This window comes from Micrasema longulum, unplaced genomic scaffold, assembly GCF_059751315.1.
Source record: "Micrasema longulum isolate JH-2025_06_02 unplaced genomic scaffold, ASM5975131v1 h1tg001818l, whole genome shotgun sequence".
Lineage (NCBI taxonomy): Eukaryota > Metazoa > Arthropoda > Insecta > Trichoptera > Brachycentridae > Micrasema > Micrasema longulum.
The window spans coordinates 1-217,146 of record NW_028278992.1 but is presented as its reverse complement, the minus strand read 5'-3'; the positions used below and the strand labels follow the sequence as shown (position 1 = coordinate 217,146).

Genomic DNA, 217,146 nt, shown 5'->3' with positions numbered 1-217,146 from the left:
TCTGCCTCTGAGGTACAGACACAAGTCATTAGTTTCCCGAGGTGTTATAGATTTCCGGTTCACGGGAAGCCAACTGACCAATCAGCAGAACTCACCGAGAAGAAGAGAACTAGAGACGTCACACGCTGGGTAGTAAAAAAAAACGAACATTTAAAAAAATATTTTTGGCTTAGATTAATAGTCTAACAAATTATACAAAAACCACTATTTTTCTTTTTAGATATGTACATTAATTCTACAGAACCCTCCACCATTTGTTAGAAAAACCCCCGATCATGCATTGACTTAATTTATTAAATTAATTGAGGATATAAAAAATCATGCAAATAAGGCAATGTGAGACAAGTGGATTCGTTTTAAGCTCGTGTTACACGGGTCAGAAAATGGTACAATAATCTGACACAATGAACGTTGTGCCGTGTAATACACAAATTGGGTGAAATCTGCGAGCGAATTCAGAAAAATTAGAAAACCAATCACAGCGTGTCTCCATCGTGAAGGCCAAACGCTTCGCGCCGGTTCACAAAGCAACTAATGGCCAGGTGATCTGGACAAGGGACAGCGAACTCGGCACGAGGGAACAACAGCTATTCGGACGAACTAAAGGGACAAGGTCTTGCGGGAACAGTGCACTCGATACGAGGAACCGACAGCTGTAGGGGGACGGGGTATCCGGTACTAGATACGGGCTGGTTTGAACAAGCGAGGACAGTCTATTAGCCGATGCTCGGTATAGAAGAGATCTCACATAGTGTGGGCGTTATCCCCCGTCTGTCCGCAGATCTTGCACACGAGGTTGCGCAGAATGGGGCACTGGAGGACCCCGTAACCGTTCCTCAACGTGTGTCCCAAGTACACGGAATGCGACTCTCCATTTGTACGGCAGAAAGAGCAAGGCTTCGTACATTCGGTGGTCTTCTTTCTCGCCTGCCACTGCTGCGGAAATGAAATTTTTACCAATGTGTTCAATCAGTTTTTTTTTAAACATAACATTCTACAATTTACTCAAATACAGGTAAACGTTTGATTTACGCCGATTTACAATTACGCCGGTTGGTGCCGGCGTGGGATTCCCCGGTTCGGCCGACACCAGACGACAGTAGGCGCCGCGATTCTAAAGCACACACTTTTACACGTTGTTTTATTCTATTACCGTGTACGCAAGCAGCCTGTTGAGTGTGTGAAATTGTTTCAGAGTAGTTTTCGTTTTGTTTTTAAGAAAAATAAAAAGGTGTAATGAGGAATTCCAGCCCAACCCGGAATTAAATTTTTTTAAAAAAATGTTTTCGTGTACACGTGAATATTTAAAAATTTTGGAGTAGGATGAAATATCTCAAAAACGCACGCAAAAATAATAAAAAAATGTTAAAAATAGTATTCATTTTAAAATCGTAAATAATGACGTCACTCCTTATATCTACGTGTAGTATTTCCGGTTTCCGCTTTAAAGCCCCCCCGCACCTTGTAAGGAACGTTTTGACCATAGAAAAAAAAGAGTATAATTTGGGATTGAAAAGTTTTTACATTTCAACAGCGTTGCCAGATCTACCGATTTTTCGGTAAATGAGCAAATTACAATCAACTAAATGAAGTAATCAAAGCAATATTCCATAGATTTTTGTCAGTTTTGTTATTGGCTGGAGAAATACAACTTACCGCGGGCAGTGAAAGTAAGAACGTTAACCGTTTCATGACGTCACTACTGAAAAGTGACACACTGATTACAGTCATTTGGCGCGGTATTTGATAAATGTAACTTTAAAAAATAATATCTTTGTAAATAACGCACAAAAAAAATTAATATATTTTTGATTAGTTCAATAGTACGCTAATAGAAAAAAAAAAAAAACAGTGGAATTCCACATTATATATATTTTTGTTATTATTAAAATTAAAAGAATATTAGAATATTTGTAGTTTACGCTATGATTCTGCAAGGAAGCAAAAATCGAAGCAAATGAAATTGGACGTTTTTTTAAAGAAGGTCTGATAATTTAATTTAGTACCGACGAACTGGTGAGTTGGTATTTATTATGAAAAATATCATTATTTATACTAAGTGATTATTATTTATTTCGTAAAAGAATTCAAACTGTATTTATTAAATACATTTACGACTTCAGAATACATGCATAAGGTATATTTTTGGTCTTAGGAAATATGACCACATTTCCGATTATCGTAGGCAACTGAAATGGCTCAAAATTAGACAGCGGAGAGACTATCACTCCCTCTCACTTCTGTTCAATGCACTTCATAGTCCTAACGCTCCTATATACCTGCGTGAAAAATTTCAACGCTTATCAGTTCATGGTTTACCTCTTCGTTCTAATTCTCAAGGTACTCTCTTAATACCCCTCCACAATTCTTCTTTCTTTTCTAACTCATATAGTGTCCACGCGGCTCGACTGTAGATCATCTCCCATCCACCATCAAAAATGTTACTACATTATCTCTGTTTAAATCACGTCTGAAGAAACATCTCCTTTCTCTTCCTTAATCTCTCCTCCTTTCCTTTTTCCTCTTTTTTCCTTTTTCCCATTGAGTAATAGTTTTGATTTAAGGTAATTTATAAACAAATACCCAAATTTCTATATTGGAAAAACTTCACGTAAATTTAAAGTTAGAATCAAAGAACATATAAGATGTCTGAGTAATAATAATTTTTCAGAATTCGCAAATCATCTTATATCCGAAAACCATGAATTTAATCAAGAAACGAAGAATTTTGCAAGTCATTAAAAATGGTTTTCGTTTAGATAATTTAGAACGATTAGAAATTAGTAAAGCCATTAATCAAAACTTCAAATAATCAATTAAATTTAACTTCGAGTCCTCTTTTAAAACTATTCCCGTTAAGATTTATTTTATCTTCTTTCTCTCTCTTTCTTTCAATTTTCTGTCTCTTTCATACAATATTTCATTATATAAATAGCAACGCGTGTAATTATAAGTTAGTTAAATTCCTGACGATGAGGTAGTAACCTCGAAACCGGTCAAAGTGTAATGAAAAAAAATTAAGTGAGGTCACCTCTCTACGAAGCTAAAACCGACAAATGTCAAATGTGACCTATTAAATTGGCCCTGCTATTTATGTTTCGTTTTTGGGCGATACCGTGTGTGTTGGATTTGTTCCGGCGTTTCGGCTACCATTGCGGGAGCCATCTTCGGGGAAAACTGAGTGTTTTGTAGAAAAAAAGATGTGTTAAAAAAAAGTACTAGTAATTTGTACCGTGTCGCAGTCAGCAGTAGGCACATTTCCATTAGCTTTTGTAGTATGTAGTGCTGGGAACCGTGTTGAGTTTAATTTCAGCCTGTCGTTTTTGTTCATGTCATTTGGGTGTCTGTGTATTTCAATTGCCTCTTTTATTATTCGTGCACTGTAATTACTGGGATAATGTGAAAACTTTGGTTCGAAGGCAAAAAAATTGCGGATTTGTCAGGGTGCCCAAGTTAGGCAGACTAGACATAATCCGGAGAAATCTATTACCTAAAACATGTAGTAGATAAATTGTAATTTTTGTTAATAAACAGTGATTATTGTTATTATTATTAAAACCACCTTATAAACTAATATTTCATGTTGACCCTTCCAGGGGTGGTATTCTGAGTCTCCTCTACCCCCTAGAGTGGTTCATTTGGTGATTTTCATTTTTTGAATGCGACGACACTTCATAAAATGGCCACACTGATAGATTAAACGCCAAATGAAATATGAAATAAAAATGTTTAAAAAATGGAAAAAAATTAATACGTTTTGGTCAATTCAACCTAATTAAGTGTTTTGGGTCATTGAATGCTTAAGGTCGCAATGATGGTAAATGAAAAATTTCATATTTAGTTTCACGTCTTCGTTTTTGCTGACGTTCAATCATCGGTGTGGACAAAAATGAAGCAAAGTTGATGTGCATGCAAAAAATAAAAATCCCCAAATTAACCACTCTCCAGGGGTTAGAATACCACCACAGGAATCGAACCCGGTAGCTCAATCACAAATAACTATCGACGAGCTTAAAAACATGTTAAGCATTTGAGCGATTTCAATGAACACGCTTAAGTTATCGCAGTCATAAGTCAACACGTGTGTAATCTCTAGTCAACAGTCGTGTCGGCTTGTTTTTTGTTTTCCTCGTACATAAATACAATTCATTGGCAAAAAATCGGCGTTTACTATAGAAAATAATACAATATATTGCATTTGCAAAATGTTGGGGGGAGATCCTTAAGCCCACCATCCACCCACAGCTGCTGACAGAGTCCTCCAGGACTCTGTCAGCTGCGCATAGAGGAAAGTTATTATAAATATTCCTAAGGATTACAAACTCTATGCAGATTAAGAAGGGGGGAGGAGGATGTATGGACAGAGGCCAACACGTCGTTCCCACCCCTCGGGATCCCCTCGATGCCTCTGTTTTTGCATTTGCAAAATAATGAGTATCTAATACAAAAAAGTGAAAATTAAATTATAATTACAATGTCGACAGCTTTTCTTGACATTTGGCTTGCCAACCGCTGGCCAAATGCCATAAATAGCATAATGATTAATAAATAAATAAATAAGAATAGCAGTTTTGGAATAATTTCCATATTTGCACCGGTGAAATTCAAATATGAGCAGGATTTTACGTCGCGAAACGCAAATATTTTGACATTTAATATTAAGTGTTCACGGATGTTGCATTGTGATCGCGAATACGATAAACAACCATGGTGAGAAATTGTTATCACTCGCTTATGAGCACGTCGATGGTTATTTGTGATTGAGCTACTGGACCTGTAGCAAACAGTAGTAGGCGAACGCGCCCACGAGGCCGACTTTTTTGCACTCAATTTTTGAGTGAAAAACACTCCTGTAGGATTCTGGTTCTATTTAAATTTTGTTTATTTTAAAAATATAATTATACATTTTTACAATTTAAAAAAAAATTTCAATTGCTATATTTTTATTAAAACTAAAATCCCACCAAGCCACTTTCTGTAGCTTGTTGGTGGAGATTACATTTATACTAACTTAATAATATTATTAACATTTATAAAAACAATGAATAACAGATAAAAATTAATAGCCGGAAAGATCAGAATATACATGTTCATACAAATAATAATATGTACATTTATTTTTTAAATACAAGAAAATATATGAAAAATTAAAATATTTACACATAAGCTACTATTCATAGTTTGCTACTATTCATATTCACACTGTTTACTGCATACCAAAATAAAACAGGGACGAGTTTAAGTTTGAGTATCGTCTATTGTCTTGTTAACCTTAATAATAAGTTAAGGAATGCTATCTTTGTTTAGTTTTTTATATTTTACTTTTTGTGCTGTTACATGTTCACTTAATTGCCATACTTACTAGTTCTTTGCTCGATGTATCATTGTGTTTTTAATTATTTTTTTAACTTTTAAAAATCATTCTTATGTTGTTGAAATTCCATTCGTCGATGCGTTTTGTAGCTGCAAGACTTTTTGTGATGTTAGCTATCATATCATATTATGTAATGTTATCAAATATCTAAATTTAGTAAATGGGGTCTGGAATTTCAACCGTCCATGCGCTCAGTAGCTGCAAGACTTGTTATTATCCAACTTCTAATTTTATAAATTTGCTTTTTGTTTCGTTTTTTAAAATATCACTTAAATTCTAAACTTCATTGTCAAATAAACTTTTTTTAAATAAAAATGTAAAGAGGGGTTAGATTTCTTATTGTCCATGCGCTCTGTAGCTGCAAGACGTGCTGTTATCTAGCTCCTGTATATCATAATTGTTATATTTTATAATTGGAGACGAGGAACTAGAATCCCAACCGTCCATGCGCTCTGTAGCTGCAAGACGTGCTGGGATATTTATTTATTGTACAGCGCCCTTGAGGTGATTTTCACAAAAATGGCACCAAATAAATTATCCAAACATTACTATTATTATTATCATAGATAAACTTTTGATCGAGTAGCCACTTTCTAATTTTGCTCTTGTTACAATGTGAGTTAAATTTAAGTTCGTTCGGCAATAAATTAAAAATGCTTGGTACTAAATATTTTAGAGTTCTATTTTCATACTTTTTACATAGTTTTGGTACTACCAAACCATCATTATACGTGAAGCGTGTATTATTTCACACATGTGTGATTCTTCATCCGCCCAGACACATAAACAAATAATAGATTATTGTATGAAGACTGGAGGGAACAAACATGCTTGGTCAGTATGCTTATGAATTTGAGTTAATATGCCGATATGTAAATTTTGACTGGATGCAGTTTTGATCAATCATCGACAGGGTGGTCAAAGAGTCTCGGATCAGGCGGAAGAAACATTTAGATTATAGTCTTAAAATTTAGCTTGATTAAAATGACAGCTGTCAAACTTATCAATAATAATACATCTAAAAGCAGTTCAAACTCCACTGCAGACATCCGAATAAAATTTTTTAACTGCTGTGCGTCCTCCGACCGCAACTCATTTACGAGAGTTGAACCGACCCAAAGCCAATCCCACAATCCACCCATTTCCTCACCTGATACATTTTTTTTATTTTTCGTTTTTTCACAATCTTACACGCAATTAAAAGGGCTTGGACCTGACGCGAATCCGTTTCGAAAAAAAACACATACGTGCGATCGAGTCACACGGCAGACTGCGTGTTGACTCTCGAGTCGACACGGAACTGTCTCGGTCGCGAATTGCCGAGTCCCCCATACCCATCTCAAATGGACAACACCCCGAGACCGAGGTGGACACGTAGCCTTATCAAATGTGAGATGGCATCTCCCTTCTGGCCGGCGTTACTTAGTTCCTGCCCGCCTTTTAACACCGTCCTTTTTCTATGGCAACCCTTTCTGTCTCTTAAGTTGGTACTACAGCTGTCACAGGCAGGGGAATATTATTCCTTTGTTGGACAATAATCTATTATTGACTCAGCATGTTTCTTCTGTCCAGTCTTTGTTTAAAAAAAATAACTTTTACCTTCCCAAAAGCATCGTACGACGATTTAGCTTCAAAATTTTGCACACTGGCTCTGTTGTACATTGCGCGGGGGGAAAAGTTATCACTGCCTCCTTCGTAGTTGCTCTGCAGCCATGTGTGGGGAATCTATAAATTTATTCATTTTTTATCTATTTATTTATTCATACAAAGATACGCATTACAAAAACAATAATAACGTATTCCTAACTATATGAGGCCATGAGCCCTGTGTTGAACTGGGATACAACATAATGGAAAGTGGAAGCATGCACATTATTTAAGAACACTACAAATAAAAATTATTCCTTATGTGTATGAATGATGTACAGGTAAACGTCGTTTTGCGCTGGTTCGATCTACGCCGATTTACAAGTGCGCCGGTTGGTGCCGGCGTGGGATTCCCCGGTTCGGCCGACACCAGACGACAGTAGGCGCTGCGACTCTAATAGCAGACACACTTTTACACATTGTTTTATTCTATTACCGTGTACGCGAGCAGCCTATTGTGAGCGTGAAATTGTTTGCGAGTTAGTTTTCGTTTTGTTTTTAAGAAAAATAAAAAGGTATGATTGCATATTTCTTTTGTCATTATTAAAATTAAAAGAATATTAAAATATTTGTAGTTTATGCGATGATTCTGCAAGAAAGGAAGCAACAATCAAAGCAGATGAAATCGGATGTTTTTTTTTTAAAAAGTGTGAATTTTTAATTAAGTACCTACAGTGAGTTATTATTTATTATTTTAAAAAACATTATTTATATCAAGAGATTAATATTTATTTTGTAAACGAATTTCAACTGTATCTAATACATTTATAGTTTATTTTGAATATATTTAGGATATGTATTAAATAAACATGTTGGGATTGTTCTTAGAATTTTGACACAGAACCTGACTTTATATCATCCATTATATTTGTGTTCATTTTACGCTGATTATTTTGACGCCTATGTCTCTCAGAATGGGACCCTAACGTAAAACGACGTTTACCTGTATATTTATAATTAAGGGGATGAAAAAAATAAAAAACAAAATCAAATTTAACAAACGATGTCATACACATGAAACTAGATTTTATATTTATAGATTTTATCATTAAAATTAAAAGAATATTCAAATGTAGTTTATGATTCTAATAGCAGACACACTTTTACACGTTGTTTTATTCTATTACCATGTGCGCGAGAGCAGCTCATTGTGTGTGTGAAATTGTTTCCGAGTTAGTTTTCGTTTTGTTGTTAATAAAAATAAAAAAGCATTATTAAATTTTTATTTTAGGATTATTAAATTTTAGAAAATATTATAATGAAGTTTATGCTTATTTATTCTGCAAGAAAGGAAGCAACAATCAAAGCAAATGAAATTGGATGCTTTTTTAAAAAAGTGCGAGAATTTAATTTAGTACTAGAAATGCAAGGCGGTAAATTACCGCGGAATTTTACGGGAATTTTACCAGATTTTGGTAAAATACGGTATTTTTCGGTTAGAAACGAATTTGACGTACTAATATTTATTTTTCAATGATATTACAAATGCGAGTAGCTTTGCTTTAGGACACTTTACATGACTGCGATAACCAGGGTTAGATCCATCGGGTGGTTGTCGAGATTTATTACAAGTATGGGACGTTCAAGGTCATTCGGTCTGTACTTTTTTCCCTTTTTTTAAAAAAATGGTTATTATGTTTTGAAACTTAACAGGATCGGTGGACATAGGGTCCTAAGTAAAACCTTAGGTTTGTGACCTTAGACGACCACCGCTCATGCCGCGATTTTGAAAAAATGGTGCTTAAAATCAGTTTTTTGTGTATAATTACGTCTCTGGAGGTTTTGTAGAAAAAAATATACAAAAGTCTGAGAAAATAAAATTTACTTACATTAGATATAAAATAAAGATAAGATTACCAACGAGGAAAAAAACTCAAAACTCATTGTACAAAGTCTCAAAACTCATTGTACAAGGGATTGAAGCTGTACAATGAGTTACCTGAAGAAATAAATATATTCTTGAGAAATATATTCTTGAGAAATTTTGATAAAAAATTGTAACGATATCAAAAGTATACATTAGTTATTACAGAACCAGCCAGCTAAGGGAAGGTAACCCCGACAGAAAAATCCACCAGAGAAGGCAACAAGAAACCACTCTGTAGCTCAATCACAAGTAACTATCGACGTGCTAATAAGTGACCTGATAGCAATTTCTCACCATGGTTGTTTATCGTATTCGCAATCACAATGCAACATCCGTGAACACCTAATATAAAATGTCAAAATATTTATACATATAATCCTGCTGTGCAATCACATATTTGAATTTTACCGGTGTAAATATGGAAAAACTCCAAAACTGATATTTTTATTTATTTATTTATTATTTATCATGCTATTTATGGCATTTAGCCGGCGGTTGGCAAGCCAAATGTCAAGAAAAACAGTCGCCATAGTAATTGTAATTTAATTTTCACTTTTTTGTATTAGATACTCCTTCCTATTTTGCAAATACAATATATTGTAATACATTGTACAATATATAGAAATAGAAAAAATAACATTTTCAGGCGTTGCCTAGTATGTAGGTGAAATAATTCAATTAGATAAATCTCACCCGCATAAATAAAAGTTTCAGCTCTTTAACTTCACAAACATCAACATATGAAAGAATTGAAGGAATATAGATGTTCAAATATGGGCAGAATGGTGAATGTTACACAGTGTGTTAAGTGGCCACTTAAACCAGCCATCGACAGGTCATAAGCCCTGTAGATGCCTAGACTTCTATATTACCTTCTCTTAAATGTTCTTCATCTCTGTTGTAATATGTCAATATATTGTAATTTTTTTTATGGTAATCGCCGATTTTTCGCCAATGAACTGTATTTATTTACGAGGGAAACAAAAACAAACTGACACGAGGGTTGACTGCGATAACTTAAGCATGTTCATTGTTGTTCATTGTGATCGCTCAAATGCTTAGCATGTTTTTAAGCATGTCGATAGTTAAACTTATAATTAGAAATCAAACACTGATTTGAGTCTACTGAACACTTTATTTTATTTTATTTTTACAAATATAAACATATAAAAATAAAAACTTCGTGACAATTGTTTCGCCTTATTAGGGCATTTTCAAACGAAGTTTTTATTTTTAAATGTTTATATTTGTAAAAATAAAATAAAGTGTTCAGTAGACTCAAATCAGTGTTTGATTTCTAATTATAAGTTTAAATATGGAGTTCTACAAAATAAACACCAAATCAATCAATATGTCGATAGTTATTTGTGATTGAGCTACTGGTCATCTTTTCCCAGAAATCGCTATGGCGAGTACATGCAATAAGCAGTTGTCCTGGCTGCGGAGCAGCGCAGGACCAAGATGCTTTCGCTGTAGTGATCGCCAACGCCGGGGGGCCTGATAGGGCACCACAAGAAGAATAAGTTCGTAAGATGTTATGAACCAACTTAATAAAGCAAAATAAATCAATAAAATAACCTTTACCACGTTTTTTTTACTGTTGGTGCTCGTTTTCAAATTAGGAAAAAAAAACAGTCACCACTTATGTTTACACCACCCAGTCGCGTGCACAGAGTTTTTAACTAGGGTAGGCAGTAGAAAAAAAGTACATTTTATGTAGTATAAGTACCTAAGCAATATTACCAAACAGTTTCCTTCACTAGTCACATTAGTTTGAATCACTATGCTGTAGGTATAACTACCTTTGTATACTAACGTATTGAAATTACCTAAGCTACATCAAATATACAATTAAATGCTAAATTTATATGATATATTTCTTATTTTTAATATAATTTACATAATATATTGCTACGAAATCCTTCTTTTAAATATTTTTATATTTTCATTTATTACGGTTGCTACACTCGAAATTAAATAATTCTGGGCTCTATTTGATATTCCCGTAAATGCACTACTAGATAATTGCAAGTGATTTTCCAAGATACCGACATATTTAGCTAGCAAATCAAAAAGTTCAAATAAATTACCTTTATTTTTTTTAAAAATAAATGCGAAACAAAAATACTCTCGATTGAATAATTATAACAGAAAGCAATTTGAGGTTATTTATTCGACATGACTGTCTTTTATTAAATAATAACCTAAAAAACGCTAGATGTCAGTAACGTATTCGTTTCTTTCTAAAACAATGTACCTACCAACGTTTAAAAAGCACTGCCTACTAGCTTACACATACACGCGTAATTACAACTGAAATAAAACCCACACATACACATTTTGTTCCCGCATCGCGTTAAGTTCATATGGAAGAAAAAGGCATTTGTAGTTCGTGCTTCTCCCGACCCAGGCCGATAGCGGCGCGCTGATCGGTACAATATATTACTTAACAGAATTATCTCTGGCGCGTTTTTCAAATTTTAAAAATAGTTACTTATATTTTTGATATTATTTTAATGAAATTCTAGTAGGGTAGGCACTGCTTATGTGCCTTTATGGAACGCACGCCACTGTTACCACCCCAATACTATTAACATCGAGTACTCACCCTGGGCATTCTTGTTTGCTTGTACCAAGACTCCTTTTCAGGTTCCTCGACTACTTTATTGACCATGTCGTCCAAGTCAATAGAGAACAAATCTCTGCGCTTCGTGGGTTTGTTCATCGGCGACCTAAACAGATACGGTTTCGCGAACACATCGGCTCCGTGCAACCTGTCGTACATCGGGTTAAAAGCCCAGACGCGGTTCCACGGCCAAGAGGACGCCTGCGAGTGACTGTAGACACTGTGTTCGTACTTCTTGGCCTCGTCGTAGAACACGTTCTTGTAGGTTGTTTCTATCTCGATGCCCCGTCGCCCGGGGCCACCTTCTTGCGACGCCGTCTCGATCATGCTACTGAAGTCTATGAGCTCGTTGAATCCGGGTCTCGGTCTGCATTTGGCGTGTGCTGAAGCCATCTGAGAATAATGATCAAGTCCGAGAGGTAGGTATAGGGGTAACAGATGGAGAAAATTTTCCACAAGGGAATAGGTATATAGTCTAGGAATCAGTGGCGAATGGTGATTTTATTTACAGGTAAGCTATAAAAAAATATCATATATTTTTACCTACATAGGAGGTACATAATATAATGTTAATAATATATGCTATAAATTGATATTTTTCTGTGGTTCTGTGTGATACAACAACTCTCATCCATGAAATCAACTCAAGCGACGTAACTTCGAGATATATTATATTATATATATACTATCCATTCCTTTAATACAAAACTCATTTCAAAAATAAATAAAAAATAGCACTATGAATTCAGTCAATATTAGGTAATGAAAAGGCAACTGGCCGAATTGTTCTAGAAATTAATAGTGCTAAAAACGGCCGCGTCGAGCGCATATGTCCTGCAAAATGACGCATGAAAGTAATTATTGTCTTATGTCAAAAGTACCATCTCAAAGAAAAATAGCCCTTAAGAAATCATATTTGAAATACTGTTTTCCAAATCAAGGATCTTCTAATAATTTGTGTAATCTGCATGTTTAATCCAGCAGAAAAAACCCGCACTGGGGTTAAGAAATTCAAAATACAGTATAAGTACTTATTTGTATGAAAAAATAAACTGGAATAATCGGCTAGTTTCTTGGCTCATCGCAGGCGCTGGGCGCGCTTTATTAATATTAATATTAGGATAAAAATACAAATGGTGGAAATGATTCAAAATAAATAGTAATTATTTATTTGTTTTTCTGTAAATAAAGTTACAGTAAAATATTATTATGGTCAGTCAAATATAATGGTAAGCTGCGCATAATCGCTTCTATACACGGTTCGCCCCTGCTAGGCCTTTACATGATCTATGGTCCAGCCATTTGCTGGCTTAATTAAACACATAGCAACATTTGCCGTTTTTAATTGTTTGTTTGCATCGTCAAATCATCTACCCTGACTGTGGGGCGATCCATTATGCCATTTACAGCTTTGGAGAGACTAACCAGCTTTCTGATCTTTGCTTAAAATGTTTCCTGCTGTTATAATGTATTTGTAAATCGTTGGACAGAGTAGATTCAATGAAATATTTGGGAATTTATAGATGGGAATTTAAGATGGACTAATCAAATTGATCACATTAAAAATAAATTGAAAAAGCAAGTTTACTTTTTAAAACTATAAGAAATATAATTAGCCTAAAAGAACTTGTAAAAATATATTAAGCAATAACTCAATCAGTTTTCTCGAAATCTCGAGTCCGAATTCATATCTCGATTGTTTCGGAAAACCATTTCGAATGAATTCACTTGAGATATCTCGATTATTTTTCCGATTAGTACGAGTGAACTTGATTAGTTGTAAGCATTTCGAAATGTCTCGATCTTTTTAATAATCTAGTATTTCGATTATTTTTATTCGATTATTCCACCATTATTTTTAATACGACAATTATCCATTTTAAAACGTTCTTAAATGCACTGTTTGAAACTAATTATTAATGTCGTAATAAAACTTTCTTTTTCATACAATTCTTTCTCTGTTTTTGATGTGTATTATTATTATCTTATCTCTTTCTGCTATTAATTTATCAAATATTTTTGTGTACCGTATATTATATTATTTTCACATATATACTTACTGTTAACTAATTTTCATTATTTGTTTTTTTTTTTGTTTGAATTCTTTACAAGTTATTTACAATTTGCTTTTTAATTCAATTACTTTTCTTATATCCATTGATTTTTTTTTTCTTTTTTACTATGTAAAGTTTTACTTTTTATTTTTGCATGGCAGTATGCTTCTTATTGTTTCTAAATGTATACAAAAAAGCGTTGTTTATCTTTTAAATGTTTACGCACTATGTTTGTACTTACCTGTATATTTTTAGTAAATGCCCCTTGGGCGTATTGTAAAATTAAATAAATAAATAAAAATTTAAAATTAGTAAAATCAGTATGGGTAAAATCATGAGACTTGAGACTTAAAGTAATATCTTTTTACTTTTTAGCTGTTGCACAAAAACTAAATTTATGAAACTGTCGCGCGCTTATAGTATTACGCGCACGTATAGGTACATTCATGTTTCCAAACGTTACACTAAACACAGAAATGATAGCAAATTTAGAGGTGTTTAAGTTTAAAACTGCGTCGACACTTGGGAGTTCAAAATATGGAATCAAAATACAACATTGCATTGCGTAAAAACTGTGCGTCCATCATTCTTCCTATGCATTAAAATTTCATTAGTGTAATGTCAAAATTGCACATTTTATTTGCACAAGATGACACTGCACTTTTTTACACTACAAGCAAGTGTGAACATTGCTATATTTAACGGCCATAATGTGTTTCTCAGTAATTTGCATGATTTCATTACAATTTTAATTGTAAAAGTAATTTAATCCGTGTGCAAATCTTTCTGTCGAACAGAAAAAAGTTCGCACAAAGATGGCGGCGGCACGGGGGTGGAAAGAAAACTTGCGAAAACTTTATTACAAGTTTGTTTCATTGATACGATAATCGACAAATAAAGCTCGTGTAGATCGCGTAAAATATTGATATATACTTGATTAATATAAGTTTTAAATATATTGTTATCAAAAACATTTTTCACTTTGTGGTACGACATTTTACACTTATTTCTTTATAAATTTGTATAAACCACTTTAATTATTTTAATTACACTTCGACCGGTTTCGAGGTTACTACCTCATCGTCAGGAATTTAACTAACACGCGTTGCTATTTATATAATAAAATATTGTATGAAAGAGACTTTCATAGTGTAATTTAAAAAAATAAAGTGGTTTATACAAATTTATTAACAAATAAGTGTAAGTTTTAAATGTTTGAAAAGATATAAAATGGCATGGTCCGAGCGGACGTTTGTAAAACGTATTCGGGGTGTGTGAAATGTGAAAGCAAATTTTGATAAAATAAATGAGAAAAATGGATCGCAATTCATTTAATTAGAAAAATCAATCGACAAAAATGGATCGCAATTCATTTAAATAGATAAATCAATCGATAAATAGTTGATTTAGATACATAATAAGCTAGCTTCTGCCGGAGTATGAAAGTCAAAAGTCAAACAAAAGCGTGCTGGAAAATTGTTGTGATCAATTGTTTTGGAATATAATTAAATTATTCAGAAGTACTTACGTTTTCCGTTGAAGGATCTAATTATCTAATTGGATTCTGGATCAGATATGAATAATTATTGATTGCATTAGATAATCTGACAAGACGTGCCTGGTGCCTGCGCGCGAAGGGCCAGAGACAATAGAGAAAAAACATGATGCAATATTAGCAATAACCTAAGTAAAGAAGGCGAAACGCATAGCATTCTTTAACACTTTCACTACAAGACTTGTGCAAGTAAATTTATAAAAAGTATTAAAAAAAAAAACAACAATAGCAACAAACATCACGTCGTTTCTCCGTAGGGGTAGAGAGAGAGGATAGAACGTCACATCACTCTGTTTTTTGCATACAGATCTCACTTCCTTACTACATTCATTCCTATGCACGCGCTTCGATTATTCCGACTTATGACATGTCCGTCTCCAAGTATTTATTGGATTTGACCGCGTCATGTCTTTTTCGGTATTCCACTTCTGCATCCATCAACTCGTAAATCTTTTCAGCCGTTCTTTCGCTGTCCATTCGCGCTGCATGTCCAAACCAACGCAAAACTCCTTTCTTGATTTTGTCGACAGTGTGTATCACAGCCGTACGTAATGCACGGATCTCGACATTTGAGCACCTATCGTGTATAGTTTTACTGCACATTCGCCTGAGAAACCGCATTTCGACAGCACTCATCCTGCTTTCATTCTTGTTTTTTTCGATTCCATACTTCACTCCCATACATCAGGGTCGGCATCAGGACTCCGTTGTGAATTGCTAGTTTTTCCTCCTGCGACAAACATTTGTTTGCCAAGGTTGATTTTAATCCAAAGTTCAATCTGTTACCGGCTCTCACCTACCTTTCAATATCCTTTCTCAGGCTTTCCATCCCTTGTAAATGTACTTCTCAGATACCTGTTTCAGTATAATCCCACCCCATTCACAGTGATCTCACATTTAGTCATACTTTCAATAACATATATTACAACAGAGATGAAGAACATTTAAGAGAAGGTAATATAGAAGTCAAGGCATCTACAGGGCTTATGACCTGTCAACGGTTGGTTTAAGTAACCACTTTACACGCTGTGTAACATTCACCATTCTGACCATATTTGAACATCTATATTCCTTCAATTCTTTCATCTGTTGATGTTTGTGAAGTTAAAGAGCTGAAACCTTTATTTATGCGGGTGAGATTCATCTAATTGAAATATTTCACCTACATACTCTAGGCAACGCCTGAAAATGTTACTTTTTTCAATTTCTATACTTCTTCATGGACCAGGTGGATTAATCAACAATATTTTAAGTTTGTCTAAATTTTTGTAGGCAAGGACTGGATTCAACTCCCCGGGGAGCTATTTATATTAACATATTACAACAGAGATGAAGAACATTTAAGAGAAGGTTTGTTCATACTTGCATTTCTTTCAAAAACCATCACATTCGATTTGTCGACATTTAACAGCAAATCGCTTCCCTCGCATACATCGAAGACTTTTGTTACCGAGAAAATTCATTGTTGTTTGTTGCTAGCGCGGAGTACGGCAAAATCAGCATACAAAAGACAATTATTGACAATTATCAGCCAGTTTTGTTCCCATTCTTAAACTTGTCAAGCTTCAATATATATATATATATATTTTAGGCCAATCAACAGGCTTATGAAAGCACTAACAGATTGGCATTGATGAATATATTTTATATGATAACACTTAATCTAAACAATCATTGCGAAACGCGAACCGCAAACGAATATGCTAACAACATCGATGTCTTTAACGTGAGTCTTGTAATTTTTAAATATCAATGTGTATGTTCCATATCAAATAGAACTTTATATTCTGTTCATATTGTATTTTATAACATTATGTACCTAGCTGCTTTAAACCTTTAACTGCATTTCTTTGGCTTATTTAAAAATTAAAAAAAAAAATATTATTAAAATTTATTTTTTTTAAAACCAACTAAACTTCTAAACACAGTTCTATATTTTATTACTTTATTGTATATTGTATTTTTTGAAATATGTGTTGTTAATACACTCATCTTTTTATTTTTATTTTTATACCAACTATACTTCTTAACACAGTTCCTATATTTTATTTCTTTAAATTGTATTTTTTTTAAATTTATGTTGTTATATACTCATCTTCTTTTTTTTATACCAACTTTACTTCTAAACACTGTTCTATCTTTTTTTGCTTTATATTGTATTTTTTAAATTTAACTACTACTACTACTACTACCATCACGCCATTTCTCAGTAGGGGTAGGCAGAGAGAATGGACCGCCACACACGGCTATCCTGGCATACAATCCTAGCTTCTTCCGCATTCATACATCTTGTCATACATGCCCTTCGGTTCTGTCTGCTTTTGACATGACCAGACTTAAGATTTTGGTTTATCTGATCATGCCACGTCTTCCTCGGTTCCTTCCTTCCGTTCGTTTTCGCCATATATACTTGTTTTGCCATTTTTTCGTCGTCTATTCGTTCTACGTGACCAAACCATCTCAGAGACCCTTTCTTGATCTTATCAATTATACTTGACTCAGATTTACACTCTCGACTGATTTCATAATTTTTAACCCTGTCATACATTGATTTCCCACTCATTTAATATTGTTTATATACTCATATTTTATATAACTTTCATGTATGTAAAAGCCTTATGGGCGTAAAAAATTAATAAAATAAAATAAATAAAAAAATCTTAAAATCTATATAAAAGAACAAAGTTAAGTATAATTATGGCACAATCTAGGGGGACATGGCAAGTGTATGATCGCGAATCAGAAGTGACAACGCCGCTTGCTTCTTGAATGCCTTTGCTGCAAGAACACAATATGCAATTAGGCTCAACTTCTGAGGTGCGCGACCTGGGTATCGTTTTTGATCAAAAAATATCCTTTATTAGGCACATAAATAATATTACTATAAAATGTAAATCAAATATCAAAATCAATAAAATAAATAAATGTAGTAAATCTCTAAAAATGTTAGGCTTCATGTTACGCGTGACTAAGGAATTAAAAAATATAGGCACTTTGAAGTTGACGTATACTTCATTAGTGAGAAGCCAGTTAGAGTATAACTCTACAGTATGGACTCCTTACTACAACTGTCACCAAAATTCTCTTGAAAGAGTTCAAAAAAATTCTTACGGTGTATAAATTTTAACTTAGAATCAGTCATGAATTTTTAAAGTACGATTTTTTACTAAAAACATTAAGAAGAAAAATTATAGAACTTTTTAATTTATTCAAATTTTTAAATTCAAAATAGGATTGCCCTGGACTATTATCTCTCATCAACTTCAGGGTGCCTGGAAGAATGATTAGACAGGTGCCACCGTTTTGTAGCAACAATTCACGGACGGTGTATACTTGTAATGCCGTATTAAATAGACTTCATGAACCCGGTAATAGTTATTCCCACGTATCTGATATATTTAGTGTAGGGTATTGTTCCTATAGAATAAACTTTTTGAACTTTTTCAAAGATGGTGAATGATAATTATATTTATTTATTCATGCATTTCATAATATATATGTATACAGTTTTTTGTTCACTTTGCCCAACTGTATGAAACAGTACTTATGATTTTCTTGTTGTATTACTGTAGAATGTTTTATTATTTAAACTTTCTACTGAATATGCTGTATAATTTTTATGTTATTTTTTAAAATATAAATCTTGTATAATTTTTAGTTTAATTTTTTTTACAAATCTTGGGTATAAGGAAATTCATGTTTTAAAAAAAATATGTATTAGCCAAATATGTTAATATTATAAATGTTTGTGAAAGGCAGATTTGCCGTTTATGTTAATAAAATAAAATACCGGTTAAATAAGATTTCGTTCACTGTTCTGAGGATCCCTTGGCAGAGGGGAAAAGAATCCGATGTTGGTTTTATAATTTCCCACAGCAAAGACAGCAGTGGTACGCAAGTTACGGCGAGGTACATTGTGAGGTTAATCTGAATACAAAAAGCTGAACAAAAATAGCATAAAACTATGTAGCAAAGACAGACAAGGGCAACAAAATAGTGGTATCAATATATTCGTATGCCGGCCTCGTGGTGTAGTGATCAGCGCATTTCCCTATCATGAAAGAGGTCTCGGGTTCGACTTCCGACATGGTTGACATGAAATATTTATTTAAAAGGATATTTTTACGCTAGGATATTTCATAGTCGCACTCGTGCGTGAAGCGTAAGACTTATAACAAAAATGATCAAAATACGCTGCGATTGGTGTACCGATGCAATGCCCTATGCACCATTAGGTGCGGAAAGGGAATGATGATGATGCATTCGAGAACATGATCAACATACAATACTTCCACACTGTGTTGATGACGTAGGACCGTCGGGTTTCTGGCACAAGTTGGTAACTACATTTTACTACAACATTTTGAGTTTGTCCATATGTTAGTAGACAAAAGACTGGATTTGACCTCCTAGGAAGTGAAACCAAACCAGCCAATGACAGGTCATAAGGCCTGTAAACGCCTAGACTTCCATATTCCCTTCTCTAAAATGTTCTCCATCTCTGTTGTAATTTGTTAGTCTTACACTTTACTAGTTGTGAGCATTTTCAAAATTAAAAGTTCATCACAAATTAGCAATTCAAATAAAACTACAAATTAAATGTAATAAAAGATAATTCTTTGTGTTCATAAAAACGAAATATTTTTATTTAACAAAGAAACGCGTGTAATTTGTCGGTCTCGTGGTGTTACGATCAGCGCGCTTGCCTACCGCGCGAGAGGTCTCGGGTTCTATTCCCGACATGGTTGATATCAAATATATTTATTTTTTCGCAAATAAATATTTGCGTTCTTTTGATTTACCCAAATATTTAATTTAAAGGGTGATTTTCAAAGAGTTGTAAATAACTCACTATTAGAAAATGGTAATAAGGTTGGGATAGAGTGGGATTTGAACCACGGACCTTTGATCCGTGAGTCCGAGACCCTAGTCACTGGACCACAACCGAATTAATTGAAAATAGTGTTTTCACAGTAGAATATTTCCCTGGACTGGTACCTGAAGCGTAAGACTGATCATCTTACTGTCATGTAATTTTTTTTATATCAAGATACGCTGTGATTGGTGTAACAATGCAGTGCCCTATGCACCATTAGGTGCGGAAAGGGAATTATGATGGGAAAACAAGACATCTCATTTTTCCAAAATTTGTACTTATTTATTTATTTATTAACTGACATTGTCCATTTAAAAAGTTTATTGGGTTTTAATATTACAATAAAAGAATAGTTAAACATAAAAAAAAAGAAGCATTGACAAGCATAAGAGATATCGAGACAAGATCTGGACTGTTTATTTAGTGCTCGTTTAAATCGCTGTAAACTCAAACCAAAAAAGTCCAGATCTTGTCTTGAGTTAACAGTACGACAAAGACGGGTCATTGGAGAATTAAGGCCATAGTTTGTTTTATGCCGATCCATGTTACCAACTTGTGCCAGAAGCCAGGACCTGACGATACTTATATCCCAATATTTATATGTTTAAAACTCGCCAAATATAATGTAAATATTGCAAATATATTTTATTTTTTAAAATAATAGTGGGAGTGAACGTGTAGACGCAATCCCGAAGGTGGGGGGTCACGCAAATCTACACGCGCGACACGGCGAAATCGGGGTAGTTTCTTGTTCTTTTTCCTGCATTATCAAATAGGTACTTTTTTATGCATTACAAATTACATGTACATTTTTTTTTTTTTTTAAATTTAAATTTCATTGATAAACCCTTACGGGTTACATACATTTAACAAAATATTTTCATTTTAAAAATTCACACTCTACTGTTAATAATAATATTTTTAACATCTTTTGTAAAGGTTGTCCGAGTCTTTTGTTTAGTTTTGTCTAATAGTTTATTGTATAATTTCAGTCCATGGTTTATTAGTCTCGATTGTCCTTTTCTCGTTTTAAAAGGTTGTAAATTATATTTTTCTGATATTCTCGTATTGTGTTCATGTTTACTACAGTTTTTTTCAAGTTTTAATTCTTCGTCTACAATTACATCAGTGGCTAATTTATGAATAAATTTTAAAGATTCTAGTTTAAAGAGTTCAGTTACATTTAATTGTTTAGTTTGTTCAAAAAGTTCTTTAGTTGCTGTTAGATAGGGAATGTCATATACTAACTTTAATATTTTATTTTGCTGTCTTTGTAGTCTGTTTATGTCATTTTGATTTCCTGTTCCCCATAGTAGTTGCATATAACATATTTTAGTTTTTACATAGGCTTCATACATTATTTTTTTTCCTTTATTGGAACAAAGTTTTTGATTTTAAAAAATAGACTCGATAATGTCGCCACTTTGCTAATTAAATTGTTGATATCAATTGTCCATGTCAATTGTCTGTCAATTGTTAGTCCTAAGTATTTAACATGTTCGATTTCAGTTGGTCGTTCATTATTTATGTAAACATCTACTAATATAATATATAATGTAAACATTTTTTTACTTAAAGCGAACAAAAATATTAGAAGCAAATTTGTATTTGGAGCATATATTATCTACATATCTTGATTTATTTAACGATATCTTTTTATGTACCTAGTATTTTTTTTTGTTTTATATTTTGTATAAAGTATATTTTCAGTTTCAGTGCTGCAGAGCAGTGTTTATTTAATAATTTAAAATACATATAGCAATTTGTTACCCACTAAGTCTAAAGACTTTTCGGTGGGGGACATTTTTTTTATGACAGGTTTATTTTGCAATTATTTTATTTATATTTTACATCCTTATTTATTAACAGGCACTACTATCTAGAAGTTATTTCTTCAGTTCTTTTGTTTTCATTTGAAAATCTTTCGAATAGTCCAGAAACCGCATACGCACATCAAACAGAAGGCGACTAAACTACTCATAAATGAGTAAGTTTACGTTTTGACCCATTAGTTTCTTTATAGACTTCGCTCAGGACGCAACTGCTGATTTGAATTCAACTATGCCGTGTTGTGTCCTTTTGAAGTGTAGAAATACTGCTAGGATCTTTAAGAAACAGGGTGTATCACATTTCATGTGTTATTAGCAAACGAATGCTTAAGTAGCAAATGCATTACTTAAACATTTAATTTTTTTACCCTACTTTGCTCATTTTATAAGAGAAATTATGAAAATTGGACCTCGGATTAAACAAGTCTGTTGTGGACATTTAACCGACATTATCTTCAAAACATCAAATATTAATTAACATGATTTGAAAATATCCGTTTTATGTAAAATAAAATTTGTTTTATATTTTAAGTTTAAAGTTCATTAATTCAATTACTCTTATTAAATGACCCTTTACTTATCTACTCTGTTGTGTTAATCAATATTCCCCCCCCCCCACTTTCGGACAAAGGGATTACGAATATTTTTCTATTAAAATCTATAACCTACTTCCACTATCTATAAAAACAATTAGTAACGAGAAAACGTTTAAAAAGGCTATAAAAAATGGATAGTGGAGCTAGGTAGAAGTAAAATGGATTGTCTCATTCGCCCATACCAATATTGAATCAACTGCTTCACAAGTGTAGCCTTATGTTAGGTTTTTGTTATTCTCATTATTTGTTTTGTAATATAAATAATATAGATGTAACTAAACACCTTGTTTTTAAAACTGTCTGAATATTTGTTAATTATCTTCGTTTTTTTTAAGTTAGTCTTCTTTGTTAATTCTCAAAACTTAAAAAAAGTATATTGTTAAGTGTCCTCGGCACGGGAAACCCCAGTGAGGTCACATTATTTTTATTATTAATTATAGTTTGTAAGCAAAAAATATGAATAAATAAATAAATTGTCCATGGATATTACCATGGAGGATGAAAGGCAAGTTTCTGGCGCCTCCAAACCAGAACCAACCAGCCAAGGGAAGGTCGCCCCGACAGAAAAGTCCACCGGAGAAGGCACCGGGAAACCACTCTGGTCATCTCTTCCCAGGAATCACTGCGGCGGGTACATCCAACGAGCAGTTGTCCCGGCCTCGGAGTAGCGCAGGACCGAGACGCTTTCGCTGTGGTGGTCGCCAACGTCGGGGGTCTGTCAAGCCACCGCAAGAAGAAGTCCATGGATGGAATTGGCATGTCCTTTTTACGAATAATTCACAATGAAATATTTTAGACAAGCGACGACAGACAAAATTTAGTATAAGGCTTTGAAATATTTATTTAAGTTTATTTTCACGCCTTGACAAAGGATCATTTGTGTTCCAAAACCGGTCGGAGTATTAATTAGCGATTTTACACAAAATAAATAAGTTATTTAGGTTATTTAAAAACATTTTTTTATGTAATAATTAATTTCATACATTTTAAGATTATTACATTTTGAAAAATAACACATTTGAACTTATATTAAATAATGTGCCATCTACACACAAGCATCAACATTAAATGGTTTTAATCTTCGATATGACACTAAAAATAATAGCCTTTTATTTAATTAGAATCTAACTATATTTGTTGAAATATTACTATTGATTTTCGGCAGAATAATCTTGAGCTGGCTGTTCCGAATATTCTTGCTCGGCGTACTGTTGATTTGGGTCGTATTCTTGATTAGGATCTGCATACTGTTGATTCGGGTCGGCGTACTGTTGATTGGGATCCACGTACTCTTGATTCGGATCGGTGTACTGTTGATTTGGGTCGGCATACTGCTGATTTGGGTCGGCGTACTGCTGATTTGGGTCGGCGTACTGCTGATTTGGGTCGGCATACTGCTGATTTGGGTCATCGGCATACTGTTGTTCCGTGTATTCTTGATTCGGATCGTATTCCATAGTTTCTTCTAGGTGCTCGCTATTATCTAAGGTATTTAAATCTAAATTTTTACTAGCGCTAATTGGGGAGTTTTGCGGGTTTGACCTCTGCGGGTTTTCTTCTGTCGGAGTCGGCGCTATGTTGCTTCGGCTCGACTGTCGGCTCGTCTTTCTTTGATTGGACTCAGGGTTAACGTTTCCCGGGGCTGTGTTTGCGTGCTCTTGACCGGCGTACTGGTCGCCATTGTTTCCATAGACAATCCCTCTAGAATTTTGGCGGGAAACTGGTGCTGCAGTAGCGCGTCTGTTGTCTGTGGGCGGGGTATTGTTGTGCGGGGTTGGTGCTGAGAATCCAAAATTGGAAAGAAAGATTAAATACATATTTTATGCATTACTATAATTAAATTAATTAAGACAGACACCTATTGGCTAAAGCTCTTGTATTGGATTGGGTATTGAAATTATCACTTTAGAGATAAAAATCTTTCACATCAGAGAAACTATGCTTCTTCTTCTAATTTCTTAAGAAACTGTGTAAACTTAACAATATTTTGAGTTTGTCCAAATTTTTGTAGACATGGACTGGATTCAACTCCCTGGGGAGCTGTTAATACTAACATATTACAACCGAGATGAAGAACATTTGAGAGAATATTGTTGATAAATCCACCTGGTCCATGAAGAAGTCCATACCCTTTCTTCTCTTCATAGATAGTGTTAATTTTTATATATTTTTATTTTGTTAATCTTTAAAAGATTCAATATGTCCATGTACTTGTAATTTTTCGATCTGAACGGTTTGGGTAGGTAGGAAGAAATTGCCTTAAGGCAATATGCCCGCCTTTATATGTATATTTATTGTACATGTATATAAAGTTTTAAATAAATAAATAAGAAGCATAAAAATTTAATTTTTTTCAGGCGTTGCCTAGTATGTAGGTGAAATAATGCAACTTGGTTGGCTGGAAGAAATTGCCAATTGGCAATAAGCCCGCCAATGTACAAATAACATTATTTACAAAAAGTTAAATAAATAAATAAAAACTTCATTGTCAAATAAAAAATGTAAATAGGGGCTAGATTTCTTACTGTCCATGGGCTCTGTAGCTGCAAGACGTGCTGTTATCTAGCTCATATATATCATAATTGGAGACGAGGAACTAGAATCCCAACCTTCCATGCGCTCTGTAGCTGCAAGGCGTGCTGGGATATTTATTTATTGCGCAGCGCTCTTGAGGTGATTTTCACAAAAATGGCGCTGTATAAATTATCTAAATATATTTAATTATATAATTAGATAAATCTCACATGCATAAATAAAGGTTTCAGCTCTTTAACTTTACAAACATCAAAAGTTGAAAGAATTGAAGGAATATAGATGTCCAAATATGGGCAGAATGATGCATGTTACACAGTGTGCAAAATGGCCACTTAAACCAGCCAATGATAGGTCATAAGCCCTGTAGATGCCTAGACTTCTATATTACTTTTTTCTAAAATGTTCTTCATCTCTGTTGTAATATGTCAAGATTAACAGCTCCCCAGGGAGTTGAATCCAGTACTTGTTTACAAAAATTTGGACAAACTCAAAATATTGTCGATATAGAAATAGAAAAAAATAAAATCGCAACCATCAACAATGAATATGGGCAGAATGATGCATATTACACAGTGTGCAAAATGGCCACTTAAACCAGCCAATGACAGGTCATAAGCCCTGTAGATGCCCAGGCTTCTACATTACCTTCTCTAAAATGTTCTTCATCTCTGTTGTAATATGTTAAGTAAACTTAATGACTAAACTATAGCTAGGCGGCCTCCGTGGTGTAGTGGTCAAGACCCTTGACTCACACACGGAAAGTTCCGGGTTCTTCGTGAAAGTAATCTTCTCAAGCCTGGGTGTTCTGTGATGTAATTCACCAGTGTAATTCGGCCTCCTGGCCTGTTGAGGTGCAAAAAGCAAATAGTAGAGGAAATAGTATGTAAATACACGAGATAAAAGCTTTATCTATGGCCGCGAGAGCGTTTAGAATATCACCCCTGTAGCTCAATCACAAATAACTATAAACGTGCTAATAAGCGACGTGATAACAATTTTTCGCCATGGTTGTGTATCGTATTCGCGATCGCAATGGAACATCCGTGAACACCTAATATTACATGTCAAAATATTTACGTTTCGCGACGTATAATCCTGCTGCGCAATCACATATTTGAATTTCACCGGTGTAAATATGGAAAATATTGCAAAACTGCTATTTTTATTTATTTATTATTTATTATGCTATTTATTGCATTTAGCTGACGGTTGGAAAGCCAAATGTCAAGAAAAGCAGTCGCCATAGTAATTGTAAGTTAATTTTTACTTTTTTATATTAGATACTCCTTACTATTTTACAAATGCAATATATTGTATTATTTTTTGTAGTAAACGCCGATTTTTCGCCAGTGCACTGTATTTATTACGAGAAAAACCAAAAACAAACCGACACGAGCGTCGACTTAGAGATTACACACGCGTTGACTTATGACTGCGATAACTTAAGCATGTTCATTATATCGTTCATTGTGGTCGCTCAAATGCCTAGCGTGTTTTTAAGCACGTCGATAGTTATTTGTGATTGAGCTACTGGTTTGATATGTTGTCCCAATATAACGCCCTAAATATTTTGTTATTTGTAATTTATTTATTTATACGCCCAATGTGCATTTTCATAGACACATTTACGCATAGAAAATTGTAATAAAAAATTAGAAAGACTCAATGGTTTAAAGTAGACTTTGTGGAAGCGGGAGAGAGGTGTTTATAATGGAATTTGATTCAGTGATCGTTTGAAAGAAGACAACTTGTTATCAAAGAAATCAAGACCGGTATGTTTGTTGGCAGACCTAATAATAATGTTATTTTGGTAAAATAAATTAATTTGAATTTGAAAAAAAGTTGTGTCTGCTTTTTTTTTTTAAATTTAAAAACGGGACCCAAAGGTAAAACAAAATGGCAAATGTTATAAGCCATTCAAAAAAAATAATTCTAAAAACATTGTTGGTTATATAAGCTTTGATATTACGTAGATTAACTAAAGTCCTTAAAATGTAACATGATTAGAATGACAGTTGTCAGAAAAAGTGACGACATAACTTTGTAGTAACGTCAAAGGAGTTATTTATATTGACACACGAAAAATCATTTGTATCTGGCGTGTTAATTAATTTTTTTATTACAATGCTTGAAATATAAATCAACATAAATGTATAAAATCAGCTTTAAAACTAAAAAAAAAAAACTAAAATAAATCTAATTTTTAACGACGAGGTTACATCATTTTGCAAAAACGTTTGAGATGAGACAAATAGATCAATGTAATTTGATCGAATAAAAAAAATATTCGTTTGAGACATTTATGAAAAAAGTATAAATGTCTTATTTTTTGGTGAACAATTATGTTAAACACACTATAATAGGCTTGTTTTTTTGTTTTCTATATCAATTTTCGGAAACAGAGTTTCATGATTGCATGAAATAAAATAAAATAAAATCGATATGATCAGTGATCAGTAATTTATCATCACTAATGAAATTAGTTTGACAGCTGTCATTCTAATCAAGCTATATTTTAAGGACTATAAATAAATTTAATAAACTTCACACTAAAACACACTAAATAGAGTCTAGTTTTGTAACTGTCCATGCGCTCTATAGCTGCTGTGTAAAATGTCGTAATCTAGACTTTATCTAATTTTGTTAAAAATAAACTAGTCACGTTATCTGTAAAATGCTATCCGTGCGCTTTGTAGCTGCAAGAAGTGTGTAACTAAAATAGTGTATAATTGGATACGGGGAATTGAATCCCAGCCGCCTATGGGCTCTGTAGCTGCAAAACGTGTTGGGATGTTTATTTATTATGTCCAGATTAAATAAATAAATAAAATTAAACACATTCTAGATATTTACATGCAAATATTACACTACATTATTACATTATTGCTTGTGGTACCAAATGGTTCACAGTCGATTCAAAATTAAGAGTACTTTTTTTTATTTATTTTTTTACAATAAACATAATAATAAAACAGAGTATTAAAAAATAAAGCATAATTACATATCAATGAAATACATATTTATAGAAAAATAGTAAACAAAAAAATCCCACAAAGGCATGGCCCGTTCGTGGGTATACAAGAAAATGTTTATGAATTTTTGCTTCTATAGTAAATAATGGACAGTTATAATATTTTTGTATAACATAAGAAAGAAAAAATAAAATATTCTGTAAAAGATAAGATTTAGAGTTAAATCTTATATAGAGCCTATCTTTTTAAAAAAAAACATTAAAGCACATTGACATTACTTTACAGAACATTAAAACATTTAACTAGATTTCATGGAACATCCAAATATTTTTTACACAATTTTACTAAACTGAAAGGCATTTTTACATAATTTTACGGAACATTAAAGCATTTTTATTTGATTTTGTAAAATATTATTAGTAGGGAAGTTAACTATAGTCCTCAATATATACAGGGTGTTCTTTAAACAAATTTAGCATGTTAAAAAAAATATTTAGAAAAAAGAAATGTTTAAAAAATAAAATATTTAAAAAAACAATTGGTTGCTTACTTCTGCAGAGGAGAAGTGAGGGAAACTCGGTTGTCGGTGTATCAGACTCTCCCCTCGTTTCTCCCCCGCAGAAGTAAGCAACCGTTTGCTTTTTTTATATTTAATTTTTAAACATTTTTTTTGTTCCAAAAAATATTTTAATGTGCCAATATGTATTCTTCCTCATACTGATCATCGTAGTTTCAGATGTGACAGGGTTTAATGAACACCCTGTATCTTTGATTAAGCTAGGGTTTCCTAGGACAGCGGTGCCCGTATCTTAACGGCCGTAGTGAACGGTGATGCGGTGGACAGCCGTCGTAGTGGTGACTAGAGAGTGGTTTTATTTTTTAACGGTGTTATCAACACCATTTTTATAGGAAACCACTCTCTAGTCACCGTTATGACGGCTGTCAATCGCATTAATGTTCACTACGGCCGTTAAAATACGGGCACCGCTGTCCTAGGAAACCCGAGCTTTAGAATGACAGTTGTCAGCAATAGTGATGATTTAACTTTGTAGTAACGTCACACGTCTGCGGCGTGCGGCGTCTTTAGGACGGTATCTGCATGACTTGTGTTAAATGATGGGTTTAGCGAGCCCCGCAAAACTCTAGCGGACAACTGCGCTAGGTTATAAACTCTAAGGAGGGGAGGAAAGTGATCTAGGTGCGTACATTGCGGCGTCTTTAGGACGGTATCTGCATGACTTGTGTTAAATGATGGGTTTAGCGGGCCCCGCAAAACTCTAGCGGACAACTGCGCTAGGTTATAAACTCTAAGGAGGGGAGGAAAGTGATCTAGGTGCGTACATTGCGGCGTCTTTAGGACGGTATCTGCATGACTTGTGTTAAATGATGGGTTTAGCGGGCCCCGCAAAACTCTAGCGGACAACTGCGCTAGGTTATAAACTCTAAGGAGGGGAGGAAAGTGATCTAGGTGCGTACATTGCGGCGTCTTTAGGACGGTATCTGCATGACTTGTGTTAAATGATGGGTTTAGCGAGCCCCGCAAAACTCTAGCGGACAACTGCGCTAGGTTATAAACTGTAAGGAGGGGAGGAAAGTGATCTAGGTGCGTACATTGCGGCGTCTTTAGGACGGTACCTGCATAACTTGTGTTAGAGGATGGGTTTAGCGAGGCCTGCGAAACTCTGGCCGACAACTGCTCTAGGTTATTTTGGAGAGTGGCCATTTCATCTCTGGAAAACAACGAGAGAACACACACATACAGAAACATGCAGACAATACACATACACATGTATACTCTGTTAGTCACAACATTGAATAATTACACACACATATATATGTTAAAATTTGGTATGATACACGTCAACACATCAATACATATAATAAATCAAATTGAATACATAAATTAATAGACATATAAAAACTAACTAGACAACTATTGTGTGAACCATATTATATTATTTTGTTAACTGTGATAGATCGTATGAAATAAACAATTGAAAAAAATGGAGTTCTACAATATCAGTAAATTACAAAAGCTTTCTACAGTTTACATTCATAATACAAAATTATACAAAGGAATACAAGTGCTACGAAAAACATGATATGAAAATTAAAAAAAATATATGTTTGTTAGAATGTTTGAATCAATCGGATATGGCACTCAAGTTTTGTTTTTATACATTAATGTATTCAACATATTACAACAGAGATGAAGAACATTAAAGAGAAGGTAATATAGTAATCTAGGCATCTACAGGGCTTATGACCTGTCAATGGCTGGTTTAAGTGGCCACTTTATACACTGGGTAACATTCACCATTCTGCCCAGATTTGAACATCTATATTCTTTCAATTCTTTCATCTGTTGATGTTTGTGATGTTAAAGAGCTGAAACCTTTATTTATGCCGGTGAGATTCATCTAATTGAATTATTTCACCTACATACTAAGCAACGCCTGAAAATGTTATTTTTTCAATTTCTATACTTCTTCATCATAAAAATCATCATCACTATTGCCTTTCCAGCTTTCCAGACATTGCCTTGCCTAGGCAAGCGCGCTAACAACGACACCTGGAGGCCGACTGTAAAAAATACTGTTGAAATACAAAGTTGTGTTATTTTTTATTTTGAAGTATTTGTAAGTGATTTTGCGAAATATTAAAGCATATTAACATAATTTTTCCGAACATTAAAGCATTTTTACAAGATTTTACGAAACATTGAAGCGTATTTACACGATTTTACTGAACATTAAAGCACTTATACGTGATTATATGAATTGAAGCGTTTTTATGAAAAACACACAAATTTTTTAACTTGAATTTTTACTAAAGATTGAAGCATTTTAACAGTGAAAACATTTTTTAGAAGAGAATATAAAAGTCTAGGCATTTACAGGGCTTATGACCGTCATAGGCTGGTTTAAGTGGCCACTTTTACACACTGTGTTACATTCACCATTCTATACACATACTTGTCTAAATTTCCTCTTGACAGCAATTATACGTTCATAAGCAAAAACTCGGAAGGACACTGCCAGTGCTCGCTGAGTAGCAATGACACACATGTAATATTATGTGCCGCGGAAGTTTCGTCTCAAATTACATACAAGTTTCATGTTGTATGTTTTACGGCACTCTTTCAAAGCTTTAAAAAATTAAAAGAAAATTGTGGGAAAGACTTGAAAGAATAAAAAAGCTTTAAATGCGATTATCTCGGAACTTGTTTTAATGACTTAATGCATTCTGTCAGTAAAGCCACGATATAATATACATACTAAATGCACCCTTGTACAAGCATTACTACTACCCATTCTAGATTACGCTGATGTTTCCATGACTGATTTAAGCTGCGAGCAACTCGACTTCAGAATACATGCATAAGGTACATTTTTGGTCTTAGGAAATATGACCACATTTCTGATTATCGTAGGCAACTGAAATGGCTCAAATTTAGACAGCGGAGAGACTCTCATTCCCTCTCACTTCTGTTCAATGTACCATAGTCCTAACGCTCCTATATACCTGCGTGAAAAATTTCAACGCTTATTAGTTCATGGTTTACCTCTTCGTTCTACTTCTCAAGGCACTCTCTTAATACCCATCCACAATTCCTCTATCTTCTCTTACTCATATATTGTCCATGCGGCTCGACTGTGGAATCATCTCCCATCCACCATCGAAGATGTTACTACATTATCTCTGTTTAAATCACGTCTGAAGAAACATCTCCTTTCTCTTCCTTAATCTCTCCTCCTTTCCTCTTTCCTCTTTCCTCTTTTTTCCTTTTTCCCATTGAGTAATAGTTTTGATTTAAGGTAATTTATAAACAAATACGTTTATTTCTATTTTTAAATATCTTTAGCTTTTTAATATTTTTTCTATTAAATATGTTCTGTAACTTGAACTATAAAAATAAAACTTATTTTATTGGTTGGTTGGAAGAAATTGCCATTTGCCAATTTACAAATAACATTATGTACCAAAAGTTAAATAAATATTCTTTGATAAAAACAGAATGATTTGATTGGTTAGGGGAAGAAACCCACTCACAATATTTTTCTATGCCACAAATTAATATTTTAACACCACATTCCGTTGATTCACACTTTCTAACGAATATTTGAAAGCAAAATTTTAAAATCTACTCTACCTTTTCATACTGTGTATCAACATCACTACTTGTGTCGCTTGCCAGCGTATGGTAGAGCATATGGCCGCTCACAGCGTCAACGTGCAACCCCGACATAGCGTTCGCGAAAGAACCATTCTTGGACGAGCGCGAATCGGATGAGAAAAAATCAGACATACGCGCAGAATCGTCTTCGCGATGACGACAACTCCCGCGAACGGGTTCGCGCTTCAAGGCGCCGTTGTTCATAACCTCGTCGCTCGTCGAGTTATCGCGACGACGCTGCGAGGGTTCGTCGCTGGAGGTGTCCAGCGAATGGTTCTTTGGCGAACGGCCGTGTTTCGTCGCCGGTTTCGCGGTCTCGCTGGACGAAAAGTCGGTGGATTGATCGCTTGTCGGCGGCGATAAAGCGCTGTGCTTCGCGTGGGCGGCCGGACAGTGCTTTTTGTAATTTTGCCAAACGCCCCTCAACTTTCGCATGAGTTCGGCGTTGCGTTCGCTCCACAATTCCCTTTCGCTCCTGCAATATTTTATGTTCATTTTAATAAGTTTACAGAGTCCATTTTAAACATATGAGCCGGTTGCAGGCGAAGTGAACCAACTGAAAATACTGTCAAACTTTCAAATGAAAAACTATAATTAATAATTAAAATACTAACAGTAAATTTTGGAGTCCCACAAGGATCTATTTTGGGTCTACTGTAATATATTTTATATATTAATGACTTATCACTGTATAATTTTAAAGGAAAAATTATTATGTATGCTGACGACATTGAACTAGTCTATAAAAATCAAACAGACGTATTAACAAACAATGACAAAAATGAAGACCTAAGACCTTTCGTAGCTTACCAATTTAAAAACTCACCGCTCGCCACTGCTTTGTTGACTAATACCCGTATGCAGAGACAAACCTTAAGGTGAGGAGAGTACATTATATTGTCTTCACCTTCGGGTTATTCTCTGCATTTGAAATTAGAATGTACTTTCCTCACCTTAAGTTTTGTCTCTGCATACGGGTATAAATGGACAAGCTCAAACTTACTTACACTTAATGAAAAAAAACGCAATATTATCCATTTTGAATCTAGAATAAAATGTCGCAAAGTAGATGCTTACATAAATAATGAACGACTAACTGAAATTAAACATGTTAAATACATAGGACTAACAATTGACAGACAATTGAAATGGACAATTCATATCGACAATTTAATTAGCGAAGTGGCGACTTTATCAAGTCTTTTTTTTAAATCAAAAACTTTGTTCCAATAAAGGATTTTTTTTTAATAAATGAAGCCTATGTAAAAACTAAAATGTGTTATATGCAACTACTATGGGGAACAGGAAATCAAAATGACATAAACAGACTACAAAGACAGCAAAATAAAATATTAAAGTTAGTATATGACCTTCCCTATCTAAGGCAATTAAAGAACTTTTTAAACAAACTAAACAATTAAATGTAACTGAAATTTTTAAACTAGAATCCTTAAAATTTATTCATAAATTAGCCACTGATGTAATTGTAGACGATGAATTAAAACTTGAAAAAAACTGTAGTAAACATGAACACAATACGAGAATATCAGAAAAATATCATATACAACCTTTTAAAACGAGAAAAGGACAATCGAGACTAATAAACCATGGACTGAAATTATACAATAAACTACCAGACTAAACTAAACAAAAGACTCAGACAACCTTCACAAAAGATGTTAATATTATTATCAACAGTAGAATGTGAATTTTAAAAGTAAAAATATTTGTTAAATGTACGTAGCCCGTTAAGCTTTACCCCCTCCACACTCCAGTTCCAGGCACTGACAGATGAAAGTGAAAACGGATTACATTTTACATCTCTAATTTCATTGATTATTTTATGGTTTTCAACCTCTTCTAAATTAATTCAATTTATCAGGAAAATTATAAATCACAACTCGTAGTGTTTGATAAGTGACAGGACGCCGTAAATGTAAACAAACGACACATAGAAAAAGGCAGCTATCTACAATACTCTATAAAATCCATAGACATTGATGAAAAAAATCTGGTGACGTCACAAAACATCCAAAGACGTCATACTTGATGACGTCATGAATTGTTTGTTTTTGGCACCATTTAAATGACTAGAATTTAATCCTTTATATCTCCCTTATTTCTTAACAGATTTTAATAAAAATAGTACCGTTCGGTGCACTGAAATCTACTTTGGCAAACAAATGTTTATCGCGGGAGGCTAAACTAGCAGTTCACAACGGAGTTCTAGTGCCAACTCTAATATATGGGAGCGAAGTATTGAATTGGAAAAATGATGATGAAAGTAGGTTAAATTGTGTCAAAATGCGATTCCTTTAGACAAATGTGTGGCAAAACAATATATGATACGTGCACAAATGTCGAGATCCGTGAACTGCGTAAGGCTGAGATATGCTTTATCGACAGAATCAAGAAAGGGGTGCTGCGTTGGTTTGGACATGTAGAGCGAATGGACAACGAAAAAACGGCAAAAAGGATCTACGATGCAAATGTTGATGGATGCAGAAAACGAGGAAGGCCGAGAAAGACATGGCACGATCGAGTCCATCAAATGCTTGAAGATGGACATTTCAAAAGTAGGAATAATCGGCGGGCGTGCATGAATGTATACATGTTGAAGCGAGGTCTGTATGCAAAGATAGAGTTTTATGGCGTTCTTTACTCTCTGCCTACCCCTACGGGAAGACGGCGTGATAACTGTTTGTTTGTTTGTTTTTTAGTACCGATCGGGATGTGATTTTTTAGAATCATTTATTAGTTAGACTGACTAAAAATTTCTATAAAACAGTAAATAATAACACAGTTTTTTTTAATAATTGATTTAATAATTACTAGGAATGCATAAATAGAAAAAAACTATTTCAAATTTAACTATCTATTTTTAAATTAATGATATGTATAATAAAAAATGTTTTTTAAACATTAAAAATTTTCTAACAATTCTTAATTAATCCAAGCATTTTGTATGTTTTATTCTTTAAGAAATTCACAAATGCGCGGAAGAGTGTATTAATTTAAAAGACTGCAAATGAGGTAATAATTCGTCGCTTCAGTTCGTTTTTGTCCAACAGACAATTTTTAACGAAAATGAGTTAATTGTACATCATCATCATCATTCCCTTTCCGAACCTAATGGTGCATAGGGCACTGCACTTGTACATCAATCGCAGCGAATCTTGAAAATTTTTGTTACACCGAGGTAAGATGATCAGTTTTACGCTTCAGGTACCAGTCCAGGGACTATGAGATATTCTAGTGTGAAAACACCCTAAATGTTATTAAACATTTGTATATAACCACTTACCGACTTTTCTATGTCTACCGGTTTCGAGACGTACCCGTCTCTTCGTCAGGATGCCAGTTAAACCAACATGCAAAACCCACTATACACCTTCACCATAGTTGTTGCACAAAAATGTACAGTACACACAAAAATAAATGGTACGTCTCGAAACCAGTAGATATAGAAAAGTTGGTAAGTGGTTGTAAACAAATATTTAATAAAATTTATTTATTTAAACACATCCCTTTGTTGTAACACAATTTAATAATAAATGTATGATATTTATTTAGAAACTTTGCTGGTCTGTGTTTAAACTGTATTTTTTAGAAAAATGTTATTATATCATTGTCGACTGTTTGTTTCTTTAAAATAAATGAATAAATGAATAAATGAATACATGAATAAATGAATAAATGAATAAATGAATAAATGAATAAATGAATAAATGAATAAATGAATAAATGAATAAATGAATAAATGAATAAATTAATAAATTAATAAACGAATAAACGAATAAACGAATAAATGAATAAATGAATAAATGAATAAATGAATAAATGAATAAATGAATAAATTAATAAATTAATAAACGAATAAACGAATAAACGAATAAATGAATAAATGAATAAATTAATAAACGAATAAACGAATAAACGAATAAATGAATAAATGAATAAATGAATAAGTGAATAAATGAATAAATGAATAAATGAATAAATGAATAAATGAATAAATTAATAAACGAATAAACGAATAAACGAATAAATGAATAAATGAATAAATTAATAAACGAATAAATGAATAAATTAATAAATGAATAAATGAATAAATTAATAAATTAATAAACGAATAAACGAATAAACGAATAAATGAATAAATTAATAAACGAATAAACGAATAAACGAATAAATGAATAAATGAATAAATGAATAAGTGAATAAATGAATAAATGAATAAATGAATAAATGAATAAATGAATAAATGAATAAATGAATAAATTAATAAACGAATAAACGAATAAACGAATAAATGAATAAATGAATAAATTAATAAACGAATAAACGAATAAACGAATAAACGAATAAACGAATAAACGAATAAAAGAATAAACGAATAAACGAATAAACGAATAAACGAATACATGAATAAATGAATACATGAATAAATGAATACATGAATAAATGAATAAATGAATGAATAAATTAATACTCTTTTAGACAAATATAAAATAAAATACTCTTTTAGACAAATATTTCATATCAATCGTGTCGGGAATCGAACCCGAGACCTCTTGCATGGTAGGCGAACGCGCTGACTATTACACCACTAGGCCGACAATTTTTTACTCTAAAAGGCATGTTGATGTATTATATGTCAATGATTTGGATGTAAATAAAATGTTTAAATTTCACTCTTCCATCGCTGCTTCGCTCGGTTCTAATTTCTCTAAGCGTTTTTCCGCCTCGTCAAAACTATTTTCCTCGACGGGACAAACATCAACACATCCTAAAATATCTAATTCGTGAACACATTTCGATAGAGGGATTTCATCGCCAACAACATTTTTTTCTAAACACGCCGCGTCTAAAGCGCCGGCGCCGTCTTTGCCTTCCGCCGAACGAGCGGCGGCGTCGGCGCCGGAAGATTCCGCGGCAGCCTGGGAATCTTCGGCCGGAGCCGAACGCGCGCCGTCCAGCGTCACGGCGACGTCAGCGGCCTTCCTGACGGCGTTGGACGTCGCGTCCGCGTCGGCGACGCCCGCGATTTCTCTGACTTCGAACTTGCGTTTGTTCCTGCGCTTTTCCGTTTTGTCCCGCGGCCGGGGCACGATTTTGACGCTGATGTCGACTTTAATCGGGTCCTTTTTCTCTTGTAAAAAGGGCGATTGAATGTACAGCGGGAATTTGAATATGTTTGCGGGGCCTTCGCCGCCGCCGAGTGGTGGCCGCGTCGCGCTAGTCGACGAACCGCACTCGCTTCCGGCCGGCCGGCCCCGGCGGGGCGGAGAGCCGCCCCGGGGCCCGGAGCTGCTGGCCGGCCCGCGGTCTGTGCTCATTGGCTCTGATTGGCTGGACGGCTGCCCTACACAAAACAGACCAATCAGAACAGAGCCATTTCAGCCAAAGCGGTCCGATATTCGGAAAAAAAGAAACGATCGTTCATTTGAAATACAGTCGAACTTGGAAATGGCGAGATCTCGGATATAATGAGGAAAACATAGCATTAAGAATAGACCAGAAACCGCATACGAGCATCAAACAGAAGGCAACTAAACTACTCATAAATGAGTAGGTTTACGTTTGGACCCATTAGTTTCTTTGTAGACGTCGCTCAGTACGTACCTCGTGATTTGAATTCAACTATGCCGTGTTGTGTCCTTTTAAAGTGTAGAAATACTGCTAGGATCTTAAAGAAACAGTATGGGATCACATTTCATGTGTAATTAGCAAATGAATGAGTAAGTAGCAAATACATTACTTAAAATTTTAATTATTTTTCCATCTGTCAGATTGTAGAGGAAATCAAAATGGACGTTTCTTTTACCCTACTTTGCTCATCTAATGAGAGAACTAATGAAAATTGGACCTCGGATTAAACAACTCTATCGTGGACATTTGACCGACATTATTTTTAAAACATCAAATATTACTTAACATGATATAAAAATATTAGTTTTATGTAAAATAAAATTTGTTTATTAAATGACCTTTTACTCATCTACTTTGTTGTGTCAATCAATGTTTACGCGTGTACAATAAAATTTTAGAGAAATTAACAAATTGCTTTTTAAATATAATTATATTACATTTGTGTTACGATTATATTTTTTCGATCATTCAGTCTTTTCATTTTCATTTCAATTTCACTTTTCTATGCATAACTGCGTTCAATTGTAATCCATCTGTCTTCCATCCTATAAATGGTGATCCGGAGTATTTAAACTTTTAATTTACAATTTATATTTTTTCTTTATCAATAACCGCGTGGATGAAATGTGTCGAATACGTTCGATGTACGGTGTTTAGTTGCCTCGTCCGGGTTGACGCTGCAGCGGGCTACGCGTTGCGGGCCAAAGCAGAGTTCGGACCTGCCAACCTCACGGCTGTTTGTGTTTGCCCGCCATAGTATAATAAAACGTGGCGCGAAATATGTTGAAGTGCGAATGTTTGTTTATCTGAATTTGAAATTTAAAAACTGGTATGTTTGTAAGCATTTATTGTAATTTTCAATAGTGACAATATGAAATGGCGATTAGATTTAAAAAACCTTTCTCAGTAGCTCAATCACAAATAACTATCGACGTGCTTTAAAACATGGTGAGCATTTGGGCGATCACAATGAACATGCTTAAGTTATCGCAGTCATAATTAAACGCGTGTGTAATCTCTAAGTCGACGCTCGTGTCGGTTTGTTTTTTATTTTCCTCGTAAATAAATACAGTTCACTGTTGAAAAATCGGCGTTTACTTTTAAAAATAATACAATATATTGCATTAGCAAAATAGTAAGGAGTATCTAATACAAAAAAGTGAAAATTAATTTACAAATAATTACTATGGCGACTGCTTTTCTTGACATTTGGCTTGCCAACCGCCGGCTAAATGCAATAAAAAACGTGATACATAGTAAATAAAAATAGCAAATTTGGAATATTTTCTATATTTATTATTTATTTTTTATTTTTCATTTGAAGATTATGACAATTTATTTATTTATGACAAAATACAAGGTTTTTAAACTTTATATATTACATTATATTGCATATTTTATTTGTACGAAATATTTCCAATCAGCAAAAGTGCTGATATGAGAGGATATTATATATAAAAACACAATAGTCTTTCCTTTTAATTTTTGTATAAAATTGTAAGATTCAATATGTCCATGTATTTATAATTTTCTCAAACTGAACGGTTAGGAAGAAATTGCCTTAAGGCAATATGCCCGCCCTTATATGTATATTTATTGTATATGTATATAAAGTGTCAAATAAATAAATAAAAAATAAAATATTAATAATCCGTATATTTGCAGAGTTATCCAGTTCTGTACAAAGAAGATTGTATTAGCTCACGAGGGCGGGCGCCCTTATATGTATATTTATTGTATATGTATATAAAGTATCAAATAAAAATAAATAGTTTGAATAAAAAGTCGATAAAATAACATCACATATCACTCGTCACACGAGCTGTAAAAACTGTTTTCTTTAGGTGTTTTTTAAGTACGCATATGTTTTGTATATTTTTTAGATCATTAGAAAGTGAATTGTAAAAAATTATTGCTGTATACACAAAACTGTTTCTTTTTCTGTTGGTCCTAGGTTGTTCGCTAGTTAAATTATTTGACGCTCTTGTATTTATGTATGTTGTAGTTAAACTTAAATTTAATATTTGTCTTTATTTTATTCTTTTTCATCTTAAATCATTTTTATTTTTTCTGTGTAGATTTATTCCTCTAGATTGAGCATTTTTGTTATTCTATATAAATCTCTGGTTCTGGTATATTTATTAAAATTAAACGTTACTTTAAGTGCTTTATTCATTGTTCTTTGTATTGATTCTTGCATCTGTTTACTCTTTATTCATTGTTATTTGTATTGATTCTTGCATCTGTTTACTGTATATTCAAACAGTCAAAACTCTGCCTGTTCGAGGACTACTGTGGCTTTGCATCATTTTGGAACAATTTAATAGTAATACATTCAAGTTTCCTCTCAAACATAACCATAATTTTAATTTGTAGTATATCATAATTTAATTTTTTTTGCTTTTATAAATAATATTATAGTTTAAAATATAAAAACGTCTTTAAATAATTTTGCCATCTGTATGTCCCTAAATGAGTTTTTTTTTAAAACTCCTTGGGAATATTGTATATAATTATGTATAATATGTTTTCAACTTAATAAAAAAAATAATAATACACGCTTCACGTCTAATGATGGCTTGGTAGTACCAAAAGTATGTAATAAATATGGAAATAGAACTCTCAAATATTTAGTACCTAGAATTTTTAACTTATTACCAAAAGAACTTAAATTTAACTCACATTGTAACAAGAGCAAAATAAGAGAGTGGCTACTCGATCAAGAGTTTATATATGAATAGTAGCTTAGGTGTAAATATTTTATTTTTTCATATATTTTCTTGTATTTAAAAAATAAATTTATAAATTATTATTTATATAAACAGGTTTATTCTGATCTTTCCGGCTGTTAATTTTTAAATGTTATTCATTGTTTTTATAAATAATATTATTAACATATTACAACAGAGATGAAGAACGTTTAAGAGAAGGTAATATAGAAGTCAAGGCATCTACAGGGCTTATGACCTGTCAATGGCTGGTTTAAGTGGCCACTTTACACGCTGTGTAACATTCACCATTCTGCCTATATTTGAACATCTATATTCCCTCAATTCCTTCATCTGTTGATGTTTGTGAAGTTAAAGAGCTGAAACCTTAATTTATGCGGGTGAGATTCATCAAATTGAATTAATTCACCTACATACTAGGCAACGCCTGAAAATATTTTTTTTTTAATTTCTATACTTTTTCATGGACCAGGTAATTTATCAACAATATTTTGAGTTTGTCCAATTTTTTGTAGACAAGGACTGGATTCAACTCCCTGGAGAGCTGCTTATATTAACATATTACAACAGAGATGAAGAACATTTAAGAGAAGGTAATATAGAAGTCCAGGCATCTACAGGATAAGTATAAATGTTAGAATAAGTATAGATGTAAATATTGTGTTGTAAATATATATTAGACTATGTAATACATAGAACTAAATAAATAAATAATAAAAATAAAAAAAACTCAAAATATTGTCAATATTAAGTCAGTATAAATATAATCTTCACCAACAAGCTACAAAAAGTGGCTTGGTGGGATTTTAGTTTTAGTAAAAATGTAAGAAGTGAAATTTTTTTTAATTGTAAAAATATATAGTTATGCTTAAATAAATAAAAATATTTTAAAAAAAAAGTGTGGAAGTATAAAAGCATTGGATTTCATTAATTTTGTACTTTTATCAAAGACACCTGTTCTTCTAATTATTCCAATAATTGGACCAAGTTTTTTTATATCTGCTTTGATATGTTTTGTCCATGCTAATTTTTCATCCACTTCCAAACCCAAGTTTGTTTTAATATTTACACGGTTGAAATTAAAATATGTGATTGCGCGGCGGGATGATACTGTTAGAACTTTTGACTGAAGGTAATCAGTCGTGAGCGTTACACTGATAAGTTGTAGAAAACTTAGAAGGAGGCTATGTCAGGGGTAGTCTTCTTCCTCAGGATGGTCCACCAATGAGATAACACTTGTGCAGAACTTAATAATTTATTTTATCAAGAAGGGAACAAGTACAATTATTTATGCAGGCGTATAACTATCGAATAATAATGACCCAGTTGGGATGTGCAATCCCCTTTTTATATGGTTCAATTACCACAAATATCCTGTTTATTCACCTATTGCGTCGTATTCCAGAACTTACTAATAGGAATTTTTATTGCATCAACAGGATATATAATCAGTTAGTTATGACGGGATTTCAGGAATGAATAATGCGTATTTTCCATTTATAAACAGGATATCAATAAAATTAGCTTCAATTTAATTATCAAAAGGAAGACGCTTAACCACAAAATGACAACATGGAAAAATCCCAATTATGAGTATTGGTAATTCATCATGGGTTATAACAATACGTCGCGAAACGTAAATATTTTGACATTTGATATTAGGTGTTCACGGATGTTATATTGTGATCGCGAATACGATGAACAGCCATGGCGAGAAATTGTTATCACGTCGCTTATTAGCACGTCGATAGTCATTTGAGATTGAGCTGCTGGTATAGCGAGCGAATTCAGCCGGTCCGTCTTCTTCGTAATAACCAAGTTCGACTGAATACTTAAAGAAAATTAATGGCAGAAAAAGCGTTAAAATATAAATACCTCAAGCTAACTGAGAAAATAAGCAAATTCAGTAGTATTTTTTTGTAAATAGACAATCAAACTACGCATCAAAAAAAGTAACATTTTATCATCGCTACGAGTTTTTCATGTTACGAAATTTTTTAAATACTCCGCGCCTGACGTCACTAGCTCTCTTCGGCGAGTCAGTTTAAAGTAGTTCGGATCCAAATTTGTCGCAACAGAGACGGAAAGGAAAACATTTTTGAGAAGAGAATATGGAAGTCTAGAAATTTACAGGGCTTGTGACCTGTCATTGGCTGGTTTAAGTGGCCACTTTGCACACTGTGTAACATTCACGATTCTGCCCATGTTTGAACATCCACGTTTCCTCAACTCTTCCATCTGTTGACTTTTGTGAAATAAAGGAGCTGAAACCTTTATTATGCGGGTGAGATTCATCCGGCTGAAAGTGGCTAAAGTAGCCACTTAAACCAGCCAATGACAGGTCATAAGCCCTGTATATGCCTAGACTTCCATATTCCCTTCTCAAAAATGTTTTCCCTCTCTGTTGAAATAAATTTTAATATAAATAACTCCCTAGGGAGGAAATCCAGCCAGTCTGCAAGCATTTGGACATAATCAAACATTGTCGAAAATGACTTAACTAAAAAAAGCTTAAAATGAGTTGAGATCATAAAACGACTTCAATGAACATTATCCATCTTTCTGCATTAAAAAAAACGCAATATTCGGGGGGGAATGGGACACAACCATTACATCGGTCTCTTTTTTACTCAGAGACTTTAGATTCCGTGTCAGTACGGAAGCGACGCTATTAGTGTTGTGTTTAGATTGCTGTGCGAAGGACGCAACGCAGACAAACATATAGTGACCGAAAGCCGGTTGAGTCGATTTTATTCCGATACAAATGGCATGTTTACTTTTTTTTTTAATATTAAAACGACCAATTTAGCTTTGTGATTGTTTCGTTCCGACTTACCGATAATCTTAGTGACTCATTTACGTTTTCGTGAATAAATAAAAACATATGTTTGGTGAGCTGATTTGACCTAATAAGAATCATGTCATTATCTTATTTATCAAAGTGCTTTTGTTTTTTTTCGTTCAATCTAATAATGACTCATTAAATAAATGTCTTGTTTAAACTTATAATAATTTATTTTATTACATTTGTTTTTCATAGCTGAATGGCTTCGGTAAAATTTTAACTCAAAACTTTGTGCTTACTTCGAAAAATACTTTATTATATTCGAGATATATTCTACTTTTGACCTATTTCAAAGCGGATACTCCAACACGTAAGGGGCAAAGCTGTATTTGAATTGGTTAAGCAACCCCCATACACCTGATTTAGCCCCCAGTGAATACCGGCTATTTCCAAAACTTAAAGAACATTTGCTTGGAAAGAAATTTTTGGACGACGATGAGGTCATATGCTGTGTAGACGAGCGGTTGGCAGGAGTCAGACAAATGTTCTACAAGGAATCTAAAGACATGTTGGAGCATCACTGGAAGAAGTGCGTACATGTCCAGGGAGACTACGTCGAAAAATAAGGTCGGAAATACAAGTTCTTCAGAACAGAGCTCTAAAGCTAGGGTTTCCTAGGAGAGCGGTGCCCGTATTTTAACGGCCGTAGTGAACGGTGATGGAGTGGACAGCCGTCGTAACGTCGACTAGAGAGTGGTTTCCTAAGGAAACGGTGTTAAATGGTGTTGATAACACCGTTTTCATAGGAAACCACACTCTAGTCGCCGTTACGACGGCTGTCCACTGCATCACCGTTCATTACGGCCGTTAAAATACGGACACCGCTGTCCTAGGAAACCCTAGCTTAAGAAAATTTCTTGGACTTAAACGGGATTCCCATGCCAAGGATATCTACCGACAAACAAAGATACTTCCTTTCAAGGTAATGCCACTGCATGACATAACCAATACTATTTTAAATATCATCAACTTTTCTGCTCACTCAAATTTAAAACACACATTTGGTCATAATATTCATAATTACAATACGCGTTATTCAAGGAATCTTCATGTGTCTAAGTTTCGCTCAACAAAGTTTGGCAGTAGGTCCTTGGAAAATATTGGCCATTCCGAATATAATAAACTGCCCGATGAGCTAAGACACGAAAAACTTAATAAAAAATCCAGAAGTGTCGCAATCAAAAAATATTTCTTAAATCTTTTTGATTTTGATAATTATTAATGTAGTTTATATAAGATAATGTTTTATGTTTCTTGTACAGTAATGTTTTCTTTTTATTTCGGATGTATTAATTTGTATGATATTATGTATTGTCAAAAAACTGATTTTTCTTATGTACGGTCCCAAATGAGTTTCTAATAACTCCTGGGAGTATAATATGTAATTTTTGTATTATATGTTTTATTAATAATAAAAAAAAATGAAAAAAATGTGCAAAAACTTTTTCTCATCCACTTTTAAATGGGTCAGGCGTGGGACATATAGATCAACCCTCGTGGGTCCATTTTTTCTGAATGCATTAGCAGATGATGATGTGATTACCTCTTGAAGTAGACCATTCAATACATCCACAGATAAAATATTCTTTGAGTGGAGGCGTATAAAAAAAAAAAAAAAAAAAAAAAAAATATATTCTAAGAACAAATATTTAAAAGCATTTTTGCTCGAAGAGTTTTGCGCGTATGAAATTATAACGCCCGATCTCTCGGGTTTCTCATAGTTTTATAAAAGCAAAGAAATAAATACAGGGTAAAAAGACAACAAAAACACAAAGAAAGTGCGTCTAACTACTGAGAATGTGCGCGTAGAGTGGATACTTGTGCATTTAGGGTGAGTTTGTCCATCAGACAGTTCTGGTAACAGACAAAGCCTCTAGCTCATTGAGTGCAGAGTTAAGATGCTTAAGAGAACATAAGGGAAAGCGGGTCTCACTACTAAGAATGTGTATGTGGAGTGGTACTTGCACCTTCGGCTGGCATCGTCTAGTTTGGACGTCAACAAGTGACACTCGTTGGTGAGTTTGTCCATCAGACAGTTCTGGTAATAGACAAAGTCTGTGGTTTACTGAGTGCAAAGTTAACAAGAGACAACAAAAAGGAAAGCGAGTCTAACTACTGAGAGAGTGTGTGTGGAGTAGTTACTTGTGCCTTTGGCTGGCGTCGTCTAGTTTGGACGTCAACAAGTGACACTCGGCGGTGAGTTTGTCCATCAGACCGTTCTGGGAACAGACCATGGCCTCTAGCTCGCTCACCGTCTGAGCTGTGGGAGACATATCACAAGCATTAGACCAGGTTATCTCTATACAAGCTAATCATTCATGGGTCATATTTTATTATAGTGTACACCAATGCTTATTAGATAAATTAGAGGACAAATTCCACATAGTGTGCCTTAAAATTGCACCAGCAGAGACATCTATGTCATGCTAAAGTTTAATTAAAAAAAGCCAATGATTTTGTATTTAAATAATGGTGAAAAAGCACGTATTTATTACAAAAATTGAGGCGAAAATCAGCCATTTCATATTTAAATCAAAGTAAAAAAATTACCCATTTCATATGGAAATTTAGGTTAAAAATTCAGCCGTTTCATATTGATATCTTAGCCAAAAAATTAACGATTTCATATGGAGGTTTAGGCAAAAATTCAGCCATTTTAGATGAAATTTGAGCAAAAAAAATTCGATATCTTAACTATATAATGAAATTTAAGTGAAAAAATCATCTTGAAATTAAGGCAAAACAATCACCCAATATTATAATCAAATTAAGGCGAAATATCACTGATTTAATATAGAAGTAAAACAAAAAAGAACACTTTTCAAATAAATGGTAATTTAAATAAATATATATATACGAGTATGTACCACAGCGACAGCTGCACGCAGTTCTTAAATTTGTTAGAAGTTTTTAGTATAAAAAAAAGTCTGACCTTTCAATGGTTTTGGGTTATGACGAATAGTAAGTAACTTTATACGTATAGAGTTAAGAAATCAATATGATAATAAAATACACAGATGCAAGAGACAACCAGGCCTAATTTGTAATATCTGGTAACATTGCCACAGTACAGTGAAATATGGCGGTTTCCATTCTGGTTTAGCCAGTCAACGTAATGTTCAGTATAGTCAATGGTGAAGAGTAAAGGTTAGTTGATTTTATTTGATAGAAAGTGAAGTATTAGTTGATGAAAGATGATAGAATGAAAAGTGAATGTTGGTGATAGTTGATCGGATAAAAAGTGATTGTTGGTGATAGTTGATGGAATGGAAAGTGATTGTTGGTGATCTTTGATGGAATAGAAAGTGACTGTTGGCTATAGTTGATGGAATGTGATATATTAGTTGGTGATAGTTATGGAAAATGACATATTAGTTGGTGTTAGTTATAGAAAGTGAAGCATTGATTGGTGATAGTTACGGAAAATGAAATATTAGTTGGTGTTAGTTATGGAAAGTGAAGTACTAGTTGGTGATAGTTATGGAAAATGAAGCATTGATTGGTGATGGAAAGTGAAATATTAGTTGGTGATAGTTATGAAAAGTGAAGAACTAGTTGGTGATAGTTATGGAACGTGAAACATTGATTGGTGAAAGTTATGGAAAATGAAATATTAGTTGGTGTTAGTTATGGAAAGTGAAGTACTAGTTGGTGATAGTTATGGAAAATGAAGCATTGATTGGTGATGGAAAGTGAAATATTAGTTGGTGATAGTTATGAAAAGTGAAGAACTAGTTGGTGATAGTTATGGAACGTGAAACATTGATTGGTGAAAGTTATGGAAAATGAAATATTAGTTGGTGTTAGTTATGGAAAGTGAAGTACTAGTTGGTGATAGTTATGGAAAATGAAGCATTGATTGGTGATGGAAAGTGAAATATTAGTTGGTGATAGTTATGAAAAGTGAAGAACTAGTTGGTGATAGTTATGGAACGTGAAACATTGATTGGTGAAAGTTATGGAAAATGAAATATTAGTTGGTGTTAGTTATGGAAAGTGAAGCATTGATTGGTGATAGTTATGGAAAGTGAAATATTAGTTGGTAATAGTTATGGAAAGTGAATCATTGATTGGTGATAGTTATGAAAAGTGAAATATTGTTAGTGATAGTTATAAAAAGTGATGTATTAGTTGGTGAGAGTCAATACAATGTGATTGTTGATATTGTGGCTATGGGACAAACATGTTTAATATCGTCGGATTTCTTTGGCCAAGTTGGTAACTAATATTTCCCGTATTGTGACAACTGTCACTAAGAGCTCATCCCAAATCAACAATTTAAATAAAACACCATGCAGATTTTTTTGTATTTATAAAATATGAATACTAAAAAATATTATGAATCAATCTCATTTTTTGAAAATTTATAGTTGCCAACATGCGCCAAAAACCCGACGACATTTTGGTACAGTCTATAGATGTAAAGTGGAACATAAATGGTAGTTTAATTTTAAAAGTACCTGTGCATATTGTACTTAAAGTAAAAAAAAAACGACCCACAAAGTATTACTTTTAACGACTAAAAAGCAAAATGATATAATAATGGCAACGTTAATATAAGAAAAGAAAAAAAATACCGCGCAAAATATAAAATACCGTTAACACCTAAATTTGTTGCAACAGAAGGAAACCATTTTTGCGAAGGGAACATAGAAGTCTAGGCATTTACAGGGCTTATGACCTGTCATTGGCTGGTTTAAGGGGTCACTCTACACACTACGTAACATTCACCATTCTGCGTATGTTTAAACATCCACACCCAAATTTCCTCAACTCATCGACATCGACGATAATTGATTTAAGTCTGCTTGAAAATGATGATAATTGGTTTAACTTGACTTGCAAATGACCATAATTGATTTAAGTTGACTTGCAAATGACGATAATTGATTTAAGTCTGCTTGAAAATGACGATAATTGGTTTAACTTGACTTGCAAATGACGATAATTGATTTAAGTTAACTTGCAAATGACGATAATTGATTTAAGTTGACTTGAAAATGACGATAATTAATTTAAGTTGACTTGCAAATGACGATAATTGATTTAAGTCTGCTTGCAAATGACGATAATTAATTTAAGTTAACTTGCAAATGACGATAATTGATTCAAAAAGACTTGCAAATGACGATGATTGATTTAAGTCTGCTTGCAAATGACGATAATTGATTTAAGTTGACTTGCAAATGACGACAATTGATTTAAGTTGACTTGCAAATGACGATAATTGATTTAAGTTGACTTGCAAATGACGATAATTGATTTAAGTCTGCTCGCAAATGACGATAATTGATTTAAATTGACTTGCAAATGACGATAATTGATTCAAGTCTGCTTGCAACTGACGATAATTGATTTAAGTTGACTTGCAAATGACGATAATTGATTTAAGTTCACTTGCAAATGACGATAATTTATTTAAGTCTGCTTGCAACTGACGATAATTGATTTAAGTTGACTTGCAAATGACGATAATTGATTTAAGTTCACTTGCAACTGACGATAATTGATTTAAGTTGACTTGCAAATGACGATAATTGATTTAAGTCTGCTTGCAACTGACGATAATTGATTTAAGTTGACTTGCAAATGACGATAATTGATTTAAGTTCACTTTCAAATGACGATAATTTATTTAAGTCTGCTTGCAACTGACGATAATTGATTTAAGTTGACTTGCAAATGACAATAATTGATTTAAGTTCACTTGCAACTGACGATAATTGATTAAAGTTGACTTGCAAATGACGATAATTGATTTAAGTCTGCTTGCACATTACGATAATTGATTTCAGTCAGCTTGCAACTGACGATAATTGACTTATATCAACATCCAGTATTTGAACATTATTGACTTTTGACATAGAATCAACTTGTGAGTCATTAACGTACGTTAAATTTGATTTAAATTTACCTACAAACGACGATATTAGATATTAATTGACTCGTGTGTATAAAATAGCACGTCAGCCGTTTACGCATTGCTCAATTATTACTGATTTGATTTGCGAGTCAGAGATGAGTTTAGAACAAATAACGTCTCATTTGCATAAATTGGCGTGCGAACAAATATATCTACGTATGTTGCAAAATAAGTATTACTGGCGCTACGAGATGGTTAATTCCTTACCATGTTTGGTCTCCATATTCTGAATCATATTGGTGAGTTCTTTTTCCTTATTCTCCTTGGAACGAGGAGACGAAGGGCGCAGGCTCCCCAGGTTCATCTGATAAAAATATAAAAAATAATGAACCTCGTTATTTATTTATTTATTTATTTATTCACACTCTTTATCAAAATACAATTCCATATTCACTTTGCCCAGCTAACAAGGGTACATACCCCGTTCCAAGCTAGGCAATTACATTTTAATATATTATAATACTTAACAAATTAATATAGAACACAGACAAACAAAATTAAACTTATTCGGATACATATTTTGATTCATATACATACAGACATACACATATATACACACATGTATATGTAAATATACACATATATACACATGTACATACACACACACGTACATACGCCCATGCGCATACACGTACATACATTTATAAAAACATAGACAATTTATGTATGTATAAATATATATTTTTTAAATTATTCCTTATTTTTTTATATTTTATTTTTGACATCCAGTAAGGTTCTCCAATCCGTGGCATGCATCAACTTTTCTGACTCCCTTATGCTACACAAATTTTCGTATCATCATCATTCCCTTTCCGCACCCAATGGTGCATAGGGCACTGCATTGGTACACCAATGGCAGCGTATCTGGAATATTCTATTATTTTCTAGTCACCTTTTTTTTGGTTTACTCACTATTTAATTACATGATTTGTCCGAGCTACACACAAGTGCGACCGGCCAAGCCGGCGCACAGAACGGAGGAAAGTAGGCTGAATGCTGTCGAAATGCGATCTCTCAGGCGAATGCGTGGTAAAACTATGTACGGTTGATGCACAAATGTTGAGATCCGTACATTATTGTAAGGCTGAGACGAGCATTATCGACAAAATCAAGAAAGGAGCTCTGCGCCGGTTCGGACGTGTAGAACGAATGGACAGCGGAAAGAACGGCTAAGAATATTTACAATGCGAATGCTGATGGATGCAGAAATAGAGGAAGACCGAGAAAGACATGGCATGACCAAATCCAACAAATACTTAAAGATGGACATGTCAGAAGTCGGAATAATCGGCGCGCGTGCATGAGAAGATGTATGAATGTAGAGGAAGCGAGATTTGTATGCAAAGATAAAGTGTTGTGGCGTTCTATCCTCTCTGCCTACCCTTACGGGAAAACGGCGTGCAAGCATTCGGACATACTCAAAATATTGTCGAATTAAACAAATACAAACTAATACCAACAGTACCTATATTGAGTTTGTTCAAATTTTTGTAGACAAGGACTGGATTCAACTCCCTGGGGAGCTGTTTATATTAACATATTACAACAAAGATGAAGAACATTTTTAAAAAGGTAATATACAAGTCTAGGCATCTACAGGGCTTATGACCTGCCATTGGCTGGTTTAAGTGGCCACTTTACACACTGTGTAACATTCACCATTCTGCCCATATTTGAACATCTATATTCCTCCAGGTCGTAAGCCCTGTAGATGGCCAGACTTCTCTATTACCTTCTTTAAAATGCTCTTCATCTCTGTTGTAATATGTTAAAACTAATACCACTTTCGGACAAAAGGATTTTGAGTATCATGCTATTAAAATCTTAATTAGTGTGGCGCCTCCGTCATAAACAATCCTCAAGGACCTACCGAGGAGCGAAACCACGCAAGCGAACGCAGCTCGTTAAGTTACCAGCCTGCTGTTCTATACCCAGCCGGAAACAGAGGGCGACCAGAACAAAGGCTATAAAAGGCGCGGAGTTCAAGGCCCGTCCTTCTCTCCTTGTCCGAAACTCGACTGCCGTACTTCCTTATTAGTAATGTAAAATGTACCTCTTTTTCCATATTGGCCAGTTGGTCGATGAGTCGAAGATTCTCTCTGCGCGAATGCACCAGATCGGCGTCAGCGCGGTCCAACCTCTGGCGTACAGACTGAATCTAAACACAAAGTGTGATGATCACTTTTCGACGTTCTGAGTTGCTCCGAATGTTTTTGGACAAGGACTTGATTACACCCCTTAAGGAGTTGTTAAGATTAACATTTTGATGAAAGTTTCCAGGGGTTAATCCAGACGCTCTTGCGACCCTCAAAAAAATTAATTACGAATAAAAAAATCAAAAAATTTAGAGCTTCATCATAATGATACTCTAATGTATGGAAGCGAAGTATGGAATTGGAAAAATAATGATGAAAGTAGGTTGAATGCTGTCGAAATGCGATCCCTCAGGCGAATGTGTGGTAAAACGATGTATGATAGGTGCACAAATGTCGAGATCCGTGAAGTGTGTAAGGCTGAGACATGCATTATTGACAGAATCAAGAAAGGGGTGCTGCGTTGGTTTGGACATGTAGAGCGAATGGACAGCGAAAGAACGGCTAAAAGGATCTACGATGCAAATGTTGATGGATGCAGAAAACGAGGAAGACCGAGAAAGACATGGCACGATCAAGTCCATCAAATACTTGAAGATGGACATGTCAAAAGTAGGAATAATCGGCGTGCGTGCATAAGAAGATGTATAAGAGAATGTAGAGGAAGCGAGGTCTGTATGCCAAGATAGAGTGTTATGGCGTTCTATCCTCTCTGCCTACCCTTACGGGGAAACGGCGTGATGGTTTGTTGTTGTTGTTGTTGTCATCATAATTGCGTCTGTCAATTACAAATTTAACTACTTCGTCAACTCTTTTCAAATATTTATCTAGATCTCATGGATGGATTGATTGGTCGAAAAATTGGGACGGTAAATAAGAATAAGAACCGAGAAGTGGTACATGCGATTATTCCATCATCTCTTGGATTTGACAGTAGTAAACAGTTGGCTACTCTATAAGCAATTATGAAAAGATGTCAAAGAATCAGCCCTGGTAGATTTCCGAGCTGAAAGAGCAAATGGCTTTTTCCATTCAGGTTTTACGTGACTAATAAACGAGGGAGACCAAGCACATATGCTGTGGGAACAGAGATTTCCAAGAAAAACCAGAGATCAGCGACGACTGCTCACGTGCCTCCCGAAGATGTAAGAATGGATAACGTTGGGCTCTGGGTAGTATATGGTGATGTGCAAAAAGGGTGCTACATACATCAAATACTCAAAATGTGGATTAAATTTATGAGCGAATAAGAATAACAATTGTTTTTATATTTTCCACACCACTTAAAAATAAAAATCTACAAGTTTTCTCAATTAAAAAAATATCTCAATTATCTAATCTATAATTCAAAAATGTGTGAGTATAATGTCTCATTTATTATTGTTCCGATTATTTGAAAAAATAAAAAGAAACAAATGATACACATCGAAAACTAAATCACTTCTTTACGCACAAGTTAACATACTCGTATATGTTACATTTGAATTTCTCGTAATAAAGCATACAATTTTTTATTTTTTCATTATTTTTCCCATATTCTGTGTATTCAAATGTAGACAAAAACTATTTTTTATTTAATTTACAGAAAATCACGCAGTGTAGGGTTAACAGTAGATTCTAAATACGATAAAGATGGTTGTATGTTGTGCGGTGAACTCATAAGTCTGAAATCATTTTTGCCTGTTTAGAATGTGGTTAATCCTGTCATTGTTTTGAATAATATCAAAGAACGTAACTCACAAGAACTGTATCCAGATGTGTGGATCGTGTTGCGAATATTGATCCCAATACCTATCTGTAACGGTTGCTGGTGGGGAAAGGAGTTTTTCTAAGCTTAAACTGATAAAAACTTATCTATGATCGACAATATCTCAATCTAGATTGACAAACTTGGCATCTTTGTCAATCGAAAACGAAAACAAACTAAAATATTAAAATAAAAAAGTTCGTTGATAGAAAGGCCAGAAAAGTAAAACTTTATTAATAAATGGTTATTTCATTATAAACCTTGCCTTTTGTCGTATGGGTTTAAAGGGGTGGAAGATAGGGGGCGCCGTAGAAATCCCGCCCAGGGCGCTGGTATTGCTAAAACCGACCCTGCATATATACCTAGTTTTTAAAAAAGTCTGAATATTTTGTTAATGAGGAAGTTCAGTGGTTTTTTTCAATTTTTTTTATTTGTTAATAGACTGTTAACCTAAGTCAAAAAAATTTTTTTTTAATTTTTACATATCGTATTATCGGCGCTACGATTTTTTAAAGTTTTGTATTTCTGAAACAACTCCGCGTGTGACGTTAGAGGTTCATTTCCGCTTATTCTCATTCAGTTCTTCCAATTGGTCCAGAAGCGACAAGCAGACCGGAAATCTTCCATAGCTCTCAGATCATAGGTTGATTCACATGAATCAGTGACGTCATTTAAAATAGTGCGTTTTTATCAAAATATTTTTTATTATTTTTTCTGTACATTTTCAAGAAACTTTGCAGTACAATTTAATGCTCTAATTTTTACCCCGCGTAAGAAAACATTTTTTGTATCCAATTTCCCGTAGGGCTGAAGTTCCTCATTATCTTTAATTATTAACACTTTTAGACCGGCCGAATACACATAGAATTTACCCTGTGCCCGGCTCATTTTTGTGAAATTTCATGCTTTGTGAAGGGTTTCTTAAATGTGTCATAATTATGAAAATACTGGGTTAAATCAATTCTTACTTTTCATATTTATTTGAAACAATTTAACAAGTCATTTTTGTATGATAGTTTTGCCAACATTGGCCTTTATGGAGAGCCACATTGCAATGTTCGCACATATACCTACAGCGTCTAACTCCCTTTTTGTGCTTTGTATCCCGGAGCCTTGTAAACACGTGATTATAATAACCACGCGTTGTGTCCCGGTCCCGTGTTTTCACGTAGTTTACCGGCAGCGAAAAGGTACTAATAAAAGTCAATAGATGTCAATAAAATGCACTTTTTTGAACAGCTGGTAAATCACGTGAAAACACGGGACCGGGACACAACGCGTGGTTATATAATCACGTGTTTACACGGCTTCGGGATGCAAAGTTTCTACTTTGTTTCTTCTCAAATGTAAAAACATTTAAACAAAAAGTATATTGTTAAGTGCCCTCGGCACGGGTAACTCCAGTGAGGGCACATTATTTTTATTATTGTTTATAGTTTATAAGAGTAAAATATGAATAAACACATAAATAAATAAATATGGTTTACCTCTGAGTTGAGCCTGTTGGAGTCGTGCTTGGCCTGACGTTGGTGGCGCTCCAGCAGCAGCCGAGCCCCGGCCAGTTCCTCTTCCACGGCAGACTTATCGGCGTGGGCTTGGGCTATATCAGCTTGGAGAGAAGCTGGAACCGCATAATATTATTTGCTATTTGACTGCGATGATACGACATTGCCACGTGTCAGTTCTGTATTGCTTTCATTAATTGAAAGCCAAAGACGAAAAATACAATAAATCTGCTGTGTTTCATCCTCTGGAATTATTCTCATAATTTTTATTTAATCCTCCAGAAGCATTCCTAGAACTTTTGCCCTAAAAGACTTGGTGACCTTTGTTTTATCCTTGGGAATTATTCCAATATTTTTCCCCTAAAATAAGTTGGTGACCTTTGTTTAATCCTCTGGACTCATTCTTAGAACTTTTTCCCTAAAACCGTTAGTGACCTTTGTTTAATATTCGGGAATTATTCCTATGATTTTTCCCCTATAATACGTTGGTGACCTTTATTTAATCATTGGGAATTAAATCCATAACTTGTTCAAAATAAGTTGGTGACCTTTGTTTAATCCTCTGGAAGAATTTCTAACATTTTCCCCCTAAAATAAGTTGGTGACCTTTTTTAGTCTTCCAGAATTATTTCTACTATTTTTACCCTAAAAACGGTGGTGACTATTTTTAGTCTTCCAAAATTATTCCTATAATTTTTTTCCCATAAAAAATTTAGATTTACCATTGTAAGGGTTAAGAATGTTATTTACGTGGGTTTGTCACAACCCTATCGATATTTTATGTATTAGTTAAATAATAATAAATTAGGTTAAATAAACTCACAGATCTTATTCTTCAACTCCATCTTCAAGTCCTCAATCTGCGAGTTCTTCTGCGACAGCTCTCTCTTCAGATCACTTTCTTCCCTCTTCTGCCTTTCCAGTTCCAACTACATTTAACAAATTCAATGAAATTGAGATTTGGTTAAGTGAAAAGAGAAAGATATTTGGTAAGTATAAAAAGTTAGTTTAGAAGGTTCGAGTGGAGTACCTCAAGGAAGTTACGTGGGACCAATTTTATTTTCTTCAGTTATAAAAATATAACAAATTATTTATTTACTAACAATGTTCAGGAGTAAAATATTGTTTTTTGTGTGTAATTGATTCATTAAAAATAACCTAAACTAATTGTTTGATTGGTGATGTGGCAATGAATTGCAACCTGATACTAGTAAAGGTTAATCAGCACATCCCTTTCCGTACCAGGTGCATTGGTAAAACAAATGCAGCGTATTTCAATTGTCTATTACATGAAGGTAAGGTAATCAGTCCTAAGCCAGTGTTGAAACACATGTAAAATTAATGTTTCACGCCGAGCCTGCTAGGAACTCCTCAAAACTTTCTGTTATTCTTTTAAAACTTATTGCGTTAGTTCCAAGTTTTCAGTCTTGGAGGAAGGAACTTGGCGGAGTCAGCGAACTATAGTCTGATTTTGTGCGTTTAACTAAAAAATATAACTGCGCACTTTAGTAGCGGTCTGTATTCTCAATCTGCGAAAATACCCTATTGATGTTTGAAAATACCCTTTTTGTGGTGTTTATTTTGAGTCAGGTGTTTAGGAGTCGCGGTGTTTACCTGAAGTTTGGTGGCCGAGTCCCAGTGGGTGGTGAGGTCGCTGGTCAACTGCTCCACCTGGCTGCAGTACCTGCGCTCCACGGAGCTGCGTTCCTCCATCACCCTCCGCGCCTGCTCCGACAGCAGCTCTCTGACGCGGTTCTGCTGCCTCTCCAGCTCTTCCTGGGGACAAGGCACACCACCCCGACTTGAGCTATGGTTTTTAACGCCTTTAGCATACCGAGGCGCGGACATAAAACGAAAATGATTTTGTATCGCATTCGTGGAGTGTGCCTTCAGGGGTGATATTAGATGACCATTATATTTGTCTATCGATTAATGTTTTAAAGTAACTATGTTATATTGAGTAAATTGATGATAACATGAAAAAAGGAAATATTGAAACAGCTTATGCCACAGTAAAAGATTTCTTTATAATGAAAATTGGAAAAGGTAATGCAATAAAAGCAGAAGACGTAAAACTGCTATTTGAAGACGCTCAAATAGGAGAGAGATGGAAACAATACCTGGAAATGCTGTACAATGGAAACGTCGATGAAACAATGATTCTTAAAACGTAATTTATATTTTGTTTGGTGAACTATCGTACTCGGTAAGGAATACTTTTGAATTATTTAGTTTTTATCTCATTTATTTAGAAATAGTGTTTTATTTCAAGACAAGTGATAAAAGTCAGACTTAAACAAAGATGCACCGGTACGCAAATGAATTATCTAGTTTTATTAATTACTTTTTCAGCGCTTGGCCCAAAACTCGAAATAGCTGCGCGGATGAGTCATTGCTTTCTAATGACGAATGCGGGTTTCGAGTCCTAGGGGCTTTCCAATTATGTTTTTTTAAATTGTATTTTTTAAATCAAATGTTTTTGCTACATTAGAAAATATTTTTACTGGAACCAGCCATTTGTTATGGATTATTTATCAAATATAAAATAGACTTGTTTTTTATATGCCATACTACCGCTATGGACATTTTATCAGAATTTTCGTAGCTTACCAATTTCAAAACTCACCGCTCGCCACTGCTATGTTGACTAATACCCGTATGCAGAGACAAACCTTAAGGTGAGGAGAGTACATTCTATTGTCTTCACCTTCGGGTTATTCTCTGCATTTGAAATTAGAATGTACTCTCCTCACCTCTCTCTCTCTCTGCATACGGGTATTAATGGAAAAACACAAACTTAATTACACTTAATGAAAAAAATTGCAATATTATCCATTTTGAATCTAGAATAAAATGTCACAAAGTAGATGATTACATAAATAATGAACGACTAACTGAAATTGAACATGTTAAATACTTTGTACTAACAATAAACAGACAATTGACATGGACAATTCATATATCAACAATTTAATTAGCACAGTGGCGACATTATCGAGTATTTTTTTAAAAATCAAAAACTTTGTTCCAATAACGGAAAAAAATCTAATGTACGAAGCCTATGTAAAAACTAAAAATATGTTATATGCAACAACTATGGGGAAAAGGAAATCAAAATGACATAAACAGACTACAAAGACAGTAAAATAAAATATTAAAGTTAGTATATGACCTTCCCTATCTAACAGCAACTAGAGAACTTTTTAAACAAACTAAACAATTAAATGTAACTGAACTCTTTAAACTAGAATAATGTAATTGTAGACGAAGAATTAAAACTTGAAAAAAACTGTAGTAAACATGAACACAATACGAGAATATCAGAAAAATATTATATACGAGTACAATATTTTAAAACGAGAAAAGGACAATCGAGACTAATAAACCATGGACTGAAATTACACAATAAACTACCAGACTAAACTAAACAAAAGACTCAGACAACCTTCACAAAAGATGTTAAAAATATTATTATCAACAGTAGAATGTGAATTTTAAAAGTAAAAATAATTTAACATATTACAACAGAGATGAATAACATTTAAGATAAGGTAATATAGAAGTCTAGGCATCTACATGGCTTATGACCTGTCAATGGCTGGTTTAAGTGGCCACTTTACACACTGTGTAACATTCACCATTTTGCCTATGTTTGAACATCCATATTTCTTCAATTCTTTCATTTGTTGATTTTAGTGAAGTTAAAGAGCTGAAACCTTCATTGTTGTGAAGAGATTCATCTGACTGAATTATTTCACATACTAGGCAACGCCTGAAAACAATTTTTCAATTTTTAAACTTCTTCTTGGACCAGCTGGTTTCATTACAAGTGGTGGCCACTTAAATCAGCCAATGACAAGTCATAAGCCCTGTAAATGCCTAGACTTCCATATTCCCTTATTTAAGGTATTCTCCGTCCCTGTTGTAATTTGTTAATCTTAATGACTCCCGAGGGGGTGAAATCCAGTCTTTTGTCTACGAACATTTTGACAAACTCAAATATTGTTAAATGTATGTAACCTAAAAGGGTTTATCAATGAAAATTTTAAAAAATAATAATTTATTAAAACAATCAAAAATGGCCTTGAAATCTAAGAAATATAAAATATAATACCTTTAGTCGCCTGATCTCCATTTCCAGCTGGACCTTGTCATGATTAGCCTGGAACATCATATCGGCTGACCTCTTGGCTTTGGAGACCAGGTCGGAGTCGGTGTCCTTAAAATCATCGAGGGATGACTTAAGCCGAGCCACCTGCGCCTCGAGAGATGACTTATCTCTGAAAATACATTCAAATTCAATAGTTAACTATAAAATTAGCACATTTCCAATATCCCTTAAGAAGTTAGTTAGAATATTATGATCTTTAAAGTTCTCGCTGTTTTCCAAAAGAAGATGGTGTATCTTAGCCTTTTTACATTGGGCAATACTGCAGCCAATTTATTTTATTTAACAAATTTACGGACAATATCCAACAGGTGTTCGGCAGAACGTTGAACATACGAAAATGGGAAGTACGAGGGGGTCATTTGCTACCTACTCAGCCCCAAAGATTTGACCGAGGCCCCAAGATTTTTTATATGTTTTTTTTTTTAAATTTGGAATCTCGTAACTTTCATACATTTAGCTCCTATAACTTTTTTTATGGGCAGATCTGATTTTTTTATATTTTCATTAAAATCCTAATGGTTGATAGGTCCTTTTAAAATTAATATTTGTTTCATGGTATTGGTAGAAATTATTTATTTTTCCCTATGTCCACCGATCCTGTTAAGTTTCGAAACATTATAACCTTTTTTTGTAAAAAAAAGGGAAAAAAGTATAAACCGAACCGTAAATTACGGTATTTTACCGCGACTTTTAGTAAAATTAAGTAATTTCACATCTATAGTTAGAACACAAAAAATACATGTGATTTTTCTCAAGCCTGGGTGTTCTGTGATGTAATTCACCACTGTGATTGGGCCTCCTGGCCTGTTGTAGTGCAAAAAAACAAATCAAAACTGGTATGTTTGTTGGCACACCTAAAAATTCTGGGCCTATGCCTATTCCCCTATGGGAATGAGAACCATTGTTAGTTCTATGGTTTTCGGTATGAAAAAGTAAGTTTTGTCTGAGGTTTCTAGTTGGGATATAATCTTATATTGGCCATATTGGCATTCGCATTACGTGATGGATTAAACAGTCCGTAAAATAAAGCAGACTACAATTTGTAAAATACATAAATAAAACAAATAAAAAAATAAACTACACTACAGATAAACTTATCCCCACTAGATTTCCTCTTTTAAAAAAAAAACGGCAAGTCCAGGGTTTTGGTCTTCTGTATTCTTAATCCGCTCGGACAGGGTGGCATGATGGCGCCTGTGGTAAACAATTGATGACGGTGTTTTTACCTCTGCAAGTTTTCAATCTGGCGTTTGAATCCGTCCATGCAAGGGGAGTCCGGCAGGCCTTCGGAGAGCTTGCGACGAAATTCACCATTTTCCTCCTGGAAAAATACGATATTTTTTTATTTTTTTTATTTATTCTATCGATTAGTTGTATCGAACATCGCCGCTCGTATGGCAAAAAAGACGGAATGCGGCGGAAAGTGCCGATCATTTAAAAACATCATCAAAACATTAGAATATACTCTTTTTTTATTTATTTTTTTTATTTTTATATGGGAGTTGCTTTATTATTTACCTTGCTTATAATATACAAGGTTTATATTTCAAAAAGTGTATTTTTCTGCAATTAAATATCTTAAAATTTATCTAAACTATTGGGATCAGGGGGGACATATTAATGTGGGCTAATCAGGAACTTCTCAGCATTTGCTCACGTGGAGAGGAAACCACTTAAAACTCTTCAGGAGAAGCCGGCCTGTTGGCAGCAGTCAACGGGCCTGCCGTTCCACTAGAGGAGTGTGTATATACTCTTAGATCAAACCTAGCGGCACCATAGACGGAGGCGGTTTCTACACGAGGAAAATGTTCGACTGAACCAGAGTTGCCACAGACTGGATTAAGCGGAAATAGGTAGATTCTGAAAAATAAATCGGTAGATTTGGTAGATTCGGGTTTAGAGGGGGGAAGAGGGACACAAATAAATTTAACTGTTGTTCAAAATTAAAGCGCCATTTCGCCTAAGGCCGTTGTTTTAAATAGTCGAAAACGCTTGATAAATGAACAATTGAAAACCAAAAGGACTGCAATATGTGAATCACCAAAATATATTGATTCCGGCTCGCTGGCAAACTGGCCCAGAATAAAGGAGTAAATTATAAATATTTTGTATGTAGCACTATAGTCCTTGAAATATAGCATGATTAGAATGACAGTTGTCAGAAAAACTGACGACATAACTTTGTAGTAACGTCTAAGGAGTGATTTATATTGACACACGAAAAATCATTCGTATCTGACATGTTCATTTATTTTTTTAATACAATGCTTGACATTTAAATCAACATAAATGTATGAAATCAGTTTTAAAACTAAAAAAAAAAAACTAGACAAACCTAATTATTAACGACCTTCTTACAAGGTTAAATCATTTTGCAAAAACATTAGAGATGGACAAATTGATCAATGTAAATTGATCGAATAAAAAAATAATTCATTTGATGCTGTTCATGAAAAAAGTATGAATGTTTTATTTTTTGGTGAATAGTGGTCTTAAACACACTATACTAGGCTTGTTTTTATATCCATTTTCGGAAACAGAGTTTCAAAACTGATAAAATCGATTTGATCGGTACATGATCAGTAATCATTAATTTTCTATCACTATTGACATTCGTTTGGCAGCTGTCATTTTAGTCAAGCTAAATTTTAAGGACTATAATAAATAATAAACTAAACACGATAGTTAGTGAAACATACATTTTGCATAACATTATCATAATGCGCATGCGTTAAAATGCACAATGTTCTATTCGGATCCCTATATTTAAAAGCTAAAAGCTAAGTTGTTGCTAACTCATAATTTCAACGAACGGAATATGCTTTTAAGTTCTATCGATAGATGGTGTTAATGTATTATGTTTGAGTTCTATCGATAGATGGTGTTAATGTATATTATGTTTAGCATAGCATAGCATTGTTACAATGCATTATAAACATTATAAAAAACAAATTGCTTTTAAAATACATATTTAAAAAAAAATATTTACAAGCAAAATGAATTAAAAATAAAAGTATAATTTTACGGGTGTGAGGATCGATCGTTGTACACTCAATATATACAATGTTTTTGACGCTCTCTCCGACTGGAAGCGTGGCGTCTTCTGTAATCCGGCTACTCGGAGGTCGGGTGAGGAGGATGGTCTGAGGTCGGGGGTCCTGCGGCTGGGTTGCCCGCGTCGACCGGGCGTCCGCACTAAGCCTCCCATCGACATGGCCGCCCGGGGGGAGCCCCGGTCGGCCAGGTTGGCTAAGGAGGGGCGCACCGGGCCAGGGGGGAAACCCAGCAGCCAAAAGTCCCCGTGGGGGGCAGTAGTGGGACAGCGTCCGGGAGCGAAGCGCCCAGCTGCAGCCCGACCGACACGGCCAGACCCAAATCTTTTGTCATTTTTTTTCTTGCTTTCAGCGGCAGGAACAATACCGTAATCAAATGGGTGCGAAGGTTTTCACGGTCACTGTTATTAATATGTTTCTTTTTTTGGGTACCTGCATTTTCTTTAGGTCGATATTAGACTGAGTCAATTGCGCTTCCAGTTCGGATATTTTGGACTCAAACACAATATTGGGTCCCTCCATGCGCCTGGACGGCTTGCTGGCTTTCTTAGATTTTGTCGAATACTGAAAATGAAATTAAAAACTTTAAAGAAACATCTTTTGCGTTTTTATGATTTACCTAAATATTCCCACCAAGGCTGGTTTCCGTTGTGATGGAGCGGGATTTGACCCTCAAACCTCTGGACCTCAAACCAGATCCCAGCACTCAATGGCGGCCTCCGCGGTGTAATGGCTAAGACTTTTGACTCACGCACAGAAGGTTCCGGGTTCGATTCCCGGGTAGAACACAAAAAGCCTAGGTGTTCTGTGTTGTAATTCAACACTGTAATTGGGCCTCCTGGGGTGGTATTCCAAACGCTCTCGCGGCCGTATTATCTCGCGTATTTACATACAAAATACACGAAAAAAACTGTTTTCTCATGCCACGAGAGCGGATCAGAACAGCACCCCGGACCTGTGTGGTGCAAACAAAATCCCAAAATTAAAATACCATTTTTTGACATTATACTTGTTTTGACATTTATTTATTTCACAGTTATAAAATGTACAGAGGTTTATTGTTTCAGGTCCCGACTGGCTAGGGAATTCCTGTGTTGTCGGCACGACCTTCTCTTTTAGATTTTTTTGTCTCATTAAATGATGCTTATATCAATATATATATCAATAATAATTATATCAAAAAATGTGGTTGAGCCGATAATTTGTTTCAATGTATTTTAGCCAGAAGAATCGCATGTAAGTAGATACTGGCTAATTTTGATTTGTGAGGTTGCCACGCCTGACGGGACATTTGTTGGTTGGCAACACTGCTCGTCCTCCGCGCCATTCTTCGCTTTTTTCAACGAGTTATGTTCACACGCTTTTCTAATTGTTGAAAAATATTTCTCGCTTTTTCGCCGTAAAAGTTAATATAACGCCGCGAACATTTTATCATCCATCGCCATTGATCATCATCCGCCGCGCCGCCTCCAGACTCCAGACAATTGTGTGTATGCAGTTTTCCCGTTAGCGCGTGAGCTGATCGCCGACAAAGAAGAAGACTCAACACCAGGTTAGTCAGTGTTTTTACATATTGATTTTCTCTGGTTCAAGTACATTTAATAAATTGTTGGCTGCATAATCCACTAGCTCACGTTGTCAGTTTTGGAGAAAATAATTTAACTGTCCGCTATAGAATTTAAAAAAAAATTAAATTCGCAAAGGAGAAGCCTATTTACACGGCTTCTCCAAAATGAAAAATAAAATGGTTTATGTGTCCACTTTACGCACTGTGTAAAATTCACCACTCTGCCCATGTTTCAATATTTCTTTAACTCTTCCAACTGATGAGTTTAGTCGAAATCATTTTTTTACGTGTACCTTGTCAGGAATCAAACCCAGGACCTCAAGAATGGTAGACGAACGCGTCAACCATTAAATAACGAGGTAGACTCATCTCCACTCGATTTCCTTATTCAGGACTTTAACCCGAGAGCAGTCATCGAGTCGAAAACGCTAGTTCAAGATTCCGGTTCTATTTCACACGCAGAACTGTATTTTTCATCCACCTGGACACGGAGACGGGAATTGATTCAATAAAGAGTTAAATTCAATAATTTCCAAATAAGTTTCTGAGATATCTCTATATGAGAGAGTGCGGGTATTATCGCTACAACAGTTTAGAGACTAGAAGGAATGTGGATTTGACTACGCATTTTTATCGATTGTTGCGTGGTACGGTGGATAATACTGAGATTATGATGAGCATTGGTTCGTATGTTCCTGATAATTACCTAAGACAGCGTCAGCATGGATTGTTTCATATGCCGATATTCAGGACCACCCTGCCTGTTGGAAGGGCTATCGCTATACTGAACAACATCGCTCTGGACGTTGATCTGTTCCATGTATCCGAAAGGGTTTTCCGGAGCAGGATTCTCCTACTATTTTGTCTAGTCTCTTTATGTATTTTTCGTCTTTTTTTAATATGTACGTCTTAAATTTTAGTTTGTAATGTATGTATTATATAAATTAATCGAATTGAAAAAGCACGCAACTACACTGGCTCAGTATCAGGCATAAAAGAAACATTCACATTCTATCACTTCTTCACAATATTTTAAATAATCCCACTTCGCCTGTTTATCTGAGAGAGCTGATCCAACCTCTTTTACATCACGGACTATCTCTTCGTTCTAGTAACGAGAGAACCCTTTTAATACCCTGTCATCGCTCTAATTTTCTTGCCTCCTCTTTCACAGTAGTACCCGCTCGATTGTGAAATAATCTACCCACTAATGTCTTTATTTACATTTAAGTCAAGATTGAAATGTCACTATCTCAATATATCATTTGTTCCTTTATCCTTCTTCTTTCCTTCCCATCCCCTCTTCTCTCTTCATAGTATAGTGTTAATTTTTTAAAATATATTTTTATTTTGTTGATCTTTGTTTTTAATTTTCGTATAAAATTGTAAGATTCAATATGTCCATGTATTTATAATTTTCTCAAACTGAACGGTTTGGGTAGGTAGGAAGAAATTGCCTTAAGGCAATATGCCCGCCCTTATATGTATATATATATTGTAAATGTATATAAAGTGTCAAATAAATAAATAAAAATGGTTGAGTATCACCTTTTGGTCGCTGTCCGGGTCGAGGTCGTCTTCTTCGCTGTCGCTGACTCCCGACCTCTGGTCCATGACGCTGGAGATGAGATGGTTCTTCTGCTTCTCGTGCAGAGTCTCGTTCTCCGATATCACCTCCTTTACCTTTCCCAGGAGGTTATTCAACTCGTCCTATTAAACCAATGCATATTTGAGGCACTGAGCCATAGGAGCTTAAGCGGCCTTCGACATCAATTTAATCCAAATATCGATGGTCCCTACGTATACTATCGAATATGCATTTGGAAGGTATACAGGAGAGCAAAAACAAAGCTTAATATATTTTTTAAGAGAAGCTGACAGATACAGTAGAATTGCCAAACACGTGTCTATGAAATACGTCAGATACATATTTGGTAATTCTACAGTAACCGATAGCTTCTTAAAAAATATTAAGGTTTGTTTTTGCTCTCCTGTAAAACTCGCAAAATGGAGATTCCATAGTATAGATGAAAAAATATTCCAAGTTTCAAGCCACGCTATTATTCTTATTCTTAAAGGGGGGGTCAGTGCTATACAAGATCCTGTTGTCACTGCAATCTGTGGAGATCTATTGTGACGGGTCCCCGTGAATGGTTCTTGCCCTCCGAGCCCAGATCCGTAAAGTATCGGACTATAAGTTAGGGGGCAAGCTCTTTAGCATCCTCAGGTTTAACCAGTGGTCTCCTGAGGATGGGGCTTCTTTTATAATGTAAAGCATCACATTCATATATAATGTGTATAGGCGTTTCATCATCTGCACTGCAGAACCTACATCTAGAAGTTTCGGAAAGGTTCATTCTAGCGTGGTGTTTGTTCAATCTGTAGTGCCCTGGGCGGGCTCTAGTGATAACCCTTACCAAAAGCAAAACTTTGCGATTACCATTTTATCAATTTTTTCGCATGGTGTGGACCAGGTACTTTTCTGGGCCATATCATGCGCGGAAGCAAATATGCGCTTCTTCAAGCTAATCATGATGGGGAAGATTGAAGGAAAGCGTGAAGTTGGAAGGCAACATATGTCCTGGCTGAGAAAAATCTGTGACTGGACGGGAGTGCGCGGTTTCGAGGCGCCGTTCCAGTTAGTACAAGACTGGAATGCCTACTTTAGAGTGATCGCCAACGTCGGGAAGATTAAAAGACTAGTAAAGCGAAATATAACCTCATTCGTTTGTAATGAAATACACGTTCAACAAGAACCTCACGACGCAGGCTAGCAAAAGGGCAAAAAACCTGGCAATGAGACAAAATGAGCATATCAATCAGTCACTCACCCTACAGTAAGAGCTTTCTCTCTCCAACTGTTCAATGTATTCCTCCTGCTTTTGTATGAAGCCCATCAGCTCAGGATCTCCGGACGCCAACTTCCCACTCTGAGAATGATTTCCCAGGGGAATATTTTGACTAGAGGGATTCATATCTGCAATAAAAAAGAGTTTCGTTTGCGTAATTGGGATCTTCTTGAATTATCCCTGATCACTGGACTACGCCGTTTTTATCAGGTCATGGTAAATTCAACGACAAATTAATCGTATTTAATATTATTCCCCTTCGTGCTTCGATTCCCCTTCGTGCTGCTGCGGATATCCTAATCAGTCTTCTGAACACATCCTGTAATCCTGTTCCTTTTCCCCTCTCTATGGTTACCGAACGGAGCTTCTCGCTACTATCCGTGGCCCTGTTATAGGTCCTGTCGGATATACAGATCTGGTGGCTTCCAAAAAGAATTTCGAGGCTTTTAAAAAGTTTTTCAATAATTTCGGCGAATCGACCACGTCCGATCAGTTTAATCCCAGTCAGTGAAGAATTTACTTCCCTCTTTTCTCCATCCAATGAAGTGCATATTATGTACTTATGGATGACCTTCTTGCTACCACATTACAGAGAGCTCCTTGAGGCAGCTTTTGTCGTTCGGCAACGAGCAACTTTTCCGTGTATGTGGGCACCGCCAGCGAGACTTATGTCCTCAGGTGCGGTGTGCGGAATATGGTGTTCAAGTTGTGTTCAGCTCGCAAGAGTACGAATGACGTCGACGATCGCGTGGACCCCAAAAAATTGACAAATTCACACTGCTTGCTTACATAACTAATTGCTGAACGCTGCCGACGCTAGGGCACAAAGAGAATGAAAAAGAAATGGTTCAGAAGAAATTTCTGAGGTATCTTTACGTAAGGGTAAGGTGCAAATAATATTCGTAGTTGTACCCGTCTGACTTCTTACTGGGAATGCTTGGGTACAATAGTTTGGAGAAAAGAAGACATGCATACTTGCTTACGTATTTTTTCAAATTTATCCTTGGTATTACGATCAACTTAGGTGTAATGGAGAGTATTATTCTTTATGTTTCTAATGACTATCTTAGAAAAAGGCAGCTTAAGCTGTTTTATCTTCCTGCTTGCAGAACCAACCTGCCGATGGTAATGCCAGTAGGAAGAGCAATGTCTTTACTCAACCGCATCTCTCCGAATATCGACATTTTTCATATTAGTGAAAAAAAATTCAGAAAGGATAAGTAATTGCTGGGTATTTTTAGTTTACCATCTTGGTCTCAGAGTAATATCGCGTAACCTAGAGAGGAGCCCAAACGTAGGAAAACCATTCTTTGACTATTGGGTATTAAGTTAGCTACAGTTTGCAGCAAAACAATGGGCCGTACTCAGGTCGAGAATTGCCAAATGGATATTCATTTGCATTGTAATTACTTTTAAATATGTACCTGTGTATCTATTATTGCAGGGTTATTCCAATTTATTTTTCTATGATTTGCCTATATTTATTTAATAAATCTGAAAATACGCGTGTGCGTTTATTTTTATTTTATTTATTAATTTTATTAAAAATATCGTTATGTTTGATATTAAAATATGAGTTTGTTTGTTTGTCCGTCACATCTCCGAAACGGCGAGTTGTAGCGGCTTGAAATTTGGAGACGTCATTTAAGATGCGATTTAAAGGTTATTGTTGCTATTTTCGAGTAAAATTTGAATCGACCTCTACTCGATAAAGACTCAAACTTTATATGGATGCCTAGTGCGGCCCCGACATATTGCTCTTAATTGACTGTCATTATCAACATTAAACAGAATTTAATTCACAAATTTATCCCCTAAATTGAGAAAAAATAGTATCTGAAGTAAATATGTTGATATAAGAAAAGTTTCTAAGCAACATAATACACGTGTCGGGACAATAAAAGCCAAAAATCAATGTAAATCATGGGAAAATATTCGGAATCAATTACCTGTGAAAACTGACTCCTTTAACACCTTTGACGCTCCTACTGGTGCAACCAAAAATACTGCAATTTACCATAGTCGATTTTTATTTATTATAACGTAAATATCTAAGTTATTTACAAACAAAGCCAAGCACAGCTACAAAAGTATCCGATCGAACCGTTATGTTTATGTTGTCAAATAAAACAAAATGGCCGCCAATTTGTTGCTAACCAACATCGCTTGCGTTCTATGAAACATAGTGATAGGGCGTCTCTCTAGGTTACGCATTATTACTCTGAAATCTTGGTACATTTTAATTTTAGCATATTTTTTCGTAAATGCCTTGAAATATTTTTGTAATGTACACAAACGTATATTAAATAAATAAATTGAAAAATGCGGTGTACATCAATCACATTACCTGCTGCATTCATGGCTGCGTCGGCTCCGCCGTAGTTCTCCCTCGCGTAGAGCGGGTACCTTTTGGGCGGCGGGGCGGCCTTGGCGGGCGGCTGGTACGCGGGGGCGTACGTCTGGCGCAGGTTGGGGTACAGGCTCAGCGGGTAGCGGTACTTGGCCAGCGGGTCGAAGCCCTCGTCGCCCGACTCGTCCAGGTTCCTGATGGAGGGCGCGCCGACCTTCGAGCTGCGCGACTGTCGGCAGAAATAATAACACGGTCATCGTCGTTTCCCTGCCACAGGCGGTGAACCGGAATTTCGATTGATCATCTTTGGGCAGAAGGTAAGGTGATCAACCTTGCGCTTCAAGTGCCAGTCCGGGAACAAAGAAATTTTGCATTTTAGAGCCATCTTAAAAATCCACATTTCACGTCAGAAATCGAACCTAGGACCTCAAATACCTCATTTTTGAGTACGATGTAATTGGATGGGGTGGTGCGAGTGACACAGTTTTAAATAGTGTATTTGTTGCACAAAAATCCATAATTGAAATATTACAAATCGCAACTTATGACACCAAAGCAACTGTATGCTAAAACAATACTCACTTACAGATTCAAAAACCACTCTCACTCAAACAAAAGACATAACCCCAACAATACAACACATACAAATAATATCATCACTAGATCCTCAACACAAAGACAACTTAAACAAATACATACTAATACCACTTTCGGACAAAGGAATTTCGAGTATTATGCAGTTAAAATCTATAACTTACTTCCACTGTCCAATAAAACAATTAGTAACGAGAAAATGTTCAAAAAGGCTATAATAAAATGTAAAGTGGAGCTGGTTAGAAGTAAAATGGATTGTCTCATTCGCCCAAACCAATATTGAATCAACTGCTTCACAAATGTATAGTTTATTTTATGTTTTTGTTCTTTATTTTTTTAATATAAACAATATAAAAGAAAAGTGTTTTGAAATACTGTTTTCCAAACCGAGAATCTTCAAAGAATTTGTGTATCCTGCAAGTTTACTCTAGGAGAAAAATACCACTGGGTGTAAGATGTTCAAAATATAGTGCACTTTCATTTCATTTCATTTTTCAATTCATTTCATTTTTTGCACCACAACAGGCCAGGAGGCCCAATTACAGTGGTGAACAGTGGCAGAACAACTAGGCTTGAGAAAAATCACATTTTAATTTTTGTGTTCTCACCGGGAATCGAACCCGGAACCTTCCGTGCGTGAGTCAAGCGTCTTGACCACTACGCCACGGAGGCCGCTGTATGTAGAAATAAGCTGGAGTAATCGGCTAGTTCCTTGGCTCATTGCTGGCGCTGGGCGCTTTATTAATATTTTTTTTAAATTTGTAGAAAATTACAAATAGTAAATGAAATATAAACATAAATACGTAGTGTATAAAACTGTCTGAACATTTTGATAATTATATATGTATGTAATTAGTCTTCGTTGTATATTCTCACATGTAAAAAATATTAAAAAATAACAATATTGTCAAGTGTTCTCGGCACGGGTAACCCCAGTGAGGTCACAATATTTTTATTATTAATTATTGTTTATTACTACTACTACTACTACCATCACGCCATTTCCCCGTAGGGGTAGGAAGAGAGAATGGACCGCCACACACGTCTATCCTGGCATACAATCCTAGCCTCTTCCACATTCATACATCTTGACATACATGCCCTTCGGTTCTGTCTGCTTTTGACATGACCAGACTTAAGATTTTGGTTTACCTGATCATGCCACGTCTTCCTTGGTCGTCCTCGTCTAACGTTGCCGTTCATTTTTGCCATATATACTTGTTTTACCATTCTCTCGTCGTCCATTCGTTCTACGTGACCAAACCATCTCAGAGACCCTTTCTTAATCTTATCAATCATACTTGTCTCAGATTTACACTCTCGCCTGATTTCATCATTCGTAACCCTGTCATACATTGATTTCCCACACATTCGTCTAAGAGATCGCATTTCAACCGCGTTCACTCGGCTTTCACCCTTCCTCTGCCAGTTCCATGTTTCACTTCCATACATAAGTGTTGGGACTAAAACACCGTTGGGCACTGCCAGTTTAGCTTCGATTGACATATTTTTATTAGAAATTACTGTGCTTAGTGCTCCGTTCATTTTGTTGCCCGCATTCACTCTTCTTTCAACATCTTTTTCTACTCTTCCATCTCTTGAAAACATGCTTCCCAGATACACAAATTCTTCTACTTGCTCGAGACATTCGTTGTTTACATTTATTATGCAGTCAGTAACCTCACTATCCCTTTCAAATACCATCACTTTTGACTTACTTTCGTTCATCGCCAATTCGCTCTCCAGGCATACATCATACACTCTAGAGACTATTTGCTGCAAATCAGCCTTGCTGCTTGCTAACAGAACTGCATCGTCAGCATACAATAAGCAGCTTACTGAAAAATTACCCATTTTGCTCCAATACCCATACATTCTATCTCTTTCATACAGTTGTCCATGTATAGATTAAACAACCATGGTCACCAACACATCCCTGTTTCACGCCTTTTGAGATCCCAAACCGCAATTGTTTATTATGTGGACAAATTAATGAATGAATGAATAAATATAAATGTCTCTTTTTAGGTTTTTTCCTGAGAACAGCCATAGAGTGGAAAACGCTTTTCCAGGGTTCCCTTTCACACACAGAACGGTGTTCTTCATCATTCCGGACGCGGAACGATGGCCAGGAAGCTTAATGCCACCTACACACTTTCCCCTTGTGACAACATTTCCTCCGTAACAATACTGTCATTGACGTGATACTGTTTCGATACATCTTCGGTTGATATGGCAACATTGACCTAACAACATCATGCAATCCGAGCATTATCTTTCTATCACTGACGTATACTGAGTATACACGTTATTGCTATTCTAGCCACATCTTAGACAATTTGTTATAGTCCTTAAAATATAGCTTGATTAGAACGACAGTTGTCAGCAAAAGTGACGACATAACTTTGTAGTAACGTCTAAGGAGTGATTTATATTGACACACGAAAAATCATTCGTATCTGGCATGTTAATTATGTTTTTTAATACAATGCTTGACATATAAATAAACATAAATATATAAAATCAGCTTTAAAACAAAAAGAAACTAAAATAAACGTAATTATTAACGACGTTTTTACAAGGTCACATAATTTTTAAAAAATGTTAGAGATGGGACAAATTGATCAATGTAAATTGATCGAATAAAAAAACAATTCATTTGATATTGCTCATGAAAAAGTATAAATGTCTTATTTTTTTGTGAATAATTGTCTTAAACACACTATAATAGGCTTGTTTTTGCGTTTTTATAACAATTTTTGGAAACAGAGTTTCATGTTTGCATGAAAAAACTGATAAAATCGATTTGACCGGTACATGATCAGTGATCAGTCATTTTATTCAAGCTAAATTTTAAGGACTGTAGTGTGACTCATTACCAAAGCTAAAATTGAAGAAGTATGGTTGTTCAGACGCAGGAAGAATGGCGAATTTAAAACAGCGCGTACACTGTCGTGACGGGTTTTGGTTCCGTGGGTAGTGTCGTCGACTCCGGATCAGGGTCTCGATTAAGATGGGAAGATAAAGATGTCATACCTTCACCTTGACGGTATAGTTGAAGATAAATTCCCTCTAGCGATTATAAAGATATACTACCGACCCCCCCCCCCTCCCCACTACAAGTTTTGAGTAGGTACATCGATATGAAACAAAGGGAAGCGTACGTCGCGGTACACATATCTACGCTCTAAAATGACAAAGCTTCAGAATGACGTCATAGTTAAAGATAAAAGTCTCCCGACCAATTACAAAGGTATAGTACCGATACCCCCCCCCATCAAGTTTTGATGTAAGTACATCCATTTATACCGACGGGTCTAGAACCTCTCGATACGTTTATCTACGCATTAAAAGTGTCAAAAAAATTGTTTTACCGAGCAATTTTTCCTTTGATTATGATTAATTCAAAATTTTAATCATTTTGAGGTTGGCACTTTTTTTTCTTAAAAGCCTATCAAAAATGAGAGAGAAATAAGTAAGTTTTAAAGTCGAATTAAATTCCGACATGACTGTCACTTTAATAAAACCAACGCCTAGATGTGAAAATAATGTCGCTAGGTTCTGTCCTATTGACAAATATGAGTACCTTTTTCCATCTGTTTTACTATCTTTCCGAGTGTATGTATCGAGACGTTATAGGAGCCGGCTTTGTAGTCGATCGGTAGATACATACAGACGATCGTTAAGTGTACCGTCTAGGTGATTTCCAAAAGACATGCAAAATTCGTGTTCAAACGAGTATTTTTTGTTTGAATTGGGATTTATTGGAGTTTATAATCGCTTTGAAGTAAGCACTTTTTATTGCAGAAGCCTATTTGAAATACAAATGAGAACTATTTTAAATGTTGATGACGTAAGGAGCGCGGACTAATTGTTTGCGGTCATTCCATTGGCTTGTTTCGATCATATGATGTCGATATGACAAGTAGGTAGAACATACCGAGGTAGATACAGACAGCACAGAAGTTAAGTATACCGTCTCGATAAATACAGATGAAGATAGTGTTCATAATCGAGGCACTGGTGTTTTAGAACAAGCTATTTTAGTAGTGGTATACCGGAGGACTCCAATGTTTTCAGCATTAGTAGAATCTGAATATATGAACAAAATGACATTCAGACTCAATTTTGCAAAAAATATGACTACCGGCCTTTCCGCTTTCAGGTACAGAGTCTATCTGTCACATAAGTAATTCAATATGATCCTTGATGATTTTCTGAATATATGACCACCTTTTTTCTCTGTTTGTGAAACCAAATGTTTGAGGCTGTTTACCATATTGATGTGGCATATATTTATTTTACCAAATTATTATTATGTTTCTGATCCTATACAGGGTGTTCTTTAAACCCTGTCACATCCGAAACCACGATGATCAGTATGAGCAAGAAGACATATTGGCACATTAAAATAAATTTTTAGAACACTACACAACACAAATAGTCCGCGCTCCTTAGAGCGCGGACTATTTGTTTGCGGTCATTCCATTGGCTTGTTTCGATCATATGATGTCGATACTAATAGTTCTACATTATCTCTGGTAGATACGACAAGTAGGTAGAACATACCGAGGTAAGATACAGATAGTACAGAAGTTAAGTATACCGTCTCGATATATACAGATGAAGATAGCGTTCATAATCGAGGCACAGAAGGTCCGAGTTTCAAGTCCTGCTCAACCACAGCGTATCCCACTTTCTGACACGATCTAATGACCAAAAAATCGGGTCAACGACAGGTCATAGGCCATGCACATGCCTAGACTTCCATTTACGATTTTCTAAAAAGTTCTCCATCTCCGTTGTAATATGTGAATTTGAATCGCTTCCCAGGGGTGGTATTCCAAACGCTCTCGCGCCGTAGAAAAAATAAATAAAATTAAAATACGCGAGATAAAAGTGTATTCTACGGCCGCGAGAGCGTTCGTAATAGCAACGCAGGGGGTAAAATCAAGTCCTTGTGTACTTAAATTTGGACGTAGAAAAATTTGTGTACCTGGGAAGTATGTTTACTAGGGGTGCGAATATATTTTTATTGAATTTCTTTTTTTCATTTATGTATGAAAACAGTTTTTCACAATATCTATATTTATTTCGAAAATACAATTAATTATCCTAAATCCATTTCATAAATTTTTATCGGTATTCGTAGTATGTGATATTTTCCTATTCTATGCCATAAAATTATAATTTTACGCAAAAGACGAAAAATTAAGAATAGTCCAGAAACCGCATACAAGCATCAAACAGAAGGCAACTAAACTACTCTTAAAATAGTAGTTTTACGTTTTGACCCATTAGTTCTTTTGTAGACGTCGCTCAGTATGCAACTCCCGATTTGAATTCAACTATGCCGTGTTGTGTCCTTTTAAATGGTAGAAACACTGCTGGCATCTTAAACAAACAAGATAGGATCACATTTCATGTGTAATTAGCAAATGAATGTGTAAGTAGCAAAAGCGTTACTTAAAAATTAAATTGTTTTTCCATCTGTCAGATTTTCGAAGAAAACAAAATAGACATTTCGTTAGTGGTGCCAGGGTAGTTAATTTTTTTTACCCTACTTTCCTCATCTAATGAGGGAACGAATGAAAATTGGACCTCGGATTAAACAACGCCGTGGCGGACATTTGACCGACGTTATCTTTAAAACGTCAAATATTATTCAACATGATATAAAAATATCCGTTTTATTTAAAATAAAAATTGTTTTATATTTTAGGTTCAAAGTTCATTAATTCAATTACTCTTATTAAATGACCCTTTACTTATCTACTCTGTTGTGTCAATCAATATTTCCGCGTGCAAAATAAAATTTTAGAGAAATTAAAGATGCCTTTTTTTTTACCTTACATTTGTGTTATAATTATATTTTTTCTCATCAAGCAACATTATGCTACGACCTCACGAATGCGTGCGACGAAAGTAGGGCATAGTGGGGGAATTATTGGACACAGTCCGATGTATTCAAATATGATTCTATGCTCCTTCTGGACCATTCTTAATTCTATGCCTTCTAAGTTTAAAAAAAAGTTTTGGCAATGTGTCAAAAGTTTGATAAAAGTTTTCATAAATAAATCATTTTAAACTTACACTTGGTACATAGCTCTCCGATAAAAAATATCGCAGACGAGACACCGCTTCTTTATATGCGAGCTCCGTGTAATCTGGAATCCGCTTCTTGATCCCATAATCCGACATCTTTGGGATACTTTTCCTAAAAGTACAGAAAAGCTTGTTAAACACACGAAAAACATTGTAAAAACACCAAAGAACATGGAAAAACTCGTAACGCACATAATTTGTTAAGTTAAATCAGTCAATTCGTTCACATTTTAATATATTAATAGTAATTTTATATTGAAAATTAGCTACGACAGTTTTCATAAATTTCATGCGCACACTTCGTCAGAATCGTTCGTACCCATGTTTGAATGTTTGAGAAATAAAACTTGTTTCCATGGTAACGTGTGTATGGGGTTGCCAGGCATAAAAATTTCGCTACGCAGTTTAAGTTCAAAGCAAACAATGCCCTTTGTTAAAACGCCATAAATACGACATAAAAAAGACGTTATGATTGTCATTATTACTCGTATTTTTATTATATTAATTTGAAGCGAGCAGTTTAACGCTGATATTCTTAAATCTATTTTAATGAAAGTTAGCAGCTGTCATGGTAGTGTTTATAAAACGGTTTCATAATATTTCACAGATTTCCGCGAAATTCAATTTTAAAGCACAAAATCCGTTTTTTTGTGATTATGGCTGGAAATTTGCGCCTGAATAGAAAAAAGTACACGCGCTAACTGACCAATACATCAAAGATTATTAAACTGTAAAGCGATGAATTGTTATGTTTACTATTTGCACTGTGGAAATCAAAGACAAACGTGAATCGGGATGTGGTCCTGTGGCTAGGGTCTTGAACTCACGGATCAAAGATCCGTGGTTCGAATCCCACTCAACTCCAACTTGATTCCTATTTTCTCATACTAAGTTTTTTAAAACTCATTGAAAATAGTCCTCAAAATTAAGTATTGTGTGAACGCAAATAATTATTTTTCTCAAAAAAAAAAGATTTCAACAGATAAAATATTTTAATAATTTTGAGACATTTTAAACATTATAGGACTTGATATATTTTGAAAAAAAATCAATATATTGATAAAAAAGTTTTTAAAATACATGCTACCTGCTGGACCCTATAGAATAGCCCTGATATGTATATATTTGGATAATTTATATAGTGCCATTTTCAAATTGGAAACCTCGGGCTAGTTGGTTTTATTACATTGTTATGATAAAAAAATATTTTAGTTTATTGTTATTTTATATTTATTTTAAATTTATTTTGTATTCATTTTTATATTTTAAAGTTATTTAAAAGAAAAAAAAATTGAAAATGGTTTTCAGGCGTTGCCTTGTTTGTGATATAATTTTGATCAGATGAATCTCTTCACAACAATAAAGGTTTCAGCTCTTTAACTTCTCTAAAATCAACAGATGGAAGAATTGAAGAAATATCTATGTTCAAACAAAGGCAAAATGGTGATTGTTACACGGCGTGTAATGTGGCCACTTAAACCAGCCAATGACTGGATACCTAGACTTCTATATTGCCTTCTCTAGTGTGCTCTTTATGTCTGTTGTAATATGTCAATGTTTTAACATAGGCAGAATGGTGAATGTTACACAGTTTGTAAAGGGACCACTTAAACCAGCTAACGAAAGGTCATACGCCCTGTAAATGCCTAGACTTCCATATTTCCTTCTCAAAAATATTTTCCCTCTCTGCTGTAACAAATTTAGATCTAAATAACTTCCTAGGGAGGAAATCCAGCCAGTCTGCAAACATTTGGACATGCTCAAAACATTGATTAATGAACCTGTTTTAAATTGTGTTAAAAGGAACACAAAATATGTACGTTTCAATCAAAATTTTGATTTAAAAAACGCATTAAATTGTAGAGCACAGAAAACACGTCCGTCCGTGACCGCCGAAGGGCCGGTATGAACTTAATAAAACCCTTCATAAGATATTGTTAGAAATTGAATATTATAACCAGAATTATCTTCTTAAAAAAATACGATTCTATAAAAAAAGGTTTTAACTAAAATATTTCAATAATTCCATTTTTTTAAGTATTACCCAAGGCATAATTTTACGTAGAAAGGAAAATGTCAAAAAAATTTATGTGATCGATAAAGGTTGTAATTATTTTTAAAAAAAGAAAAAGATTTTGCTTAGGCCACTTTCATGTTCAATTGAACGTAGTTATGTAGAAAGCAGCCAGTCCACAATTTTGAAAAAATGCGATATTGGTGTTATCGAGTGCAGTGAGGTTAGTTCTATGTTCTGCTAAAAACAGCCAGGCCGCTTTCATACAAAAAAAAAATAATAACCACCTTTTGAAAATTGTGTCGATCACAAAAACGGCATTTCTCAATTTGCAGATGTCACCTACAATGCTACAAAAATCTTACGATACTTTAAAAATCATTAAAACTGGTTAAATACATCATAAAATCCTTAATCTCTTCTCCTTTCCTTTTTCCTCTTTCCACTTTTTTCCCTTTTCCCATTGAGTAATAGTTTTGATTTAAGGTAATTTATAAACAAATACGTTTATTTCTATTTTTACATATCTTTAGCTTTTCAATCTTTTTTTTTCTATTGAATATGTTCTGCAACTTGAATTATAAAAATAAAACTTTTATTTTATTGGTTGGTATTTTATTTGGCAATAAGCCCGCCAATGTACAAATAACATAATGTACAAAAAATAAATTAATAAATTAAATTCTTGTTTGTAATATAAAAAAAAGCTAATGTATTCATTTGCCAAAGTCAAAAACATTTATTTTTTATTTTATTTTATTTTATTTTGGAAAGCCAACAGATTACAATATTTATTAATTACAGTGTAGGTTAAATTATATATTAAGATCCAATTACAGGCCTTCTCGTAAGCTAAAAGATAAATATTACTAATAAGAAGTTAAGAATAGATATTAAATTTAGATATGTATGTACATTTTACAGTGCGGATAACATAATAATAAGTATACATACATATGCAGCGAGTATAACATTTGCGATAATTATTGAGCCTTATAAGAAGAACAACTTAATTGAAGAAAATAATAATTATAAAAATAAAATAAAAAACTCAAAAACTAAAATAAAATAAAGTGTTTATAATAATTAACCAAATATCAAACTCACATACACATGCACATGTACATATCCATACACAATCTAACTGCACAGGTAGGTATTTCGGTTAAATAAGATATTATATAAGAGAATATTAAAAAACATATTTTTTTAAAAATAAAAAAAATTAGTGAAACATAAATTGATTTTCAATTACTTTTCTAAAATTGTTGCATGTTATATTATTAATATCAATATGGTTGAATTTATTGTTATACAGATTGCAAGTTCTACATATATAAGAATTTTGGCAAGCATTAGTTTTATATTTAAAAATATGAAATTGGTTTTTGTTTCTGGTCTGCGCTACAGGGATCCTAAAACCAATTAGGGATAGGAGCTGTGGACAGTCAACCTGATTATTCATAATTTTGTACAGATATACAAGGTCAGCTACGTTTCTACGGGTTTTCAGTGGTTTTAGGTTAAGATGAGTGAGAAATTCATTGGTTTCATTTTCTGAAACCCTTAATTTAAATCTGCAGTATGATACAAATTTTGATTGAATAGATTCAATTCGATGAATGTATTTTTTATAATGAGGGTTCCAGGCAGGTGACGCAAATTCTAACTGACTTCTTACATATGTACAGTACAATAGTCTAATGGTTTGTATATTACTAAAGTCATTGCCTATGCGAATTAGGAATTTCAACGGTTGTGTAGATTTGATCATTCAATCTTATCACAAAAGTGCTATTATCTCAATTTCACTTTTCTTTTGCTTTCTGCATAACTACGTTCAATTTATTTTTTTGAAAATCATCAGAACAAATTTTAGTTCAATACAGTCTTTATATGAGAACCGAGGACCCAAAGTTTAGTCTAAATTTGAAATGGCGTAATATGCCGCTCGAAAAGTAATTATATATAAATATTTTTTTTTTTTTTAAAGGAAAAAGAAATATTTACGTTCGTATGATTTACCCAAATATTTAATTTTGAGGACCATTTTCAACGAGTTGTAAATAACTAACTATTAGAAAATGGAATCAAGTTGGGGTAGAGTGGGATTCGAACCGTGGACCTTTGGTCTGTGAGTTCGAGACACTAGCCACAGTACCACAGCCCGATATTTTTTTTTCAATATTTCATTATATTATTATACCGATTTTAGTTATATAAAACTTTTAAGTGTATTTATTAATGGAAACCTTACCTACGAGAATACCTTTAATTTTTTTTTTTTTTATTGTGCGATTTTTAAAAAACATAAGTTTTAAATTTTTCGTGCGTTTTACCCGACTACAGCCTTAATGTAGATGTTTCGCCGAGTTGAAATCTCGCTTACCTGGCTCTGGCCTTTTTATTTTTGTACGCGTTTTCCTTATCGCCCGCATGGAAGCCGGACCGGGATCCGAGCCGCGGTTTGGCGATGTAACTAGTGGAGCCCATTTTGTTCGTTCCCAGCTTATCGAACAAATATCTGTCTAGCGTCGTGCCCCCGTACATTTCACGAAAAATGCCCACTAATAAGAAAATACCGCGGGCGGTTTGTGGCCCTTTTATAACCTCGCTGCCGTGCGAGGGAAAACGTTTTCCACCGCGCCTCGCCTCTCTTCGGCGCCATCTTGAATTGGCAACTCGCGGGAAATGGCCGGCAAACGAGAGGCTTCGAGTGAAAATGGCGAACAATATTTTTAATTTAATATATTAAAATAAAATCACTTTGTTTTTCGTACCACTTGCCTAGTATGTAGGTGAAATAATTCAATTAGATGAATCTCACCAGCATAAATAAAGGTTTCAGCTCTTTTACTTCACAAACATCAACAGATGAAAGAATTGATGGAATAAAGATGTTCAAATATAGGCAGAATGGTGGATGTTACACAGAGTGTATAGTGGCTACTTAAACCAGCCATTGACAGGTCATAAGCCCTGTATATACCTAGACTTCTATATTACCTTTTCTTAAATGTTCTTCATCTCTGTTGTAATATGTTGATAATAAACTTTAATCTGTTTTCAATGCAGCAGCGAGGCTTATAACGGGAGTAAAAAAATATTCTCACATCTCACAACATCTTCGAGATTTGCACTGGTTAAAAAGCCCAGAGAGAAAAAAATACAAGCTTTGCTGGACAGTATTCAAATCCCTTCCTATCGGACCTTTGTATTAGGGAAAATACATGTCAAAGAAAATCTACTCTTAGGTCAGCATTTGATTCAGGAAGATGAAAACTTGTCGAAATCCGGCGCTCCCCAAACACTAGATTTGGAGATCGTGCTTTTGCCGCCGCCGGCTCCTCTGCCTGGAACCGATTGCCGTTAAACTTACGAATCATCGACAGTCCCAGTCAGTTCAGATCCCAACTAAAATCCCACTTTTTTTAACTATCATACCCTCAATTTTAAATCTGGAAATAAAATGTATTACTTAAGTTTAGTTAGAATGTAAGTTTAGGTATACAATTGTAAAGCGCCCTTGAGGTGATTTTTACTAAAATGGCGCTATATAATTCAGCCAAATATTATTATTATTATTATTTGACTATCCATAATAATGTTTTACGGTGACTTCATTTACAGAAAAACAAATAAATATGTAATTAATATTTCTTATTAAACATTGCCATCATTTGTATTTTTCTCCAAATATAAAAATTAATAAAGCGAGCCCAGCGTCAGCAATGAGCCAAGGAACTAGCCGATTACTCCAGCTTATTTCTTCATACAAATAATTGTACTATATTTTTAACATATTAAGCCCAGTGGCAGGATTTTTCTCCTGGAGTAAACATGCAGATTACACAAATTCTTTGAAGTTTCTCGATTTGGAAAACAGTATTTCAAACATTATTTCTTAAGAACTATTTTTCTTTGAAATGATACTTTTGACATATGACTCGCAACGCATGGAGCGCTCGACGCGGCCGTTTTTGGCATTATTCATTTTTAGAACAAATCGGCCAGTTGACATTTCAATCGTAATGAGAATATCTAATACTGACTGAATTCATTGCGCTATTTTTTTATAAATTTTCATATAAGTTATGTGTTAAATTAATGGATAATATAGCTGAGATGAGAGTTGTTGTATCACACAGAACTACATAAAAAATAGCAATTTATAGTTTATATCACTTACATTATATTATGTAACTCTATGTAGGTACAAATATATTATCTTTTTTATAGCTTACCCGTAAATAAAATCACCGTTCGCCACTGATAGACACACCCGTCTCTTCGTCAGGATACTCACTGCATGCAATCAAATATGTCAACAAAAAAATTTTTCATTAAAATAGCCCCGTTTACTTCAGGCCACTAAATAGATAAATTCGAAAAGTAAATTTTCAAATACTCTTCTGAATTTTCAGTCGATAGCGCCATCCTTTTCACCGATGAAAAAAAATACTATAAATGTTTCCGTCTCCTCCGAACCCAGGAAAATAAGTGAAAGGGGAGATTTGCGTCTGTCCTAACGGCTTTTTTACGATTTGGTGCTAGGCAGTGCCTCGCGTGCTCCTTATTTGAAAATATCACAAAAGCTTTGGTATCATAAACTTTAAATATCTATTTATATATCCTAGTATCAAAGTAGGACAATCGCCATTCTTTCAAAATGGGTGTTTTGATTGGCGATGATAGAAAAACAATTTTCGTAACTAAAAACTAAAGATGCATATAAAAAAATGGCCACTTGAAGTAGAAATTGAAGTGTTTTCAAATGCTTGCAGACTGGCTAGATTTCCCCCATAGGAAAATATTCATAATTATAAGTTTTTTTAAATATTTTTATACAGACAACCAATATAAGTATATAATATTACAACTAAATTCATTATTTATATTAATCAAATACATATATTTACATTAACGTTTCCCAGTACGTAAATGAAAACAAAAACATTATTGTGTAGTTATTAACATATTACAACAGAGATGAAGAACATTTTAGAGAAGGTAATTTAGAAGTCTAGGCATCTACAGGGCTTATGACCTGTCATTGGCTGGCTTAAGAGCTGTTAACTTTAACATGTTTTAATATGTTAATGTTAACAGATCCCCAGGGAGTTGAATCCAGTCTTTGTCTACAAAAATATGGACAAACTCAAAATATTGTTGATAAACCCACCTGGTCCACGAAGAAGTATAGAAATTGAAAAAAAATAAAAAAATTAGGCGTTGTCTAGTATGTAGGTGAAATAATTTAATTAGATGAATCTCACCCGTATAAATAAAGGTTTCAGCTGTTTAACTTCACAAACATCGACATATGAAAGAATTGAAGGAATGTAGATGTTCAAACGTGGGCAGAATGGTGAATGTTACACAGTGTGTAAAGTGGCCACTTAAACCAGCCAATGACAGGTCATAAGCCCTGTAAATGCCCAGACTTCCATATTCCCTTATCAATAATGTTTTTCCTCTCTGTTGAAATAAATTTAAATATGAACAATTCCCTAAGGGGAAATCCAGCCAGTCTGCAAGCATTTGGCCATACTCAAACATTGTTGAATGTTTATTATTGTTCGTTGTGATCGCTCAAATGCTTAGCATGTTTTAAGCACGTCGAGTTATTTGTGATTTAGCTACAGGGTTCCGATTCCATTTCACACACAGAACTGTATTCTTCATCTGCCTGGACACATTCTCCATCTCTAGTTTCTTGTTAAATATAAGCAGGCGGTAAGTATTTAAATTTAAACACACGAAGAAATAAATAGGTACCTTTTCATTGTACCAAAAGGAGACGTCTCCTTTTGCTGGCTAGGCTTGTGTTTCTGGGTCAATATTATTTTACTATCTTCTAAATAACAATGTCGGCCTCGTGGTGTAATGGTCAGCGCGTTTGCCTACCAAGCGAGAGGTCTCGGGTTCTATTGCCAACATGGTTGATATGATTAATTTTTTTAATGGTATTTTTACACTAGAATATTTCAACGTTCCTGTAGCATAGTCACAAATAACTATCGACGTGCTTAAAAACATTTGAACGATCACAATGAACAAAAATGAACATGCTTAAGTTAACAATATTTTGAGTTTGTCCAAATTTTTGTAGACAAGGACTGGATTCAACTCCCTGGGGAGTTGTTTATATTAAAATATTACAACAGAGATGAAGAACATTTAAGAGAAAGTAATATGGAAGTCTAGGCATCTACAGGGCTTATGACCTGTCAATGGCTGGTTTAAGTGGCCACTTTACACACTGTGTAACATTCACCATTCTGCCTATATTTGAACATCCATATTCCTTCAATTCTTTCATCTGTTGATGTTTGTAAAGTTGAAGAGCTGAAACCTTTATTTATGCGGGTGAGATTCATCTAATTGAATTATTTCACCTACATACTAGGCAACGCCTGAAAATATTATTTTTTCAATTTCTATACTGAATGGTGAATGTTACACAGTGTGTAAAGTGGCCACTTAAACCAGCCATTGACAGGTCATAAGCCCTGTAGATGCCTAGACTTCCATATTACCTTCTCTTAAATGTTCTTCATCTCTGTTGTAATATTTTAATGCTTAAGTTATTTATTTATTGATTTTATTTTAAAGAAACAAACAGTCTACAATGATATAGTAACATTAAAAAAATACAATTTAAAGACAGACCAGCGAAGTTTCTAAATAAGAATCATACATATTATTAAATTGAGTTACAACAAAAGGGTGTGTTTATGTGTATTTGTATGAGAGTAAGTGTTTATGTGTATTAGTGTAGGAGTAAGTGCTCAGGTGTGTGTAAGTTTGAGCATCATTAAATAGTAAGTGGGATCATATCGCAGTCAGAAATAAGGAGTCTCAATTAATTTTTAATAAATTAAGGGGCATGTAAAATATATCAACAGATGAAAAAAAAAACATTATAGTTAGATCAAGAACGATAGAGGAAAGAGTGTTGTACATAGTTAGTGCTACAGACTGGCAGATGGAATAAATACTTATTTGTTGCCACGCAAAAGGGGAGATTAAGATTAATTTTGGAGAGTAGGTTAAAAGAGTCTACTTTATTATTTAATAATTTATGTAAATAGCATAATTCGCAGTCATAAGTCGACGCGTGTGTAATATCTAAGTCAACGCTCGTGTCGGTTTGTTTTTTGCTTTCCTCGTAAATAAATACAGTTCGATGGCGAAAAATCGGCGTTTACTATAAAAAATAATACATTTGCAAAATAGTAAGGAGTATCTAACACAAAAAAGTGAAAATTAAATTATAATTACTATGGCGACTGCTTTTCTTGACATGTGGCTTGCCAACCGCCGGCTAAATGCAATAAATAGCATGATAAACGTAAAAAAGATGATGTAACTTTTCATTGGTAAGTAGGTACTTATTTATGATTGAATTCCAAAGCTAAAAATAATATGTAGATATTCAAATATTGCATTTAAGTAGGTTAACACCTAAGTACTTGTTTATGTTTGAATCCCAAAACATGAAATAATCTATTATTTTCAAATAAAGAATTCTTTCAGCAAATGTCAAACTCTGCTCAGGGATGAACCGGAATGCGATTTTCAAAAACGTATAGAATGTGAGTTAATATTATTTTAGTAAAACCAAAAATCCAGAAAAAAGAAATAAATGGGTAGAAATTATAAGGAGTTCAATGAAATAATCTGATTGGGATCCATAAAAAAGCGAATATTGTCTGTTAACATTTGAAAAAAAAACTTTTTTTATGCACAAAAAAATAACATCCATCCTTTTTTTTGTATACGCATTCTCGGCGAATGCAACCCTGGTGATGGATAAAAAAAATATTTACGCTCCTAACTTTTTTAAAATTATAAATTGTAGATTTTGTGCGCTATAAACCTTCTCGTGGCAAAGATGTACATTTAACTGAAAACCGCACGTAAATCGGTCCGGTAGTTATTCAGTCCACCGAGGAGAACCATTCGAACTTTGTTTTTTACATATATATGTACATAGAAGATAGACTAGCTGATTTGCGTACTCTCGTATATATATTAAATTAACACAATCGTAATTTGATATCAACTATTGTATTTAGTTAAAATTACATATAAATTACATAAAATTTTCATAAATAGGTATTCGAACGTTGTTTTTTTATAAACGGGTAGAAATAATTAGGAACTTCAGGAAATTATAAAAATCCAATGTTGTTTGTAAACATTGAAAAAAAACCCTTTTTATACACAAAAAAAGAACATTCTTTTTGTGTATATGCATTCTTGGCGAATGTACCACCTAGACTCCGAGGCCTAGGCACTAAAAAAAAATGGCTGCCTATGTAGGCCGCATTTTTTGACGTTTGTAATGTCATATCGTCTAGGTCAATCCATCACCGCGTAACTCAAATTTGACCACTTTAGAGGAGAGATACAAACGTTTTTCAGCAAAATATTGGTTTTTTTTTTACATTGAGGTAAATCTTACATTGATTATCTTACAATATTTGTTACAATTTGGTATTGTAGGGTGGGGTGGTTCATACGCCAATATATTAAACCCTCTTAAAATAGTACAAAGATCAATTATTAAAGTAATTCTAAAGAAACCCTAAACATTCAATACGGAAAGTCTATTTGAAATATTTAAGGTTCATACATTAGACACTCTTTATAAAATAAATTATATTGTACAAATATATGAAAAAGAAAATAATTTGAGATGAGTACGTCACTCAGATACCAACATAATATTAAAATTCCTAAATTCCACACAAGTCATAGTCAAAATAGCTTTGTCTTCAAAGGTGTAAAAAATTACAATAATCTTCCCAATGAACTAAAAACTATTAAAAATAATATATCAATAAATAAATTTAAAGTAAATCTAAAGAAATTTTTTGAAAATCTACATTAAATTTTAATTAGTATGAATGTATTATTGTTTTATGTTTTTTCTTTACATATCCTATGTTTTTATTTTTTTCTCATGTACTTGTATTTAAAATTATATGAACTCTTATAATAAAAAATAAACAACTACAACAGTGTAAGTCACTCTCCAAGCGCGAGAGTTAGTCTCTTTTTTGGAGAGTTACAGTGATAATATTTACTAGATGTGTAAAAGTATATATCTATAGAATTTTTAAAAAACGAACCAATTATCAATAAAAAAATTAATGATTTTAGGATGCCTCCCTCAGCCTTAACCGCGCTTGCCTACTTTACAACTCGTAAGGTTCTCGTGGTCCTGGATGTCCACAGCTGACAGTTGAACTTCGAACTATGGAATCGAACCAGACTTGGGAGGAGACAGGAGTTGACCGCAGACAGAGGACTGGAGATATTTCGTCGACACCATAAGTACTTTTATTTATTTTTGCACCACAACAGGCCAGGAGGCCCAATTACAGTAGTGAATTACATCACAGAACACCCAGGCTTGAGAAAAATCACATTTTAATTTTTGTGTTCTCACAGGGAATCGAACCCGGAACCTTTCGTGTGCGAGTCGAGCGTCTTGACCACTACACCATGGAGGCCGCCATTTTTATACCATATATACGCTATGTGTCCAGGTTTACTCCATATATACTTCCTGAGTCCAGGTGGATAAATAATACATGCTGTATGTGAAATAGAATCTGGGAGGATTGTTTCCGGCTCGATGGCTGCTCTTGGGTTAAAATCCTGAATAAGAAAATCGAGCGGAGATAACAGAGCCCCGTTGTGTAGTGGTTTACGCGTTCGCCAGCCATTCTCGAGGTTCTTGGCAGGGTGGATGTGAAATATTGATTTTAAAGTTCGTTTAAACTAATATTTCATCATTCCTGGACTGGCACCTGAAGAGTAGGACTGATCACCTTACCTTCTTGCAAAAGATGGTCGAAATACGTTGCAAAACATCGCTCATATCCTGGACGTCCGCTGCTGACAGAGCGGGTGTCTGACGGCTGTCTGTGGACACCTTATGCTCCAAACTAGGAAGCGGACAATGGAATGATCATGATGATGGTTTTAGTATAAAAAGGAATGTAGCTACAAGTTTATCGAGGAAACAAATAAATTAAAACACTTAAGAAATTTAGTATATATATATTTCACCTTTTCAAATTAATATTTCATAATATTATAACATAATATTTACAAGCAATTCATACCACCGTCTTCGTCTTACGAGATAAATAAAAAAAAGCAATTACATTAATATAAACAAGTAATTTTAACTAGTAAAAAATGTTTAAGATAACAAAACCTAATTATGCTAAAATTCTAAATTAATTCCGATAATAATCTCAGAGATGTAAAGTCAAAGACATATTTCTTAACATTTTCAGAGTCTTAAATGAGAAGTCAATATTGATTTTATTAATTGATAAATTAAATTAAATTGCGTTTATGTTATTAATAATTGAAGAAGTAACTTGAGGGGTATGAAACGATGACGTCCTCCGACGGATGAAAAAAGACTCTCCAGTACTCTCTGAAGACCATAGAGAAAGGAAAACTCGAGTACTTTGAACATTTTACAAGTCATTCTACAGGGAAGGATTGAAGATTTGCCGACCACTGCCCCATAGTCCTTAACAATATAACTTGATTAGAATGACAGCAGTCAAACTAATTTCATTCGTGATGGGAAATTACTGATCACTGATCAAATCGATTTTATCAGTTATTTCATGCAATCATGAAACTCTGTTTCCGAAAATTGATATAAAAAAACGCAAAAACTACCCTATTATAGTGTGTTTAACATAATTTTATTATTATAATCTAGTTATTCTCAACTTTACTGTGTTATATTTATATTTAGTACAAAAGATTTTCTCACGGCTATTGCTATCTTTATTTAGAAATGTTATGTTTCTTTTAACTTTTTGTATAATATGTTTAGTTTTAATTATTATATTATGTCATACTATGTACTACATGATTATTGTGCACTGCTGTGATTATTTATGTAAATTATTATTTTTTTGTAAAAGGTTCTTTGAACCGTTGATGTATAAATAAATAAATAATTGTTCACCAAAAAATTAGACATTCATACTTTTTTCATGAACAACATCACACAAGTAATTTTTTTTTTCAATCAATTTGTCCCATCTCTAACGTTTTTGCAAAATGATGTAACCTTGTGTGTTAAGAACGTCGTTAAAAAGTAGGTTTATTTTGGTTTTAAAGCTGATTTTATACATTAATGTTCATTTATGTTTCAAGCATTGTAATAAAAAAATTAATTAACACGCCAGATACAAATGATTTTTCGCGTGTCAATATAAATAACTCCTTTGACGTTACTACAAAGTTATGTCGTCACTTTTTCCGACAACTGTCATTCTAATCGTGTTACATTTTAAGGACTATGGGAAGTTGATGAGGTTTCGTCTCTTACTTTGCTAAAATCAAAAGGTCGAAGAGTTGGGGAAATATCGATGTCTCAACATAGGCGGAACGGTGAATGAACCAGCCAATGGCGTGTCATAATCCCTCTTTTGCAACTGATTTCCAGCAATATTTCCTCGCTTATCGGGTGATCGAGATAAGCCGCGATCGGGGTGACAATCCAGTGGCCTATGCAGATATACAAATATAAGTTAACACAAACTTAATATGAAAATATGTTTGAAGACGACCAAAGAACGAAAGGTAAAGAAATTATACATTCTTTGGTTATTTTGTGATTTTTTGCTTGGGACCGGTCCATATTCTAATAAATAACATGAAAAATTAATAACAATGTTTCATTATGTCCAAATGCTTGCAGACTGGCTGGATTTTCTCCCCAGGGAGTTATTCATATTTAAATTTATTGCAACAGAGAGGAAAAACATTATTGAGAAGGGAATATGGAAGTCTAGGCATTAACAGGGTTTATGACCTGTCATTGGCTTGTTTAAGTGGCCACTTTACACACTGTGTAACATTCACCATTCTGCCCATGTTTAAACATCCACATTTCCTCAACTCTTCCATCTGTTGACTTTTGTGAAGTAAAGGAGCTGAAACCTGATTCACCCGGCTGAACCCAATCACCTACTAGGCAACGCCTGAAAACAATTTGCCAATTTTTATACCTCTTCTTTTACCAGGTAGTTAATTAAAAAATGTTTGATTATGTCCATATGTTTGCAGACTGGCTGGATTTTCTCCCTAGGCAGTTATTCAAAGTCAATGGCGGAATGGTGAATGTTACGCAGTGTGTAAAGTGGCCACTTCAACCAGCCAATGACAGGTCATAAGCCCTGTAAATGCCTAGACTTTCATATTCCCTTCTCAATAATGTTTTCCCTCTGTTGCAATAAATTTAAATATGAAAAAATTATCATTAATAATTGAACAACGATCACCTATACATGATTTGATTAAATTTAATATATGTTTTTCAGATCAAAAATACAATATACATATCTTATATTTCTCACCATATAAACTATTTACATATGGAAAAAAATATAATCCAATTTATACACAGAATATATTTAAAATTTTCTATTTAAGGTACACAGGATATTTGGGGTATTCTTATATGTAATTTATTTCATACGGGGCAGATAAAACACATCTAGAATCAAGCTACGTTAAAAATAAATATCCATAGATTCAAAAGTGTTCTAGAACACCGTTTAAATTGTCACTGACGGCTGTCACACAGTGTTTACATTGTAACTACACGTATTTAATTTAAAGGATGGCAATACTGGTGCTATAAATCGGGGCAAATTGTTTAGCAGAAGAAAAATAAAGCAATTTTGCTATTGCGTAATTTTTTCTTGGTCTTTTTAATGTGATGAATTAAAAATATTCATTTTTAAATATTTTTTAAATTTATATAATATTTTATAGATCTAGATCGATTGGAATATAAGTATTAAGGCTTATTTTTAAATATTACGATAAATCTATTTTTATAATGTGTAAATTGTTTTTTTTTTTTCACTAGCAATACGCTGAATAAATGTCTGGCGGAATGAAGAATACAACATATCTGTCTGTGAAATAGAAACAGGGCTCTAAAAAAGAAAATCGAGTGGAGATTAGTCCGCCTCGTTGTGTAGAGGTCAGCACATTTGCTTACCATAACCCTAAGGTCCCGAGTTCGATTCGAGTCACTCCACACTGCAATATTTCATAGTCTCTAGTCTGGAATCTGAAGTATCAATGCGGTGCCCTAAGCACATGTCTTCAATCAATCTTGTCGAAACAATTATTTTCACAAAAATGGCGCTATATAAATTATTATATATTATAAGTCATCATCATTCCCTTTCCACACCTACTGGTGCATAGGGCACTACATTGGTACAACAATCGCAGCGCATCTTGAACACTTTTTTTTATTTGTACATGAAGGTAAGACCGATCATCTTAACTTCATACAGAAAAAATATTTAAATACCCCGCAATTTGTGTATCAAATAATAATTATGATAGGGCCTTTAATAAAGAATCAAATTTATAATTTACAAAGTAAGAGGGCATTAAATCGCCACTATTTTTCACATAAATTATTTTAATTACTAGGCAAGGAGCTTTATCGATGGCCAGCTATGTTGACTTTAACCTTTCAGAAACAAACCATCACGCCGTTTCCCCGTAGGAGTAGGCAGAGAGGATAGAACGCCAAACCACTCTATATTGGCATACAGACCTCGCTTTCTCTACATTCATACATCTTCTCATGCACGCACGCCGATTATTCCTACTTTTGACATGTCCATCTTCAAGTATTTGATGGACTTGTCCGTGCCATGTCTTTCTCGGTCTTCCTCGTTTTCTGCATCCATCAACATTCGCATCATAGATCCTTTTAGACGTTCTTTCGCTGTCCGTTCGCTCTACATGTCCAAACCAACGCAGCACCCCTTTCTTGATTCTGTCGATAATGCATGTCTCAGCCTTACACACTTCACAGATCTCGACATTTGTGCACCTATCATACATCGTTTTACCACACATTCGCCTGAGGGATCGCATTTCGACAGCATTCAACCTACTTTCATCATCATTTTTCCAATTCCATACTTCGCTCCCATACATTAGAGTTGGCACTAGAATTCCGTTGTGAACTGCTAGTTTAGCCTCCTGCAATAAACATTTGTTTGCCAAAGTAGATTTCAGTGCACCGTTCACCCTGTTCCCGGCACTCACCCTCCTTTCAATATCTTTCTCGGCCTTTCCGTCCCTAGTGAACATACTTCCCAGGTAAATTTTCAGGAGGGCTGTTATTAGATGTTTTTGTTCCACAATGTTTTGAGTATGTCCAAATATTTGCAGACATGCTGGATTTCCTCCCTAGGGAGTTATTCAGATCTAAATTTGTTGCAACAGGAGGCAAACATTTTTGAGAAAGGACTATAGAAGTTTAGGCATCTACAGGGCTTATAACTTGCCGTTGGCTGGTCTAAGCTAAGTGGCCACTTTACACACTGTGCAACATTCACCATTATGCCTATGTTTAAACATCCACATTTCCTCAACAAAGTCAACAGATGGAATAGTTGTGTAGCTATGTTACAGAAAATGGCAGCTTCACAGAAAGTGACTGTAGAGCGAATGGACAGCGAAAGAACGGCTAAAAATATCTACGATGCGAATGTTGATGGATGCAGAAATTGAGGAAGCCCGAGAAAGACATGGCATGACCAAATCCAACAAACACTTGAAGATGGACATGTCGGAATAATCGGCGCACGTGCATGCGAAGATGTATGAATGTAGAGGAAGCGAGATCTGCATGCAAAGATAGAGTGATGTGGCGCTCTATCCTCTCTGCCTACCCTTACGGGGAAACGGCGTGATGGTTTGTTTGTGTTTTTGTCTACTTCACTGTTGAAAAAAAAAGTCAAAGTCAAAAGACATTTTGTAGGATACGATAGTATACAAGCTGCCATCGATATTATATACATATGGATAATTTATATAGCGCCATTTTTGTGAAAATTACTTCAAGGGCGCTGTACAATAAATAAATATCCTAGCACATCTTGCAGCTACAGAGCGCATGGACGGTTGGGATTCTAGTTCCTCGTCTCCAATTCTGATATATGGGAGCTAGATTACAGCACGTCTTGCGGCTACAGAGCGCATGGACATTAAGTAATCTAGCTATTTGCATTTTTTATTTTTATTTTATGTGACAATGAAATCAACAATATTTTGAGTTTGTCCAAATTTTTGTAGACAAGGACTGGATTCGACTCCCTGAAGAGCTGTTTATATTAACATATTACAACAGAGATGAAGAACATTTAAGAGAAGGTAATATAGAAGTCAAGGAATCTACAGGGCTTATGACCTGTCAATGGCTGGTTTAAGTGGCCACTTTACACACTGTGTAACATTCACCATTCTGCCTATATTTGAACATCTATAGCCCTTCGATTCTTTCATCTGTTGATTTTTGTGAAGTTTGTGTTGTTAACCAGCCATTGACCAGCCAGTGAAGTGTTTGTGAAGTAAACCAGCCATTGACAGGTCATAAGCCCTGTAGATGCCTAGACTTCTATATTACCTTCTCTTAAATGTTCTTCATCTCTGTTGTAATATGTTGACAATGAAATGTTTAAGTGGTATTTTAAAAAACTAATTTCTCAAAATAAAAGTTAGATTACAACAAGTCTTGCAGCTACTGAGCGCATTATAGCTGATTGCTTCATCTTTTGAGCGTATTGCTTAGAAAAAAAAACTCAATTTACACTCAATACGGAAACGCGAGTTTATCAAAGTGACTGATAACTAGAACGCCATTTTACATAAATAACATCAATTTTTTGGTTCCACTTATAACTAATATATTTGACCGCGTTAATACCGCAAACAAGCGGGTTGCGGACTCACGGATCGGAGGCCCGAGGTTCGGACCGCACTCAGCCCCAACTTGATTCTCATTTTTTAATAGCGAGTTACTTACGGCTCGTTGAAAACGGCTCCAAAATTGAAATATTTCGTTAAATAAAAAGAATGCAAATATTTATTTTTAAAATTAAAAAAAAATCAGCTGGCACTGTGAGTGTCAAAATATGATACGCAAAAAAATGTTTGCGTCGTAATCGGTGACTGTGATAGGGGTAATCTCTTACCATGATTATCAGTGAAATCAAAAAGATAAATCATCTCTAAGTAAAATCATTCATATTTCGTTTTAAATGCGTGTACACTAAGGGCAAAATCGCATGCCAGGGCCGCGATTATGAATGGCTATCTTATATATAGTTGGATAATTTATATAGCGCCATTTTTGTGAAAATCACCTCAAGGGCACTGTACAATTAATAAATATCCCAGTACGTCTCGCAGCTACAGAGCGCATGGACGGTTGGGATTCTAGTTCCTCGTTTTCAATTAAGATCAATCAAAAGTTATAACAGATAGGAGCTAGATTACAGGACGTCTTGCAGCTACAGAGCGCATAGACAGTTAGAAATTTAGTCCCCATTTACACATTTTAAAAATTGACAAAATAAATTTAGTGTATTAATGATATTTTAAAAAATAATAGGAATAATAAAAAGGAGTAAGATTACAACACGTCTTGCAGCTACTAAGCGCATAGACGATTGGAATCCTAGGCCCCATTTTCAAAATTTAGGTATTTTAAAGTTGATATATGAAAGCTAGATAACCAATCATCGTGCAGCTACAAAGCGCATGGACGAGTTGAATTCCAGCAAAGTTAAAATGATATCAACGAATTTATAAAAAATAGAGCATAGTAGTAAGTTTGTCAAGTGTTCATGCCAAGAAGTAAGCAATAAAAAACAAAATAAATCAAACACTGTTTCAACTCCATGGTTAACAAAAGGGGATATCTTCATCGGTATTAACTAATATCAATGTTTATCTTTATCCATTTTTTATTTCAACACCACAACCGGCCAGGAGGCCCAATTACAGTGGCGAATTACATCACAGAACACCCAGGCTTGAGAAAAAACACATTTTAATTTTTGTGTTCTCTCACCGGGAATTGAACCCGGAACCTTCCGTGGTGAGTCAAGCGTCTTGACCACTACACCACGGAGGCCGTTTATGTATGAAAGTGTGAATATTTTTATAAAAATTCAAAGTACCTTTAATTGAAAAAAAAGTCAAATGTAAACATATTCTATTTTTCATAAAGAAAACTTAACTTTACTTTGTAGGTAAAATTAAAGATTAATTTTTACTTCCCATCAGAATACGTACCCAGGTAATGCTCACAGTCAAGGCCATGCTATTAGTGTTAATAAAAAATTACACTCGCGGTCAAGCAAATATTTTTTGTGGTACCAGAAGATGACACTCGCAGTAGGAGATAATATTATAGTATTACCATGAGACGACTCTCGCGGTAGAACAAATCATGGTATTATGAGATGACACTTGCGGATGAGGCAGTATTATTAGTATTACCATGAGATGACACTCGCGGTAGGAGATAATATTATAGTATTACCATGAGACGACACTCGCGGTAAGACAAATCATGATATTATTATGATATGACACTTGCGGATGAGGCAGTATTATTAGTATTACCATGAGATGACACTCGCGGTAGGACTTAATAATATAGTATTACCATGAGACGACACTCGCGGTAGAACAAATCATGGTATTATGAGATGACACTTGCGGATGAGGCAGTATTATTAGTATTACCATGAGATGACACTCGCGGTAGGACATAATAATATAGTATTACCATGACACGACACTCGCGGTGAGACAAATCATGATATTATTATGATATGACACTTGCGGATGAGGCAGTATTATTAGTGTTACCATGAGATGACACTCGCGGTAGGACATAATAATATAGTATTACCATGACACGACACTCGCGGTAAGACAAATCATGATATTATTATGATATGACACTTGCGGATCAGGCAGTATTTTCAGCATTACCATGAGATGACACTCGCGGTAGGACATATCATAGTATTTGGAAAACTGTGTGCTGGTGGCTGTAGCCAATTCAATAAATATGGCGGCGATCTTTACTAAATAAAAGATCTCGATAATAGTGGACTGTATACAATTTATTTTAAAGCACAGTGCGCTCCGTGACGACCGAAGACTTCGAGAAAAAACAAAATAGAGAGAGATTATAGCCCTTGTGCTGTCTTTATATACTACGCTATTAGTACCCACCGGAGTAACAATACTCTGGTATGGCACGCACCAAAACCAGTAAGAATTTAAATAAGGAACTATTAAACAAAAAACGTAACAGTATTCTTATGATATAACACTTAGAGTAGGCCGTATTATGGTGTTACCATGAAATGACACTCGCAGTCAAGGCAGTATTTTTGATGTTACCATAAAATGACACTCGCGGTAGAACATACTTTTGGCGTTACCATGGGATGACACTCGCGGTCACTAATATATTACCAAGAACAGATGCTATTTATTTACTTATTTATATTTATAAACATAAGAATTAAACGTTGATAATCCTATCAAGATAAGTTTGGTGTTATCTCCTAGAATCGTATGTTACTTGACCGTGTCTAAACCAGTTTACATAATGTATTTATTCAAATTGTTAAATATAGTTTCATTAATATTTAATTGATTCTCCATAATAATGATTCATATTTTGACATTGTTTGAATCAAAAAAATAATTAAACCAATGCCATACCGATAAAAAATCTGGAAATTATTTGTGGGCGCTATATGCTTAACTTTACTAGGTTGTAAGAGCTCCTACGCCAGTTGGATATAACAGAAGAAAACGCGTTGTGCTATGTCTTTTTATTACATGTTGAATAATATAATACAGAATCGGTAATGGAGCACGGGCGATGGCGAGAACTGCAAACTGTTAATTTCTTCATCACCGACTGATGGTACTTAGGTACCATCGGGAGCTACTGTCGTTATAGTAGTTGTCCATAGTGTTCTCTTTACTTCCCAGTGGGAAATTGAGGTCATTTTCTATTTCCCTAGCTGTCAGCAATTTGACATCCATGCTGGGCAATCAGTATTTTAGATGTTTTGATTATTTTGCTGTTTAAGTACAGGAAATGCTTGATTCACCTTCTGCATTATCCATAAGGCGATAGGTCAGCTGACAGTGGGCTTTGGTTTCCGGGTGAGTCCCACAAAGTTAAAAGAAGAAAAAGATCATGTTTCTTAAGATTTGACAGCTATTCCACAAAAGTATAAATGAACAAAAAAAGTGTGTGCAAAACACACTTTTTTTGTGGTTCCGAAACCGGTCGGCATAAGTTCGTTATTTCGATGATTTAAAACAAGTTAAAATATCAATAGTTTGAGTGCAAAATTTTGAGTTGTTCAAATGTATGTAGGCAAATATGGAATTTAATACGCTTGGGATTTGTCCGAGGAAGATTTAGGAATATTTTCAACGCAGACGGAGAACGGAACATGAAAGTCTGGGCATTCACAGGGCTTGCTTGTTGAGACCTACCCGTCTCCGCGTCCAGGCGGATGAAGAAAACAGTTCCGTGTGCGAGACCGAACCAGAATCCTGGACGAGTGCTTTCTCAAACTAGGCAACAATGCGTTCAGAGGATTCCATCAGTCTTACAACGACATAGCGGGTGATCACTCAAACCGAACAATACGTCCTCTAAATACCCGAACTTGCACATTAGGGTGGGCCGATAATTTTTTTTTCCAATTTTTGAAATGAAAGGGGTCTAAAAAGTTGCCTTTTGGATTACTCGGAATGCAAAAAATATCAAAAAAAATATTCCATACTACTATTGGCCCTTAACTAGAGCTTGAAGTTTTCAAAAAGGACGATTTTTGCGCTAAATCCGCTATCATTTCGTATTTAAGTAAGAAAATCAGCCTAATTAAATTTTATAATGTGCATTAAATCTTATTAAATAAGCATCAAAGGGCGTGAGTTGCTCTTTATTTTGTAACAAATGGGTAGCATCGTTTTAATAAGCCATTGTTTTTGTCAATATTAGCCAGGCGCTCAACGGAATCAGTTCTGCGGAGTGTAAAATTTTTGCATTTCGGTAGTTTTAAAACGTGTTCGAATTTGTAATATGATAAAGTTATATCTTTACTAACAAAAAAATGATTTTAGCAGTATAGATAATTAACAAAATGTTCCGACAGTGATAAACTTCAAACCTCGGTCGAGGGCCAAAAGTAGTATGGAATATTTTTTTAAATATTTTTTACGTTCAATGTGATCCACAATGCAACTTTTAAGACCCCTTTCACTTTGATGTTCAAAAAAATAAAAAAACTTTTTACATCATCGACTCACTCTATTGCACATTCTCTTTTTACTTCAAAGTTCTCATTTAAATACAATAAAATATATTAAAATCATGCAATTTTGACTGTCATTGTTCCCTAAGCCTAGTTTCGATAATTCATTGATGAAAATTCATTTGATTCGATGAAATACAGTCAAACTTGGTTATTATTGATGTTATGTTAGAATTGATACGAAAGGGGTATCTGAACTTTTCAAAAAGCAAGAGTGCCTGTCCGTAAATGCTATTTTATGGCTCAAATTTGTTTCTGGGTATCGGTTTGACAGTACCTACCAGAAAAGGTATATACATAATACAAGGCTAGCACAACGCGAAGGCTTGTTAGTACTGCGGTTTTAAACAAGTATGGCCAAAGAACACTTCATTATACAATTCCAAAAATTTACAATCAGATTCCCTGAGCAGATTTCAAAAGAAAATGTTGACAAAACATTTAAGAAAAAAATAATTCAACGGCTAATATGAAACAAGGCTTCATATTGATTATTAGTTTATGTTAACATTATACTGTTGAATTTTTTAATATATTTTATGTGTGAAATGTTTATTTTACTTTTTTAATTTACAGTAAAACCCCTGTTTTCCGTTTTTCAAGGGCCCAGCAAAAAAGTGTTAAACGGAGGAAAACGCTTAAGTGAGGAAATGAAAAACTGCAGAAAAATTGTAAAAACGGTCATAATTATGGATTGTTCATATTGACCGATGATTTCATTAAAAAAAACATGTTTAAATAATTTTATGTAGGTACTTAACTTTAAAAACATGAAAATAAAAATTTGAATTAGCATAAAATGCATACAATGATTTTTCCCCTAAATATCGTGAAATTTTATTTATATGGTATCACTTTTTTTTTGTATGGCACCACAGAATTTCAACTGTCATTTACATCGCGGCAAAACTGTTTCACACTTTTAAGATAACTGTTTAAACAATCTTCTTTCCTAATTATGTTTATAACTTCAAATAATATTTGTATTGCCAATTTTTTAAACTTTCTGCATCGTAATTTATTGATGTAAAGACTTTATTCTTCCTAAACATGCGTTGACCGCGTGTCACAATCGAGTAAAATGTCAAAATAAGACACTTAAACAAAATGGTCAATTACGCTGAACCCACTTTGAATTTAGTTTGAGACAACAATTTACACATTTTTTTATTCACCATTTTGACAGATCGAATGAGTTTCGAAAAATTTTCAACGTAAAACCGGGGTTATGAAAAACGTAAAAAACGTTAATTTGGGGATATTTGAATGAGAATGCATGGAAAATAAGGGACCTACACATTGCGGCGTAAAATTGAGGAACGTAAACATGAGGTTTTTCTGTAAATAATTTTTTTAACTTTTTTCTTTGGAAAACTAAGAAACTTGCTGACAAGCCAGTTTTACGGTTTAGTGGGTTTCATTATTTTTCCTTTTATATTTTCACTACATCCGTATAATATATCTTCTTAAATAAAATTAAAAAAATAGCTATAACAAAATCATAATATGGCAAAAACTAGCGCCAGCTGTACCAGCGGTGGCCAACAGGTCAATTGCGATATTTCCGCGATGTACGATGAAGATGCTCAAAACTATTAACAAATCACAACAGGGACGGAGAACATTTTAGAGAAGGGAATATGGAAGTCTAGGCATTTACAGGGCTTACGACCAGTCATTGGCTGGTTTAAGTGGCCACTTTACACACTGTGCAACATTCGCCATTTGCCTACGTTTGAACATCCACATTTCTTCAATTCTTCCGTCTGTTGATTTTAGCGAAGTTAAAGAGCCGAAACCTTTATTGTTGTGAAGACATTCATCTGATTGCATTATTTCAAATTTTTTTTTTAATACAATCATTTTTGTGGTAAAATGAGCAATGCCTATAACGAGCAAAATCAGTCGCCGCCATCTTCCTCGTAATAACCAAGTTCGACTGTAATAATAAAAATATTTAATATCCTAATATGAAGACTCGCCACTAGTGTGATGAAAACATTATTTAAATCATACGAAAGAATCGATAAAATTATTTCTAGAATTAAAATCCATACATTGAGCAATAGTTAAAAATGTGGCACTTTTCCGGAAAAAATAGCTTAGCATCAATGTTTATCACAGGAGGCGAAATTACACTTTAATTAAGAGTGACACTACGTGACAACATTTTTACGGTCACAAAGAGTGACACTTTCAGTGTCACTCTTTGTGATCAGCGTTTTTGTTGTCACCCGATGCGATCATAAAAAATCACAAAACCATGACATTTTTTTATGATCACCACGAGTTTAACTTTTTCAGCGTTATTCATTGTGATCAAGAAAAATTATGTCAATTGAATTTCTGTAAAGGTCTTTTGAAGAATTAATAAAAAAGCCACGTCAGAATCAAAATTATTTTAGATTCAAATTTTGGCTGCTGACTTTTCATATAAAATTTGAATTACCATTTTTTTTCGTATAAAACGCATGCAAAATGAGGTAATAAATTATTGAGTGTCAACGCATGAGACAACAATTTTTAGTGTCACCATTACATGACACTCGCTGTCGACGGTAATTTGTAGTTTTTCCATAAGATGACACTTGCTGTCGACAGAGTGTTACCATGAGATGACGCTTGCTGTCAATAAATTATTTTCGATTACAATAAGCAAAATACAGTAATCGGTTTTGACCAGTTTTAATTTCAAATCGTTCGCCAGTCTGACGTGGTTGGTCACGACGAAATCTGGTCAACGATTTGAAATTAAGCGGTGAAAACAAAACTATGTACGCACGAGGTATATCCCGACCTATTAAGAAGGAGTTACCGCTATGAAGAGTTAGCTGACCGTTGTGTGCGCTTCGTGGTGCTTGTTTGAAATGCCGAAGAAAATTTAAAATACAACTAAAAACAATAAACCGCAACATTCCACAATACGTTAAGTTAGACTTCAATGTTCCATAACAATTTCTCTGTCTCTCTATATCTCTATACATAAACGATTTCTACAAATTCAATTCGTAACGGATTCGTTTTTAAGCGTTTTTTCCGGACGAGTGCCGCAAAGCATTTTTTCAACAACACAGAAATGTTCCCGAACGCAACGATCGGCGCCTACCGCTAGGATAATTGATGATTTATTAGACTCAGTACGACGCTTCGTGTCCCGCCAGGATGTAAAGATCGTTTCCGTCCTCCCCGACAAGGGTACCCGTCCGCAGGATGTGAGATTCCAAGGCCACGACTCTGTAAAGGAAGGACACAATGTTTCAAGGCAGGTCGACAAACATTTCAATCAACGGTAAAACATGTTTTTTAAACTTTTCAGCGCTGTGAAATCATAATTTAGGGGTAAAATTTGTATGAGAATGCATGGAAAAATATGGAACATGAATATTTCTGTAAAAAAAGGGGAAAACATGGAAATGAGAATCAAAAAGTTCATTTTTCAATATCACATTTTTTTTTTACATTAATTTGTCCTTTATTATCTAAATTCAACATCACCATTTACCTATTCGTTGATACGAACCGATGTACTTACTTCACAACTTGATGTTGGGGGGATCGGTAGTGTATCTTCGTAATCGGTCGGGAGAATTTTATCTTTGACTATGACGACATACTGAAGCTATGTCATTTTAGTGCATAGATATGCGTACCGTGAGCTTCCCGATGTTTCATATCAATGTACCTACCCATAACTTGAAGGTGGGGGGTCGGTGGTGTATCTTCGTAATCGCTCGAGAGAATTTATCTTCAACTATACCGTCATAGTGAAGGTATGACGTCCTTATCTTTCCAAGTGTAGGACTGCATTTGGTGATCCAGAAGTGCAAACGGGGCCATGGTGATGATGAAATAAAATATATATGAATTGGACTGCGTCTTCGTAAATAAATAAAAATAGCAAATTTACTTGTCGTGTCCGAGCAGCCTGTAGTTCTTGGACGGATCGCTGATCTCCTGGGTTATGGAGCCGTCCCGCAGCGATCTTCCCTGGACTCCGTGGGCGTGGAAGGCCAGAACGCTGTCTCCGCTCGTCGGCACCACTGCAAAGCGACAAATGCAATTTGTCTCAATCATATAAGCAATCAGTAAGGTGCAAGACGAGGAGTCTCTCTGCCATATAATGAGGAAGTACAGAGGTTATTCATTTTTTCAGGTCAGGGTCATAAGCCCTGTAAATGCCTAGACTGTTTTCCCTTTCTGTTACAACAAATCAACCTTTCCCTTACTGCTCTAAAAAAATTAAATGAATCTCACCCGCATAAATAAAGGTTTCAGCTCTTTAACTTCACAAACATCAACCAGATGAAAAAATTGAAGGAATATAGATGTTCAAATATGGACAGAATGGTGAATGTTACACAGTGTGTAAAGTGGCCAATGCCAGCCAACCAGCCATTGACAGGTCATAAGCCCTGAAGATGCCTAGACTTCTATATTACCGTCTCTAAAATGCTCTTCATCTCTGTTGTAATATGTTAAAATTTAAAATTGTAAAAGTGTAATATTCATCGGCGATTGCTTCAATTATTTATACTTGAAGTCAAAAGTGATGATATTTTTAATCTAATTGCTAAAAACATTAATTCATGCTCTTAGTGCGCGCAAAAGAATCGCCCCCAACGAAAGCCGGGAAGCTACTAACGTAGCTTACGGGCATCTGGGAGAAGTACAAGAAACTTTGCTGTCCGCGCATGTGACGCATAAAAGTTATCTCTCTCGCTCCCAAATATACCGTAATATCGAGAGTGAGATGTAAAGAGTGTGCGAGACAATTATATATAAGGATTACTCTTTTACCAACAATATTTTGAGTTTGTCCAAATTTTTGTAGACAAGGACTGGATTCAGCTCCCTGGGGAGCTGTTTATATTAACATATTACAACAAGAATAAGGAACATTTAAGAGAAGGTAATATAGAAGTCTAGGCATCTACAGGGCTTATGACCTGTCAATGGCTGGTTTAAGTGGCCACTTTACACACTGTGTAACATTCACCATTCTGTCCATATTTAAACATCTATATTCCTTCAATTCTTTCATCTGTTGATGTTTGTGAAGTTAAAGAGCTGAAACCTTTATTTATGCGGGTGAGATTCATCTAATTGAATTATTTCACCTACATATTAGGCAACGCCTGAAAATGTTATTTTTTCAATTTCTATACTTCTTCATGGACCAGGTGGATTTATCAACAATATTTTGAGTTTGTCCAAATTTTTGTAGACAAGGACTGGATTCAAGTCCCTGGGGAACTTTTACTTTTACTAATATATAATTGTCTCACACACTCTTTACATCTCACTCTCGATGAAACGGGCATATTTGGGAGCGAGACAGATAGTTTTTATGCGTCGTATTTTTATTATCGTTTTAATTGATAAAGGAGAATTGATAAAAGAAACAGTACAAGAGCTTGTGTGGCTTAGAATTTTATACGAACCAACGCTTTGGATGGTGAAGGGAAACTCCAGCCTGGGCAGGAGTTGGCGGTGCCTCTTGCTCGGCTTGGTGATGAGGTCGGCTGTGGGCCGGTTGGCCTCCCCGCTTATGTAGAGTGGATTGACGATCTCCACGAGGTTATCGTGACAAACCAGGACCTGGGAAATAAGTAAATACTTTATTTGAATATACACTGGGGAATGCGGATGATGCCGTGCTGTGCTTCTTGCTAGCAGCAAAGAAGACCCGCAATCCTTGGTAACAAAAGTCTACGATGTATGCAAGAAAAGCGATTTGCTTATGAATGTTGATAAATCAAAAGTGATGGTTTTTGAAAGGGATGAAAATTTAACTAAATGTGAGATCAGTGCGAACGGAGATATTCTGAATCAGGTAGAAGAATTTGTGTACCTGGGAACTATGTTTACTAGGGACGGAAAGGCCGAGAAAGATATTGAAAAGAGGGTGAGTGCCAGGAACAGGGTGAACGGTGCACTGAAACCTACTTTGGCAAATAAATGTTTATCGCAGGAGGCTAAACTAGCAGTTCACAACAGAGTTCTAGTGCCAACTCTAATGTATGGGAGCGAAGTATGGAATTGGAAAAATGATGATGAAAGTAGGTTGAATGCTGTCGAAATGCGATCCCCCAGGCGAATGTGTGATAAAACGATGTACGATAGGAGCACAAATGTCGAGATCCGTGAAGTGTGTAAGGCTGAGACATGCATTATCCACAGAATAAAGAAAGGGGTGCTGCGTTGGTTTGGACATGTAGAGCGAACGGACAGCGAAAGAACGGCTAAAAGGATCTACGATGCAAATGTTGATGGATGCAGAAAACGAGGAAGACCGAGAAAGACATGGCACGAGCAAGTTCATCAAATACTTGAAGATGGACATGTCTAAAGTAGGAATAATCGGCGTGCGTGCATGAAAAGATGTATGAATGTAGAGAAAGCGAGGTCTGTATGCCAAGATAGTGTTATGGCGTTCTATCCTCTCTGCCTACCCCTACGGAGAAATGGCGTGATGGTTTGCTTGTTTGTTTTATTGAATATACAGCTGCAAGACGATTGGTAATCTGGCTTCAATATAAAAATGTTACCAACCATAAAATACTTGAATTTTGTAAATGGAGTCTAGAATTTTAACAGGCCATGCTCTCAGTAGCTGCAAGACGTGTAGACATCTAACTCCCATTTATAAAAACGAGTTTTTTTATTTTATTTATTTAATATAATTCAAACACTAGAAAAAACCATTAGCTTTATTGCATAGAACAAAAGGGTTCAAAACTTTGCAACAAATTTAGTGTAAGAGTTATACTCACAGCATCCTTCTCCAACTGCTTGATACAGACTATCCCGTGTAGTTTGTCTGTCCTCGGTATGACGGTGGATGTTCCACTCATATTGGGATCCAGCTCGTCGGAGTGGAACCACGAAGCACCTGGATAAATTTAAAACAAACCATTTATATAATAGAACCGCAAACTTGGACGAGTGCTTTCGTGGAGTGGAGATGAGTCGGAATGATAATGATGGAACATCGATAATACCTTATTCAAATATTCCCCCAATTAACGTTTTATACATTTATCAAACCCGGTTTTACGTTGAAAATTTTTCGAAACTCATTCGATCTGTCGAAAGACGCCGAGCCGCGCGCCGCCGCGTTTGCCCAAAATGGTGAAGAAAATCAAGGTAAATTAAAAAAATGTGTAAATTGTTGTCTCAAACTAACTTCAAAGTGGGCTCAGTGTGATTGACCATTTTGTTTAAGTGTCTAATTTTGACATTTTACTAAATTGTGACAGGAAGAATAGTCTTAACATCAATAAATTACAATGCAGAAAGTTTAAAAATTTGGCAATACAAATATTATTTGAAGTTATAAACATAATTAAGAAAGAAGATTGTTTAAACAGTTATCATAAAAGTATGAAACAGTTTTGCCGCGATGTAAATGACAGTTGAAATTCTGTGGTGCCATGCTAAAAAAAGTGATACCATGTAAACGAAATTGGCCAATATTTAGAGAAAAAATCGTTGTATGCATTTTATGCAAATTAAATAGTTTATTTTAGTGTTTTCAAGGTTAAGTATCTACCGAAAATTATTTAAACATGTTTTTTTTAAATTCAATAAAAAAAAACACATTGTGGTATTGATTGAAAAAATACAAAATATTTTTGATCAAATTATAGGTAAATATGAATAATCCCCAATTAAGACCATTTTTACAATTTTTCTGCCGTTGTTCATTTCCTCACTTTAGCGTTTTCCTCAGTTTGACACTTTTTTGCTGCTCCCTTGAAAACGCGAAACAGGGGTTTTACTGTATAAATTATCACCGTGATGAGCAAGATTTTGCTAGCCGCATACGTGTGGCCATAATACGTAATAGGATAATAATCATAATCATCATTCCCTTTCCGCACCTAATGGTGCGTAGGGCACTACATCGGTACGCCAATCGCAGCGTATCTTGATCGTTTTTGTCGCATGAAGGTAAGATGATTAATCTTACGCTTCAGGTACCAGTCCAGCGACTATGAAATATTCTGATGTGAAAACACTCTTTTAAATGAATATTTTAGTCAGTAATCGAACCCGAGACCTCTTGCATGGTAGGCAAACGCGTTGACCATTACACCACGAGGCTGACAATTTTTTACTCTATGAGGCATGATATAAGGCACTGTATATCACAGATACGCAATGGGTGGCCACCAACTCATCCGTGTTTCAACAATTAAGGATCTTGGGGTAATCTATGAAAGCAGATTGACTTTTCATGCTCACATCGAGAGAACATCGAGAGAACTAGAGATGTTGGCTTTTATACTCCGAACTGGAAGGGTTTTTGAGAATCTCCGTACACTCAGAATTTTGTACAACTCGTTGGTTCGCTCGAGGCTTGAGAGTGCATCGGTGATATGGAGTCCGCACGAAGCGAGATACTCCCTCATGTTGGAGAGGGTATCTCTACATGAGGGAGTATGGTAGTTACCCGTGGCTCTATCTCACTGGGTTCCTCTTGGGTATGCTTGGGACCAATAGTTTGCAACTTAGAAGGGATGGGTCTACACTGACCCATTTTTTCCGACTGTTAAGGGGTTTCATCGATAACTCGGCCATTTTAGAGAGTATCAATTTTTAAGTTCCTGATAGCTATCTCTGACAGCGTCAGCACAGACTGTTTTACCTCCCGGTTTTCAGAACCAACCTGCCTCTGGTCATGCCGATTGGAAGAGCAGTCAAGCAGCTGAACATTATCGCTTTGGAGATCGACACCTTTCACATTAGTGAAACTATGTTTAAGAGGCAAATACTCTTGCTATTAGAGAGTATTATACCTTAATAATGTCGAACCATTGCTCAAGGGTTCTTGGTTTGATATAAACTTCCAATTTAACGTCTTAAATCCTTTGTTATTTGTTATGTTGCTTTGTGAATATATCTGGGTAGTATGTTTACTAGAGATGGAAATATGGACAAGGATATTGAAAGGAGGGTTAGTGCCGGTAACAGAGTTAATGGTGCCTTAAAGTCTGTCGTAGCAAATAAGTGTCTATCGCAAGAGGCTAAATTAGCAGTTCATAATGGAGTTCTGGTACCAACCCTAATGTATGGAAGCGAAGCATGGAGTTGGAAAAAAAGGGACGAAAGTAGACTGAATGCTGTTGAAATGCGATCCCTCAGGCGAATGTGCGGAAAAACAATGTATGATAGGTGCCCTAATGTCGAAATTAGAGCAGAATGCAAGGCTGAGTTAAGCATTATCGACAAAATTAAGAAAGGTCTTTTGCGATGGTTCGGTCATGTGGAGCGAATGAATGATGAAAGAACGGCTAAAAAGATTTATGATGCGAATGTGTCTGGTTGTAGAAGTCGAGGAAGGCCGAGAAAGACATGGCATGATCAAGTACAACAAATTCTTGAAAGTGGTCATGTGAAAAGTCGGAATAATCGACGTGCGTGCATGAGAAGATATATGAATGTGAAGGAAGCAAAGGAAGTGTGCCAGGACAGAGTGGTGTGGCGTTCTATCCTCTCTGCCTACCCCTCCGGGGAAATGGCGTGATGGTTAGTTAGTTAGTTAGTTAGAATAAATAATTTGAATTTGAATGATTTGGATAAAACATTTTAATTTTACTTTTCTTTTAAATTTCTCTAAGCACTTTTCCGTCTTGTCAAAACTATTTTCCTCAACGCGACAAGCATCAACACATTCTAAAATCTCTAATTCATGAACACATTTTGATAGAGGAATGAATTTCATCGCCAACAACATTTTTTTCTAAACACGCTGCGTCTAAAGCGTCGGCGCCGTCTTTGCTTTCCAACAAACAAATGCCTGCGTCGCTGCCGGAAGATTCTTTAGCAGCTTTGGAATCTTCGGCCAAAGCCAAACAAGCACCGTCAACAGTCATCCTGATGGTGTTCAACATTACAATCTCGTCTCTCGTTTATTCCTAGGTTTTTCCGTTTTCTCCCTCGGCCGGGGCACTATTTTGACGCTAATATCGAATTGAATCGGCTCCTCTCGCATGGTAGGCAAACGCGCTGACCATCACAGTGTTGTTTTTATTTATATACATACCCGAGTTCATATTGAGAAGGTCTAACTTGAGGGGTTTTCTATGGGCGCCCACGCACACGAGGGGGTATTCTTGTTCCGGAGTGATGATCATCTCGAACACCTTCAAGGGAGATGGCAGAGGGCATTCCAAATGCTAAAATAATACGCACAGCATTAATAATAACGCATATCAAGAACCATTTATGGCATAATAGGATGGGGAGGCACTAATAAATCGATATTAAAACCTCTCGAATCTGCTCAAAAAATCAATATTGAACTTAAGTAGGTACTTGTTTATGGTTGAATTCCAAAACATAAAATAAATATTTTTTCAAATATGGCATTCTTTTTGCAAACGTCAAACTCTGGTCTTCTCACCAACAGAGTGGTGTACTTATCTAGGAATAGGATTTTTTTAAATGTATTGAATTTAATATTATTTTAGTGTTACCAAAAATCCAGTAAAAAGAAATAAATGGGTAGTAATTATAACGAATTTAAGGAAAGAATCTGATTGAGATCTACAAAAAACAAATGCTGTTTGTAAACATTTTTTTAATTTATTTTTTTAATTTATTTAATAGCATAATTATACATTTTTACAATTTAAAAAAAATTTCACTTGTTATAGAGACAAACTTTTTTATAGAAAAAATAACAACATCTTTCCATTTTTTTGTAAATGCATTCTCCTCGAATGCAACCCTGGTAAGTCTATGAATTACATATTTATGCTCCTTTCTTCTTTTTTACATATTAGACTTAAGATTTTAAGATCAACGAACACGCAGAGCGCAAAGATCTATATTTCTCTGAAAACCGCACGTAAATCGGATAAGCCGTTTAAGAGTACGGTGACATCACACGTACAGGGGAATTATGTATATAAAGATACCAGTTTCGAAGATGTCATAAAACAACGACACTCGTCACTGGTACTTGCGAATTTGTGTATCTCATAATCACTTGTGTTTTATTTCTATAATCGATTCTTTATTAACAAATGTGAATTGTACACAAACCTTTAGCAGCATGAACTTGTGCAAGGGATCGTACCACTGCATCAGGAATAGTCCCTGTGCCGTTGCTCCACATAAATATTTATATCCGTTGTACGGGTTCCTGCCCACGGCACATTTTATACAACCTGAAATCAATAGGGTATTATCACTCGGGAGGAATATCGGATTTATCCTACTCTACAAATAAAATATTTTTAAAGATTATCCTAGTGTTTATATAAGCCCTTTTAATGAATATTTTCATTCATTATTTTCGTTTGGAAAATAACGTCTTTTGAAAACGACCGTTTCGTAAGTTGGTAATAAATTTTGTCACAGAAGTTCACAAGTAATGCATTCATTTTAATGTTGCTAAAGCCACAGGCCACAAATAGAAATAAAAGGAGAGTTGTCTATGCATATTATCTTAAGCCCCCCCTTACCCACTCCACACTCCAGTTCCAGGCACTGACAGATGAAAGTGAAAACGGATTACATCTTACATCTCGAATTTCTTTGATTATTTTATGGTTTTCAACCTCTTCTAAATATTAATTTATTATGAAAATTATAAATCACAACTCGTAGCGTTTGATAAGTGACAGGACGCCATAAATGTAAACAAACGACACATAGAAAAAGGAAGCTATCTACAATATTCTATAAAATTCATAGACATTGATGAAAAAAATTCCGATGACGTCACAAAACATCCGAAGACGTCATACTTGATGACGTCACGAATTGTTTGTTTTTGGCACCATTCAAATGACTAGAATTTAATCCTTATTTCTTAACAGATTTTAATAAGAATAGTACCAATCGGCTTGTGATTTTTTAGATTAATTTATTAGCTAATAAAAAAATCCATGATAATTGCTCATTACATATCATTATTCATTGGCACATGCGTCTACATAAAATACAGAATTCGACACGTCTCTCTTATTTAAAAAAAATAATAAATCACACTCATAACGATGTGATCACAGCAGATAACGAGTCGATGAAAGGCGAGTTTCTGGCGCCTCCAAATCAAAACAAACCAGCTGAGGGAAGGTAACCTCACATGCGCGCAAAATGTTGGGATTTGTTCCCCGAACAGCTAAGGTGTTCTTGAATACTCGTGTTCTAAGGCTTCTTTATAACTCATTAGTGCAAAGCAGACTTGGGGTAGAGGATCTCTGATCTGGGCGCCCCACGAATTGAAGTACTCTCTTATGCTGGAGATGGTTCAGAAGAAATTTCTGAGGTATCTGAGGGGGCGCGGATATTATCCGTGGTTGTGCCCGTCTGACTTCATACTGGGAATGCTTGGCTACAGAAGTTCGGAGAAAAGAAGAAATGCATACTTGCATCAGATTAATCCGTGGTATTACGATCAACATAGGTGTAATGGAGAGTATTTTTCTTTATGTTCCTAAAGACTACCTTAGACATAGGCAGCTTAAGCTGTTTTATCTTCCTGCTTGCAGAACCAACCTGCCGATGGTAATGCCAGCAGGAAGAGCAGTGTCTTTACTCAACCGTATCTCTTCGGATGTTGACATCTTTCATATTAGTGAAAAAAGTTCAGAGAGGATAGCATTCTTTCTCTATAATTGCTGGGTATTTTTATTTTACCATTTTTGTATATTAAAATTTTAGTATTATTTTTTTCGTTTTATGTATGCATTGAACTTTTTTGTAGTGTACATAAACGTTTATAAAATAAATAAATTGAAATTGAAATTGAACCTCGACATAAAAATCCACCAGAGAAGGCAACAGGAAACCACTCTGGTCATCTTTTCCCAGGAATCACTATGGCGAGTACATCCAACAAGCAGTTCTCCCGGCTACAGAATATAAGAGGAGCGCAGGATTGAGATGCTTTCGCTGTCGTGATTGCCAATATCAGGGGGACCTGACAAGGCACCGCTACTACTACTACCATCACGCCATTTCTCCGTAGGGGTAGGCAGAGAGAATGGACAGCCACACACGTCTATCCTGGCATACAATCCTAGCCTCTTCCACATTCATACATCTTGTCATACATGCCCTTCGGTTCTGTCTGCTTTTGACATGACCAGACTTAAGATTTTGGTTTATCTGATCATGCCACGTCTTCCTTGGTCGTCCTCGTCTAACGTTGCCGTTCATTTTTGCCATATATACTTGTTTTACCATTCTCTCGTCGTCCATTCGTTCTACGTGACCAAACCATCTCAGATACCCTTTCTTAATCTTATCAATTATACTTGTCTCAGATTTACACTCTCGCCTGATTTCATCATTCGTAACCCTGTCATACATTGATTTCCCACACATTCGTCTAAGAGATCGCATTTCAACCGCGTTCACTCGGCTTTCATCCTTCCTCTGCCAGTTCCATGTTTCACTTCCATACAATAAGTGTTGGGACTAAACAAGAAGAATATATAAATAATCGTAAATCTCTACTATTACTCAACGGCAAAAATAAATAAAGACGAAAAGAGGAGATTACGGAAGAGAAAGAAGACCTTTCTTCAGACGTGATTTAAACAGAGGTACTGAAGTAACATGTTTAATGGTGGATGGGATATGATTCCACAGCCGAGCCGCATGGACACTATATGAGTTAGAGAAGAAAGAGGAATGAGGAATTGTGGATGGGTATTGTGAGAGTGCCTTGAGAATTAGAACGAAGAGGTAAACCATGAACTGATGAGCGTTGAAAATGGAGGTATATAGGAGCGTTAGGACTATGAAGTACATTGAACAGACGTGAGAGGAAGTGTTAGTCTCTCCGCTGTCTAATATTGAGCCATTTCAGTTGCCTACAATAATAAAAAATGTGGTCATATTTCCTTAGACCAAAAATATACCTTACGCATGTATTCCGAAGTCGTTCAAGTTTATCGAGTTGCTCACAGCTTAAATCAATCATGGAAACATCAGTGTAATTCAGAATGGATAGTAGTGATGCTTGGACGAGTGAGCCTTTAGTATTAATGGGTAAGAATTTTTGCAACCCTCTAAAAAAGAGGAAAGGAAAAAATGATGGGAGCCGATATCAAATGTCACAATGGAATAGAAGATTGGACAAGGGCATAAGCTCCAATGGAGAGCACTGAAGGCGATTGAAGGTTTTTTGTAAAATAATTTATTTTTAAAATTCGTACAACTCTTGCAGAGGGCAGCCGTGGTGACCATTTAGGATCTTGGATGTCTCAATCAAGTCTCTTCTCTTCTATTTTCTTCTTCTATTTATGATCCACGATGGAATGGCATTTGTTATTATTTGTTCCGGAACAGACTACATACCTTTAGTGTCCGGTACGCGAGTCGTCAGCGCGAACTTTCGCGGAACTAGCCGCTCGGGCATGCGCTGAACCCGCAAGCTAAACCTGTTAGCGTGCCTCCCCTGTAAAGCCAGCAGGTCGTGCCGATACAGTTGTTGACTTTTACCTGCAAAAAGTGCAAACAGTATAAAGACAGCGAAGGAAAAATACTAAAATCTTTGGAAAAAACTTGCATAAGGAGTAACGCAAGGAAGCAATCTTGGACCTTTATTATTTATTTTATTTTAAATTCAAACAATAAATAAATCATTATTTTTATTACTATTATTTGTTTTAGGCAGGCAGCCTTCGCTAGTGCGCCTATTTATTTATTCATTTTTTTCCACATAATAAACAAAGATTAATAATAAAAATTATGTGACCTCACTGGGGTTACCCGTCCTGAGGGTATTTAACAATATACTTTTTTTTTAAATATTTTAACATGAGAGAATTAAGTTAATACAGAGATAATTAACAAAATGTTCAGACAGTTTTATACACTACGTATTTATGTTTGTATTTCATTTATGTTTATCTATATTATTTGTATTAAAAAAACGCACAATAACATAACAAAACTATACATTTGTGGAACAGTTGATTCAATATTGGTTCGGGCGAATGAGACAATCCGTTTTACTTCTATCCAGCTCCACTATTCATTTTTTTATAGCCTTTTTGAACATTTTCTCGTTATTAATTGTTTTAATGGACAGTTGAAGTAGGTTTTAGATTTTAATTGCATTATACTCAAAATCCCTTTGTCCGAAAGTGGTATTAGTATGTATTTGTTTAAGTTGTCTTTGTGTTGAGGTTCTAGTGATGATATTATTTGTATGTGTTGTATTGTTGGGGTTATGTCTTTTGTTTGAGTGAGAATGTTTTTTTTATTTGTAAGTGAGTATTGTTTTAGCGTAGAATAGCTATATCTCATGTACCGCCTTTTTATTAAAAAAGGGATCCAAACAAATATTGAACTAATTGACCAAAATGGAATGGACAACTAGGCTTGGCAATATAGCTTCCAGTTATGACGCCGTAAATTGGTGTTGGTATTTGATCGATATATGCCACGCAAGGGGCCGTTGCGGAGTTCTTGAGAAAAGGTGGCTTGAAACCATGAAGAACGAATTTGATAATACTTAAAATCCGTCCGTCCTAAAGTGGTGTGTTTATACAAGTTTGAATTGTACACTGGCAAGTCCATAAAAACGCGTTCATGGACGCATATTACCAGATAGTGACATTAGAACATCCTTGATAACGTGCATCCACACGGTTCTTCTTGGACAGAGCTGTTCCATTGCAGTTTCATGGAGCTCGTTCAAGTTCAGCGTGTAGATACCTTCCTCAGCACCTGAGAACAGATAATAATTTACCCTTTTTCAGTTGTTCACCTGTTTTTATTCTTCATTTGGGTGGCACACGCGGTGGCGCGCGAACCGCGGCACCATTATTACGACATAATTTTAGATTTTTTGACGCATCAAACGAATTCCAAAAAAAAATTAAACGTAAAACGGGGGTAGTGAAAAATATAAAAAAATTTGATTGGGAGAATAATTGTATGAGAATGAATGAAAAAAAATGGGTCCTGAATATTTTATTTATTTTATTTGATTTATTTCGAATACAAACAGATGTACAGGTTAAATGAATATTAAAAAAAAAAAACTATATAAAATGTATACATAGTAGGGCATGCCATCCAATTATATGTATTCACTAAATAATACTGTAATAAAGCGACGACGGCTTGAAGTTTAAACTATATAAATGATAAATATACTATATGTTAAAATAAGATAAATATGGACAAAACAAGAGGAGATAGTGGAAAGGAGAAGAAGGAAATTGATAAGGAGTGGTAAAGGATGATTGAAGGAAAGTGAGAGTGGAAAATTGCATTTGATTTAATGATTAAATGAATTATGAAAGCATCCACCCCTTTCCCGAAACTGTTCATAAAGACTTGAGTCTTTCTTCAGTTTCGCATATCAATATCAATTTTTTTTTTTTTAAACTAATTAAGCGAAAATTTAATATTTCTTTACAATCAAACCGCGAAAATAACAAAACAAATAAACTTTAAAAACTTTCATTGTACCCCTCACTGCAGTTTTGTCAGATTGTGATCAATCAAATACACATGGTCAGCACAATCACCCTTTTCTAATTTCCCAGTATTACAGTGGAGGAATACAGTGTTAGTTCTAAATTGAGACCGCGGCCGTACGCTCCAGATCCCGCATCGGAAAGGAAGAAGAACGTAGTAATACAAACAAATCAATCAAACGACACGAAACCCAAATACATATAGGAAACATTAGAATAATTTTATTAAATTAATAAATATTAAATAAATTAAATGAATTGTGAATCATCATCATCATCAGCTGTCTCTTGTCCAATGCTGAACATAGGCCTCCCCCTTTAGTCTCCATATTTCCCTATCCTGAGCCAACCGCATCCAACCACTTCCTGCAAATCTAAATCCTAAAATCTCCGAAGTATTCACATTACTTCAAGAAGAAACTTTTTGATGCTCGTGTTCTCCCTGTACTGACACATGGCTGTGAAACTTTTGTGTTCACGAAAAAAAATTACACAAATTATCAGTGAGCACGGAAAGGAGAATGCTGGGTATTTAGTTGAGAGACAGAAAAACCAATACATGGATTAGAGCGAGAACAAAGATCACCGATGTGGTCCATAGGGCTGCCAACCAGAAATGGAGCTGGGCTGGTCATATAGCCAGAATCACAGACTCTAGATGGACCAAAAAGTCCTGGAATGGCGACCCAGAACGGGTAGAAGAAGTGTGGTCTGGTGACATAAGACGAGTTGCAGGAAGTGGTTGGATACGGTTGGCTCAGGATAGGGAAATATGAATTATGAATGAAGAGCATGAATCAAGCCTATTAATTCTCTTCTGTACATATTGTATGGAGTGTTAAATATATCGAGACTATTAAATTTTTTGTTAAATGTTTCACATATAAGAGGGATCGTAGAATGTTTCCGATGATTAGTTTTAAATTTACGAATACAGAAAATATCAGGCCTGGAGCAAGTAGATTAATGAGTTCCGGGGAATCGAATTTATTATTGACAATTTTACAAAGCAGGATCTGATCAAACATATCTCTATTATTTTATTATTATTCAGTGTAAAAAGCGGGTAAATGTAAAGTTGAGGAATGTAAAAATTAGGTTTTACTGTATATTGTTTATGTATATAGTGTTAAATAAATAAATAAAATAATGCTTGGATCACGGAATTTTTTATACTCGCGGGAATTGATTCAGGGCTGGTATTCCGAACGCACTTACAGCGCGCTATGACGCGCTATACAGTGCTATAATTGCGTTCGGAATGCCGGCCCGGGTCTGAAAGGACTAACTCACCGATGAGCAGGTGTTGATCCCTCGTGTCAGGATGGATCCAAGAGGCGGTGCAATGTATCCTCAAAGGACATCCATTGAATACCTAGGAAAATAAACATTTTTCATTCATAAATTGACAAGTATTATTATTCATGGTTGATAATACAGACAACAACAACAAGTCATCACGCTGTTTCTCCGTAGGGGTAGGCAGAGAGGATAGAACACCATATCACTCTATTTTTGTATTTTTTTTGTTTTTTTTTTATTCTTTTTACTGGATTCTTGGTAACACCAAAATAATATTAACTAAAGGCTAAACTAGCAGTTCACAACGGAGTTCTAGTGCCAACTCTAATGTATAGGAGCGAAGTATGGAATTGGAAAAATGATGATGAAAGTAGGTGGAATGCTGTCGAAATGCGACCCCTCAGGCGAATGTGTGGCAAAACGATGTATGATAGGTGCACAAATGTCGGGATCCGTGAACTGTGTAAGGCTGAGACACGCATTATCGACAGAATCAAGAAAGGGGTGCTGCGCTGGTTGGGACACGTAGAGCGGATGGACAGCGAAAGAACGGCTAAAAGGATCTACGATGCGAATGTTGATGGATGCAGAAAACGAGGAAGACCGAGAAAGCCATGGCACGATCAAGTCCATCAAATACTTGAAGACGGACATGTCAAAAGTAGGAATAATCGGCAAGTGTGCATGAGAAGATGTATGAATGTAGAGGAAGCGAGGTTGAACGCAAAGATAGAGTAATATAGCGTTCTATCCTCTCTGCCTACTCCTACGGGGAAACGATGTTATGGTTTGTTGTTGTTGTCGTTTATTAAATAATAATAAAAAAAATTACAATTTTTATAGCGCCGTTTTTGTGAATAATCACTTCAAGGGCGCTGTACATTATACTTGATTCTATCAGCTTACTCTTAATCACTATTCACTCACACACTAATTTTATAAATTACCCATACACATAATCCCTGATAGTACAGTACAATGTACTATGTATATTTTCCAAAGTTAGTTTTTTGTTGGATCTATCTATGTAGGTAAACCCGTACCAAGATAGATGTGAGTTGTATACTGAAAATCTTGTTTCGGCCGGTCACTAATAATATACACGGTATTTCAGCTCCAGCCGGCGAAAATTCAGAGGAACATTCTTCGTGGTAAGCTTTAAAAAAAATCCTAGTAAAATTATTTCTAAAAAATTTTTTTTAAATGCATGATCTCAAAATGTAGTAAATCCTTAATTTCTCGGACAAGCAGTCCCTCCACAAACCCCTACCTTTCTCTTACCCAGCCGTTTCACTCGTCTGCGTCTGGTGCGTATCGCTTCGCTGGTCAAATACGTGTTTATCTCATTTTTTTTGTTGAGGAGGGGTAGGGGTTTGCGGAAGGGATGCTCGTCCGAGAAATTAAAGATTTACCCTATTTTGAGATTATATAAAAAAAATTTTTTTTTTGAAAGTGACTTTTTGGAAAAATTTCATTGGGATTTTTTATAAAGCTTACCGTGAGGAATGTTACTCTAAAGTTTCGCGGTCTGGCCCTGAAAACCGTGTATAATGTAAAATAAGTGATGGTACACATCTTGTATTCTTATAAATGGATACCTAATTTTTTTAAATTGGAAATAAGAGAGCAAAAAAATATTATTTCATTTAAATGTCAATTAAAAAAACATGTGTTTAGCAGATAAATTTTCGTGTTAGCTTTATAGAAGATTTCTTTTTAAGTGTACGTATATTGTTTGAAAAATGTTGATAATTAGTATATGTTTAAATAATAATTAGATATAAGTTAATATTAGGACATTCATTTATTATGTTTGTACTATTTAAAGACAAAATAAAATAAAAAAATGACAAATTTTATCGGTTTTGGGTTGGCAACACTGCCGTGTAGAGCATTTTGTGAACTATACAATTACCTAATTATTTTTCCATTAAATAATACCCATATCGAATTATGTAATTGAAAATGATTTTAAAAATATTATTTCAATTTCACAAAATCTCTAAGTCCTAGTATCTCTTGGTCCGAGAGTTTTTGCCCTGAGAAAAAATCCCTTAGTCCTGAGCTTAGGCTTAAGTCCACTTTTTTACAAGCAATTATTTTGCTAATTTTACAAGACATACTCAAAACATTGTTGAATCAACTACCTGGTAAAAGAAGAAGTATAAAAAAATTAGAAAATTGTTTTCAGGCGTTGCCTAGTAGGTTAATTGGTTCAGCCGGATGAATCTCACCCGCGTGATAAAGATTTCAGCTCTTTTTCTTCACATAAGTCAACAGATGGAAGAGTCGAGGAAATGTGGATGTTTAAACATGGGCAGAATGGTGAATGTTACACAGTGTGCAAAGTGGCCAGTTAAACCAGCCAATGACAGGTCATAAGCCCTGTAAATGCCTAGACTTCCATATTCCTTCCTCAAAAATGATTTCCCTCTCTGTTGCAACAAATTTAAATCATTTTGTAACTAAACATGTAACAATCGGGAATAAATGCATAACATCGCTGCTGTTTTCATTATTATCCATATACGTATATCGTATATGTCATCACTGTCATACGTATTATTATATAACTTTTGATTCCATTTTCGACATGTATTATAAATTTTATTTTTCTATTACTATTTTGTATATTGTTTTGATTATTTTGCATATTTTTTTTTTGATTACCTGTATATTGTTTTAATATGTAAATAAATATTTTTGATTTATATATCGAAGAGTCCCGACTTAACACGGAATTTTCTAACAAGTCGGGACATAAAAAAACATATAATTGTGTCTATGTAAAATTGTGTATTTTGTGCATTAAATAAAATAAAATAAATTTTGTATTTTTTTATCTGAAAATAAAGAAGAAGAAAACTTTACAATTTTCGGAAATTCTGTCATTTAACATTTAAGGATCAAAATGAACACTTAAATTTGAAATATCTCCAGAACTACAAAAATGGACTTAAAAGATTTTTTGAAATTGGGCATTGTAAATATTTATTTATTTATTTATTAATGAAATCATACAGTCTTTATATAAAACAAGGTACAAAAGAACAATTAAAAATAGTAAGACCAATTACAGATTTCACACTAATTCATTATGAATGCAGGAGGAGAGGGGAAAATAATTGAATTCTAAAAAATACAGAACAGTCGAAGCATTGTTTTCCGTTTACCTTGGAGAAGCAGGCTCCCATGTGGACTTTGGGCGTCGGCGGCAGCCCGTTCGTATTGGGCCTCGGGGGAGTCAGCGCCCTGGTGCGGTGCCCGCGGTGCGAGCGGCGCGGGGGGACAGGGGGGGATATCACATCGGGGGCTTCCACGCCTAGAATTCAAATTTAATTATTCGCCGTTCCTTAATCCACACGGCGCCGCTCTCTTAGGAAACCGCCAAGGTGTCACCGTTGGCATGAACACTTGACAAATTTACTACCAGATTTACTGACAGAATTCCACTCGTCCATGCGCTTTGTAGCTGCACGATGATTGGTTATCTAGCTTTCATATATCAACTTTAAAATACCTAAATTTTGTAAATGGGGTCTAGAATTCCAATCGTCTATACGCTTAGTAGCTGCAAGATGTGTTGTAATCTTACTCCTTTTTATTATTCGTATTATTATTTTTTTTGAATATCATTAATACAGTAAATTTATTTTGTCAATTTTTAAAATGTGTAAATGGGTACTAAATTTCTAACTGTCTATGCGCTCTGTAGCTGCAAGACGTCCTGTAATGTAGCTTCTATCTGTTATAATTTTTAATTGATCTTAATTGAAAATGAGGAACTAGAATCCCAACCGTCCATGCCAAGACGTACTGGGATATTTATTAATTGTGCAGCGCCCTTGAGGTGATTTTCACAAAAATGGCGCTATATAAATTATCCAACTATATATATATATATATATATGAGGTGGTTCGATTTCATTATTGACATTGAAGTCCGAGCATTTTGAGGATGGCGGCGGCGGACCTGGCTTGGTTGACCCTATTTATTTATTTAATAAACGCCTAGAGGGCTCTTACAATATACAGTTAAAAGAACATACAGTAAAACCCCGTTTTTAAGATCCTCGATTTTACATTTTCCGCTTTTTACACCGCAATGTTCAGGACCCATTTTTATTCATACATTCTCATACAAATATTCCCCTCAATCGACATTTTTAATCACCCCGGTTTAACGTTAAAAAATTTTCGGAATTCGCTTGATGTGTCAAAAAAGCCAAAATTGTGGCGTAATAATGGTGCTGCGGTCCGCGCGCCACCGCATGTGCCACGCGAATGTAGAATAAAAACAGGTATCTTCCTTTAGAGTTAGTTTTAGTTTTCATTGGAACAAAACGTCATATTGACTTATACAAATCATGATTTTAATATCAATAAATTGCGATATTTAAAACTGTGTTATAAAAAAGATGGTTTGAAAAGTTGTCATAAAAGTGTGAAACAATTATGCAGCGATCTATATGACAGTTGTTTTTAGTGATGCCATAGAAGAAAAAGTGATGCCGCATAAATAAAATTTCCCAACATTTAGGGGAAAAAATACTGCACGTTATTTTACGCAAATTCCAAATTTTAACGATCTATTTTTAAATCAAATAAAAGAACAGATTACATAATTGAAAAAATACAAAACATAAAAATATTTTTAGTGAAATCATTGAAAATAGTAAAAAAAAAAACTAACAATCCCCAATTATCACAATTTTTATAACTTTTCTGGAAGTATATGTTTTCCTCAGTTTTACACATTCTTTTTTGCTCCCTTGAAAAACGTAAAAAGGGGGTTTTACTGTAATTAATCCTAAAAAAGAAAAAGGAAATAATGTAAAGATGAGTAGAAAGAGGAGAATTGAAGGGAAGGGAGCAGCCAGCCATTGAAACTGAGATAATAGCACCTTTGTGAAAAGAGTGAATAAACAAATTTTCACAACAGTTGGAATGTTTTTGACTTTAACAAATGATAAACAAGAAATATATAAGTTTTTTTTTACATTACAAACAAGAATTTAATTAAGTATTTGACCAGTTTTAATGATTAGTAATTCGTTAAGATTTCGAGGTCCCTTGTCATTACTGATCGTCGAAAAACTGTGTGGATGATCGCTGATGAACCAAACTGAGGTAAATCAACACTGCACACAATTCTAGCTGAACATTTGGGTTTAAAAGAACTCTGTGCCAAAATCGTGCCCAAATTACTGACGCCGGATCATTCTGCGTTTGTTGTCCGTGAATTTTTGAAGAAAAATTCAATCACTATCCTTGAAAATCCTCCTTATTCGCCAGATATCGCCTGCTCTGACTTTTTCCTTTTCCCAAAATGTAAAATGGTGATGAGGGGATACCACTGGGTGGAAACAATTAAGCTAAAGGCTGAGGACTTTCGGAAATGGAAAAGAAGATGGGACAAGTGCCTAGTGACAAATGGATAGTATTTTGAAGGAGAAAAAATTGATATTGATGAAATTTTGTAAAATAAAGTTTTTATGATAATAAATACGTGAGTATTTATTGGACACACATCGTACACACACGCACACATATGTTAAGTATATTTGATTAAACTTCATTATTAGATACTCGAAATCACTCACCATTGCTTTCAGTCTTAGCTTTGTCCCTCTGACTATCTGAGAGACTCCGTTGTCTTTGTCCGCTTCCGTCCAACCTCTCTCTGCCTCTGCCGTGCACCTCCACGGGGTTGGACGCCCGGCTGCCGGGCGTGCCGACCTCCGCCAGGTTGAAGATCTCGTCGACAGAGGACGTCTTCCGCCTCACCGTGTCCTGGGACCGAGGTTCCTCTCCGAGCTCGCACACGCAGAACTGGCTGAGGTCTATGCACGCCATGTTCTGGTCCCCGTTGACCTGAGTGCGGTCGAACGCGGAATCCGAGCTGTGGCGCCCGTGTTTCTTGACGTTTTCTTCCCGTCCGTGCAAACCGCTCGCGGAATACGCGCTGCGAATCCGCCGATCGTTTTCACTGTCGACATTTAAAGAAAGATCTATCCTCTTGCACAAATCGTCTTCGAAATTATGATTAGATTCACCCGATCTACCTTTGTCCATATGTAAGCTATTTGCGATCTGCAGAGCGCGAAAATTAGAAACGGATATCTTTTGTTTTTTGCACACGGTACAAAATACGACGCCTGAATCGCTGTCTTCTTTCGCGGCTGTTCGGCTGTCTGTGTCACGTTTGCACGCGGCGCACGTGCATCTTTTGTCAGAAACCGATTGCTGCAGATCGCTCAAACCGCCGGAGAAATGTTTGTTGAACGCCTGATTCGAATTCGAGTCTTTGATCGGACACTGCCCACAATTGCACCGGTCGGCTGTCTTTGTCTTCGAGACAGAGGGGGAATTTACGATCACTTCACTGCCCGGCTGGTCGGCAAACATAATATCACCCGTATAGTTTGTCATCTTGGTCGCGGGGTGGTCTACACTTGACACGGACGATTTGGAAATGTCTCTAGGCAACTGGGCGCACTGGTTGGGGCCATGCTCTACGGAAGTCGAGTGCAGATAATCGTGTTTGAGCTTGATGCACTGCGAGAGGTGGCGATCGTAGACGCTGCCAATCGGAGTCTGATCGTTCTTCATAGAAGGGGAATCACTCGTCAGTGGGAGAGTGGCCCTGGAAACAGTCAAATAATTAGAGCCCCACACAAGACACATGATACACAATTTTGAGAATGTTAAAATTTTTACATAGACGCATGAAATTATTTACAACAGATGGAGAACTTCTTTAGGAGAATATGGAAGTCAAGGCATTTACAGGGTTTATGAACTGTCATTGGCCTTTACACATGTCTGCCTACGTTTGAACAAACATAATCATTCTTATTTTTGTGTTTGGTGTCAAATCCGGTGGCAAAAACAACAAAAAAACTACACAAAAAGCATATTTTTTGGATCTTAACAGGCCAGGAGGCCTGATTAAAATATTGACAATAGTATTTGTTTATATTATACTTTTTTTGAATTGTACGAATACATACGAGTTTGCATATCGATGATCCAGTTCATCAGTTAGACAAGTCCAAAAAAACGAGATTTAAGTTAATACATTGTGATTCAGAGACGTCTGTCCAATGAACTCGAAAATTGATAAGCTTACAATAATGTAGCTAGGGTGGGTCTACAGAAGTGGTAGATTGTGTAAATAATATTGGAATGTGTTTCTAGATTATTTGAGGATAAAGCTTACATAAAAAACATGAAAGTATTAGCACATAGGTGGGATTTATTAGCAAATACAGGCAGGTTTAAAAAATATCTATACAATTAGTTATTTTCAAATTCAGTATTATTTTCTTTTGGCTGTGTGTGAAAAAGAACGAGAACGCTGGACGGGCGTTTTAGACTCTATGAGAAGGGGAAAAGTCAGCATCGTAGTGTAGCGGTTGGTGCATCCTCATACCACCCTCGAGTTTCCGGGTTCGATTCCTGGCAGGGTTTACCACGCCAATATTACACTGTCCCAGAAGCTCAATCGCAGATGTTAATCACGTCGATGAAAAGTTCTTAACCAACCTGACTGAGCACAGCGAAAGTGGACTATAGTCCTTGAAATATAGCTTTATTAGAATGACAGCTGTCAAACTAATTTCATTAGTGATGGGAAATTACTGATCACTGATCAAATCGATTTTATCCGTTTTTCATGCAATATTTCATAATCTCTGGACTGGCGATTGGTGCACCAATGCCGTGCCCTAAGCACCATTAAGTGCGGAAAGAGAAGAAAATCTGAATCTGAGAGCCATTTTTCTGAAAAATCAGGCATTTTAGGCAACCTGCACAGGCGTCCCTCAATTTCGAAATAGTAACCCTAAGCGGAGATAAGTCCGCCTTGAGGTTCTGGGTTCGATTCATAGCTGGGTGGACATGAAATCGCAACTTTAGGACGAACACGACTCAACTAAAAAAAAAAACAACTTTTTGGGAAATTTCAAAAGAAGAATGTAAATTGTGACACCTTCATATTCTTTCGTCGATTGTTTACACAGCTAAATTGGTAGTTTTATATTTAAAAAAATAAAGTAAACATGCCATTTGTATCGAAATAAAATCAACTCAAATGGCTTTCGGTCACTATATGTTTGTCTGCGTTGCGTCCTTCACACAGCAATGTGAACACAACACTATAGTCCTTAAAATATAGCTTGATTAGAAACAGCTGTCAAACTAATTTCATTAGTGATGGGAAATTATTGATCACTTATCAAATCGATGTTATCAGTTATTTCATGCAATCATGAAACTCTGTTTCCGAAAATTGTTATAAAAAACGCAAAAACAAGCCTATTGTAGTGTGTTTAAAACAATTATTCACCAAAAAATGAGACATTTATACTTTTTTCATGAACAACATCAAATGAATTATTTTTTTATTCGATCAATTTACATTGATCAATTTGTCCCATCTCTAACGTTTTTGCAAAATGGTGTAACCTTGTAAAAACGTCGTTAATAATTATATTTAATTTTAGTTTTAAAGCTGATTTTATATATTAATGTTGATTTCTGCTTCAAGCATTGTATTAAAAAAATTAATTAACACGCCAGATACATATGATTTTTCGTGTGTAAATAAATAACTCCTTTGACGTTACTACAAAGTTATGTCGTCACTTTTTCTGACAACCGTCATTCTAATCATGTTACATTTTAAGGGCTATAGTTTACAAACGCCAAACGTCAAAGTCAACGCGGGTCGAGTTTCGTATGATCTGTATGAGTTTCAGTTTGTCTGTTTGTTTTGGACATTGCGAGGTTTTCTTTCTAAAAAAACTTAATTACAACTACATGTTAATGTAGTTATTTAAAAAATAAAAAAAAATATCATTCAAACACTAAATTTCACACACACTGCTAACTTCAAACTTTAGTTCACAATTTTTCTTACATTTTGTTTCTATACAGTGATTCGATATACGTCAGACATTTCTCAATGTACATTACTCTTAAACATTGTCAATGACTTGTAGATGTAAAATTACAGGCTAAGAAAACATTGTGTAAAGGGTGTGCTCTTTTCGTATTGCGGCCGTTTTTCTTTCAATGCTTGGCTCAGACGCATCGATTATAGTCGATAGCGATCTCTTGTGACATTTTATTGGGTTTAATCGAGCCGATAATTTGTTTCGGCGTATTTTAGCCAGAATAATCGCATGTAGGTAGATACTGGCTAATTTTGGTTTTATGGGGTTGCCGCGCCTGACGGGACATTTTGTTGGTTGGCAACACCGCCTGTCCCCGCCCTCTCTTCGCTTTTTCAAGGAGTTATGTTTGCACGCTTTTCGAATTGTTAAGTATTTTTCGCTATTTCGCCGTGAAAGTTAATGTAACTAAACGTTTAAACTCGCACAACGCCGAAAACATTTTAACATCCATCGCCATTCGTCATAGTCCGCCGCGCCGCCTCCAGACTCCAGACAATTGTGTGCATCCAGTTTTCCTGACCACCAGTTTCCCTGATAGCGTGAGCTGATCCCCGACAAGGAAGAAGACTTAACACCAGTCAGTGTTATTACATATTAATTTTTATTTTGTTTGAGTAAATCTAAATAGATTGTTGGCTGCATAATCCACTAGCTCACATTGTTTGGAGAAAATAATTTGATTGTCTACTATCACAAAAGATGAATTCTATTTACACGGATTCACCAGGGTTTGAGGAGCTCCTAATACACTATGCCGATAATTAAATAGACGGTTCGAACAGTCAGAAGGGTTGCAGTGAATCACATCTTGCTGGGGGGTGTGATTTTATAAAATGCTACGAATGCCCAGTTGCATTCCACCGGCAACAGTACTGACTAGTCCAACTCATTAGCGTCCACGTCACGAACCTAACAACGCTAAACAACGGGGTGTTGTTTGACGCTCAGTTATCTTTTAATCTTCATATGGTTAATTTATGTAATAACCCTCTTAAAATGCTTGGTTTTGTTCTTAGAAATGCCAAGATCTTTTTTAACACTCGGATTATGAGGACATTGTATAATTCCTTGGTAAAAAGTGTTTTGGAGTTTAGTTCCATTATTTGGTCGCCACATGAGGCTCGATACTCTTTAATAGTGGAGAGAGTGCAGAAAAAAATTCTGCGCTATCTGTACCTAAAAGAGTGTGGATATTATCCTCGGCTCTTCCCAACCGACTTTTTACTGGGGATGCTAGGCTATCAGTCATTATGGAGGAGGAGGGACGTTCATTTGGGTGTTCGCTTTTTCCAGGTGATCGGTGGTCGCATACATAACTCAGAAATTCTGATGGATGTAGGTCTGTTCGTACCTGATAACTATCTTCGACAAAGAGAGCATCGAATGTTTTACCTACCACGATGCAGAACCAACCTGCCAATGGTTATGCCGGTTGGTAGAGCAATCTTGCTAGTTGATCGCATCGCCTCGGATGTCGACATATTTCACGACAGTGGGCCTTCCCTTAGGAAAGCACTTTCGAACTTTTAATTTTTCTTTTTACATTTTGTTATATTATTTTAATAACATAACTATCTACTGGATATTATTGTATTTAGAATAAATTGGGTATTTTTTCTGTAATGTTCTAAATATCTGAATAAATAAATTAAATAAACCCTGGGCAATGGGATCACACTCATAACGGTGTGATCACAGCAGATAACGAGGGGATGAAAGGCGAGTTTCTGGCGCCTGTAAACCAGAACCAACCAGCTAAGGGAAGGTAACCCCGACAGAAAAATCTACCAGGGAAGGCAACGGGAAACCACTCTGGTCATCTTTTCCCAGGAATGACCATGGCGAGTACATCAAAAAGCAGTCGTCCTGACTGCGGAATATAAGAGTAGTGCAGGACCGAGATGCTTTCGCTGGAGTGATCGCCAACGTCGGGGGGACCTGACAAGGCACCGCAAGAAGAAGAAATAAATAAGATGACACTGTGTATGTTTTTGAACATCAAAGTGAAAGGGGTCTAAAAAGTTGCATTATGGATCACATTGAACGTAAAAATTATTTAAAAAATATTCCATAGGTACTACTTTTGCCCCTCAACCGAGGTTTGAAGTTTATCACTGTCAGAACATTTTGTTAATTATCTATACTGCTAAAATTATTTTCTTGTTAGTAAAGATATAACTTTATCACATTACAAATTCGAACACGTTTTTAAACTACCGAAATGCAAAAAATTTACACTCCGCGGAACTGATTCCGTTGAGCGCCTGGTTAAACGAAAACAGTGGCTCATTAAAACGATGCTACCCATTTATTACAAAATAAAGAGCAACTCACGCCCTTTGATGCTTATTTAATATAATTTAATGCACATGATAAAATTTAATTAGGCTGATTTTCTTACTTAAAAACAAAATGACAGCCGATTTAGCGCAAAAAATCTACTTTTTCGAAAACTTCAAGCTCTGGTCGAGGGCCAAAAGTAGTATGGAATATTTTTTTTGATATTTTTTGCATTCCGAATAATCCAAAAGGCAACTTTTTAGACCCCTTTCATTTCAAAAATCAGAAAAAAAAATATCGGACACCCTACTGAACATCCTGTATGTATGTTGAGTGAATTGTATTCGGTTGCTTTAATCAGATGAATTGATATCAATTGATTGTATGAAGATTCTCAAATGTTTGCGATCATTAATGTCTCATTGACTAATCTTCTTTATTCACATTTAAATCTTGATTGAAATGTCACAATCTGAATATCTGAGTTTTCCCTTTTTCCTTCCTGTTTTCACACCCTTCTCTTTTCATAGCAAGTAGATTTGATTTGAATTCATTTATTTATTTTTTAAACAAAATATGCATTTTTAAATTTATTGCAACAGAGAGGGAAAACATAATTGAGAAGGGAATTAAAAGTCTAGGCATTTACAGGGCTTATGACCTATCATTGGCTGGTTTAAGTGGCCACTTTACACACTGTAACATTCACCAGTCTATCCATGTTTAAACTTCCACGTTTCCTCAACTCTTCCTTAATGTTTTCCCTCTCTGTTGCAAAAAATTTAAATGTGAATAACTCCCTAGGGAGGAAATCCAGCGAGTCTGCAAGCATTTGGACATACATTGAAAATATACCTACATTGTTTGTTTATCTTTATTAATTCAAATTAAAAATTAAATAAAGATTCCTATATACCAAATATATGTTCATATTATATACAACAATCTTTCGAGTTTGTCCAAATGTTTGTGAGCATAACTAGATGTTGTCTGATCAACTGACATTTCACAAACAAATTTCGAGTTTGTCCAAATGTTTGTCATCATAACTAGATATTGCCTAGAACAAACCTTATAAACTTTTTCAAAGATGAGCAGTAATCATATTTAATGTAGTTACTTCATATATGATTTTCTGTTTTTATATATATTTTTATTATAAACCTTATTATGTTTAAAATTTGATTTACTTTTTATATTAATTTTTAAAGTTCTCGTATACTTTTTATTTCAAACTTTTGTTTTATTTAAACTTTTTTTTTTTTAAATATTATGTTATATAATTTTTAGGCTTGATTATTGTTCCTTAGTTTTGAGTGCAAATATGTAGTTTAAAAAATATCAAACCTTATATGTTTATATTATAAATTTGTAAAAGGCAATTATGCCGTGTATGTTAATAAAAATAAAATAAAATAAATAAAAATTAACTGACATTTTATCAACAATATTTCGAGTTTGTCCGAATGTTTGTGATCATAACTAGATATTGCCTCAACAATATTTCGAGTTTGTTCAAATGTTTGTGATCATAACTAGATATTGCCTGATCAACTGACATATTATCAACAATATTTCGAGTTTGTCCAAATGTTTGTGATCATAACTAGATATTGCCTCATCAACTGACATTTCATCAACAATATTTCGAGTTTGTCCAAATGTTTGTGATCATAACTAGATATTGCCTCATCAACTGACATTTCATCAACAATATTTCGAGTTTGTCCAAATGTTTGTGATCATAACTAGATATTGCCTCATCAACTGACATTTCATCAACAATATTTCGAGTTTGTCCAAATGTTTGTGATCATAACTAGATATTGCCTCATCAACTGACATTTCATCAACAATATTTCGAGTTTGTCCAAATGTTTGTGATCATAACTAGATATTGCCTCATCAACTGACATTTCATCAACAATATTTCGAGTTTGTTCAAATGTTTGTGATCATAACTAGATATGCCTCATCAGCTGACATTTGATCAACAATATTTCGAGTTTGTTCAAATGTTTGTGATCATAACTAGATATTGCCTCATCAACTGACATTTCATCAACAATATTTCGAGTTTGTCCAAATATTTGTGATCATAACTAGATATGCCTCATCAGCTGACATTTGATCAACAATATTTCGAGTTTGTTCAAATGTTTGTGATCATAACTAGATATTGCCTCATCAACTGACATTTCATCAACAATATTTCGAGTTTGTCCAAATGTTTGTGATCATAACTAGATATTGCCTCATCAACTGACATTTCATCAACAATATTTCGAGTTTGTCCAAATGTTTGTGATCATAACTAGATATTGCCTCATCAACTGACATTTCATCAACAATATTTCGAGTTTGTCCAAATGTTTGTGATCATAACTAGATATTGCCTCATCAACTGACATTTCATCAACAATATTTCGAGTTTGTCCAAATGTTTGTGATCATAACTAGATATTGCCTCATCAACTGACATTTCATCAACAATATTTCGAGTTTGTTCAAATGTTTGTGATCATAACTAGATATGCCTCATCAGCTGACATTTGATCAACAATATTTCGAGTTTGTTCAAATGTTTGTGATCATAACTAGATATTGCCTCATCAACTGACATTTCATCAACAATATTTCGAGTTTGTCCAAATATTTGTGATCATAACTAGATATGCCTCATCAGCTGACATTTGATCAACAATATTTCGAGTTTGTCCAAATGTTTGTTATCATAACTAGATATGCCCCACCAACTGACATTTTATCAACAATATTTTTTAGACTGTATCTCTAAATGCTGTACATTGTTTTTGTACTTATATTTTATATTTTTTCATATGTAGAAGCTTGAGGGGAAAAAATAATAAAATAAAAATAAAGAAAAAACTAAAAAATATATGACAAAAAATGATTCAGAACCAGTTGGAGAAATTATTTAGAAGCCATTAATTGACAATATTTTTAAATCAAAATAACTTGATTTATGTTCATTATTTGCATAAACATTTCGCTTTGTTCAAATGGTGGGGACCAATTAATATATTACAACAGAGATGAGAACATCCAAGAGAAGGGGATATGGAAGTCTAGGCATCTACAGGGCTTATGACCTGACACTTTACACGTTGCGTGGAATTCGCCGTTCTGCCTATGTTCAAACATACACATTTCCATCAGTTGACTTTTGTGAAGTTCAAGAGCCGAAACCTTCATTGATGCAGGTGAGATTCATAAATTCATAATGAAATATAGTAACCCGGCAAAATCCACCTTTCTTTATTTTGAGCAATTCACGAAAAACTGATACAATACTTAACTTCAAGCTTTTTTTAAACTTAAATTTTTTATTATAATCAGTAATTATTTTACGCGTAAGCGGTGACGACATAAGACTGATTATGTCAAGAAACAGTAGTGAAATAATAAATTTAATTTATACATTTCAACTTTACAATACTCAAGTAGAGGTTGCCACGTTTGCAGCAAACCCGATAATTTAAAAGTCAAGTAATTACAAATAAAGCCGTATTTTTAACTGACAATGTTATAATTATTGTAAAAATATGTATTCTGAATAAGTTTCAATTAATATCTCACTTTTTTAGATTTTGGATTTTGCCGGGTTTGCGAGTAGTACCCTCCTCACATATCAAATAAAGGTTTTAGCAATTTCGCAAATCAGTATGCGTATATCAACTGTGAGTACAATTTATTTCGTTTCTGTATCATAAATCTCTTACATATTTTGACTCGTACGAAGACTCTTCTTCCTTTCATAGTTTAACTTCCCTTACTAAACGTAGAAGCGTTTCTGATCTGTCTTTCCTCTTCAAAATTTTAAACAATTTTATCGATAGTCCATATCTCTCGGAGCGTATTTCAATCAATTGTCCCGTAAAGTCAACGCGACAAGTTCATTTTTTTTATGTTCAAAACTCGTTTATTTATCGTAGCTGCTCCAAATTTAATTTACTTTGTCCCCATTTAGATATTTTAATAAAAAAAAATTGTGACTTCAAAAAAAAACTTTTTGAAACACTGTAAAATAAAACATTTGTCAGTGTGTAATAAGTTTATGTTCCTTTAATTATGTTTATTTTATTATAATATCAAAATTCTGAATTGGTCAACTATATTATGAAAATCCCTCTCTTCCACTTCTCAACTCTATTTCCTCATCTTTTTCAGAGATCTTTTTTTTTCTCATGTCTTATAAAATATATAATTTTTCTCTTTACTGTGTAACATGTTCCCTCATTATATTTGTGAAAAACTTTAACTGGATGTATGTACTATTTTTTATATTTTGTATTCTTATATAACAACTGTTGTTTTTCCTTAATGAATAAAAATAAAAAATAAAATAAAAAAACCATTTCATTTTATTAAAACAATTTTGCTCGTGAGGCGTTAGGCGAACGTGTTTTGACACCCAGTGATGTGCACATGTGAAACGTGCGATTTGCACATGGCAAACGTGTGATGTGCACATGGCAAATATGTAGTTTTCGCATTGCAAACACACAATGCGCGCATGCTTTTCATGTTAGTCGCAGTGCGAGAATGTGAACATAAAAAAAAACTATTAAAATGCAGTCATAAGCCACTATTTACATTGTAAATCCCTGAGCCTGTGGTGCACTGGACTATTTGTAGCATTCATGGATGAAGATTTGAAGTTGCCTAGTTGTAACAATTACCCCACGTAATATGCATTTTAAAAATTGGATACAGGTAAACGTCGTTTTGCGCCGGTTCGTGCCGGCGTGGGATTCCCCGGTTCGGCCGACACCAGACGACAGTAGGCGCCGCGATTCTAATAGCAGACACACTTTTACGTATGTTTACGACTTGCAATTCTTTGGGATAGATCTTCCGGCTTTTCGTAGATCTCTTCGCTAATAAACAGTAAGAGATGAAGTTGGATTGGCATGGTTTAGCTCGAAGTCTTGGGTCTTTCGTTTTTATGAATATATTGTATACAATTATTGTTTTGCCCTTATTTGTCTTTGCTAAATAGTTTGATGTTCAGTTTCGTGCATTTATATTTCTTCATGTAACTGTTGTAATTGGCTTAGGCCGTATATATAATAAATAAATAAATAATAATATTAGAAAGAAAACACTGTTTTGAGTCTACTGAACGTTTGATTTATAATATTATTAGTTTTATGGTATAATTTTAATGCTCGATCTTCCATAACTCAACTTCCCTAAAATACAAAAATATCCGGTGTTTTGATACGAGAGCTTTCTGCAAAGAACGAAACATGCATTTTTTAGTTTTTCAAAATTTTCCTTATAAAATTAATAAACGGTAGACAATTGGTATGTGAAATTGCGTTACAATATGGAAATATCACATACTACGAATCCAGTAAAAATATATGAAATGGATTTATAAAAATTAATTTTATTTTCGAAAATCAATATGGATATCATAGAGTAATGTTTTCACACGTAACTTTAAAAATAAAAAAATATGTCCCTACAAAAATGGCGACTTTGGTGTTCATTATTTTGGATTTTGTAAGCACTGAAATGGTTTGTAACAGAGCTGAGAAAAGATGCAAACTAGAGATGCCACGAATAGATAGTAAAATAATAGAAAAATATTTTTTTAAAATTTTTATATTTGAGAAAATGTTAATTATGTTTAATGTGTAACTTTTTCTTATTATATAGCATGTATAATGTAAAAGCCCCATGGGCGTCAACAGAAAGAAAAAAAAAGAAAAAATAAATAAAAAAATATTCGGTTACTTTTTTTAACACTCTGTATTCGGCCGAATACCAAATACAAAATCAAAAAAATTTTTTTTTTAATGTATCTATTTTATCTATACTAAATTATTAGTTAATTACTTAAAACATGTGAGTGGTAAGTTGTGATCAATAAAAACATTTTTTTCAGCATTTGCCGACAAATACCGATAGTACAGCAAACTCACTGCCAGTTTTTTTAAAGAGTGCTATCGCCGACTGTTATTTTTTTTTTTTTTTATAAATTGAAAGAAAAAAAATAATTGAAAAAAAATTGTCGGCCTCGTGGCGGAATGGTCAGCGCGTTAGCCTGCCATGCAAGAGGTCTCGGGTTCGATTCCCGACATGGTTGATATGAAATATTTATTTAAAAGGGTGTTTACACACTAGAATATTTTATGGTCCCTGGACTGGTACCTGAAGCGTAAGACTGATCATCTTACCTTCATGTAACAATTTTTTTATCAAGATACGCTGCGATTGGTGTACCAATGCGGTGCCCTATGCACCGTTAGATGCGGAAAGGGAACGATGATGATATAAATATTTTATCTGCCATTTAAAACGTATAATTTATTTATTTTTAAATACACGTGTGTGGGATTCGATCGCTAGGCGTTTCATGTATACAATATTTTTGTCGTCCCCGTCAACTGGAAGCGTGGCGTCTTATGTAATCCACTTATTTGGTGGTAGGGTGAGGTGGTGGATGGCCGGGGGGGTCTGCGGCCGTTTGCCCACGTTGACCGGACGTCCAGCGGGCCAGTACAGAGAGAGGACGGACGCAATCAATCATTTCTAGAGCAGTGCCTACTCTACTAGAATTTCATTAAAATAATAGCAAAAAATTATATCAAAAATATTAGTAACTATTTTTAAAATTTGAAAAACGCGCCAGAGATAATTCTGTTAAGTAATATATTGTACCGATCAGCGCGCCGCTATCGGCCTGGGTCGGGAGAAGCACGAACTACAAATGCCTTTTTCTTCCATATGAACATAACGCGATGCGGGAACGAAATGTGTATGTGTGGGTTTTATTTCAGTTGTAATTACGCGTGTATGTGTAAGCTAGTAGGCAGTGCTTTTAGAACGTTGGTAAGTACATTGTTTTAAAAAGAACAAACGAATACGTTACTGACATCTAGCGTTTTTTCGATTATTATTTAATAAAAGACAGTCGTGTCGAATAAATAACCTCAAATTGGTTTCTGTTATAATTATACAATCGAGAGTATTTTTGTTTCGCGTTTATTTTTAAAAAATAATAAAAAAGATAATTTTTTGGAACTTATTGATTTGCTAGCTAAATATGTCGGTATCTTGGAAAATCACTTGCAATAATCTAGTAGTGCATTTACGAGAATATCCAATAGAGCCCAAAATTATTTAATTTCGAGTGTAGCAACCGTAATCAATGAAAATATAAAAATATTTATAAAAAGGATTTCGTAGTAATAAATTATATAAATTATATTAAAAATAAGAAATATATTAAATAAATTTAGCATTTATTTGGATATTTGATGTAGCTTAGGTAATTTCATTATTAACTACCTACGGCATAATGATTCAAACTAATGTGACTAGCGAAGGAAACTGTTTGGTAAGATTGATTTGGTACTTATACTATATAAAACGTACTTTTTTCTACTGCCTACCCTAGTTGAAAACTCTGTGCACGCGACTGTTCTAGAGTAATAATATATAAGATTACTAATGGGGACTATTAGTGACACAATGCCGGCCTCGTGGTGTAGTGGTCAGCGCGTTTGCCTACCACGCAAGAGGTCTCGGGTTCGATTCCCGACACGGTCGACATGAAGTATTTATTTAAAAAAAGTGTTTTTACACTAAAATATTTCATAGCCCCCTGGACTGGCACCTGAAGCGTAAGGCTGATCATCTTACCTCCATGTAACAAAAAAAATATCCAAGATACGCTGCGATTGTGAACGTCTAGTTGCATTCCACCAGCAACACTACTGGCTAGTACCACTCGTTAGCGTCCACGTCGCGATCTCTGGGCAATGGGTGTTAACGAAAAGGCGGGCTGTGAATGAAAAACGAATTTCATTCAGTTTTGTGATTTGGAAATATTTGAGAAAGGATAGGAACATGGAATGGATACCTACCTTTAATATGAACTGAATGTTCTTCAATTTCTGGCACTGGATGACAAAATGAACTATAAAATGTGACAAAGTTTTCCACGACGCGCGACGATTCCAACAACTTTTTATCCGATGTGAAGTCAAAAATGTTGTTTGGTTTTTGTTCTAAATTTAAATCTTCTAATTTTGAATTTCTTCAATCTTGATGTTGGGTAGGTACCATAAGGATGCGTCAAAGGAAGGATGGGAACGAAAGGTAATCGGCCAGGAATAGTATCGATAAATGCTGTTATTTACTTAACAATGCGATCACACTCATAACGGTGTGATCACAGCAGACAACGAGAGGATGAATGGTGAGTTTTTGGCGCCTCAAAACCAAAACCAACCAGCTAAGGGAAGGTAACCCCGACAGAAAATCAACCAGAGAAGGCAACGGGAAACCACTCTGGTCATCTTTTCCCAGGAATCCCTACGGCGAGTACATCAATAAGCAGTCGTCCTGGCTGCGAAATGTAAAATTAGCGCAGGACAGATACATAGGACAATATTCCGACTCGTAGGTTGAGAAACAATGAAGTACTGTTCATCGATCAGCATAGAACAAACTATGGCCTTAATTCTCCAATCCCGTCTTTGTCGTATTGTTAAAATGCAAAATATTGTCATTTCATAGACCAAAACAACCGATTTCCTTCAAGTACCCATTAGAAAACTTCAAAATTGATGTAGTTAAGTCCATCAGAGAATTAGGAGTTGTTCTGGACTATAAACTGACATAAAACGAGCATATAGATAATACAGTAAATAAATCACTGAAATTACTTGGCTTCATTAACAGAATACCCTCTGATTTTACTAATGTCCGTACAATCAAAACTCTTTATTGCTCAACTGTTCGCCCTCTTCTAGAATATGTCTCCGTGGTCTGGTCTCCATTCTATGGCAATCGCATAAATCACATTGAATCAGTCCAACGTCGCTTGCTTCGAAAAATAGCGTGGATGCTCGGACTAGAGAGAGATAATTATTCTTATTCTGAAATAGAGTCAATGTTAAATATTTCTAGTCTACAAAAACGTAGAACTAATATTGACTCCATATATATTTTCGGCATACTAAATGGTATAATCGATGTTCCATCATTACTGGGACAAGTGAAATTCCATATTCCGACTCGTAGGTTGAGAAACAATGAAGTACTGTTCATCGATCAGCATAGAATGGCCTTAATTCTCCAATGACCCGTCTTTGTCGTATTGTTAACTCTAGACAAGATCTGGACTTTTTGGTTTAAGTTTACAACGATTTAAACGAGCACTAAATAAATAGTCCAGATCTTGTCTCGATGTCCCTTGTGTTTGTCAATGCTTCTTTTCTATTTTTTAATGTTTCAAACTATTCTTTTATTGTAATATTTAAACCCTATAAATTGTATACATGGACAATGTCCGTTAATAAATAAATAAATATGCTTTCGCTGAAGTGATCGCCAACGTCGGGGGGACTTGGCAAGGCATTAAAGGAAAAAGAAGATGCACCATTAGGTGCGGAAAGGGAATGATGATGATGATGATGTAACACAATATGATGATTCATGAACAAATAACGCGTGTAGCTACACCGCATTGGGTCAGATCCTGTCACACGCGAAATGCACACATCTTTGCCGAACATTCGGTATTCGGCCAAATCACTATTAGCGGCATCTCCAGTTAAAACCAAAAAATTCAAACCAACACCAAAGTATTAGTACTTAATGATATCATGCGGAAATAGCTAACTCATGCATATATGTTTGTATGGAAGGTAAAAAGTGGTGAATATTATACAAAAGTATACAAAATCAAGTTTACCTTAGCATCAACTCTTCATCTATATATTGCAAAAGACTCCTAAAAAAATACAGAAAACCACAGATGACATATCTCAAACAGCCATATACAGATATTTCATACATAAACATACCATGGAGCATAGTTTTTCAACTGTTTGGGTGTCACGTTTTATGATGAGTAAGTAAGTAAGTCACATTATGTTGATACACGCGATTTGGGCCTTTACAATGTGAGCATTTCATAGAAAATACGAGCAATTTTATTTGAAATGTGGGTTTTTTCTCTTCCGAGTGGCAATGTTGAGTGACGTTAGTAAGGGATTAGTTTACTTGTCACCCGGTTATTGACGATCCTAATTTTAGCTCATACTCAGTAAAATTGCATTTGAACACACTTCGGGCGGGAAAGGTATTTCTACTTTCTACCCATTCAGTGGATTGATGCTTAACGGCGGGAAGAGTAGAAATACCTTTTGCGCCGGCCTCTTTTCAAAGGCAAAAAAGAAGGAATTATCCTCAGAGTAATAATGCGTAACCTACAGTCCTTAAAATATAGCTTGATTATATATATATATATATATATATATACCCCTTTGCCATGACACTACCGATAAAGCTTCACGCAATTTTAATGTCTATTTGAGGATTCCATACATAAAAGATTCACGAGTTTTTACAAAACGTGGTTTCTAATAACGTTTTAGTGATATTTGAAGGAATTCCTAAGTACGCGTTAAATTATTTTTTAAATGGAGAATAGGTGGTAATTCATAATTAGTATACAGAGAGGCAGCCTAAGCAATGAACACTATAGTCCTTAAAATATAGCTTGATTAGAATGACAGCTGACAAACTAATTTCATTAGTGATGGGAAATTACTGATCACTGATCAAATCGGTTTTATCAGTTATTTCATGCAATCATTAAACTCTGTTTCCGAAAATTGATATAAAAAGCGCAAAAACAAGCCAATTATTCACAAGAAAATGACATATTTATACTTTTTTCATGAACAACATCAATTTAATTAATTTTTATTCGATCAATTTACATTGATCAATTTGTCCCATCTCTTTTTTGCAAAATGATGTAACCTTGCAAGGACGTCGTTAATAATTAGGTTTATTTTAGTTTTAAAGCTGATTTTATATATTAATGTTGATTTATGTGTCAAGCATTGTAATAAAAAAATCAATTAACACGCCAGATACAAATGATTTTTCGTGTGTCAATATAAATCACTCCTTTGACGTTACTACAAAGTTATATCGTCACTTTTTCTGACAACTGTCATTCTAATCATGTTACATTTTAAGGACTATAAAGAGAAGCCCTATCACTATGTTTCATAGAACGCAAGCCATATTGGTTTGTTGGTTAGCAACCAATTGGTGGCCAGTTTGTTTTATTTGACAACATAAACATAACGGTTTGATCGGATGCTTTTGTAGCTGTGCTTGGCTTTGTTTGTAAATACAAAAATTTAAAATATAGATTACACAAACATCACTCTGTCAGATTTAAAATTTACACTAAAAATGTATTATATAACTTAGTAGACATTATAATAATAAATATGTACATCTCCCCTCCCCTCCTTATTCTCTCTTCAAGCATTCTTGTCCTTATCCCGCCCAATTTACAGTAACTTAATGTTCTTGAAATAAATATTTTAAAAAATCTTTGATTATTGAGTACATGAAAATAACATTTTTATATGTATAAATTATATGTATTTATTTGATATGTCATATATTTTCTTTACTAACTTTGTATACTATGTGGAAATCTGTTATTAGTTCTGAGTTTATACACTATATCTGTTTGTTTACTAAAATATGTATGTAGAACTGTTGATTTCCCAAATAAAATAAAATAAAATAACTTGGATATTTACGTTATAATAAATAAAAATCGACTAAGGTGTATTGCAGTATGTTTGGTTGCAGCAGTAGGAGCGTCAAAGGTGTTAAAGGGGTCCGTTTTCACAGGTAATTGATTCCAAATATTTTCCCATGATTGACATTGATTTTTTGCATTTATTGTCCCGACGCGTGTATTATGTTGCTTAAAAACTTTCCTTATATCAACATATTTACTTCAGATACTATTTTTTCTCAATTTAAGAGATACATTTGTGAATTAAATAAAGTATGTTTACTGTTGATAATGACAGTTGATTACGGGCAATATGTCAAGGCCGCACTGGGCATCCATAAAAAGTTTGAGTTTTTATCGAGCAGAGGTTGATTTAATTTTGCTCGAAAATAGCAATGTCAAACTTGAAATCGCATCTAAAATGACACGTCCGAATTTCAGGCCGCTACGACTCGCCGTTTCGGAGATGTGATGGACAAACAAACAAACTCAACACGGGACTTTGGTTCCATGGACTTGGGATTTATGTCTCAATAAATGTAACGTAAGTATATTGTGAATAAAATAAATAAATAAAAAAATAAACACACACATGTATTTTCAGTTTTAGAAAATAAATATAGGCGAATTTTAGAAAAATAAATTGGAATAACCCTGCAATAATAAACAGTCCTCTATAGCTTGGCGCATTATTACTCTGAGGTTTTTTCTCTTCCGAGTGACAATGTTGAGTGACGTTAGTAGGGGATTAGTTTACTTATAATACCCGGTTATTGACGATCCTAATTTCAACTCATACTTAGTAAAATTGTATTTTAAGTCTTTATTCAATAAAATACACATGTTACAATATTATTACACCATAAGATTAAAAACATTAAGTATTAAAACACATTAAATAATAGTTTGTCATCGGGTGATCAGACATTAGTTTTTATTAAGATTTAAATAAAGAGTACAGACATAATATTGTACACAAATAATATATTTATATTGTTTTTGATACTTGAAAAAAAAATGGCAATATGGCTTTTGAAAGAATGAAAAAACTCAACACAAACCAAATAAAATAGTTAAAAATATTTTTTTAAATAAAAAAAAACAAAAAAAAAATACAATTAAATCAAAGAATAAACATTATATTTGAAATTAACAAATTACAACAGGGATGGAGAATACCTACTACTACTACTACCATCACTCCATTTCTCCGTAGGGGTAGGCAGAGAGAATGGACCGCCACACACGTCTATCCTGGCATACATTCCTAGCTTCCTCCACATTTATACATCTTGTCATACATGCCCTTCGGTTCTGTCTGCTTTTGACATGACCAGACTTAAGATTTTGGTTTATCTGATCATCCCACGTCTTCCTTGGTCGTCCTCGTCTCACGTTGCCGTTCATTTTCGCCATATATACTTGTTTTACCATTCTTTCGTCGTCCATTCGTTCTACGTGAACAAACCATCTCAGATACCCTTTCTTAATCTTATCAATTATACTTGACTCAGATTTACACTCTCGCCTGATTTCATCATTCGTGACCCTGTCATACATTGATTTCCCACACATTCGTCTAAGAGACCGCATTTCAACCGCGTTCACTCGGCTTTCGTCTTCCTCTGCCAGTTCCATGTTTCACTTCCATACAAAAGTGTTTAGCCAGTTTAGCTTCGATTGACATATTTTTATTAGAAATTACTGTGCTTAGTGCTCCTTGAATGAGAATACCTTCAAGAAGGGAATATGGAAATCTAGGCATTTACAGGGCTTATGACCTGTCATTGGCTGGATTAAGTGGCCACTTTACACACTGTGTAACATTCACAATTTTGCCTATGTTTAAACATACATATTTCTTAAATTCTTCCATTTGTTTATTTTGGTGAAGTTAAAGAGCTGAAACCTTTTTTGTTGTGAAGAGATTCATCTGACTGAATTATTTCACATACTAGGCAACGCCTGAAAACAATTTTCCAATTTTTAAACTTCTTTTTGGACCAAGTTTAGAAAAAAATAGTAAAAGTAGTGGGTCATAAATGCTACCAAATTAAGATTAAAAATAAAACAAAATAAATAAAAAATTAAAATTTACATATACAAAACAAAAATTTAAACTATGTATTGAAATTAAGATAAAAAATATGTTAACAAATTACAAAAGGTTAAAAAGAAAATAATAAAAATGTATTTAACAAAAAATGAGTTAAAAAATACTGAGTTTTTCGAATGAAAGTTTTACATAAATATTAGGTCAATAACTTAAAAACTGGAATTTTTGTAGGAAATTTGAGCGTTTATTTAAGAAAATCTTGTACAATGAGGAATTCCACTGTTTTCAAATTAATTTTTTTTCTATTAGCGTACTATTTAACTAAGCAAAAATACATTATTTTTTTGTGCGTTATTTACAAAGATGTGATTTTTAAAAGTTACATTTATCAAATACCGCGCCAAACGACTGTAATCAGTGTGTCATTCTTATTGGCGTTCTTACTTTCACTGACCGCGGTAAGTTGTATTTCTCCAGCCAATAACAAAACTGACAAGAATCTATGGAATATTGCTTTGATTACTTCATTTAGTTGGTCGTAATTTGCTCATTTCTATGTTATGGTTGTTTTTACGAACGTTTCGATTTAGAAAAACCTAGAAAGTTGCCATAATCTCTGGTTGAAATGTCAAATTATACTCTTTTTTTTCTATGGTCAAAACGTTGCGGGGGCTTAAAGGGGAAACCGGAAATACTACACGTAGATATAAGGAGTGACATCATTTTTTATGATTTTAAAATGAATACTATTTGTAACATTTTTTATTTATTTTTGCGTGCGTTTTTGAGATATTTCATCCTATTTCAAAATGTTTAAATATTCACGTGTACACGAAAACATTTTTAAAATTTAATTCCGGGTTGGGCTGGAATTCCTCATTGTGTTATTCACAGTATTGTCCATCAGAAGTTACAACATTTCCCCATTTTTCTGGCGATTTGTGGATGCCATCCCAAAACAACCGGTCATCTTTTGAATCAAAGAACGGATCGAGCCAATTTTTGATGTCTCGGACTGAAGTGAAGCGTATTCCGGAAAGTCCATATGGCTGGTGGGGCTGAATTTCATATCTGCTAATTGCCAAATAGTTTTTAAAGGGTTGAGCGACATGTGGGCGAGCGTTGTCATGTTGGAAAATCAATGTCTCGTGTCTGGTCTCCCATTCTACCCGTTTTTCCTTCGATGCTCTCTTTGAACTAATCAGTTGACGGTACAGCTCTCCAGTAATGGTTTTAGAAGCTCACAATACAAACTCCTTTCTGATCTTCATCTTCAAACTTTTTCGGCTGTCCAGGCCGCTCTTTGTCTTTGACTTAAAAATCGCAACTTTTAAAGCGTTGAAACAACTCAAAACACCGTGATTTATCAGCAAAATCAGCAAAACTTCCCGCTTTTGCCTAGCCATATGAATCTCACCCACAGTAATAAAGGTTTCAGCTACTTTACTTTACAAAGGTCAAAGGATGGAAGAGTTGAGGAAATAAGGATATTCAGATGGAATTATTGAAGAAATATGGAACATCGTAAAAACAATAGATGTCGCAAATATTCTCCACACTTTTTTTATTTTTAGATTAAAAGGCTTATTTTGGAGAGATCTCGAAGGACGTCTTTTTGAACGGGATTGAAAAAAATTGGGCAACATTGAAAAAAAATACTTTGTTGCAAGGTGGCGTGTATAAAATAAAAGATTTCAAATGACATATTTTGTTTCAAATTTTATTTAAAACTTAATCGACTATAATTAAATTAAAATACAACGAATGAATACTAAAAAATATTGTTTGAACCTATCCTATTCGTGGAAATTGGGGCAATTTTACGTGAAATATTATAAGTGAGCAGCAACGTCGTTTTGAAGGCAACCGTAATCAACGGTGGTCAGAGAGTGTCTGAATTCAGTCTCTCAATCGTCGGCGCCGTGTTGCGTCTCTGTGTTGGCAGGCCTGACACCTGGAGTTTTTGTGTCCAGTGTTGCAAGTGCCCATAATTTCACCTAAATAATCACCAAAATATTTTCTCTTGAAAATTTTAGTTTTAGTAGAACGGTTCTCAATTATTAACTAGAATAATAAATTATTCTCGCAGCCTGGGAAAAGTACTAAAAAAAATTCATTGCATTTTCAAGAATACACACGTTACTGCAATATTATTTAACATTATAAAACAAAAAATACTCATCATTATTTGTCCCGATAAACTATCAACTAACATTTTGTCATCGGCCGTTAACACATAAGTGTTAATTAAAATTTAAATAAAAGAGAAGACATAATACTGCATATCAAATCATTATATTATTTTGTAAATACTCCAATTGTCAGACTGCACTGGCTCGGAAACGAGTATGGAGAAATATAATATTTTTTAGAGTCAGTTTAGATTACAAATTCTTCGAGCGATAAAATCAAAATAACTAACATTATTCAAATACTAATATTGTAAAATACCTACTGTAAACTTAAATTTGTTGCCTAAAACTGTTGTAATTTTTAAAAACTATTTAATTATTTACCTACTTTTATTTAGTATTTACCTACTTTTATGTAGTGTTTACCTACTTTTATGTAGTATATACCTACTTGTATGTAGTATTTGCCTACTTTAATGTAGTATGTACTACTTTTATTCAACATATCTAAAAAGTAGAATCTAATTCTGTGCTACAATATTTTTGGCATAAATTAAGTTCGTCAGCATGATGAATTGTTGTTCTTTTTTTAAAATGAAAAGTGCCTACATATTATCTTACTATACCATAAAACGCTTAAATTTCAATTTCATACCTCTCATGAAAAAGCCCTCTGGGCGTATATAAAAAAATTACATAAAAAATGAACACATAGTTATATTAGTTTTGAGGCCTTAAAAAAATGAGCTAAAAATGAGATAAAAAATGTCAAAACAAAATGAAAATACGAAGTTAAAAAAAAAAAACGCATTACTTTAACCGAAAAAAAGTGGAGAATGCTGTTTTTGTTATAAAACGTCTCATAATATGTTTATTTCGGTAATCAAAAATAAATGTTTGGTAAATAATTTGTTATCTGAAACCACTCAGCTGGAGAGAAATTTGTTTTTGGAGATAAGGCTAATTTTTGTAGAGCGACACCCAGGTTGAAAAACAATGCTTCTGACAATATTTATAAATAATATAATAAAAACACCGATAAATATTATTATTTGACTGGTGAAATAACTTGTGAATTATGTTTATATACAGGTTTGATAAAAAATAAATAAAAGTAAAATTTAAATTTTGAATCTAAATACGTAATGGGGAAATATCACATACTACGAACACAAAAAAAAATATATGAAATGGATTTTAAAAAAAATATTTTTTTTTCAAAATTAATATGGAGAAATGTTTTCATATATAACTTTAAAAAATAAATAATAAAAAATATTTCCCTAGAAAAACGCGATATGTTTGGCATTGACAATAGTGACGTCAAGATTCGTGATGATGTTCTATAAAAAAATTAACGGTTACAAAGTTCAAAATTAACATGAATCGTGACGTATTAGGGACGTGGCTAATGCAATGACCGTTTTCGCTGGAATTAAAAATTCTAAATTTTAAAATATTTTTTATGGAGTCAAATTTGTTTTTTTAAATCCAGTGAAAAGAAATAAATGGGTCGAAATCATAACGAAAGAATCTGATTGGGATCCATCAAAAACGAATGTTGATTGTCAATGTGAAAATATAAACTTTTTGATGTACCAAAAATGAGTATCGCCACACAGCAATTTTTTGACTCACTCAAACAGACGCTGACAGAATACTGAGCATCCGATCGCCGTCAAACTTTGACAGATTGTCAAAAACAGAATATCGATTGACGCAGCGCGGGCATTAAATGTAATGTATATAAAAAATTAAAAAATAAAAAAACATATAAAAGTGACATTAAGCCTGATTTGTATCCCATGTTCCAACTAAAAAAAAGGCTGACTTCGAGGCCACAGTCTCAGGCTGTAGAGAACCAAATTCAACCTACACCCACGGTAATCTTAATAACTTCAAAAATGAATTGGATCTGTTTGCTCAAATGAGAGATTCTTATTCTTAGAGGTAAGGGTCGGTGCTATTCAAGCTCCTGACGTCACTGCGACCTGTAAAGATCTATTGTGAATATCAAATGAGAGAAGGCGACTAAACTACGCATAAATGAATAGGTTCTCGTTTTGACGCATACGTTTCTTTGTAGACGTCGCTCAGTACGCAACTCCTGATTTGAATTCAACTATGCCGTGTTGTGTCCTTTTAGAGTGTAGAAATACTGCTAGGATCTTAAAGAAACAGGATGGGATCACATTTCATGTGTAATTAGCAAATGAATGTGTAAGTAGCAAATACATTACTTAAAAATTGAATTATTTTTCCATTTGTCAGATTGTAGAAGAAATGAAAATGGACGTTTCTTTTACCCTACTTTGCTCATCTAATGAGATAACTAATGAAAATTAGACCTCGGATTAAACAACTATGTGGTAGACATTTGATTGACATTATCTTTTAAACATAAAATATTATTTAACATGATATAAAAATATCCGTTTTATATAAAATAAAATTTGTTTTATATTTTAAGTTCAAAGTTAATTAATTCAATTACTCTTATTAATGACCCTTTACTTATCTACTCTGTTGTGTCAATCAATATTTCCGCGTGCACAATACAATTTTAGAGAGATTGCTTTTTTTTTTACCTTACATTTGTGTTATGATTATATTTTTTCCCATCGTGCAACATAACGCGGCAACATCACGAATGCGCGCGGCAAAAATGGGGCAAAGTGAGGGGATTTTTGGACACAGTCCAATGTTTTCAAATTTGATTCTACGCTCCTTCTGGAATATTCTTAATTCTATGTATGAAGAGCGCTCAGTAATCGGTGCATACTTAATAATCTTTATATATTATACAGTTGTAGATAATTGCGTTGGAAAATAGGAATCAGGTTATGCTAAAGCGGGGAGCGATCCTGATCCAGAGTCTACGACACTACAACAGGACCACAAAAGAACTAAAAAAAGATCATATAAATACATATAATAATATAATTAACACAAATAAAGAAATATTAATAAAGAAGAAACAATAATGTGATAGCAAAATACAAACAGATTAATTAAATTGATTCAATCTGAGTTATAAATTATGTACAGTAAAACCCCTAAATTAAGTTTTACAGTGGAACGACGAAAAAAAAACAGTTAATACAGGGTAGTGAAAATCCAGCAAATTATTATTTATTGAAAGAATTATGGAGTTTGATTTTTTTATTTGCAACTTTTTTAAATATTATTTTCATAAATAATAAATGTTTAAAAAACACAATAAACCGCTTTTAAAATGACGTCTAAAAGACAAAAATGTTCGTAAAGCAGAAACACGCAAATTGTCGACAAAAAAAAGCACAAAAATGGCAGCAATAAATGTCCATAAAACACAACAAACTGTCGTTAAAATAACAACAAAAACTACATTCAGTTTTCAGTGCGAATTATAAATTTTTCTGACTTTAATTGCAGGAAAAAAATTATTATAATTGAGTTTTAAATGTGATAACAAATACAAAATTCAATGGCACTTCAATAATTATACGTAGGGACGTAATTTTGGGGTTTCGCCGTATTCAATCTGAGTCTTACATTGGGTTCTGCAAAATAAATCACAAATCAAAACTGGGTTCTATAAAACAGACCATGAATGTAATCCGAGTCCTACAAAACAAATCACAAACTAAAATGGATTTTTACAAAATAAACTCAGGCAAAATGCAGTTCTGTTAGATGTAAAAAGTAAACTTCTACACATGGATTTCAAAAACATGCAAACAATATTATATAAGTTAACGAAAACCAAATTCCACATGACAAAAAATGCATCATTTAACAAACATAATTGCATTCAAGAGATAAGTTACTTAAGCTTTTTTTCTTATAAAAAGCCAGGCTTCAATGCTCCAATAAATGATAGTTTACGATGCCGTCCAATCTTGTGGTTTACAAGCGAAAATATGCGAATTACGGTGTGATTTCAAGAAATCAAACGGATACCCAGAAACTATTACTACCCGGCTACAATCCGGCCGGATACCAGATACAGTTAAACCCCTGTTTCACGTTTTTCAAGGGAGCAAAAAAAAAGTATAAAACTGAGAAAAACTAAAAATATAGTGTAGATTTTTTCAAAGAACTGTCATAATTGGGGATTATTCATAATTACCAATGATTTAGTTTAAGACGTTTGAGACGTAGAGTTGGAGATTGAGACGTTTAAGACGCAGAGATTTTGAGACGAGGACGACCAAGGAATACGTAGCATGATCAGATAAACCAAAATCTTAAGTCCGGTCATGTCAAAAGCAAACAGAACCGAAGGGCACGTATGACAAGATGTATGAATGTGGAAGAAGCTAGGAATGTATGCCAGGATAGACGTGTGTGGCGGTCCATTCTATCTGCCTACCCCTACGGGGAAATGGCGTGATGGTAGTAGTAGTAGTAGTACTTTGAAATATTTTTTATTGCATTAAAAAAAACACGTTTGAAAATTTTTTGTAGTACTCAACCTTAAAAACACGAAAGTAAAAATTTGAATTTGCATAAAATGCATAGAACGATTTTTTCCTTAAATATTGGGAAATTTTATTTATATGGTATCACTTTTTTAAGATGGCACCACACAATTTCCACTGTCATTTACATCGCGGAAAATCTGTTCACACTTTTATAATAACTGTTTAAACTATCTTCTTTTCACATTATGTTTATAACTTCAAATAATATTTCTATTATCATATATGTTTAACTTTCTGCATCGTAATTTATTGATGTAAAGACTTTATTCTTCCTAAATATGCGTCGACCGCATGTCACAGTGTAGTAAAATGTCAAAATAAGACACTTCAACAAAATGATCAATTACACTGCACCTACTTTGAATTTAGTTTGAGACTACAATTTACACATTTTTTTTTACCTTGATTTTATTCACCATTTTAGGGAAACGCGGCGGCGCGCGGCTCGGCGTCTTTTGACAGATCGAATGAGTTTCGAAAAATTTTCAACGTAAAACCGGGGTTTTGAAAAACGTTGTTTAGGGGAGTATTTGAATGAGAATGTATGGAAAAAAATGGGACCTAAATATTAAAGTGTAAAAAGTGAGAAAACGTCAAATCGGGGACGTAAAAACGAGGTTTTACTGTAGTACAATATCCGGCGGACACCAAATATTAATTTAACTGCGAAAATTTCATGAAATCAACGCCACTAAATTGATTTATTGAGTGTTGGAGAAAAACTAAGTAACCCTCATCTTTAAGAAAACTACTTTTTCATAAAAATGTTCACTGCAGTTCAGACAATATACGAAGGTACTTTTGACAGATTACAATAGTGTTGTGTCAGACTTTTTTTTTCGATTTTTGATATCATTTTCTGACAGATGGGGTAAAATAAAAACGACTAAATGGCTTAATACGTAATACTTCAACGTAAAAATTTTCGTCGATCAATATTAATTAATCGTATTGCGAACTTTTTAAAACAATGGGCAAACTAGCCCAAACCATTATAATGATTTAATGAATAAACCTATAAACCACATTTATACGCAACTCAGTGATCATCATCAAAAATATCATGAAAATATTTCAACCGCGTATTTTATAAATTTGTAAATATTTTTAGCCGTTCATTAGCTCTTGTCCAAACCAAGGCAGAACTTCTTTTTTAGTTTGGCAATAATTTGCAGGATTTTAACATTCGTAATTTTCCAAAAAAAAAAACAACAAAAAAACACTGTATTTTTCATCCACCCGGACTGTATGTATCTAATTATTTTTTTTACTAATGAAAAATTAGCTTTCTAATAATTTACCCAAATATTTCAACTTTGGGGACCATTTTCAACGAGTCATAAATAACTGACCATTAGAAAATGGAAATCAAGTTGGGTTCGTGGTTCAAAATGGGGTTCGAATCTGATCCGTGAGTCCGTGACACTAGCCACAGAACTGCAACCCAATTTTTTTTATTGCTTTTTTTAAAAAAGAAAAACTAATTTTAACGTTAATAAGGTTCAAATTGCTTTTTCAATAGTCACACGCAGATTCGGGTTTTCTCCTTGCACAGGCGTTGATGTCACTGATGGCAAAATGTTCAACATTAAGGGTGTAGTCCGGTAAAAAAACGCAAATTTAGGAAATCATAAGATTTCGCCATTTTGAAACGAATGTTTTTTTTAATCGCGTAATAATTAAAAAATAAATAAACATAAATAAGATAAAAGCAATATTTTTTAAGGTATTTCTGTTAAAAAATATACTTAAAAGTTTTATGTAACTAAAATATAATTACTTTTAGACCGGCAGATTACGCCATTTCAAATTTAGACTAAACTTAGGTATCTGAGTTCTCATATAAAGACTAAGTATTGAACTAAAATTTGTTATAATGATTTAAGGATAATAAATTGAACATGAAAGTGGCCGAAGCACAATTTTAATTTTTTGTTTTTGAAAAGAAATACAAGCATTTTAAATCACATACATTTTTGTGACATTTTCCTTTATTTCTACGTGAAATTATGCCTTCGGTAATACTTTAAAAAATTAAACTTATTTAAATATTTTCGTTTTCGGTAAGGGCAGGTATGAAGGTCATAAAAACGTAAATAAGATGTTTTAAATGAAATTTTACAACCAGAATAAGTTCTTTTTTTTTAAAGAATACAATTCAATAAAAAAAGGTTTTGACTAAAATATTTTATTTAATTTTTTTTTTTTTTTAATTTTACCGAAGGCATAATTTTATGTAAAAATAAAAGAAAATGTCACAAAAATGTATGTGATTTAAAATGCTTGTATTTCTTTTAAAAAACAAAAAACAAAAATTTTGCTTCGGCCACTCTCATGTTCAATTTAGTATCTTAAAATTATTATTACAAATTTTAGTTCAATACTTAGTCTTTATTGAGATCCCAGATACCTAATTTTAGTCTAAATTTGAAATGGCGTTTTAAGTATATTTTTTAACAGAAATACCTTTAAAAAGATATTGTTTTTTTTTAAATTATGTTTTTGTAATATTTTATTATTGCGCGATTAAAAAAAAACATTCGTTTTAAAATGGCAAAATCGTATGATCTCATTTTGCGTGCGTTTTACCAGACTACAGCCTTAATTCACGTCAATGAGGTTTAAATTGCTTTTTATACTGACAATAAAAAAAATAATGTTAGAGAGATAATTAGGTACATATATATATATTTTTTAAATATTTGTCAAACGGTTATAAACACAAAAATCAACTCAAACGGTTAGAATCAAACTGAAAATTTTTCTCGAATGCATCGTTAGTGGACGCAAAAATGTCCCTCAAAACGCTTATACCTTAGGCTCATTTTCATGATTTGTTCGCCGGTTATAGCACACTCCCTAACACGGCGTCTCACTCTAAAATAAGAGAAAATAATGCAATTGAAGGGGACACAGAACATATAGGGAAAACAGTGCATTAAAGTAAGACCGGTTTCATCGCTTTTGTGACATCGTAAGTGCTGGCATTGATTGAAACTATTTATATTTCAACATTAAAAAAATTTCTGCATTGTAATTATTTATTGATGTAAAGACTTTATTCTTCCTAAACATGCGTCGACTGCCTGTCACAATTGGCAAATATCATGGATTTTTTTATTAGTTAATAAATTAATCTAAAAAATCACAAGCCGAACGGTACTATTCTTATTAAAATCTCTTAACAAATAAGGGAGATATAAAGGATTAAATTCTAGTCATTTGAATGGTGCCAAAAACAAACAATTCGTGACGTCATCAAGTATGACGTCTTCGGATGTTTCGTGACGTCATCGGATTTTTTTTTCATCAATGTCTATGGATTTTATAGAGCATTGCAGATAGCTTCCTTTTTCTATGTGTTACGTTTGTTAACATTTACGGCGTCCTGTCACTTATCAAACGCTACGATTTGTGATTTATAATTTTCATGATAAATTGAATTAATTTAGAAGAGGTTGAAAACCATAAAAGAAATTCGAGATGTAAGATGTAATCCGTTTTCACTTTCATCTGTCAGTGCCTGGAACTGGAGTGTGGAGTGGGTAAGGGGGGGGGGGGGGCTTAAGATAATATGCATAGACAACTCTCCTTTTATTTCTATTTGTGGCCTGTGGCTTTAGCAACATTAAAATGAATGCATTACTTGTGAACTTCTGTGACAAAATTTATTACCAACTTACGAAACGGTCGTTTTCAAAAGACCTTATTTTCCAAACGAAAATAATGAATGAAAATATTCATTATAAGGGCTTATATAAACCCTAGGATAATCTTCAAAAATCTTTTATTTGTAGAGTAGGTTAAATCCGATTTTCCTCCCGGGTGATATTACCCTATTGAGTGTTTACTCAACAGTTTGACAGTTTGTCAACAAGGCATTTTTATTTTAAAAAACACATGAGAAAATAGTGAAAAACTAACCCCAATGGACATCGGAACGTCACTAAGATTGTATATGCTTCAAAAACGTATCAAAATATAATGCTTAATAGCCTTTAAGAAAATTAAACGCTTACACAAAAAGGTCAATAATACGGCATCTACTTTGAATTTAGTTTGAGACATAAATTTAACCTTTTTTTTCCAAAAAATTACTGCAAACTTGGTGACCTGCTGCTCGGCGTTTTACAAGACGTAAAATAAGGGGGTGTTAAGAAAGTTACATCATTTATCGATACTATTTCTGGCCGATTACCTTTCTTTCCCATCCTTCCTTTGACGCATCCTTACCTAACCTAACATCAAGATAGAAGAAATTCAAAATTAGAAGATTCGGATTTGGAACGAAAACCAAACAACATTTTTGACTTCACATACAATCTGATAAAAAGTGGTTGAAATCGTCGCGCGTTGTTTAAAACATTTTATAGTGCATTTTGTCATCCAGCGCCCGAAATTGAAGAACATTCAGATCGTATTAAAGGTAGGTATCCATTCCATGTTCCTATCCTTTCTCAAATATTTCCCTATCACAAAACTGAATGAAATTCGTTTTTCATAAACTGTCTGCCTTTTCGTCAACAGGGGGAATATTTTAATGAGAATGTATGGAAAAAATGGGACCTGAACATTTTGGTTTAAAAAGCGGGAAAACAGATTTTTGCCCAGAGAAATTTCTCTTTTGTGGCCCCAAGAGTGTTAAATATCCTGGATGAACATATTAAGTTCTCCAAAACGAAAGACAGTTTCAGGAGAAGTGTACAAGTTTGGATTTTGTCTAAGAGAAGAGACCATTGCAGGAGACTGCTGCGAGATATTGCATAGATTTATATGATGAATGGATCAAGCCAAATAGGTAAAATGTGTGTACTGTTTATGAAATTTGTTCTATTGGTCTATGTAAATTGGTTATGTTTTTTATGATTATTTTAGTTTTTTATTGTTTATTATGTTAATGATAATTAGGTTAATTGGATTAATTACGTTTTTTTTGTTGTTGTTATTATTATGTTAACTTTGTTAAATAGCTAATCTTAGGCATGTTTCACATTTTGTAAAATGTTTCCCTCGGCACGGAACACCCCAGTGAGGGAACATTATTCTGTATAAAAAAGAATACAAACAATGTAAAAGTATAAAAATCAATAAATAAATAATAAATATACAGTAAAACCCCTGTTTTAAGTTTTTCAAGGGAGCAATAAAAAAGTGTTGAACTGAGGAAAACGCTAAAGTAAGAAAATAAAAAACCGCAAAAAAATTGTAAAAACGATCATAATGGGGGATTATTCATATTTACCTATGATGTCATTAAAAATATACTGAATTTTTTCAATCAATGCCATAATGTGTTATTTTTATTGAATTTAAAAAAAAAGCATGTTTGAATAATTTTATGTAAAGAATTTTCATAAAAACATACAATGATTTTTCCCCAAATATTGGGAAATTATATTCATATGGTATCACTTTTTTTAGGATGGCACCACAGAATCGCAACTGTCATTTACATCGCGGAAAAACTATTTCACACTTTTATAATAACTGTTTAAACTCTTTCCATATTATGTTTATAACTTCAAATAATATTTCTATTTCAAAATTTTCAAACTTTCTGTGTCGTAGTTTATTAATGCAAAGACTTTATTATTTCTAAACATGCGTCAACTGCATATCAAAATTAAGTCAAATGTCAAAATTAGACACTCAAACAAAATGCCCAATTACAGCGCACCTACTTTGAATTTAGTGAGACAATAATTTACACATTTTTTAAATACCTCGATTTTATTCCCCATTCACGCGGCGGCGCGCGGCTCGGTGTTTTTTGACAGATCGAATGAGTTTCGAAAAATTTTCAACGTAAAACGTTTCAACGCATGAGAATGTGTGGAAAAAATGGGACTTAAACTTTTCGGCGTGAAAAGCGGAAAAACGTAAAATTGAAGAGCGTAAAAACGAGGTTTTACTGTACTATTAAGCAGATTTTCCAGGTGATTATCAAAATATATGTTTATGCATAGAATTAATAATAGTCCAGAAACCGCATACGCACATCAAACAGAAGGCGACTAAACTACTCATAAATTAGTAGGTTTACGTTTTGACCCATTAGTTTAATTGTAGCCATAGCTCAATACGCAAATCCTGATTTAAATTCAACTATGCCGTATTGTGTCCTTTTAAAGTGTACAAAAACTGCTAGGATCTTAAAGAAACAGATGGGATCACATTTCATGTGTAATTAGCAAATGAATGTGTAAGTAGCAAATGCATTACTTAAAAATGTAATTATTTTTCCATCTTTTAGATTGTCGAAGAAATCAAAATGGACATTTCGTTAGTGTTGCCAGGGTAGTAAATTTGTTTACCCTACTTTGCTCATCAAATGAGAGAACTAATGAAAATTGGACCTCGGATAAAACAACTCTGTGGTGGACATTTGACGGACATTATCTTTAAAACATCAAATATTATTTAATATGTTATAAAAATATCCGTTTTATGTAAAATAAAATTTGTTTTAAAATTTAAGATCAAAGTTCATTAATTCAATTACTCTTATTAAATGACCCTTTACCTATCTACTCTGTTTTGTCAATCAATATTTCCGCGTAAACAATAAAATTTTAGAGAAATCAACAAATTGTTTTTTTTTTACTTTACATTTGTGCTATGATTATATTTTTTCCCATCGTGCAACATTACGCGGCGACATCACGAATGCGCGCGGCGAAAGTGGGGGGATTTTCGGACACAGTCCGATCTATTCAAATACGATTCTACGCTCCTTCTGGACTATTCGTAATTCTATGTATACATGTATTCCTATGAAAAAAAAAAAATATTTTACCGCTGTTGCGTGTGTAATGACTACACAGCACCGGATCACGGGGATTTTTTTGGTACAGGAAGGATTAAGGGGTGATAGAAAAAATAAATAAATTGAAAATATAAGTAATCACATCATTGTAAAATTACATATTTGTTGAAAAGTTTGATCAGAGTTGATGCTTCAATTATACATTTATGATTCACAGTTTTTTGTGTGTAGGATTGTTATGAAGGGTGAAGAAGCCACTATCACTAGATGTTTGGTGAAGTTCCTACTCAGTCAAGATGGGTACTTACTTTTCACTGGGCAGGGTGTCGGGAGGAACGGGACACGAAGCCTGGACTCCGTTCAGCAGATCTAGCATATCCCAGCCGGGTTCTTCGGTGCGGTGGGCGCAGCAGGGTTTAACTAAGGACAAAAACACAATTTTAAATTTTCCATTCCCTTACTGTCCTAAAAACACCCGCGCGTTACGGTGCTGTGTAGTCACTGCACAAAAAAAATAGGGGTTTAAAAAGGGAAAAATGAAATATTTATAGGGAATGGCTTTAATTAACCATAATTTAATTTACAAATGAAATTTTTTTTATTTTATTTATTTAACTTTTTGTACATAATGTTATTTGTACATTGGCGGGCTTATTGCCAAATGGCAATTTCTTCCAACCAACCAATAAAATAAAAGTTTTATTTTTATAATTCAAGTTACAGAACACATTCAATAGAAAATAAAGATTAAAAAGCTAAAGATGTATAAAAATAGAAATAAACGTACTTGTTTATAAATTACCTTAAATCAAAAACTATTACTCAATGGGGAAAAGAAAAAAAGAGGAAAGAGGAAAGGAGGAGAGATTGAGGAAGAGAAAGGAGATGTTTCTTCAGACGTGATTTAAACAGAGATAATGTAGTAAAATCTTTGATGGTGGATGGGAGATGATTCCACAGTCGAGCCGCATAACCCCGGTTTTACGTTTTTCAAGGGAGCAGCGAAAAAATGTATTAAACTGAGGAAAACGGTCACAATTGGAGATTATTCATATTTACCTATGATTTTATTCAAAATATTTTTAATTTTTTCAATCAATACCGCAATGTGTTTTTTTTATTGAATTAAAAGAAAATGCGTTTAAATACTTTTATGTAGGTACTTCACCTTAAAAACACAAAAAAAAACATTTGAATTTGCCTAAAATGCGTACAATGATTTTTTTACTTAAATATTGCGAATTTTTTTTTTATATGGTATCTCTTTTTTTAAGATGGCACCACAAAATTTCAACTGTCATTTACATCGCGGAAAAACTATTTCACACTTTTATAATAACTATTTAAACTATCTTCTTTTTATATTATGTTTATAACTTCAAATAATATTTCTATTGCCAAATTTTTAAACTTTCTGCATCGTAATTTATCAATGTAAACATTTGATTATTATTATAGAAGAATCTCGGGTGTGCGGTGGTTTGACTTTGTGAGGAATGAAGTAATAAGAGAATGGACGCAGCAAACTCCGGTGACAACTTACTATCATCAAGCACAGGCGATACGGTTGGCTGGGCCGGCCATAAACTGCGGATACCTCCTGAGAGCCTTAACCACGCTTTACTTTACAAGACATCAGGCTCTCGACGTCCTGGATGTCCACTGCTGACTGTTCGTCGGCATGATATTGTCAGAACTACGGGACGGGAACTGGGGAGCGGACGTGGAATGGTGATGATAAACAGATTACCCGCTCTCTTCATGGTGTTGGAGTCCTCGGCCATGCATTCGTCCGGCGGGCGGGAGTCTCCCGCGTGCAGGCTGTGGGGTCGCGCGGGGGCGCCCCCCCCCGGACGGGGCTTGACCGTCAGCTTGGAGGCGATGCGGTGAGGCACGTCGGGTATCGCCTGGATGAGATAGATGGCATCTAAATGGTTAGTATGCAATGGCGTGTGTTCCATATCGTGGAATTAATGATAAAACTATAGTCCTTAAAATGTAGCTTGATTAAAATGACAACTGCCAAACTAATGTCACTAGTGATGGAAAATTACTGATCACTGATCATGTACCGATCAAATCGATTTTATCAGTTTTTTCATGCAAACATGAAACTCTGTTTCCGAAAATTGATATAAAAACGCAAAAACAAGCCTAGTATAGTGTGTTTAAGACAATTATTCACCAAAAAATAAGACATTTATACTCTTTTCTTGAACATCATCAAATGAATTATATTTATTCGATCAATTTGTCCCATCTCTAACGTTTTTGCAAAGTTATGTAACCTTGTAAGAACGTCGTTAATAATTAGGTTTATTTGAGTTTTTTTAATTTTTAAGCTGATTTAATATAATTTTTTTTTTTTTAAAAACCTTTATTTTAGCATAAATAAACAATACATTCAGTAGAAAAATGAAACACTTAAGGTTGAACTTGCCAAAAAAGAGTCTAGCTCTTGTGTTTGGCAAATTATACAACAATGTTTGATTATGTCCAAATGCTTGCAGACTGGCTGGATTTCCTTCCTAGGGAGTTGTTCATATTAAAATTTATTTCAACAGAGAGGGAAAACATTTTTGAGAAGGGAATATGGAAGTCTAGGCATTTACAGGGCTTATGACCTGTCATTGGCTGGTTTAAGTGGCAACTTTACACACTGTGTAACATTCACCATTCTGCCCATGTTTGAACTTTTACATTTCCTCAACTCTTCCATCCAATGACAGGTCATAAGCCCTGTAAATGCCTAGACTTCCGTATTCCCTTCTAAAAAATGTTTTCCCTCTCTGTTGAAATAAATTTAATATAATTATGTTGATTTATATGTCAAGCATATTATTAAAAAAATAAATTAACATGCCAGATACAAATGATTTTTCGTGTGTCACTCCTTAGACGTTACTACAAAGTTATGCCGTCACTTTTGCTGACAACTGTCATTCTAATCAAGCTATATTTTAAGGACTAAAGGCAACTTTGTATCCATCTCACATTACGCCTTCCATCCTTACAAGACAAAAATACTTGATTTTTTAGCTCCACGTGTAGCATTAACCTAGCCCGACCGCAGCGGGGGATTCAAATCCCCCATAGACCTATTTTAAATCAATAATTCAAGTATTATTTAAGCTATTTGCCGTAAATTTTTTGCAATCATGAAATTAATAGAAAGAAGCATTTTTTTTGTTTTTGCTTTTAAATTTTGAAATAGTTTTTTTTAAATATTAAAACAAAAAAATGACATAAATTAAACAAGGGTCAATTTCACTTTATGGTAATACAGAAGTCTAGGCATCTACAGGGCTTATGACCTGTCAATGGCTGGTTTAAGTGGCCACTTTACACACTGTGTAACATTCACCATTCTGCCTATATTTGAACATCTATATTTCTTCAATTCTTTCATCTGTTGATGTTTGTGAAGTCAAAGAGCTGAAACCTTTATTTATGCGGGTGAGATTCATATAATTGAATTATTTCATCTACATACTAGGCAAGGCCTGAAAGTATTATTTTTTCAATTTCTATACTTCTTCATGGACCGGGTAATTTATCAACAATATTTTGAGTTTGTCCAAATTAAACCAGCTTTTGGCCACTTATAAACCAGCCATTGGCAGGTCATAAGCCCTGTAGATGCCTAAACTTCTATATTACCTTCTCTTAAATGTTCTTCATCTCTGTTGTAATATGTTAATATAAACAGCTCCCCAGGGAGTTGAACCCAGTCCTTGTCTACAAAAATTTGGACAAACTCAAAATATTGTTGTTAAAGATGGTTTATTGTGTTTGACAGACATTTATTAGTTATTAAAATGATATTCAAAAATGTTTCAAACATCACTTTGAAATAACTTGAAAAAAATCTTTTTTCACTATCTTCCATTGGCATTTTTTTTGTGGTGTGCTTTTTGTATATTGATTTATTTATTTATTAACGGACACTGTCCATGTATACAATTTATAGGGTTTAAATATTACAATAAAATAATAGTTTAAAACATTAAAAAAAAGAAAAGAAGCATTGACAAACATAAGGGCCATCGAGACAAGATCTGGACTATTTATTTAGTGCTCGTTTAAATCGCTGTAAACTTAAACCAAAAAAGTCCAGATCTTGTCTTGAGTTAACAATACGACAAAGATGGGTCATTGGAGAATTAAGGCCATTCTATGCTGATCGATGAACAGTACTTCGTTGTTTCTCAACCTACGAGTCGGAATATAAAATTTAACTTGTCCCAGTAATGATGGAACATCGATTATACCATTTAGTATGCCGAACATATATATGGAGTCGATATTAGTTCTACGTTTTTGTAGACTAGAAATATTTAACATTGACTCTATTTCAGCATAAGAATAATTCTCTCTCTCTAGTCCGAGCATCCACGCTATTTTTCGAAGCAAGCGATGTTGGACTGATTTAATGTGATTTATGCGATTGACAATAAAATATAAAATAAAATATTAAACAATAAAATAAGTAGATAATATCTTACCCCATCATCATCAGGATCCGCATTGAAATTGAATAGACTAGAAGGGTTGGACACTTTCTGAAGTAATTCTATGGCGAGTCTCTTGGACATGTCTGACTGGAAAAATGTGTGCTGAAAAAAAAAAAAAACATGTTTTTTATTTTTGTATACCTAACTGAACTCATTTCTCTGGCCGGCCTGTCGACCTCGCGGTGAAATGGTTAGCGCGTTTGCCTACCATGCGAGAGGTCTCAGGTTCGATTCCCGACAATAAAACATTCTACAGTAATACAACAAGAAAATCATAAGTACTGTTTCATACAGCTGGGCAAAGTTAACAAAAAACTGTATATATTATGAAATGAATGAATAAATCAATATAATTACCATTCACCATCTTTGAAAAAGTTCAAAAGGTTTGTTCTAACTAACACTAAATATATCAGATACGTGGGAATAACTATTGCCGAGTTGAATGAATAAATAAATAAATAAAAGGCACTTGTGCCGTATAATAAAATAAAAAATAAATAAATATTTGGCTGATTTATGTGGCGCCATTTTTGTGACAAAATAACTTCAAGGGCGCTTTACAATCATATATGTAAACTTACATTCGAATATAAATGAAAACCCAGTAGTTTAACATTTATACTAGGGGTGAGATCACAACCTGTGATTGAAATTGGAGATCTGTCTAAAATGTGTTGTCGCTGTAGTAAGCTGAGAAATTCCAAAAGTTACTTCTAATCGTTCAAGAAGCATGTATTTCCTTGAGCCGGATTTGCAAATATTTATTTATTTAACATATACAAGGGCGGGTATAAATCGCTATATCTAAGATGTAACTAGTAAAGAAATAACGAGTCTCTTTATTAAATGTAAAATCTAAAATATTTTACAAACACCCCGAGCAATCCTTCTTCTCACCTGCAGCAGCTTGTCGGCCGTGGGTCTCTTCTTGGGGTTCTTGGTGAGCGAGGTCTTCAAGAAGGCCTGGAAGGTGGGAGACCACCGCTCCTTGTCGCGCAGCGTGGGCGGCTTGAAGCCCGACTTGGACATGAGGAACAGCGCCCGCATCGGATGGAGGTCGAACATCGGAGGCTGCAACTCGGCCAGCTCTGAAAGCGCGACAACACAATAACTAACCAATGTGCATAGTCCATTGATCGACGACACACGTGCTCAATAATTTACCTGAAATTATAGTGCGATGACCGATGAAGGAAGTCATCATTTTCCATAGAATCTAATATGACAAATTATGCAGCTCTTAACAGTTTTGCAAACAAAGACGAGAGCGTCGTTCTGCAAAACATTAACATCGTCCCTACCATAGAGAAATAAACAACAAAATGACTCGCCTACGATCTGTATTGAATGCCACAGCGAGACTTATTTTCGAAATCTCTAAGTTCAGTCATATCACTTCACTACTTCGGGAATTACAATGGCTATGTTTTCCACGAAGGGTGAAATACAAACTCTGTTGGCTTATGTATAAATCGCTGCACAACTCTGCTCCGGAATATCTAAGGGAACTATGCATTCCAGATGAACTAGCTGACAGGCGTCTCACGCTTAGATCAGCTACGTCTACTGCGAGAGGAAAAGTTATTATACCTACACGCAAACAGCGTACTAAATTTAGTGTACGCGCATTTGCGGTCGCAGGTCCTGTGCGAAGCTGTGAGAGTAAATTGATGTTTCGCGCTTGGCTCAGTCACTTTGTCGGGAGCCGCCGCACACGCCACATCAATTACAATGCTCTTTCCAGGGCAAACATTAGTCTCTTCAAACATAAATGCCTTTTTTAAGGCAGACTTTAGTCTCGTCGAATACAAATGCCATACAAGTGCCCTTCTTAGGGCAATAATTAGTCGAGGTATAGAAATAATGCTCTTCTTAGGGCAACAATTGGTCAAACGTAAAGCCCCAGGCCCTTTTTAGGGCCTGTAACAAAATTCCTATTCTAAAGTACCCTGGTATTGCTAGTCAGACCCAAAAGTGGAATGTTCATCCTTTATTGTAGGTCTAACATTTAACCTACGGATACCGGGGATCTTAACTATATTTATTTATTTATACATCAACGGTTCAAAGAACCTTTTACAAAAAAAAATATTTTACAGAAAAAATCACAGCAGTGCACAATAATCATGTAGTACATAGTATGAAATAATAGAATAATTAAAACTAAACAATTTAGTAAACATATAATACAAAAAGTAAAAAAGAAACATAACATTTCTAAATAAAGATAGCAATAACCGTAAGAAAATCTTATGTACTAAATATAAATATAACACAGTAAAGTTGAGAATAGCTGGATAATAATAATTAAAAAAATAATACAACATTAGTACTTTAAAAATAAAAGTTTTTTGAGCACTAAAACAAAAATAAAAAAAGTTAAATTACTAAATAATATTCTATTTAGTGAAATCATCATCATCAGTTGGTTGGAAGAAGTTGCCATTTGGCAATAAATCCACCAATGTACAATTTAAAATGATGTCTAACATGTTAAATAAAGGAATAAAAAATCACGTATTCCAGGAAACCAAGTTAAATTTGATAATATATTTAAAAATAAATCCATTATTTTTCTAAAAAATAACGAGTGAGAATTCGTTTTAATTCATGAACGGAATTTGTATTGAAGATATTGAATATTTGTTCTAATTCATTTCCATGCCTATGTATCCTGGGTGTATAGGAGAGTGCATTTCAAAGTTGGTCCACGAATTGTTGAAAAAAAATAATTCCTTACTTCTAGTGCACCTACCAGGTATTCAAATTTGAATTAGTTCAAGCAGAGCAGGGCTGTCAATTATCGATTTAATTATTTTAAATAAGAATAATAAATCAGCTATAACTCTTCTTTTTTCTTTGCAGTCTCAATCCTGGGGATTGGTTTGCAGCAAAGTCCTGCATCTCGTCCTCGATTGGTCTCTATTTTCTGCAGCCCTCTTCAGCTCGACATAAGAGGCACAGTTAAAATCTTCGCACACTCGCTCCAAATATTCCCGTCGGGGGCGCCCTCTATAATTTGTCCCCTCAGCCATTCCCTCTATGATGTCGTGCAGGAGACCCTCATGGCGCATAATGTGGCCGATCCATCGGGCTTGCCTCTCTGAGATGGTTTTGATTAGGTGCCTACCTTCTTTGATTCTGTTGAGAACCTCGTCATTGGTGATGTGGTCTCTCCAGCAAATTCCTAATATTTTTCTGTAGCACCACATCTCGAAGGCCTCTAGTCTTTTTTTATCTCTTTCGGTAAGGCATCATGTCTCACAACCGTACAGCAATATGCTCCATACATATGTCTTGGCAAGTTGCTAGCGGAGTTTTAGTTTGATATTATTTGACTCAAAAATCTTTGATTTTTTGTTAAACGCAAGCCTCGCTCGGTGTATGCGGCAGTCGACTTCTCTTTTTGTTTTCCCATCCCAGGTGATCCTGCTTCCAAGGTCCACTGACTCTTTCGCGTTTTCAGAGTTGCTCCTGACATTACTATATTTATTCGTTGCTCATCACGGGCCACAGCCATTATTTTGGTTTATTTATTACTCTACGATCAGATAATTCAAGTAATCTCATTTCATTTCTAAGGAAATCATAATTTAAGGATTCTACAGGTATTTTCAATTTGTATATTTATTCTATATTTAACCGTCCGTTACTAATATCAGTGAAATTTATAATTACCGATAGCAGTGATACCACACGCCCAAATGTCACAGAGCTGATTGTAACCGCCCTTTCTTTCCACGGCTGCCACCTGTGAAAATTAAACAAGTTTGTAATGAGGAATGATAAAACTGGATGACTTAGAAAAAAAAATAAACTATGTTTTGAGTACGTTAAAATGTTCGTGGACAGGCGGTTCACAATTTCTTTGACTATGGAACCCAAATTGAACATTATGCAGAAAGTATTCAGCCATTACCAGTATGGTACCCTCAGTATAATGTATATATTAATCAAATTTAAAAAAACCTTCAAAAGAAATTTATAAGGAGCCTGGAATATCGTTTTAGCAACATTAAAAATGATTACGGCGCATTTTTGATCAATTTTAATATGGAATCACTACAAAAAAGGAGCCTTACGTGTGATTTAATTTTTCTTTTCAAAATTCTAAATAATATGGTTGATTCGCCGTATCTTTTACAAAATATTGGTTTCCGTTGTCCTCTTCGCTATACCAGATTAAATTCCCTTTTTTATGTACCAACTTGTAAAAACAATTATACCTCGAATTCATTCATTAGACGTACCTGCAGAAATTATAACGGACTCAGTATTGATGTAGACATTTTTAACTGCACATTGCATTTGTACGGAAAATTTCTTAATGGGGTCGATTATTTGGGATAGTTGCTGAATGTGCATCTTGCTATGTATATGTGCCGCATGTAATGTATATGTTTGTGTATGTTTTATATGTGCGTTCATGTGTGTGCGTGGATGGCTCGGAGTGTACATTCGGTATTTTATTTATTTTAATTTATTACCTCCATGGAAAACGCAAATGTCAACAATTATTCTTTTCTCACTTGAAATTTTTATTTATTTTTAATTTTTTTGTCACATTTAATGTTTATATCTTTTGCATAATTTATGAAAACTTAATTTTTTTTTTTTTTTTAAAAAGAAATATTTGCGTTCTTATGATTTACCCAAATATTTAATTTTGAGGGCCATTTTCAACGAGTTGTAAATAACTCACTATTAGAAAATGGAATCAAGTTGGAGTAGAGTGGGATTCGAACCACGGACCTTTGGCCCGTGAGTCCGAGACACTAGACACGGGACCACAACCCGATCGGTTGGTCTTTTTACGTTAAAAAATTGCTGTTTTTAATACTTATTATGTATGACAGTATGTTTTCTGAATAAAATAAAATAAAAAATAAAAAAAATAAAAATAGAAAAGTGAAAACTGATATAATAGCAATTTTGTGAAAAGAGTAAATAATCAAATCTACAAATGATAAATAATGCATACATTAGTTTTTTTTTAAGTACAAAAAATAATGAAATTGTGAATTTGACCAGTTTTTAATGATTTTGACAAATGATATAGTCTGGCTGACCACACAACCTAAGATGGTGCATTTTGCAGAAAACAGCCAGCCAAGTAAAGCTCGGATGTATGTTGTGTCATTATGTATTGAACATATTATTTTATATTTATATTATGGTACTGAATTAAAAAGAATCATTTAATTAATTTGTTAGAATAACTTTTAAAATGATTTTAGTATGTGTTAAAGGAATTTCAGTGATTTTTAAAGTCAGGCTGACAACACAACCTAAAATATGCATTTTGCTGAAAACGGCCAGATCTAATATTGAATTCAACCTCATTCAAACTTTGAATGGATGGGGTGCCATTCTGTATTAAAACATATTTTTTAACTACAGGTATTTTAAAATTAATGAATTTATAAAATGAAAATGTTCCAAGAAGCTAAACATTTAGATATATTGTTTTCAATGTTTAAATATATATTTAAGAACCAAAATTTATTTACAAGTAATTCAAATAGATCAAGTCAAAGAATGAATCGTGTGTTAGAAATACCACATTGTAAAACGAGGCTCGCACAGAGACATGCATATTTTATAGGCCCAAAAATTTTTAATTCCTTTTTTACTGATAATATTTCATTGATCCCAAACTTTCAAAAATTTTCTTCTTTTAAAAAACACGCACTATCCTGGATTCAAACTAAAGATATTAACTCTTTTTTTCTACAATATATTTTGTTGCCCTTTAATAATAAGGAATATTTTTGTGTTTTTTTAAAAATATTTTTTTTCCTTTTTGGCCATGCCTTTGTAGAGTTTTTTTGTTTACTATTTTCACTGTTAATGTGTATTTCATTGCTTTGTAATTATCCTTTATTTTTTTAATACTCTGTTTTACCTCTTACGTTTATTGAAAAACAAACAAAAAATATATATATTTTTTTATTTTTAAATACTAATTTATTTAAGAGAACTAGATTTTTGGAGGTATTAATCTTCCCATCAGCATTTATACCGTAAGATTTTTCTAGTGTTGTGGGTGTTTTCTGCAAATTGAGAAATGCCATTTTTCCTCTAAATAGAGGCTTAGCCTTTAAAAAAGAAAAACGCTCTACATGTCCAAACAAAGCACTTTTTTTTGTCGATAATGCTCATCTCAGGCTTACATAATGTATGGATCTCAACGCTTGTGCATCTATTGTACATAGCTTTATCATACATTCGCCTGAGAGATCGCATTTCGACAGCATTTAGCCTACTTTCATCCCTGTTTTTCCAAGTCCATACTTCGCTCCCATACACAGGTCATAAGCTCTGTAAATGCCTAGACTTCCATAATCCCTTCTCAAAAGGTGTTTTCCCTCTCTGTTGAGACAAATTTAGTCTAATTCTATTTCGTTTTGATTTTAATTCCATTTTTTTCCATTAGCATTTTTGTCGGTTTTTTCTTGCATCCTTGAAAAACGTAAAATGGAGAATTTACTGTATTTGTTGATTGATATTGCTTCGAATATAAATTGCTTTTAGTACGGACATTGCTGTTTCAGTAAAATATGATCAGTTACCTCTGGTGCCATCCAGTACGGAGTGCCGATGAAGGATTTTCTCTTGTTGATGGTTGCTGTAATCTGAGCCGATACCCCAAAGTCTGCCAGTTTGACGTCTCCGTTCTCTGTCAGGAGAATGTTCGCTCCTTTGATGTCCCTGAAAATGTTAAACGGTTATAATATTGAGCCCAACCTAGAAAATACAACAAGAATCCTTGACGAGTTTATGCGGGAGAGGTAGTTCCACCCGCCCGCCCGACTGGTGCTTATCGGCGGGAAGGAAAGTAAATACCCGCTACGTTGGCTCCACTTTAAAGTCGGATTATAGCCCGGATCTTAAGGAAGGCCCGGAGAGAAGTTAACACTGTTGATGAATATTGGAACATTTTACCTGTGCATTTTCCCCATGCTGTGAAGATAGGAGAGGCCGGTCAACGTCTCCCGACACACGTAGGCTATCTGGACTTCGGTCAGGGGGCCCGTAATATGATAGATGTCCTGAAAATTCAAATAAAACATATTATACTAGTGCTTCATTTTTTCATCCATAAAATTGAGGGTGAATACTGTCCAGCAAAGCTTGTATTTTACTAAATCTCGACGATGTAGTGAGATGTGAGAATATTTTTTTACTCCCGTAATAAGCCTCGCCGCTGCATTGAAAATAGATTGAAGCTTTTCGGGTTGGTATTTTGGGAGATTTGCGTATTTTCTATTACAGGAATCTAGACGCGAAACGACATAAGCGACAATAATATATTATGTTGAAACTGTGCTTTATTTCTTTAATAGTTTTTTGTTAACTTTTTGTCATGAGCACTTGACAAGCTCAAAAAAAATTATTGTAAAATTTATATTAAAAAAAACGTTCTTATAATTTACCAAGACATTTAAATTATGGAGACCATTTTCAACGAGTTGTAAAAAAAATTATCTTTTAGAAAATGAAAATCAAATTGGGGTAGAGTGGGATTCGAACCTCGGACCTCTGCTCCATGAGCCCGCAACACTAGCCACGGGATCGCAACCCGATTCAAATAATATAGTTAAACTTGACAAAAGAGATTTTAATGATAATTTTATCAAAATCATTATTTAAATTTAGCGAGTACTCTCAGGTAAAAATCTTGCAAAAGGAAATCGACTAAAGATTAGTCGGTCTCGTGGTGTACTGGTTATTGCGTTTGCCAGGCATTAAATAAATAAATAATTGCTAAACAATAAATATTGATCCTCCTTATTAAATTTTATCATGCCGTGTAGATTTTTGCTGTGGTGTGAAATTTATTTATTTATTTTTACATAAACAGCATAAATTGCCTTTAACATATATTGAACATAAATATATAAAAAAATACAAATACAAATACATAACAAAAAATTGTAACAATGGTAACAAGTCGGTAAATACACATAAGCAACCAAAAATATTAACGATATAAATACATAAATATGAAAAAACAAAAAAAGGAAAAACATTTTTAAATATAAAGAAAAGTTCAAGAATAATATTGCGGGAGAAAAAAAGTAATCAGACTCGTTTTATAACTATCAAGTCCAGAACCAAATATATCAGCCTTGTCCCCATACTGATTGCCATGTCTATGGAGCCTTGGGATAGGCGAGTGCATGTGATAGTTGGTCCTAGAACTTGCAGAACAAAAAGGAGATCAGTGGCGGGTATGTCGACCGGGTACACGGAAACGCACCAACTCCAGCAAATCAGGACAGTCAATTAATTAATTGATCACTTTATAAAGTAATATAAGGTCAGTTAGGATTCTTCTATCAGAAAGTCTCAAAAGATTTGCCGAAGATAACAATTGATTATAATTAAATAAAGCAGAAATGAAGTTTGAAATTAATATATTTTAGAAATTTCTTCTGGACGCGCTCGAGTGAATCAGAATGTACACGATAATGGGGCGACTAGACTGGAGAAATATATTCTAAACGACTTCTAACCAGGGAGCAATAAAGTGACTTGATTGGTGCGATACTTTTAAATTTGTTAGTAACCCTACAAATAAATGTAGAAATGGGTCAATCATGTGATATCCCGCAGTGGGCTCGTGGTTTGCACGTGCACAGCGGTCCAGTCTTCGTGAATGTACGGTACGGCATGACACACTCACAGAGGAATATTTTTCTTCAATGAAATGAACAGTTCCTAGCTACGATGCTAGGTAAGTAATAAACCTGGGTTGAAAGGGTGAAGCTAAAATAAAAAACATTTTTACCTGCAGGCTGCCTCCCCCACAGTACTCCATGGCTATCCAGAGCTTGTCCCTGCGCAGATAGGAGCCGTAGTAGGCGATGATGTTCGGGTGCCGGCAGTCCTTCATCATCAGGATCTCCTGCTGGATGATGGCAAAGTCGTCGATCGGCTCCAGCTTGATGACCTTGATGGCCGCCAGCTCGCTGGACTGCAGACGCTTCGCCTGAGACACGGAAATCAAAAATGAAATTCATCATAAAACCGGGCAACAAATATGTCAAAATATATTACATATATTTATTTATTTATTTATTAACAGACATTGTCCACGTATACAATTGATAAGGTTTAAATAAAATAATAAAAGAATAGTTTAAGACATTAAAAAAAAAAAAAAAAGAAAGAAGCATTGACAAACATAAGGGACATCGAGACAAGATCTGGACTATTTATTTAGTGCTCGTTTAAATCGTTGTAAACTTAAACCAAAAAAGTCCAGATCTTGTCTTGAGTTAACAATACGACAAAGGCGGGTCATTGGAGAATTTAGGCCATAGTTTGTTCTATGCTGATCGATGAACAGTACTTCATTGTTTCTCAATCTACGAGTCGGAATATTGAATTTTACTTGTCCCAGTAGTGATGGAACATCGATAATACCATTTAGTATGCCGAACATATATATGGAGTCAATATTAGTTCTACGTTTTTGTAGACTAGAAATATTTAACATTGACTCTATTTCAGCATAAGAATAATTATCTCTCTCTAGTCCGAGCATCCACGCTATTTTTCGAAGCTATAGTTATATTTACAATTCGTTTTTGTGTAGCACTGATTGAAAACACCATTTATTTATTTTTTTGTAATTTAAATGTTATACTAAAAATATTCATAATTAAAAATAACATAAACAAATTACTGTAAGACGTCACTCTTTTATTACTAGGCCAACATGCATATTCCACTAATTGAAAAAATATATATTCTCCTCTTGCCTTCACACAGGCCTTTAAACGTGACGGCCAATCGTCAATGGCAGCACGCACGATATCCATTGGAAAATTGGCCACTGCTTTTTGCAAAGACCGTTTTAAGCTCTCCAAATTTGAATGTCATCATACAGACCATGGTCTCCAGCACTGACCACAATTCGTAGTCCAGCAGATTTAAATCTGGGCTTCCAGAAGGCCAATCTTCAGCTTTAATAAACTAGGGTATGTGATTTTCCAGCCATTGCTGGGTAGATTTTGCCTTATGAGCTGGAGCAGAATCTAGCTGGAAGATCCAATGTCTCGAATTGAACATTGTGTCCTTGAGAGGCTTAACAACCTTCTCTAGAATGTCATCTTGGTACGATTGGTTGGTTCATATGAACCAGTGACGTCGTTCAAAGTAGTGCATTTTTATAAATTTTTTTGTACAGTTTCAAGAAACTTTGCCGTACAATTGAATGCTCTAATTTTTACCGCGCGCAAGAAAAAAAAAATTGTATCCAATTTCCCGTAGGGCTGAAGTTCCTCATTGAGTGAGAACACAATAATTTTAGGTGATTTTTTTCAAGGCTGGGTGTTTTGTGTTGGTTTTCACCACTGTAATTGTGCCTAAATCATACAAACGACACATAACATAATAACCCAGAAGCACTTATTGTGTATCTGAAAAGGCCGTGACGATCTAAGGAGTTTATTTTATTTTGTTGACATAAACGGCAAATCTTCCTTTTACAAAAATTTATAATACTAACATATTTGGCTTAATATCATTTTTTTTAAAAAACATAAATTTCCTTATACCCAAGATTTATAAAAAAAAATTAAACCTAAAAATTATACAAAATTTATTTTAAAAAATTAACCTAAAAATTATACAGCATATTCAGTAGAAAGTTTAAATAATAAAACATTCTACAGTAATACAACAAGAAAATCATAAGTACTGCTTCATACAGCTGGGCAAAGTGAACAAAAAACTGTATATATTATGAAATGTATGAATAAATAAATAAAATTACCATTCACAATCTTTGAACAAGTTCAAAGGGTTAATTCTATAGGAACAAAACCCTACACTAAATATATCAGATACGTGGGAATAACTATTGCCGAGTTCATGAAGTCTGTTTAATACCGCATTACAAGTATACACTGTCCGTGAATTGTTGCTACAAAACGGTGGCACCTGTCTAGTCATTCTTCCAGGCAATCCCATATTGAATTTACAATTTTTAATAAATTTAAAAGGCCTATAATTTTTCTTCTATCGTTAAATTTTAACAAATTTAATGTTTTTAGTAAAAAATTGTAATTTAAAAATTCATGACTGATTCTAAGTTTAAAATTTATGTACTGTAAGAATTTTTTTGGACTCTTTCAAGAGAATTTTGGTGACAGTTGTAGTAAGGAGTCCATACTGTAGAGTTATACTCTAACTGGCTTCTCACTAATGAAGTATACATCAAGATCAAAGTGCCTATGTTTTTGAATTCCTTAGTCACACATAACATGAAGTCTAACATTTTTAGAGATTTACTAGTAATATTATTTATGTGCCTAATAAAGGATAATTTTTGAACAAAAACGATACCCAGGTCGCGCATCTCAGAAGTTGAGCCTAATTGCATATTACCCATCAAATAATCAAATAAAATTGGGTTTTTTATTCTAAAAAATCTCATTATGTGGCATTTTTTTATATTTAATTGTAGTTTATTGGTGGAGCACCACTGGAACATTTTATCTAAATTACGTTGCAGAGTCACACAATCATTTACAGAATTAATAACTTTAAAAATCTTCATGTCCTCGGCAAACAGCAATATTTCCACATCATCAAATACATCTATTATATCATTAACAAAGATGATAAACAGTATTGGGCCCAGGTGGGAACCCTGAGGAACACCACTAGTAGCACAGAAAGATTGGGATAAAGTTTTACAAATTTTTACCATTGGTATTCTATCAGTCAAGTAGCTTTGAAACCATTTAATCATGGGACCACTTATTCCTAGATTTGATAGTTTGGCAACCAGAATTTTTTAACACACCTTTTCAAAGGCCTTGCTAAAGTCAGTGTAAATAGAATCTACCTGTTTTCTTAATGTAAATGAATTTGCTATGACATTTTCGTATAACATAATAAGTTTAATAAGCATATACACTGTTGTATTAGCTTTCAATAAGAACATCATCATCCCCTTTCTGCACCTAATTGGTACACCAATCGCAGTGAATCTTGATATTTTTTGTTACATGACAGAAAGATCTCTAAATCTTACACTTCAGGCACCATTCCAGGGACTATGAAATATTCTAGTGTGAAAACCTTTTTTTAAATAAATATTTCATGTCAACCATGTCGGGAATCGAACCCGAGACCTCTTGTATGGTAGGCAAACGCCCTGACCACTACACTACGAGGCCGACAAAAGAATAAAATCAATTAATTTTTTAAATCTATAAGAAATAAAAAAGAACTTGTGAAAATATTTTACGCAATAACTCAATCAGTTTTGGAATATGGAATAATTGGATGGGGATGTGCAAACGACACACTGATCAAACATATAATAATTGCACAAAAAGCTTTAATTATCTTAAGAGTCCCAATCAGAACTAGCTCCCTCGGTATATTCGTAAATCTTAATGTAACATCTGTAAAACAACTTTATGTAAAAGCTCTGTTACTGTACGCACACAAACATTATTCTCTACCTTCCGTAACTCCTTCCACAAATACAAGAGTTACTAGATACTCCACCCTGATGCTGCAAAAACAACTCACTACTACTCGGTTAAAGTGTACAATCTGCTTCCATTATCCATAAGGACAATTAGTAAGTACTCTCAATATAAAATTGCTATTAAGAAATGGATAGTGGAGGTGGGTTGCGCACGGATCGATGAGTGGACTAAGCCAAATAGGTAAAATTTGTGTACTGTTTATGAAATTTGGTCTACAGGTCTATATGAATTAGTTATGTTTATTTTAGTTTATATTGCTTATTATGATAATGATAATTAGGTTAATTAGATTAGTTAAGTTTTTTTTATTATTATGTTAACTTTGTTGAAATAACTCATTTAAGGCATGTTAATGTAATAATAATAAAATGTTTCCCTCGGCATGAGAACATTATTCTGTATAAAAAAAAATACAAACAATGTCTTGTCAAAATGAAATATATTTTCAATAAATTTTCACACCAGAATTTCGTATATCTTCCAAACTAGTACCTGAAGCGTAAGACTCACCTTGTTACGTGTAACTAAAAGCAACGATAACGCTGTAACTGGCGTTCAATTGCATTAGCAAACATAACGCAGTGCATATAAAATAACCTAAAAAAAATGTAAATAATTATTTCAAACAAAATGCGAGTTAATTGCGAGATGTGTATAGTTTTTGTTTAGAGTATCGAACCTACGATTTAGCAAATCGTAACATAAAGATAACGCGCTAACCACATAGCATCGAGTCGATGTATTCGAAGGAAGACTGACAGCCCAAGAATTTCTTCACAGCACTAGATGGATATTGTTTCAAAAGTTATGTGCAGCCACATGTGAACAAATATCAACCTTGGTTGCGTTCGCAAACATTAAACAATGTTTGTATTGATATTACGCACGGCTTATTACATCGCTTCAACCTGCCAAACGAAAACACTCGCATTTTTTACAACATACAAATGTCAAATTGAAAACTGTCATGGCTGGGCACTCCCAAAAGCGGCGGACGATAGTTCTCGGTTCTTAATTCGCACGAATAAAAGTTATTAATTAACAGGACGTCATTTAATTTAGGCTAATAAGGCTAGTCCGGATGACGAAGTGTTGAATTACCTTGTACACATCCCCGTATGTGCCAGATCCGATCCTTTGGATCAGCTCGTATTCGTCCTGGGGATTGCGGCGTGAGATGTCCGAGCTGAGAACGCAGGCATTTTGCGCCATGTTTACACAATTCACCCAAAACTCATTTAAACGCGACACGGGGGCTCGATTTTACACGTAAAATAAACGAGAAACATAGGAAAACAAGAACGGGTCCCCCCACATCCGCGACGACATAATTGCGCACTGTTATGTTGGCAACTTTGTACTACGTGAACATAGATACGCATGGATGACAACCTAACAATCGCAACTTTAAAACAAAGTAGGTACTCTCAGATATGTTCTTAGTTTTTTTTTGTCTTTTTCACCACTAACTGGGATGTTCTAGCCGGTGTTGAGTTTCAGATTTTACTTATTTGAATATTTATACATGTGTTAGTACTATATACAAGTAAGTGTGTGAGTATTTAATCTTACATACACTTTACATAATATATAACTTATTTACAACTAAATATTTACATAAAATTTTGAATGTATGTTTATTAGGGAGGAAAAAAGAGTTAGAATATGAGCAGGGAATGGAACGTTGATATCGGAGAAATCAGATAAGAACTCAGGATAACAATAATTTATGGGGCATCCAAAAAAACATGATTTAGATCTTCCTTCGCAAGCTGACATTCACCTATGGCAGAGTCTCGGATATAGATTCTGAACAGATGAGAATCATTATAACAGTGCCCAATGCCTCAATTATCTTTTAAACGCTTTTGAAACGCATATTTACGTTCTATATAGCGCTATAAAGGGGTTTTTAGGGCCGCGAGAGCATTTAGAACGACAGCACAAAAGTTTGATTTAAAAAAATCTTGCATTCAAAGATTTGAATATTAATCTCGAGAGATACATGCTGAAAATCATCGTTTTTGTATTTGTGTTTTTAATTGTTTTTATTTTTAATAAACGTCTTAAATTTTCTCTTATAAAGAAATATCTATGGAGTAATATTTTGGAATGCCTTTTTAATCAAATAAATTATTGACTTGGGTTTCTTGTGATGTGAGGTTCCCATTTTAAATCCATTGTTGTTACTAAAAATAAACCCGAAATTTGGAACGCTTTTGTTAAAGGAGCTTCTCTGGCGAATTGTTACTCTGAGCATGAAACAGCTTTTTATTCAGGGGTCATAAAGGATAGAAATAAAACACTATTTATTAAAAAATAATTTACTTAAAAAAAGAACTAAATATTACATTGGTCCTTCATTTCTTAATAATAAATAATTTTAAAGAATGTGGCCTATAACTAATACATATGATTATTTTAAAAAAGGTTACTTGAAAATATTAAGGGTAGAGAAGTATCGGGATAGCAGCAGAGAGAGGACAGGGAATGATAGAAAACATGTACGTAGGGCTAAGTTACATCCCAATAGCTTATCTAGCAATGGTATAACAGACAGAGAGAACACATATCGAGCCGTCATCGTCAGAACAAGGTTTTAAAAAAAATTTGTTCCATACATATATATTTCAATAATTCGGTAAATGGGATTTATAATGGTTAATTACTGCCAATACTGAAATGACAGCCAAATTGTTTAAATACCTTCCGCTTTTAAGATAGTGGCGGTAACGCTGTTTTGCCTATAACTCGGACAGTGGTGCGAGCTAGAGTAACCGCCTACATTGTCGTCGGTTACGTTGTTTTGCTTAGCTTAAAAATAATATGTCAGCATTTCATTTTTTTTAAGAGTGGAATGATGCGGAGTAATACATAGAAAACTATAATTGGCATATAATTTTGATTTATTTGTAAATATTGTTTTTTTTTGTTATAATGGCTGTTGTTTTCTTTTAATAAATAAAATGAATAAAAATGAATATCTGTTTTTAACACTTGTGCAGGGGGCAATAAGGAACACTTTTCCTTTAAAAAACGCAATTTGCCAAAAATATCGCTTACGTTGTTCTGCCGATTATGGGTTGATATCTTCGAATAAGAATTCGCCAAGATTTAAAAAAATAAACTTAAGAGTTATTTTTTTGTGGGCAGATAAAGCTTGCACATGTTTATATAAACAAAAATAGTAAAGATACTTATGAATCTAAGACAGTAAAAGGATCCAGGAAAAAGAAAAAATAGTAAAATTAATTAATTGAAAAACGAAGGGAGGTTAGGCTTCTAAGAACATATGAGGCATATACAAGTAGAAGCAAAGGCAGAAGTGTCCACTTTTAATTAAAACTTAAGATACATCCAAATGACATAGTTTCTCTAAAAAACGGTTTTAATCTGTGGACACTGCAATTTTTGTTTAGTTTCGCAAAGAGTTGGACACTGCCGGTTTTGATGTGTTTACAACACAATGCCACACAAGTTTGTATGAAATATTAAATGTCCGCCATTGCAGTTGGAGCGATTGGTCACTTGAAAAACTGCCGCTATTGTTTCAAATAGAGGAGGACACTCCCATTTTTGATACAACATTTAAACTTTAAATCTAAAAATAGATGTATTAATACCGTTTTTGTTTAAAACAGATGTGTGTGTGGCGATCCATTCTCTCATGCCTACCCTTACGGAGAAATGGCGTGATGGTAGAATTAGCAGTAGTAGTAGCTGAGTTACTCAAAAATGGATGAAAAATGAATAAAAATGAACTACTTTGAGCTAAATCACAAGTTCTTCCGAATCATTAATAGGGTTGTGATAGATTTCCGGTTTCCAGGAAGCCAACTCATAAGTCAGGACAACTCATCGACGACAAATAGTGACGTCACGGGCGGAGTAATTTCAAAACTTTTAAAAAATCATAGCGATACAATTTTTTATTTTTTTTACTTGGTCTAAAAATAAAAAAATACAAAAATCAATGAACTTCCACATACAATGCTTATTCAACCAATACAAAAAATAAACACTCTTTATCTGACAGTGACAGCCATTCAGATGATGTCGGTTAGGACAAAACCTGTTCACAAGTCAAATAAAAATACATTTGTTTTTGTACTTAACATTTTTTAAAACATAATGCATACTTGATTCAAGAAATTGCCAATATTGTGTTGTCCTGTGAACATATTTCCTTGTAAAAAGAGGTCCCAGTGTGTATATAAATATGTGAATTAGAAATAGGCCAATACTTACATTATTATTTAAATCGAAATCTCTCAAATTATTTTGGAAAACAATCATTGATGTAAAATTTAAAAAGAAAATGTCAAAAAAGATGTATGAAATATCATTTTTAGTTTATTACATATTTTAAAATCATAAAAACATCATACCTGTTTTCGTATTTTAATTTATCTTTTTTGTTGTAATAAAAAAATACATTTTCATTTTTAGTACCCTAGAAGACCACTAGTAGTGTAGTGGTCTATCACGTAAAAAAATATGAAATACATTGCAATGTGGGGTACTTATATAGCGTCTTATGCACCACTAGATGGGGATAAGGGATGGTGGACGAGACATTTAAAAATACTTAAAAAAGCACATTTTTCAGTAAAAAAAATTGAATAAAATTTTTATAAAAATAGTAAGCAAACTCATCACAATTATTTTTGTAACAATTTACAAATTAAATACATATATATTTTATCAACATTAAAAACATTTTTCGCTTTGTGGTATGACATTTCACTCTTTTTTGTTTTAAAGTTTATATAAACCTCTTTAATTTACAGTATCCGTCAACTGGCTTTGAGTTTTGAGGTTACTTACTTATTTCAGTTGAAATCTTGAATACGAAGTGTGACCGTAAATTCAAGTAGTTTATACAAATGTAAAGGATTTTCCAATATAGACGCTCGAACTTCGACAGTGTATAGCAGGCATGCTGATGAAGCTACAACTGTCAAATTTGGAGGTTTTAATAATGATACCTTTAACTTTAACTGATAATAAAATATTGATACCTCATACACAATTTCGAAGTTCGAGCGCCCTTAATGAAAAACCATATATACAAAACAGAGTAAATATATATAACTCTGTACAAAATTTTACTATATTACAGAAGTAAGATTGTTAACTATGTAAATAAAACTTTTATAAAATTTATATTTGAAATGACAACTTTGTGATTTTCCATGTTAAACAATATGACTAAATATTTTCTATCACTAAATAAATTTAATCTGCCAACCGGAAGAACATGACTGTTCCTTTGTTAAGGTGTAAAATATACTAGCACTAAATATTTTTTTTCTACTACAGTACTTTTTCAGTAATCCGCCGCTCGGTTATCGGACAACTACTACAATTCTCATGTTAATTCTCTGTTTCCTAAATTTCACTCTCAAGAACAAACACCCTGATGATGATCAAAAAATAGATGTACATATTTGTTTTGCATTAAGCTTCCAGAACCAATTATTTATGTTTCTGAATAATTGAGATTCTAGTATTTTCATTTGCTTTTTACATACATGTTTCCGTTTTAAATTGTGTTATTATTTTTGTAAATTGTTTGTAACCTCAGTATATTAATAAATAAATAATCCACCGTGATTTTTACTAGTTGAAAGCACAAAGTCGGTCTTTATAATTCGCTGGAATTCTGAATTCTAAATTTAGTAGTGAGTAAATTTATTTAGTGATTCGACAAAAACATGCAACCATTTTTGAAAATTTTATTGTTTATTTCAAAGGAATGCAATTCTTAACACATTCCTGTATTTCTATAGTTAAGATTGTGAAATATCATGATCAAATATAATAAGAATAAAAAAAAGGCTTTAATAGAAAAAGAATTACATCACAGGGCTTTATTTTATACAAATATTGTAGTTATTGCAAAAAATACATGAAACTTGTGCATTCTTACAAATATGAGATTTTACTACGAAAATAAACTCGTTTTGCAGTCAAGAAATCAAGATAATTTGTCCATATTTTATGAACTAATAAACAAATATATTGAAGAGAGATTCACAAAATAATATCAAATACTTTCTAGTATTTTGATCCTTAAAAAACAATTACAAGTCTTTTAAATATTCGGGGCAATCAAATATTTAGAAGACTTGAATTGTATGTGTATCGCTCGACCCAGATATGAATCAAATCAGCATTTGCACGTGATAATATTAATTTGAAACTGCATCAAGAAATGAATGAAAAAAGTTAATGCCATGAACCAGTTAGAAGCATTCAAAATGTGGTTGTACCGCAGAATGTTTCGCATATCATGGACCGAGATGTCGACGAACTCAGAGGTCTTACGAAGAGTCAATACCAATAGAGAACCAATCCAACATTAAAAAAATTCAATCCTTACAAACCTCAGCTCTTAAATTAATTAACAGATTACCAAGAATTGATAAGGAAGAGGTCCCGAACTTTTTAAAAAGCAAGGGTGCCTGTCCGTAAATGCTATTCTATGGCTCAAATTTGTTACTAGATACCGATTTGATAGTAACTACCAGAAAAGGCATTTACATTCATATAATACGATAATAGATTTACTACATTTTGAGATAATATATATTTTTTTTTTAAATGACTTTTTGGAAAAATTTTATTAGGATTTTTTAAAACTAACCATGAGGAATCTTCCTCTGAAGTTTCGCGATCTGGCCCTGAAAAACCGTGTATAAGACTTTTTGAAAAAACAAAACAAATAAATTGCTAATTGTTTACTAACCTCCTCTGTTTTTACATTTCTCACTGAAATGGCAACTCTGCTCACAACTAAATTTGAACGCGTACATACATGCGTTGAAACTAGACATAACTGTTAACTGCGTGAATATTTTCATAAGACAACTTAATATGACAATGCTGTTTTATTCAATAAAGGGTAAAGTGATCTATTAAAGTTCGCTAGCTTAATGGTTGGCACTTTTGTGGCTGTAACGCATGTGGTCCAGGGTTCAATCCCCAATATACTTGACATTAAATGTCTGACCGGTGTCCGATGCGCAGGTCTGATCATATAAACAGCTTCCGCGTACTGAATAATCGATCATTAATGATTTATTTGTTCAATAAGGCAAGTCTCAGTAGTAAAAATTTCATCAAATATCAAGGCAAATTTTATTGAATTTTAGAAAATTTTAATAACTATTTAGGCAAACATTATATGATTATTAAATATTATAAAAATTTGGGTAACATCATTAGAATTTGTAAAAAGTCATTAGAATTTGGACATTTTAATTAAAATTTAACAAATGGAACAATTCTCCTTGTGGAGTCCTTCCAGAAGTGCCTTCTAGAAGAAGGACACGGTGTTTGACATTCTATCATAAAAAAACAGCATTACAAATAATATTAAGTTATTATATAAACTGTTATACATAGAAAAAATATTATTTAATTTCTTTAACCCATTGCAACACAAAGCTGGTGAATTGCCGGCCAAGGTCAATTTGTCACTGACTCATAAAACCGGCGATTCGCCGGTTTGTCTTGAAGTGATTTTTTTTACAATAAAACTGAATGACAATAACTTTATTTATAAAAATGACATAAATAAGTATATTTCGGTTACTGATTTCATAATAAAATGTAATAATCACAATTTACTTCACATTATTTATGACAAAATATTAATTTAGTCTTAATGTTATTGTTAAAAAAATGTGTCTAAATTAAATAGTGTGTTGTATGAACTAATTATGTCATCTTTATTACTGGTGCAATGGGTTAATATGTCATCAAAAACACAAAAACAGATAAAATTTTATTAAAACTGAAATATTTGGAGTAGAAAATTTTAGTCCATTTTAAAATACAAGGTATTTCCAAATCTGGAAGTTAGTGCTTGGCCATAGTGGTGAAGCGTATGAGGCGCGATGCGGGTGCGGTGAACTTAAACATATGGTAAACAAGTGTAGTGTCCATAGTGAGCGCGCGGGCGCGGTACGCGGCAAAGGCTTTGCCACTATGACCAAGCACTGAGATCCATTTGCGTTTCCCATTCGCAGCACCATGGAGTGTATCCGACAATCAGCCAACTCATAATGACGTCAACTCCTCAATAGGTCAGGGAGAGTACCACGCATGTGTGAAATGTGATCGCAGCGATGTGATGGCGAGAAATACAAATGGAATTCACTTTTCTGATATAGTTCAAATCTTATAGTTTTACAAAAATAAAAATAAAAACATAGCATCTGCAGCCATTTTGTCACTAGATCTAAAAATAATGATAACATAAAATATAACTTAACTAATAATATGGTATATTACAAAATTGAGTCAAATATGTAAGACTTTAGCGACATCTATGTTTATAAAATTAAATCGATTCAACCAAGATTCAATCGAACCGCTTAAAAATATTACAATTGCAACGTCTCGTCAAAAGATGGCATTCAAATGCATGTTGATACATCTGGATATTTAAAAAAATAAAACTAATTTTAGTGTGTGACAGTTATATCGACTTGATTGGGCATTATTAAGCAGATAAATAACTGACACATATTAAAGTTAAGCATAAATAAGTATGCTATTGTTCAGAGAAAAATAAATTCTTTCAGTGAAATCCAGAACGATTTTTTTAGATTTGACTCTAAAATAACAGTATTTTTACTTTTTTTTGTGTGTTTAAATACGTGATACATATCATTGTGATCGTAGAACAACGGGACTGTGCGAAAGTGTGTGATTTTCTTTTAACTGTGAAGCAAACACGGACTTCTTAAATTCAGGTTTTGTACAACTTTACTATCATAACTATAAGTAAACCTAAGTATCAAACGATATACTTTTTTACTTATCAAGTTATGATGTAAAGTGTAAAAAAAATAATTTAAGCCGCTCCCGTGTAGTTACAGTTAAAGAAAATCCCATGCGTCGTTGTTCTACAATCATAATATGTTTAAATTAGATAACAATCCTCCATGAAAAATAAAATTGGGGCATTTGAAATGCGGTTGTACAGGAGAATGCTGGGTATCTCATGGGTAAGAAAGGGTACTAAATATAATGGAAAAAGACCAAGAAGTGTTACCTGCTGTCAAAAGGCAAAAGTTTGCATAGTTTGGGAAAAATATTCCTTTCTAAAAGTAAAGTAAAAGGGAAGATAAAGGATGGATGGGGTATGGGGCGGCGTAAAAGAGCATCATGGCTCAGAATCTTCGGCAGTGGTTTCAAATCCAGTTGCAGAAATGAGCGTCAGAATGGCCTAGGATAAAGTTTAGTATACATCAAAATAAGTTTCACTGCACGATGAAGTGAATAAGTTTGTGAGTATTTTTGCTTCGAACTATTGTTAAGCATTATTTATGAGTAATTAAATCAGAGTTATCAGAGAATATTAGGCGTAATTTGGTTGGATTTCATAACTTAAATTGATGTCCAAGAAAGGACGCAGCGGCCTCCTATAACAAGCGTTTTGAGGATGCGGCTCTGGACCTGCCTTGAATAACAGGATAACCTAAACATAATTTGCCTCTTCTTTACTCCCGCCGTCCTGGAAGGCTGTCGAAGATGATTTTTAGCTTTATTGGGGTGCTGGCTAGCGATATAGTTTCTGAAGGCGTCTGATGATGTCAATAAGAAGAATAAAAGCCATATTATTATAAGGGTTAAATGTTCAAGCCAGAAATCGATAAAGGACACATCAGGAACTATATGATACTGGGGCTTAAGTACCAGCAAGGCCACTAATCCTATTAAAACAGTCAATGGTGAAGTACTAACAGCACAAAGATATTAATTTTGGTATCAAAGGTTGACCGGGCAGTAAAAATCTGGACGGCTTCCTCAATTTGATGAAGGCATATTGAAATTCTTGTTCAATCGTAAAGACTCAAATCCACACGGTTAACTGTGCAAGAGAATGGGAATTTGATGAGAAAATGAGCAATTTCTTTATGGTCCTCTCTTGTATCTGATACAGGCACACCAACAAAACTGGTCGTCAAATTTCAAATAGAAAAAATACATTTTTTTTCTGGAAGCACAGATTCACCTAGGATAGAATGAATTTTGGAGGAAACATGGATTAGGATAGATTTCGGGGAATTTCGGTTAGTTGAATTATTTAGAATGGACGAGGTTTAGGAACTCTTCTCGTGTCTTAGGATCGTCTCTGAACACGCCCAGCATCGTAGACGTCACCGTCTTGCTGTTGATTTTCTGAACGCCCCTCATCACCATGCACATGTGTCTGAAACGAAAAATTGTACAATTAATTGTGTATCCACCGAGGTGCTCTACCATTTCAATTTCAATTTCAATTTATTTATTTTAAAAACGTTTATGTACATAACAAAAAAATTCAATGCATACATAAAACGAAAAAATGAACACTAAAATTTAAATATACAAAAATGGTAAAAATAAAAAATACCCAGCAATTATAGAGAAAGAATGCAATCCTCTCTGAACTTTTTTTTTACTAATATGAAAGATGTCAATATCCGAAGAGATACGGTTGAGTAAAGACATTGCTCTTCCTACTGGCATTACCATCGGCAGGTTGGTTCTGCAAGCAGGAAGATAAAACAGCTTAAGCTGTCTATGTCTAAGGTAGTCATTAGGAACATAAAGAAAAATACTCTCCGTTATACCTATGTTGATCGTAATACCACGGATCAATCGGAAAAAATACATAAGCAAGTATGCATTTCTTCTTTTCTCCAAACATTGTAGCCAAGCATTCCCAGTATGAAGCCAGACGGGTACAACCACGGATAATATCCGCACTCCCTTAAGTAAAGATACCTCAGAAATTTTTTCTGAACCATCTCCAGCATAAGAGAGTACTTCAATTCGTGGGGCCATCTAATGGTCAGCGCATTTTTCTCCATGCAAGAGGTCTCGGCTTCGATTCCCGACACGGTTGACATGAAAGATGTTTTACACTAGAATATTTCATAGTCCCTGGAGTTGACACCTTTTATTTATTTTTTAATTTGTTATATTTTTTTCTTTACATTTTACAATAGGTATACATAAGTTACAAATTGCTATTAAATAAAAACAAAAAAAACCCACAAAGGTATGGCCTGTGTGAGGGTACACATTTTATTTAAAATTTTAAAAAGGCAGGAAGAATATGATAGACATCAAAAAATAAAAATTAAGGTGATTCTAAACGAAAATAAGAAACTAATTATTCATAGATGGCACTTTTATCATTTTTTAAGTTTTTTTTCTATGGAAATTTTACAAAACTTGGTTTGCGCAAACTTTACACTATATTGATTTTAACAAATATTATAACAATATAATCACAAAATTTATAATATAATTTTCACAAAATGGTGTATGAAACAAAAAATAACTTATCTTATTTTTCGCAAACCAAGTTTTGTAAAATTTCCATTGAAAATAAACGTAAAAATGGCCGTTTTCAATAAAATAATATTATAGCGCCATTTACAAATAATTAGTTTCATATTTTCATTTAGAATCACCATAAGTGCTAATATTATTTTTTTCCCAACTAACTCTCTCTCATACCTGGGCTGGTATTCTGAACGGAATTGCGCACAAAGAGTTGCTCTGTTAGCGTATATTTAGTACGTAAATACGGGTTTAAAATGCGTTTTTTATGCGAGCTTTTGCGTTCAGAATATCACCCCTGGGATGATATTCCAAACGCTCTCGCAGCCGTAAAAAACACATTTAGGCGGCCTCCGTGGTGTAGTGGTCAACACGCTTGACTCACGTGCGGATGGTTCCGGGTTCAATTCCCGGTGAGAACACAAAAAAATAAAATGTGATTTTTCTCAAGCCTGGGTTTTCTGAGATATATTTCACCACTGTAATTAGGCCCAATGGCCTGTTGTGGTGCAAAAAAAAAATTATCTCGCGCATTTACATACAAAACATGCGAGATAAAAGTGTTTTCTACGGCCGCGAGAGCGGTTCAGAATAGCAGCGCTGGGGTGCTATTCTGAATCTTCTAGAGAGTGATTGATTTGAGGATTTTTATTTTTTGCATGCGTACACTTTGCTTCATATCTGTCCACACTGATGATTAAATGTCAAATAAATATGAACACGTGAAACCAAACATGATAATTCTCATAAATAAGCGACCTCAAGCATTACCCAAAACACTTTATAAGGTTGAATTGACCAAACTGGATTAGTTTTTTAAACAGTTTGTCCATCATAATAACAAAATAAATAAAACAACTTTGTTTTTAACCACTAATCAGTGTGGCCATTAGAGAGACTATCACCCCCCCTCACTTCTGTTCAATGTACTTCATAGTCCTAACAATCCTATATACCTCCGTGAAAAATTTAAACGCTTATCAGTTCATGATTTATCTCTTTGTTCTAATTCTCAAAGCACTCTCTTAATACCCATCCACAATTCCTCTTTCTTCTCTAACTCATATAGTGTCCATGCGGCTCGACTGTGGAATCATCTCCCATCCACCATCAGAGATGTTACTACATTATCTCTGTTTAAATCATGTCTGAAGAAACATCTCCTTTCTCTTCCTCAATCTCTCCTCCTTTCCTGTTTACTCTTTTTTTCAGGTGTCACATTAAATAATAGAAAATAAGGTCTTTCAAAAACGATTGTTTCGTAAGTTGGTAATAAATTTTGTCACAGAAGTTCACGCGTAATGCATTCATTTTAATGTTGGTAATGCCACAGGCCTCAGATAGAGATGTAAGGAGAGTTGTCTGTGCATATTATCTTAAGCCCCCCCCTTGCCCACTCCACACTCCAGTTCCAGGCACTGACAGATGAAAGTGAAAACGGAATACATCTTACATCTCGAATTTCTTTTATTATTTTATGGTTTTCGACCTCTTCTAAATTAAATCAATTTTTCATGTAAATTATAAATCACAACTCGTAGCGTTTGATAAGTGACAGGACGCCGTAAATGTAAACAAACGACACATAGAAAAAGAAAGCTATCTACTCTATAAAATTCATAGACTGATGAAAAATAATCCGATGACGTCACAAAACATCCGAAGACGTCATACTTGATGACGTCATGAATTGTTTGTTTTTGGCATCATTCAAATTACTAGAATTTAATCCTTTATATCTCTCTTATTTCTTAACAGATTTTAATAAGAATAGTACAGATTGGCTTGTGATTTTTAGATTGATTTATTATCTAATAAAAAATCCATGATAATTCCCCATTGCCCCCCTGATCAAGCTATGTTCTGACAAAGACCGTGGATGCAATATGCTTAATTGGGGAGTCAATATAGATGATGTTATAGTTTCAAGAACTTACACTCCTTCGACGACCACAGCAACGCCGACTGGTTGGACCGCCTTGGTGACAGCTATGGCGATCTGCTTCGTGAGCCTCTCCTGGACTTGCAGACGCCGCGAGAATATCTCCACAATCCTGTTACATTCACAACAATACGTTATTCCTATTCTGAAAAATAGGGATCAGCACAATATAAGCTTCTGACGTCACTGTGACCTGTGTAAAGTCTGTTCATTATTACAAGAATTTCCAAATAAACAAACCAGCCGCGTGATATCCGACGGAGAATAGCCTATTTCACACATATCATCTTGATCAAAACGGCATGGTAAAATTATAGTGGATTAACATTTATTTCATTCGTTTGTACCTATTTAATTATTTTTTGTTTATTAAGAAAAACAATAACAGTGTTATTTATTATATTATATTTATAATGTACTAGAACATAAAATAAAAACAATATAAATGAATGCCTCGACACGGGTTATGCCCAGTGAGGTGTTTATATAGAAAAGAAAAAATATAGGTTAAGCATTCAAAAGGTTATAAATTAATTTGTAAAAAATTTCTTAATATTGTTCTTTATTTACTATTTTTTTTTCTCATATATCTCTATAATAATGTATAAACTTATGTGAATGCATATGTATGTGTATGTATGTGTATGTGTATGTATGTATATGTACATGCATGTATGTATATGTGTGTGTGTAAGTATGCATGTGCGTGTGTATGTATGTGTGTATGTTTTCATATGTAAATTTATTAAATATTTTTACCTATATACCTATGTGTGTTGGTACATTTTCTTATTTTTACTTATTATTGTATCTTTTAGTTTTCCTTATGTTATCTTTAATTTTAACTAAATTTACATACTTATGTTTCACTGCTGCACTTGAATGTAATTTCTAATATATGTAAAAGCCCGTAGGGCGTGTAAATTAATAAATAAATAAATTAAATAATGTTTTATGTGTGAAATAAATAAAAATTTAAAAACTTTCTTTGGTTAAATGTTTTTCAATCTTTGGAAAACATAAAATAAATATCTGATTTTGTCTGTTAGTTTAGCTATTTCAATTTCTATTTTCAATTTTATTTATTTATTATATGTACATTACAAAATGGAATATCTTAATTCATACATATAGAAATAATTAAAATAATTAGGTAAAATTAGGTATATATAAAAAAAATAACACATAAGTATACATAATATCCAGAGAATAATATATTAAAAAAGTAAGAGAATCTTGTAACGAAAAACTCCCTCAGAAACGTGAAAAATGTCAATGTCCAAAGTGATATTGTTCAACATAGAGATAGCCCTTCCAGCAGTGGCGTCTTTGATACCAAATTTCCAGTGAAGCTCAGATTTTAAGGATAAGTATAATATGCGTAAATGTTAAGTAAATAACACAGTACGGACCATGTTTGTAGGCATCTTTGAGCATTTTTATATTGGTTGCTCGTTTTTTATCTTCACAATGTGTTGATATAATGCAAATTAAAATACACATTAGGTGCTGGTGAATAGCAATGATTTCTTAGTGAGGCTCTGCCTCACTTGCTTCATATGTTCCTTCGTCCCTGCCTTCCAACAGGCATAACCATTGGCAGGTTGGTATATTGGAATGTGAAACAGTCTATGCTGACGCTGTCTATGACATAAAAGCTAATGCTCCGCATAATTTCAGGGTTGTCAATAATACCGCGCAACAATCGAAAGAAGTGCGTAGTTAAATACACATTCCTTCTGGTCTTCAAGCTGCTGTAACCGAGCATACCCTAGAGGAACTCGGTGGGATAGAGCCATGGATAATATCGGCACTCCCTCGTGTAGAGAAACCGAAGAAATATACTATAACAGTAAGGTAAAATTACCTGGCGAGTTTGCTGAGACCCAAGATCTTCTTGCAGGGCAGGTACCCTATGGACACTTTGCCGTAGAATGGCACGAGGTGGTGCTCGCACATGGAGAACATCTCAATGTCCTTAACAACCACCATCTCGTCGTGATCTTCATCGAAGACTGCGTCGTTTAGCACCTCTGCGAAAAAAAGCAACGATGTTAAAACTGTGACAGAAATTTGACGATGAGTTTTGAGGGTGTGGTAATCCAGCATCCCTGCTGGAAAAAATCATTCAACATGCACATCGGATTAAAACTCATTTTCTCCTGTCATCTCTAACTGTGGTAGGAGCTCCCTGCATAAATAAACAAAAAGCTTTTATTTATTACTGTTTTTTGTTTTAGTCTTCCTGACGTCATTGCGACCTGAGTGGATCTATCGTGACGGGTCCCCGTAAGTTAGTTCTCGTTCTCTAGGCCCAGTAGCTCAATCACAAATAACTATCGACGTGCTAATAAGCGACGAGATAAAAATTTCTCACCATGGTTGTTTATCGTATTCGCGATCACAATGGAACATCCGTGAACACCAATATGTAATCTCAAAATATTTACGTTTCGCGACATATAATCCTGCTGCGCAATCACATATTTGAATTTCACCGGTGTAAATATGGAAAATATTCCGAAACTGCTATTTTAATTTATTTATCGTGTTATTTATTGCATTAAGCCGGCAATTGGCAAGCCAAATGTCAAGAAAACCAGTCGCCATTGTAATTGTAATTTATTTTTCACTTTTTTGTATTAGATACTCTTTCTTCACGAATCTCACCCGCATAAATAAAGATTTCAGCTTTTTAACTTCACAAACATCAACAGATGAAAGAATTGAAGGAATATAGATGTTCAAATATGGTCAGAATGGTAAATGTTACACAGTGTGTAAAGTGGTCACTTAAACCAGCCAATGACATGTCATAAGCCCTGTAGATGCCTAGACTTCTATATTGCCTTCTCTTAAATGTTCTTCATCTCTGTTGTCATATGTTAATTATAATATACTTCATTAATACAATTTAGTAAAGTAATATAGATAAATTTTATTTAAATTTCACTCGAATATAAATCATTTATAAACTGTCCAGAAACAATTTTTTTTTTCTTATGTTTAACAATAATCATAGCAATAATTGTTACAAAAAAATAAAAAGATGAAGTAATAAAAAATTATATTCAATTAAAAATGATTTACATTTTTTTATTTGTTCTTTTACAATTTATGTGTGACTTCTTTTACATCAAAGATAAGGTTCATTTTTTGAGGAGACATTTAACATAATTTTGAACTGGTAAAAGAAAAAGTATAAAAACTGGATAATTGTTTTCAGGCGTTGCCTAGTAGGTGATTTGGTTCAGCCGGATGAATCTCACCCACGTGATAAAGGTTTCAGCTCTTTTACTTCAGATAGAAAAGTTGAGGAAATGTGGATGTTAAAACAAGGGCAGAATGGTGAATGTTACACAGTGTGTAAAATGGCCACTTAAACCAGCCAATGACAGATCATAAGCCCTGTAAATGCCTAGACTTCCATAGTTTCTTCTTTTAAATGTTGTTCATGTTTGTTAATCTTAATGACTCCCTAGAGGGTGACGTCCAGTGTTTTGTCTACAAACATTTGGACAAACTCAATATATTGTAATAAAACCAACTGGTCCGAAAAAAAGTTTAAAAATTATAAAATTGCTTTCAGACATTTCCTAGTACATGAAATAATTCAATCAGATGAATCTCTTCACAGCAATAAAGGTTTCAGTTCTTTGACTTCACTAAAATCGACAGATGGAAGAATTGAAGAAATACGGGTGTTCAAACATGCAAGGCAAAATTGCATGTTTGAAATATAATATATAATATTTAAGAACCAAAATTTATTTACAAGTAATTCAATTAGATCAAGTCAAAGAAGGAATCGTGTGTTAGAAATAGCACATTGTAAAACGAGGCTCGCACAGAGACATGCATATTTTATGGGCCCAAAATTGTTTAATTCTTTTTTTACTGATAATATTTCATTGATTCCAAACTTTCAAAATTTTCTTTCTTTAAAAAAACATGCACTATCCTGGATACAAACTAAAGATATGAACTCTTTTTTTCTATGATATATTTTATTGCCCTTTAATAATAAGGAATATTTTTGTGTTTTTTTTTAAATATTTTTTTTCCTTTTTTAATTACTATTTTTAAAAAAATACCATATTATCCGTTACAGAATATTTTATTTTTTCTTTCGTATGTTACTCAAAAATATTATAACTGTCCATTATTAATTATAGGAGAAAAAATTCATTAACATTTTCTAGTATACCCACGAACAGGCCATACCTTTGTGGGATTTTTTGTTTACTATTAATGTTTTTCATTGCTATGTAATTATGCTTTATTTTTTAATACTCTGTTTTATCACTTATGTTTATTGTAAAAAACAAAAAAAAAAAAAATTAAAAAAAATGGCGAATGTTACAGTGTGTAAAGTGGCCACTCAAACCGGCCGATGACGGATCATAAGCCCTGTAAATGCCTAGACTTCCATGTTCCCTTCTTTTAAGTGTTTTACGTCACTGTTGAAATTTGTAAATAATAAATTTGTTTGTTTAAAATTTTAGAGAAACTACAAAGATCTTTATTTGCTTGAAAATAAATCATGTTTGTATGCCGCGCCGTTAGATTCAAAAGAAAAATGACACTCTTAGATACATCTTAAAATGTTTACTTAACATTCTTGACTACAAATATTTGCTAAATACTAACACAAGCCAACTCTAAATCACCAACAAGCCTTTGCATTAAAATATATTTATTTTATTTATTTATTATACGGCACAAGTGCCTTTTTTATCTATAAGAAACCCCCAACATTCAATGCGGAACGTCTATATAAATTATTTCAAGTTCATACAGTTTTTTTAAATATATATTTGGACCCCTGTATTTGGTAGCCTTACGTGTCGTGTACAAGGCTAAGGTACTCGGAAAAAATCGTTTTTGTTTATCTCGGAAATGGGATGTTCGATCTCTGATTTTGGTTTATTACCTTAATGAGTCCAATCACCATTGTTGCAAAGTTCAAGAACAATGGCGCGTAATAACTACTTTTAAAATCTGTTAAGAATATTTCATCTTTCCTGCATTCTGCTTCAAGATTATTTTATTTATTTATTTATTTTTATTTTATTAGGGAAATCAACAGTTCTACATACATATTTTTTTAGTAAACAAACAGATATAGTGTATAAGCTCAGAACTAATAACAGATTTCCACATAGTATACAAAGTTAGTAAAGAAAATATATGTTACATATCAAATAAATACATACAATTTATACATATAAAAATGTTATTTTCATGTACTCAATAATCAAAGATTTTAAAAATATTAATTTTAAGAACATTAAGTTACTGTAAATTGGGCGGGATAAGGACAAAAATGCTTGAAGAGAGGATAAGGAGGGGGGGGGGAGATGTACATTATTATTATTATTATAATGTCTACTAAGTTACATAATGCATTTTTAGTGTAAATTTTAAATATGACAGAGTGATGTTTGTATAATCTATATTTTTAAATTTTGTATTGTATATTGAAAAAGTCCTACGAAAAAAAGCATTTTTAACATACGATGTTTTACTTATTGGTACATGAAACAGGTGGTACCGTCTACAAATCCTGGCTGGCACATGTATTGTTATTAAACCAAGCAGCTCTGTACAGTCAACCATTCCTGTCACAATTTTGTAAAGCAGTAGTTGGTCCGCACACACTCTGCGGTATTGTAGAGAAATGATTCCATGGAAGGTGGAGGCAGTGAGAGTAGATACATAAGAAATACCGGTTTTGTATTTAAGGTACTTTATAAATTTGTTTTGAATATATGGCGTTGTAAACTGAAAAATGGGCACTGAAATAACAGATGTTCGATACTCTGCAAAGAAATATCATCATTCCTTAATTTAAACCTACATAGGTTATTTCTCATGGCTCCGTGTCCGGTAAAAATTTGGGTCGTTTCGTAAGTACTTTGGTGATGACGACGGAAGTTTGCTGCATCAGCCAGCGTTGGGTTTCGTGATTTTACTTGTAGCAGAAGCGCGGCTTGTTTCCTTTAGATCTGGAGGTTCAGCGACGACCTGCAAATTTCCACCTAAAAAGAAGGCGTTCCTCTGTTACTGGAGGCGTCCGTCTACTCCCAACTGAACGAATGTCTCAATCAAATATTTAAAAAATGACTTTAAATGCTCTTCTTAATGCTTGGCAATCGCGATGGGAATCTTCCTCTTCAGGGAGGGTTCCCTTTCTTTTTTTCCCTTCAATCCGTCTGCGCTTAGAATCTTCTTGGGTTATCCCCGATCACTGGACTACGCAGTTTTTATCAGGGCTGGTATTCCGAACGCGTTTACAGCGCGCTATAATGCGTATTTAGTACGTAAAAACGCGCTATACCGCGCTATAATTTCGATTGGAATACCAGCCCAGGTCATGGTAAATTTAATAAAAAATTATTTGTTTTTAATATTGTTGACTCCCCTTCGTGCTGCTGCGGATATCCTAACCAATCTTCTGAACACATCCTGTGGTCTTGTCCCTTTCCCCTTCTCTATGATTACCGAATGGAGCTTCTCGCTACTATCCGTGGCCCTGTTATAGGTCCTGTCGGATAAACAGATCTGGTGGCTTCTAAAAATAATTTCAAGGCTTTTAAAAAGTTTTGTAATCATTTCGGCGAATTGATCATGTCCAATCAATTTAATCCCAGTCAGTGAAGAATTCACTTCCCTCTCTTCTCAATCCAATGAAGTACATATTATGTACTTCTGGATTACTTTCTTTCAGCACAAAGATGCTAAGGCTACCAGATTTCAGAGAGCTCCTTCGGGCAGCTTTTCTCGTTTGACAACGAGCAAATTTTCCGTGTATGTGGGCACCGCCAAGGAGACTTATGTCCTCAGATGCGGTGTGCGGTATGTGGTGGGTAAGCTGTAGCAGAAGCGCGGTAATGATCCTCCCAACGCCGCTGCGTATTTTGTTTCATATAGCGTTTAGCAAAGCCAAGGGGAAATTCTGAGAAGAAAGGTGCCGTTCTTTTACAAGTTGCGGCTCTTGCTCGTTCATCCGCTCTCTCATTTCATAAGATACCAGCATGTCCTCTAAATTTTATCACTTTTGATCGACTCACAACCGAGTTGGAGAACGTCTTTAACTCAACGACTGTGCGTCAAAATCTCTCTGTTGTAACGTCGTGTTGCATTAAGCAAAGGAGTGATTTATATTGACACACGAAAAATCATTCGCATCTGGCATGTTAATTTATTTTTTTAATACAATGCTTGACATATAAATCAACATAAATATATAAAATCAGCTTAAAAACTAAAAAAAACTAAAATAAATCGAATTATTAACGACGTTCTTACAAGGTTACATCATTTTGCAAAAATGTTAGAGATGGGACAAATTGATCGAATAAAAAAATAATTCATTTGATGTTGTTCATGAAAAAAGTATACATGTCTTATTTTTTGGTGAATAATTGTCTTAAAAACACTATAATAGGCTTGTTTTTATATCAATTTTCGGAAACGGAGTTTCATGTTTGCATGAAAAAATCGATTTGATCAGTGATCATTAATTTCCCATCACTAGTGACATTAGTTTGACAGCTGTCAATTTAATCAAGCTATATTTTAAGGGCTTTAATTAACGTAAATTAGGCTTGTAAATAATAATATAATATCTTCAATATGTTTATCAGAAAAAAGTTAGGAGCGAATATGTGTTTTTCATCGAACTTCCAGGGTTGCATTCGACTAAAAAACACCTCTGGAGGGTCTGTTATGTCCGCATGCTCCACTTAGGAGTGGACATGGAAAAAGAAAGAGGGATAATGTCTTACCTTCCAAGCTCTGATCGTACCCTTTGGTGAAGAACAGCATGGCCTTGGCAGCGCGTTCGGGAGTCTTCAGCAAACCTTGTCGGTCTGGGTCCTCTCCAAGACCTATGCAATATGAACTGTATTAAATAACATAACAATAAACCGCAATGTGTAATGTCACCATGGTTGTTCAACATGTACATCGATAACTGCATGAAAGAACTGAAAGATTTAAGAATGGGAGCAAAAATGAGTGGTCATCTGTTGACTGTCTTCTGTATGCGGATGATGCCGCGCTTCTTGCTAGCAGCAAAGGAGACCCGCAATACTTGGTAACAAAAGTCTACGATGTATGCAAGAAAAGCGATTTGCTAATGAATGTTGATAAATCCAAGGTGATGGTTTTTGAAAGGGATTAAAACATAACTAAATGTGTGATCAGTGTGAACGGAGATATTCTGAATCAGGTACAATAATTTGTGTATCTGGGAAGTATGTTTACTAGGGATGGAAAGAACGAGAAAGATATTGAAAGGAGGGTGAGTGCCGGGAACAGGGTGAACAGCGCACTGAAATTTACTTTAGCTAACAAATGTTTATCGCAGGAGGCAAAACTAGCAGTTCATAATGGAGTTCTAGCGAATTGGAAAAATAAAGATGAAAGCAGAATAAATGCTGTCGAAGTGCGATCCCTCGAGCGAATTTGTGGTAAAACGATGTATGATATGTGCACAAATGTCGAGATCTGTGAACTGTGTAAGGCAGAGACATGCATTATCGACAGAATCAAGAAAGGGGTGCTGGGTTGGTTTGGACATGTGGAGCGAATGGACAGCGAAAGAGCGACCAAAAAGATCTAGGATGCGAATGTTGATGGGTGCAGAAAACGAAGAAGACCGACAAAAACATGGCACGGTCAATTCCATCAAATACTTGAAGGTGGACATGTCAAGAGTAGGAATTATTGGCGTGCGTGCATAAGAAGATGTATGAATGTAGAGGAATCGAAGTCTGTATGCAAAATCAATCACAAATAACTATCGACGTGCAAATAAGCGATGCGATAACAATTTCTTACCATGTTTTTTATCGTATTCGCGATCACAATGGAACATCCGTGAATACATAATATTAAATGTCAAAATATTTACGTTTCGCGACGTATAATCCTGCTGCGCAATCACGTATTTGAATTTTACCGGTGTAAATATATAAAATATTACAAAACTGCTATTTTTATTTATTTGTTTATTGTTTACCATGCTATTTATTGCATTTAGCCGGCGGTTGGCAAGCCCAATGTCCAGAAAAGCAGCCGCCGCCATAGTAACTGTAATTTAATTTTCACTTTTTTGTATTAGATACTCCTTACTATTTTGCAAATGCAATATATTGTATTATTTGCTGTAGTAAACGCCGATTTTTGCCAGTGAACTGTATTTTTTGACGAGGTAAACAAAAAACTAACCGACACGAGCATTGAGAGATATTCAATATAAAAACCCGAATGCGCGCTTGTAGGAATATCACTGTGAGACACTGTATTGTGTAAGTACATACCTGCTAAAAGTAGTCGATAGGACCTCGTCATGTCTGGGAGGAGAGCTTCCCGGGTGGGAGGCCTGTGGTCCAACTCCAAATCGTGGTGAAAAGTGCATTTTTCGTGACCTGGAACAATAGAAAAGTAATGCGTTAATTTAACACTTCGAGCACCTTCCGAATACACATAATTTACCGTGTGCCCGGCCCATTTTTGTGAAATTTTATGTTTTGTGAAGGGTTTCTTAAACGTGTCATAAATATGAACATACTGGGTTAAATCAATTGTTACTTCTCACATTAGAAATATATAAATAAAAATAATATAAAAATACCATTAGAAACTGTTCAAAAATTTATATTAAAAATAATGCTTCACAAAAATCGCACTTTTCCCTCTTTCCAATTGTTCGAAGAAGCTAAACTTTTAGATCTAAGACAAACATATTGTTTTCAATGTTTGAAATATATATTTAACAACCAAAATTTATTTACAAGTAATTCAAATAGATCAAGTCAAAGAAGGAATCGTGTGTTAGAAATACCACATTGTAAAACAAGGCTCGCACAGAGACATGCATATTATATTGGCCCAAAAATTTTTAATTCTTTTTTTTACTGATAATATTTCATCGATTCCAAACTTTCAAAACTTTTCTTCTTTTAAAAAACATGCACTATCCTGGATTCAAACTAAAGATGCGAACTCTTTTTTTCTATGATTTATTTTGTTGCCCTTTAAAATTAAGGAATATTTTTGTGTTTTTTTTTTAATATTTTGTATTTCCTTTTTTAATTACTATCTATAAAATAAAAAAAAATACCATATTATCTTTTACAGAATTTTTTTTTTTCTTTCTTATGCTATACAAAAATATTATAACTGTCCATTATTTATTATAGGAGCAAAAATTAATTAACATTTTCTTGTATACCCACGAACAGGCCATGCCTTTGTGGGATTTTTTTGTTTACTATTTTTCTATAAATATGTATTTCATTGATATGTAATTATGCTTTATTTTTTTAATACTCTGTTTTATTATTATGTTTATTGCAAAAAACAAAAACAAATATATATTTATTTGAAAAAAAATAATAAGCAATTTTTGCATTATAGTTTGCCAACATTGGCCTTTATGGAGAATTGCAATTACAAGATGTGAAATAAATGACAGTCAAAATCATTAATTATTTTATTATTTCATGTTATAAGCAGAAATAAACTTATTCTATAAGACTATTTCGTAATAAATGTCCGATTTTGCTCGGTCAGGTCACGCAATATTAACTTTGATTTATCTTTCGAAAATCTATGGAGATTTGCAATCAAGCGAAAATTTTCAGTCTCAATAATTCAAAATAGATCTATCATCACTGACGTATAATAATAATACGGAGACATGTTATTCCGACACTACTAGCTACATCTTAGATCGAAAAAAAAAGTTGTATTAAAAAACCGTTTACTTTTCCCACTGTTAAATTTTTAAGAAATTTAGGGTTTTAGAAATAAAATCGTTATTTAAAAAGAATTGTTCACTTCAAATCCATAAACACAACATAAATCGTTGGACAGAGTAGATTCAATTAAATATTTGGGAATTTATAAAGACGGGAATTTAAAATGGACTAATCAAATTGAACGTATTAAAAATTAATTGAAAAAGCATATTTACTTTTTTAAAACTATAAGAAATATAATTAGCCTAAAAGAACTTGTGACAATATATTAAGTAATAACTCAATCAGTTTTGGGATATGGGATAATTGGATGGGGATGTGCAAATGACACACTGATCAAGCAAATAATAATTGCACAAAAAGCTTCAATAAAAATTAACTCACGAGTCGCAATCAGAACTAGCTCCCTCGGTATATTTGAAAATCTTAATGTAAAATCTATAAAACAACTTTATGTAAAAGTTTTGTTACTATACCCACACAAACATTATTACCTACCTTCCGTTACAAATACAAGAGTTACTAGATACTCCACCCTGATGCTGCAAAAAAATATATAAAAAAAATTTACCTTCGGTCAAAGAGGATTAACCTACTACTCGGTTAAAGTGTACAATCTACTTCCATTATCCATAAAGACAATTAGTAAGTTCTCACAATATAAAATTGCTTTTGAGAAATGGATAGTGGAGGTGGGTTGCGCACGGATCGATGAGTGAATCAAGCCAAATAGGTAAAATGCGTGTACTGTTTATGAAATTTGTTCTATTGGTCTATATAAATTGGTTATGTTTTTTATGATTATTTTAGTTTTTTTATTGTTTATTATGTTAATGATAATTAGGTTAATTTGATTAATTACGTTTTTTTTATTGTTATTATTGTTAACTTTGTTAAATAGCTAATTTAAGGCATGTTTCACATTTTGTAAAATGTTTCCCTCACTGGGGTGTCCCACCCCAGTGAGGGAACATTATTCTGTATAAAAAAAGAATACAAACAATGTAAAAGTATAAATAAATAAATGGTAGTGTTTCTACGTCACAAAATGTAAGTACGAGAACTAGAGCAAGTGTTAATATCTTAATTCCAAAATGAAAAACAACTACAGCACAACATCATTATACATACAGAGGAATATTATTTATTTAATAAAATGAACAAAGGGAATAAAAAGTGCAGTCAGAAATACAACATATTTAATAAAAAAGTGCTAAGTTATATTCATAATTATTTTTTGTGAAGCACTGATTGAAAAAGTGAACATTCAATACGGAAAATCGAGTATTTTAAAAATCGTATTCCTACTCAAGTACACCCCTGTGTTGGTGAGACGATCGGAGTTTGACGTTTGCAAAAAGAATGCCATATTTGAAAAAATATATATTTTATGTTTTGGAATTCAACCATAAACAAGTACCTACTTATATTCAATACTTTTTGAATATCAATAATTTTTAGTTTTGGAATTTAATCACAAACAAGTACCTAGATGAAAGGTATTTTTCCAAGATAATAGCAGGCAAGCCAACGTTCGGGCAGGACAACGTCTGTAGGGTCCGCTAGTAAATAATAAAATTCCAAAGAAGACGATGTAAAAAAATAAATCAGATACATACAGGGTGTTCATTGAACCCTGTCACATCCGAAACCACGATGATCAGTATGAACAAGAAGACATATTGGCACATTAAAATAATTTTTTAGAACGCATAAAATTTAAAAAAATTAAATATCATAAATAGCAAATGGTTGCTTACTTCTGCAGGGGAGAAACAAGAAGGGAGGAGTCTGATACTGCGCCGCACTCCCCTCACTTCTCCCTGCAGAAGTAAGCACCATTTGTTTTTTTAATATATATATTTTTTCAAATATTTGTTCTAAATATTTTTTTTAATTTGTTAATAATAATTTCTTGCCCATACTGATCATCGTGGTTTCGGATGTGACAGGGTTTAAAGAACACCCTGTATATTAAAATGTGAATTATACAAATTTAGATTTATACATAATCAAATATACAAAATAATAGTAGGTATCATTGAAATCAATAGAAAAAAATGTATAAAAACAAAATTGAAATGATAATGAGGAATTCCAGCCCAACCCGGAATTAAATTTTAAAAATGTTTTCGTGTACACGTGAATATTTAAAAATTTTGAAGTAGGATGAAATATCTCAAAATCGCACGCAAAAATAAATAAAAAATGTTAAAAATAGTATTCATTTTAAAATCGTAAATAAAGACGTCACTCATTCCGGCTTCCGCTTTAAAGCCCCCGCACCTTGTAAGGAACGTTTTGACCATAGAAAAAAAGAGTATAATAATACTTTGTTGACATTTCAACTAGAGATTATGTCAACTTTCTCGGTTTTTCTAAATCGAAACGTTCGTAAAACAACTATAACATAGAAATGAGCAAATTACGATAAACTAAATGAAGTAATCAAAGCAATATTCCATAGATTCTTGTCAGGTCAGTAAAGGAAGAACGCCAACCGTTTCATGACGTCGCTACTGAAAAGTGACACTGATTACAGTCATTTGGCGCGATATTTGATAAATGTGACTTTAAAAATCATATCTTTGTAAATAACGAACAAAAAAAAAATTGCTTAGTTAAATAGTACGCTAATAGAAAAAAAAATAGAAAACAGTGGAATTCCTCATTGAGATATGGTTTCTAGAAGTTTACATAATGTATATAAAATGGAGGGAAGCTATGAAAAATACGCCACAGCACTTAGAAGAACTGAGAAATAAATCGTTCTTGCAACTTCAAAAATTTATCTTAAAAATAATGCTTCACAAAAATCGCACTTTTCCCTCTTTTCAATTGTTCCAAGAAGCTAAACTTGTAGAAATAAGACAAATATATTGTTTTCAATGTTTAAAATATATATTTAAGAACCAAAATTTATTTACAAGTCATTCAAATAGATCAAGCCAAAGAACGAATCGTGTGTTAGAAATACAACATTGTAAAACAAGGCTGGCACAGGGACATCAATATTTTATAAGCCCAATTTAAAAAAATATTTTTACTGATAATATTTCATTGATCCCGAACTTTCAAAATTTTCCTTCTTTTAAAAAACATGGTCTATCCTGGATTCAAACTAAAAATATTAACTCTTTTGATATATTTTGTTGCCCTTTAATAATAAGGAATATTTTTGTTGTTTTTGTATTTTATATTCCCTTTTTAATTACTATAAAATAAAAAAGTACTGTAAAATCTTTTATAGAATAATTTCTTTTCTCTTTTTTTTATAACACAAAAATATTATACCTGTCTTTTTATTATATGAGCAAAAATTCAAAAACATTTCTTGTATACCCACGAACAGGCCATGCCTTTGTGGGATTTTTGTTTACTATTTTTATTGTTAATATATATTTCATAGCTATGTAACTATGCTTTTTTATTACTCTGTTTAACCTCTTATGTATATTGTAAAAAAAAACAAAAAAAATATAATAAAAAAAAATATAAAAAAAGGGAATCGAACCGGCGACGCCAGTTTCACAGTTAGCCGTCTAACCAACTGCGCCACGGCGCCTGTCGATAAGTGGGTTTTTTTATTAACATAAACGGCAAATCTGCCTTTTACAAACATTTATAATACTAACATATTTGGCTAAATATATATATTTTTTTTTTTAAAAACATAAATTTCCTTATACCCAAGATTTATGAAAAAAAATTCAACCTAAAAATTATACAAAATTTATTTTTAAAAAATTAACCTATAAATTATGCAGCATATTCAGTAGAAAGTTTAAATAATAAAACATTCTACAGTAATACAACAAGAAAATCATAAGTACTGCTTCATACAGCTGGGCAAAGTGAATAAAAAATTGTATATATTATGAAATGCATGAATAAATAAATATAATTACCATTCACTATCTTTGAAAAAGTTCAAAAGGTTTGTTCTATAGGAACAAACCCTACACTAAATATATCAGATACGTGGGAATAACTATTGCCGAGTTCATGAAGTCTATTTAATACGGCATTACAAGTATACACTGTCCGTGAATTGTTGCTACAAAACGGTGGCACCCGTCTAGTCATTCTTCCAGGCTCCCTGAAGTTGATGAGAGATAATAGTTCAGGGCGATCCCATATTGAATTTACAATGACGAAAAGACGGGTGCCTCTCGTAACCGGACATTAAAAAGTTAGTATGCGATCATGTACTACTATTTACTAACATTATTTATAATATTTACTAAAATGTCTATCAAATAATTGATTAGTATAAATACAGTGTCAAAGGTTAATAGTATAGATAATGTAAAATTAATGATTATTTTGTTACTAGCGATTGTCATCACGTTGGTCAGTTTTCAATTGAGAAATTTGAATACACCGTGGCCCATAACACAAAAATGGTTAAAACTAACTAATTTATTTCATAACATTATTTTGGTACGTGTATTTTGTACATACACAAACCTGGATTTCTCCCAAGGGGGAAGCTAATAAGCGGAATGGGGAATGTTGTAGTACTTAAAGTGGCCACTTAACCCAGCCAATGACAGGTCATAAGCCCTGTAAACGCTCGAATATCCATAATCCTGAATTTGAAAAAAATTCTACCTCATCTCTGTAGGGATATAAATAAAAAAATTATTTCATTTTTAACTCTTAAAAGACTGGTAAATAATCCCTTTGCGCGCGGTGATGTAACATCGTGCTACCACTAGTAAAAGACGGAATATTCTAAAGTTCATACATTCGAAAAAAAAAACATTTGTCTGGAAATGAAAATGGACAAAACCAAGATTTTGAGTCCAATACCTAGCAACGTATGTACTGGAAGTAAAACTATCGGTGCTGTTGACAGTGCATTTACCTTGGGCACAAAATCAAATTGGTCAAAATTTAATCAAACTGCGGAACTGCCTAGACGAATCGGGTTAAGTTGGGCTGCGTTTGGAAAGCTGAAACACGTTTTCAGAAATAAGGAAATTCCAAATAATCTGAAGGCTTAAGTCAACAACTTTTGTGTTCTGCCGGCGGCAACATACGGTCTTGAAACCATATCACTCACTGATAGAAGTGTTCACAAAATTAAGTGCACTCAGCGGTCTATGGAAAGACAAATATATATTATTTTTTTTTTAAATATATTTGGACCCCTGTATTTAGTAGCCTTAGGTGTCATGTACAAGGCTAAGGTACTCGGAAAAAAAAAATTTTTGTTTGTCTTGGAAATGGGATGTTTGATCACTGATTTTGGTTTATTACCTTTATGAGTCCAATCACCATTGTTGCAAAGTTCAAGAACAATGGCGCATGATAACTACTTTTTACTATCTGTTAAGGATATTCCTTCTTTCCTGCATTCTGCTTCAAGATTATGGCGTTGCAAACTGAAAAATGGGCACTGAAATAACAGATGTTCTATACTCTGTGAAGAAATATCATCGCATGGACAATAGTCATCATTCCTTAATTTAAACCTATATAGATAGATAACTTCTCATAGCTCCGTGTCCGGTAAAAATTTGGGTCGTTTCGAAAGTACTTTGGTGATGATGACGGAAGTTTGCTGCATCAGCCAGCGTTGGGAAAAACATTTTAGTGATTTTACCTGCAGAAGAAGCGCGGTAATGATCCTCCCAACGCTGCTGCGTATTTTGTTTTATACAGCGTTTAGCAAAGCTAAGGGGAAATTCTGAGAAGAAAGGTGCCGTTCTTTTACAAGTTGCAAAAGACAAATATTGGACGTCTCCTTAAGAGACCGAATAAGGAATGAGGAGATAAGACGCCGTACTAAGGTGACCGATATCGCAGGAAGAGGGGGAAGACAAAAATGGCAGTGGGCGGGTCATGCGGTGAGACGAGAAGTCGATAGGTGGACCCCCAGAATACTAAACTGGAAACCCTACGAAAGTAAAAGGAAAGTAGGGAGACCACAGAGGAGATGGACTGACGACGTCGTCGAACTCGTGGGCCATGGATGGAACAGAGTGCCCAGGACAGAAGAACATGGAAAAATTTGGAAGAGGCCTATATCCAGCAGTGGAGAGAAACGGGCTGATAAGAAGAAGATTTGCATTGCTGTGCCTATGCTGTAGAATATGAGCAAAGAAAATTGTAACTTTGGCTAATATAGATCAAATAGAAGCACTGTGTAATGACAAATTATGAGTTAATTTAATTCGCACTGCCTCATGTAGAGAAAGCGAAGAAATTTCTTCTGAACCCTATAAAATAAACGTGTCCCATGGCTTATTTGCCACCGCGGCCGCGTTTGATAATATTATCAACAATAAATTCTTCCAATTGATTTCTGGTTGACCTCGAATATAAACATAACAATATTGCCTGACTGGGCAATTCGTATCTCTTACTTAAATATTACAAACGGTAGTGATTATTAAAACACTTTTAGTTTGATACTTCTAGCAAGAGTACTATCAAAAATCAATATCCAAATGCAGACAAAAAAGCAGATTTTCATATTTATTCATTAGCCGAAAGAACTTTTAAAAGATTATGTGATAAATATATAGTAAATAAATAGAGCCCTTTAGGACAATGCAGATTAAATAAATACCTCGGTAGAATGAACCATTCTGAAACATTTAGTTATAGGTTCTGCATTGCAGATGATAAAATGTCTATTTTAATGTAATGAATTATATATATATATATTTTTTAAATTTATTTTTCAAAAATATTTACAAAATAGTCTTAAATTAAAGTCCTGCTGAGTTGCGTACATACAAATCGTCAGCGGGTTCTTATAAATTACATCGATTATTTACATTTAACCTACATTAACAATAATTTTACTTAAAAAACAATTACAGATTACATTATGAAAAATTAAAAACTATCACTACTACAAAAAACTTTTTTCTAATAACCATAATTTGAGCAAACGTCGCACTCCTGTATTTAACTCAGTATTTTTAATATTGTTTGGTAATATTTTAGATATACTGTATTGCAGTGTCCTTTTGCCATATTTATTGCAGTATCTAGGAACAGCTAGCCCTTCCATACTAGTAAACCTGGTGTTGTAATCATGTACCAACTAGAGTTTATACTCGGAGTGCGACGCATGCTGACAAATTAATTTGTACCAAAGTAGAGCCCTAACAGATAATTTATTTACAGATTTATACATTAATGATATTTAAATATTGTGTCTCTGGCGGTATACATCTTTATGTAGTAGCAATTTGATCATAGAATTTTGCAAGGTTTGAATAAAATTAATATTAGTTTCACTTGATAACCCCCAGGAAGTTATGGCGTATCGTATAATTGATTCAGAGAGAGATAAATAAATAATTCGTAAAGTATTAACAGGGACATAATATTTTAATATGTACATTCTATTACTTATTGCTCTTAATCGCTTATACAATTTTCTAATATGTACATCCCATTTAAAATTACAATCTATAGTTAAACCTAAATAAACATACTGCTCAATATTTTCACACATGCACGGTTGCATAATATCACTATGGATACATGTAAAGTTATGTGATAAAATTGACGGTGTTTTGTGAGTTTTATAGTTCGGTGATCTTATGTGCATAAGTTTGGTTTTCTTTGAATTAATTATTAAACCTGCATCATGGGACCATTTTTGCAGGTTTAAAAAGTCTTCTTGCAATAATTTCTCTGCAGTTTTGAGATCCTTGTGAGACACAACTAAAGCAGTATCATCGGCGTATACATAGTGTTTGACATTATTAAATAGTTTATACATGACTGTGACATATATTATATACAAGGTAGGGCCCAATATTGATCCTTGTGGCACCCCCGAAGAAACGTGTTCTATTTTACTATTTTCATCTAATACTTTTGACACATATTTTTCTATTAGTTAAATAATTTTTGAAAAGTTTTAAAAGGTTTCCTCTGATTCCAATGTCATTCAATGTGTCTATTAATGTTGAATGGTTAATTGTATCAAATGCCTTTGAATTGTCAATAAATAGAACAAGGGTGTGATATTTTTTATTTAGTTCATTATTTATTCCATTTGAAAAATCTTGTAATAATAATTCCGTACTCTTTTTCTTTTGGAAACCATATTGATATTGATCAATTATAGAAAATTTTGATAAATAATTAATTAATTTTTTAGCTATGTATTTTTCTAATATTTTTTCAAAAACAGGCAAAATACTTATTGGTCGATAATTACTAATGTCTGAATGTTTACCACTTTTATATATGGGTCTGACTATACTATATTTAAGTAATTCTGGTATTTCCGCTTGGAGTATAATGCAATTAATTAAATGTGTTAATACTGGTCCTAATAAATCAATATTATTTTACATCATACATTCTAATATTATCAAATCCAGCAGATTTACTATTTTTAAATATCGCAAAAGAAGTCGCATCCTCGGGAGACCATTGGTTAAACCCGAGGATGTTAGAGCGCTCGCCTCCTACCTAATAGCTTGATAATTTATGGATCTGGACCTCGATTATGGTGGGAAGATAGAGACGTCATACCTTCACCTTGACGGTATAGCTGAAGATAAATTCTTTCTAGCGATTAATAAGATACACTACCGACCTCCCGCCTTCAAGTTTTAGGAAGGTACACCGATATGAAACATTGGGAAGCGTACTAAATTCTGACACAACTGTCAGTTTTGAAAACAAGCGGCTAGATGCAAAAAATAATGTCGCTAGATTCTGCCCTATTAACATATTTTCATTTTATTTTTATTTATTTATACTCGTATATACGCCCAATGAGCATTTTTAAGGGCATATTTATACATAGAAAATTATTATTAAAAACGTAGAAAGACTCAACGGTATATAGTAGACTTTGTGGGAGTAGAAGCGGGAGAGAGGTGTTTATAATTTCATTTGATTCAGTGATCGTTTGAAAGAAGACAACTTGCTATCAAAGAAATCAAGACTAATATGTTTGTTGGCATAGGGGCATGAAAACCATAGTTAGTTCTATGGTTATCGGTATGAAAGAGTAAGTTTTGTCTGGGGTTTCTAGTTGGGATATTTAATTTTATTTTAGTTAAAATGTTGCCACTATAAAAAGAATTAGTTATTATATTTTTTCCATCTGTTTTACTATCTTTCTGAGTGTGAGTATCGAGAGTCAGCCTTGTAATCGCTCAGTAGATAAATACAGACGATCGTTAAGTATACCGTCTTGGTAATTCTCAAAAGTCGTGTAAAAATCATGTTCAAGCTAGCATTTTTTGCTTGAATTGGGATTTATTGGAGTTTATAATCGGTTTAAAGTGGCCGCTTTTTATCACAGAAGCCTATTTAAAATATGAATGAAAACTATTTTAATTACGTAAGGAAGGCAAAGGAAAGTTTTGGCGTCACTTATTGGTTCAATTCGATCATGCGACATCATAGACGACAAGACGGAAGGCAAACCGAGGTAGATAGAGATAGTACAAAAGTCAAGTAAACCGTCTAGGTATATACATATTGATGAAGACAGCGTTTTTAGCTCTTAAAAGACTGTGGTAAATAATCCCTTTGCGCGCGGTGATTTAACATCATGTTACCACCAGCAAAAGACGGAATATTCTAAAGTTCAGGCATTTGAAAAAAAAACATGCAGACATACTGTTCAAGAATTCTTTTTCCATAATTTATGCGAATAAACATATAATTTAGCCCTGTCAAAACAAAATAAATTAAAAATCACAAATACACCGCTCATGTTACGCGCGTGTGTCCCCTATCACTATCATCAACCGACTGAAGACCAGTGGCGAATGATGGTTTTATTTACAGGTAAGCCATAAAAAATATCATATATTTGTACCAACATAGGAGGTACCTACATAATATAATGTAAGTAATATATACTATAAATTTATATTTTGTTGTGGTTCTGTGTGATACAATAACTCTCATCCATGAAATCAACTCAAACGATGTAACTTCGTAATATATTATATTAATAGATATATTATCTGTTACTTTAATATATAATTCATTTAAAAATAAATAAAAAAATACCATTATGGATTCAGTCGATATACAATTGAAATGTCAACTGGCCGCATTGTTCTAGTAATTAATAGTGCTAAAAACGGCCGCGTGGAGCGCTATATGCCCTGCATTATGAGGCATGAAATTAGTTATGGTCTAATGTCAAAAGTACCATCTCAAAGAAAAATAGTCCTTAAGAAACAACGTTTGAAATACTGTTTTCCAAATCAAGAATCTTCAAATAATTTGTGTAATCTGCAAGTTTAATCTAGGAGAAAACCCCGCACTGGGGTTAATACATTCAAAATATAGCATACTTATGTGTATGAGAAAATAAGCTGGAATAATCGGCTAGTTTCTTGACTTACCGCAGGCGCTGGGCGCGCTTTACTAAAATGTATATTTATATTAGGATAAAAATACAAACGGTGGAAATTATTTAAAATAAATGGTAATTATTTATTTGTTTTTCTGTAAATAAAGTTACAATAAAACATTATTATGGTTAGTCAAATATAATGGTAAGCTGTGCATAATCGCTTCTATACACGGTTCTGAAGACTGAATCTGTTTTAGACGACACCCGTCGCAAAACAGCGTCTCTGTCTTCCTTGTTATCACTTCAATCTTCGTGCTCTCTCTTGTATAAGGTATCTACATAGATGTGTTGCTGAATTAGCGGACATGCATTCTTCGCGTAGCAAGGATAAATATTTTTTGTGTTAACATTTAGCATAGTTATACAAATTTCACTTTCCAAATCGGGTGCGAAAATGTCCATTTGAAGATTTAGAAAAATACGCATTCATAATTTTAAAAATAAAAGAGATATATCAAGTCTTGTGTCCTATGTCGACCAGTGTGACGTCATAGCAACACGAAAATTATTTTTTGCAGAATTTATTTAAAAAACAAACGATATGGACACGCCAATGGTGAATATGCATAATCCGGAGATCAAATACGCAAATACATTTGTATGAAGAAAAGCCAGATCGTGTATCCTCTTCAGCAAGATGATTCTCCGCCAAGAAGTTTAACTTATTCGATTTTTATTTGTTTTGTTTATTTTTCCATACAAATATTATTTACATAAAAATATTACAAAAATACATCTTAAAATTACGCTATAACATAAATTGGAAAAAATGCCCACTAAGACTTCAGCGTCTGAGCCTGGTACGACATGAAAAGAAAAGAAGAGAAAAGAAAAACCAAATGAACATATTACAACAGAGATGAAGAACATTTTAGAGAAGGTAATATAGAAGAGGAACTGCAATCCTTGGTTACAAAGGTTTACGAAGTGTGCAAGGAGAGTGATTTGCTAATGAATGTGCAAAAGTCGAACGTCATGGTCTTTGAAAGAAATGTAACTATGACTGAATGTAAGATTGTAGTAAATGGAGATAGTTTGAAACAGGTCGAAGAATTTGTATATCTGGGTAGTATGTTTACTAGAGATGGAAATATGGACAAGGATATTGAAAGGAGGGTTAGTGCCGGTAACAGAGTTAATGGTGCCTTAAAGTCTGTCGTAGCAAATAAGTGTCTATCGCAAGAGGCTAAATTAGCAGTTCATAATGGAGTTCTGGTACCAACCCTAATGTGTGGAAGCGAAGCATGGAGTTGGAAAAAAAGGGACGAAAGTAGACTGAATGCTGTTGAAATGCGATCCCTCAGGCGAATGTGCGGAAAAACAATGTATGATAGGTGCCCTAATGTCTAAATTAGAGCAGAATGCAAGGCTGAGTTAAGCATTATCGACAAAATTAAGAAAGGTCTTTTGCGATGGTTCGGTCATGTGGAGCGAATGAATGATGAAAGAACGGCTAAAAAGATTTATGATGCGAATGTGTCTGGTTGTAGAAGTCGAGGAAGGCCGAGAAAGACATGGCATGATCAAGTACAACAAATTCTTGAAAGTGGTCATGTGAAAAGTCGGAATAATCGACGTGCGTGCATGAGAAGATGTATGAATGTGAAGGAAGCAAAGGAAGTGTGCCAGGACAGAGTGGTGTGGCGTTCTATCCTCTCTGCCTACCCCTCCGGGGAAATGGCGTGATGGTTAGTTAGTTAGTTATTTAGTAATATAGAAGTCGCCTAGTTTATCTACAGGGCTTATGACCTGTCAATGGCTGGTTTAAGTGGCCACTTTACACACTGTGTAACATTCACCATTCTGCCCATGTTGATAAATCCACCTGGTCCATGAAGAAGTATAGAAATTGAAAAAATAACATTTTCAGGCGTTGCCTAGTGTGTAGGTGAAATAATTCAATAAGATGAATCTCACCCGCATAAATAAAGGTTTCAGCTCTTTAACTTCACAGACATCAACAGATGAAAGAATTGAAGGAATATAGATGTTCAAATATGGGCAGAATGGTTAATGTTACACAGTGTGTAAAGAGGCCACTTAATCCAGCCATTGACAGGTCATAAGTCCTGTAGATGCCTAGACTTCTATATTACCTTCTCTTAAATGTTCTTCATCTCTGTTGTAATATGTTAATGTTAACAGCTCCCCAGGGAGTTGAATCCAGTCCTTGTCTACAAAAATTTGGACAAACTCAAAATATTGTTGTTAAATTAACATATGCTGATATTATGATGACATGATTTATTTACAGCATAAATTTATTTTTAATTTTAATTATTTTTATTTTTTAAAATGTGTCTATCTGTTCCTTCCATGCTTATTCAAGACCTCAAACCTACCTTAAACTGTACCAGTGATTTAATGTTTTGTAGTTCCTTGGTTAGAAGATTGAAGGATCTTAGACAAACATGTAAGGAATGCCCTGTGCGGACTTAGTTCTGCATCCTGGAACTGACAGTACACTATCGGATCTATTACTAATACGATTTAAATTATTACTAAACAACTCCCCATTCAAGAAAACATTTTTCAGGCACTGAAATAAATATAATTTTCCAAAGCTAAGGAGTCCACTCTCTACGTATTATAAATTATTTATTACTAGGAAATAGTCTATGTTTTTTGTAAATTATCTTAATTTTCTGTGCATTTTCTATAGAGCGACTATGCGCGTCCAAGACTCCTCCCCACCCTATTATACCATGTGTTATTGAAGATTGAATTAATGCGTAATATACCATTTTTAATTTTTCTTTGGTTAAGATATTTTTTAGTCTTTGGGAAACATAGGATAAATATCTGAGTTTATCTGTTAGTTAAGTTAAATGCCTTTACCATTTTAGTCTATAATCTATGTGTATACCCAAATATTTATAGCTTTTCCCTGAACTTATTTTGAAGCACTTGTTGTGTGCCGTGTAAGGGTGTTAAGGGGCACTTTGTAATGAGTAATTGAATCGCCCTCCAGTCGTCAATAAAAGGCAGCTTCGAAGATGGTATTGTTTTATTTGGTTCACTTTTGAAGATAACAATATGTCTCCAACTACACTCGTTGGGTTTACTGTACTTATAATTTAATAATATTCAAGTTACATTTAATAGTAAATTGTCGTAGTCACGACGTACTAAGTTAGGAATCTAATTTCAATGTGTCCTCCTGGAACCAATGTTTCGGGTTAAAAAGTAAATCTTTACATCTTTACATAACAATAGCGAAAGGTGCAACTTGGAGAAATCGTAAGATAACCAATATCTAATAATCGGAATTTAAGTCTGGTATTAAATGAATGCAAACTTCTTAGAGCTTAAAGATATGATCCTTTAACCAAGTGACATCTGCTCTTTTAGGCATAAAAGATAAATTTCAACAATATTACGCAAACGCATTAAGACAATAAATTATTGACGTGTACAAGTAAATGACCACCAGAAAACATGTAATAAATAACTCTCGTGTGAAAGAAATAAGAAACACTGCAAATTGGGAAAAATGTGTGTGGTCAAAATACAAAAGATGGCACTCATATTAAATATAACCAGGAATCGCGATAGTTTTTAATAGACAAAAGGCAAAAAGGGTTTGAAACGAGGTTGGCACACAACACACTTGTACAAATATCGTATGGAGAAATGTCAGATCACGTATTTTCTTCAGCTAGATGAGTCTCCGCCAAGAAGTTTAACTTATTTGAATGACAAAATACCTGGTGTGGTTGAAGTTCTCGGCGTCTTGGGCGTGCCGGGCACTTCCAGATCGTTCTCGGACGGCCAGCCGACGGTCCTCAGGGCCAGCGTCCGTCTCCCGGAGTCGCCGACTCTTCGGTCGAACAGCGGGGGCACCTTCCTCACGCAGCTGCCGGCGGAAGGGCAGTTCTCCTTGTGCTCTGAACAAGGCAGAGCCGCCGCATCGTCCAGGTCGACGATCGCAGCGTCCGGCCCATCGCAAACTGTGTTACCGTTTTGGGGTTTGGATTCGCAAAGTCCTTTTTCCTTCGATATGTCCTTAGCGCACGAGTTTTCACCGTTACGTCCAGACAATTTGTCCGTCTCCATTTTAAAACTGTTTGAATCACTTGTTTGGATTTAATTTAAAAAACTGAATACGATAAAACAGAAAAAAAATTGGGTCTATGCTCAGAGTAATAATGCGTAACCTAGAGAGAAGCCCTATCACTATGTTTCATAGAACGCAAGCGATGTTGGTTTGTTGGTTAGCAACCAATTGGTAGCCATTTTTTTTTTTATTGACAACATAAACAAAACGGTTCGATCGGATGCTTTTGTAGCTGTGCTTGGCTTTGTTTGTAAATAACTTAAATATTTACCATAGAATTAAGAATAGTCCAAAAGGTGCGTAGAATCATATTTGAATACATCGGACTGTGTCCAATAATTCCCCCACTATGCTCCACTTTCGCCGCGCGCATTCGTGATGTCACCGCGTAATGTTGCATGATGGGAAAAAATATAATTATAACACAAATGTAAGGTAAAAAAATAGCAATCTGTTAATTTCTCTACAATTTTATTGTGTACGCGGAAATATTGATTGACCCAACAGAGTAGACAAGTAAAAGGTCATTTAAAAAGAGTAATTGAATTAATGAACTTTAAACTTAAAATATAAAACAAATTTTATTTTACATAAACCGGATATTTTTATATCATGTTTAATAATATTTGATGTTTTGAAGATAATGTCTGTCAAATGTCCACCACAGAGTTGTTTAATCAGAGGTCATTTTTTTTTATTTCTCTTATTAGATGAGCAAAGTGGGGTAAAAAGATTTACTCTAACGCAACACTAACGAAATTTCCATTTTTTTTCTTCGAAAATCTGACAAATGGAAAAATTATTCAATTTTTAAGTAATGCATTTGCTACTTAAACATTCGTTTGCTAATTACACATGCAATGTGATTCCACCCTAGTTGCATTCAAATCAGGCGTTGCGTACTGAGCGACGTCTACAAAGAAACTTATGGGTCAAAACGTAAACCTACTCATTTGTGAATAGTTAAGTCGCCATCTGTTTGATGTGCGTATGCGGTTTCTGGACTATTCTTAATTCTATGGGTCTATCATAAAAATACATTTAAGTTTGTTGTATGTATGTATTTGTTGTGTGGAAGTTCATTGCAATTTATTATACGTAGAAATAAAAGACAAGTGATACTTTAATCCACAAATTTGGTAAAACCAGTGACCGATTTTATCGATTTATTTAATATGGTTTCATAGATTTTCTGAAAATAATCCGCGTGTGACGTCCGCGGCCACATTGTCCTCGTGCGAACGCGTACGGACGGGACTTTGTGACAATAGCGAGTTGCCTGGCATGAACGTGTCGCTCCCGAAAAAAATAGCTGCCGAAAATTGCGGCGGAAAAAAACCATTTGCATGTGTGCCTTCGATAAATCTAAATAACTACTGGACCAATTAAGGTGCGTTTTTTTATAAATGGTGAGCTTTGGTCTGCAGATATATTACGCTCTTAAAATCTTCAATCTTATTGATAGGAAAAAGGTTAGAAGCATAAATGTTTTATTCTTTAATCACCAGGGCTGCATTTAACGAGAATGTATATGATAAAAATTGGGAGAATATTATTTTTTTGTACATTAAAATTTTTTGCCATAGAGAGGGGAACATTTTTGGGATGGGAATATGGAAGTTTGGGCATTAATAGGGCTTATGACCTGTCATTGGCTGGTTTAAGAAGCCACTTTACACACTGTGTAACATTCAGCATCTTGCCTATGTTTGATCAACCACATTTCTTTAATTCTTCCATCCGTTGATTTTAGTGAAGTTAACGAGCTGAAACCTTTATGGTTGTAAAGAGATTAATCTGACTAAATTATTTCACATACTAGGCAAAGCCTGAAAACAATTTTCCAATTTTTAAACTTATTCTTGACCAGTTGGTTTTATTACAATATTTCGAGTTTGACCAAATGTTTGTAGACAAAAGACTGGATTTCCAGTGTGTTAAGTGGCCACTCAAGTCAGCGAATGACAAGTCATAGGCCCCGTAAATGCCTAGACTTCCATATTCCCTTCTCTAAAATGTCCTCCATCCCTGTTGTAATTTGTTAAAATAAAAATCCTCACGTTTTATATAGTTGTCGATGGGAAGATTATTATAATGGGAAGATAAAGACGTCATATCTTCACCTTGACGGTATAGTTGAAAATAAATTCCCTCTAGCGATTAAAAAGATATACTACCGACCCCCCACCTTCAAGTTTTGGGTAGGTACATCGATATGAAACAAGGGGAAGCGTACGTACGGCTAAGAATATTTACAATGTGAATGTTGATGGATGCAGAAATAGAGGAAGACCGAGAAAGACATGGCATGACCAAATCCAACAAATACTTAAAGATGGACATGTCAAAAGTCGGAATAATCGGCGCGCGTGCATGAGAAGATGTATGAATGTAGAGAAAGCGAGATCTGTATGCAAAAGTGTTGTGGCGTTCTATCCTCTCTGCCTACCCTTACGGGGAAATGGCGTGATGGTTTGTTTGTTTGTTTGGAAGCGTACGTCACGGTACACATATCAACGCTCTAAAATGACATAGCTTCAGTATGACGTCATAGTTGAAGATAAAAGTCTCCAGACCAATTACAAAGATATAGTACCGGTACCCCAACCATCAAGTTTTGATATAAGTACATCAGTTTATACCGACAGGTCTAGAACCCCTCGATACGTTTATCTACGCATTAAAAGTGTAAAAAAATTTGTTCCACCAAGCAATTTTTCCTTTGATTATGATTTATTAAAAATTTTAATCGTTTTGAGGTTGGCACTTTTTTCAAAAATATGAGAGAGAAATAAGTAAGTTTTGAAGTCGAATTAAATTCTGACATAACTGTCACTTTAATAAAACCAACGCCTCAATGTGAAAATAATGTCGCTAGGTTCTGTCCTATTAACTAATAAGAGTATCTAGGCGTTAGAAACTTACCACTCTAAAAAAATAATTTAGTCATAATATTTTTTTCCATCTGTTTTACTATCTTTCCGAGTGTATGTATCGAGACGTTAAAGGAGCTGGCTTTGTAGTCGATCGGTAGACACATACAGACGATCGTTAAGCGTACCGTTTAGGTGATTTCCAAAAGTCATACAAAATTCATGTTCAAGCGAGCATTTTTTGCTTGAATTGGGATTTTTTGGAGTTTATAATCGCTTCGAAGTAAGAACTTTTTATTACAGAAACCTATATTTAAAATATAATTGAAAACTATTTTAAATGTTAATGACGTAAGAAACGCAGACTAATTTTTAGTGGTCATTCATTGGCTTATTTCGATCATATGATGTCGATATGACAAGTAGGTAGAACATACCGAGGTAAGATACAGATAGTACAGAAGTTAAGTATACCGTCTCGATATACAGGGTGTTCTTTAAACCCTGTCACATCCGAAACCACGATGATCAGTATTAGCAAGAAGACATATTGGCACATCAAAATATTTTTTTAGAACGAATAAAATTTGCAAAAATAAAATATCAAATTAAACAACTGGTTGCTTACTTCAGCAGGGAGAAACAAGGAGGGGGGAGGGGGAGCCTGATACGCTGTCAACCGCGCGGCCAAACTCCCCTCGCTTCTCCCTTAAATATTTTTTTTAATTCTAAATATTTTAAAAATATGCTTATATGTCTTCTTGCCCATACTGATCATCGCGGCTTCGGATGTGACAGGGTTTAAAGAACACCCTGTATACAGATGAAGATAGCGTTCATAATTGAGGCACTGGGATGATATTTCAAACGCTCTCGCGGCCGTCGAAAACGTTTTTACCTCGCATATTTTGTATGTAAATGGTTCAGAATAGCACCGCCGGGCTGGAGGGCGAGAACTAATCGACGGGGTCCCGAGATAAACAGGTCGCAGTGACGTCAGGAGCTCATATATTATAGCACTGACCCCCATTTACGAATAAGAATATAACATCTTACACATTTCATGGTAAAACGTTAGTATAATATCGGTTTTTCTACCAAATAATGCGCCTCGTATCTGTCTTCTATACAAAAATCGTCAAAACTTTCACTAAACTGTTTAGGAATTCGGTTATAATTATTGAGAGTTGAACAGTTGCGATCGAAGCTGGATTACGACTAGTTATAATATTTTAACAGAGTGGCCAGTTAAGTTAAAAGCTATTAGAAAAGTCAAATTAATCGGAACAGGGCCGCAGTTCTCGGATTCATACGCCCGATGCGCAGACGTACAAATATACAAAAAAAAAAACACTTTGTTGTCTCGGTAAAAAAACGAACTGGGCCCCAATACGGTATTTTCCCCTTTTTTAAATAAGCAAAAAATTACGATGGTATTTTTATTTATTCATATTTTTTCTCTTACAACCTATAATTAATAATAAAAATAATGTGACCTCACTGGGGGTTACTTTATTTTTTTGAGAATAAACAATGACTAACTTAATAAACAGACATAATTAACAAAATATTTACAGTGACAGTTTTAAACACTACGTATTTTTCAACAATATTTTGAGTTTGTTAAAATTTTTGTAGACAAGGACTGATTCAACTCTCTGGGGAGCTGTTTATATTTACACATTACAACAGAGATGAAGAACATTTAAGAGAAGGTAATATAGAAGTCTAGGCATCTACAGGGGTTATGACAGGTTAAATATTGTTGATAAATCCACCTGGTCCATGACGAAGTAAAGAAATTAGATGAATCTCACCCGCATAAATAAAGGTTTCAGCTCTTTAACTTCACAAACATCAATAGACGAAAGAATTGAAGGAATATAGATGTTTAAATATGGGCAGAATAGTGAATGTTACACAGTGTGTAAAGTGGCCCCTTAAACCAGCCATTGACAGATCATAAGCCCTGTAGATGTCTAGACTTATATGTATATCTTAAATGTTCTTCATCTATGTTGTAATATGTTACTACGTATTTATGTTTATAATTAATTTATGTACATCTGTATTATTTATATTACAAAACGCACAATGAAAATAACAAAGACCTATAATAAGCTACACACTTGTCGAGCAGTTGATTTAATATTGGTTTGGGCGAATGAGACAATCAATTTTACTTCTCCCTAGCTTTACTATCCATTTTATATAGCCTTTTTAAACATTTTCTCGTTACTAATTGTTTTAAACTTATAATTAGAAATCAAACACTGATTTGAGTCTAATATAGACAGAATATAAACATATAAAAATAAAAACATCGTGACAATTGTTTCGCCTTATTAGGGCATTTTAAAACGAATGTGAAGATATTTTGGATTGAATGTCCTTATAACTAACTAACTAACTAACTAACCATCACGCCATTTCCCCAGAGGGGTAGGCAGAGAGGATAGAACGCCACACCACTTTGTCCTGGCACACTTCCTTTGCTTCCTTCACATTCATACATCTTCTCATGCACGCACGTCGATTATTCCGACTTTTCACATGACCACTTTCAAGAATTTGTTGTACTTGATCATGCCATGTCTTTCTCGGCCTTCCTCGACTTCTACAACCAGACACATTCGCATCATAAATCTTTTTAGCCGTTCTTTCATCATTCATTCGCTCCACATGACCGAACCATCGCAAAAGACCTTTCTTAATTTTGTCGATAATGCTTAACTCAGCCTTGCATTCTGCTCTAATTTCGACATTAGGGCACCTATCATACATTGTTTTTCCGCACATTCGCCTGAGGGATCGCATTTCAACAGCATTCAGTCTACTTTCGTCCCTTTTTTTCCAACTCCATGCTTCGCTTCCATACATTAGGGTTGGTACCAGAACTCCATTATGAGTAAGAAAATAAAAAATTAAAATAATCTTATGAACTATAGCATGTACATAAATCATAATTGAGGGAAAAACCAATGGTTAAGGGTGAGGCTAAGTGTTTAATAGGTAATTGGGAATTTATATTTGAATTTCGGGGAAAATATAACAAAGTAAGTATTTATTGACATACAAGTATGTATTGTGAGATAATTAATGAAGCCTTATAGTTTTGTAAATTTAGATAATTGTTGTCGAAAAAATATCAATAATATTATAACAGGTTGCTGTTCATTTTAATTTTAAAACATGATTGATATATATTTGATTGATTTATACAATATTTCTATTTTTAAGAATTTCTTATCAAAATATATAAATGCAATTGTAACATGATTCATCTATTAATTACGCGTCATATAAGCGTGTACAAAAAGGAACAAAGTGAAGAATACAGTCTATTTAAATATGTTTAATAGTGGTGAAGATAAGTAGATAAGGACATTCAATCCAAATAATCTTCACATTCGTTTGAAAATGTCCTAATAAGGCGAAACAATTGTCACGAAGTTTTTATTTTTCTATGTTTATATTTGTAAAAATAAAATAAAGTGTTCAGTAGACTCAAATCAGTGTTTGATTTCTAATTATAAGTTGAAATATGGAGTTCTACAAAATAAACACCAAATCAATCAATCAAATAATTGTTTTAATAGATAGATATCCATTGGCTGGTTTAAGTTGCCACTTTACACACTGTGTAACATTCATAAAAGCAAAAATTATGACAGTACGTCAGCTAATATATTTTAATGTAATGTTTTTTGTTCATAAAATGATTAATGGTTATACCTCAAAAGAGTTGACTCAAAAGGTTTTTTCTAATCAATGTGAACACGTATATAAAACAAGAAATAAACATGAAGTAAGACTACCATTTCGTAGGAAAACAAGTACACAGAACTCGTTGATGCACCGAGCTGTACAGTTATATTATAAGGAAATAGCATTGGAAATAAGAGAACAAAAAATTATTATTTCATTTAAATGTCAATTAAAAAAACATGTGTTTAGCAGATAAGTTTTAAAGGGTAATCTTATTCGTGTTAGCTTTATAGAAGTATTCTTTTTAAGTGTACGTATATCGTTTGAAAAATGTTAATAATTAGTAAATGTTTTAATAATAATTAGTTATAAGTTAATATTAGGACAACAATGTTTGATTATGTCCAAATGCTTGCAGACTGGCTGGATTTCCTCCCTAGGGAGTTGTTCATATTTAAATTTATTTCAGCAGAGAGGGAAAACATTTTTGAAAAGGGAATATGGAAGTCTAGGCATTTACAGGGCTTATGACCTGTCATTGGCTGGTTTAAGTGGCCACTTTACACACTGTGTAACATTCACCATTCTGCCCATGTTTGAACATCCACATTTCCTCAACTCTTCCATCTGTTGACTTTTGTGAAGTAAAAGAGCTGAAACCTTTATCACGTGGGTGAGATTCATCCGGCTGAACCAAATCACCTACTAATTTGGAAAATTGTTTTCAGGCGTTGCCTAGTAGGTGATTTGGTTCAGCCGGATGAATCTCACCCACGTGATAAAGGTTTCAGCTCTTTTACTTCACAAAAGTCAACAGATGGAAGAGTTGAGGAAATGTGGATGTTCAAACATGGGCAGAATGGTGAATGTTACACAGTGTGTAAAGTGGCCACTTAAACCAGCCAATGACAGGTCATAAGCCCTGTAAATGCCTAGACTTCCATATTCCCTTTTCAAAAATGTTTTCCCTCTCTGTTGAAATAAATTTTAATATTAGGACATTCATTTATTATGTTTTTACTATTTAAAGACAAATTAAATAAAAAAAATCTGCCCATATTTGAACATCTATATTCATTCAATTCCTTCATATGTTGATGTTTGTTGTTGTGCTTGAGAAGAATATTAGGAATAAGGTTCGCGCTCAGCCTCCGTACCGGCTGGGCGTGAATTATAGTTTCTCTCTCCAATCGTAGCTTAAAATTCGAAATTAAATTGTTAACTGTTAAACAAACATTTCGTTAGTGTTTATAAGTGGTCGATGTGTAGACAAAAAGTGAAAAAAGAAGATTATTCATTTTAAAGCATTATTTTGCGCTTTATCCTTACTAAAATATGTGACAAGTGGCGAATAACGGAAACTTTCAAACAACAGTGCGCCTACTTTAAAATCATAAAAAGTATTAACCCATTCAAATTGTTAAAGAATGTATTAATTTTTTATGCTAATGTACCAAGATTTAACTATCTGGAATTCTACCTCA

General features: G+C 34.1%; 5 protein-coding genes, 1 long non-coding RNA gene and 1 other non-coding gene across 12 annotated transcripts; 2 read left to right on the top strand and 5 right to left on the bottom strand.

Moving 5' to 3' along the window:
* Nucleotides 1-748: 748 nt before the first annotated feature.
* Nucleotides 749-15,174, bottom strand: LOC148273882 (uncharacterized; the record flags this gene model as incomplete). Its single annotated transcript, XM_088238014.1, has 3 exons — nucleotides 15,097-15,174; nucleotides 11,497-11,907; nucleotides 749-936 (listed from the first exon to the last, which is right to left on the bottom strand). Coding segments are annotated over exons 2-3 (599 nt in total), but the record flags the coding sequence as incomplete, so codon positions are not given.
* Nucleotides 15,175-23,360: 8,186 nt separating this feature from the next.
* Nucleotides 23,361-33,076, bottom strand: LOC148273881 (uncharacterized). 2 transcript variants are annotated; one of them, XM_088238022.1, is made up of 2 exons: nucleotides 29,567-29,656; nucleotides 23,361-24,204 (listed from the first exon to the last, which is right to left on the bottom strand). In XM_088238022.1, the coding sequence occupies exons 1-2, from the start codon at nucleotides 29,652-29,654 to the stop codon at nucleotides 23,573-23,575; spliced, it is 720 nt and encodes a 239-aa protein (XP_088094148.1). In that variant the 5' UTR covers nucleotides 29,655-29,656; the 3' UTR covers nucleotides 23,361-23,572. The 2 variants fall into 2 exon arrangements, 1 of the variants encoding a protein (XP_088094148.1); XR_015824440.1 differs by lacking the exon at nucleotides 29,567-29,656 and adding an exon at nucleotides 32,085-33,076 and having other exon boundaries at nucleotides 24,073-24,204.
* Nucleotides 33,077-36,799: 3,723 nt separating this feature from the next.
* LOC148273879 (serologically defined colon cancer antigen 8 homolog) lies at nucleotides 36,800-79,855 on the bottom strand. The gene is made up of 16 exons (XM_088238013.1): nucleotides 79,695-79,855; nucleotides 75,280-75,403; nucleotides 68,590-68,821; nucleotides 66,225-66,370; nucleotides 64,942-65,103; nucleotides 62,259-62,390; nucleotides 60,000-60,094; nucleotides 58,717-58,882; nucleotides 56,217-56,378; nucleotides 55,426-55,531; nucleotides 54,585-54,718; nucleotides 51,311-51,415; nucleotides 49,465-49,561; nucleotides 45,477-45,594; nucleotides 38,274-38,305; nucleotides 36,800-37,473 (listed from the first exon to the last, which is right to left on the bottom strand). Exons 1-16 carry the CDS (start codon nucleotides 79,853-79,855, stop codon nucleotides 36,800-36,802), a joined length of 2,646 nt encoding a protein of 881 aa, XP_088094139.1.
* Nucleotides 61,858-62,154, top strand: LOC148273880 (signal recognition particle RNA). Its single transcript, XR_015824442.1, has one exon.
* Nucleotides 79,856-98,506: 18,651 nt separating the features above from the next.
* LOC148273878 (uncharacterized) lies at nucleotides 98,507-100,567 on the top strand. The gene is made up of 2 exons (XR_015824441.1): nucleotides 98,507-100,103; nucleotides 100,147-100,567. It is a non-coding gene; the product is annotated as an uncharacterized LOC148273878 (long non-coding RNA).
* Nucleotides 98,990-171,961, bottom strand: hppy (MAP4K3-like protein hppy). Of its 4 annotated transcripts, XM_088238018.1 has the most exons (23): nucleotides 171,697-171,961; nucleotides 166,872-167,072; nucleotides 165,023-165,129; nucleotides 164,650-164,788; nucleotides 161,756-161,828; nucleotides 158,975-159,165; nucleotides 158,066-158,176; nucleotides 155,311-155,467; nucleotides 153,869-153,980; nucleotides 149,609-149,671; nucleotides 136,281-136,319; nucleotides 120,908-121,950; nucleotides 118,478-118,626; nucleotides 115,296-115,377; nucleotides 113,122-113,244; nucleotides 111,868-112,011; nucleotides 108,598-108,722; nucleotides 107,594-107,726; nucleotides 104,319-104,437; nucleotides 102,987-103,143; nucleotides 101,453-101,585; nucleotides 100,134-100,779; nucleotides 98,990-100,094 (listed from the first exon to the last, which is right to left on the bottom strand). In XM_088238018.1, the coding sequence occupies exons 1-22, from the start codon at nucleotides 171,805-171,807 to the stop codon at nucleotides 100,680-100,682; spliced, it is 3,612 nt and encodes a 1,203-aa protein (XP_088094144.1). In that variant the 5' UTR covers nucleotides 171,808-171,961; the 3' UTR covers nucleotides 98,990-100,094; nucleotides 100,134-100,679. The 4 variants fall into 4 exon arrangements, with proteins under 4 accessions (XP_088094144.1, XP_088094145.1, XP_088094146.1 ...); XM_088238019.1 differs by lacking the exon at nucleotides 149,609-149,671; XM_088238020.1 differs by lacking the exons at nucleotides 136,281-136,319; nucleotides 149,609-149,671.
* A 7,274-nt stretch (nucleotides 171,962-179,235) lies between these two features.
* On the bottom strand, nucleotides 179,236-213,174 carry Pu (GTP cyclohydrolase punch). Of its 2 annotated transcripts, XM_088238016.1 has the most exons (7): nucleotides 213,053-213,174; nucleotides 208,732-209,123; nucleotides 193,216-193,323; nucleotides 191,677-191,778; nucleotides 185,754-185,919; nucleotides 183,882-183,998; nucleotides 179,236-180,823 (listed from the first exon to the last, which is right to left on the bottom strand). In XM_088238016.1, exons 2-7 carry the CDS (start codon nucleotides 209,078-209,080, stop codon nucleotides 180,694-180,696), a joined length of 972 nt encoding a protein of 323 aa, XP_088094142.1. In that variant the 5' UTR covers nucleotides 209,081-209,123; nucleotides 213,053-213,174; the 3' UTR covers nucleotides 179,236-180,693. The 2 variants fall into 2 exon arrangements, with proteins under 2 accessions (XP_088094142.1, XP_088094143.1); XM_088238017.1 differs by lacking the exon at nucleotides 213,053-213,174 and having other exon boundaries at nucleotides 208,732-209,129.
* Nucleotides 213,175-217,146: the final 3,972 nt, after the last annotated feature.

What these genes read in the sequence shown, in the direction of transcription:
- hppy (XM_088238018.1), bottom strand. Translation starts at nt 171,807, where the DNA reads ATGGCGCAAAATGCCTGCGTTCTCAGCTCGGACATCTCACGCCGCAAT. An exon ending in CATACGGGGATGTGTACAAG is followed by an intron (nt 167,073 to 171,696) that starts GTAATTCAACAC and finishes TCCGTGTCTCAG; the next exon opens with GCGAAGCGTCTGCAGTCCAG. An exon ending in AGGCTGCTCGGACACGACAA is followed by an intron (nt 100,780 to 101,452) that starts GTAAATTTGCTA and finishes CTTCCTTTACAG; the next exon opens with AGTCGTGGCCTTGGAATCTC.
- Pu (XM_088238016.1), bottom strand. Translation starts at nt 209,080, where the DNA reads ATGGAGACGGACAAATTGTCTGGACGTAACGGTGAAAACTCGTGCGCT. An exon ending in GAGAACTTCAACCACACCAG is followed by an intron (nt 193,324 to 208,731) that starts GTATTTTGTCAT and finishes CTATTGTTCCAG; the next exon opens with GTCACGAAAAATGCACTTTT. An exon ending in GCTGTGGTCGTCGAAGGAGT is followed by an intron (nt 180,824 to 183,881) that starts GTAAGTTCTTGA and finishes TTTTCGTTTCAG; the next exon opens with ACACATGTGCATGGTGATGA.
- LOC148273879 (XM_088238013.1), bottom strand. Translation starts at nt 79,855, where the DNA reads ATGTACGGGGGCACGACGCTAGACAGATATTTGTTCGATAAGCTGGGA. An exon ending in CGGAGAGCTATGTACCAAGT is followed by an intron (nt 68,822 to 75,279) that starts GTAAGTTTAAAA and finishes TTCTGCCGACAG; the next exon opens with TCGCGCAGCTCGAAGGTCGG. An exon ending in TGGCCAATATGGAAAAAGAG is followed by an intron (nt 49,562 to 51,310) that starts GTACATTTTACA and finishes TATTTTTATCAG; the next exon opens with ATGAACCTGGGGAGCCTGCG.
- LOC148273881 (XM_088238022.1), bottom strand. Translation starts at nt 29,654, where the DNA reads ATGGCCACTCTCCAAAATAACCTAGAGCAGTTGTCGGCCAGAGTTTCG. An exon ending in CTCTAACACAAGTTATGCAG is followed by an intron (nt 24,205 to 29,566) that starts GTACCGTCCTAA and finishes TTGGATTCTCAG; the next exon opens with CACCAACCCCGCACAACAAT.